General features: G+C 38.1%; 2 protein-coding genes, 1 non-coding gene and 1 pseudogene across 15 annotated transcripts; 3 read left to right on the top strand and 1 right to left on the bottom strand.

Moving 5' to 3' along the window:
* Window positions 1–10,500: 10,500 nt before the first annotated feature.
* SENP6 (SUMO specific peptidase 6) lies at window positions 10,501–116,852 on the top strand. 10 transcript variants are annotated; one of them, XM_067011293.1, is made up of 26 exons: window positions 10,834–11,226; window positions 33,531–33,624; window positions 34,425–34,537; window positions 35,171–35,489; window positions 35,575–35,635; window positions 46,371–46,513; window positions 47,509–47,604; window positions 52,262–52,282; window positions 62,261–62,331; window positions 75,750–75,898; window positions 79,822–80,206; window positions 84,767–84,999; window positions 88,335–88,505; window positions 89,470–89,503; window positions 89,913–90,107; window positions 91,090–91,316; window positions 92,654–92,763; window positions 92,879–92,995; window positions 98,451–98,573; window positions 99,569–99,661; window positions 103,039–103,466; window positions 108,863–108,966; window positions 110,918–111,006; window positions 112,701–112,769; window positions 112,871–113,021; window positions 116,468–116,852. In XM_067011293.1, exons 6-26 carry the CDS (start codon window positions 46,488–46,490, stop codon window positions 116,675–116,677), a joined length of 3,102 nt encoding a protein of 1,033 aa, XP_066867394.1. In that variant the 5' UTR covers window positions 10,834–11,226; window positions 33,531–33,624; window positions 34,425–34,537; window positions 35,171–35,489; window positions 35,575–35,635; window positions 46,371–46,487; the 3' UTR covers window positions 116,678–116,852. The 10 variants fall into 10 exon arrangements, with proteins under 10 accessions (XP_058939049.1, XP_058939051.1, XP_058939048.1 ...); XM_067011294.1 differs by lacking the exon at window positions 35,171–35,489 and having other exon boundaries at window positions 10,546–11,226; window positions 52,265–52,282; XM_067011292.1 differs by lacking the exon at window positions 35,171–35,489 and having other exon boundaries at window positions 10,644–11,226.
* On the bottom strand, window positions 17,374–18,037 carry LOC131768198 (protein LSM14 homolog A pseudogene; annotated as a pseudogene).
* Window positions 58,202–58,305, top strand: LOC131740293 (U6 spliceosomal RNA). Its single transcript, XR_009330886.1, has one exon. It is a non-coding gene; the product is annotated as a U6 spliceosomal RNA (small nuclear RNA).
* A 21,561-nt stretch (window positions 116,853–138,413) lies between the features above and the next one.
* On the top strand, window positions 138,414–284,121 carry MYO6 (myosin VI). Of its 4 annotated transcripts, none has more exons than XM_059083086.2 (33): window positions 138,414–138,650; window positions 193,405–193,547; window positions 199,009–199,078; window positions 204,576–204,649; window positions 207,944–208,073; window positions 209,989–210,094; window positions 211,292–211,347; window positions 213,932–214,029; window positions 214,360–214,524; window positions 225,237–225,317; window positions 228,186–228,366; window positions 233,559–233,703; window positions 235,083–235,240; window positions 236,581–236,672; window positions 239,401–239,473; window positions 241,007–241,134; window positions 243,568–243,663; window positions 243,958–244,131; window positions 247,351–247,389; window positions 250,318–250,411; window positions 255,380–255,510; window positions 255,598–255,675; window positions 257,497–257,626; window positions 259,377–259,467; window positions 260,169–260,319; window positions 261,987–262,195; window positions 262,870–262,948; window positions 263,792–263,952; window positions 273,626–273,729; window positions 275,195–275,326; window positions 279,089–279,115; window positions 281,547–281,765; window positions 282,295–284,121. In XM_059083086.2, exons 2-33 carry the CDS (start codon window positions 193,431–193,433, stop codon window positions 282,492–282,494), a joined length of 3,789 nt encoding a protein of 1,262 aa, XP_058939069.1. In that variant the 5' UTR covers window positions 138,414–138,650; window positions 193,405–193,430; the 3' UTR covers window positions 282,495–284,121. The 4 variants fall into 4 exon arrangements, with proteins under 4 accessions (XP_058939069.1, XP_058939070.1, XP_066867389.1 ...); XM_067011286.1 differs by having other exon boundaries at window positions 138,453–138,809; XM_059083087.2 differs by lacking the exon at window positions 279,089–279,115.
* Window positions 284,122–288,358: the final 4,237 nt, after the last annotated feature.

Raw genomic sequence — 288,358 nt, 5'->3', positions numbered from 1 at the left:
GCACTGAAAGCTGATCATCTATTGTTCTACTCAGCCATGAATATCTGAATGATCACATTAGTAATAAAAACCACATCAGTACCAGTAATAATAACCCCAACAGCCTTGAGTCTGAAAGATATTTGGTGTTGGTTTATACATATCTATGTGTATTCCGAATCATCCTATAACAGGACACATTACAGCATGGACTGAATCACATAAAGGCTCTCACTTCAAGCCATTTAAATGGGTGTGTTTTTCAAAATACCAAAAGACCCTGCTATACTACTATGTCATCTCTTATAATCTGGCATGGATATAGGGGAGTTCATAAGGGATTCCAGCATCTTTGTGTATTTAAAGCTCATGGGTAACACACATTAAATAAGAAGTATGGCTGAATTTTTTAAAACAAAGATTAAATTATAATAAATACAATAAGAATATGTAAATAAAACCATACACAAGAAGGCAAACAGGCAGGGTGGTTAGTACTTGAAATCAGTATAGTATTACGTCATGATTTAGGATTCTTCTGAGTTTGTTTCACAGACACACTACATATTTAAAATAATTTTGTGGCTAGGAGTTTAATTTTGGTGACTAAAAGTTAAAATAACATAACAAGAAGTGTTAGAAATACCTGAAAAATACAGAACATTTGTTGAGTTGTTTTGTGCACGTTGAGTAGCAGAGGAAACTTGATCTCAGCAGCTGCACATTAAATGTTACCACCTCACCTCCATTAACAGCACGATTACCTAAAATAAGTGTGTTTTCAGAATCCTCTGTACGCGGGCCTCTCACTGTTGTGGCCTCTCCCGTTGCGGAGCACAGGCTCCGGACGCGCAGGCTCAGAGGCCATGGCTCACGGGCCCAGCCGCTGCGCGGCATGTGGGATCTTCCCGGACCGGGGCACGAACCCGTGTCCCCTGCATCGGCAGGCAGACTCTCAACCACTGCGCCACCAGGGAAGCCCCCAGGGAAGCCCCCTCTGGTGTTTTGATGTTAGAATCTTTGGTTCATCAAGTCCGATGAACAACTATTAATTAAGTACCTTCTATGTTCAAGATACTATACTGTAGGAGGCATAAAGAAATCTTTAAAAATATTTCCTGTTCTTAAGTAACTTACACTTTAGTTGCTTCCAAACTGCAGCTATTTGATGTTAGTTGATCATATCTCCTTTGTATTTATTATACTTTCAGAATAAAAGCTGAAGTCGTAAATAAAATATAATGTCATCGTTTTAGCATCAGCCGTGCTTTTGTCAATATTTGAGCTGGTGGCATTCAAAAAATGTTAAACATAAGCATTCTTGGAGAGTTTAAATATGGTCAGATTGAGATGAGGTTTTCTTTAAAAAATAGAGGCAAGAGTATAATTTTGAATGTGAGAATTGATGACGGTTGTACTTGTTAAAGAAGGAAAGGCAATGTGCATGAATCATTACAAACCTACTACTACAGACTGACAACTGAAACAAACAAACACCCAGGGGCATTGGCTTGGTAACATTATTGGCATGTGCGCAATGCAGCAATTTAGGAGGTTGAGAACTATATAAGTGTCCAGAGAACTTTTCAGATGACTGTAACACCATCAATTCAAAGTTTCAGATGACTATAAGACCATCAGTTCAAAGTTCCTTTTTATTAGATAATGTATACACGAGATACATTTGATACAAATGTATCTTGATACAAAATCAAAAAGTAGAAAAGGATATATGGTAAAAGGTAAATCTCCCTTCTACCTAGTACTCTTCTCAGAAGAAAAGGACTGCTACCAGTTGCTTGCAGCTAAAACCATCATTTATATGATCTTTCTTCTCCAAAATTTTTCACTCTTTCTGTACTTCTACTTTGTTGTCTCCAACCTTAATCCATATACTTATTCTACACGGTGTTTAAAGAGGACTATATTACAAAGTTCACACGCTGAAACAGGCTAATATAATAAATATGAACTGCTAAAGTTAGCCAACTTGTCAAGATTATGTTAATGGTCTTTGGATCCTTTTCTTAATTTGAAAGAGAACCTCTCACCTTTATCAACGTGTATTTTCAGAACTAGATAGGTTTATCTGAAGCAATCACTATGCCAGGGTGAGCGAAATTAGCCTGAGTTACACAAATCAAGCACAACTTGGAGCGAGGGTCATCCCCAAAGCCATTGAGACAAGGTGGAAATGGACCTTGTTGAGGCACCCTCAGGGTCTAGGACCCTAAAATATATTTGTGACATTGACACAAATTTGAAGAAGACACAACTTATTTGTTTTTTTTTTTTTTTTTTTTTTCGGTACGCGGGCCTCTCACTGTTGTGGAGCACAGGCTCCGGACGCGCAGGCTCAGCGGCCGTGGCTCACGGGACCAGCCGCTCCGCGGCACGTGGGATCCTCCCGGACCGGGGCTCGAACCCGCGTCCCCTGCATCGGCAGGCGGACTCTCAACCCCTGCGCCACCAGGGAAGCCCTAATTTTTTATTTAGAAAAACAAAACAAAATACATGACTTGCCTGGAATTGTGAGGATAAAGTGAGTATATTTAGCTATACAGGATTAGGAAAAGTTCTTCTATAAACTTAAGAGAAAATTATTTAATTGATAAAATTATATCATATTACACTCTAGTGGGGTGGGTTTTTTATGTTTGGTCACCTCGTGTGGCATGTGGGATCTTACTTCCCAGACCAAGGATCGAACTCACACCCCCGGCAGTGCAAGCGGAGAGTCTTAACCACTGGACCATCAGGGAATTCCCTATAATCTCGTGCTTAAAATCTATTATTAGGTTAGAGACATCTCCTGATGATTATAGCAGGTATTCAGAATACTAGGTTTTGTGTATGCCCACAAAGCCACTTAGGTTGGAAGACTGCTGAGGCTGATGACCTAGACTTCACTAAGTTTGATTTCACTTTATTTTACTATTAAAAGAGTAAAAAGAAATGCAAAGATTAAACAAGATATAATGGTACAAATGAGTGGAGAGGGTTCCCTGATTCTTCTCTTTTTCCTCAGAGAGCTAAGACCTAGGTTCTGTCACAAAGGAGAGACCAAGTCAGTGCTCAAGGACTGATCCTATTACCATATGAGAAAAAATGTTCACCTCCTAGTGAACCACTAAGCCTACTGAAATTCCAGTCCGGTAAGCTTGGCTACAACCTACCAAACCTATAATAGGTCCAGGCTCCAGAAAATGAAAAGACAAATTATAAGATAATTCAGCAAATATTTATTGAATACCTATTAAATGTTGTATCTAGTTTTACATTAGGTTCAATTTTTCTGCCATTTGGAGGGAAGGTAGAGATTCCTATGATGTTTTATATAAATGGGTCAACTATCTCAATAATACTAGAGTAACTGCTTTATCAAGCAGCAGGTTGAACTGTGGGCCAGTATTCTTTTTCTCTCATTACGGTATTACTGCAGAAGATTTTACATAATTATAGCAATTTTTAAAATGTCTTAGGGATATGAGCCCACATACTTCTAGTTCATTTCTAAAAATCCACATATTCCAGACAGATTCTAAATCTATTAAAGACACCAAAGGCAGATTATCCTATCCACATGACTTTAAAAAATAGATCAGGGACTTATATTTTTCTCAGGTAAGCTGATTTAGTGACAACAGCAGGTATGAAGGAAGTGGCACCAACTTCCTGTTCCCCTGTTCTTTCATGCCTGGCCTCAGGGTAGACAGCTTTTCCAGTCCACACAGTCACCCCAGGGTGGATAGAAATGGCTACTTCCATGGTGTTAATGGCTCCTTCAGGACCATGCCTTGTCCATAAGTCATCCACAAAGCCCTCTCTGGGGAAAGGGGCTAGAGAGGCAAGGTAGGGTCTCAGCACTGGTGTTTATGGCTATAGTCCAGAGTTTACATAATGCACCCTAGCCTGTTTCTGTCTATCAGAAGCAGGAACTTGTCCTACTCTGCCATCTTTGTTACATAAGAGGCAAGGGTCTTTGCATAGTGAAGACCCATTCACAGAACCAAACCTAACTATCTTGCTTAGGATTACAAAGTTCAGTAATATGTAGAAAATAAAATACTTTCATGGACATGAGGTGCTGACTGGTATAAAATATTCTCTAATTTACTATATAATGCATTCCATTCCAAACTAAATTATGACTTTTTCCCAAGAGGAGATAATCATAAACATTCTTTAAGTAATTCCTCATTAAAGGCCTGACATAACCTCCTAACCAAATGAAATGATTTCATAAGAATGTAATCTCCAATTTGTCACATTATGGCTAACAGCTGGTATCTATTCTTTTTTTTTTTTAATTCTTAATAATATTATACTATTTCCCTTTTTTTTTTTGGCTGCATTGGGTCTTTGTTGCTGCACACGGGCTTTCTCTAGTTGTGGCGAGCGGGGGCTGCTCTTTGTTGTGGTGTGCGGGCTTCTCATTGCGGTGGCTTCTTTTGTTGCAGAGCACAGGCTCTAGGTATGCAGGCTTCAGTAGTTGCATCATGCAGGCTCAGTAGTTGCAGCACATGGGCCCTAGAGCATGTGGGCTTCAGTAGTTGTGGTGCACGGGCTTAGCTGCTCTGTGGCACATGGGATCTTCCCGGACCAGGGATCAAACCCACGTCCCCTGCATTGTCTGGCAGATTTTTAACCACTGCGCCACCAGGGAAGTCCTATTTTTTTTTCTAATAATCAAAAGCAAGGTTGTAGTACATGCCTGTATTATAGGCTTAATAGTCACCATATAAGTTCTACATCTTTAATAAATCGTTTTTTCATGTTCATAATAATAAAGAAATAGAAAACAGAGGAATCAACTGCAGTTGTCCAGAATTCAATTCTGACTGATATATAAAATAGTTTTCCCACTTCCAAGATTATAGAACTCTTTTGTTTTCACACCTAAAATTTGAAAACTTCAAGGATGGGCAAGCCCTGACAGATGAAGAAAAATATACAAACTGGGCAAGTCCACAATGACCATATTTTTATTTCAAGAAAACATGTATTTTTATGAAAATGGTAAGATAATACTGTTAAACTTTCGAGTTTTGAGGAAAATGCCCCCAAAATATAGATTTATTTGTTAGCTTAAAATTATTTGAAAATACTGAAAAACACTAGGACGAAAGCAAGTTACCTACAATTCAAAAACTATTTAAAATTCCATAAAAAAGAAGACAAAGTCCCCCACATTAACCCTCTCATCTCTTTCCTCCAGAATAGCCTATGCTACACAGATTAGCTATACAGACTTATAAATTTATTTTTTAAAAATGAAATCAAACTGGCCTGGAATTTGCTTTTTCTTTTTAATTAATCATGGATACTTTCCTGATCAGTACAAATGGATCTACTTCACTGGTTTAAATAGCTGCAAAGCATTTCATTACATGGATGCTGCATAATGTTTTTGATCATTTCTCTATCCTTGTAATGTACCTTTTGGTACATATTTTATTATGTCTGTGTGATTGGTGAAAACACTGTGGTCCTTCTACACTGGGGTGGGGGAAAAGATTTGGTAAACTTTGAGGTCACCAAAGCATCTTCTTGAAAAACACAACTTTAGAAAATAGCCTACACTTGTATTAGACTATGTTCTTGAGGAAAAAAAGAATCAGAGAAAGAAAAGGAATAAGAAACACACATACACACACACACACACACACACACACACACGGATGGAGAAAGAGAAAGTAATTATCTTGTGTGTTTATATTTATAATGAGACAATATTAAGAAAAACTGGATGAGAAAGCTAGTTATAAAATGAGACTTTTAACCTCAAAAGGTGAAAATGTTTAAAGTCTGAAACTCTGAGCGCAAGTTAACCCGTACTTGTTTTGTGCTGTAAAGATTAAATTTGTTGGCCTGCAGAAGAGATGAAGTAGTTCAAATTGCAAAGTGAAGTTAATGAAAAATGCAAAACCCTAATCAGCTTTAGTTGGGAGTCAGCATTACAGAACAGCACTCTCAGGAAATTATGTTGCAAGCCATTACTACAGTGTTTTGCTGTTATTAACTGGAAGTAAGAACTGAGGCATAAAGAGCCAGAAAGAAGCAAGCCATCAGCAAACTCCAATAAACAGAGGAAATACAACAATGATGAACTAGGAAATACATTACTTTACCATTTTTATGCATTATTTCATGTTTCAAAGTTTGCTTCTAAGACCACTGATTATATTCTACCTCTGGGATCATTACCACAGGATAATGATAAGAGAGTATGAACTCTGGAGTCTAGATGGGCCTGGGCTCAAATCTCAGCCCTAAACTTTTCTAGCTGAGTCACCTCAAAAAGTTATTTAGTGTATTGGGTCTCAGTTTCTACTTATAAAATAAAAATAACAGTAGATGTTCAGTAAATGTTGGTTAATGAGATCTCGATAATATACCTAGAAAATCATACTGGGAGCAATGCCTTGGCATGAATGAAACACTTAATTACTCCAAGCACTGGTTCTCAAATCAGCAGCAGCAGCATCACCTTTGAGCTTATTAGAAATGCAAATTCATGGGCCCTACCTAAACCTACTGAATTAGATGGCCTGAGATGGGGCCCAGGAAGCTTTTGTATAAGCTCTCCAGATGATTCTTATGCACTTGCCTTAGAGTTAAGCTAGACATGATTTTTATGTGATCATTTCCATTAATGAACATTAAGGGATCCAGCAATCACCTACAGGGCTGTTATCCTACAGGCACAGAAGGAACAGTGTCTTAGACCTGTGATACTTTTAAAGGCTTATGAAAATTCCAGTTATAAGATAAATAAGTATTAGGGATATACAACATGATAAATATAATTAACACTGCTGTATGTTATATATGAAAGTTAAGAGAGTAAATCCTAATTCCTCAAAATAAGGAAAAAATATAGACTTATGAAAAATGTTTTAATATTATTCCTCCTAAAGTCAGAAAAACATTAACATAATGATAATAATAAATATATAATAGTGAATCCAGAATGGATTGTATCTTGATACCAAAGCAGTTTTAAAATTAATTAACTTGAGTCAAAGCAATCTTGAGAAAGAAGAACAAAGCTGGAGGTATCATGCTCCCCTGTCTTCAGACTATACTACAAAGCTACAGTAATCAAAAACAGTATGTACTGACACAAAAACAGACACATAGATCAATGGAACAGGCTAGAATCCAGAAATAAACCCATGCACTTATGGTCAATTAATGTACAACAAAGGATGCAAGAATATACAATGGGGGAAAGACAGTCTCTTCAATAAGTGGTACTGGGAAAACTGAACAACTAAATGTAAAAGAATGAAATTAGAACATTATCCACACCATATACAAAAAAAACCCAAAACCTCAAAATGGATTAAAGACTGAAATGTAAGACTGGAAACCATAAAACACCTTGAAGAAAGCACAGGCAGAATACTCTTTGATATAAATTGTAGCAATATTTTTTTGGATCTGTCTCTGCTAAGGCAAAGGAACCCAAAGCAAAAATAAACAAATGGACCTGATTAAACTTAAAAGCTTTTGCACAGCAAAGGAAACCATCAATAAAATGAAAAGACAGCCTACTGAATGGGTGAACATATATGCAAATGATATGACCAATAAGGGGTTAATATCCAAAATATATAAACAGCTCATACAACTCAATATCAAAAAAACGAACAATCCAATCAAAAAATGGGCAGAAGACCTGAATAGACATTTTTCCAAAGATACATACATATGGCTGATAAGCACATGAAAACATGCTCAATATCGCTATTTTAAAGAAATGCAAATCAAAACCACAGTATCACCTCATACCAGCCAGAATGGCTATCATCAAAAAGATCACAAATAAATGTTATCAAGGATGCTGAGAAAAGGTGATCTCTGTCAATCACTGGTGAGAATGTAAATTGGTGCAGTTGCTATGGAAAACAGTATGGAGGTTTCTCAAAGAAACTAAAAATAAAACTACCACATGATCCAGCAATTCCACTCCTGGGTGTACATCTGAAGAAAATAAAAACACTAACTCAAAAAGATACATGCACCACAATGTTCATAGCACCATTATCTACAATAGCCACAGTATGGAAGCAACCTAAGTGTCCATCAACAGATGAAACAGATGAATGGATAAAGAAGATGAATGGATATGGAAATCTATACATATACTACATATATATCATATATATAGTGTTTCACTGTGTGTGTGTATATATATGTACACACATACACACAATGGAATACTACTCAGCCATGAAAAAGAATGAAATTTTGCCATTTGCAACAACATGGATGGACTTGGAGGGCATTATGCTTAGTGAAATAAGTCAGACAATGAGAGAAATATTGTATCACTTATATGTAGAATCTAAAAAATGAAACAAATGAATGAATATTACAAAATAGAAACAGTTTCACAGATACGGAGCAGTGGTCCCCAACCTTTTGGGCACTAGGGACTTGTTTCGTGGAAGACAATATTTCCATGGACAGGGAGGTGGGGGACAAGGTTCAGGCGGTAATCCAAGCGATGGGGAATGGCAGATGAAGCTTCACTTGCTCACCCGCCGCTCACCTCCTGCTGTGAGGCCCACTTCCTAACAGGCCGCGGACCAGTACCGGTCCACGGCGGGGGGGTTGGGGACCCCTGATATAGAGAACTAATGTTTACCAGTAGGGAGAGGGAAGGAGGAGGGGCAAGATAAGGGTTGGGAATCAAGAGGTAAAAACTTCTATGTATAAAATAAATAAGCTACAAGGATATATTGTACAGCAAAGGGAATATAGCCAATATCTTATAATACCTTTAAACAGTATAATCAACAAAAATTTTGCATCACTGTGTTGTGAACTAATATTATAAATCAACTACACCTCAATTTAAAAAATTAAATTAAAAATATACATAATTCTAAATTTAAAACTACCTATTATCCCCAAGATATAACCATGGTTAAACTCTTTGGCTTTTTGGGGGTGAGGTGGGGCTGGGAGACTGTCTTTTTGCTCTGCTTATAAATGCATACATAATAGAGACCAATGGAATAGGACTTTTAAACCCTTGATACATTTTTGCCAAATTGCTTTCCAGGTAGTTGGTTCTCCTTTAAATTAATAGCATCAGTGAATGAGAATGTTCACCTCACAGCATCCTTGCCAACTTTAAGTATTATCTTTAAGTTTTTTCTGTTAATTTCATAGTGGGAAAAATGGTTATGAATGTGAACTTATAAAAAAATAAATATTGATGGTTGTGAAAAAAAAATTTTTAATGTATTTCTTATGAAGGAAGGGCCTATGAAGACAAAAGCACCTAAGACCCAGGAAAGTAAAAATGCAACCCTGGTCACCTGAAAACTCGACTGTTAATTTATAAATGTGGACACTGATGGTGCCTGGTAGAAATTGACTATTGTAAGAAATTTGTTATTTTGAGGGTATATTAATTTATAATTTTAAAAAATATGTGTTTCTCACTTAAAAGTGAAACTGGATCACTCAATACCCTCAAGCAACAAAAATAGCAGATGATAAATTATATTCATTATATTACTCTTACTAAATCAGTCAAGTTTATTAGTTCATTTTAGGAAAAGATTTTAAAGAAGTTTTAAACAAAAAGCTTTTCAACCTATGCCTTGGTTAACAGGACAATTCAACTAGTTAGTTCATTCCTCAGAGATTGCACTAAATCATAGTTTTTCTGTATCACTTTAATTGCTGTTGAATTTTCACGGGTATGGGGCAGACATTTTTGTTTTTTAAGGAGGGATAGTGAGGGATTTAAGAAAAGTATTTCATTAGAGGACCACACAGAGGAAGGAGTTGAGTTTCGTGGTTGGGCTATGCAAGACTTCTTTCCTTTTCTGTATTTTCCAAATTTTCATTAATGAACGCGTCATCTTTGTAATTAAAAAGAAAAAAGAAACTAAAAAGAAAGGCAAAGAAGAAAAACGGATATGACATAGTCACCTGCAATTACAAGGCCTGACTTGGAAGACAGGGGATGGGGCTTTGAAGTCTCAGACACATTAAAGGACAGGATTTTTTTTTTTTTTTTTACACTGTCATCCAAAGGGTACTGTAGAATCCTCCCTGATGAATTATTTTGAAAACTTCTTTAAAAATGAATGAAGACCACAAATCATTTTCCACACATGTGATCGCGCTACCTCACTCTACCTTTTCTCTTCAGTTGGCTACGGTTTAAACCGAAGGCCTCCTCAGAGGACTATGAAGTCGGAACGTTTCTCAGGCCATCGTGGTGCCACAGGAGCCGAATGCATCGCCGGCCCGGCCTGGAAGCCCAGGTCTGCCATGGGGGCCTCGGCGGGCGCTCCTGAGGTCGGACCAAACGTGTGCGGGCCGAGCTGGCACCGTGCTGGGCCGGTGCTACAGAGGGCCGGGCGGCGGGCCTCGGTGCGGCGCCGCACCCGCTCCGCCAGCCATCGAACTCGGGCTCCTGAAGGGGAGCCGCGCTGGGGGCGACAGGGGCGGCGGCGGCGGCGGCGGCGGCGGCGGCGGGGGCGGGCGCCTGGCGGCGGCAGCGGCAACCGTGGGGGAGGAGCGGCGGCTGGCGCTGCTGTGGCGACGGACGCGAGGCGGTGGCGGAGGAGACCCACCCCTGTCCACATGGACAGTCGCAGAGGCCTCGGTTGATGCATTCGCGCCTGGGCGGGGTGGGCGGACGGCCGTAGCGGCGGCGGCGGCTGCGGCTGCTGCAAGGAGCGGAGGGCCCGGGGGCGCCTGACGGTCGCGGGGACCTCACCGACCGGGGCGCGCGGGTGCGGCCATTTTACGGCCCGGGACTGAGGGAGGCGTGTTTGTGTGTTCGCCCTCAGCCTCTCTTCCTGCGGGCCCGCCGCTAGGGGAAGCTTCTCGGGCGGCCTGGGCGGGCGGTGGATGGGGAGTCGCGGGCCGAGAGGCACCGGGCCCGGGAAGCGCCGTCGCCGTCGCCGCCGCTCGCGTTCGCCCGGCGGAGCCTGAGCAGCCCAGGCCGCGGGTCTTGCCGCGCGCCCGCTGATAGGCCCGGTAGAAGGCCTGCTTTTGTGTAGGCCCGTTCGGCCGGGGGAGCGTCGCCCGCCTGACGACCGAGTCCTAGGCCCGCAACCCTGCGGCGGTTACCCTCCTGCGGCGCGGCCCCTCATCCCGGCGAACGCGGCGGCGGTGTGGGCCATGGATTAAGGAGGCAGCGGCGTGGGAGGAGGAAGATGGCGACTGGCAAGAGCGACGGCAGCGCCGGGGAGATTACTTTTCTAGAAGGTACATGAATTTCTGCCTTCGAGGGGGTGGGGGTGGGGAACTACAGGAAAATGTGGGCCCCTGATTCCCGGCTATTCAGGTGTGGACGTCGGCTGGGTTTGGGGGGCTCCGGGGCGCTGGCGGGGAGAGAAGGTGCTGCGGACGCGCTGGGTCCGGGTCCGTGCGAGCTAGGGGCTCGGCCGGGAGCCGGGAGGCCGAGGGGGCGTCGGTGGACCGGCCGGGAGCCGGAGTTGGTGCGTGTCCTTTGAGAGTGTACGCGTGTCTTTGACATTTTTTTTTTTTTTTTTTGGTTTCTCTGTGGCGGCCTAAGGATGAGAGCAGATTGCGCTCGGGTCTCGTTTGGTGTTCATGGAAAGTTTCAAATCGCTAAGGCTGGGTGAAATCGGGGGCCAGTCCACGTAGGGAGGGGAGAGGTAGTTTCCTGAGCTTCTTTTATGCGCCCGTCCCCGTCTTTTCTTTTTTCGCGGAGCTTCAGGCTTCCTCTTGCAGCCAGCATTCAGTTTAGGCCTGGCTCCATCAGGTAATCTTACGAAATGTGTTTTGCTAACGAGATTTTAGAAAATAATTTATCGGAACAAAAGAGAACGAGATTCACAGTGTCATTTTGGGGACCGTCACCGAAGCTAATAGACGAAGTTTGAGTGGTTACATTTTAATTCACTTGTGAGGAAAAGTTAAACATTTGTTGCAGGCGGACTAAGGCAGTCGTGAGTAAGAAAAGCCATCTATTATTGTTGCGGATAATGGGTAACAATATTATACGTGGGCTCTTGGCCCACGTATAAGGATCCCTAAAATACGGCTAAATTCGTTGTCGTCGTGGACCAGGAACGCTCAACGTTTATTGCGTAATTGGAATGTGCGTTTCACCGTTGGTGCTGGTGGTTAGGTTTATAGATACGTTTCGGAGAGCGGGTTTACGAGCGTGGTCTATCTGCTGTGCAGTGACCGTTAAAAAAAGATTTAACTCCTCTTCGGATAAAATGCCAAGATGAATTTCAGACGGGGTAAGAGGAGTACTTTAAAGATAACTAGTTGGAAACATTTCTGAATTAAGAAAGTACAGCTTCACTGTGGTACAGGGTCCTCTAAGAGGGTGTGGAAGGATGGGTAAGCCGCGTTTACAGTGTTATTAACTGCACCTGGAACAGGGCCTGGACCACAGTAGGTACTCAGTATTAGGCTAATGAACAAACGGATACTATTGGAGCTGAGTGGGAAAAGAAACCTTCATTTTCTTAATTCCTCTTCCTTGGAGCGTAGCAGAGCCCAAACCAAAAATTTACCTTGTTGTGCAAACCAGCCTTTATTTAAAAGTGATGAGAGTTTTATGTGAGATTTGTGGTAAGAAGATGTGGGAAGCTTGCAAGTTTTTCTGGGTTCACTTCGTATTTCTTTTATGCGATCTCCATTCTCGTTTGGGCAGACTGGTTACCTGTCAGGGGCTGAGAGTGGTGCAGCTTGTGTTACAGGTGGTGCTATGTGATGAACATAGGATAGAAGGAGCATAAATAAGGCCAACAGATACAGGGCCAATGTGAAATTTAAAACTGTTGCTTTTAGTTTATTCTAACTTAAGGGTCTGTGAATTGCTCTAGGGGGTAAACTTGAGTTTCACCATGTCTCCTTCAGCATTCTCAGAAAGCAAGTGAACGGTACCTTGTTTAGAATATGAGCATAAGGGAGAGCAGGCATTTCAGTTTTTCATGTACTGTACTGAATCTTTTGAAATAGATGGGAATGATATTTAGTACTGCTTATATTTTTTTGTGTTTAATATTTTGTACTTAATTCTTTTGGTTCTTTACACTTTTAATGATAAAATACTCCAATATAGCTTGCCAGATATTCACCCATCAAATGTTTATAGTGGCCTACTCTGTACTAGGCACTTCACCAAGGTGAATACAGCAGTGCATAAGATAGTTAGGGTGCTTGCCTTTATGGGACTTACATTTTAGTGGGAGGGACTTTTAATAAATAAGTAAAAGTTAATCCATTTAAAACAGTCTTACCCCACTTTTTTCACATAGTTTCCCTCTTCACTTTAGTTAGATCTGCTCAGTCCTGACAACCTACTTACAATGTCATGCTGCCACACATGTACAAACACACAGTGTTTCCCTTCAACTGTTTTATTTTTCATGGTAGCACTTTTCACATGATAAATTTATGTCTTCATGTTTTTTAGTCCTATTAAAATATAAGCTCCGTAAAAGCAATGGCTTTCTCTTTTCACCATCATATTTCTTGTACGTGGAGCATATTTATTTGTTGTAAGTGAAATAAACAGGATGATAATAGTGTGATAAAGGCTATGGAAGAAAAATACAGAGCAGTGGCCGAATGAGAAAGCCATTTTACATAGTGTTAAAGTCAAGAATTGCCTTACTGAGGAGGTCACACATGTGTTAAGGTAATACCTTAACTGTGGGACTAGAGTATGGCAAAGGGCATGATGTCTCTAAAGGTTCCAAGATGATATAATATTCCATTTGTTTAAAAAAAGGAGGTCGTTATGGCTGAAATGTAGCAAGCAAAGAAGAGAGTGATATGAAAGAGAGGTAGCAGATCATGCAAGATCATGAATTTTTATTTGATTCTGAGAAGTAGGAAGTCATTGAAGAGTTTGGGACAAAGGAGTGTAATGATACGATTTATCTTTTTTTTTTAGAAAACGCTTTGCTCCTGGAGTGAATTAAAGGAGAGCAAGAGTAAAAGCAGGGGTATTAGTTAGGAGAATATTGTAGCAGTCTGAAAAATAGGCGGGCTTGGATTAGGATGGTAGCAGTGGCAATTGGGGAAGAGGAGTGGATAGACTGAAGATCCATTTGGATGTAGAGCTTACGGGACTTCTCGATGCATTGCACATGGAGGATCAGAGTGAGGGAGGGATCAAAGATGACTCCTCGGGTTTTGGTTTGAGGTGTTGCAGGGGGCGCAGGATCCCATTCACTGAGATGGAGTAGACTGGCAGAGGAATGAGAAGTAAGGTAATAGCTCTGCTTTGGTCATCTCAAGTTTGAGGTGCTTGTTTGCTGTCCATTTTCTAAATTATGTTTTACATTCTTATAAAATATTAAGTAAAAAACTAATTCCATTTCCTTTTCTGGCTTCTTTAGGGAAAAAGAGACCTATTGGTCACTATTGTACTTTATTTTGTTGGTATAGTATCACACTGAAATTGTGAATTTAATGAGGCCACAGCTTGTATTGAATTTTTTCTTTCCCCTCTTTGATTTGTTTCTTTCTCTTCTATTCACTTAAGGTTGTCTTCTGCCCCTTTTCCACCTGTGATAGCTAGTTTGGCAGATTTCTCTTTTGTTTATTCATTCAACGGATATTTATTGAGCAACTGTAATGTTGTAGGTACTGTGCTGAGAGGCACAGTGCGGGAGGGAAGGCGGTTTCCCCGTGGGGTTTCCAGTCCAGTGAGGGGAGTCAGTAATCAAATCAGCGCACTTGTAAGTGTAAAATTTCAATGTCAAGTGCAACCAAAGGGGATTATTTGTAATAATGAGAATTTGATCTAATCAGGGCAGTTTGAAGGGTGAATAGGAGAGGGAAGCTGGAGAGACAGAGCTTTCCAGCCAGGGGGAATACAATAGAGGAAGGCTGGCACCTTTAGGGAACTGAAAGGACAGTGTGGTGCTAGTAAGGAGAGTGGTACAAGATAAGACTGGAGGTTAACATCATCAGGTTTGTTTCAGAAAAGGTCATTGGCTACCACACGGAAATAGCTCTAGAGAGGGGCAGAGATTGTTGTCAAGATCAGCTAGGAGACTTGTAGTATAGGGCAAAGGTGATGGTGGTTTAGTTAGCTCGTTCTTGTAACCTTTCTTTTGATATTCTCCCCCTTCTCTTCTCCTCTGGCAAGTCTATCTCCTCTCTCATTTGTTTTTCCTTTATTATACTGTTCTCGTTCATTCTAGCTTTCTTTCCCTTTACCTTTTTTCTTCTACCAACTAATTGCCTCACCAACTTTTCTCCCATTTTTTCTGCTTTCCCTTTCATAGGTATGTATGTGTGGGTGTGTGTGTTTCCTACTTTGTTTTCCTTCTTAATGCTTGCCTTCTCTCATTTGAATTCTAGTTTTTTATCGTTTTCTTTCACTTACTACCTTTCTTTTTCTAGGTATTAGCTGATTGTTCTTGATGTTCTAGATTGACTAGTGTAGTGAGAGAGGTAACAGAGAATGAAGTTATATATTCCATATATCTAGACTTCTGTAAGTTAATTGTTCCTGTTGCCATTACAAAAGTATGTTGACTGTTTGAGATCAAGAGGTGTAGAGGGGGTTATATGACCTAGAGCAAGTAAGTGGGGCAGTCAGAACTGGAGCTTGGGACCTGTCCTATAGCCTTAACCTCCTTCAGCATTTCCTTCCTTCTTTCCTCCCTCCTTCCCTTCTGTATCCCTTTGCTTTCCCATTCTTCTTACCTATTTAACCTTGGGGGTGGGGTGGACAAGAGACGGGAAAATAATAGGGAGGTACGGGGAGTTACCATTTACTGATGAAGCAGCGCTCTAAGAGGGCAAAAGCTGAAGCCACAGGTCTCTTAAGGCCCAACTTCAGAAATTATACAGTGTCACCTCTGTCACATTCGATTGGCCAGAAGGCCACAGAGCCAGCCCAGATTCAAGAGGAGGGGAAGTAGAACCATCACTCAGCAGGAACAGTGGGAAAGAATTTGCAGCCATCTTTAATCCATGCAGCCATCTTTCCTCTCCCATACCTCCCTGTTTTGGGGGGTTTTTTGGTTTGTTTTTTAATACTTTCAACAAAGTCATAGTATTTCTTAAACTTGAAAATGACAGTTCGAGATCCCAAAATTTCAGTTTAGGAAGCTGAAGGAAGACAGAACAAAGTAGACCACACATTTGTAATTTGTTTCAAAGGTATAAATAGCAGCATAAACAGTCCTTGGTTAACTTTCCTTTGATTAGGGACTGATTCAAGAATTTCTAAAACCAAGCAAGCATAAGAAGAAAAGAGGAAGAATGTTCGGAACTTTTCCTTCCTTTTTTCTTTCATTCAGTGACGTCTGGGTCATGGTGGAGTTGTTATCTTTCTCATTTTCATTACCTAAACGCTTAGAAACATGGTCACCACTATTTACAGTGTTAAAAATTAAATGTTATCTTGATACAAAACACAACAGTTAATCCATAAAGTCAGAGGCAGACTGTTGATCACAATTACAACCCACTTCATTTGTACACTGAGGTCACTTTACTTGCAGTGATATAACAACGGATGATCCATTATTGTGAGCTGCAAATTATGGTTGCCTACATCACCTAAAAAACAAAGTAGATCTGCAGTATCCATTTGACACTAAAAACAGGGTTACTTTTAGCCTGTGTATGGGGCTACCTTAGGGTTTTGTACTTCTCAGAGCCTTCTGCATCCATCACCAGCAATTAGGACCTCTTGTCTCCTGAGGACACAGACTTTCAGTACTAAAATTGGAACAGTCCTAGGCAAATTGGGACATGTGGACATTCTGCCTTGTCCCAAGTTAACAGCAACTACTTTGAGGCCGTCTGAAACTATAGGCTTGAAAAGTAAGACAGCGAGACATATTCTGACCTTGTTTGGGGAGAGCTTTTTTCGTTATTTCAAATACATTTCATGCTTGGTTTTAAATATGAGGGTTATTTTCTCCCACATTAACTGCGTTACAATCTTTGAAATATAGCAGGGAGAAAAAAAACAAACAGTGCTGGTGTACAGTATATAACAAATGTACTTTTTTCATTTTTGCAAAGACCAGCTATTTTTAAGGACCTGAAGAGCTAGAAATTTCCCGAGACTTGTTTGCATACTATGTAATAACCTTGCTGTCTTTCCTATATTAAAAAAAAAAATCTGCAAACTTTCTGCCTCCGCAACCTCCTGTGTATGAACCTGCCACTAAATCTTGGAGACATGGTGAAAATACTGCCTTTTACCACCATGACCTCTGGTGACTCTGTCTTCATGGAAACTAATATCTTCTCTGCCTCTGAAATTCCTATGCAACTGTTTGGATGAGGAGGGATTCCATATTTTGGCATTTAAACTTCTTTAGTTCAGGTTTGTCTCCATTGTGTATTATCACAGGAAATAAAAAAAACACTGATTTAATTTTGTCAGTATAGCAATTAAGTCTGCAAATCTTCATCAGCATTTCCTTCACAGGTTTGAGTACCAACTCCTGAGTCTCTTTGTCTTCACCATTTATAGGCTTTACCTGTTTCTCAAGTTTATCATCTTTTAATTTAAGTTTATTATGACACTGTCAATTTTCTCCGTGTTGAATGATGCATTTGCACTTTCAGAATTAAACGGTCTCATCAGTCCATCTCGTTGAATATTGTTCCCCTGCCATCTTGATGGTGTCCTCCCCTCTCCTCGGAGCAGAGGAACATTCGCAGCCACTGGTCTCTCGCCATCATTTCTTAGGTTATTCGTTTTCTCTCTTTGGAACTTTGTGTGCTTGTGATAACTATATTTTAGAGATTGTGTATTCTGTATGAAGATAGAACCAACTGCATTGCTTTGTGGTAAGGTACCCACTGCTTGGTATTTCCATTCCATAGAAGATCAAGATGCTTCCAGCAACACCAGCAGCATCAAACTGCTGCCTGTTGTTGGCCTTGGACAGAATTAACTGTATGCCAGCATCCTGCCGAAAGATCCATAGAAACCCACTGAATGGAGTGAAGAGGTAGATAAACTGAGGGAACACTGAACAATAGCTGGATCCTGAGGCAAAGAATATTGTGCTTTTGGTGGTTCACAGAGAAGTCTAATATTATTCCCAAGGATATAATATATTCAGACTTCATCTTCAGATAGTATTGGACAGTCTATTGGTCTATCTCCTGTATCAAAAAATGAAGGTTGTATAGATTAGGAATTTGAGAAAACTCACCTCAGCTGGGTGATTTTTCTGCTTCATGAAGTGCCTGTGGCGGTTATTCAGTGGTAGCTTGGCTGGCCTGGAGGCTCCAAGACAGCTTTATTCAAATGTCTGACTCTGGCCAGTATGGAAAGTTGGGCCCTCCCTTCTCCATGTAGTCAAAAGGACTCTTCATGTGGTCTCTGCAGTGGGGTACCCGTACTTGTAACATGGTGGCTTAGGGCTCCACGAGACTGCCTTTGGAGAATCTTGACAGGTTCTTGAGAAAGACGGGCCTAAAGCACTACAGAGCCATCTAACATTGCTTTATTGAGATTTCCTGAGGTTTGCATTTAATTCGCTCTTTATGTTTTCTTTTACTGCTTTTATATTTCTAAGTTGCAGAAGTTAACTTCTGTCTCAGTGATCCTTTTTAAAAAATTCTATTTTTTATTATTGTAAAACCTTATCAATGACAGTTTAAAAAATTATTAGGAAATATTTCATATCTGTGTGGAATATGAAGTATAATATAGCAAAAACTCATGTTCTACTTCCTAGCCTAAAGAAAACATTACTAATACAGTTGAAGCTGGGCTGAACCCTTTCTTTTTTTAACTAAAAAAAATTTTTTTAAGAAATTTATTTATTTTTGGCTGCGTTGGGTCTTTGTTGCTGCGCGCAGGCTTTCTCTAGTTACGGCGAGTGGGGGCTGCTCTTTGTTGTGGTGCGCGGGCTTCTCATTGCGGTGCTTCTCTTGTTGCAGAGCACGGGCTCTATGCATGCGGGCTCAGTAGTTGTGGCTCCCGGGCTCTAGAGCGCAGGCTCGGTAGTTGTGGCGCACGGGCTTAGTTGCTCCACAGCACATGAATCTTCCTGGACCAGGACTTGAACCCATGTAACCACTGTGCCACCAGGGAAATTCTGAACCCTTTGTTTTTTGCATCTTCCTGCCTCCTTTCCAGGGGTAACCACCATCCTTCATTTGGTAGTTATCATTCCCATACGTTTATTTGTACTTTATGTTCTTATCTCTGAACCTATGTATGTGTACAAATTGTTTTGAATGTTTAGAATATTTTATAAATCATATCATACTATATTCTTCTGTAACTTGCTTTTCATTCTTACAGCATTGTTTGAGAAATTAAATTATGTTGATAAGAATAGGTCTAGTGCTTTGTCATAATATGAAGATACTACTTTTATTTATGCGTTTCCTTTTCTGTGGGAATTAGGTTGTATCTGATTTTTTACTATTACATACATTGCTACTATGAATAGTACGTCTCATATTGCTACTATGAACTTTTTTTTAGAGTACATTTCCTTGTGCACATGTGTGTGTTTCTCTTAGAGCAGAGGTCAGCAAGCTTTTTCTGTAAAGGTCTAGATAGTGAATATCTTACCCTTTGCATTCCAGTCTGTCATAATTACTCAGTGCTGCCAGTTTAGCAAGAAGGCAGTTACAGATAATACATAAGCAAATGAGTGTGGCTGTGTGCCAGTAAAACTTTTTGGACACTGAAATTTGAATTTTACATAATTTTCTTGTAACATGAAACATTAGTCTTGTTTGATTTTTTGTTTTCCCCCCTAGCCATTTAAAAATGTAAAAGCCATATTCTTAGCTCATGGGCCTTATAAAAACAAGCAGCAGGCCAGATTTGGCTGGACCATACTTTGCTAACATCTGATCTAGGGTATTTCTTAGCAATGGAATTATCGGGTCATGTGCAATTTCAGCTTCACCTAAGTATTGCCAAATTGATCTCCAAAGTGCTTTCACTAGCACTTTTTAAGTTTTCCTGTTTATACACATCATTACCCACTTAGTAATGTCTGATGTTTTAGTTTTTGCCAGTCTGATGTGGTTATCAGATGGTGGTTTGAATTTGTAATACTCTGGTTTATAGTGAGGTTGAGTATCTTTATTACTATATTTTTAAAAATTGTTCATTGTTCATTCAATATTCAGAAAATATTGAGTGCCAACCTAGAGTTAATCCCTATTCTATGTGCCTGTAAAATACTCTATGAGTTTCTTTTTGTTTTGGGGGTTATTTTGTGTGTTTCCTCAGTTCTTAATTCCTCATGTTTTCTGCACATTTTGTTCTGTTGGAATGTTGGGGTTCTTTATATAGTCTGGATAGGAAACCTTGGTTGAATTATGTGTATTATTGAACGTACATCTTACAGAATTATTACTTGTCTTATTTTTAAATTCATGGAATAATTTTATGAGCAGATTTTTTTTAATGTAGTCATTTATTGTTTTTTTCTTAATTCTTGTGCTTTTTGTGATAGAAGAAATTCTTTGGTCTTATTGGTCCCTTGTATTATAACTTTACTTTTTTTGGTTTTACTAATCACTGTTCATTTCTTTAGTTTTTATGATAGCAGGAGAGTGCCAGTCAGGTGTACAGGTTGGGGTAACAGAATTTGAAAATCTATTTGTAGTGTATCTATTTCTTATGTTTTCTTTACATTTAAAAAAGTTTTTTAAAAAGACGATTAATGGGACTTCCTTGACGGTCCAGTGGTTAAGACTCCGCTCTTCCACTGCACGGGGCACAGGTTCCCCCTGGTCAGGAAACTTAAGATTCCGCATGCTCTGCAGCATGGCCAAGGAAAAAAAAAAAAAAAAAAGACTTTATTAAATACTTGCAAACTATATATCTGATAAGGGGTTAATATCCAAAATATATGAAGAATTCATATAACTCAATAGCAAAAAACCCAAATTATCCAATTAAAAATAGGCAAAGGACTTGAATAGACATTTTTTCCAAAGAAGACCTACAGATGGCCAACAGATACCTGAAAAGGTGCTCAACATCACTAATAGGGAAATGCCAATCAAAACCACCATGAGATATCACCTCACACCTGTTAGAATGGTTGTTATGAAACCATGGTGACCATGCTCTGTTGGTGGGAGTGTAGATTGGTGCAGCCACTATGGAAAACAGTATGGAGGTTCCTCAGGAGATTAAAAGTAGAACTACCATATGGTTCAGCAGTTCTACTTATGTGAATATATCTGAAGGAAACAAAAACACTATGTTGAAGAGGTACCTGTGCCCCCCTGTTCAGTAGCCGAGACATGGATACAATCTATAAGTGTTCATGAATGGAAGAATGGATAAAGATGTTGTGTGTATATACAATGGACTATTATTCAGGCATAAAAGGGAGAGAAATCCTGCCATTTGTGACAACATGGGTGGACCCTGAGAGCAGATCTCACTTATGTGTGGAATCTAAAAAAAAAAAAACAAAAAGAAAAAAAATCAAGGCTAAAAACGAAACCAAAAAAAAATCCCAGACTCATAGGAAAAGAGATCAGATTTGTGGTTACCAGAGGCAGGGGACTTGGATGAAAGTGGTCAAAAGGTACAAACTTCCAGTTATAGGATAAATAAGTACTGGGGTTGTAATGTATAAAATGATGGGTGGCTATAGTTAATACTCCTATAGGGCTTATTTGGAAGTTGTTAGAGTAAATCCTAAGAGTTCTCATCACAAGGAAAAAAACTTTCTTCCTTCATTTCCTTCCTTCCGTTCCCTCTCTTCCCTTTTCTTTCTTTCCCTAGCTTGCTCTCTTTACTCTTTCTCTTTCTCCTTCCTTCTTTTCTTTCTTTCTTTCATTTATATGAGATGATAGATGATAACTGAACATATTATGGTAATCATTTCACAATATATGTAAGTGAAGTCATAATGTTGTACACCTTGAACTTATACAGTGCTGTTCAGTTACATATCAATAAAACTGGGCAGGGAAGACTTGTTTTTGTTTTTCTTTTTTCTAACCATGCAAAAGATTCATTTTTTTTTTTTTAGAGCAGTTTTAGTTTCACAGTAAAGAGGAAGGTACAGAGATTTGCCATATACCTCCCACCCCTACATTTGCATAGCCTTCGCCAGTATCAACACCTCCCACCAGAGTGGTAAATTGATAAACCTCCACTGACAAATCATATTCCATAGTTTACATTATGGCTCACTCATTGTGTGGTATAGTCTGTGGGTTTGGATAAGTGTGTAATGACTTGTATCTGTCATTATCATGTCATACAGAGTATTTTCATTGCCATAAAAATCTTCATTGTGCCACCTGTTCATCCCTCAGCCCCTCCACCCCCACCTCACCTTGGCAGCTACTGATCTTTTTACTGTCCCATAGTTTTGCCTTGTCCAGAATGTCGTCTAGTTGAAATCATACAGTAGATCGTCTTTTCAGGTTGGTTTCTTTCACTTAGTAATAGGCTTTAAGGTTCCTTTGTGTCTTTTCATGGCTATTACTAAGTGAGTTCTTGGTATATTTTGGATCAAGTCCTTTATCAGATGTGGCTTTTTTGCAAATATTTTCTCCCAATCTTTGGCTTGTTTTCTAATTTTCTTGGCAGAGCAAAAGGTTTTAATTTTAATGAAATCCAATTTATCAATTGTTTCTTTCATGGATTATACCTTTTTTTTTTTTTTCCCCGGTACACAGGCCTCTCACCGCTGTGGCCTCTCCCGTTGCGGAGCACAGGCTCCAGACGTGCAGGCTCAGTGGCCATGGCTCACGGGCCCAGCCGCTCCGCGGCAAGTGGGATCTTCCCGGACCGGGGCACAAACCCGCGTCCCCTGCATTGGCAGGCGGACTCCCAACCACTGCGCCACCAGGGAAGCCCCCATGGATTATACCTTTGGTGTTTCATCTAAAGAGTCATCACCATACCTAAGAGTCATCTAGGTTTTCTCCTATGTTATCTTCTAGCATTTTTATAGTTTTGTATTTTACATTTAGGTCTGTGATCCATTTTGAGTTAAATAACTTGCTAAGACTTTGATTGCGATTACACTGAATTTATTGATAAAGTTGGAAAGAACTGACATCTGGACAGTACTGAGTCTTCCCATTCATAAGCATGAAATATCTCTCCATTTTTTAAGTTTTTCTTTCATTTCATTCATCAGTTTTGTAGTTTCCATCATAAAGATTTTGTACATATTCTCTTAGCTTTATAGCTAAGTATTTCATTTTGGGGGGTGCTAATGTGTTATTGTGTTTTTAATTTCACATTTACCTTGCTCATTATTGGCATATAGGAAAGCATTTAATTGTTTTGTGTTAACCTTGTATCCTGCAGCCTTACTATAATTGCTTACTAGTTCCAGGAGGGTTTTTTTGAGTGATTCTTTTGGATTTTCTACCTAGACGATCATATCATCTGCAAAGACAGTTTTCTTTCTTTCTTCCCAATCTGTATCTCTCTTATTTCTTTTTCTTATGTATTGAATTAGATGGAACAAAAAGGAGTGATGAGAAGAGTCATCCTTGCTTGGTACCTGATCTTAGTTGGAAAGCTTCCATTTCTCATCATTATATATGATGGTAGCTGTAGGTTTTTGTAGGTATTCTTTATGAAGTTAAGGAAGTTCCCATGTTTTTTTTAGTTTGCTGAGTGTTTTTATCATGAATAGGAATCGGAGTTTATCAAATGCTTTTTCTATTGATGTGATCTGTGATTTTCCTTTTTTTAGCTTATTGATGTAATGAATTACATTAACTGATTTTTGAATGTTGACCCAGCCTTGGCATAGCTGGGATGCATTCCACTCAGTTATGGTGTATAATTCTTCTTATACATTGTTGGATTCAATTTGCTAATATTTTTGAATCTGTGTTCATGAGAGATATTGGCCTGTAGTTTTCTTATTATGTCTTTGTCTGGTTTTGGTACTAGGGTAATGTTGGCCTTGTAGAATGAGTTTGGAAGTATTCCCTTTGCTTCTGTCTTCTGAAAGAGATTGTAGAGAATTGATACAATTTCCTTAATGTTTGGTAGAATTCACCAGTGACTCCATCTGAGCCTGGTGGTTTCTGTTTTGGAAAATTATGATTAGTTATTGATTCAGTTTCTTTACTAGATGCAGGCCTATTTAGATTGTCTGTTTCTTCTTTTTTTGTTTTCTTGAGGGTTTTTTTTTTTTTTTTTTGGCAACTTGTATCTTTCAAAGAATTGGTCCATTTCATCTAGGTTATCAGATTTGGGCATAGAGCTGCTGGTAGTATTTCTTTATTATCCTTTTAATGCCCATGGGATCTGTAGTGATGTCCTCATTTCTTTCTTTTTTTTTTTAATAATTTTTTTGGAGTGTAGTTGATTTATAGTGTCTTGTTTCAAGTGTACAGCAAAGCGAATCCGTTAATACATATACCTATATCCACTCTTTTTTAGATTCTTTTCCCATACAGGCTGTTACAGAGTTTTGAGTAGAGTTCCCTGTGCTATATAGTAGGTCCTTATTAGTTCTCTGTTTTATATATAGTAGTGTGTATATGTCAATCCCAGTCTCCCAGTTTATCCCTCCGCCTACTGTTTGCCCCCTGGTGACCATAGGTTTGTTTTCTACATCTGTGACTCTACATCTGTGACTCATTTTTTTAGATTCTATATATAAGCAATATCATGTGATATTTGTCTGTCTCTTTCATTTCTCATGGTAGTAATTTGTGTTCGCCTTTTTATCTTAGCCTGGCTAGAGAGTTATTGGTTTTTTCAGTCTTATCAAATAATCAGCTTTTAGTTTATTTTATTTTTCTGTTGATTTCCTAATTTCATTGATTTCTGCGCTGATTTTTATTCTTTTCTTCTGCTTACTCTGGATTTAAATTGCTCTTTTCCTAGTTTCCTAAGAAAGATGGTTAGATGATTTATTCTTGGTCTTTCTTTTCTAATATATGCATTAAATGCTATAAATTTTCTCTCAGCACTGCTTTCACTACATCCCACAAATTTGGTAAATTGTGTTTTCATTTTCATTTAGTCCAAAATGTCTTTAAGTTTATCTTGAGATTTCTTCATTGACCTGTTTGTTATTTTGAAGTGTGTTGTTTAATCTCTATGTATTTTGGGATTTTTCCAGTTAATTTTTCTGGTTTCGACTTATAGTTTAATTCTGTTGTGGTCTCAGAATAGACACTGTGTGATTTCTGTCATATAAATTTGCTAAAATGTGTTTTATGGCCCAGAATGTGGTCCTTGTGAATGTTTCATGTGAACTTGAGAAAAATGTGTATTCTTCTGTTGTTGGATGAAGTAGTCTGTAGATGTCAATTATCTCCAATTGACTGACTGTATTATTAAGTTTAACTGTGTCCTTACTGATTTTCTGCCTTCTGAATCTGTCCATTTCTGATATAGGAGTTTACAGTCTACAACTGTGATAGTGAATTCATTTATTTTTCCTTGCATTTCTAGTAGTTTTTGTCTCACATAATTTGACACTGCTGTTAAGGACTGTTATATCTTCTTGAAGAATTGACCCTTTTTTAACATTATGTAAATGCCCTTTATCCCTAATAACTTTCCTTGCTTTGACATCTGCTTTGTCTAAAATTAATGTAGCTACTCCGGCTTTCTTTTGATTGCTGTTAGCGTGGTCTTTCTCCGTCCTTTTAATCTATATGTGTTTTTATTTATGGGTTTCTTGCAGAGGGTATGTAGTTGGGTTTCTTTGTTTGATCCATTCTGAGAATTTTTACGTTTTATTTGGTGCGTTTAGAACATTGACGTTCAATTTTTTTTGTTTATTTTAAATCCAGAAGTTAGAAGTTTATTAAATTCTTTTTGAATCCTTAAGGTGGCTGTAAACAGTTTTTACATGTTCATAGCTTAAAGGAATGTGACTATCACAGTTTACATGTACTTCTGCCTAGGAAGCCCACCAACGCTACACAGTAGTTTTGTGTTTCTGTAATCCAGTCCTAATATTGCCAGTGCACTCCGTACATTCTGCCCATTCCTTTTTTTTTTTTTTTTTTTTTCTTTTTTTTTGTGGTACGCGGGCCTCTCACGGCTGTGGCCTCTCCCGTTGCGGAGCACCGGCTCCGGACGTGCAGACTCAGCGGCCATGGCTCACGGCCCAGCCGCTCCACGGCATGTGGGATCTTCCCAGACCGGGGCACGAACCCGTGTCCCCTGCATCGGCAGGCGGACTCTCAACCACTGCGCCACCAGGGAAGCCCTGCCCACTGCTTTGGATTGTGACTATTGATATAGTTGGGTTAATGTCTACTGTATTTTTTATTACTATTTTCTATTTGTTGCCTTTGTTCTTTGTTCCTTTTTTTGTCTGCTACTCTTTTTCTGCCTTTTGTGTTTTTAATTGAGCATTTTATATGATTCCATTTTCTCTCCTTTCTTTGCATTTCAATTTTACTTAATTAAATTTTTTAGTGGTTCCTTTAATGTTTGCAATATATGTTTACAGCTAATTGAAGTTCACTTTTAAATAACATTATACCACTTCACAGACAATAACAAAACAATCTTAATTCCTCTCTCCTGTCCCTTGTATCTTTGCTGTTATTCGTTTCCCTTTTATTTAAGCTAAGCATATGTATGTATGCATACATAAGATATATACATAAACTTACATGATCGAATAACATGTTGCTATTATTTTGAACAAAATGTTACTTGTTATTAGGAATAAGAAAAATAAAAGTTTTAATTTTATCTTCACTTATTCCTTCTCTGATACTTTCTTTATGTACATTCAAGTTTCTAACCTACATCATTTTTCTTCCCTCTAAAGAACTTTTTTTTTTCTTTAAACATTTGAAAAACAGGTCTTGCAAAATGGCAACAAGTTCTCTCAATATTTGTCTAAGAAAGTCTTATTTGTTCTTCACTTTTGGAAGATAATTTCACAGGGTACAGAATTCCAGAGGGTTTTTCTTTTTTTTTTCTTTTCTCAACACTTTGTATTATTTCTCCCCACTCTCATTTGCATGATTTCTGAGAAGTCAGTTAAAATTCTTATCTTTGTTCCTCTGTAGGTAATGTTTTTTTCTCCATCCCCCGCCCCCCGCCCCCCCCCCCCCCACCACCAAACTGTGGTTTGAAAATGATATGCTCAGGTGTAGTTTTTTTAGATTTCTGTCTCTGAGCTTCCTGCATCTGTGGTTTGGTGTCTGATGTTGATTTGGGGAAATTCTCAGTCATTATTATTTCAAATATTTCTTCTGTTCCTTTCTTTATTCTCCTTCTGGTATTTCTATTAAATGTATGTTCCACCTTTTGTGGTTGTCCCATGATCCTTGGGTGTTCTTTTTTTTTTTTTTTTTCTTTCAGTCTTTGTTCTCTTTGCTGTTTAGTTTCGGAGGTTTCTACTGATATATATTCAAGTTCAGAGATTCTTTTCTCGGCTGTGTCCAGTCTCCTAATAAGCTCATCACAGACATTTTTCATTTCTGTTTCATGTTTTTTATTTCTAGCATTTGTTTTTGGTTCTTAGGATTTCCATCTTTCTGCTTATGTTGCTTATCTGTTCTTGCATAGTTTAAATTCACAGGCTGATAATTCCAACATCCGTGCCATGTCTGGTTTTGATGCTTGTTTTGTCTTATCGAATTGTGTTTTTTTTGCCTTTTCGTATGTCTTGTAATTTTTTTCTTGATAGCTGGATATTATATACTGGATGAAAGGAACTGCAGTGAATACGCTGTAAGAGAAGCATTCTGTAGTCCTGGGATTAGGACTGTAGTCCTGGGATTAGGTCTTGGTCTTAAATTCAGTGAGCCTAGACCTCTGAACTGTGAAGTTTACAAGTGTTTCTCAGTATTTTTCTCTCCTCTTAGGTGGGACAGGATGGCTAGAATGGGCTGGTGTTAGGTATTTCCCTTTTCCCAGCTGGAGTTGGGTCAGTTAGGGTTTGATAAAACTTCCTTAGGTTAGGCTCTGGGTAACTTCTTACCCCTGAGGGTAGGCCTTGTTAAGAACAGAGTGCTCTGTTGTGTTTCAAAATGGTTCCTTTTTCCCTCTCCCTGATTGAAGCAGGGGTGTGTGTGGGGGGGTGTTTTTCTCCAATTTACTGTGAGAACCTGGTCAAGCTCCTGGAGGTAAAACTCACAAGAGTGGGCCTCCTCTTATGACTGGGTCACCCTGGAGTTTTTAACCCTCAGACTTGTAAGCACTGAACCTCCAGCAGTTTGTCAATTTACAGTTTAGGTTTTCCTACCCTGGTACTGGATCTTGTGGTGGTTGTAAGACTAGTACAGAGAATTTTCATATGCCCTTCACTTATTTCCCCAAATACTGACATTTACCACAGTTGCTTTATCATATTCTCCCTCTAACTGTATATGTTTATATACACATACTTTTTTTTTTCCTGAACTGTTTGAAAGTAAATTTTAGGCATACTGCCCATTTACCCCTAAATACTTCATTATCCTACCCCCTTTTTTTTGGAACTATACATTCTCTTAAATTACTACAGTGCAGTTATCAAAATCAGAAAATTAACATTGATATAATGCTATTATCTACAGACTTTATTTCAGTTTTTACTAGTTGACCTAAAATGTTCTTTATACCAAAAGGAAAAAAAATTCTGGTTCAGGGTCCATTTTAGGATCACTTATTGCATTTATTACTTGTGTCTCTTTTGTCTCTTAAATCTGGAATAGTATTCCAGTCTTTTTTTGTCTTTCTTTACCTTGACATGTTTAAAGTATACTGGACAGTTACTTTGTAGTTTGGGTTTGTCTGATGTTTCCTCATGATTAGATTTTCGTTATGAGTTTTTATAAGGAATGCCTTGGTAATGATCTTTTGTCCTATTACTGTGAAATTAACTTTGATCATTTAGTGTTTGCCAGATTTCTCCAGTGAAGGGTACTATTTTCCCCTTTGTAATTAATAAATATTTTGTGGGGAACTACTTTGAAGCAATATAAATGACATATTTCTCTTCAGATTTCATCCATTAGTTTTAGCTTCTTTCCATTTATTTATTGGTTTCAGCATTCCTTGATGATGCACCCCTGAATCATTTTTTATTATAATGGTTTTGTTTTGTGAATTACATTCATAATTTTCAAATGTTAACTCTTGCTTTTAGAATAAACCCTACTTGATTGTAATATATTATTATTTGTCACTGGATTTGATTTACTAATATCTTATTTAGGGTTTTATATCTGTCTTCATGAGAGAGTGCTTGGTAATTTCCTTCCTTAAATGTCATTATCAGGTTTAGAATCAGGTATTCTGACTTTATAAAATGAGCCCCAAAGTGTTCTTTTTTTTTTATTCTCTGGGAAAGTTTAGGTAAATTTGTTGCTGTATTTTACAAGTTTGAAAGAAATTATGGGAGAAGCCTTCTGGGTCTGAGTTTCTCTTTACAGAAAGATTTATAATAATTCAGTTTCTTTTATTGACAGCAGTGTTCAAAAAAATTTTTTCTTGTGTCAATTTGGTAATATCTGTGCCCTTATAGGTGTTTAAGTTTGCTTTCTCTAGTCAACTAAGTCAGTTCCTACCCATCCATCAAATTTTCACCTTTCATCAGTTTAGTTACATTTCTCATCTGCTATTATTTTCTTTCTGGGTTCTTTTTGTTCTTATGGGTTTCTACTTTTTCCCCCTCTTTCCATTACTGTCATTTTACTGGAGGGGTATGGAGAAAAATGCATATATTTAATTTACAATGCTTAACTGGAATCTCTCTTTAACCTTTCTTTGTATTTCCTTTCAATTTTGTAAGTACAGTATAGTGGACATAATTTTCCATTCTGATTATTACGAGTGTCAACCATAACAGGATATTGAAGTGTGTTGATACTCTCAAGGACTTTTGAGGGTTCAAAGTTTTTGTCCTTAGTGCAAGTTGCCCTAAAATCTATGTTTTTAGAGTTTGCTTGCTTTTTGTAACTTATTTTTTCTCATTGGCAGTTATCACTTTGATGAGGTTATTTTTCTTTCACCTATTAATTTATAGCTTCTAATCTGTCAATTAGGAAATCCTGTGATTACACTTGTTAGAACTGTGTATACAGAACCCTGCTTTAGAGCATACACAATATAAAATCTCTTGACTTTTCACTGCTTAGTGGCCTTTTTGGTTAACTTGCCTGACTCTCAGTGATGGATAGAGTCTTTATAGACTAGTAATCATCATAGTTTATTACCTTTTCTATGTTGGTAGCATAACTTAAACTTAACCCTGTCTTTTTTTAAAACATAGGTTCATTTTACATTTGATTTTTGAAATTTGGGGTGGGGGATGATTTTAGATTAATAGAGAAGTTTCAAAGATGTTAGTGTTTCTGTATACCATTTACCCATCTTCTGCTAAAGTTCCCAGCTTTGATAATCCGTAGTATGTTTGTTAAAAACTAGGAAATTAACATGGGCATAACACTATAGCCTAAACTACAGACTTGACTTGGATTTCACTAGTTATTTCATTAATGTCCTGTTTCTTTTGCACAGTCCAGTCCAGGACACCATATTGCATTTGGTTGTCATGTCTCCTTAGTCCCCTCTGATCATGACAGTTTCTTTATCTTCCCTTGTTTTTCATAACCTTGACAGTTTTAAAGTGTTCTGGTCAGGAATTTTGTAAAATGTTCCTCAATTTGGGTTTATCTGATGTGTTCTTGTGACTAAACTGGCATTGTGGGCTTTGGGGAAGAAGCTACAGAGCTGAAGTCGCATTTTCATCACATCATGTTAAGTATGCTGTGAATAAGACATCACTTTTGATGTTAACTTTGATGATCACTTAGCTGAGATAGTGATTGGTAGGTTTCTCATTGTCAGTTACTTTTTTCCTTTTTCTATAGTTTACTCTTTGGAAGTGAGTTACAAAGTTCAGCATATACTGAAGGGAAAGGGAATTAAGTTCCATCTCTTAGAGGAGAGAGTTTGTACATGTATCATTTGGAATTCTGTCAGGAAGATGTGTCCCTTCTACCCATTTATTTATATATTCAATTATTTATATCCATGTGGATTCATGAATATTTACTTTATTAAGGAGAATTATAATTCATACCATCATTTTTTTAAAAAAAACGCCTTCTTCCTTTCTGGCCCTACATAATACTCCAGGCTTATCTTGTATTTTTCCTGCCTCATCTCTAGAATCATCATTTTTCCTGGGAGCTCTAGCTCCATGTATTGGAGAATGGTATTTAGAAAATAAGATCTGGTTGTAGGTGTGCTTGTCGCTACTGGGGTATCACTGCTTCTACACCTTCTCTGAGGACAGACCCTTAGCTCTGTATACTAACCCATGGAACAGCATATCTATTCATTTCTGTATCTGTTAATCTGTATGTGTATCAAATAAATATAAGTTGGTACTGATATATCTTCCTCTAATCTAGCACCACTAGAATGAACAGTTCATTCTAGCTTTTCTCTCTTGTTTTTTTAGAACTTCTTTTTCTGAAAGGGAGACATCTTGCTCCCATTATCTACTATTTATTTACTTATATATACATTATACATGTAAAGAAGTTTCAGATTTACTCATGATGACTTGTTTCCTCCTGTTTCATGATATTTGGGGTTGTGAACTCATTTTTTTTGGAAACTTTTTTTGAGGCATTGAAATTTTTGTGTTTTTTAGAGAAGATTTATATTTGATTCTGCTAGTCATTTAGAGGTTTTTGATGATTGTTTTTTTGCCTTTACAGTTTTTTACTGCGGAAGAATATATGTAACATAAAATTTATTGTTTTAACTGTTTATAAATGTACAAGTGTAGATTGGCATTAAGTGCATCCATAATGTTGTGCACCCATCACCACTATCCATTTCCAGAACTTTTTCATCATCCCAGACAGAAGCTCTGTACCCATTAAAAAATAATTCTACATTCTCCTCTCCCTCCAGTCCCTGGTAACCTCTATTCTCCTTTTCTCTGCGTTTGCCTATTCTAGATACCTCATATAAGTGGAATCATACAATATTTGTCCTACTGTGTTGCTATTTCACTCATTGTAATGTTTTCAAAGTTCATCCATATTGTAGCATGTGTCAGAGTTTCATTTCTTTATGGCTAAATAACATTTCTCTGTATGTGTGTGTGAACACAGCACATTTTGTTTAATCATACATCTGTTGATGGATATTTGGGTTGTTTCACCTTCTGGCTCTTGTGAATAATGCTGCTGTGAACATTGGTGTACAAGTGTCAGAGTCCATGCTCTCAGTTATTTTGGGGTATATATCTAGAACTAGGATCACTGGGTCATAGGGTAATTCTGTGTTTAACTTTTTGAGGAACTGCCAAACATTTTCCATAGTGGCTGCACCATTTTATATTCCCACAAGCAATGCGTAAGAGTTCCAATTTCTCCTCATCCTCACCAACACTTACTATTTTCCATTAAAAAAAACCAGCCGTCCTAACGGGTGTGAAATAGTATCTCATTATAGTTTTGCTTTGCATTCCTTAACATCTGGTGATATTGGGCATCTTTTCCGTGAGACTGTTTTAATTATGGGCTTTTCTGGACCCCGTAGGTTATGAAGATTCTGGTACCAAACCTGAGTAATTGTGAGCTGATGTTTAGGAATTCCCTAAACATGGGGTGGAGAGATGCACTTTATTTGTCATTAGTTCACCCCCAAACCCAGAGCCAATGGCAAGATGTCATAATTATCCCTACTGTCTCTTTTCTTCAGTGAGATTCTCTCCCCCCCCCACCCCCCCTTTCATCCCATTGGATTTGTCACCCTTCAGGTCTAATGGTCTATGATCTGACCTTTCATTTTACTGAGGCCCCAAACCCAGAGCCAATGGCAAGATGTCATAATTATCCTTACTGTCTCTTTCTTCAGTGAGATTCTTTTTTCTTCCCCCCACCCCCCACCCACAGTTCATCCGATTGATTGTTACCCTTCAGGTCTTCTGGTCTATGATCTGACCTTTCATTTTACTGAGGCCCCAAACCTGGTCTTCCCAGCCTCTAGGCCTCAGGTTTTTGTCATATGGCTCAAAAACAAATGCCAGCTTCAGAACTTCATTTATTTCCCAGGTCCCACTTTATAGCTGTTTATGGCTTCGGGGTATTTCAGGCATGCACTTAAAATTTTTCTTAAACTCATAGGGAGCGTGTTTGGTGTTCTGATCTGGAGAGTTATTTCGAACATTGAGTTCACCCTGATGCTAACGCAGAAAACCTTGGTTTGTCTCTTTTCTGCTTAAAGGCAGAGATGATTGGCTGAGGTAAAGAAAAGGCTGGTGGTCTGGATTTAGTTCTCATAAATAAGGCAAGCAAATTAACAGGTACTAGTTTCTAGAACCAGTGATCAAATATGGTGGAGATGCAGGGTTGATTTTTATGTATTTCATACATATTCATGTATCCCCATCAACATTTTTACTGTATTTTACTGATTGGAGCTTTTTTTCTTTAGCAAACTCACACATATGGATGAGTGTAAATTAGCAAAACCAGATTTTAATGTGTTCTTTTTCTCTTTAGAGGAAATAGTCAAAAGGCAAGCAAATTAAAAGAAAATCCTGACTAAGCAAAGAGTTTGGGAAATGCTCAATTTTATTTTGTATTGAATGGCTCTATTAATGAATACTTATCTGAGTTTGTTTTTATTTCAGCATTGGCTAGATCAGAATCTAAAAGAGATGGAGGTTTTAAAAGTAATTGGAGCTTTGATCATGGAGAAGAAAGTGAAGGAGATACAGATAAAGAGTAAGAATGTTTTTTTCCCCCTCAGATGTTTTGTAAGAATGAAACTTTTCATTAGAAAACCAACTTTATTCTATGGAAATATTTTTAAGAGTATGGTATTCTTAAGAAAACATTGAACTCTTTTACAGTAGCATTAAGGAAAGAAAAAGCAATTCTTTTATTGGTATATAATTTTGTGGTTATTTTTCTTTATCTTTTGAAATGTATAAATATGTGCATATAGTGCATGTAACCTTATAACTAAAAGTTGGCCCATACTACAGGTTTCCTATTAAAGAAATTGTTCTTTAAAAAAAAAATAAAAAGGAAATACGGCATTCTGTTCATGTAGTGATTTGAGAAGCCACCATATATCAGGAGTAAATGAACCCGGGTTATGATTCCTGAAATTTGTAAGAAAGTTTAGTGTCTTTCTTTCCAGTTGTGACTCACCCTGCCCCCCACCACATTCATCTTAGATTGCTACCAGAGAAAGCAGAAACCCTACAAATGATAAACACAGGTGTTGACCCAGACAGACGTTAAGCAAAGCGTTCATTACACTTTGTTAATGTACTTGGAATGACTGCTGTAAATTTTTAAATAGTTTTAATAGACCCTTTTGCATGTCATGAGATTTGTATTACAAATTTAGTATAGCTATTAGTTTCTTAGTTTACTGATCTGGTTTTCCACTGGCCAGAACAAACAGCAAATTAAGAGACACACAAATATATACACTAAGTTCTACCAAAACTGCAAATATTTTTTAGAAATTTTACACAAGAAGTCATTCAGAGTATATTGGCTAAATATTGTAGGTGCTTCACTTCTGTCTGGGCAACAGCTCCGTTCATCATTACCACTTTATGTGCCTTCACCTATGAGATGTTGAACTGAAGTGAAGTTTTATTTGAAGGAGAGCTTTGAACTGGTAAGTTTCTCACTCAAAATTGGTATTTTATGGTTTTCTTTCTTTCGTTTCTTTTTATTTCTGATTATATTTTATAACAGACATTTGTTATTTATGTAGTTTTGAAAAATTGGAATTAAATCTGAAATTGGGTAGACCACTTTTAAACATTAAAAAGTATCCCACCTTTTAAGCATTTTTGTAAAATGTTTGCAGGAGAGAATTTTTAGCATTAAAAAAGTTGAGATGTATACAAACAATAATGAAACAAACATTTTACATTTTTGTAATAAATAGCTGATCTTACTAAAAATAGCTTAGCAGAATTGTCTTCAGAAGGGTGTATTTTGACTTTCTTTTTTAGAAGATTTGTCATGGTTATATAAAAAAATGTGTCTTTTAAGGTGCTACCTGTCCTGTATGTTTCACTTATGAATTGTACCCTTTGGTTTATCGCTATGTTCAGATTAACAACTGTTAATAGATATATCGGTTTTTTAGAATCAGGCCAATGATTCTCAGTAAAGGGTTGATACTTCCCACAATGGTAGAGGTATAACTATTTTATTGGGTTAATACCATTGCAGTTACTTTCTTTTCATTAACTAAAGTTTTCTTACCAGTATGTTTCTTTCCCTCTACTTTGTTTTTCAGCCCCTTTCCCCTAATTTAAAATCCAAGACAGAAAGGAAAAATGAGTGACTATTTATGAAATCCATAGTTAAGAAAAGCAAAATTATGTGTTCATTAATGGCAGAGGTCAGGAAACAATGGCACATGGGCCCAGGCTGACCCACCCCTGGATTTTGTTATAGTTTTGTTGGAACTCAGCCACACAGATAGTCTGTGGCTGCTCTCATACTACAGTGGCAAAGCAAAGCGGAGTAGTTGCTACAAGACTGTATGGCCTGCAAAGTCTAAAATATTTACTCTCTGGCCCTTTACAGAAAAAGTTTGATGATCTCTATATTAGGTGAGCACAGAGGCTAAAACTTCTGAATTTAATATATGGGTTGTAATTGTCACTTAAGGGTTTTTCCCCTTTATTTTCTATGTAGTGAGGCAAATCTACTCAGTGTAGATGAAGATGAGGATTCTGAAACCTCAAAAGGAAAAAAGGCAAGTGTTACTTTTTATTTATTTATTTTTTAGGTTACATACTAAAAACTAATGCTTCAAAAGAAGATTTGTATTTTTGATTGTAAGTCCCAACCACCCACTTTCCTACCCCAAAGGCAAATGGTATTCCCAGTTTCTTATTTATCCCATCAGAAGTATTTTATTTATCACAAAGAAAATATACATTCTCACCCCACCTTCTTACTCTTTCACTGTTGGTATTATATTGTACACACTTTTTGTAATCTTACTTTGTAAAATTAATATATTTCAGAGACCAACCATAATCATTCATTAAAATCACCCTCATTCTTTTCAGTAGGTGCATAGTGTTGCATTGTATGATGTACTGTTATGGTCCAACACCACCATGTGGAAGGATCTTTATGGTGTTTATTATCAACTTTTTTCCCCACCTAAAATAATGTTGAGTAAATTAGCCTCTATATGGGTTATTTTGCACACGTACAAGCATGTCTGCAGAATGAATTTCTAGAAGTAGAGCTGCTATGTCAGGACAGATTTCTAATTTCATTATACCTGATTTGCACTTTTACCAGCAATGTCTGAGCGTGCCTGTTTCCCTCACTTTTCTAACAGTGTTATCATCCTTTTGGTATTTGCAATGAAACAGTATCTCAAGTCTTAGTTTGCATTTCTTTTATTATGAGTGAGGTTGAACACCTCACTCATAATATGTATAGTCCATTTATTTCCCTTTTGCTAATTGTTACTTATTATCCTTTGCCCATTTTTCTATTTGGTCTTTAGAATATTATTGATTGATAGGAATTCTTTTTATATTGAGTCTTAGACCCACATTTTTGACATCTCTGAAATCTAACTAGATTTACAATGATGGCATGACATAGTTTAGTTAAAATTTTTTTCGCACATTAGTACATACAATAATGCATCTTATAATGGTTTCTTAGATTTGACAAAATATGGTATTTTGGAGAAACTAGCCCACTGCTGTGATACTAGTTACTAATTTTTTATTTTATTTTTAAAATATTTACTTATTTTTGGCTGTGTCTAGTCTTAGTTGTGGCACGCAAAGTCTTTCATTGCAGCACGAGGGCTTCTCTCTAGTTGTGGCACACGGGCTCCAGAGCACACGTGTTCAGTGGTTGTGGCTCAGGGGCTCAGTAGTTGTGGCGCGCAGGCTCCAGAGTGCCTGGACCCCGTAGTTGCAGCACGTGGGCTTAGTTGCCCCGTGGCATGTGGGATCTTAGTTCCCGGACCAGGGATTGAACCTGTGTCCCCTGCATTGGAAGGCAGATTCTTAACCACTGGACCACCCAGGAAGTCCCCTACTAATATTTTAAACTAGTTTTTTTCACTAGTCTTTTGTCTTCACTTTTGGTGGCTATTGCCTTGGAGAAAAGATATTTTATGTTGTCAAATATAACACTGTTTCTTCATAGCTTTTGGGTTTAGTGTCTTGGTTCCTAATGACGTTAACTTAGTTACTCACTTGCTTTGTCCTATTAGACAAATAAAATATTTTCACAATACCAATACAAATATAATTACTAATAAAATGATTTTAAAATTTTTTCGTTTTATTTCCTTGTTGGTGTTGGTGGCATATCTCACTAGGTATATCCCACTAGAAATGTATATTTAAATTACTATGTTTTAAAGTCACTTGAAATTAGTTTTTCCTGGTTTGTAATTCCACCAGCTGGGTGACACGTTTATTTATTTATTTATTTTAAGTCTTTTTTTATTTTGAGGAGTTGCTTTTTAACAAATGTTTTGGACTTAATTTGTTTTACAGTTATGCAAAAGATGTTTTCATGGTTCCAAAGTGAAATCTACAAAAGAAATTTTATTCAGAGAAGTCTAGCTTTTGTCCTGATTCCCTCTCTCCCTTTCTCTTTAACCTGTGGGCAACTTGTTTCAAATATTATATGGCTTGGCCTTCCATTGTTTTTATTTGTTCATTTGTTTGTTTTTCAATATTAGAATATACCCCCCTTCTTGGAGAAACTCACCACACTGTTTGGCACCTTGGTTTTTTTTTTACTTGGTAGTATAGTCTGTAAGGTGGCTCCACAGCGAGGTGTTTCGAGATGTTTATCATCTATTTCATTGCTACATCGTACTCCAGTGAATGGATGTGCTGTAGATATATAGATATTCAGCTGATGAGCAGAGGTTCTTCTCAGTCTTTCACTGTTAAACTAAGTAGTGCTTTAATAAAGCCTTGTGCTTATACCTTTTCACATCTTTACAGTGTATTTGTGGGATAGACTTCTAAAATTGCCATTGCTATTTCAGGAGGTAGATTTACATATGATTTTGCTAAATATTGCCACATGCCTCATTCATAGGAATTAGCATTAGCCATAACTGCTATCAATGTATGAGAGTTTCTCTTCTAACTTTGGGGAGTATGTGGTCAAACTTAAATTTTTGCCAATCTGACATAGTACCCTCTTCACATATTTCCTGTACTTACAGATGAATTGTATTTTAGAGACTTTTAAAGTTACCTTTTTCTCCCTGTCTTTGTGGGGTTTTTTTTTTTTTTTTCTCCCACAACATCTCTATTTTGACATAATTTCGGGAGTTTACAGAATTTAAAGTTTTTCTCTTAGTACTATAAAGTTTTTCTCTATAAGGTTATTCACACTGAAAAGCTATAAGGTTTTTTACATTGCAGTTTTCTCTAGCTTTTACTTTAACATTTTGATTCCTTAGAGTGGGGCTATTTAGGTGTTCTTCAGGTGGACACAAATGTAGTGAGCTTTGTAGGTAAAAGTAAAAGGTGTTTTTCATCATGATCTTCTGTGACATTGGTCTTTAACTGGGGGCAGGGGGTTGCTTGCAGATGCCCTTTTTTTTTAATGTTGATACTTTAAAGTAAAAGAAAACTTACATGACACTTATGTATCCTGTGATCTCTAAAGATAATTCAGAATTGATACTCAGCATCATCTATCTTAACAGTACAACAACATTGTAAATCAGCTGTATTTCCATTAAACTTAAAGAAATACATGTACCATTTCCTCTTTAACAGTTGGAAATTTATATTGTTCCTTTGCTCCTTAAATTCATATTTCTGTTCAGTTTTCCCACAAAATTTTAACATTATATGTGTATTTTAACTTCACATGATGTATTTTTATGCAATTGAAAATCTTTTAATTACTCTATCATACTGTATAGATGTATATTCACTGAATAAAAAAGTATACATTCACTGAAATTTAATATTAAATGATCTTGTCACTAAAAGTTCTAAGTATTAATTTTTTTTGCTGAATTGAGTTATCTTTATAATTACTAATAAACATGTAATTTATAATTATTAAACCTATTATATAGAATTATATTGGAAATGTATTTCTTAAAGTGATGGTGTTGATGTTTTCCTTCCTTATTCATTTAGTTCATGTATCCATAAATAAATGTGATTTATTGGTCTAATAAAACTTTCAACAGTGATTTTCTTTTTAAACATTTTTTAGATATAAGTGCTGAGAAATCTGGGTCATATAATAAGTAGATGGATATAAAAAGAGTTTTGCTATAGCATTATCATTCAGTTCTTTCCTTTCGAATTAAATGGCAGGAAAATCACCTAGCAATGTAATAAAAGTTTAAAAGTTAAAAATAATTTGTAATCCAGTCTTTAGAGTTATTGTCTTTCTGAATTTTGGGGAAATATACTAAGAAAGCTTTATCAAGACTTAATGATTGGCTAGTAGTTATACTTGTTACTTTAAATTCCTTTTAGATTCCTATTTTTTAACCAGATAATCTCAGAAATGATTGGAAAAATTGAAATCTTGTTAATTTTTAATTGACTTTTGCCATTTTTTTTTTTTTTTTTTTTTGCTCTACGCAGGCCTCTCACTGTTGTGGCCTCTCCCGTTGCAGAGCACAGGCTCCGGACGCTCAGGCTCAGCTGCCATGGCTCATGGGCCTAGCCGCTCTGTGGCATGTGGAATCTTCCCAGACTGGGGCACAAACCAGTGTACCCTGCATTGGCAGGTAGACTCTCAACCACTGCGCCACCAGGGAAGCCCACCAATTTTTTTTTTGTAAAATATTTTGGGTTTTTTGTATATTTTCTTTAAAAGAACTGCATATTTAACTCTTTTGATCTATGGAAAATGTCTATATATAACTTACTTGACAAGGCCAGTCCATAGTAAAGCCAGTCAGTTAAATCAAATGTATCTTAGTGTTTTTTTTCTGTTTTCATTTCAAATATACATGTTAATCTGCATCTTCATGATGACATTTCACTTAAGAATTCTAGGCAGAAAAGTGCAGCCTTAGTTTTGACCTAAGTTTTTTTACTTGGTTGTAATAAAGGCATGCAAATTTAAGGGTTTGTTGGTTTTGTTTTTGTTTTTTTAATGCTTTCTTTGAGTTGTTTTCACATGATTTGTTCCTTGGGGCAGTGCTTTTCTTGATAATAACTGGAGTAGAAGATACAAAGTCATTGAATGCAAATTTTCATTACTTTTGCTTTTCCATTTTGCATTATTGTTGTATTAAGAAAATCTTAATTTGGTCCAGAACACTCAGTTTCTAACCTGTGGTTCACACAGAAACATATATAAAACAGGGAAAGATATGAAGCCCTACTACTAATTTCATGTGCCAAAAGAGATTCCAGATACTATTACGTCAAATTGTTCCTTTCAGGGGTATTTTAGACTCTAAGACAATAAATGAGAATTATGTCTTTTGTAAAGTGGAAAAAGGTTTAGTGTGAAAGTGGAGATAGGAAAGGAGATATTATATGTACCTTTTCTACAGATGGGTTTTAAAGGAAACCAATTTTAAGAAAGTGTTAAAGTGGAGATTGAGGATTTAGGAGTTGATTTTCTTAAAATTATCCATGCCCACTTGTCCCTTAGAAAGTCTTTGTGTATCCCAGGGTTTTAAATATCCATGGATTTTTAATGGCTTGTGGGTATATAGATCCATATGGAACATTGGTTTAAACTAATATAGTCCCATTTTTGCATTCAAAAATGAGCATGGAATTAGGAGAAAGCCTTTATTTTGGTTCAGAATGTCTTAGTGTTCCCTTTCTCTTCCACAGAATAATCTCTTTGCCTTTGGATTTCTGCAGTTTCATTATGACTCTTTATATAAAGGATGCATATCTTTTTATTAATTCTGAAAAAATTTTAGTTATTATCTCTGTGAATATTGATTTTCCTATTTTTTCTGGAACTAACTTTTATTAGATATAATAAGGCCATCATTTTTTTCCATGTCCTACATATATTTTATATGAAAAAGAAAGGATAAAGGGCAAAGAAAGAAATCATCCCTGTACCATATCCTACATGGTTTCCTCAGCTTTGTCTTCCAGTTCACGAACTTATCTTCAGCTATATCTAATATGCAATTTAATCTATCCATTCTTTTTTTTTAATTTCAATGACATCATTTGTAGAACTTCTGTTGGTTCTCTTTCAAAATTTTGTGTTTTTCATAGTGTCTAGTTCTTTCTGTACTATTTCAGTTTCCATTTTGTTTTTAAGAATTTCAGTGCCTTTAATGTCTCTACAATCATTTAATAGATTCTTTTAGGTTATCTTATTTTAGGTGCTAAATTTCTTGAATACTGTTTTGTTTTAGTTAAATTGGCCTTGTGATGTGTGATAACTTTGGGTGGAAGGTACCACATGTTGATAACTTTTGCACATTTAGCAGTCCCAATGAGATACACATTCATACAGCAAATATGTATTGAGCACAGTGTTCTAGATGATAGAGAGCAAAACAGACAAGTTTCTTATTCCTATGGAGCTTATATTTTGGTAACTGGCTGTTTATTAGTTATTTATTAGTTATTAATGATTAATGTTAAAACATAAGGGTTGGCAAACCAATGCTCACAGGCCAAATCTGGCCCACAACCTATGGTCTAGGAACTAGAGTAGTTTTTACATTTTTTAAATGGTTGAAAAAAAATCAAAAGAATGCTGTTTTGTGACATGAAGATTATATGAAGTTCAAATCTGTATCCATAAATATTTATCAGAAAACAACTGTGCTTATTTATTCATGTATTGTCTATGACTGCTTTTGTACTGTAAGAACAGATTTGTTTCAGCAGAGACTGTGTGACCCACAAAGACTAAAATCTTTGCTGTCTGGCCCTTTACAGAGAAAGTTTGCTGACCCCTGTATCATTGTTTATACTGTGTAAATATTTTCTGTACAGATTGATATCCAATTGAGGGCAACATAGCTTTTTTGGATGGCTGGTATATTAGAGTAGTTAGGCAGAATATCAGATTTTAGGTCTGCTTGCAACTATCTATAGGATGGTTGTAAGAACTACGAGAACATGTAATCCACCTAGTAGTTGGCACTAGCAAATCTTCCATAAAGAGCAGTGTTATTGAACCTTTGTAAGCTGGTTTTCCTTTTCAAATAAGGATGTGTTTATAGTTGCTTTTCTGACATCAGTTAAGGCCCATGTTTATAGTTTTATAATCATGTGATTGTTTTGTGCTAATCCATTTGTCCACAGGAGTTCTCCTGATGTTGTGCTTGCATTAGCTAGAAAACTCTGTTAGGCTGCTAAAGAAGGGGTTGGAGGGGAAGGAAAATTAAAGTTTTTCGGGGGCCCTTAGACTGAGTATATCATCTTCTGTTTAGTAATAGTAGTGCTCTAATCTGTGAGATAGCCATAAAGGGTTCAATTTTTACTTGTTTACACCTTATTTCTCCCAATAATTTCATGTAGATTACCAAGAGCACAAATAAAATGAGAGAAAATAAAAATTATTATTTACATAGAGACGTAGGTGTGCCACACATCTAATATAGTTTATATGTTGTATTTTAATTCAACAGGTATCTCTAAGTTTTCTTGCACCTGGAATTATGTCCTATAGGTTTATGACTGTGTGAGAGAAGAATCTTTTACAAATGTACATCCTGTGATTCTCCCTTGGAGTAATATCCTCCCCCACCACCCCAACTACTTTCTAACTATAACAAATAGTAAGGAACCTTTCCTAAGGGAATTTGACAATACAGTAAAAGTTTTTCATGAGATATCTGCAAAACCAGAAGTACTGGTTGTCTTATTGCTGACCGAAGTGTGTATAGCTTTTGATAGTACCCTAGGGCAGCAGAATTGGGAAATTTAAGAATTTGCCTTATGCAAATTCTTATGCAAATCTTGCTCTAATGATGGACTTTGGGTTGTCTATTGCTATGCCTAAATGCTTTCTTAAAAAGAAAATTTGGAAATATTTAAGCACTTGATCAGAAATATGTAAGCTGAATTACATGCCTATATATTGGGTGAGATAATTTTGGCTTAACCAGTTCTTAAAGAAGAAGGATTAGCTTTCTACATTTATATAAAGGAATTTTTAGTGCAGTTCCTTTGATTTTGAGATTTTCTGTATCCTAATGATTTTGAGTGTTATCTGGAATAACATAGTTTGGTTTTGCCTCTTGTTAAGAATTTGTATGTCTACAAATAATACTATAAAAATTCCTTATACAGTGTAGTATGGGAAAGCATAGGCTTTGGAGTCAGTTCAGTACTTTGTTCAAATCCTTTTAACTAGTTTGGACAAGTTACTTTGCTTTTTAAGCTCAAGGATCTTTAATAGCATAGGGGTAGAGTTTCAGTAAAGTTTAAGGTGGTATATGGTGGAGAGATTTTGTTGGAGAAAGAGACTTAAAGTGGGAAATTTGAGCATGTTAATCCTGTCACTCAGTAGCATCAAGTAATTGATCTTATATTTTAGGTGCAGTTTCTGAATCCCAATCTGAAGAACTACTGAAATGTATAAAATATGGAGATTAAATGAGATATTGAATATAAAGTAATTAGCATAATGCCTATCCATAGTAAGCACTCAAATATCAGTTGTAATTATCTATATACGGAGGAATTAAATTATATGGCTAGTCTTCAATGGAAACTTTTGCTTCCCAGATTCTTTTGTTTTAAAATTTTATTTATTTATTTATTTTTGGCTGTGTTGGGTCTTTGTCGTGGTTCGTGGGCTTCTCATTGTGGTGGCTTCTCTTGTTGCTGAGCACGGGCTCTAGGTGCGCGGGCTTCAGTAGTTGTGGCTCGGGCTCTAGAGCTCAGGCTCAGTAGCTATGGCTCACAGGCTTAGTTGCTCCACGGCATGTGGGATCTTCCCAGACCAGGGCTCGAACCCCGTGTCCCCTGAATCGGCAGGTAGATTCCTAACCACTGCACCAACAGGGAAGCCCCACTTCCCAGATTCTTAACGGGACATGTATCAAAATCACCTGCAGCACTGGCTCTCCAGTGTTAGTGTACGTCAGAATCTCCTGGAAGGTTTGATAAAACAGATTGCGGACGTTACTCCCACAGTTTCTGATTTAGGAGTTCTGGAGTGGGGCCTGATAATTTGCATTTTAAGGTGTTCTAGGTAATGCTGATGCTGCTTGTTTAGGGAACCATACTGAGAAACACTGACTTAGGGCATTTTTGCAAAATAACAAAGGAATAGGCCAAAGTCACAGTGACTGGATGTCCTAAAATTTCAGATGAATGTAGCTTAATGACCAATTGTTTGTGATAAAATAATTTATGGAATTTCTGATTGAGGATATCTGTGTTTCTACTTGAGTGGGAATTAATAATTACTAAATTCCTACCTATTTGTCCATTGCAGAGCTAGGCAGTTTGTATATAGCTTTGTTGATGCATAAAATAACCCGTGATTATAAGGACAGTTACCTGGCTAGGAGACAATTCTATTTGATTCCTGAGTTATCTTTCTACAGTAACACTTTGTTTCTGTGAAAAAGGGTCACCAAATGCAGAAGTGATTGTATTCTCTTTCTAATGGAAATGAAACAGTGTGATAACCCCTCTTATCTTTATCCCCTATAGTTCTGTTCCTGTTATCAGTTGTTTCTCTTGGTTTTGATCACATTGTCTTCTTTATGAGCTTGCTTATGATTGGTAGATATTGCATATGAAAAATCACAGAGATAATCTGAGGCCTAGGATAATATTTTCTTCCTGTAGGGATGTATGTTTACTTTTGGCTAGTGACCAGGAGGAGCATTAGCAATCTCAGATCACTTCTCCAAGTGTAGTTGCCTTTTTAGCAGTATCTGCATGACCCGGGGACTTGTTAGAAATGCATATTCTCAGGTTCATCCCAAACCTACTCAATCAGAGTAAACTGTAAGGGTTGGACACAGCAATTTGTTTTAACAAACCATCCAGGTAATTCTGGATTTACGCTAAAACTGGAGAACTGACTTAATTGAGTTGGAGGTTGAGATGAATGGAAGCTGGATTTATAGTTGTAGTTCACCCTTATTCATAGGCTATATCCTCATTCAGATTTTGAGGTGTTTATGAGGCATTCCATACTTGGTGGATGTTGAACTCTGCTTTTGTCTCCCCAGTTGTCTGAGTCTTCTAAGAGTTCAGCTTAGCTTCTCAGCCTCTCATCTTCTGCAACTCCAGAAGTTGCATCTTCTGGAGACAACAGGTGTCTCAGAGAAAAATATGAATCTGGGCTCAGATCTCTTGAGTTTCTTGTCCCTGATCTTAATTCTTAATTCTTCACTGCCTTGGTAGCCCTCAGGTGCTTCAAACAGATTTTCTTTTTTTAAGAAAATTTCTGTTTTGTCCAGCTTTTGTAGTTTTCTGAGAGTAGAGGGAAGATTGAGTTGCATTATCTAATCTGCCATCACCATAAATGAAGGAGTCCTAAGTACATGGCTGTAAAAGATTTAGAAGTAAAAAATGTCTCAAGGTGATAAGCAGTGTTTTCAAAATGGAGCCTTTTGGAGTTTTGTGATACAGATATGCCTAAAGACAAGAATGGTGCTGGCACAGTGAGCTCTTCTCCAAAAGACATTTTTTGTGGGAGATATGTTTTTTTAGGGAACTGTTAGGTTTCTGTGGAGATAATTGGTGGGGCTAAAGGCCAAGTTATTATCTTCTTATGACTATATTTTCTTGTAAAAGAGTAAAAAATAAAATATTAGACTGCTGTTTCAAAACTAAAAGTAGGTAAGAATGATTTTTAAAATGTTGTTTTGGGTAAATTATCACTAAGAACTGAGGACTTTTGTATTAACAAGTCTGAAAACAGCTTTTAAATATCTTGTGCAAAGAATGTCATAAAACTAGGTTTCTTTGTTGAGAAGAACTTCCCAAGGAATGAGCCATGCTGTTGTCATACTGTAATCTCCGCAAAGTGATTGTTATTGATATGTTTGTATTATTATTTTCAAGTATGAAAATATGAAGACGTTATCTCGGTTTCTGTGTTTATATAGAAACTTTGGTGCTAAAGCCCAAGTCCCTGTACAATGACAGTTTACTGCCATATTTGGCTGTACTGTCCTACAGGTAGCATCAAGGCCTGTTAAGCAGGGGAAATGTTTATTTTTTGCTTTCGGGAAAGAGCTATCTTAAGATCCTCTACCTTATCCCTTCTGTTTTTCTCTTAATTTTCTCAAATATCTTGGTGATATTGAAATGAAAAGGAAATAATATGATAAACACCCATGTTCCTACATATTTATGTTGTCCTTAAGGGAAAAAAAAAGTACTACAGTTCAGTTACTCATAGATCTGTGCCTCTGCCATCCTTCTCCTCCATCCCCAATATCTGGTACATTTTTATCGCTTTTTTTATAAATGGGTTTTCAAATAATTGTTGATAAATTATCTTATTATGTTGTTTATTGACTTTAACATTTACGGTTTTTACAGTTAAAGCGTCAATCTGAAATTGTTGCTGCTAGTTCTGGTGATCCTTGGAAGACATGTGTAAAACGAAGCAGGACTGAAAGCCTAAAACCTTTGAAAGGCAACCCAGTTGGACTTAACATGTTGACCAACAATAAAAAATTGAGGTATAGGCACTTCGCCACACATTCCTACAGAAAAGATAAAGAGTTTGACACCAAAAACTAATTGGCCACTCCAGCTTACACCTTTTCTTTTCACTTTGTCAGTAGAGCTAATCCTACACACTGGGCATATCCTTTGAATCTTGGGAATAGGATTGATTGCAGTGATTTCTTGGTTTGGAATTAAAATATTGAAAGAAAAATTTCAGTAGACTAAGATTTCATAAGATGAGCTTGCTTTCATGAAGTTAGCAAAATCTTGGTTATAATATTAGGAATAGGTCATGTCTCCTTTGAGGAATACTTACCAGGATGATCTCAATGAGGGACTCTTTTCTTTTTTTTTTTTTAAGATTTCTTAATTCCCCTTCTCTTCTAGATATAACTCATCTTTCCTAGTGGTTGTCATAGTGAACCACTATTACTGATACAATTGGACTGTTACATATCCCAGAAATAGGGTTGAAGTCACTATTTTGTTTCTACTTTGTCAATTTATAGACAAGTGAGGTACATAAAGGCTAAATAATTTTCAAGTCAGTGGTAGAATCGAAAGTAGAATTTAGCACTTTTGATTTTTTTTTATAATTAACATTTAGTATTATCTTGGCATATAAGAAAACTTGTATACTCATAGTACATAGTTTGTATACTCATAGTACATAGACAGTCTTAAGTAGAGAATAAGGAGAGGAAATGTATCGGGATTAATTTACAGGAATTCTTACAGTGTGAAACATTCATTTAGGATTCCTGATTTCTGTTCTAGTGTTCTATATCTTCTTTCATGAACTGGATTGGAAACATTTCAGAGACAAATTCAGAAAGTGGAAAACTAATGGACAATTTAACATGGTCAATGGGTTTATGTATAAAAAATTTTCTTTAAGTGTTACAGGTTTGTGTGTGTGTATGCTTAGATTTTTAAAGGGTTTATTTTGCATAAGTGCATGTAATTTTTTCCTGTTTAAATTATTCTTTGTTTCTTGACTCCACAGTGAAAGTACACAAAATGCATCATTATGTTCTGGAACTGTAAGACGTTTTCCTCATGCTAATGCACAGATAGCAATAGTAAAAACAGCAGCCCAAAGGTAAGGATTCTGATTGCCTTTGTTTAGTATATATACACCATCCTCTTTAATAGGAGTTTTTCACTGCCTTTTTTTTTTTTTAACCTTTTTTTTCCTTACTTTGTGGAACTTTACTATGTTTCCATTGTCTCTAAAGAGATATTCATGTTTCTGAAATAATTCATGTCCTAGAATTTTTTTGTTTTATATCTGCTTTTGAGTAAATCACATTCTGTAAATAGAGACATTTTAAGTAAAAGCTATTCTATTGCATTATGTTTCTGTTAAATTAAGCTGAGTTTTACAACATTTGACAGAGAAATCTTCAGCTGGTAGTTTAGTTCTGATGAGTAAAACTACAGTTATTACCTTTCTTTGTAAGGTTTATAAGATTTCATAGCATCAAAGTAAATCACATTATTAGTTTTAAATGTTTGAGAAATTTTTGTGTTTTCATAAATCTGAATGTTCTCATTGATCATGAAAGTACTACTTGAATCTTGAAATAATGAACGTAACAATGTTCATTGGTGTTTTTAAATGCTTTTGAGGTTTTTCATAACCATTTTTGGATGGTTATGAAATTTCAGTTGAATTTCAGTTGACCAAGAAATTCTTAGGCTCCAACAATTAGAAAAATAATTTATCTCTTTATTTCTTGCATTTTGAATAGTTGCATAAAATTTTTATAACTAGTAAAATTTAAAGATTTTTAAAAAAATATATGCTAGATGTTGTTCTTAATTTTTTAAAATGTTGATCTAGACTGCTACTCATTCAGAAAATGTGTCCTGACTCTTACCCTTGCTGTATTTGCTATTTATGTAGATTTGCTATAACAGAGATTTTCAACTTAAATACCTTAAATCATTCTCATACTTTATGACAATAAGAAAACCTTTCCTTTGCTTAAATATATTATTTTTCGTAGTTTTGACATAAGATATTTCAGAAAATCAACTAAAAAGATGGAGAAGTTACTATACATACCACAAAATCAGCTTGCCTTACAAGTCAAGCTTTCTGGCCTACATGTGGCACAAACATGAGAACAAACAATAAAAGGAGAGTAATTAGCGGGAGGGAAGAAGGATAGACACACTGTTTCTCACACACTGATCACATTGATAGAATTCATCGCTAAGAAAGATCTGTCTACTTGCTATTCTGAAAATGTGGTCTAAGTTGAAGTACTGATTTATAATCAAGTGATATATTCTACAACCAAAATTATTATTGGTTTAGAAGTTATGTACCAGTGTAGAATTATTTACACTATGCCCTATCCTCCCCATCCCTCCTTTCTTCATTGGTACTGTTAAAATGATTCCAGTTTGGGAATTGGTTTGTGTTTTGTCTTATTCTAGGTCCTGGCACATCTTATACCTTGCCATGTGTATCATTGCTCATGTGTATAAAAGATTAGATTCTGTTAATAGGAAGTGGTATTTACTACTAGTAAAATACTGTTTCTTACACACACACACACGCACACACACACACACCCCTAATTTAATTTTGTATTTAAATAAACAATCCATTAAGGAAAACAGATTCTACTTATGTTTGTCTCTTATAAAATAAGCATTTCTTAGTCCTACTGCAGTGTGACTGTCTTTAAAAAGATTTTGAAGTTCAAATACCAGTCATTGAGAGTTTTTCCAGTTTTCTTCCTTCAAAAATATTGAGTGATTTTATGCTACATACCAGGCATAGGTACAAAGTACTCAAAGATGAATATGACAGTATTTGCTTTGAAGCTCAAGTGTGGTTAGGGTAAAGGACAGAAAGACAAGTATACAAATGATTACCTGTTGAGTGCAGTGTAGAGATTTACAAAGTGTGTGTAGTAGTGTTTACAGAGAAGAGCAGTGAGGAATTCACAAAGGAAGTATTAAAGAAGCTTTTGGGTGTTTCAGCTAAAAGAGAACACTCCATGCATTAGGAACCACATCTTCAAAGGCATGGAAAAAAAGCCTTCACCTGAGATGATTGCTACCAAACTTTTGGTTTTAATTAGTGTAGTGTTGGCACAATTGTCAGGCCTCAGATGAGGATGAGCACACTGGCTTTTACAGTTTCTCCTAATTTTTCTTAGTTTCTCAACTCTTAATTTGAAATTATTAAAGGAAATGCCACCAGTTGGTAATTCACACACATAATCCATTACTCCTGGGGTGAGTGGTATAACTTGTCTTTTAAGTAAATCAGACCTGCCTTTTGAATAATTTGTAAGATATGGGAACAAGTATATCACACGTTTTTAATCTAAAAGAAATGAATGAAGATTGTTGAAGTATCAGATTAGCTGCTATTTGGAGAATATTATGATTGCAATCAGTTTTCTTACTGCTATTCCAAATGTTAATTTAATTCATATTTAAAAGATAGGTTGTTTATATACTAGCAGTGATGGAGGAGGATAGTATTAGTATGGAAGAAATGAAATGCAGAAAATTAAAAATCTTTATAACTTTACCATCTCCACTCCTAACTTTAACCACACTTGGAAAAAGAGCACATTTACTGGTTTATGTTTTATTTACATTTTCACTTTTTTTTGTTGTTTTGTTTTTTATTAAGGATAGGTAGAAAGACTTAAAAGGACCATAGGGGGAAATGAATGTCTACAAAAGCATATATAATCCACAAATGGGAAAATGGGCTCCTGGAATAAGCAAGATTTAATTATTAATGAAAAGCACCACTTTGAAAGAATTTTTGAAGTCCAAAATCAGGTTGTGGATACCAGAATCAATTAGTCGATCTTTTTTCTTTTTTAAATTTTAAGAGCAGAAATAGTCCGAAATGAATGTAAGTCGACATTTTTACAAAGTCCTACATTACTGATAATGGCTTCCCGTCTCATTTTTTAAAAGCTTTTTTTCTTTCTTCTTCTTTCTTTTTTTAAATATATAAACTCTTCTAGGGCAGGGCTTTGGTAATAAACACATATTGAGGAGTATTGGAGAATTACCATAATGTATAAATTATGTATAGTAAGTGCATTTTTCTCAAGGATAAGAGAAATGAGGATGGTGTATATATTTTTTGGTTTTGTTTTCTTCCTAACTCCCTTGGTTTATTGGAAAGAACCAAACCTGTTTCTTCTACTTCTACTCTGTCTTCTACCTCTTTTACTCTCAACAGGTGAGTTTAAAGAATAAAAACAGGAGAGTACTAAACTCTTCTCACTTCTTGAGCACAGCAGTGTAGGGCTGGAAATGGCTAGATTAGGTATTAACATCTAACTTTTGGGTTTTATTTTACTTTTCCTGGAAATATTATACCATAAGAAATAAGAATAGACAGACTATATTTAAACTTTTATGTTTGTATTTTGTTTCACTTTAATAGGGCATGATAATTTGCCTTCATTTTTCGGTCATTTGTCCAACATAAATTTATTTTATACAGATTATTCCATTTTTTAAATAGAAGTAAAATTTCAAATGTGGTGTTCGTGTAAGTTTATAATAATTCTTTTCCTTACTATTAAAAATTTTTTAAAAATGTGTTTCTTTTCAATGTTGTTTATGTAAAACCAACTTACCGTATTATTTTTTCTTAATTTGCTAGGATTAAATTGATATTTTACTGTGTGCTTCACATGATAGGAATGTAAGAGGGGACTCAGGGATTTTTGTGAACTATGTTTTGCTTACACTTCTGAATATTTAGTTTCTTTTGTAATCGGAATAGTTCTAGGATGTGAATCTTATTCTAAATTGAGGGTTTTATAATTTTACCATTGAGTACTTGATATTGATAGCTTTTTAGATTGTCCATGAATTGTGGAGAAGGGTGGACCTTTTATACATTGGACTTTTGGTTAGAGGCCATGATTTTAAGTCCCAGGACTTTTCTTGTGTCCCAAACCGTGTACTGTATTTGTATTTAATCTAAGGCTTTTGTGCAAAAGTTTCAGCTTTAAAAAAAATTTTTTTTCATACTGAGAAGCAAATACAGTCGGACTTCTGTATCTGGGGGTTCCACATCTGTGGATTAAACCAAGCACAGATTTTAAAAATCCAGGGAAAAAATTCCAGAAAGTTCCAAAAAGCAAAACGTGAATTTGCTGGTACTCGCAACTGTTTACATAGCACTTACATTTTATTAGGTATTATAAGTAATCTAGAGATGATTTGGGGGGGATGTGCTTAGGTTATATGCAAATACTATATACCCTTTTATATAAGGGACTTGAGCACCCACTATTTTGGTATCTGCCTTGGGTCCTAGAACCAATCCTGTGCAGATAACCGAGGGATGACTTTAATCACGCCTGATAATGGGATTGGGACCTCTAAAAATTTTATAACTTTTAGGAAATTGTATTGTTCCTTGAAGACAGTTTCTTTAACCACTCTAAAATAACATATATCCTCAAATGTTGGATGGTTAAATAAAGCTCTTTCAAGAATTTTTCAATCTTTGTACATACTTTTTTATTCTTTAAATATGTTTAGATATAAATTATTTTCTGTACTGACAAACATTGAAAGCCAATTTACATATCTGACAAGATTCAAAACACTAGTATATAACATATATATAATGTGTTTAAAACAAATTAATCACAGAGTTTTGCCTTATTGACTGCAGTTACTAAAACTACAATGATATATCAAAAATGAGGTCTTGCCTCTTACATTTTTTTTCTTTTTCATGTTTTAAGCAGTCTGGACCAAAAGGAAAGGTAAGCTCAATATTGATGAAATTAGAGCATGGATACAGCAGTAAAATACCAGGTTATTTATATGCTTTGAAAAATGTCCATTGAATTAGAGTTCATCATTAAGTTTATTAATTATTTTAATAAAAAGGAAACGTTAATAGCACAACATGATATTTGACTTATGTGGGTAATATTTCACCATAATTCTCAATATATATATATTTTTTTCCATGAATGATTATTATATATTTATATTGATCTGTAACTACTTTCATTTTAAAAGTAGAATATTTCAGGATCTTAGTAGTAAAATTGTTTTGTTACTTAATTTAAATATTTCTTGTGTTTTAATGGTAATATTTTTGTTTTATACTTTAGTAGAGTGAGGGGAAAAATAGAAGTAGAATACCTTAAGCTTGGAGTTAAAACTCTAAACATCAAAAATTTGTGACGGAATTTTATGATCACTCTGTTCCCTTTGTAATAACACTGGCAAACACATCATCCTTTAGCAGAGATGTTGAATAATGTAAATAACATGGAAACAAGTTTTTAAGAACACACATTTCTTAGAATAGTGAAATGGTTGTAGTTGTTCTAAATCAAATGCCCATAAGAATAGCTCCTCTTCTCAGTGTATGTATGTGGAAATTTTTGTGCATGTGCATATCTTTTTTTCTTGCTTCCCTGAGTCCCAAGAACCTTTTATGAATTCTTCCCTCCCAAAACAGGTAAACAGCCCTTGTTTTAAACCAGTACTTTCATATCATTGGTGATGGTCAAAAGAAGGGCCATTCTATAATTTTATTTAATTATGTAACTTTGACTCTATAATTTTCTTTAAAGGTCTAGAGGAGGCAAAGAGGACAACTTGCAATATTTTATAGAATGCTATGTATTCCATCTTACTTCACGAACACCAGGTTTCTGAACTAAAGATGGTCCTGTCAGCAAAAGATTTAGGCATATTTTATAATTCTGAAATACTTCACAATTCTTACATGGTTTAAATGAACAGGTTGTGCAAATATTTTACTATCTTCCTCCTGGGAAAGAAAATTATTTTTCTATTGTGTCTGTTTTTCTCTTTGAGTAAATTATTATTTCTTGTCAGACATAGATGAATCATTTTAAGTCTTTTGAATTTTTAATTCATAAGTGACTATATTTTAGGGAGAAGATCATTAATAAGATGTTTTAATAAATTGCTAAAGAATATACATTAAGTAACTATACAGTCACACGTGAACCAGACTTGTTGTATAGAAATAAACAAATTCTTTCCTTTATGTTATAGTAGGTAGAATATAGGTACTGTTATATTATCAGAATAGTATAAAGATCTTAGATTATTCTCTTTCTCATAATAGCCTTGGTGGGTTTATACTAATTTTTTTCTACTGTTTTGGCTTCTTATGCATATTTCTGTTGTGGAAATTTATTCATTGATACATTCAGCAAATATTTCAATGACTCTGTGCCAGGCACTCTTCTAGGAGCAGACAAAAATCCCTACTCTCTTGGAGCTTATATTCCTGTTGGAATAATACTGGAATAGAAGTCAGAGATGTAGAATTAAGTAACCAGCATTACCAATAGGCACATAACTTACTCTAAAATGGGGCTAATGATATTTGTCCAATTTTAAAGGAGATTTGTGAAGAACAGAGATTTGTTCTGTTGTGAGATAATTATTTGAAACTGACATATACACTGTAAAGATTGAATTTTCTGTAATAATAGCTGCTGAAATTCTTTGTCTTTTTGTACCAACATTACCGCCAGGGGCTAGGCGTGAAGCAGCAGCTATTTATAAAATATGTTATGATGAATACACTGGAGTGCTTTATTCAGCAGCTTAGTTACAGTTAGTTTCAGTTTAGCCCATTAATCCTTTGGAATCTTACCTAAAATTATTTTATCTTTGTCAGAGATAAACTGAGAAGAACTTTTGTGTCAGTAGATTTTACTTTGTAAATTTTTTTTACGTAAGCCATTTTTCCTCCCTTATGAACAAAGCCACATCTTATTTTCTGACCTTTGAAAAGTAATAGAAAATCTTTTATCTTTATCCCTTAACACATGAAGGACTGTAAACCTCTGAACTAAATGATTTCTTTAAAAGAGGATGGTTTATCTAATAAATAAAAGTTAGGTAGTTGTGGAAGGTTAATCTTTCCTGGTTTTCTCCCTTTGTACTATATACTGGGCACAATGAGGTATATTTTAGGTTTAAAACCAAGCTGGAATAAAAATTAAACAACGATATTAAGGTCCAGAGCTTGCAAACTTAAAAAATTTGCTGTCATTTTTCTTTGTTGTGGGTGACTTTGACAACCTGAATGACTTGAATTCTTTTCTGACTCTTGGACAGTTGGGTTGTGAATATAGTATATGTGGTAGCACCAGCAACCTAGAATATTTAATCTGGTATTAGAACTTTTTTTTTCTCCTTAGATAAAGACAGTCGACCTGTTCTGAAACTGAAGCACATAGTAATTTTCAAATTAAAAATTTTTTTAAATATTTTTATTATAAATAGTATGTGTGTATCGTAGAGAATTTTGAAACAACAAAAAGATACAAAGGTGAAAAGAATACAATAAAAGACATGTATGAAACACTAGAAATGTTTACTTAAAGGGGGTGTTTGAAAAGACAAGTATTACAATGAAAGAGTTTATAATTTTTAAAAAGCTCTTATAATCGAAAATTACATCATTAGGATCTTTATGCATTTATTTCCAATATTCTTTTTCCTGTGTGTACTTTTAACTATACCTAATACATGCAGTCATAATAAAAGTACAGCTGCATATTCTGAGTTTTCACCTAACAGTATGTCCTAGCATTTTTCTCTGTTAAGTTGGCTTCTAAAAATGATTTGTAATGATTACATAATAGCTTGTCCTTCAGATATACATAATTTATTTACCCATTAGTCCATTCCTTTTTGTTTTTCACTGTTGTATATGACAGCGGTCCCCAACCTTTTTGGTACCAGGGACCGGTTTCATGGGAGACGGTTTTTCCATGGAAGTGGGGGCAGGGGCTGGTTCAGGCAGTAATACGAGCGATGGGGAGCGACGCGGAGCGGCAGATGCAGCTTCACTCGCTCACCTGCCCGCCGCTCACCGCCTGCTGTGTGGCCCGCTTCCTAACAGGCCTCAGACCGGTAGGGGTCCACAGCCCAGGGGTTGGAGACCCCTGGTATATGACACATTGATGAACAACTTTGTATGTAAATCTCTAAGTTCATCTCTTAAGATAAATCTCTGGGAAGCGATTCTTTGGGCTAGATTACAGATGTTTTTAATGCTCTTGGTAGGTATTGTGAAATTTTTTGCAGACAGGTGGTACCAATTTATATTAGCATTATAAATTGGTGTCTCAAGGTATCTGAAAATAAAATTCAGATGGTACTGCCTTCCTTAGAATTATGAGTCATCTGAAACCTTAGATATAATAAGAGTATAGCAAGATGATAGACTACAAGGCTAATAATATTAATAATTTTTTATTCACTCTGATCAATTGCAGTATATATTAGAAAGACCAAAATTTCATTCACAGTAGCAACTAAAATTAAATATTCAGTAATAAAATTAATGATGTGTAGATCCTTTATAAATATATCTAAAGAACCTGATCTGAGGCATGTATTAGGTTCCTGGTTGCTTATTTGATATCAGTGCTCCTTAAAATAAACTTAGTGCAATTTTAGTCACATCTTGGTGACTTTGTTATTTTAGGAAATTTGACCAATTGATTCTAAAGTTTATTTAGGAGAGTAAATATTTGAGAAGAGTAAGACTTACTTTATAAAAAGAAGAATAAGTGGGGGAAGAGAAGAATGACATGTCTTGCCACATAATAAAGCATACTGTGAAGAAAACAGTGATTGGATATGGAAACATTGGAAAAAAGCCTAGAAAGTAGAAGAGTAAACAGACTAGAGAATCCAAGTATATTCAATTTCCAGCTAACCTGTCTAATCAATAAATGTTTAGTTTACAGTGCCTGAATTATGGTATTTGCACATAGGCTAATATTTTGAATTACTTTATGGTGGCTCTGCATGGTGGCCAATGGTTCAGTTTTGACATTACCACCCTTGTTCAGCATGATTGTACAATTATTTGACCTGATAAATACACTTCTAACTGCGTACTGCCTCTTAGTTGTACACATTTATTACTTCCAAATATTTATCAAGTGGCTGCTGTGTTCTAGGTATAAGGATACAGTGATGAACAAAACAAACAAGATCTCTGCTCTCCTGTACTTTACATTTTGATGGACAAAAACTGATAATGAACAAGTAAAACACCAAAAAATAAGTTCTGTGTTAAAAAGTATAATTGGATGATGTGGTATAGAGTGACATTATGGTTTCTTTAGATGTTCAGAGAGACACTCAACTATGAAGCTAACATTTAAGCAAGAACTGAATGAAGAGTCAGCCATACAGTGATCATAGAGATGGCTTTTCCACATAGGGAAGAGGTGGTGCTAAGATATTAATGCTGGAGTGAGTTGTTCGTGTTCAAAGACAGAAAGAAGGACTGCAGGGTGGGTTTGGTTAAGGTCAGCTCGGGCCCCTAGATCATAAAAGGCTTTCTGTAAGATGATCTGAAGAGTTTGGGTTTTATGTGGTGCACTCACTAGAAGCTTTCAGGGCATTTTAGGTAGGGAAGTGTTATTACCTGATAAGTCTTTGAGATTTAAAAAAAATAATAATCTTTTGTATATGATTTATAATTTGGCACAATTAAAAACTTAAGTCAGTGGCATTCAGTTAAGGCTAAGCATGTTTTACTTACCAAATAGAGATATGCTACAAAAGAAAATCAGTCATAATCTGTAACTATTCAAAACTATCTCAGCAAAATCTAGGAATTGGAGAGGTAGAAAGGCAGAAGTGAAAGGTATCTTAAGGCCTTTTTTTTTTGGAAGGGGGACTGAATGGGGTAGGATGGGGAAGTAAAAGGATATCAAAGATCTTATCCCCTTAGGGATGACGCAGTAGAATATCTTGTTTGAGGAAATAGTTGGAATCTTGAGAACATGTTAATGAACAAAATATGCAGTTGGAATAGGGTTGAGAGAGGGAAGGTAACTATTTGTTAAATTAACCAGGGGAGGAAAAACAAATGAAAGGTAATTGTGCAAATCAGTAAAAATAGGGGAAAAGAGTGAAAATAAACAAATAGAAATATAAAAAACAACTAACACGGTAAGATGAAAGGAAAACATGAAGTTTATCCGCTGTAATAATGATTGTGATCAGGTAATATATATTTAATAAGAGACAAACTGGTTGAATTAAATAAACCCAGCTATATCATGTTGTTTACCAGAATCAGATATTTATAAAATAACAATTTGGAAGTAAAGGGGTCTCTTGACTCTTAGAGTCAAAAGAAATGCAAACAAAAGGAAGGCATGAGTAGAATTTTAGCAACAAATGAGATAGAATTAAGGATTAGAAGCACTAAATAATATAATGGAGCACATTTTATAATGGAGACACTGTGAGAGTGTAACAACGAACTGTATAAAGCTCCCCTAAAATATCTAAAATGCAAGAAGTTCTTGGTTAGAGTACAACTTCGGAGATTTTAATACATCTCTTCAAAAATTAGATTACAGTTTAAACATGAATTTGGAATAATGCATTTTCATGAAAAACGGAACACATTTAATTTATTTTATAGGAATTTACATCTTTTGAGATCAGTTAGAGCAATGGAACGATTTATAAAATGAGTTTCAAAACCAACTTAAAAAAAAAAGCACTCAGATTCTGGTTTCTAATACCACTCTAATAAAAGGAACATGGAGAAACGGCTGATTATAGGGACGGGTTAGGGAAACATAAAATGATCATAGAGTATCTTGTAGTATCAGAATCCAAACAGGTATTCAAAAAACAAAGGGGTACTTGCTTCAGCAGCACATATACTAAAATTGGAACAACACAGAGATTTTCGTGGCCCTTGTATAAGGACGACATGCAGATTGGCAAAGCATTCCATATTTCTGTAAATTTTCTGTTATGTATGTTTTATCAGAATTTAAAAAATAAGAATGAGGTCTCATGAAAGGAACACAGTAGCCAACTGAAAGAGCTCCCAAGGGCCAAAACTGAAACAATTGGATTATAACCTAAAGTATAAAACAAATATCCATGAGTCATACTGGTATAAATGATTGAATACGTGATTTATTTATTGAACTACCCTAGGGCTTTTATAAGCTGCATAAAATGAATTGGGGGAAAATGACAGGTGTTTATACAGAAGAATTCCAAATAATATGTGTAGATAGTTTCCTCTTCAGGAAGTAGAGTTTAACTACCCCTGCCTCTCTTGTGGGCTGGACTGATTGGACTTGCTTCCAAATAGAATGTCGAAAGGGAAAATAACTTTGGAGTGGAGAAACCTGGCAAACACTACTTTAGCCAGATGATCAAGGGTAACCTCACTAGTGATGTCAATCATTGATACCATGTAACCCCTGATATGATGTGATGAGATGGGCACTGTCCACCAAACCTACAACCTCAGTCTAATCATGAGAAAAACATCAGACAAACCCACATTGTGGGGCATTCTACAAAATAACTAACCAGTCTCTTCCAAAGTGTCAGGGTCATGAAAAACTGGGAAACAAACAAAAAAGACTAAGGAGGCGTGATGACTAATTGCAGTGGATCCTCGATTGGATTCTGGAACAAACAAAGGATATTAGTGGAATAGCTGGTGAAGTTCAAATGAAGCCTGGCATTTAGTTAATAGCATTGGACAAATGTTGATTTCTTTTTCTGACATATGTATGAGGGTAATGAAGGTGTTAACGTTAAGAAAAACTGGGAAAGGGATATAAGAGAATTCTGAATTGTCTTTCCAAGTCTTCAGCAAGTCTAAAATTATTCTAAAAGTTTATTAAAACCAAAAAAGACTTATAGGTCTGAAGCCTGTCTAACCTTTAATAAGGATTCTGATGTTGTTAAAAGAGTTCTGCACAGAAGGAAAAAAAAGCTCTCCGGTTCATTTTATGCAGCTTGTAAAAACGTTGGGTCCATGAAGTGAGGTTTTCTCTAAAACTTCTATACAGAACACAAACCCTCAGAAGCAAAAAAAAAATGCTTCCGCTTGGTAGAAGACAGAAGATAGGGACAGTTCTCTGTTTCTGCTTGGTTTGAGGTAGGAAAGAAAATCCACCGGGAAATTAAATTCTAGCCTTAAGCGTCATACTAGTTTGGAGTTTGAAATTTTAGTGTCTGTAGAGTGATGGAACTCTCAAATTAAGAAATTAACATGAAATTTCATTTTTGATTACCTAACAAAGTTTCTTTTAAAAACTGAGTTTTTTTTTTTTTTTTTTTTTTTTTTTTTGTGGTATGCGGGCCTCACTGTTGTGGCCTCTCCCTTGCGGAGCACAGGCTCCGGACGCGCAGGCTCAGCGGCCATGGCCCACGGGCCCAGCCGCTCCGCGGCACGCGGGATCCCCCCAGACCGGGGCACGAACCCGTGTCCCCTGCATCGGCAGGCGGACCCTCAACCACTGCGCCACCAGGGAAGCCCTAAAAACTGAGTTTTAAAGAACACAAGATTATAGCTAGAAAGTTCTTTTAATTCTCTTATTAAACAAATGCTACTTTTATTCTGAAATTCTTGTATTATATTAAACTTAAGGTATGCTTTTATTTCTGTAATTTACTCATTATAATACATTTTTTAAAACAATCTGCTCTGTCTGTATAGGGAAAGATGTAAATATTGGATACAGAACGGCCATAAGGTTTGGAAATGTTGGCAAATATTCATAACTTTTAACATTACATTACAATACATGATAGGTCATGGACGTTACATGATATATTCAGTGCGTTGTTTGTTCCTCATCAGCAGTGCGTGGTTCACTGCACTGTGTCAGACAGCAAAGAGCAGTGTGAATTAGTGCCGCATTTTCAGAAATCCCTGCACATCTATGATATGTTGTCTCCAATGATTTATGCCAGTTATTACTGAATAAACCTGTGTTTATAGCATACCCCAGAATAAGTAATTAAGCAGACAAAAATCCAAAATATGTATTTCAGATTTTGTGACCACTCTGTCAAATTATTTTGCTTGTTGATAATCCTTAGTATTTAAGAATACCTACTGTTTCTTTTGTCCACTATTTTAAAAATATATAATGCAGAGGTTTTATAGTTTAATATAATTGTATCATCATATTTTGCTTCAGATTTTTTGACTCGGTTGCATTTTATAGTTGGTATCCTTCCTTTTCCAGTGGAGAGTTATAAAAATTAGAGATTAAAAAATTGTTTGTTTTAAAGATAAGACTGTTATATCGTTTTTAGTGTGCGCATGTGTAGTATATAAAAACATGCATTTTATTTAAAGCTTAATGTAGTTAGGAGCTGAAAACCTACCTTATTTTTAATAACACTAGTACCACTATCTCTAAGGCAAATTCTCATCTTCACAACTCGTATCCTCACAAATCTTAAAATTTTGACAGTGTGGAAATTACCCAGTTGTACCACATGCTGCTCAGTAATAATAATTGAAATGGTGAAAACACCATTACTCACCAATATCGATGCAGTTTGCCAAGATTCAGATTCTGGGGTTGATATTTAATAGTTGTGTGACCACAGGCAAGTTAATTAACCTCATTGTGCCTCAGTTTCCTCATCTGTAAAGTGCTAACAATAGTATATACCACTTGATAACATTATTGTGAAGATTAAAGTAATTAATAGATACAAAGCACTTAGAACAGTACCTGGCACATGATGCTCACTATTTGCTAACTGCTGTCACAAATACGCTACTATCACTACACTTATTATTTTCTTCTTGTGTCATTTTCATACTTTGTTTTCAATTTAGGTGCTCTGACTTTTCCAGTATAAGAATATGAAATCCTTACAGGAAAATTCCTTTAGGATTTTTGTTTAATTAATTAATTTAATTAATTGTATTGCCCTGTGATAAGTATTGATCACTCGGGTGAATGCATTTACAAATAACAGAATAACCTACTTTAATTCCCCCGTTAAAATAAAATGGAAATATTTTTAGAAGCTTTTGTTTAGGATGGGAAGGTAGCTATTGTAGCTCCCTGGTTTATTGCATTTTTTTGCAAACCTCCTTCTTTAATGCTTTTATCCCACAATTAGCTATAGGTTTTTTGCTTTTCTCCCAAACTATTGTATATTTAGACTTCTATAATAGTATTTTAGGATCCTTCTTTACTAAGGATTCCTGTTCAGAATTCTGAAAATTGGTTAGGTGTGAAGTCTGACAATGTAATATATTTTTTAAAGTATAATTATACCCCCATAATGTAGTCATATTATAAGACTAAAATACTTATTTCATGATTTCTAGTTTTGTACATAACATTTTTTGTACTGCTTTTAGAATTATCCTTAAGGACAAGATCTTTTTCACTCTTTATTCTTTATTCATTGATCTTTAAACAACTAGAAACATTTACAGCAAAATTGGGCAAGTTGAGTATTTATTATAAGCTGACTAACTTTTTTTATTCCAAAAATGCATGTGACAATGAAATATTAGGAGTTTTTTTTAACAGATTATGAAGGCAGTTCCAAAAGAAAAATTCGAAAGTTTTGTGTATTGGGGGAATAAATATATAACTTTCCAAAGTGACTACTTTGAAAGGACACATACTTGTATTTACTTATTAAATATTTGTTTGAAAGACTGCCTGCTGTCAGCTTTCATAGATTGACAGTTTAAATAAAATATAGTCACTGCCCTTAGGGATCTTATAGTGCATTAAGGTTTACTATATTTGGGTAATATAGTATTACTATTTTATAGTACCACTTTTTATATGACAAACAAGCTATGATTTGCTTTTGATAAACATATTTTAAGTATTCCCTCTACTTTTTCATTTTAAAAATATTTTTTTCTTTTAGACTGAAACTATATAAATTTCCTTTTCTAGGAAAGAATACCCACCTCATGTCCAAAAATTTGAAAGTAATCCTGTAAGGTTAAGTCGGCCCCAAGGTGTTGGTAAGTGTGCAGTTTTTTTTGTTACACCTGTGAAGGGTTTTGAGTAGTTGTAAGAAAGGTAGAATAGGAATATGGTACCAGTTTTAGAATATTCCCAGGTATAATAGAAATATATAGACCCATTTTTTTATAATTGATTTGAGAATTTATTTATTATAATTGTGACCTGATATCATTGGGGAATGGTTCAAGGAGTGCACATTCAGGTGATTATAGTTGGAAATCTTTTTGATTATATTAGCATTGTTGTTAAACTCAGGATCCAAATATTAACTCTAGATGGGTTATAGCTTCACAATTGTGTTTTGTTATACTTTGTGATAATCTTACATTATGTGATTTTCTTGAGTAAAATGGTTTTGATCCTAAAATTTAGAATACATTAGGCACTGAATTAAAAAGAGTCCATACCTGATAAAACTGTGCTAATAGTAGATGTTGGAAAATTATTATAAGTAGAAGTTTATATTTGCATTGAAATAATTTTTAATACAGTGATATATTAAGCAAAAATAAAATAAGAGCAGATAGCATTTATGAAAAATGTTTCACCATCAAATTGATGTTCATTATCTAGAATACAGATTCTTAATCTGTGTGTCCATTTTGTTTGTCCCAGACCTTTGCTTGTTTATTTATTTATTTTTTGACTTAAAAAAAAATTATAATTGATTTACAATATTATATTAGTTTCAGATGTACAGCATTATGATTCAGTATTTTTACAGGTTATTCTTTATTAAGTTGTTACAAGATAATGGCTGTAATTCCCTGTGCTATGGAATATATCCTTGTTGCTTGTATATTTTATGAATAGTAGTTTGTATCTCTTAATCCCATAGGCCTTTGCTTATTTAAATAGCACTAGGGGCTCTTATTATCCAAAATCTAATGATTTTAAGCAGCTCCAGTGGGTAAGACTCCGCGCTCCCAGTGCAGGGGCTTAGGTTCGATCCCTGGTCAGGGAACTAGATCCCGCATGCATGCCACAACTAAAGAGTTCACATGCCGCAACTAAGCGTCCACGTGCCGCAACTAAAAAGTCTGCATGCCACAACTAAAGATCCTGCATGCTGCAACTAAGACCTGGCACTGCATAAATAGATAGATAGATAGATAGCAGCTAGGTTTTCCTGACTGCCAGCAGTTTGTTGTTGTTGTTGTTGTTTTGAAGCACCTACGTTGTTCTTCTAGTTTGGGTGAAAATCTTTTGTGCATGTATTGAACATATCCTGTTTTATAAAGAGAATGTCCCAAACTTAGCTTCATCCTTTCTTAACAACTTTGCAGTTATTAATGTGAATTATTATACTTCGCAATGCATAGTTCTGTTCACTAAGTTTAAGTGCAGTAATAATGACTAGCCTCTAACATTCATACCTTAAACCTTCATTGAATTCTTAATCTGCCCCAGATGCTGAGTCAGATGCTTTACATTCATTATTTGTTTTTATCGTAGCTCCCTACCCAAGATCTCAATAAGCTAAATTCAACTTTACTTACAGTTTGTACAGAGGAGGAAATTGAGGCTCAGAGGGATTACACAACTTGCTCAAGGACACAGACTAGTATTGGAATCCAGGTCTATTTAATGCTAAAGGCCATGCATTCTCTTAACCACTGCTGTGCTTTACTATTTTCTCCTTAGATCAGAAAGAAACTTACTCCTAATCCTCAGGGAAGAACTGCACAATAAGTACTATTATCATTCCCTTTACACAGATGCATTTCAGTAAGTTAAGTGATTTGGCCCATTCTATGGTTCTAGATACCAATCAGCCCCAGACTTTTTTGAAAAATTTTTTGTTTATTCAATAATATTCATTAAGTAGATAAGAATAACCTTTTTTTAAGAAAACCTTTTTATTTTGAAATCATTTTAGACTACTGAAAAGTTATTAAAATAGGACTCATTTACCCTTTACCCAGCTGCTCCTAATGTTAACATGTTACAATCATGGTACATTTACAAAACTAAGAAATTGGCATTGATATAACATTCTTAACTAAGCAACAGACCTTGGTCTCATTTCACCAGTTTTTCACTGGTAACTTTTTTCTGTTCTAAGATCTAGTTTGGGATCTTACATTGCATTTGTTTGTCACATCTCCTAAGTTTCCTTGACAATTTTGAAGAGTAATGGACAGTTACTTCATAGAATGCTTTTCTGTTTGGAAGTTTGTATGATGTTATCTTATGATGAGATTGAGGCTATGCATTTTTGGCAAGACTCATGAAAGTGATGTTGTGTCTTTTTCTACACATTATACCAGGGGTTGTATGATGTTGATTTGTCTTACTGCTGGTGATGTTAAACATGATATCTTGGTTAGGTGGTTTCTCCACTGTAAAGTTATTTTTTTTCCCTTTGTATTTAATAAAGATCTTGGGAGAGATACTCTGACACTATGCAGATACCCTCTTTTTCCTCAAAATTGCACTCACTGATTTTGCATCTATTGGTGGATCTTGCTGGCAACAGTTATTACTTGGTGTTTATCTAATGGTAATTTTCTTCATTTCTTTTACATTTATTAATTGAAATTCTTTTGTAGGAAAGAGCTGTACCATCTCCTTTATTTACTCATTCAGTTTATGCCTGTGGACTCATAATAAAGTGTGTGTGTAAATACATACTTACATACATATATATACACACACATATATACACACATATACATATATATAACATATACATATGTATGTTATATATGTATGTGTATATACCTATCTCTATATATATATGTGTGTGTATATATATGTATATATATAGATAGATAGATAGATAGATACATATATATATATATAGGGTTGGCCAAAAAGTTTCTTTGGTTTTTAAGCAAAAATAAAAGACACATTTTTCATTTTCGCCAAGAACCTGATTGGACAACGTATTCACACTTTTGTTCCACTACCTTCTGCCATTTTTCAGGCAACTTCATAATTCCATCTTCCCAAAACTTTTTATCTTTTCAAACAAAGAACTGTACCAGTTGCCTTTTACAGTCTTCTGGAGAATGGAAATTTTTTCCATTAAGAGAATTTTGTAAAGGCCGAAATAAATATAAATAGAAAGGTGCAATGTCTGGTGAGTACGGCGGATGAATCAGAACTTCCCAGCCAAGCTGTAACAGCTTTTGCCTGGTCATCAGAGGAACATGCGGTCTTGCGTTATACTGATGGAAGATCATGCGTTTTCTGTTGACTAATTCCGGATGCTTGTCGTCAAGTGCTGCTTTCAGTTTGTCTAACTGGGAGCAGTACTTGTTAGAATGAATCGTTTGGTTTTCCGGAAGGAGCCCATAATAGAGGACTCCCTTCCAGTCCCGCCATATACAGAACATCACCTTCTTTGGATGAAGACCTGCCTTTGGTGTGGTTGGTGGTGATTCATTTCGCTTGCCCCACGATCTCTTCCGTTCCACATTAGTGTACAGTATCCACTTTTCATAGCCCGTCACAATTTGTTTTAAAAATGGAACATTTTCGTTACATTTTAGAAGAGAATCATATGCAGAAATACGCTCAAGGTTTCTTCTGCTGAACTTCTGTGGATCCCAAACATCAAAGCAATTAACATAACCAAGCTGGTGCCAATGATTTTCAACTCTTTATTTGGATATTTTGAGTACGTCGGCTATCTCCCTCGTGGTATAATGTTGATTGTTCTCAATTAATGTCTCGATTTGATTGCTATCAACTTCAGCTGGTCTACCCGACCATGGAGCATCATCCAGCAAGAAATCTCCAGCACGAAACTTCACAAACCACTTTTGACACATTCAGTCAATCGCAGCGCCTTCTCCATACATTGCACAAATCTTTTTTTTTTTTGGGGGGGGGGTTCATTTGCGTTTTTAACCTTTCTTGAAATAATAAAGCATAATGTGCCAAAAATGTTGCTTTTTTCTTCCATCTTCAGTATTAAAATGGCTACACAAAAATTCACCAATTTTGATGTTTTTTTTAAAATGCACACTGATATGACAACTGTCGCAACACAATCTAACAAAATTGTTTCAAATGAATTTAAAGACAACTAAGCACTACCAGAGGCATCTTATGGAAAAAATGAACGAACTTTTTGGCCAACCCAAAATATATACATACACACACATATTGTGTGGACAGGCAATATTTGTAAACTTTGGGAAAGGGATATTGGTATATTTAACTTGTAAACTATAGCTGCTTTTGTGTAGGTAGGTAAATGTATACTTGGGTATAGTATGAATGACAGTGCTATAACAATATTGCATATATTGTTGCATAAAGATTGCATTTTATTTTAGGATTTCCTTTGGAGATAGTTTTTAAAATGGTGAGATTTCAAACCCCAGGATCAGTAGTTTCTGGCGTATCACCTGGAATAATTTTCTCCTAAAAAGAAATCACTGTCTTTTTATAGCTCTTAACACTTAAAGTAACTTCCTTTATTATTGTTTTTCTCCTTTATTTTGCATTTAAGAGGCACAATATGAATTATAGCCATTTGTTAGCACTAAGCTAACAAGCATTGATAAGCAGTTCTCTAGGATTAAATTAAAGCTTGTAAACTATTAAGTATAATTTTTGGGCAGATCAGATATCCTGTTTCTTTTTTGTTTGGTGTTTTTTTAATATTTTTTCTAAGCATGTAAAATAACAACATATAACTATAAGAGCTCTTATTTTTTTCTCTGTTGTTTCTTTTGTTTCTTAAACTTCCTTTTTGTTTTCCAGTCTGTTCTTTGTATTCTTGTCAGAGAATTAATAGACGTTATATACTGTCTCTGAGTGAACATTTAATTATATTCTTAATGTAATTACATTATGACATCAACCTAAATCACCTGACTTAGCACTGTTTAACTCATGTGCAGAAGAAAATTATCCCCTCACTCTTAACCAGTCAGGGTATCTTCTCCTGGTACCTTAACATATAACTTGCTAGACTTCTATGCATATATACCCATTTTTTTTTAATGCGTTTATACTATGTTTACTGTTCTGTAACTTGGCTTTTTACTTTGTTATGTTATTATCCAGTTTCTATACTCTCATTAAAAGATATTGGAATATCAGAGGAAAACCAGAATGAAAAATACAATTAAAGGAAGTTTAAGAATCAAATAGATGAATTTACATATAGTGGACTTTACAAGTTAATATAGCCAAGTCTCTGTGGTCATTTTTTTCGTGAATGCATAGTGACCCACTATATTTCTGTACCATAATTTAGGTTTTTAATGTTTTGATATTATATACATTATTAATAATTTAGCTCATATTATATATTTTATCTATTATTTCCTTAGATCAAATCCCTAGAAATAAAATTATAAGGACGAAGTTTATGCACATTTTAAAGACTTTCTTTTTCTTTCTTTTTCTTTCTTTTTCTCTTTTGAAATAAAATTTACATACAATGAAATGCACAAGTCGTAAGTGTACACAGTTAAATACATTTTGACAAGTACACATACCTTACTAACCCAAAGCCCTGGGAAGACATAGTACAAATGATATCATCACCGCAGAAAGTTCCCTCATCTTCCTTTCAGTTACTCCTCATCCCTGCCCCCTCAAAGGTAACTATTTTCATATAAGTGGAATAATACAATGTGTACTCTTTGTTGTAAGTCTTCTTTTCACTCTGGATAGTTTTTTTGAGATTCACCCATGTTGTTGCATGCATTAGTAATTTGTTACTTTAGTGTTCCATTGTATGGCTGTACCAGTTTGTTTATCATTCTCCTGATGATGGATACCTGGGTTGTTTCCAGGGGTTTTTTGTTTGTTTGTTTTAAGATTATGAGTAAAGCTACTATAAATGTTCTTTTTATGGAGGACATTTTTTTTTTAATTTAGGTTTTAAAATTTATTCTAAAGATCCAACCTATTAATCACTTTTACTTGTCTCATAATATCTTCCATATTCTAACCTTTTCTGCCTATCTGGAAATAGTGTGGTATATTAAAAAGACATTGAGCTAGAAAATCCAGCACGAAATATCCCAGTCTTTTTTTTCTTCATTGAAGTATATAGTTGATTTACAACTGTTGTGTTAATGTCTGGTGTACAGCAAAGTGATTCAGTTATAAATATATATTCTTTTTCATATTTTTTCCATTATACGTTATTTTAAGATGTTGAATGTAGTTCTCTGTGCCCTGCAATAGGGCCTTGTCTTGTTGTCTATCTATTTTATATATAGTAGTTTATATTTGCTAATCCCAAACTCCTAATTTATCCCTTCCCCACTTTCCTCTTTGGTAACCATAAACTTGTTTTCTATGTCTTGTGAGTCTGTTTCTGTTTTGCTTTTTAAATAAGTGCATTTGTATCATATTTTAGATTCCACATATATAAGTGATATCATATGATATTTGTCTTTTCTTTATCTTACTAAGTATGATAATCTCTAGGTTCATCCATGTTACTGCAAATGGGGTTATTTCATTCTTTTTTATGGGGAAGTAGTAGTAGTCCATTGTGTGTGTGTGTGTGTGTGTGTGTGTGTGTGTGTATACACACATATCAATCTTCTTTATACATTTATCTGTTGATGGACATTTAGGTTGCTTTCGTGTCTTGGCTATTGTCAGTAGTGGTGCTGTGAACGTTGGGGTGCATGTATTCTTTTTGAATGAGAGTTTCATCTGGATATATGCCCAGGAATGGGATTGCTGGGTCATACGGTAATTCTATTTTTAGTTTTTTAAGGAACCTCCATACTGTGCATAGTGGCTGCACCAATTTATATTCCCACCAACAGTGAAGGGGAGGGTTCCCTTTTCTCCATACCCTCTCCAACATTTACTGTTTGTGGACTTTTTAATGATGGCCATTCTGACTGGTGTACAGTGATTCCTCATTGTAGTTTTGATTTCCATTTCTCTGATAATTCGTGATGTTGAGCATCTTTTCATGTGCCTATTGGCCATCTGTATATCTTCTTTGGAGAAATGTCTATGTCTTCTGCCTGTTTTTTGATTGGATTGTTTGGTTTTTTTCATTATTGAGTCATATGCACTGTTTGTATATTTTGGAAATTAAGCCCCTGTCGGTCGCATCATTTGAAAATATTTTCTCCCAGTCCATAGGTTGTCTTTTTGTTTTGTTGATGGTTTCCTTTGCTGTGCAAAAGCTTATAAGGTTGATTAGGTCCCATTTGTTTCTTTTTGCTTTTACTTCTATTGCTTTGGGAGATTGACCTAAGAACATTGGTACTATTTATGTCAGAGAATGCTTTGCCTGTGTTCTCTGCCAGGAGCTTTATGGTGTCTCATGTTAATCTTGGTTGTTTGTTTTGTGTGGTCTTGGGTAAACACTCAGTATTCACCTTCTCATCCCCAGAAGGAGGCATTCAGTGAAAGCAAGAGTGTCACATAGGTTTCATCTCAAGTACCTCCCTGGAGTACTTTGTTGAGGGTTTGGCACAGTTTAGCAAAAATGACTTCCATGATCAGTTAGCTGCTAAAACTTCCATGAGCCTCTTGTTAGGCATTTGCCATTCCTGGACCAGTCAAGTTTTAAATCTTTTGCCATATTATGTTTCTGGCTATAATTTGAAGCTAGTTAATTTTCACATGAATTGTCATAATCTTCTCAAATGTTTTTCTCTTTCCATGGAAGATAGAATCCCAAAGGAATTTCTTAATCCTGACATTGACATTAACTTATTTATGCTTATTGTCTCTTTGTAGATCTACTCTAGTTTCCCATACACTGTCAGTCATTTGCCATACTTCCACATCACGTTGGTTTCAGAAGTTTCATCTTAAAACGTCTAATTAATGTCATTCTTTGCATTTTTTTTTGATAAGGACCTCAGTAGAAATTCATTACTTCACATTCACCAGAGACTTCACATAGGAGAGAAGCCTTTTAAGTGTGATCAGTGTGGTAAGAGTTTTAGTCGGAGTTCAGTACTTATGTTCATCAGAAAGTCCACACAGGAGAAAAACCATGTAAGTGTGATGAGTGTGGTAAGGGCTTCATTCAGAGTTCAAATCTGCGAATTCATCAGTTAGTCCACACGGCAAAAAAGTCCTATAAATGTGATGACTGTGGTAAGGGCTTTACCCAGCACTCCAATCTTCAGATCCATCAGAGGGTGCGTACAAGAGAGAAGCCTTACAAATGTGACGGCTGTGGGAAGGACTTTAGTCACAGCTCAGCTCTTCACATTCATCAGAGGGTCCATATGGGGGAGAAGCCCTATACTTGTCATGAATGTGGGAAGGCCTTCAGCAAGAGTTCCAAACTTCACACTCACCAAAGAGGACATACTGCAGAGAAACCCTATACATGTGAACAGTGTGGGAAGGGCTTCAGTCAGAGTTCACATCTTCTCATTCATCAGAGAGTCCATACTGGAGAAAAACCTGTTGTTCCTCTTTGGTTATCCTCTCCTCTCTACAGATTGACCTACTGTTTACTCACTCTGTGCATTCTTATAATATTCTTTGCATTTTCTGTCTCTTTACTTTAGTTCCTTATAGATTATCTTGATTTAGGAGGTCAAGATTTTAAAATCGTTTTTCCCTATTATTTTTCTTTTTTTTTTTTACATTTTTGGTGCCAAAATTTATTTTCTTAAAAATCTAAAAACCTCCTAAAATCATTTTGTAACAACACAGTGATACAGAAGAGTTTCCATATTACAGATGTAAATTCAATGAAGAGGGTATACTAGTATATATAAACTGTTGCAAAATAAGCTTTGGGGGGAACATATGAACATTAGGTGTTCAGTATGAACATTTTCTATTTTCAGGTGAGGTTCAGGTGCAAAAATCTGAGATTACTGATTGCTAGAACGTTATTTAATTGAGCCCACGAAATGATTACAAGGTTGGGATTTTTAGGCCATAAATGAGGATTAAGTACAACATTGAAGGCAATATTTAAAATGCCATCTTAGGGGGTATAAACCTTTAAGTTGGGAAAGTAATTTCCTTTTTACCTGATTTCTCAAAACTAATTTCTCCAAAATTTTCTCAAAGTAATTATTGAGCCAATTCATAGTATTAACTTACTTAACATTAGCTCTTTGGGTAGTTTGTATATTGGTTCTGTGGTTTTTTTGGTTTTTTGTTTGTTTCTTTTTTGTTATCTATTTTGTGTATAGTAGGGTATATTTGTCAGTCCCAATCTCCCAATTTAACCCTTCCCCTGCCCCCCAGTAACCATAAGATTGTTTTCTATATCTGTGACTCTATTTCTGTTTTGTAAATAAGTTCATCTGTACCATCTTTTTAGATTCCACATATAAGCGTTATCATATCATATTTGTCTTTCTGTGTCTGACTTACTTCACTCAATATGACAATATCTAGGTCCTTCCATGTTGCTGCAAATAACATTATTTCATTCTTTTTTATGGCTGAGTAATATTCCATTGTATATAAGTACAACATCTCCTTTATCTGTTCATCTATCAATAGACACTTAGGTTGCTTCCATGTCTTGGCTATTGTAAATAGTGCTGCTATCAACATTGGAGTGCATGTATCTATACATAGAAAACCCTAAAGATGCTACAAAAAACTACTAGAGCTCATTTATGAATTGGGTTAAGTTGCAGCATACAAAATTAATACACAAATCTGTTACATTTCTATACACTAACAATGAAAGATCAGAAAGAGAAAGTAAAGAAACAGTCTCATTTACCATTGCATCAAAAAGAATAAAACACCTAGGAATAAACCTACCTAAGGAGACAAAAGGTCTGTACTCCAAAAACTATAAGACACTGATGAAAGAAATGGAAGATGACACAAACAGATGGAAAGATATACCATGTTCTTGGATTGGAAGAATCATTGTTGTCAAAACTGACTATACTACCCAAGGCAAACTACAGATTCATGCCATCACTGTCAAATTACCAGTGGCATTTTTCACAAAACTAGAACAAAAAAAATCTTAAAATTTGTATGGACACAAAAGAACCTGAATGGTCAGAGCAATCTTGAGAAAGAAAAACGGAGCTGGAGGAATCAGGCTCCCTGACTTCAGACTATCCTACAAAGCTGCAGTCATCAAAGCAGTATTGTACTGGCACAAAAACAGATATATAGATCAATGGAACAGGATAGAAAGCCCAGAGATAAATCCGCTCATCTACGGTCAATTAATCTACAACAAAGGAGGCAAGACTATACAGTGGAGGAAAGACAAGTCTCTTTCAGTAAATGGTGCTAGGAAAACTGGACAGCTACATATAAAAAAATGAAATTGGAACATTCTTTAACACCATATACAAAAGTAAACTCAAAATGCATTAAAGACTTAAATGTAAGGCTGGGTACTATAAAACTCTTTGAGGAAAACATAGGGAGAACACTCTCTGCCATAAATCACAGCAAGATGTTTTTCGATCCACCTCCTAAAGTAATGAAAACAAAAACAAAAATAAACAAATGGGAACTAATTAAACTTAAAAGCTTTTGCACAACAAAGGAAACAATAAACAAAACGAAAAGACAACCCACAGAATGGGAGAAAATATTTGCCAATGAAGCGACCAACAAGGGATTAATCTCCAAAATATACCAACAGCTCATGCAGCTCAGTAACAAAAAAACAAACAACCCAATCAGAAAATGGGCAGAATATCTAAATAGACATTTCTCCGAAGAAGACCAAAACATACAGATGGCCAAAAAGCACACGAAAAGATGCTCAACGTCACTAATTATTAGAGAAACACACAGGTCACAATGGCCATCATCAAAAAAATCTACAAACAATAAATACTGGAGAGGGTGTGAAGAAAAAGAAACCTTTCTACACTGTTGGTGGGAATGTAAATTAGTATAGCCACTGTGGAGAACAGTATGGAGATTCCTTAAAAAACTAAAAATAGAGCTACCATGTGATCCAGCAATCCCACTCCTGGGCATATACCCTCAGAAAACCATAATTCGAAAAGATGTGTGTACCCTAATGTTCATTGCAGCGCTATTTACAGTAGCCAGGACGTGGAAGCAACCTAAATGTCCATTGAGAGAGGAATAGATAAAGAAGATGTGGTACATATAATAACGTTTTTCTCTATTATCAATAAAAATTTTCAGTTTCTCTCGAGGCTTGGACCCCTTGTTTCCCCCCTTGTTAATTGTGTTAAGAGGTAGAGAAAAATGTGACATAGACATGATGAGATAGCTGTAGTGGAGAGAAGAGTGTGAGTAAATGATCAGGGTTGAAATGATAATAGTTTTTAAAATGGCAGTCTCTGAGTAGGGTCTGGCAGGAAAGTGATATAGAGACATACTCAAGCAAAATGATTTGCAGTGATATTGTGGGGATTACAAAGTTTCCTAAAATACATTTAAAAGGAAAAAGCTTTTTTGTGTACTTACAAAAATTTAATTAGCAAGACCAAGAAAAGTTGGAGGAGGGAAAAAAAAACCGTGTTTTAAGACAGCTGTCTCTGTAAATTAAATTATGCCAATAATTGGTTGTGTATTCCAGATAACTGTTGTGTGTATTTTCTGAATTCTAAATCTTGTGTGCCTCCTTTTTTACTTAGTGCCACGTTCTAGTTCTTTAATACTCATTTGTATGGAAACTGCTTTTTATATCTAATCCATCTAACAAAGTAAGTTAGCCTTCATAGAACTATAGCTAACAGCTAGATGCTTTGACTGGAGCAGCTGCTCTGTAACCTCAGGTGTTCTTGGGAGCAGCTTTCCTTTCCTTTCCCTGGCTGAATCCTTATGTTTCTAGATCTTCGACTGTATCAGTTTCTCTGTGTGACAGAGTTAAGACATTTTCCGAGGTGACATAGTACTAACATCCCTTCCTTTCAACCATGTGATTTCATCTTTTTTCAATGTGTCATATAGTCTTTTCTGATGTGATTCATTAGTCCAGCAAACATTTTTTGAGCCCCTGCCTTGTGCAGTTCCTAAACTCTGAGAAAACAGGTGACTAAAACATGATTTCTGCTTTTCCAGAGCTCACAGTATAATGGGAGGAAAAGATCAGTACAAATAATTAGCTTAAAATAAAATGAGTACTAATAGAAGTATGGATAAAGTGCTGTGGAAGCTCTGAGTATTTGCTTCATCAAGCTTAGTGTGAGATAGAGGTAGCTTCTTAACAAAGAATAGTTTGAATTTACTAGATAAATAGGGAGGTCTTTGCTTGTGAAGAGAACAGCGTGTGTGTATATATATATATATATATATATATATAAGAAGGTGAAAGAGAAAATGTCCTGGAGAAATGCACTTATTTGAGGTATAGTTTTTTTGGAATTAAGACTGGAATATCAGTGCAGCCTTCTGCTTGGCAAGATACGGGGTTTAGACTTTTTTCCTTAGCTAATGGAATCATTGAAAGATTTTAAGCATTAGAATGGTAGAATCGTATTTGACAGATGACCTTGGCAGTAGGGGAGAAGGATTTGAAGCAAACCAAATTGGAGTGAGGGAGATCAGTTTAGGTAGGAGTTAAGCATCTGAAATATAGTGGCGGTAGAGTTGGAGAGGAAGGAATGAGTTCAAGAGCTATTAGTAGAATTCACTTGACTGTGAGAAAGGAGACACAAGGACAAGTCAACGCTTGCTCAGATTTCTAGCTTTGGTGTCCAGGAAAATAAAGGTGTTCAGACTGGGCAGTGGATGAGAAGGTAGAGTCGCTTAGTGGGACTATGTGTAGATAATCTCCTTATTTTAAAAAAATCAAAAGATAAGAGGATGTAAAAGATAGGAAAACATAAGTATTTAACAAACTTGGAATTATGCAGGTAGAGCATTTTAGTTTATAGATTCATTAACTTTTGTTTTAGAAACATATGTTCATTTTTCTTTGCTGATGAAGTCAGATTGTAATAAATGTTAAATTGTTCTGTTTAGAGTTCGTTAAATCATTTAAAAATTCGAATTATGAATTAATTAAAAATGAAAATGATTGAATATACATTGAAAAATAATGAAGAAAATTCTCTTTTGTGTGTCTTGAATTCAAAAAACCATTAAATTGAGAATTAGTTTAGTTGCCTTTATCTAAACAGTTGTACCCAATGTTTGAATTCAAATTTTTCTCATTACCAATAAGAAGAGTAACCAACTTAGGGGGAAACAATGTGTGTGTGTGAGAGAGAGATTCAGTGTAGGAAGAGCTTTTCTGCCTTAGTTGCACAGAATAAGCTGAAGAGAATATTGGTACACTTGATGAAAATGGTCCACAGTTTGGGGACTGGCAGAGAGATCCTGGTAAAGAATAGTCAAGAGCAACCAGGAGATGGCCACTGGCTCTGACCTAAAGTTCTGTTTTTCGTTATTGTACATATTGAAACATTAGTTTATTTTAACTAAAACATAATTTGATAATATAAGTTAGTCTTTTTTTCATAGCAAAAGATCATGAGGAATTTATAAAGTTTAATTTCAGTACTTTTTTTTCCCCTTCCTTTAGATCGTATAATGAAAAAAACAGAAGAGTCTGAATCACACCTGGAATCTGAAATTAAAAAGAAGGTTGCACAGAAACGTCACAGTAGTACATATTCGTCTACCCCACCTTCTCTGTCTCCTGCTTCCAAAAAATGTGTAACTGATTTAGAGGTGGGTAGAGAAATTATTCTTTGTCGCTAATCAATTGGTATTTTTATTAATATTATTTTTAGTATTTATTAAATTCTAGGTGACCTTTCGAATAGGACTGGAAGAGAACTAGAAAAGTTATTTAGGCACACTTTTCTGCCTTCATTAGATCATTTTACAGTTATCAAAAATCCAGAATATATGTCTTTCTGAAAAGAATTTGTGAGTACCTCCCTGCAGCATACTTCAAATGATTGCTCTCAATCAGAAGTTTTTAGAAATAAGTTTAAATTTATAGAAAAAATGATAAGTATCCACATATTCTTCCATTTAATTCCCCAGTTTTCCACATTTGCTTTATTGTTCTCCCTCACTCTGCCTTTCCTTTGTGTGTGTGTGTATTTTTCTGTACCATTTGAGTATAAGTAAGGCAGAATGCCCATTTACTACATAATACTGTAGTGTGTTTCCTTAAAAAAAAAAAAAATTCTCCTATATAACCAGAGTACAACTGTCAAAGATTTTTAATTAACCTGGATCCAAAATTATCATCTAATCCACAAACTTCATTCACATTTTCCCTAACCAGTGTCCTTTATGGGAACAGGATCCAGTTCAGGATCATGTACATTTAGTTGTCATGATCTTCAGTCTTCTTTAATCTGGAGTAATTCCTTGATATTCCCTTGTCATTAATAACCTTGATATTTGTAAGGAATATAGGCCTCTTACTTTGTACCTCAAGTTGGGTTTGTCCAATGGTTCATCATGATTTATACATTTTTCAAGAATCCTCAGAAGTGATGCTATGATCTTACTGCATCATATCAGAAAGAATATAATGTTAATTTGCACATTACTCACTTTTATCTTAAGATGTACTCTTCTAGATTTTTCCAGATATTTTAGTATTTATTTTATTTTGGCTGCGTTGGGACTTTGTTGCCGTGTGTGGGCTTTCTCTAGTTGTGGCAAGTGGGCTTCTCATTGCCATGGCTTCTGTTGCGGAGCACGGGCTGTAGGCACGCGAGCTTCAGTAGTTGCAGCATGGGCTCAGTAATTGTGGCTCGCCAGCTCTAGATCATGGGCTCAGTAGTTGTGGCGTACGGGCTTAGTTGCTCCGTGGCATGTGGGATCTTCCCAGACCAGAGCTTGAACCTGGGTCCCCTGCATTGACAGGCGGGTTCTTAACCACTGCGCCACCAGGAAAGTCCCTATACTCATTTATTAATAAGAGTTTTTTCTTATCCCACGTTTACTTATATATTTTTCTATTTTTATCAGCATAGACACATAGATTCTTATTTTACTCAAAACGGTTATACTCCATAACTATCATTTTTCATTTTGATGCTCAAATTGTCCCAGACTTGGCCCATTGAAATTTCTTCAAGCTGGCTACTGTTTCTTTTTGACATATTCCCATCATTATTTGAATACTTACTTTATGGTATAACCAGATGGTCTAGACTTCTTTGTATTTTCTCTGCATCAGCTCTAGAGTCATGCATTTCTCCCAAGGAGCCATTGTTTCTATAAGTGGAGGGAAGATATTTGGGCAATAGTTGTGCTCCTTGCTACTGGGTGTCACATTTATAGGCCCTCTCAGTGACTGAACTAGGAAATATTTGTGTGCATATGTGTTAATATTCAGTACTTATTAAAATCTATGAGTTTACATTGACAATTCATTTCTAGTCCAACACCACAGTGTTTACTTTAGCCTTTTGTATGTTGCATGTTTGTAACTCCCTTCTCTGACAGTGAGAAACCTGTCTCCCATCATCTCCAGTGTATTTACTTATTTGCTCTGTTGCTTTTTATGTGCCCAGTCCTCTGGCATGCCAGCCTAAGGTCGGCTTGGGACATACTGGCCTCCCCCACAGTGCTTGGCCCACTGCTTGACCCAGGGAAAGGAGGAGAGAGGAAGAAAGCTCCTTCCCAAACACATCATCCTTCCTCCATTAGGCATGCAAGCTAAAAACCTCAGAATTTTTTTTTAACATCTAATATATATTTTCTTTCTTTTTATGTTTACTCCCATGTCACTTATTCTTTTCTTGGTGGAGATAAAGAATAGATTGGAGCCATCCTCTACGTAACTTTAAATTCTTGAATAAGATTAGCGGTTTTTCTTTCCATGTGTAGTCTGTGAAATTTCACACTGTGTACTGCTTGTAAGAAAACAAGGTCTTTGGTATTTAATGAGACTATAAAAAGTTCAGAATATTTACACAGTATGACATTATCTCAGTGGTGTCTCATCAAAGGCAGGCTCTTTCTTATTAAGTATAGTTGGTTATAATTAATGTGTAGAGACTGGCAGATACTATGTGATATGTAATTTGGATTTATTTTATTTTTTAAGTCTTCCACTGACCAAAAGGGGGGAAATGACACTTTAATTAATCTTTGTTTCCCAAAAGAAATTATACTTAACATACAATTGTTAGGAAAATTTACTACTTTACTAAAAGTAATTGAGCATTGTTGAGATTCTAGTTTTTAGGTCACTAGGTTGGTAAAATTCTTAATCTCTAGTTTTTATCATGAAAAATTTAATATCATGTTTGGTTCAGCTGATCTGCATTTTACTCCTAATTGTTGCAAACTGTTCTAAGATATGTGTTTCTTAGCTGATGGAAGGCATATGATAATAGCTCATGATATATTTCCTTCTGTATTTTAATATTAAGAATTTTGATAGAGAAGTGCTTTTTCTGTTTCTGTATCAATTTTATAAAAGAAAATATGTGAAAGTATTGCTTTTCCATGGGGTTCTTTTTACTGAAATACATCCTTTATTATAGACAATAAAGTATTGGAGACAGTCTGAACCCAGCTTGCTCATATCCTCGATTCTTAAAAGGCAGAGTTAGCTCATATATAGCTGATTCCCACTGTGGCAAATGGGGGTCTAGCTCCCACATAAATGAATGTATTTAAACTTTTTTGAGTGTACCACGATATTTTTTAAGCCTAGCTAGAGGTGGAAATATGTCTACGCTCATCATGAAAATAATGGGGTTTAGATATTTTTTTAGAGGATTAGAGGGTAGTATGTAGATAGGGACTGCTCTGTTGTTTATGGGTTTCCCTTTCTGGTACAGTAGGATGTGGTCAACCATTTGCATTATTTGTATACTTATTTTCCTTCTTATAGGCATAAGTGCTACAGAACCTTGTTCACATAAATAGGTACATGAGTGTGGAAAGAGTTTTATCACAGTAATATCACCAGATACCTTGAACTCCTTCTGCGTTACATGCTTCAAAATTACATGACACTCTACTGTCAAAAAACATTTTTTAATGATATCACAATTGTAAGAGGCCTAGATTAGGCCTTCCTTAAAATATTTTTGAAGTACTGTCTTAGAAGTAAATTATCTTGTAAAAGTTTTTGTTAATCAGAACTTAGAATTGATTCATTTTTCCAACATTTAAAATTCTCCTTCTGCTTGGTTCAGTGATTTTTATACCCCAAGGCAGTGCACCCTTGTAATATTTCAAATGGAAGATGGGATTAGTGTTCTTTTTTTTTGCTTTTAAGTATGAGAAGAACAATTGTGTCAGGTGATGCTTTGACATGAGAAACATAATCAAATCAGTTTTTGGAAAGGTTGCATGTGTGAATTGAGGATCTAGATGTTGATTCCCTTGAGATTATATATGTCCCGTATGCCTTAGAAAATCTTTATGTAACCCTTGATGAATATACATAGTCCAATTTGAAGACTGCTGGACTCGATGGTTTGGAAATTCCTTCCAGCATTCTGATGCTAAATCTCAAGTAACATTCAGGGTTTGTGGTAGCCACAGTGATGATAATGCGAAGTAGGAGATTCAATTTTGAGATTGCTGTTGTTGTTGTTCCATGATGTGGAAATAAAATGCCAAAGTCTTTTGTTTCTTTCCTTATTTTTTATTTTTTGGAATTTAAGGTTTCTAAACAGTGTGGATATTGTCCAAAATGTGGAAAAGAAAAAGAAAATCAGACCAAATGCCAAAGTTGTGGTATTCCCTTTCCTAAGGATTCGCAAAGAAATTGCAGACAAGCTGTAACTTCGAATGAATCTACTGGATTATTAAGAACATCAATTCATCAGAATTCTGGAGGACAGAAGTCACAAAACACAGCATTACCAGCCAAGAAGTTTTATGGCAACAGTGTGGGAAAGGTTCCAGTTGATATTATTGTGAATTGTGATGATAGTGGACAGAATTATTTACAGACTAATGGGAAAGTCATTTTACCTAGGGCAAAAGTAGCCAAAATCACAAACCTGAAAGAAAGGAAAACAAGCCTGTCAGATCTAAATGATCCAAGTAAGTATTTTACTCCCTTTAGTATTGCTGATATCAATCCGTTACTTTTCACTTATATTTTTAATGTGAGCATGAACATATTTCCAAAGTGTAGTTTTAAAAGGTGTCTTCTTGTGTCAGTTCTGTGACATGGTTTTTGGGTAGATTATTAAAACTGTCCATGTAGTTGGAAAATGTAACTGACTTTGTTCTTATCCCATCCATCTTAAATAGTTTTAAAAAAAAAAAAAAAAGACACAGACCTTGGCCCTAGTCTTAGGTCAGGTGCCAGTTATGCCCCATTTTGTAACTTTGACCTGGTTAATTTAATCTCTGATTTGTATGTGGATATATTTCCTACCTGATAGGGTTCTTAAGGGAGTAAATTTAAAAATAACATGAAGTGCCTAGCATAGCTCAGTAGAGCGTTTGACAAAAGAAAGGACTCTAAAAATTCGTTCCCATCGTACTACTTTTGTTCATCTCCTAAATCTTTTTTCCTGTCTTTAGTCACATGTACATATGTGTATGTATATGAAATGCAGTCCTTTCTGTAACAAATGGCACAAGATTGGAAACAATCATGAACTGGTTGAATCAACTATAGTGTACGTAGCTGTACAAGGGGGAAGAAAGATCTTATTTAATATTGTGTACAGTGATTTCCAAGATATGTAATCAAGTGAATAAAGCAAGGTGCAGATCAGAGCTTATACTATGCTACTCTTTATTTATGAAGGGTGGGAGAATATAGGTTTGGTTTTTTTTAAATGAAAAGATATGTCGAAAGCTAATTTTAAAAAGAAGTTAGTTGGAAGGGTAGGAAACTGTAGGAGTTAGGGATAGATGCTAGATCTCTCCAAATATACCTTGTTTTATAGATTTGACTTTGGAACCATGTAAATGTTTTACATGATTATAAAACAATTAAGTTGGAGATTTAAAACAATAAAATCAAAAACAAAATGAAACAAATGAACTTAATTATATATCTAGTTGGTGGCTTGAACACACAGAATTATTTCAAATTAATTTACATTAAATTAATTTGTGGCTATACATCCCTAATGTTCAAACAGAACTCCAAAGAAATCCTGACTGTATTCAGTAACATTATTATTAATAATATTAGTATTGCTATTTTTAAACACACATTGATAAAACAAACAAGCAATTATGTCATTGTCTCCAGAAACCAAGATTTTCAGTGTTATAGAAAAGGGATACAAAAGCAAAGTCAAAGAAGTAAAAATAACTGTAACTTTAAATTTGAAATGGAGATAATACTGGAACTTACTATATATTTTCTGTTAAATAGAAAATATTTTTTAGTTTTACCCATAAAAAATGCCTAGAGGGCTTCCCTGGTGGCACAGTGGTTGAGAGTCTGCCTGCCAATGCAGGGGACATAGGTTCGTGCCCCGGTCCGGGAAGATCCCACATGCCGCGGAGCGGCTGGGCCCGTGAGCCATGGCTGCTGAGCCTGTGCGTCCGGACCCTGTGCTCTGCAACGGGAGAGGCCACAACAGTGAGAGGCCCGCGTACCACACACAAAAAAATTTTTTAAAAGGAAAAAAATGCCTAGAAACAGTAAGCGACCCTTTATAGAAACAAGCAACCCTAGTTTCCATACTTGTGTTTTTGAATACCATTTTCCACTAAAAATAATTGGAGCGTCTCAGAGAAATGGCTGACTCCAGGTTTGGAGCACAGATGTATGAGATAAATCTCAATCATCAAGTCATATCAGAAAGCATGGAAACAGTCACAATCAGCTGTGGTCATGTCAAAAGCACACAGGAGCCTAAATGAAAGGGCTCCCACTGACCAAGAATGAGACTGTTTGGATCACAAAAGAAATCATAACTACTATGTATTGAAATATGTCGAATTTATCAAAATTATTTCATAATGATATCCCCCTACTCCCTCACAAAGAAAAAAGCTCCCCATTTGGTTACCTTATAAAAGGGATACAATCAAGAATTTTTTCAACCTCAGAAACATGTCAAATTCTGTCTTAATTCAATTCATTGTGAAAACCTTAACGCATACCAGTACGTTAGGTTATTTTCCAAAAGAGCTTTGTTTGAAAAGGAATTACTGGGCTTCCCTGGTGGCGCAGTGGTTGAGAGTCTGCCTGCGGATGCAGGGGACACGGGTTCGCGCCCCGGTCCGGGAGGATCCCACATGCCGCGGAGCGGCTGGGCCCGTGAGCCATGGCCGCTGAGCCTGCGCGTCCGGAGCCTGTGCTCCACAATGGGAGAGGCCACAACAGTGAGAGGCCCGCGTACCACAAAAAAAAAAAAAAAAAAAAAAGAAAAGGAATTACTGTATGACAGCTGTCCAGCCAACACTCTGTTATGATGTTATGAGGATGCTGATATTTTAATATTTTATGATACATTTTAGTGTTATACCAATGCAATATTAAATGTTTATATCATTTAAATCTTTACTAATGGTGAGGTTTTTACGTGTTAATGTAAGATATAAATAAAACTAACTTAATAGGCAGTTCAAACCTTATACTGGAAACTCAATGTCCTGAGGAGATTTCCAGGATGAGGGCAACTGGAAGTTAGTAAGGCTAAGTTGATAAGTGAAAAAACAAAATAAATCCATGTGGTTCTGAGGTGCCTTAAACAGTTTACTATTTAGAGCTTTATCTAGAACCATATCAACTATGAATTAAAACCATAAAGCTTAAATTTGCTTCCCTCCCCTGCTCAAAAAAATAAAAACTATATTATATATATAGTTATATATATGTATAAAAGTTTATATATATATATATATAAACTGTATTTCTCATTAAAGTATATGAAAAAATATCTTCTGTTTTAAGATATTTATTACATGCTTATTGGCCCTACGTTGTGATACAAGCTTACATACTAACCAGTTTAATTTGGTTTTTACAATCCTGTGAAGTAGTTACTAATGTAACCCTCTTTTATAAATGAGGCAACCTAGGCTTAAGCCTAGTCTTAAGGCTTCTCAATATTATATACATACGGGCTGTTGGAGTGTAGATTTTAAAAAACAGATTTTTCTGGTTGCAAAGTCTCTTTATATACTTTATCATTCTTAAATTTGTATTCCTATTAAAATACTTTATTATTACGAAGCTTTTATTCTGTCCTTGGTGGTCAAATAATAAATAAAATGTACAGTGTCTCAAGTAGTGATAAACTCTATGTGGAAAAGTGAAGCAGTTCCAGGAAATAGAAAGTGACAAGTGTCACAAAAATGCTTGCCAGAACTGACGCAAATAGCTAGTAAGTGGCAAGACCCTAATTTTCAAGTGTGTGTAAATCGGCTTGGACCTTCTAATCTGGCCTGTTAGATTTTGTGTTAATAAAATACCAGTTCTGAAAAAGATCAACTTTAGCATTTGCTCCTGAGACTGGATAGCAAAATAAAAAAGATGAATGGTGTGATGCTAGGGGTGATGCCTCTCTCGACTTGTATATGACTCAAAAAATATTAACTAAGCATTTATGCATATGATATGGAAAAAGAAAATTGCTTGTACAAGTTTATACATTGTTCAATACATGACTTTCTTTGCCAAGCAGTTTTAGATGCTGGGAATATAGCAGTAAGCAAGGCACTATTTTTGCTCTTTTACAGTTTACATTAGTGGGGAAAGACAGATGAGCAAGTAAACATCCACAACAAAAGACAACAGAAATTTAAATTAGTTGATGTGAATAAGTACCTGTGTTCTACTTTAGACTGGGGGTTCGATCAAAAAGTGATATTTAAGCTAATATTTGATGACCAAAATGCAAAAAAGTGTTAGGGGAATTACAGTCAGACAGGAACAAGCTGGTGGTGGCGTTTGAGGAGCAGAAAAAATGCCGGTATACCTGGAACATAAAGAGGGAAAAATGGAGTAGTATGAGAAAGTAGGGTAGGGCCAGATTACGTAAATTTATGAACCAAGGTAAGGGGTTAGGACTTGACTCAAGTGTAGTATGCTGGCTCTGTGCGATTACGATATAGAGATGAGTTTGATAAGATTCAATAATGAGTACATGGTAGAAGAGCAAATTACCTTAATATAATGTCTTGCCCACGTTCATTTACTAAACAAGATTTATTGAGCATTAGGTACTGGTCCAGGTTCTCCCAAAGACCAGTTGTGATGTTAGTGGTTCTTTGTGTGAGATAAAATTATTTGGTCACATGCAATTTTACACACATTTGACATGCGTGCTATTTTGTGAATAATTGATATGCAGATTATCTTCATACCTAAGACTTTCTGGAACTCTGAAATAAACCTACTGATAAACAATTTTTGCTGTAACTTGTGTTACGTTTCTGTGTGGGTGATTGTGATGGACTATAGAATCAATTTTACATTTGTATGTTGTTTAAAAAAATGTCAGTTCTAATTATTCTCCAAATTTAACTTTTCATCAGATAGAATGAATTATATCTTCATTTTTAGTAGTCTCAGATCCGGAGGAGATGGAAAGCAAATTTGGTCTATTTCCCACTTTGTTCATGTATTTACATTTTTAACTGACAGGAATGAAATATCTGAAGTATTTAACATTTTCTTTGTAGTCATTTTGTCCAGTGATGATGATGATGATGACAGTGATAGGACTAACAGAAGAGAAAGCATCTCTCCTCAACCTGCTGATTCAGCGTGTTCTTCCCCGGCACCCTCCACTGGGAAAGTAGAAGCAGCACTAAATGAAAACACCTGTAGAGTAGAGCGTGAACTAAGGAGCATTCCAGCAGATTCAGAATTAAGTACAGTTACCTTGCCAAGAAAAGCAAGAATGAAAGACCAGGTACTTTTCACATTTATTGACATTTATTCAGATTAAATCTCCTTTGGTATGTAAATATTTGGGGGGGAGGACAGTTTGGCAGTATCTTAGGAGAAGAATGAATTAGTCATGAAGTAGGACTTAAAATAACACTTGGAAGATTATTTGAAAGAACATTAAAACATATACAAAAATAAATTTCAGTTAAATTAAAGGCCTAAAGTGTAAAAAGTTCAACAAGAAACATCAACCTTATAGTAAGTGAAATTTAAGTGTAAATATACTTGTATAATCTAGTGGGCAGGAAAAGGTCATTTTAACTTGGGTGTACTTTACCATAATATTGTGATTTTACTATATTTTATTTTATATTTTACTGTATAAAATTTTAAAAATACTCAGATGGCAAAGGATAACAGAAATTGTGGCTATAGACTACTGGCAAGAATCCAAGGCAAAGGGTACTTTCCTTATATGCTGATGAAAAAAAACTGAGTTGTTATGGCCTTTTGGGAAAGCAATGTAAAAACATCTACTGAAATATTTAAAAGGTATACTGAATGACCAAGTAATTCATTCCCTAGACTCAATCTCAAAGGAATCCTCTACTTCCAGTGCTTAGACTGTATGTATAAATAGGATTATTAGCAAACATAATCATTGCCCATTAATATAGAAATGGCTGAAGAAACTATGGTATATCTATACCATGGACTGTTATGCAGCCACTGACAATAAAAATCAGAGCTATATCAATGACTTTTAGGATTTCTACATGGCCCTGCTTAGTGAGAATACCAAGATGCAAAAATATGTGCATATTTTCTTATTTTTGTAAAAATAACTTAAAAAAACTTTAAAAAATTATATGTGTATGTACATATGTCAGGAATTCTAGAAGTTATAGATAAAAATATGGAACCATACATACTTGATGAAGATGGGAACTGTAAGAAATGAAAAACAAAATAGCTATAATAAAATATAGTTAAATTATAGAAAAAAATATAGATTGATATTTTTAATATAATCTTGGGGAATGCCTTTCCAAACATTTCAGTACAAGCAAAAATAATAAGAGATGAATATATTTGATTTAATGGAAAGTACAGAGCAATGAACCAAAACACCATCCACAGAATTTGATAGGTAATGCAAATGGGAAAAAATAGTGAAGTATGTGACAAAGTATGAGTTGGTCCTTTATATATTTTTAGTTTCTTAAAAAATCAAGAAATAGAAACAAGCCATAGAAAAATGAGTAAAGGGTATGAATAGAGTTTTTTTTTTAAGTAAAGTACTAAAAAAGAAATTAAAATATATTTTAAGTGTTAGATGGCTGAAAAATTTAAACTATAGTAGTATTTCTTCTTGGCTAGTGTTTGGAGGAATGGAATATTGGCTGTGTGAATTGGTATAACTATGCTGGCGGGCAATTTGGTGATAATCGTATATTCCAGGATTTAGCTGCAAAAATGCTTGCCAGAGAATATTGTGTCATGGGAAAAGGTCAGAAAGAACTCAGATGTCCAGCATAGGAGGGCTCAGTTAAATAAACGTGGATTTCCATGAATTTGTGAGTAGTTTTTACACTGACACTGAATAGTACGGGTTCCTCTGTGCCAGTTTACAGGCCCCTTGGGAGGATGTGGGTTGCCCAAGTTCTAGACTCAGTCTCTCCACTGTGGATTCAGCTGGAGCAGCTCTTAAATTATCTCACTTATTATTGAGCTAAATAACGTCTCATTTGAAGAAATAATTGTAAAGCTTAAAAGAGTTTTCAAACCACTCTAATAGGTTTCTGTTAATAACCTGGGAAAATATTCATGATAAATCTGTTAATAAGCCTGAAAAAGCAATTTACAGAAATAAATATGTGTGTGTATCATATTTTGTTTTAATACATATTTTTTCCTGTGACATAGATCACAGAAATGTCTCTAGAGGGATAATGGGAATAGTGACTCTTTCTGTGCAGTGGACATTTTTTTTCCTCTTTTTTTTTTTTTTTTTTTTTTTTTTTTTTTTTTTTTTTTTTTTTTTTTGCGGTACACGGGTCTCTGACTGTTGTGGCCTCTCCCGTTGCGGAGCACAGGCTCAGGACGCACAGGGTCAGTGGCCACGGCTCACGGGCTCAGCCGCTCCGCAGCATGTGGGATCCTCCCGGACCGGGGCACAAACATGTATTGGCAGGCAGACTCTCAACCACTGCTCCACCAGGGAAGCCCTTTCCTCTTGTTTTTTAATCAAGATCATGTTTTATTCTTGTGATGATAGTAAGGTTTTTAACATAATAACTTTACTTTTAATTACATTTCATATAAAGTATACTTATAAAATACCTTTTTATATTATGATTAATTTGCATGTGAGAGTATGAAATCTTAATTTAACAGATCAAGTCATTTAATTTAACACTTTTTAATATATAAAGAAGCATCATTTTATAATATAAATAACCATTTTCCTAAATTATATGTTTTCTAAAGAGCTGCTAATTTAATCCAAATACTACAACCACTACCACTATTACTAGCTAACTTTTATCCAACAATTTACTGTGCATGAAGCACAGTGCTAAGCTGCTTATATGCATTAGTTCATTTGAGTAGATACTCTTACATTTTAGCTTAGGAAACCAAAACTTTAGTAGGAGTTATTAAGTTTTACAAGATCAGATCATTAGAAGGTAGTATAGTTGTGCTTTGAACCAAGGCTGTCTGATTCCCAGAATACCATTTCTCACTGCTGTGCTATTACTGGCATTTCAATTAATAGCCAGATAAAGTATAGCAAGATAAAGTAGGAAGGATTTACTGTTATTGTTATAAAATCAATAAATATTTACTTCATCTAACACTGTTGAAATAAAATCAGTCTTATGTCTTGATAGTTATATTTCTTTTTTAAAAAAAATATTTATTTATTTATTTATGTCGGTGTTGGGTCTTCGTTGCTGTGCGCAGGCTTTCTCTAGTTGCAGCGAGCGGGGGCTACCCTTCGTTACAGTGTGTGGGCATCTCATTGCGCTGGCTTCTCTTGTGGAGCACGGGCTCTAGGCGCACAGGCTTCAGTAGTTGCAGCACACAGGCTCAGTAGTTGTGCCCTGTGGGCTGTAGAGCGCAGGCTCAGTACTTGTGACGCATGGGCTTAGTTGTTCTGCGGCATGTGGGATATTCCCAGACCAGGGTTTGAACCCATGTCCCTTGCATTGGGAGGAGAATTCTTAACCACTGTGCCACCAGGGAAGTCCCAATAATTATATTTCTTATGTTGGGTCTTCTTTGCATATGTCTACTTAGTTTGCAGCCGTGTTTTAGTAACTTATTAAGTGAAAATTTGTTCTCCTTTTTCAGTTTGGTAATTCTATTATCAACATACCTCTAAAACGTCGCAAAGTGATTTCTCAAGAAACTTTAGTTGATCCTGTATCTTTAAGCTGCCAAAGTTCCTTTGATAGCGTAATTTTAAACTGTCGAAGTATACGAGTAGGAGCACTCTGCCGACTATTAATAGAGCCTGTAATTGTAAGTACCTTCTAAGCCCTTTACTGTACCAGTTATAAGATTCAGAATTTCATGGCTAAGGCTAATATGTAATATTTCTAAATTTATAAGTTAAAATACTTCATAGAATATTAAAATTATTTCAAGATTTCAGATTGCTTAGGAATGTATAAACAATTGTAAATTGCTACTCACCATAAAAATTACTGGGTAAAAAATTTATCATATATACTCCAATAAAAAATTTTTTTTAATTTATCATGATGTAATATTCAAGGTATTACATATTCATCATAGGAAGATGCTTGTTCTCACTGAGTTAGAATTAACCCTCCAATGTGTTACCGTTTTATTCTCATGCTAGCTCGATGCATGAAAAGAGTATTTTAAAGAACTGTATGAGAGAAAGAAGAATCCAAAAGCTTTGTGGTCTGCAGAAAAATGTCTTGTAACATAGCAACTCCTAGAAATAGATTAGTGGACTACACTGGCCACCCAAGAGGCCTTGTGGTTTTGAACTAGTTCAGTGTCCATAAAGCCCAAAGGACTTTCTATAGTCCCTTTATCTTACCTCTCATACCTGTCTCCTTATTACTCTACTACCACCAATCCAATTCAAATGTATATTTTCTATTAAAATTTTAACATAATCTCCTTAACCTGCCTTCTAAGTCATAATTTTTCTTCTTTCTAATGTATCCTGTACATTGTTGGTAGGTTAATCTTCCTACAGCACTGTACTTATTTTGTAAAAGCCTTTATTTTAAATGTCTTAACTTGGTGTCCCTAACTATCTATTTCCACCTATTTTTTCAACAAAGGCTGGCTTCATTCTCAGTATTGTAAAGGCCAGATGGAGGAATGCAGTACATGGATCAGTTTTTCTGCCTTATGTGGGCTAAGTTCCAAATAACGTGTCTTTTAGGGTGTTGGTAGCAAAATCTTCAAAAATCTATGATTGTTACTAACGTATCTTATTTTTTAGTTTTGTTTAGATTTTATCAAGATACAGCTAGAAGGTAAGCTATTTTATATCCTCCTGCTCACTAAAGCTTTGTTTACACTAAAACACTCTACTGGAGTAGAGAATTAAACGGTATGCTTAGAATTCACTAAGATGGTTAGTTATTACATACATCTTAACAAAAGGCATTATACCTTAATAGTGTAATTTCATACTATAACATCACAAAAGCTATGTTTAATTTTTAAAGTATGCTTTATTAGAATCCTCTTTCCATCTGGGAAAAAATGTAGATACTTCTTTAAGATCAAAGATTTTCCTTCATTTCCCACTAGAGTTACTGTTTACAGAGTATAATAAATATGTACTTAACTTTAAAATTGTACTTCCTTACAGTTTCCTCCCTTCATGATTTTCCCTCTTAAGAATTGATTCCTTTTCCACTTCCATTTGTTTTTCTCCAGAACCAGAAAAGGAACCTGTAGGGATTACTTTAAATACCTCTGATCTAACAAAATGTGAGTGGTGTAATGTCCGAAAATTACCAGTAGTGTTTCTTCAGACGACAGCAGCAGTTTATCAGAAGCTGAGCATGCAACTGCAGATGAACATGGAGGATAAAGTTCGGAATGACTGTAAAGGAATAAATAAGTTAACAAGTAAGTTATGTAGAGCAAATATAGTAATACATACAATACATTGTTTAGCAGAACGTGAGTCAATTTTGATAGATACCTTAGATGTATCTTAACTACAATCCTTACAGTGACCTTGTAAAATAGATATTACTTCTCTCATTTTATAATGAGGAAAAGTCCACAGAAAGTGGAAGTTCTGAAGATAAAACCCGGGTTTACCCATGTAGAAAGTTTTCAAAATAGGTTAAAATTCAAAAGATATATACTCTTTATTTTAACACTGTATGACCTGAGTAAAATGAGTTTTTTGTTTGTTTGTTTTGTTTTGTTTAAATGTACTGATAGGAGTTCTAACGGTAAATCAGTGATCAATCTGGAAACCTTGAAACTTAGCCTGATTAGGAAGTTTGAAAGTTCATCGAACAGGGCTTCATCCTCTACAGTAAATCAGTGTGGTTCTCCATTTTGTTTCCCTTCCCCTCTAACGTTTGTGGCATAGCTTGACTAGTTGTAAAACATTTTTCCTCAGTAATTGCTGCTTCAGCTTAATGATGAGTAAATGATAGCTACTATAAAAGTTGCAAGAGTTGGCACATTAGTGAATAGCAGTTTTTACAGTTAAATCTAGAGATACCAGTTCACTTGGCAGTTTCTTATTTGTGTTTGACAAAAATGTTAACTGATTATATATTTAAAACTAATATATTTGGATTCTATTAGATGAAATAAATTAGTTACATCTATGGATAGATTTGTTCTTGAGCTGCTGCTAGAGTAATGTGTTCTGGTTCCTTTCTTTTCATAACTTAGGTTACATTGTTAGGTGACACTGTCATTGGTCTTCATCCTAGTATTGTATATCCACTGTATGCCAAACACTGTTTTGAACATTTATACCAGGATTTCTGGTGATACTCTTGGAAATAACTAGTAGTTACTTTTTCTAGTATCTGTTTACTTATTTTTTTCCTTTAGACTTACAGTTATATTGATTTCTTTTCAGATTTGGAAGAACAATACATAATTCTCATTTTTCAAAATGGCCTTGATCCTCAGGCAAATATGGTATTTGAAAATATCATTACTGACATTGGTATAAAGAATAATGTGTCAAATTTTTTTGCGAAAATTTCCTTTGATGAAGCCAATAGCAGACTTGTTGCCTGTACAAGAACCTGTGAAGAGAGCAGCAAAGGAAGTTGTGTGCAGAAAGAAAACAAAATTAAAAATGTAATTATATTTTTTAATGTAATTTTAAATGGTACCTTTAAAGGGAAATGTGGTTCATTATGATATTGCTCATTTGGAGTTAGATCCTTTTAATTCCATTTCAGAATTATTTGCTTTTATATGTGATTTGCAAACTACCTTGTGTCGAAATATTAATGGTGGTGGGTTACTTGCAACACAAATTGTAATTGGTACAAGTCTCAGAAGCATTTTATTTTATTTCCTTTCCGCATTCTGTTCTTGTCTTTACTTTTTGTCTCCTTTTCTTTTTCTCTCATCCTGTTTTCTTTTTCCCTCACTCTCAACATACATATACGTACAGTGCTACGTTCAAATTGATTGTTACTCTGTTTCTTAAATTTGCTAGTGGTTCCCAGTGGTGACATTGGCTTCAGTACAAATAAAGGAATTTTGGTCCCTGACGTATTGTCCATTTATGTGTAACATGTGCCTACATGGTTGAAAACTTGGAAAGGAAGAACATATACCGTTTGATTCTGGCTCTCAACAATTCTAGAATAACTAATTCTTGAATAACTGATTACGTAGTAGGTAACTCTGAAGCCCCCTGAATCAAAGGCTGAAGTACTACTATAACACATAATATGTTAATCAGTATGACTTAAAATACTTTACATTTGTCTCCTACCACAGCAGCTGAAGTTTGCTGACAATTTATTAGAAATGTTAAATCTTTCATCTGCCTACAAATTTGGAAATAGGGCTGGCTATCCAAGGCATAATATTGGTGAAGTTGAGCAAGGCTTCACCAGAAAAGAGCTATTTACACAGTTAGTGGGTTGAAGAAAACAACAGAAGGAGGAAGGGGAGCCATTCCCCTTCTTTTGCAGAATTGGCTACAGGAGGTAATGTCAGAGGAAGAAAAGAGCAGCTGGAGCCATAAGGCAGCTGCGATGGACTCAGATTTCAATGGAAGGCTCTTTCTTTAAGGACTCCTTGATTCTGGAGAACTGAAGCTCAGTGGACTGTGTTCCCTGAGCCTCTGCTCCCATATTCCCTGGATTGCCTAGGCACTGAACTTAGGTAGGCCTACACTCCTAGAAGAAAAAACCACTCTCTGTTCTTTGGATTTTACTAACATAATCTAATTTAATATGGATGGTTGAGATCTTAGACAAGATACTAGAAAACCAGTTACAAAAATTGGAAGAGTATCACTGTTCTGGAAGCTACAGGTAAAAAGAAAGTTGACCCTAGTTTTACCTGTTTCTTATTTTTAATCTTTTTAAATTGAAAAGCATTCTTGCCTTGTACTTTTTTTATTGAAAATTTTTCAAATTGATTTTGTGAATTGATAATTTAATTTTCTTTACCAGGTGTCCCTTGAATCTAAAGTACAACTTAAAAACAAACAAGAATTCCAGTTTTTTGATGATGATGAGGAAGCTGGAGAGAGCCATACCATCTTCATGGGCCCTGTAGAAAAGTGAGAGAATTCCTTTACATTTGCAACACTCAAGTTTCTTCTCTGTTTTATTACATTTCAGTTATATGCATGCCTATTTTTGTTTGTTTGCTTATTTTTTAAAATTTTGTTACAGATTGATAGTATATCCACCACCTCCAGCTAAGGGAGGCATCTCCGTTACTAATGAGGACCTGCATTGTCTAAGTGAAGGAGAATTTTTAAATGATGTTATTATAGACTTTTATTTGAAGTAAGTTAATTTTCTCCTAGCCTTTTAGCAAATTTTTAACATTTTATAATGTATACATGTATTTTCTAGAGTCAAAATTGTTTGGATTTTGAATTCCATGACTGCCACTTACTGGATGACATCTAGAAGGTGATTTAATGTCTCTGTGAATGTTTCTTCATTTTAAAAATGGGCATAAGAATATCTAAAAGGATCATGAGAATTAAATAAGATATATATTTCAAGTGCTAGGAAAAATACCTGGCACATGCAAAGTGATCATAAGTGATAGCTTATTATATCATCAGTGTTGTAGTATTTAAAGCATCTAAAATTGTTACTACCCTAGGTTAGGTAATAATTTGTTGAGCAGATTATATGATTTCACTCGTTTCCTTCAATAAATGTTCACCAAGTGCCAACTTTGTGGCAGGTGCTGTGTTAAAAGTTTATGATTTTATAGGGAACACAAATATGGGATTAAAGTATTGGCAGAAGCATTAACATGGTACAAGCATAGCAGAAAAAGAAAGCTTCATTCTCTCTGGGGGTTGGGAAATAAGAGAAATCAAGAAGCTCTCCTAGAAGGGCTTATGTCATGACCCAGAATACACATAACATATACGTATACATGAATACATGTATGTGTAATGTGTTTATACATGTATAAATTTGTACATGTTTACTGCTTTGTGATATAAAATGGATGTGTGTATGAAACAAAACAGAACTTAACTATCAGTGTGTTTAGTGCTCTCCAGTATTTTCCAGTTTATTCAAATGTATATCAGAAGACAATATTTTTTTAAAAAAACTGGTTGTTGAAAGCTGCTGGAGGGACTCTCCTGGTGGTGCAGTGGTTAAGAATCCGCCTGCCAATGCAGGGGACACAGGTTCAAGCCCTGGTCCGGGAAGATCCCACATGGCGTGGAGCAACTAAGCGCATGCAGCACAACTACAGAGCCCGTGGTCTAGAGCCCACGAACCACAGCTACTGAGCCTGTGCGCTACAACTACTGAAGCCCAGGTGCCTAGAGCCTGTGCTCCACAACAAGAGAAGCCACCACAATGAGAAGCCCTCGCACCATAACTAGAGAAAGCCCACATGCAGCAATGAAGACCCAATGCAGCCAAAAATTAATTAATTTTTAAAAAGATGTGTTCTCTTAATCCTAATGTATACTACCTTAACGAACCAAGCTACTGAAAAATCTTAAGTGATTGCGTAGAACAGTGCTGCTGTTATTGGATAAAGTGTTGTTCTGTGAATGTCAGCTAGGTCATGTTGTGCTAGTGCTATTCAAATGGTCTTTGTCCTTACTGATGTTCTACCTACTTGTTCTGTAATTATTGAGAAAGTCGTTGATCTCAAACTACAGTTATTGATTTGTCTATTTCTCCTTATGTATTTTGAAGCTCTGTTGTTAGGTACATACATGTTTATGTCTTCTTGGAGAATCAACCCCTTTATCATTACATAATGTTCCTGTTTATTCTTGATAATCTCCTTGTTTTTAATCCTACTTTGTTCAAAATTAATATAGCTACGCCAGCTTTCTTTTGGTTTGTGTTTGCATGATGTATGTTTCTTCACCCTTTTACTTTTAACCTGTTTAAGTCTTTATGTTTAAAATGTTTTTTTTTGTTTTTGAAAGCACATAGTTGGATCTAAACAATAAATTGAACTCCTATATTTTGTTTACATTTTAGTTTATTCTATTTCATACTTAAATCTATATTTTTTACATTACAATAGAGATTTTATAGTCTTTTTTAATTCTTTTGAAATTCTTTATATATTTTCAGGAGGCCCCTTGACATCATATAGTTAAACTTTAGAGTAAATTTTATACAGTAAACTTACATTATCTACAAGTTCTGCCTTTCTGATGCAAATCACTATTCCAAATAAGATAGAGAATCTAACAAAATCCATGATTTTTAAAAAATCTTTGTTTATATTCATCTCATGACATTCTTAGAAGTGAATTAAAAAGAGGAAACTTCTTTTTAAAGATTTATTTATTTATTTTTGGTTGCATTGGGTCTTAGTTGCGGCACGCGGGATCTTCATCAAGGCATGCAAGATCTTTTGTTGCAGCCTGCAGCCTTTTCATTGTGGCTCACGGGTTTCTCTCTCTAGTTGTGACGTGCAGGCTCCAGAGCACGTTGGCTCTGTAGTTTGTGGCACATGGGCTCTCTAGTTAAGGTGCACAAGCTCAGTAGTTGTGGCGCACAGGCTTCGTTGCCCTGTGGCATGTGGGATCTTAGTTCCCTGACCAGGGATCGAACCCATGTCCCCTGCATTGTAAGGCAGATTCTTTACCACTGGACCACCAGGGAAGTCCCGAAAAGAGGAAACTGTTTAAAAGTTCACTATTAAAAATAAGTAATTCAGTTGCTATGAGAGCTGCTCATTCTTTTCCATTTCTAACTCTACAAGTTAGAAACAAACCTTTAAACAGTTTGCCAGAATTATAGAAAGTAGAAGGGCATTGCATCTAGAGAATATTAATAAAATGCAGGGAAAAAGAATAATTTTAATAAAAATTATTTTCAGAACCTTAAAATCATCTTTTAACTTCATCCTGTAATTAAATGTCATGATTGAATTGTTAGATTGTCTGCTTTATAAAACAGCAGGTAAACAGCTTCACCATGACATTCAATATTTAAATGATTTATACACTGAAAGAAAAAAACAAAGAAATGGAAAGAAATCCCAAAATGAAAGAAATTCCCCAAAGGTTTTTTGTAATAAACTTGGATTTTCCCTTTAATTCTAAAGTAAGAGGCTTAGTTGTTCTAATAAAAATTAATAATTCTAATACACGTACATAAAAAAACCCAGAACTATATATAGTCACAGAAATGCTTATGGATGTATATTAGATTAGAAAGACAAAACTAGTTATTTTAAATTAAAAGGCTTTTTGAAGTTTTGTTTTTTTCACTTTTAAGTCCTTAATTCCTCTAGGATTTGTTACACTAAGGTAACATAGTTGCACAGGTCTGTTTTCGGGGCTCTATAGTTTGTTCCGTTGGCCGTACACCTATCCCTGCATCAGTACCACACTGCCATGATTAGTGTTACTTTATTCTTGTTATCTTCAATAGAAAGGCAAGCCCTCCTCCATATTCTTCTTCACAAATGTTTTGGATATACTTGACCTTCTGATTCTTTCAGATAAACTTTGGAATCAGCCCATCAGATTCCATTTTTAAAGTCCTTTTGAGATTTTGATCGTAATTGCACTGAATCAGTGATTCTGAACTGGGGGCACTGTGGGCATTTTGGTCCTCACAAAAGGAAGGGATGTGTGCTGATAGCATCTGTGGGTAGAGGCCAGAGGTAATGCCGAGCACCCTACGCTGCACAGGACACCCCCCACAGCAAAGCATTATTTGGCTTAAAATGTCAGCGGCACCAGCTTGAGGAACCCTCCGTGAAATTTATGCAATTTGGAGACAACTGATACTTAACATTTTTGAGTATTTCAACAAGAAATATATTTTGCCCGTATAGCCAGACCTCTTGCTAAAACTTCTATTTCTAGTATGTCTGTAGATCTTTTTAAGTTTTCAGTATGAAAATCCTTTCATCTGCAAATAAATTTATTTCTTCCATTTACAAAAATAAAGCATGGATTTGTTTCTATATGAAGTAGAGTGCATTTTCTTAAATCACCAATAACTTGCTTTTTTAAGTTGAGCTATCTCTATTTTTATTCAATTCAGTTTACAAAGTAGCCATTGCAGTTTGTAGTGGCAAAAGCAGCATGGTTCACCCATTATGGTGTAATCCCTAAATTCAAGTCCAATTCACTACATGCTCTGTTTTGAATATAGATGTAGAATTCAGCGATTGATTTAAACCGTGTCTCGAGGTGATTCACTGTCTTATATCTTTTGTCGGGGCACACTGAGTTGCCCTAAAGCAAGCAATCTGTAAGTTGTGTCCTTTTCATCAGAACTTGAGCGTTAGAATTATCAAATTTATGACAGAAGTGACAGGTCTCAAAGATGTGCCTTCTGGGTACTTGCTGTTTCTGTGTAAGGTTTCACAAGGCTTTCATACCCTCCTTATTTTGATAAGATGAATATGGTCATAAGCTTGAATTTGCATAGCTCCTTTGACGGAGTTTGGAGCATACATAATTAAGTTTAACATATCATAATTTCTCTTTGTAATATAAAGAACCATTTCTATTTGTCTTGATATAGACCTATAGGAAAAAACAACTAAGGCAAGGAAAAATTAGAACTGATGTAAGATCACTTTAAAGAGTCATTCTCATAACCTCACCACTGTACAGATTCTTTCTGTTTTTATAAAAAGCAGTTTATGGCTAGTCATCATGGTTTATTAACTGTTTAAAACAACATAAACATAAAACATAAAAATAGCAGCTTTATTGACATACAGAGCACATACCATACAATTCACCCATTTAAAGTGTATAATTCAGTGGTTTTTAGTGTGTGCAGACTGTTGTGCAACCATCATCATAATCGATATTAGAACATTTTCACCCCCCACAGAACCTCAATACCCATTAGCAGTGGCTCCCCATTTCCCCACCCCACCCCAGCTCTAAGCAACCACCAGTCTCCTTGCTATCTCTGGATTTGCATATTCTGAACATTTCATATACATGGAATCACACAATATGTGGACTTCTGTGACTAGCTTCTTTCACTTAGCGTAACGTTTTCACGGTTCTTCTCTGTTACAACATGTATCAGAACTTCATTTTTAAAAATATTTTTATATTCTTTGCTGCATTGGGTCCTCATTGCTGCTCACGGGCTTTCTCTAGTTGCAGCGAGCGGGGGCTACTCCTTGTTGCGGTGCATGGGCTTCTCATTGCAGTGGCTTCTCTTGTGGAGCATGGGCTCTAGGTGCACGGGCTTCAGTAGTTGCGGTATGTGGGCTCAGTAGTCGTAGCTTGCGGGCTCTAGAGCAAAGGCTCAGTAGTTGTGGCGCATGGGCTTAGTTGCTCCGCGACATGTGGGATCTTCCCAGACCAGGGCTCAAACCCGTGTCCCCTGCATTGGCAAGCGGATTCTTAAACACTGCGCCACCAGGGAAGTCCTTCATTTCTTTTTATTGCTGAATAATATTCCATTGTATGGATATATCACATTGTCCATTTATCGGTTGATGAGCATTTCTGTCATTTCTACTTTGGGGGTATGGTAAATAATGTTTCTATGAATGTTCATAAATGTGCCCTTGTTTTAGAAGATTAGATCTTTCAAATCCTAGTTTTACTCTCTCAAACACCACTTTTTATTACCTACAAATAATCTGATAGTAATCATTGTCTAGAATATGAAGCAAATTTTGTTTATGACTTCTTTCAGTTTAAAGGAATAGAGATTGATGGTGGCTAAATAGATATTTGATCACTGTGACTGTTTTTAGTATAAACTGTTAAATTCATTCTATTTGGAATTACTTTTTATAAAATAGATATTTGGTGCTTGAAAAATTGAAGAAAGAAGAAGCTGACCGAATTCATGTATTCAGTTCTTTTTTTTATAAACGCCTTAATCAGAGAGAGAGGAGAAATCTTCATGAAACAACTAATCTATCGTAAGTCAAGCTTTTTGAAAATATTTAACAAATGTAGTAAGTCACTTAAGTTTAACTTAGAAAAAATCGCTTATTTGTATTAAAGCAACATTTTTTACTTCCATTCTCAATTAGCAAAATTAATATAATTTATAATATTCTAAAACTCCAAGAATACCTGGAATTCATAAAGGTTTTAGGTCTAATATCTAGATCAGTATTTCCCAAATATATCTGATAGTTTAAAAAAGAAAAATTACTTGAATACTTGTTAAATACCAGTTGCTCTGTTTTACCCTAGATGTTCCATCCATAATATCTAACAGAGGAACCTGTGAATCTGTAATTTTAATAAGTTCTTTGGATAATTCTTCTCAGACAAGGAAACAACATTCTACATATGAGGCCTGAGTTATTTATAATGCCTCTCCATATAGTGATTGCGTCCAGCTCTAATACTTGCTGGCAATTGGTTACAAGATACACACAAAGAGTTGGTACATTTTTTGTCATGAGTGCTGTTAAATGTCTTGAATTGGTGGCTGCTGTGCATAATATTAGTAATATTTTCTGCTATTTCAGTTATCCCTAATTTTGCATCTTAGAGTTGACGGTAGTGGTTGGTGTTGACCAGTGCTGGCAGTCTGTCCTGTTTCACCAGCTATGAGATAGTGCTCACTTTTCCTACGCTCTTCTCCTCAATTCTTATAGCTCATGCTCTGATACGCTTCTCGGTATCGTTGCTAAAACCAGTTCTGCAACAGTAAAAATAGTAGCTCTGATCCACCCTAGTAAGTAGTAGTAGGAATTAAATAATCTCTTTCTTCCAGATTCAGGGATGGGCAGTTTCCCATCTTCCCAGCTCCATCTCAGATGTTCTGCTTTCTTCTCACAACTTGTTAAATCATACAGCTGATCTATTAACATCTCAATCTTTGTAATGTATAAATTGCTGCATAGAGGCAGAAACACTAGAAACACTTCAGAAGCTTGATAGTTTCTCTCTTGTCTTACAGAATACAACAGAAGCGACATGGAAGAGTAAAAACATGGACCCGGCATGTAGATATTTTTGAAAAGGATTTTATTTTTGTACCCCTTAATGAAGCGTGAGTAAGAATTTCCTTTATGTTAATGTATGGCAGTTTTTAGCAGATGTGTTTTTGAGGTGAATAATTCATCCATTTTTTTAACTTCTTTCTGAAATTTGTTGTATATATTGACACTTACATTCTTTATTTTGTGGAAATTAATATACTTTTCCAGTGAATCATGTAAGAGACTGAATTTTACAGACACTAGATAAGAGATGTTTCTAATTTCATTTTATTCATCAATGTAGAATAATGTCATCTTTTAAAAATGGTGCTTGTGGTCTAGCAAACATCCTATATAGAAAAGACTGCTTTGTACAGAACGGTGATTAGGTCACATAGAAGAATTTGAATCTTTAGCTTAAGATACACTTTGGCTCTTAATCAAAAAGAAGAAAAGGTGGCTGGATTTATGTCATTTGCTCACTGAAAACCATGTTTACTACTTAAAGCTATTTTCTAAGTAAATGGGAGTGGTAAACATTTTGTGTTTTTCTCCCCCAGTGACTAGAGAGGCATAGATGTATAGGATAGTCTATTCTCCCACAGTGACCAGAGAGGCATAGATGTATAGGATAGTCTTATTATACAATTTAAACTTGAGAGTTTTTGTATTTCATTTTTAAATTTTCCTGTGTCCTCCAGCCAAAGACCTCCAGGAATACCCCTGTAATTGGACACCTTGGGTTTAGTACTTACCTCAGGGGAGAACACACAACATGGGCGACTGTGGATCCTCTCAGTAAAAGAGTGTTTGAAAGAGGCAGTAAAAGAATGTGGGCTTTGGTTTGGTGTAAGGTCTAAGGAAGCAGTGGTTTGTTCGGATAAAGAAGTTGCATTCGCTCATTTAGCAAAAAAAGAATATTTGGTATTTTGAGGGGTTGCATTGTGATCTTATATTTGTCTCTGCTGAGACAAATTATGAGATGGCCTCACTTTGTCTCATTTTATCATGGTTGCAGAGTAACCTTATCTGAGGTTGGTATTCTGTAAGATTGTTTATTTCTAATAAGCCTGTTTGTGCCAAACTGTCTTCTGAATGTGCTCTTTTTTCCCCACTATAAAAAACAAATTCACTCTATAGTATAATCAAATCCTATTTATTTATAATCATGCTTTAATCATAAAACCTGTGCTCTCTGATGAGCCCAGTCAAAGATAGGTAGGCTAGGTTAAAACATTGGTTGTAGCTATAAAGCCCACCTTCTTCAAAGATATATATTTGAGTCAAACATAGTATCATAAAAATAAACAAACATAGTATCATTTAAAACTAAGTTTAAAACTAATCTTTAATTTCTTCATTTTCCTCAAAGTAAAGGTTCTTGACATTAATTTGTCATATAAAGTAGCAAGTGAGCTGCCCACTAGGCCAAAGGGAAGATATACATAGGAGGCCATTTGTCAGAAATTAATTATAAAAATTTAAAAGTATAATTTTAGGTACACACAATTTAGCAATAGAGGCATATCCCTCTTAGTCACAGCATCTGATGTGGATGGAAGCTACGTTCAGTGCTTTTAGTCGTCTTGGTGAAAGTAGAGGATGAACAAAGGTACAGAATTAGTAAAGTGTTCACCAAGAGAACTGTGCTGTGTTGTAGGTGAAAGAATAGCTTCCAGATCATGAGGGTTTTTTTTTTTTTAAGAGATAAAGCTAATTAGATTAGTTAGGCTGCTGTGTATTTATTTGTCATCTATTTTATTTTTAATTTTCTTTGTGGCGGTAATTTCTTTAAGCTAAAAGTTTATAAGCTATTTGTTAAAAATTGTAGTAATTGACAAGGAGCTGAAATTAGATGTTTGGATCTAATTCATCTTAAGATAAGCGAAATTACCTGATTTAGCCTCTTCTCCCACTGATGGCTTAAGGTCAAGGTAGCTGATATTAAAAGGGATCATAAAAGCAAAACCCTGGCTCTTAGAGGTTGAAATAGACCTCAGATGTGTCTGATTCAGCTTTCTCTTTTCAGCTAGGTGAAGGAGGATTTTTTCCCAAGTTTTTAGGTGAGGCAACAGAAAAACTATGGCTTATCCATATTGTCATAGCTGAAAAATGTTTAAAACTGTGATAGATGTAGGTTTCAGCTATAGGTTGAGAGTCACTGTATTATACCATTTAATCCATTTTCAAAACACGTATTTTCACATTGTAACCTTTATGAAGTTGAGATGTGACTTACAATCAGCTGTGTCATAGAATTGATGAAGTGAGGAAGATGGTGTGCTGCTCTTCTCCTAGCCTCGCCTGACCTAAGTCCTTGGGATCCTGAAGATTAATAATTAAGAAGAGGAGAGAGGCATTCCTCCATCTGGCCTTTTCAGTACTGAGAATGAATCCAACATCTATGACCTTTTCTACTCATACTGTCTGATGAAGAGACAGACAGTGCTGTTTCTTAGTAGTACCTTGGGGGAATTTAATATTTTACAGAAACAGAATATAGAATAACTTATCTATGTCAACATTCATTTTCACTCAGCAAATATCTACTGAACACCCTACTCTATGACGTATATTGAGCTCAGCTAATAAATTATCTGACATCTATAGCCTGTTCATTGTATCTCAGCACATAACTCTGTGCCTAGCAAACTGTAAGGCCTTAATAAAATTAATCAGATTAATGAATATTAGCCACTTTTAGCTGTACAGCATCTTACTCATGGCTTATATCCTACTACTGGGAACTGTGTTACCTGAATTCAGCTGTGTCATGAGTACCCACTTGATAGCTGGCATTCTACTAATACTTGGAATTCTTTGATGATGATTAGATTAGATGTATTGTTTCAATTTAGTGTATTTTATTTTAGTATAGCATGAGACAAGAATTATTTAATGTTGTCAATATTAAGAAGTTCCTACCTCATTAATAAGGAAAACACAGACATAAAGTTTTTTAAAAGCTATTCCTTACAATATTTAGAAAATGTTCAAAATTGTAAAGTCTGATTAGACTTCAGAAGACATTTTAATCTTGAGGCTAGATAGTATTTGTCCTTGGCATAAATAGGGCAAAGGAAAGGTAAATGGGGATGATGAATTGCAGTGATGTAATTTACATTTTGTTAAATTGCCTGGAAAACAATGAATTTTTCATTCCAAAAGCAAGAAAATGTTCAAAGGATTGTTTGCAAAAGTGAATGCAGGCTATGTAATTCTGACAAAAATTATGTTATTACAAAAATTGTTATTTTTGAATAGACATTGTATTCTGTTAATGAATCAATGATCCTATAAACAAGTGGATTAATTTGAGAATTGAAAAAATTGGGCATTCTTAATAAATTTGTTTATAAAACCTTTAGAAGAAAGATTTTAATATTTATTGCCAAATATAATAAATTTTTCTAATAATATATTCAGTAGTTTCATTTGTTTTTTACAGTGCACACTGGTTTTTGGCTGTTGTTTGTTTCCCTGGTTTGGAAAAACCAAAGTATGAACCTAATCCTCATTACCATGAAAATACAGTCACGCAAAAATGTTCAACTGTAGAGGACAGTTGTATTTCTTCTTCAGCCAGTGAAATGGACAGTTGTTCACAAAACTCTTCTGCCAAGCCTGTAATTAAGAAGATGCTAAACAGAAAGCATTGCGTAGCTGTAATTGATTCAAATAATGAACAGGAAGAAAGTGACCCTCGTTATCGGAGAAACATTAGCAGTGTGAAATGTAGTCTGAAAAAAATAAATCATACTGCAAGTGAAAATGAAGAATCGAATAAAGGAGAATCTGCATGCCAGAAAGTTGTTGATAGGACTAAAAGTGAGAATGGCCTACAGAATGAATATTTAAGTTCTATGCACCATACAGGTATGTTTCTAAATGTTTTAAAAAATCAAAGAATTAGTTGGAATTTTTAGAAATAGGGTTAAGATTTCAGGGCACACTTTTTTTTTTAAGTCAGGTTTATTGAGGTATAATTTACTTACAGTAACGTTCACTCATAAGTATAGCTCAGTGAGCTTTGATAAATGTATAGTCAAGTAGTCACTACAACAATCAAGATTTAGAACCTTTCCATTACTCAAAAAAATTCCCCTGTGCCCCCTTTATAGTCAGTCTCCTCCCCTCACCCTTACAGAGAATGAAGTTTTAAAATTATAGTACAAGGTCTACATTTTCCGTTTATAGGAACTTGGACTTATTTTTATTTTGTAGGAAATTATTCAGCATAAACAGTAGTTGCACAGTTTTAGATCTGTAAGGTAAATTAGTTTGATCTTCTCAATTTACAGATGGGCAATTGAGATCAAGGGGCAAGAGGCAGAAATTAAAGCTTTCTCCTCCCAATAGTTGTTGACATTCAAATTAAAGGTAGTTTCTGTTCCTCACTCTCCTTCACGATTTTCAGTGGGAGAAAGGGCACTGGTCCAACCTCTGCTTTTTTATTTCCTTTCACTTCTAATAAATTGTTTTATTCCTTGAATCAGGTCCCTATTTCTAGCACTTGTTAGAGAAATCTAAGGTTTCTCTTCAAATACTTAAATTATATATCAAGTTAACTGCATAATTTCCACTTCAACCCCAAAGTCTACTTCATAAACCCGTAATATGCTATGTATATAGGATAGCAAACTTACCAAACTATGAGTACATCTAATACATTTTCTTGGGAGGAAAAAACTCAGTATAAGGCATAGAAGAAATTATGTGAACTCAGTAAGAAAGTTGAGTTCAGCTTTCAGAAGTTCAAGAAGAAGTTGTGAATGCTCAACGTACTCTGTACTTCTACCAGCCTCTATTATTTTAGGAAGTCAGAAAGGTGTTGCTGCGCTCTTAACAGAAATGTTTGTTGTTTGACATACTCAGCTGCATGAAGCTGACATTAGCCATATGAATGTTGGATTTGTGTCCTTTAGGAGGGTATAAGAGAAGAGGCAGAAGGGGGAAATTTAGCAGATAAAGCAGGAAAGTATATCAAAAGCCAAGCAGATAAATACAGTTGACGCTTGAACAACATGGGGTTTAGGGTTGCTGACCCCCTGACAATCAAAAATCCACCTCTGACTTTATAGTCAGCCGTTCGTGGCATACCGCAGTTTCACATCCGCAGATTCGCATCCCTGGACTCAACCAACCTCAGATTGGGTAGTACTGTACTGCGTATTTATTGAAAAGAAATCATGTGTGGGTGGGCCAGTGCAGTTCAAATCTGTGTTGTTCGGGGGTCAACTGTGCTTCCTTTTCTAGCTGACTTTCCAGTCTGTTTCAGCAGGCAGGAAATGGAATGAAGATTAGACGTAGTAGGTAATCACCAAGTTCTGACTAATTTTTTTCAGTTTTAGTATTTTAATACTTGAAAGAAAAAAAAAAAGAGGCAGTGAATAGCCACGTTAGAGATTAATTACCATTTTGCTAAACAGAAAGCACTGTGTAGATGGGCACTCTGAAGATTAAGCCTTCAAGGCAGTGTGCACTGTTTCTCATTGCCTTTTTTTTTTTTGCGGTACGCGGGCCTCTCACTTTTGCGGCCTCTCCCGTTGCGGGGCACAGGCTCCGGACGCGCAGGCGCAGCGGCCACGGCTTACGGGCCCAGCCGCTCCGCGGCATGTGGGATCCTCCCGGACCGGGGCACGAACCCGTGTCCCCTGCATCGGCAGGCGGACTCTCAACCGCTGCGCCACCAGGGAAGCCCTCTCATTGCCTTTAAAACAAAAGTCCTGGAGGTGGGATAAATTGGGATTGACACATACACACTACAATATATAAAATAGATAACTAATAAGGACCTACTGTACAACACAGGGAACTCTACACAATACTCTGTGATGGCCTATATGGGAAAAGAGTATGATAAAGAGTGGATATATATATTTATGTAACAGATTCACTTTGCTGTAAACCTGAAACTAACACAACATTGTAAATCAATTATTCCCCATTAAAAATAAAAATAAAATAAGAAAACAACAAAGTCCTGCCAATTAGTACATGAGAAGATGTGGACATCATTAGTCACGAAGGAAATGTAAGTCAAAACCGCAAAGAGATGCCTCTTCATAGCCATGACAGCATGGCTAGAATCAGAAAGTCAGATACTAACGGGTGTTGGTGAGGATGTGCGGAAATTGAGACCTTCATATATCGTTAGTGGGAATGTAAAATGGTACAGCTTGCTTTGGGAGACAGCTTGATAGTTCCTCAAAACATTAAACATAGAGTTCTCATGTGATCCAGCAGTTCCACGCCTAGATAATTACCCAAGAGAAATAAAAACATATGTCCGCATAGAAACTTGGACATCAACATTTGTAGCAGCATTATTCATAATAGCCAAATGGTAGACACAATCCAGATGTTCATCAGCTGACAAATGGATAATCAAAACATGATACATTCATCCAATGGAATATTATTAGGCCATGAAAAGAAATGGAGTGATACGTGCTACATAGATGAAACTTGAAAGCATGCTAAGTTAAAGTAGTCATAGAAGACCTCATATTACGTGATTCCGTTTGTACGAAATCTCCCAGGAAAATCTGTAGAGTGGGTTAATGGCTGCTTAGGGCTGGTTGCGGGTATGGGACAGGAATATGGGGAGAAGGGAGTAATAGCTGAAGTGTACAGAGATTTTTTGTTTGTTTTTGTGGGGTTTTTTGAGATTTAAAACATTTTGAAAATGTTTTAAAGTTGACTCCAGGGATGGTTGCACATAATATTTGTAAATATACCAAAAACCACTTACATGTACACTTTAAATGGGTGAATTGTATGGTATGTGAATTATATCTTCACAGAACATTTTTTAAGTTCCTTTTTGATCAATAATTTCATACAGTTTAATGTGAATTCAGGTATTAAAAAAATGAATTAAAGTGCATGTCTTAGAGCAATGGGACAAAGCCTTAGGACTTCCTTCATACACACAAACCCCAGAAATTCCTGGTGGCTCTCTCTACAAGTTAAATTTTCTAGTTGAGAAGTAACCAGTTAAATTTGAGTAAGTATACCCATAAATCCTAATGGAGACCAAAATAAAGAATATCTGTTTTATGTAGTTTGCCCTTGTATAATATCTGTTTATTCTTCTTTTAAAAATTATAGTTTGTGCATTTATTTTGTTTTGTTTTTAGTATGTGTGTAACTATATCAACTATATCTTCCTTAAAGGAAATTAATTTACCTTTACTGTGTGTGATACACTGGTATTTTTCTATTCTTTTTAAATGCTTATCTTAATCCAATGACCGTAGTGTCCCATAGTTTGAAAAATGGTTCTCTAGAATGGGTCTGTATTTTTCAGGAACGCGCTCTCATATCTTCCATCAGATGTTTCCAAGGCATCACTCACTCCAAAGTACATTGAATGAGAATGCTCTCTAGAGGAGCCTTTACTGCCTTGGAGAGGATGGCTAAGCCGTCTATTCTAGATAAAATGATGACGTATCAGAAATGAGGATAAGGAGAGCTTGTAAAAATTTTTGTGATTATGATTAATATCTTAGTGATTATTTCTATTTGGTCTGGGAGTATCGTTGACAGGACTTAAAGCATTTAACATAATTTTAACCGTTGAACATGTACAGTCAGAAGTGTTGACTGATGTCGGTTGACATGCTGCAGTAAATAATGTATCTTGCCACGGGGATTAGGTTTTTAAGGTCAACTGTAGGAGAATATGTCTGTTATCACTACTTTGATTTGGTGTGTTTTCAGTTGGGCACCATTTGAAATAGTTGTCTTGCTCTGTATGGTACATGAAAAATGTGTATTTTTAAACTCTAGAATCACTCTTGGTTTGGCATCTTCAGGTCATCTCACTATGTGAGAAAAGCTCAGGAACTGGGACTGATTGGGAGAACAGCTGATTGAGTTATTGCCTCTCAATTTATACTAGGGCATTTGTTTACTGAACGGAATAGTTGAGATTGACTACACTATTTAAGTTAATTTTCTCCTTTTTTGCAGTGCACACGTATTTCATTTGTATAAGGTTCATGTTTATATGACACAATTTCTGTGTAATAGATAGGTATAGATAGACAGGAATACTTCGCGGCAAAAATAACTTGATTGTAGTGACTAGGTCTTAATTGCCTGAGGATTTGGACAAATTTTATTTAAATATAGGTATTTTTGCCTCAAGAAAGCATAAAAATACAGACTTTTGAAAGAGATAAATTGAAAAGGTTATTCTTTGCGTGCTTTATTATTTCAAATAGTATGTATTCAATCACAACATTTAGACTTTTATATGTGTTAAATGTATTTTTTCAGGAGCACTTTTATCTTGCTGTTTTCCCATCCTATCTTGCTTATATTAGTATTCTTTTGCCCTTTTAATAACTTGTACCAAAATAAGGTAAATCCTGTTTAAAATACCTTGAAGTCATGCTTTTAAAAACTTGGAAGTGGTATGCTCTACAATAAACAATATTTGTATATTTGGCATCAAAGTTCCTACTCAGTTTTCATTATTTTCTGGTAAATCTTCTGTTTCTTTAAGAAAATCATTGATTTTTAAGGATTTAGATTCTCGAAACAGACCTTTAAAAGAATTCATTTCAAATATTTCTACGAGTCATTTATTTTCATATTACCAGCACCTTCGTTGGCTTGTGTCATTTTATTTTGTTGAAAAGTCTATGAATATAACCAAACATGAAGGAAAAATATACAGAGTTGAGGAACTCATCCATAACTACTATTCTAGCATGATTATTTTCATTTTTGTATTTTTAAAAATTATTTGTGCAAAAGCAAGCCTGTTTTACTTTGTTTTAATCGTGTTTTTTTAACTTGTATAATTTTCCATATTTTCACAATTTTAATTTCTCTAGCATACACAGTATTTCATTTTATGTTCTACATTTGCTGACCATTCCTGTTGTTGAACAATTGAGTTGTTTTCAAACTATTGTAGCTTCTGTTATTAAAGATATCTAGCATACCTAGCACAAAATCTTTATATATATGTACATGTATTTAAATATACATAAATATTTAATAATATAGTTGATACCTAGTGTTTAAAGTTTAATAAATTTTAGGGTCTGAGTAGTAGAAACAACTCTGTAGATGACATAATCCAGGTTTTTTACTTAAAAGTAGCTTATTTTATACTTGTGATATTTACATGCTAAGACAGATTTTGTATTCGTAATTACTATGTAATTAATTACTAGCATTAATTTTAACACCATGTACTATAAGTTATGTGCGTGTTCTTTTTAAAAATTATGTAATGTTTCTTATTGATACAGATGGCTTAAGCAAAATCAGACTAAACTACAGTGATGAATCAGCTGAAGGTAGTAAAATGCTTGAAGATGAACTCATCGACTTCTCAGAAGATCAGGATAACCAGGTGAAACCTAACGCTTGGCAGAAAGTTCTAGTATTTTATATAGTTAAAAGTTTTTCTTTAGTTTTTTTTTTTTTTTTTTTTAAGGCAGAGGAAAGGTAAATTCCCTCTGTCTCTTCTTTTTTTTTTTTTTTCTGTTAATTTTTAATTAATTTATTTATTTTTACTGTGTTGGGTCTTCGTTTCTGTGCGAGGGCTTTCTCTAGTTGCAGCAAGCGGGAGCCACTCTTCATCGCGGTGCGCGGGCCTCTCACTATCGTGGCCTCTCTTGTTGCAGAGCACAGGCTCCAGACAACGCAGGCTCAGTAGTTGTGGCTCACGGGCCTAGTTGCTCCGCGGCACGTGGGATCCTCCCAGACCAGGGCTCGAACCCATGTCCCCTGCATTGGCAGGCAGATTCTCAACCACTGTGCCACCAGGGAAGCCCCTTCTTTAGATTTTTATAGGCAATTCCTTAAAATGGTTAACTCGTGCCTTCTGGATTTGGATCTCATCTCACAACACAAATTTGGTTTTCAGTTCAGAAGTTGCCCGGATAGATGTATGAACGTTGTTTCATTTTTTGTTTTGGGGTTTTTGTTTGTTTAGTTTGCCATTGAGGACTAAACTAATATCACCCACCGTGGAAAGTTTCTATGTAAAATGGATCCTCCCGCCGCGACCCAGCGACCACCCACCACCCCTACCGCACCCCTTTCCGGTGCTCTTTTAAAGCGTGCTTAACCTTCGGCCTTACTTAACACTCAGGAGGCAGGTGTTCACATTTTCAGTTATGTGGTGTGTGGTGCACGAACGCAGCAGAATTACACTATTTTTGCCACCTGTCTAATGATTTTTTTCTTTCATCTAATCTGCTGTATATGGATCATGGCAGGAGCAGATCATATTTAGTTTAAATGAACATAGGTCGATTCTCATATTTCCTTAGAGTCTTGTTTGCCCTAATAAGCTTTATTAACACCAAGAATAAAGTATATTTTTGAAAATATTTTATAACTTCAGTTAAACAGGTATTTTCTACTGAGAGAAAAGCTTATTCCATTTCCTTTTTCTGCCTCTTCCTTAGCTGTTAAGACAAACTTTGAGTTTATCTAGTAGTAAAGATAACTTTGAACTGTACCATTTTTCCTTTTTGCTCAATCCTTTTGTGAACAAAAAACATTTTTATGATGTCCCTTGGTCTACAGTGTATGGCTATGAAATACAGTTTTTCTTCCTAATATATACAGACACATATCTGGATTACATTCAAGGTTTATAATGAGCACTTCATATGCTCCTTTTTGGTCATAGCAGTTACGTGAACTAGTTAATCTAACTGTGTATTACTACTATTATTATTCCTACTGTTGACTGTTTCATTCAAAAGGTTGCCAGAACCTTTCCCACAGGACAAAAAAAGCTTTGTTGTTTTACATTCAAGATAATCAGTAGAATAAGACACACTATCATAAAGCTGTCTTCTCTCAAGTGAAGTGGGTAAAGGGTTTTGTCAAGTAAAACAGTGTTTCCAAAAAACCTTTGAATGTTTCTGATATGAAAAAACATTTTGTGTGAAAAGATGATAAATATAAGTCATTCATGTCCTATTGTGAAAACAGTTGTTTTAGCCAACAAATTAAATTTTTGTAAAAATACCTAAAATCAGAGCCATAATGTTTGACTAGAGAAGAATCAGTCATGATATACTTTAAAAATTTAGATTGAGTAAATAGATGTAACAAGTTTTCGTAGACCTCTGATTGATGGTTTCTTTCATTAAGATGCCTGTGTTGTAGTGTTACATCATTGGAATCGAGTGACATACCACATTTTCTAATGTCTGATCACCTAAATAGAAAAATATTTTTTACGTATTTGCTACAAGGATTTTTATCCTCAATAGTGCTATTTTGTTGTTATTAGTCATTTAGATTGTATATTTTCAATACTAACAGTAGTCTCTCTTTTATAGGATGACAGCAGTGATGATGGATTCCTTGCCGATGACAACTGCAATTCTGAAATAGGACAGTGGCATTTAAAGCCTACTGTCTGTAAACAGTAAGCATTAACCGTACATCTTGCAAACTACATGATCGGTTTTTTTTAACTGTTACTCTTTTTTTAAAAATTTATTTTATTTACTTATTTTTGGCTGCATTGGGTCTTCATTGCTGTATGTGTGCTTTCTTTAGTTGCGGCGAGCGAGGGCTACTCTTTGTTGCGGTTTGCAGCCTTCTCATTGCAGTGGCTTCTCTTGTTGCGGAGCATGGGCTCTAGACGTGTGGGCTCAGTAGTTGTGGTGCACGGGCTTAGTTGCTCCGTGGCATGTGGGATCTTCCCGGACCAGGGCTTAAACCCATATCCCCTGCATTGGCAGGCGGATTCTTAAACCACCACGCCACCAGGGAAGACCCTACATGATAATTTTTATTCACGTACGCTCTTAGAATAAAACATTAACCATACTGTTTTAATTAAAACAAGTATTTAAGCAAAAATCACAGAAGCTTTCAGAGTCAGTGAGGAAAATTAGGTCCTGCCCAATGTCCAGGGTTTGAGTTGGGGAGAATGGAAATTATTTTAGTTCTCCATTTGCCCGTTTTCCATGTCTGTGCATGTGCATAGAAAACCACTATTCCTTTTGGATATATAGTGATTTGGAGCAGGAAAGGACAAAGAATGTCATTCAAATTCACATCAGTAACATGGGAATTGGAGTTTACACTGGTTCCATAACTACTGTGTGAAGGCTGTGGAGTGACTTAAGGGAGTTCTAAGGGACATGTTCCAGGTGGGAAACCCAGGGAATTCCCTGGCAGTCCAGTGGTTAGGATTCTGCGCTCTCACTGCTGAGGGCATGGGTTCAGTCCCTGGTTGGGGAACTAAGATCCCGCAAGCCGTGGTGCAGCAAAAAAAAAAAAAAAAACACAGATGGAAACCCCAAATTGAGAGTGAGTCTATTTTGGTTCTCAGAAGTACATGTTCTGAGATCTTGCCAGGGTCTGCAGACTTCTTAGGTGATGAAGTAGTTCCTATTTCTAGACTTCATTCATCTCTTGACTTTTTGTAGGAAATCTTGTCTGAAACTCCATCAATAGCATTTGAAAAGCAAACTTCATTTATAAAGGAAAACATAGAGACCTAGAGCAGTTGAAAGATTTTTTCCAAATCCCATAAAATGTTAGCCAGGAAGAACCTAGATCTTTAATCATTTCAGGACTTTTTGCACTATATTAGACTTCCTCACTTACTTGGGTTTAACAACAAAATTTTAAAACGAGTATTATTTATACTGAGTGTTTAGAAGTGGAACCTTGCCCAAAACACTGGATTCTAAACTAATTCTTTTATGTGAAGATTACTTGATTTTTTAATCTTAAATAAATTTTAGTTAAAAATGGGATTATTTTTTTTTCCACTTTTGCATGGTCTCACTTTTGGTAATTTGGAATATGGAGATGTTCAAATTTTCAGAATTGTTTTGACTTTCTACTAAATTTTGAAGTATTTTTAGGAACTTTGGTGAACTATATTCATAACTTAGATATGGTTAAATTATAACTCTATAATTCAGTATTTAATATAACCATGGATAGTTAAGTATTATTAGGGTGTTATCCCCCCCACCAGGCAAGTTTTACTGAGTCATACAAAGTGAATTTTTAAGGTTTGAAATTTTATTGTTAATGTACATCTTTTTATGCCTTTTAAACATTATAAAGTATTAATATTTGGCCATTTCTACCCTACAGACCTTGTATCCTACTGATGGACTCACTCAGAGGCCCTTCTCGGTCAAATGTTGTAAAAATTCTAAGAGAGTAAGTGCAAAACTCTACCTGTACTTTTGTGTTCTGAGGGGAATGAGGAACTGTATATTTAAATGTATGTATATATTCTTACTATATACACATCATTGCAGGTATTTAGAGGTGGAATGGGAAGTTAAAAAAGGAAGCAAAAGAAGTTTTTCCAAAGATGTTATGAAAGGCTCTAATCCAAAAGTACCCCAGCAAAACAACTTCAGTGATTGTGGTGTATACGTATTGCAGTATGTAGAGAGCTTTTTTGAGGTGGGTTTCAGTTTGTTGGATCTGATTTAATAAATAATAAAATGGTGTGTTTGATCTCATGTTAGTGTAAAAAACACAGTAAGCAAATATTTTGAAGAGATTGGAAACTATTGTTTCAAAAATTATTCCAAGGAGCAAAAACTCTTAAATTGGAGGATTTTTAAGGCATACAATAAAAAAGACCGTACTCCCTCAACTCCAAGGCTTGTTGACCTGATTACTCATCACTAATCAGTTCCTCTCCACTGGCTCTTTCTGCCTTAAGAAATCTCTCCCAGGATTCGGGCTGTATCTTTTACCTTCTTTTCTCCCCTTCACAGACATATTTCTGGGCAAGTGTTTATATTCATTGTCTTCATTTCCATGAATTCTATTTGCTTCTCAAATCTCTATAATCCGGCTTGACCCTCACCCTTATATTGAAATTGTTCCTGACCTCACAGCACCATTTGGCACTGTTTTATTCCTTCCACATAACACATGCTTCCTTCGACTTCAGAGGTACAATACCACGCACACCTCTCTTGGATATTCTATTTATTTTTTAACATCTTTATTGGAGTATAATTGCTTTACAATGCTGTGTTAGTTTTTGCTTTATAACAAGGTGAATCAGCTATATGTATACATGTATCCCCATATCTCCTCCCTCTTGCATGTCCCTCCTTCCCACCCTCCCTATCCCACCCCTCTAGGTGGTCACAGAGCACCGAGCTGATCTCCCTGTGCTATGCAGCTGCTTCCCACTAGCTCTCTATTTTACGTTTGGTAGTGTACATATGTCCATGCCACTCTCTCACTTCGTCCCAGCTTACACTTCCCGCTCCCGTGTCCTCAAGTCCATTCTCTGCGTCTTTCTTCCTGTCCTGCCCCTAGGTTCTTCAGAACCTTTTTTTTTTTTTTCAGATTCCGTATATATGTGTTAGCATACAGTATTTGTTTTTCTCTTTCTGACTTATTTCACTCCGTATGACAGACGCTAGGTCCATCCACCTCACTACAAATAACTCAATTTCGTTTCTTTTTATGGCTGAGTAATATTCCATTGTATATATGTGCCACATCTTCTTTATCCATTCCTCTGTCGATGGACACTTAGATAGCTTCCATGTCCTGGCTGTTGTAAATAGAGCTACAGTGAACATTGTGGTACATGACTCTTTGAATTACAGTTTTCTCAGGGTATATGCCCAGAAGTGGGATTGCTGGGTCATATGGCAGTTCTATTTTTAGTTTTTTAAGGAACCTCCATACTGTTCTCCATAGTGGCTGTATCAATTTACATTCCCACCATCAGTGCAAGAGGGTTCCCTTTTCTCCACACCCTCTCCAGCATTTTTTTAAAATTTATTTATTTTTAGCTTCATTGGGTCTTCGTTGCTGTGCATGGACTTTCTCTAGTTGCAGCAAGTGGGGGCTACTTTTCATTGCCGTGTGCAGGCTTCTCATTGCAGTGACTTCTCTTGTGCAGAGCATAGGCTCTAGGCATGCGGGCTTCAATAGTTTGCAGCATGCTGGTTCAGTAGCTGTGGCTCATGGGCTCTAGAGCGCAGGCTTAGTAGTTGTGGCACACGGGCTTAGTTGCTCCGCAGCATGTGGGATCTTCCCAGATCAGGGCTCGAACCCATGTCCCCTGCATTGGCAGGCGGATTCTTAACCACTGCACCACCAGGGAAGCCCTCCAGCATTTATTGTTTGTAGATTTTCTGATGATGCCCATTCTAACTGGTGTGAGGTGATACTTCATTGTAGTTGTGATTTGCATTTCTCTAATGATGAGTGATGTTGAGCGTGTCCTTTCATGTGTTTGTTGGCGATCTGTGTATCTTCTTTGGAGAAATGTCTATTTAGGCCTTCTGCCCATTTTTGGATTGGGTTTGTTTTTTTGATATTGAGCTGCATGAGCTGCTTGTAAATTTTGGAGATTAATCCTGTATCAGTTGCTTCATTTGCAAATATTTTCTCCCCTTCTGAGGGTTGTGTTTTTGTCTTGTTTATGGTTTCCTTTGCTGTGCAAAAGCATTTAAGCCCATTTGTTTATTTTTATTTTTATTTCCATTTCTCTGGGAGGTGGGTCAAAAAGGATCTTGCTGTGATTTATGTCATAGAGTGTTCTGTCTGTGTTTTCCTCTAAGAGTTTTGTAGTGCCTGGCCTTACACTGAGGTCTTTAATCCATTTGGAGTTTATTTTTGTGTATGGTGTTAGGGAGTGTTCTAATTTCATTATTTTACATGTAGCTGCCCAGTTCTCCCAGCACCACTTACTGAAGAGGCTGTCTTTTCTCATTGTATATTCTTGCCTCCTTTAACAAAAATAAGCTGACCATATGTGTGTGGGTTTATCTCTGGGCTCTCTTGGATATTCTTCACAGTTATCTTGACTTCTTCCTCTTCTGCATCCACCACCCATGGTGCCATAAGCCCTGTGAATTCTGTCACTTAGTGTCACTTATGTTCAGTTATTTACCCCTGCTACCTAAGTCCCTTTCATTAGCGTCGCTGTTCCAAACTGCTGCACCAACCTCTGATGTGGCTGGCCTCTTGTCTTGTAATTTTCACAGTTGTTTTCCCAAAACCCAAATCTAATTGTGTTGCCTTTCTGCTTTAAATCTTATAATGGCTTCCTGTTGTTCTTGAGTTAAAGACCAGAATCCTTCACGTGGCCAGCATCATCCAACTCCTGTCCAAGCTTCTAGCCTCATTTCCACCATTCTCACTCCAGCATTCTACACACCAGCCCCCTGGATGTCATTTCGGCCTCTCGTGTTGTGTCATATTGTCTCTTGCCTCCAGGCGTTGGTACATATTTCCTTACCTGGAATGCTCTTTCCTGTTGCTTCCATCATTCCTTATTTGGCTAACTCCTACTCATTCTTCAGGTCTTAGCATGAATATCACTTCTTGAAATTGTGCTAAGCCCTTATATATGTATTCACATAGGACTCTCTGCTTCTCCTGCCTTAATACTTGTCATATTCATTGTTTTAATTGTTGAGTTATCTGTCTATCTCGACTGGGGTTAGCAATCACTTTCATAAGGCACCAGGTAGTCAGGTAGTAAATATTTTAGGCTCTGCGGCCATACGGTCTCTACACTCGGTTCTGCTATTGCGGCATGAAAGAAAGCATCCACAGGCAGCATGTAGATGAGTTACTGTGGGTGTATTCAATCAGGCTTTATTTACAAAAACAGGCAATAGGCAGAATGTGGCCCACTAGCTGTAGTTTGCTGACCCTTGATCTAGACTATAAGATCTGTAGGCAGAAACTGTCTTGTCTTACATCTCCAGTGCCCAGCACAGTGCCTGCATGAAATAGATAATGAGTAAGTACTGATTACATGTTACTGATTTTTTTCATTTCTTCTCTGAGATGCTTTTGTGACTGAAACCAAGATAATTTTTATTATAGTTTTCTAAGGTGCATTTTAATGTTTTTATTTTCAGAATCCAATTCTCAATTTTGAACTGCCTATGAATTTGACAAACTGGTTTCCTCCCCCAAGAATGAGAACCAAAAGAGAAGAAATCCGGAACATAATTCTTAAATTGCAGGAAGATCAGAGCAAAGAAAAAAAGAAACATAAGGACACTTATTCAACAGCAACATCTGTAGGAGAAGGAGCAGAACAGTATGTCAGTAACATCTCAGATTGACCATTTTTGATGCTTGTGTCAGTATTGCCTTCAGCAACTGAGTGACTTTCAAGGGTATAGACGGTAAAGAGCTGAAGTGCTCACTACGCAGAGTGATTTAAAAATGTTAATGCTTGTATAAATGTCATATAATTTCCAATGGTATGTATTAAATAAAAGTCTGTAAATATGTTAATGAGGCCAATTTTTTCAGCATTTATAATTATTTTTTTCACTTATTAGGAAGCTTTTGTTATGTATTTTCTGTTAATAGTACTTAAAACTACAACTTCTAAACACAAAATAAATAAAAAAATATTTATAGGAGGAGATGATTAAGTTGATATTCTTTAGTGAGATTGTATTAAATTCTTCAGTGGGTGTGTATCTATGATAATCTTTTGACCTTTGCATTTGTTTTAAAATAACTTGAAATGTGAAAATAAGATTAAATCAAAGGCATTATGAACATGAAAGACATCCTCATATGTTTGTATAGCAGGAAAAAGTCACAGCTTTTAATTCAGACACTCCCTTGTGTTTAGAGAATTTGGCCCCAAAAGTGTAATAAATATTTATAATTTTACTCAAACATTTAAGAAGAAGCAGTATTTAGAGCAAGTCAAAGAAAAATAACTTTGAATTATACTACTAAATATTAACTATACTTTATCCATACATTGTTGTCAAGTACATTTCTGAAGATGTTAAAGACTCAGGTTAAAACTATTTTGCTAAGTACAACTTGAATTTCAAATATCCCATGTTACCTTTCTATATTATAGCTTAAAGTATCTACAATCTGTGATATAGTTAATTGATAAACATTTTTAACCTGTGAACACAGGAATTTAAATAGGAATTTACTATTTTTTGTAATGACTTTTGCTATTTTATCATTGCTCATTTTGTTCTTGTTATTTTGATAAACAGAGTATCAGACTTTTTGCACCTGAGTTTTTTAGTGTAAATTATTTTTACATGTAAAAGTGCTGTCTTTAATCAGTTGCATAATGCAGAAAAAATCTCCTATATTGAATTCCCCTTTAAAAATAGTAAAATATGATGGTTTTGATGACAGATTTACAACTCATGTAGGAATCTTGCATATATCTGCTGAAACTGTTATTTTCAAATGAAATGTTACACAGTTCTTTCAAATTAACTTTGAGACGTGACATTATATATTTTAAAGGTCATTTTTTTGTTAAATAATTTTAAAAGCACATATAACAAACATAGTTGAGAATAAAAGGAAGACCATTTTTCATCAGCAATTTATTTTTAATCTGGCCATTTCTGGCATTGCAACCAACATTTTAGGCTACTTAACTTGGATTTGATAAAGTCTGTGGATGTGTTTGGGGCGGATTGTGGGTATTGTTAACAACAACCAAAAAATATGTATATATTTATATTTAGACACACTCATTAAGGGAAACATTAAAATGTAAGGTTAAGGAACATCACCATTAGTGGTATTGATTATGGATTTGTTACTTTGAACTATCTTAACATTTTTATTTATGATTACATTATTTCTTTTTAAGGAATACCCTAGAGCTCTTAACTCAGATATGAAAAGAGTTTAATTTTATTATTTACTGAATATGGACCAAAAAATGGAAATTTTTAAAAACCTGATAGCAGTAAGCAAAATTGACATATTTAATTTTTTTACTGTCCTGTATTTTGTCAGAATTTGAAGGGTACTGAAAGAACTATTCTGAAATGCTTGTTTTTGTTTCAATTTCTAATGGTTACATTTTGCACTCTTAATTTTTGAAAAGATAAGAAGATAACCTATTCCTTGGGCCAATTCAGTCAATCACGTTTTGACATGAAAAATTCTATTTTTTAGAAGTTATGCTAATGGCTTTGCTTTGGAGATAAATCTTTGGAGACTGCCAGGTTGAGCTCCAAAATTAGACCTGAGACTCTTTCTTCGGTGTTTATGCACATACACTTGTTAATTGTGTACTCTGGTACTTCTATATGTAGTTTAAAGTGGGTATCAACCTTTTAAAATGTATTATTAGTACTTAGAAGTTGTGAAACAGTTTTAAAGCTTAGAGGTTTGTTACTAGATGCTGAAACTGCATGACGAGTATCTGGTGTCTTAACTAATTAGATAGATCTGTTGTATTTGTTTTCTTGTTGGATAGAATAACAGTTAATCATTTTTAGAAGAGTTTTAGATTACTTGCCATAAAATTTGTATGTGTCTTAGCTCTTGGTAGTTTAGGAGCGAAGGTGGCATTTAACTAGTCCTTTTCCTCTGATGTTGCTAAGACAGTTGAAAACTTAATGGTATTATTTCAGATTCACATAAACCTAAATAAGTTAAGCATAGTAACCTGTGCTTAAACTGTTAGTCAATTAAATGTAGGAGGTCTTATTTGAAAGGATAAAATAATTATCTAAATTATATCTTGTTTTAAGTCACCAAAATGAATTCTGTATTTTTTTCTTTAAAAAACTATGATCTCTGAAAACTGTAAGATATAAAAAGAATAAGTTTTAATTTCCCAGAGATTAAAAATTATACTTAAAGTCTCAGAAAATTCACTGAAGAGGAATAATAAAGAATGTATTTTAATATATATGATCAAGAATTGGTGGAAAAAAGCTACTGGGATATAGTGACAGAAAGGATAATATAGTTAGAAGAAACAGAATCTGTAAGAGATGAGGTAGTGTAGTGCTGTATATCTAGAAGAGGTACAGACAACGAGGTGGCTCTGTAGTAGATGGCTCTGAGGACCAAAGGAGAAGGGAGAGAGACGTGGGGGGAGGATACTACAGCCTGTCTAGCCAGGGGACTATCAATGGATAGTTTAAGGCAACCGAACTCACAGAGGCCAACACCAGACCCTATTAGGAAACGTAATCTACTAAAGAATGTCCTAAAATACTCCAACAAGACTTCCTGGTACATTTGTTGTTTCCCTACTCCTGAGAAGAAGAAAAAAACTGCTCTTTGAAACTTAAATTTAACCACAGAACAAGTATTGGTTGATCAAGTGGAAGGATTGTGTACCCTGGGGGGAAATAGACCTCCCATCTGAATTTTGAGAAACCAGACGGAGGAATGATGGTAGAAAACCCTAAACTGCTATTCAGGGAATCAGGGTGCAGTGTATTCAGGGAAAGACCACAGACCCGCGGCCTGAAGCAGAATGAAAACAGCTGAGAAGCTTGGAGGTCTTCACTGTCTTTATCACAGATAAGTTACGTTGTGCTTATTGTAAAAGATTACAGTGAGGAACATATTATGCAAAACAAGGATTTTCTAGAAATGTTTATCGGAATCACCTGGGGCTTTTCGGAATACACATGCATACCTAGGGTCTTAACCCCAGTGGTGCCATGAATTTTCAAATAATTCCTCAAGTAATTCTGTTATGCACCTTCCACTGATGTAAAAGAATCAGTATATGTCCCTGACAGCTTTCAAGTTGCTGGTCCCAAAGGTAATGAGGCTTGTCTGCATTTTCTTCTCTCAAATGCTTTAAGATACCCCTTTACCCCCAACTCCCAAATTCTCATTAAGAACTTGATGGGTAAACTTAATAAATTGCCGTTACTAAGCCTTGCAGAATTATAAAGAAATTATTAAGGTACTCAAAGGTTAGAGACTGGTAGGTACCTTGTTAATCAAAGGGCAAAAAGTAGATTCTGCAAATTGTAAGATAGAACATCAGCTCTTAATGCGATTCTAAAATGGATTAATAAATGCATGATTTGTGAACTCTCAGTGGTCACCAGGAGCTACAGGATCACTAGAACCAAGGTGGTTTTACATTTGCACTCGCATTCTGAACCTGTCAATCTGTAGAATGCAGCCAGACTAGCAGTTCTCAAAGTATGTTTGCTAACTCTAGTTTTGAGAGATAGTTATAAGTTCTGTGTCAAATAAGTTGGGGAAAATTTAGAACAAATTAAGCAGGTTACTTGGAACTAATATGCAGAATGATTAAACAAGAGGAAAATACAGAACACAGTGTCCTAAATACAGAATTTGGCCATATCCTTCTCCTCCTCTCCTGCACTGATTCTCTAAACTTCCTTATAAATACTAGCCTTCAGAAGACAAAGTCAACTATTTGGGGAGTTTGTGAACTGAACTTTATGAGAAGGTGCTTTTGAAACTTAATCTGAGGTCAGTTATATTTTTTTACATTTTATTTTATTAATAGTTGGGTATATGATTTGGAAACGAGAATAAATGACTAGTGTCTTGGGGAATTGAAGTTTCATGAGAATCATTCTTTTATAATTATTGTAATGAAAAAATTACAAGCCTAATTCTTATATACAAGTGGATTCTTCTAGGAAGAAAACAGATTTGATGATACTAATATTCGTAAGGTAATCAAATGCCCTAAACTCATACACAAGTAGAAATTGTGTATAAATATGAAAGCTGAAAGCTTATCTAGAGGCTCTTCCTTCTGTTTATATCTGAACCACTTAACTGCTAGCCTAAACCTTCCCTGACTTCCACCCCATCAGCCTTTTACTTTAGTATTAAATTGAAACACACAAACTTTATACCTAGAAGCATTTTTTTTCCTCCTGTGCAAAGAAGTACTTTTTTTTTTTTTTTTTTTTTTTTCGGTACGCGGGCGTCTCACCGCTGTGGCCTCTCCCGTTGCGGAGCACAGGCTCCGTACGCGCAGGCTCAGCGGCCACGGCTCACGGGCCCAGCCGCTCCGCGGCACGTGGGATCTTCCCGGACCGGGGCACGAACCCGCGTCCCCTGCATCAGCAGGCGGACTCTCAACCACTGTGACACCAAGGAAGACCCAAGAAGTACTCTTTATTAACTTAATATGCTTTCAATATGTTTAATCCCTCAAATAACTGAAAAGTAGTTGTTTAAGCCTGTTATAAGACTTACTACATTTATTATAATTAGCTTTATACATGTTGACAGCAGAGGATTTGATCCAAAACAAATTAGTTGAAAAGAAATTGATCCTTAAATATTGAATAGATGTTCTGAGTACCTACTTTGTACTAGGTATTAGGGATTTAAAACAGGGAGCCAAACATACCATCTTCTCCGCTCATGGAGCTTCCTTATAGTATAATGGAAGGACAACTGTTTGTTACAGCCTCACGAATTAATAATTTTAAATAAGTGCCATGCAGGAAAAGCATAAACTGTATGAAGACAATATAGGCTAATCTAGGGAGGTTGGGGACATCTTCCCTAAAGATGTGACATTTGAACTATTGGTAGACGTACAGTCTGAGAGGGCAAAAGAAGAATAGTGCTTGTAGACTGTGCAAAGGCCCTGAGGTAGGGGGGTGTGTAACCTGTCCTAAATGGTAATGGCCTCATTTATTAACTGTACCATATGCCAAACATGTTCTAAACATCTTAAATGTGTGGATTCATTTATTTATAATGACTTTATGAGATATGTACTCCCAATTTATAGAACCGAGGTCCAAAGAAATAGTTTCCCCAGCAAAGCTGGGCACCATCTTACGCTATAAGCTAGGTCAACCTGGCTAGATAAAAGAAGATGAAAATTTATCAATGTCCGTAGTTTTTTTAGAGATGCAATGTGGCTAAGTCTTGATTATCATGGAAACTGGTTGTATAGGGGGTTTTTTGAACTATGTTATCTTCTAGTATGTTTAAACATTTTCATAATTTAAAATATAAAATTAAAGTAAGGCTGTGTAACTGGAGCTCAGAGTAAGATGGAAAGGTAGGCTGGGACCTGATCATGCAGGGCCTTGAAGCCATGTTCAAGATTTTGGTCATTATCCTAAAATGTAACTGAAGCATTTCAAACAGAGGAAGAACATGATGCGCTATGAATGTTGAAAAGATCACGATGGCAGTAATGAAAGCATTAGAGGGAGGCAAGAATGAGTGCAAGCCTGTGCTATAAGTAGCTAATGATGAATTACTATAGCTAGGGTAAAGCATACAGTTATACCTGTGATCACAGGAATGCCAAAATAATAAGACATAATTTGCATATTTCCTTTGAAATGTCCTCCGTAGAAACAGGCAACAAAAACAGGAGGAAAGAGTGTTCCTTTGTCCCAGTCAGAGCTTTGCTTTTTTCTCTATGAACAAATGGTTATCAAAGATACTTAAATATAAATGAAACATACAGCTGAGAAATGAACAGAAGATGATTAACTGAAGATGTTGTTGATTTTTAAAAGAATTATTGATAAAGCATGTGAAACTACCAAAGAAAAAGCATTAAAAAATGTTAAACACCAAAGTGTTATATTTTAAAAATATAAACATAATAAAGTATAAAATTAGCATAAAATATCAACATTCCATTGTCTTCACAGGAGAAATACTTTATCAACATAAAATTAAAACAGTTATAGTAGGTCAATTGCCTGACATTTCCAAACACACTTTGGGAAACTGCCCAAAGCACCTGTAACAGCTAGTTAACGTTTTGGACCACTTGCTCTCAGAGTATCCCAGTCTCACTTTGGTAACAGCTAATTGGATTTAGGGTCAACACCTGATCTCAAGGATGTTTATTTGTAGTGATGTGACCTAGCAGATAAAAAACAAACAAAATAAAGCCAATCAAATCCAATCATTGGGAATTTATATTGTAAGTAAGAAAAAATTTGCAAATCGCAAGTAGCACAGAGGACAGTGTGTTAAAATGACAATCTAACAAGTTACCTTATTTCTAAGGTGGACTTTTTTAAAATCACATTTTGACCTCTAAATTAAGGCTACATCTTATTAAGAGCGAGTTTGCATTGGAATCACCGGCAAGGGTTGGTAAGACACATAATACTGGGCCCCATTCCCAATTCCTGATGCAGGATTGTCTTCAGTGGGGCCTGCAAATTTTCATTTCTGACAACGCAGGCAAGAGCACACCTTGAGAAGCCCTGATGTATTTCTTAGTAGCATTTCCAGCCAGGTACGTGAAAACCTGATGCAGGTAAGACCAAGAGAGCCCCAAGCATAAAGCATCCTAGATTCAGTGAAATACTGTATGAAATTATGTGGTGATACCAGCTCAATAATACTTTAATTACAATTAAATATGAATAACTCTGAGGCATGTGATCACACCACACAGCTTTTTTAAAAAAACTGTTAGTCTAGATTTATCTTTCCTTTATAGCCTCGTTGAACAACTTTGTATGTATTTCTTCATATATTCTCCGTAGTCATATAATCTCTCTATATAGTAACATATGTATAAAGAGGTATTAACTTTCTTATAAAAACTGGGATAATATGTTTTGAAGCATCTTTCTTTTGTCTTTCAGCAATATCTTGTGAAAATCAACCCAAGTCACCTGGTAGAATCAAGGTCAAAGTTAATTATATGATGGACCATAATTTAGCCATCGCCTTACTCTAGGAGTCCTGATAGGCTTGGTTATGCTATAGTAACAGTTCCAAAATCTCAGTGGCTTACCCTCTCCAGAAGTTTTCTTTCTTTGGTTATGCTACATGTCCAAAAGAGGAGGGCAAGTGAGTTCTGTTCCCCAGTTACTCGGCGAGCCAGACTGATAAAGCTCTAGGTTGATGCAAACTTCCACAGCCGCTACAGGGAAGGAAGGAAGCCTGGTGAGAGCACGCGGGCCCAAAGCTTCCACCGAGAAGGGGCACAACTCTTCCACTCACAGTGCCCTGCCTCAAACGAGCCGGGTGACACTCCTAGTTTCACTAGGAACAAAGTTCACTCTTACCATGTTTCTAGAAAGGAATATTTTTAGCAGCTTATGTGGCTACCACACTCCGAATGGGTATTCCCTTTGCTTCCATGAGCATTGCAACCATGAGCTTGTAATATATTTCCCTGTTTTTATTTTTAATACACTGGTGCTTTTAGCTCTTTGGAATAGATTCCCAGGGATTGCTGGATCAAAGAGCCCAGGTATTTTTTTTTTTTTTTTTACCATTTTTTTTTTTTTTTTTTTTTTTTTGTGGTATGCGGGCCTCACTGTTGTGGCCTCTCCCGTTGCGGAGCACAGGCTCCGGACGCTCAGGCTCAGCGGCCATGGCTCACGGGCCCAGCAGCTCCGCGGCATGTGGGATCTTCCCGGACCCGGGGCACGAACCCGTGTCCCCTGCATCGGCAGGCGGATTCTCAACCACTGCGCCACCAGGGAAGCCCCCAGGTATTTTTTATAAATATTATCTACTTATTTCCTAAAAGAATGTAAGAATTTATATTTCCTCCAGCAATTTATTAAAATACAATTTTTTCCTGCATCCCCAGCAGCAATAGGTATTATCGCTCTTTTTAATTTTGCAAGTCTTGTGCATATAAAGCTGCTTTCATTATTACTTTGATTTGCATTTCCCTGAGCTCTAGTTTAAGTGTGAGCATTTTTTTCATGATAGCTGTGCTTATCATTTGTCCATTTTTCCATTGCATTAGTAGTTGTTTTTTTTCTATTAATGTTGAAACCTGCATATTACATTGTCATCTGTGTTCTAAGTGTATCTTTTCATAATCTATTATTTGTAGACCTTGTTTACATATTGTTCATATCAACATTTGTATATTTTCTGAGTTTTGAATCTTGGTTAAGGAGCTCCTTCTCAACTCATGATAGTACATATACAGTCACGTTCCTTGCAAGATTTTTTGAAAATTTAAGTAATGGAACAAACTTATTTCTGTGTATGGCAAAAGATATGAATGATATTCTTAAATTCATATTCTTCAAAATAGCCATTTGTGCCAACATTTATTAATCTTTTGGCATTAAAATGAATTTCCATCTGTCATATATTACATTGCTATAACACTAATATTTATTTCTGAAATTTCAATATTTTTCTTTAAGTGGTCTCATTACTTCATTAATACCTAATAACTATAAGACACAGTGAAAGCTGTACCCAAAGAAAGTTTATAGACTTAAACACTTTCATTATGACACAAACAATAAAAAATAAGGGTATTAAAAGATGTTAGAAATTAGGAACCGAACAATAAAGTAACATTTTTTCAAAAAACTAAGGAAGAGGAAATTAAGGAAAATGAAAATTAATGAACTAGAACTTCCTCCATCACACTACCATACCCTGGCACACGAATCTGGATTTTTTGAAAAGATAATAAATTAGGTAAACGCTGAGCCTGATCAAGGTAAAAGGAGAAAATGAAAAAAGGAAAATAAGAAGGAAAAAGGAGCCATGTCACAGATACAGAAAGAGACTTGAACGTGTAATTCTATGACCACAAATTTGAAAGCTTGCAGGAAACAGGTGAGTTAGAAGATATCAGAACAGGTTCAAGAAATAGACAACTTGATTATATTATGTACACATAAAGGACATCGTCAAGACATTACAGAGCTACCGTTATAATGCACAAATACCTTATCAATTCTTGGATTTGAACATTTAAACAGGTAAACCTGGGTGATTTAAACTATTCCAGGCCATTACAATGGGTGAAAATCTCCCAACTCATTTGTGAAGCCAGCATACCTTTCATAAAAAATTCTAGTGAAGATAGTGTTAAAAAGGAAAACTAAAGACGTATGTAATTTGTGGTTCAAGACTGACAAAATCTGAAAATATTGGTCATCAGAATCCATTAATAACAAACGTGATGCCCTGTGGCCAAGTTCAAGGATGTTCAATATCAGAAAATATATCAACTTAATTGTTATGTCAAAGATTAAAGGGGGAAATTTATATGATTTTATTAAAAATTCAGTCATTCGTAACACAATCTTTACATGAGAATGGAGAAATCTGTTAAAATATAGGCTATAAATTCCTAGTAACATGATATATTAAATGGTGAAACACTTAAAACCAATTAAATTGATATTGAGACCTAGATAGGGTCTTATACTTTTTTATTTTTTTAATTTTTGGCTGTGTTGGGTCTTCATTTCTGTGCGAGGGCTTTCTCTAGTTGGGGCGAGCGGGGGCCACTTTTCATCGTGGTGCGCGGGCCTCTCACTATCGCGGCCTCTCTTGTTGCGGAGCACAGGCTCCAGACGCGCAGGCTCAGTAGTTGTGGCTCACGGGCCTAGTTGCTCCGCGGCATGTGGCATCTTCCCGGACCAGGGCTCGAACCCGTGTCCCCTGCATTGGCAGGCAGATTCTCAACCACTGCACCACCAGGGAAGCCCTCTTACACTTTTCAACGTTATTTTTGCACTTAAAACAGGTATACAAAGACAAGAAAATGAAATAAATGGTATAAATCTTGGAAATAGAGATGAATAATTTTTGTTGAGTAGGTGATTATATAACTGGGAAATTAAGGAAACCTATTTTTAAAAAAGATCTGGTACATTGCCTGGATAAATACACAATGAGAACCTAGAAAAGAAATTTGGGGGAAAATTATTCACAGTTATGACCAAGAGCTATAAAATACTTAGGAATAAATTTAAGAAGAAAAACATGACCTGAATGAGAAAACTACACAATTCCATCAGTGGCCATCAAATAAGAGCTGCAGGAATGGAAAACACAGATAATCATGTTCTCAGACGGGAAGGCATAATACTGTAAAAAAGTCAATTCTCTCCTAATAGTGTATAACTATAATTCAATTTTATGTAATACCAGTAGTGTTGTTTTAGACTTAAAATCTCAAAGCTTATATAAAAGGAAAAATGCCTGAGATAAGCCAGGAAAAGAGGTTTCAGAATGTATGACAATATCACTATAAAAACTTTAATATGGAATCTGGGGAGGAAGATAGAATAAAATGAGTTGTGTTCAGAGAAACAGACTGAAGCAGAGGAAGACAGAAGAGACTACCTGCAAAAGAGATTGTCATACTGAGTGAAGTAAGTCAGACAGAGAAAGACAAATATCTTACAGTATTGCTTATATGTAGAATCTTTTAAAAAGGGTACAAATGAACTTACTGCAAAACAGAAATAGGCTCACAGATATAGGAAACAAACTTATGGTTACCAGTGGGGAAAGAGGGGAGGGACAAATTGGGAGATTGGGATTGACATATACACGCTACTATATATAAAATAAGTAAGTAATAAGGGCCTCCTGTACAGCACAGGGAACTCTACTCAATACTCTGTAATGGTCTATATGGGAAAAGAATCTAAAGAAAAGGTGGGACATATGTATATGTAATATAACTGATTCACTTTGCTGTACCCACCTGAAAGTAACAACACTGTAAATCAACTATACTCCAATAACAATTTTAAAAATACATATATGTTTCAAATCATCACATGGTACACTTTAAACGTACACAATGTTAAAAAAAAAAAAGAGAAACAACACGCAAAGGGTGAAAAGAACGTGGCAAATATTGAAGTGACACAGTCATTCAGTTGTTCATCGTTGTCACCCCTCTACCTGCTGTTCAGTTAGGTTGTGGGCTTTAGAATAAACTGCTGCTGTCATCAGCAGTGTTTGAAGTGCTGATTAGCATATTATAATAACAGTCCTTTAGTGGTTTTTACCCTTAAATCAACAGAGGCTTGTCTATAAATGGGGTAACCACAGCACTCCTGGGGGGAAATTGTTCTCTAGACACAGAACTAGTCATGATTTCTTCAAGTTGCCAAGGAACCTACAAAGCCCAGGGTAAGACTAGATCCATGGACTAGAGACTCCATCCCTTCTGCGACGGGCAATGGCTGTCAGACTTTTCCTTTCTTTGCCAGGCTTTTTGACAGTGATATCACTGATAAATGTATTCTAGATTTTGCCCAGTTCTGTATACACTCCCTCCGCTCTCCCCTTTGCCTGTCGCCTGCCTTTCTCACACATACACAACTGAAAAGTTTCAGAAGGAAACCATTCTATTTATTTATTTATTTATTTATTTTTGGCTGCGTTGGGTCTTCGTTGCTATGCGCGGGCTTTCTCTAGTTGTGGTGTGCGAGCTTCTCATTGCAGTGGCTTCCCTTGTTGTGGAGCACGGGCTCTAGGTGCACGGACTTCCGTAGTTGTGGCACGTGGGCTCAGTAGCTGTGGCTCGCAGGCTCTAGAGCGAAGGCTCAGTAGTTGTGGCCCACGGGCTTAGCTGCTCTGCGGCATGTGGGATCTTCCCGGACCAAGGATCAAACCCGTGTCCCCTGCATTGGCAGGCAGATTCTCAACCACTGCGCCACGGGGGGAAGCCCTCTTATACTTTTTAAAGAGATGCATTCTGATAATTTCTGTCTTATTCTTTTTAAAAATGCTCCTTAAAAGCCACTACATTGGGGCTTCCCCGGGGCTTCCCCGGTGGTGCAGTGGTTGAGAGTCCGTCTGCTGATGCAGGGGACACGGGTTCGTGCCCGGGTCCGGGAGGATCCCACGTGCCGCGGAGCGGCTGGGCCCGTGAGCCGTGGCCACTGAGCCTGCGCGTCCGGAGCCTGTGCTCCGCAACGGGAGAGGCCACAACAGTGAGAGGCCCGCGTACCGCAAAAAAAAAAAAAAAAAAAAAAAGCCACTACATTGATATTATCATCAACAGTTTGAATAACACCAAGATTTTAACCTTATGCGCTTCAAAAGATTTAAATACACAAGAGTAAAATTTTGCGGAGCACAGGCTCCGGACGCACAGGCCCAGCGGCCACGGCCCACGGGCTCAGTCGCTCCGCGGCACGTGGGACCCTCCCGGACCGGGGCACGAACCCGCGCCTCCTGCATCGGCAGGCGGACTCCCAACCACTGCGCCACCAGGGAAGCCCACACAAGAGTAAAATTTTGACTAGTGACAACTAGATATATCCTCGTTGCATAAAGTATGAAAACTAATTTTAAATTCTCAACTTTTGGTTTAAAAGATGTATCACTCATTCGAAGATGATATTGAACTTTGGAATTTGGGGGGTATATATTGAGGCAGACTGTTTTCTAACTCTTTTATTATAATTGTTATTGGCATGATCATATTATTTTGGCATGACCAATACATTTCTCTACAGACTTTTTATTTTTTGAATGGGCAAAATATGCAAGGAATTTAATAAAATGTGAATGACAGAGACTTCCCTGGTGGTGCCGTGGTTAGGAGTCCGCCTGTCAATGCAGGGGACACGAGTTTGATCCCTGGTCCAGGAAGATCCCATATGCCACAGAGCCACTAAGCCTGTGCGCCACAACTACTCAGCCCGTGTGCTGCAACTACTGAAGCCCGTGTGCCTAGAGCCCGTGCTCCACAACAAGAGAAGCCACCACAGTGAGAAGCCCTCACACTGCAACGAAGAGTAGCCCCCGCTCACCGCAACTAGAGAAAGCCCAGGCACAGCAAGGAAAACCCAATGCAGCCAAAACAAACAAACAAACAAATAGATAAATGAATCTTTAAAAAAATGTGAATGACAAACATGAAAAGATCTTCAACCTTATTAGTAATCAGAGAATACAAATTTAAACCACAATGATATTGGCAGATCAGTCTTACATGTTTCTTGCAGTATACAGAAAAAAGGAATCCTTATGTCTTTCTTGTATGAGTATATATTAAAACAACCACTTGGGTAAACAATTTTGCATTTTCTAGGAAACCTGAATATTTAAATAATCTAGGAAGCAGCAATTCTGCTCCCAGATTTACACCCTAGAAAAAGTTTTATATGAAAATGGACTTGGAAACATGTAAACAATATTTGTAACAGCAATATTCATAATAGCATAGACAGGGAAAAGCCCAAATGTCCATTGACAGTGGAATGGATAAATAATTTATGGTTCATTCATGCAAAGTTAGTTTACACAGCAGTGAAAATGAATTCCATCCACATGTAACAACATGGGTGAATCTTAAAAACAATATTGTGAGCTGAAAACAAGTATCAGAAGAATTTATAGTGTAAGATACTATTGATTTCATGTTCAAGAAGATTCAAGCTCAAAATTATCTTGTGTAGGGATGCATACATATGAAAAGATATAAAAACATAGAAGTCAGAAAATAAACTAGAAATCCAGGTTAGTAGAAGCCTCTTGGGGGGAAAGTGGAAGTTGTGACTGCAGAGGGATACACAAGGTACAGAGGTTTATTTTAAAATATCTGAAAGCGAAATTTAAAATTTTGATTGTACCCAGAAATGATCTTAGACATTTTTCATGCATTTGCTTGAGTTAATTAACTTAGCCTGGTTATCTTCACATATTAATAAATACACAAATATAATATATATTTCATCTCAGGAATACATATTATTTCTTTGGAAAGACATAAGTTTTCTCACAGCAATTTTTTAAAAAAGACTCCTATTCAAGAATCATGCCATTTATTTCAATCTGACTCTTTCCAAGAGAAAGTAAAAATTCAGAAAACTAAAATAATACTGAAAATGTCTCAGAGTATTTTTTTCTTTTTTAAAAGATATAAGCTCTATTTTAAGTATTACAAACTTACAGAAAAAGTACACAGATCATGAATGAATGAATGAATGAATGTATAACTCAAAGAATTATCACCCAGTGAACCCACCTGTACAACCGCCAACCCACCCAGGTAAAAAACAGAACATTACCAGCATCACAGAAGCGTTCCACACGCCTCTTCTTAAACTACCCACCCGTCTTAATGTATCATTTTGAATAACTAATAAGTACAATAGATTAGGTTATTTAGATTATTAGATTATTGTTCAGCAAACATTCACTACCTACACATCCACGTTAAGACCATTTATCCCACCCCACTGATGCTAGACTTGGTCATCCGATCATCTTCAACTAATGGAACGGGGTCAGAAGTAGCAGTGTGCCAATTCTGAACCTAGGCTTTAGGAAATATAGCAGGTTTCTGACTTCTGACACAGGAGAACATCCCTCCAGGTAGCCACTGTTCTTTCATCTTGACCCCCAGAATGAGACACATAGAACTGACCTGACTATACCAGCAGCCTGAATTAGAATTGTCCCAGGGGACCTACATACTTGCCAGAGAGAAAAATGAATGCTTTTTGTTATATGCCATTAAGATTTTATTGGTTACACAGCAAAGGCTGACTGATAGAATAATCATTTGTTAAACTCAAAAAAGCATAAGTGAATGAACACAGGTTATTACTCTGTGAATCCATTTAAGGCTGTGTTCACTTCAAACTTACGTTTATTATTAACTGTAGGATAATATTTAACTCTGACACATATTTAATTAGATAGTTCCTGGTCAGAGATTACTTGATACTTCCTTTATCTGTTTCAAGATACTACTATTTTTAAGGCAAGAAAACCAGCCACTACCAATCTTTTCATGTGTTTAACAAATATTGTGGGCTTCCCTGGTGGCTCAGTGGTTGAGAATCTGCCTGCCAATGCAGTGGGACATGGGTTCGAGCCCTGGTTCGGGAAGATCCCACATGCCGCGGAGCAACTAGGCCCGTGAGCCACAACTACTGAGCCTGCGCTTCTGGAGCCTGTGCTCCACAACAAGAGAGGCCGCGACAGTGAGAGGCCCGTGCACCGCGATGAAGAGTGGCCCCCGCTCGCCGCAACTAGAGAAAGCCCTCGCACAGAAACAAAGACCCAACACAGCCAAAAATAAATAAAGAAGCTTTCATTTAAAACAAACATTGTTTTCAGAATAATACTGTGTATCACTGATTTGTCTAAATAGCACTCCCACACCCAGTCTTTTTAAAAAATATTATATACATAGCAATTTTTGTATTACATAGTATCAACTTTGAATATTTTATTTGTAACCTTGAAAGAAGATACAATTTATTTTTATTTATTTTTTTGTAAGATAGCAGCAACACCATGTTTAACCATCTGAATTTGAAGGAGAGTTGGTAAAAATAAAAATAAGTATTGTTACAACTCAATAAATATTGAATTATGTGTGGATTAGTGGTTTAAGTTTCAAGTACTATAACGCTTCTCTTCTATAACAAAGTTCTAAAATGTTTTTAAAATATTCATTTCTGAAGGATTTCTACTGTCAAGACTGTAGACCAAAGCTCAAATGCATTCAGCTCAGTTCCATTCCACAAACATTTCCTCAGTGCATGCATTTTATGTCCCAGCCAGCTCTAGATGTCCAAAGACAGGTAGGAGCTCTGTGATCTCACAGACTTTGTAAATAAAACATCCTATATTATTAGGAAGTGTGCTAATGTGGAGATCTGCACAGCATATTCCAGTGGGCATTAAATTCAACCTGAGGGCTGAAACATATTTATGATATTAACATCTAAATAAGGATCAATAAGTCACTGAAAATGACTAACTTGTAATCAAAATGGGATTCATATGTAAAAATACAATCTTGAAGATTTTAAACACCATTAATTTTTTGGTGCATTTTTCTGGACTATTTATGTAGGCTGTGGAGAACTGACCTTTCTGAATTGTGTCACTGAAGACTTTAACAAATATATATTTACGGTCTCCTATCTCAAAATTTAATTCAAGCGTGTTTTTATAGTTTCTCAAACTTTCTTTAAACTGTACATTTTGTTTTTTAAATTAAATAATATCCATAAATCCAACTGTAATCATTTATTCATAATATGCAACAAAAATAGATAAATCAACTACTTTTCTCATTATATTCCTGGAAGTTGTATAGCTATAGCAGGAAGACTTCTCTAGAATGGGAAAATTTTTAGAAGTTATCTGTTTTATATACATTTTTATGGATTTTTTTAACATTCAGATTTCAGCAAAACTGTACCTAAAAAAATTCCATAACTGACTTCTATTAATTTCTAAATTTAATACAAATCTAATTTCAAATAAATTTTAGCATTGGTTTTATTTTTAAAGATTTACATTTCTCTTGCTCAAATCAATTTCAAACTTTTCTAGTATGTAACAAGTTCAAGATTATATGGGAATGTATTCTTACATTTATTATTGTTTACATGATCTATACTTCAGATTGGTATTATGCTGTTTGCAAACCTTTTAGTTCGCAAAATGCTTTCATTTTTGTATTATCTTATTTAGTCTTTTCCCTGAGGAGGAGGTATCATTATCATTGCTATTTTATTGATGAGTAAATTGAGTCTCAGTAAGATTAACTGTCTTTACAGGTCACAGGCCTGGACCTTGGTTCCTCTTCACATTATTCACCTTGTGTTAAGTAAGTTTTAATATAATACTGCACCTCCAGAATGGCCTTCACTCAATAAAAAAAAAAAAAATTTCTACAAGGTGGTTAGGTTACATCTGACCCAATGAAGTCTGGAAAAAAAAAAAAAAATCGACTCTCCTCTGCCTTTCTTCAAATTACCCCACTCGAGCTGGAGATCACAGGATATGGCAAATTAGATGAAATATTATTTTTAAGACATTTGACAGTTCATGAAAGTGTTTGAGGTGATGATCTTTGGTTAGACTTGTGCTATGGTTTCAGTTTTAATTATAATGCCACTATGACAATTCAGGAAAAACTAGCTGGAAGTTTAAATGAGAGAAAAACTATAGTTACCGAAATTTCCGGGAGCTAGAACGATGAAATGTGTGTTGATATGGTTAAGGAATTTTTTTTTTTTTTTTTTTTTTTTTGTGATATGCGGGCCTCTCACTGTTGTGGCCTCTCCCGTTGCGGAGCACAGGCTCCGGGCGCGCAGGCTCAGCGGCCATGGCTCACGGGCCCAGCCGCTCCGCGGCATGTGGGATCTTCCCGGACCGGGGCACGAACCCGTGTTCCCTGCATCGGCAGGCGGATTCTCAACAACTGCGCCACCAGGGAAGCCCCAAGGAATTTTTTTTTAAAGCATCTATTGATAAATGACATTTCAGCTTTACTTCTTGCCCTTTATATAGAAAATATTTCAAAAATATATTAGCGTACTTTCTTTCTAGAGAGTAAGTTCAGGAATGATGTTTAAAACATCATTTAATTTTTTTTAAAGAAATGATCTATGCTTTTATAGTGATTACATTAAGCATTAGTTTTTCCTGATAAAGTATGGGAGATACAGATGTTGATGGTGTCTGAGGATGGGCTAAAATATACCCTAAGGAAAAAACTCATAAGACTATCTTTTCAGGGACCTGCTTATTCTCTGTACTTTATTTCCTATAAATTCCAGGTGATTACCATTAGCGCAAACTTGCTAATAACTAAAGAAATGATCAAAACTTCTTTTAGAAGCTATAATGTAAATATCTCATTTATTCATTAAACACTTGAACACCTACTCATTCCTCTTTTGTAAGATGGGGATAATGACAGAACTTTCTGTATCAATTAGGGTTCTTTGTTGAAGGCATTAGAAATAAACTCTGGCTATGGGCTTCCCTGGTGGCGCAGTGGTTGAGAGTCCGCCTGCCGATGCGGGGGACGCGGGTTCGCGCCCCGGCTGGGAGGATCCCACGTGCCGCGGAGCGGCTGGGCCCGTGAGCCGTGGCCGCTGAGCCTGCGCGTCCGGAGCCTGTGCTCCACAACGGGAGAGGCCACAACAGTGAGAGGCCCGCATACCGCAAAAAAAAAAAAAAAAAAAAAAAAAAACACATAATTATAATACCAGTTAATAAGTGCTACAGTATAGGTACCTACGAAGTGGGTGCTCTGGAAAACAGGGAAAAGAAAAACCAATTCTGCCCGAGTCAGGACAGAGAAAATAGTCAGACTGACTTCTGAATATTGAGAGGAGCATCATGAAAGGGCTCGGCATGTTTGAATTCCTGAGTAGGGTGGGCTCAGGATTGTGAAGGATTCTGTATACCATCTAAATGACTGAAGCAGCTGGGAGAGGAAAGACAAGGAGTTCCTGTGTGGGTTTCAGCCTGCCTTACTTTAGGAGTTGGCAACAGAGACGCAAGCTGAAGCTATTAAAATGGCTATCAGTCAGGGAAGGTGGCAAGAGACTTTTAATACCCACGATATTGACTCCTGTAAAACTGAAGGAACCAGATCACGAAATTTTGCATATGATTTCTGAGGGAGTTCTTGGAGCCCCCATCTATGATAGGAGGTCCATGGATCTCAGTTTAGGAATCCGTGGGCTAGCACGAGGAGACTGGGGGAAGAGTCTTACAAATATTTAGGGGGTGAGAGCAAAGTTGAAAAGCTTACAAACATAAATACAGAATAAGTTGTTAAGATGGGTTTTGGGGCTTCCCTGGTGGCGCAGCGGTTGAGAGTCCGCCTGCCGATGCAGAGGACACGGGTTCGTGCCCCGGTCCGGGAAGATCCCACATGCCGCGGAGCGGCTGGGCCCGTGAGCCATGGCCGCTGGGCCTGCGTGTCCGGAGCCTGTGCTCCATAACGGGAGAGGCCACAACAGTGAGAAGCCCGCATACCACAAAAAAAAAAAAAAAAAAAAAAAAAGATGGGTTTTGGCAGCAGATATGATACAGTTATATCCACCATGCTTAATGACATGGATGCAGTTTCCTACAGTTGTCTATTCTCTTGCTGTTTGTTCATTCATCTCTACCGTCTATTCAATAATAACAATAATGGTAGGCACTGTTCAGATGAGATGTGAAAGCCACCATGCTTGGCACTAGGGACACAAAGACAAACAAGTCCCCTACCCTGTCCTCAAGGAGCTTACCGTCCAGGTGGGAGGGACTTGTAAGTACACTAAAATAGAGACAGTGAGGTAAGTGTTGGAAGACATACGTGCAATGGGTGCTAAGAGAGAGAGGGGAAAGCGCACCAAATTGCACCCAAGGTTTGGAATAAGGGGGTTAGGGAAAACTTCTTGGAGGGGTCCAACAGGCTTTGTTCCGAAGGATTCATTGGATTTAGCCTGGCAACACTCCAATGTAATAAACAGCATAGCTGTCTGTTCTGGAGAGCAAGCACTTCAGAATGGCTTGAATGTCAAGTACAAGAAATGGAAAACGGCAGTGGGTGGAAGTGAAATTGGACAGGTGAGCAGGGCTAAGACCAGTGGTCCAAAATGCCAGTGATTCCCAAGAGAGGTCACACTGTGTGAGGAAGCCTGGTTTGGGACAGCTTTATGGAGTTTAGAATGGTGATGAACTGGGGAACAATGAAAAGGCATTCAAATTCAATGAAAAGAAAAAAACAAAAGAGATCTCCACGGTGCTAGCCAAACAAAAACAGCCGAAGGATCATATAAGACATCTTAAGGCGGGCTTCCCTGGTGGCGCAGTGGTTGAGAATCCGCCTGCTGATGCAGGAGACACGGGTTCGTGCCCTGGTCCGGGAGGATCCCACATGCCGCGGAGCGGCTAAGCCCGTGAGCCATGGCCGCTGAGCCTGTGCGTCCGGAGCCTGTGCTCCGCAACGGGAGAGGCCACAACAGTGAGAGGCCCGCATAACGGAAAAAAAAAAAAAAAAAAAAAAAAAAAAAAAAAAAAAGACATCTTAAGGCGTTTGGACTTTATACTAAGGATAGTGGAATGCCACTGTAAGAGTTTAAAGAGAGGAGTACATAATCAGGCTTTCATTTTATAAAATATAAATCTGATGGTACTGTAGACACTGGATTAGGAGGGGACAAGATTGCAGCCTGGGAAATTGGCTAGGCGGCTAGAGCGGTATGCGAAACATGAAATGATGGTGGCCTGAAGCAAGACAGTAGTTGCTATGAAGAACTGGATACCTCAGACAGATGGGGGGGCTAGAAGCAGAGTCTCAGTAATGAATTGGAAGTGGAGGAGGAAGGAGAGAGAGACAAAAATAATCCCAGGTCGTTGCTCACAATAAACTATATGGGCTTCTATTGGTCTGACCAAGCCGTTTAATCTTAAATCCAAAATGAAGTCAAAGCAGTGAATTGAAATCCTCTCCTCGTTTTTATTTTTTTTTTTTCCGATCCGTTTTGAAATCTAGTTTTATATACTCAAGATTTACCTCCCGGTAATCTGGAATTACATTTCTGAGATTGCTGTAAATTATTTCCTTTCTTGGTTTCTCTTCCTCTTTCTTACCTCCCTACTTTTATTCTTAATATTTCAACGTTTTAACTGTCTGCTAAAATACTTCATCATAACTTAGCTTTTCCTTCGAGAGAATTGTGGAACATCTGAATAACTGAAACTTGTCCCCTATCAGAATCTTGTAGATTTCCTTAAGTTTTCCCGTTGCTGCTTGGAATGTTTCCGGGGTAATGTTCTCAGGGTAATTTTCCTGTGTAGGTGCGGCTTTTTTCAGCGGAGACTTTTAGCATTTCTAGTCAATCACCATTTCATTTTCTTAAGAGAAGCTTCTTTTTGTCGTAAAGGCAGTATATGTTTACATCATATTTCACTTTCAAATATGACTCACAGGTATGTCCCTTATAAAAACAGTAAAACTTAAATGACAAGAGAAGACCTGGGCTCCAATCAGTATATACGGTGGCGGCGGGAGGGCCTAAGAAATGCCAAATTTCCCTCTCAGACCCGCCCAGCCGCCACCCCCCCCCACCCGCCCCGCTCCCAAAAGCGGAACAGCAAGTTTGCTGCACAGGGAGGTTTCTACCCCGCTAGGGCAGCCCAGCCCGGGGCGACCGGGGCTGCAGGCGAGGCCGCCTGCTCCCTCCCTCCGCAACGACGCCGCCTCGTCCCCTGCCCGAACAACCTTCCCCGTCCCGGAACGGATTCCCGCGGCGGCCGGACTGCACGCTGCCCGCACGCAGTCCACGGGGGTGCGCTGCAGCCGCCGGGAGCAATAACCCCCGCGAAGGAGGCCGTTTCGCGGGGGCGCAGGAACTAGGTCTGTGGGCCAGGCCCGGGACGGCCCCTCCCCACGCCGCGCCCGCCCTCCCTCCCGGTCCCGGAGGCTCGGCGCCGCGGGTCGGCGAGAGGACGGGCGGGGCGGCCGCGCGCCGAGCGCCCCCCTCCCGGAGCCCCCGGGGGCGCCCGCGCCCCGCCCGCCGGCCCGCAGCGCCCCCGCCCCCTCGGGCGCTCCGTAGCTGTGACGTGCGCGCGGCGGGGCTGGGGACTCGGCGGGTTGCCGGCCGGCGGGCGGAGACGGACCCGGGATCTGTCCGAGCCGGAAGCGAGCCGGAGGTCGGTCACCGCCGCCGCCCCGTCCTGGTGCCGGTCCGCGTCGTCGCCCTCTCTCCTGGCCCTCCGCACCCCACCTCCTCCCGCCTCACCGGCGACAGGTAGCCCCGCCGCCGCGCACCTGCCCTCGCGTCCGCACCGGTGAGTGCCCCGGGACGCCCGCGTTGGGTCGTCGGCGCCGGGGCCCCGCTTCCCGGAGCCTCGCTCCCCGAGCCTGGCCTTGCTTCGGGGCCTCCTCCCGCCGCCCGGGGAAGACGAGCCGGCTCGGTTCCCCTCCCGGGGACGCCGGGGGTGAAGCAGGTGATGAGTGGCCCCGGGCTGTGGCGGCTCCCGGTAGCGCAGGGGTGGGTCTCATTTCCACAGGACCACGAGAGTCTCCTTTCAAGGGTCTGTTACCACTAGGATATCTGCGTGTATCTTCTCTGGCTCCGAGGTAGAAGCTGAGCCCTCAGGTGTCCAGCTCTGACCTGGACGCCCCGTGATAGTTTCCTCTTTTGTAAACAGGCTTAAAATTCAGTGCCGGAATAGTGCTTTTCGTTCTGGGATGTGAGGTTCAGCTGCTGTCCCTGTTAGTATAATCGTGTAGGAGCCCAGGTTGGGGACTGTATTTTTAGTCTTTAGTTGGTCTACTACTTTGGGTACGTTAATTTATGTATCTGCTACTGAACAAGAGATTTTTACATTTTTCAATTTCCAAAACTCTTTAAAACGCTCAAACTCTGGGATAAGAAAATACTTTGATAGAGTTATTACTAGAACATCCGTGTCAGAAATATTTCCATACAGGTTTAGAAAACGTGTTACATTTTATCTGGGGTGAAGTTTGTAGTGGAGGAATGCTTAAATCCTAATCTACAGATCTAAGGAGCTAGGAACACTGCCCCAATTTAATAGGCTGCTGTACATGGTAGATAAAAGTTTTCCTTGTTATGCTCTGGCGGTGTAGATGCAATATAGCTGAATGTCGTCAGGGTTTGAGAGTTTAAACGATTAATATTCTTAAGGTTTAGCTGAGCACTGTTCACACCATAAAATGTGAATCTTGAACTTGGGCTGGTGATGGTCATGGTACAAAGGTTGGCAGCAAAGGGATATTTCAGTACAAATTGACTAAACTTAGATGTCTTGGGTTGTGGTTTGCATTGGAAATTGTTTAGTGAAAAAATTACCTCGGTGTCTTTTACTATTAATTTTAGAAACACCACAAATTGATCTATAGCCAGAGCGTGAAACAAAGCAGCCTTTTAAAATAACTCATTGACTTTTAAATATCCATCTCATTTAGAGTATTTTCAGTTGTGCAGAATTACTTGCATAGTGGTAAACAAGTTATTTTAGTCTTATTCAGGTTTGCCTGTTGCATTTGTATGTTCTGTGTGACATGCTGTTTAATTGTTCGCTTTTTAAGTTACATTTTAGTTTTCAGAAACTAATTTTAAAAGGGAGTAATGGAAGTGATAAGCAACTTTAAGAGATTATGATTAAAAACTATGTAATATTTAAAAGTATGTATAATATACATATATTCTTCATTAGTGCCTGGAAACATGGACAAGAAAAATGTAATAAGCTATTGCAATATTTAATGTAAATACATGCAAGGTCTTAAAAATATCATAAATTGTAACCCATGGAACTCATCTGAAATGGATTTTTTTCTCTGTTTATGTTTGTGTGATCAAGTTTTAAAATAACAGTGGCCAGGAAATCAGAGAAGCTGAAGGCTCTTTTTTCATCCTGTTGTGACTTTGCCTGGAGACTGTGGTGTATTATGTAGCCCATTGTTTAGACAATGGGCTGTCTCAGGGTTCTAAAAATACAACTAAAATTTTTTAAAAATGTGACTATGTGAGGTTTGAATAAATATAAGCACCCCAGACATTTTAAAAAAAAAAACTGATTTTCAGTCTGCTGATAATCGAACCTCCATGTCTGTTGTGTAAAATGTCAGTTTTATAAAGATGTTTAACCTTTGTGATTTTTAAATTTCTGTATATTAAAACATTTTAAGGAAAAGATTGAAAAAAGTATGACAAGTGTAATAAATGTCATACAGTTTAATTTTGAACCTTACAATGAGGCATTTGGTAGTAATGTGACTGGCCCTTTAGTAGGATAAGATGGTCACCCATTTATTAGGCACCTGCCATAATCAGAACACTAACTGAGGAGCTTGACCCACAAAATAATTTTCAAGGTTGGTGGTCTTGTCGTTTTTACGCGTGAAGAAGCTTAGGCTCAGAGAATTGAATATTTGCTCAAGGTCATGAGGTCATGTAGCTCCTGGGAGAGTCTGGATTCACACCCAAGTCTTTTTTTTTTTTTTGCGGTAACGCGGGCGTCTCACTGCTGTGGCCTCTCCCGCCGCGGAGCGCAGGCTCCGGACGCTCAGGCTCAATGGCCATGGCTCACGGGCCCAGCCGCTCCGCGGCACGTGGGATCTTCCCGGACCGGGGCACGAACCCGTGTACCCTGCATCGGCAGGCGGATTCTCAACCACTGCGCCACCAGAGAAGCTCACACCCAAGTCTTCTGATCATAAAACCTCGGTCCTTTCCACCAGAGCAGGTTGTCTTGATCTCAGTGCAATTGGTAGACTATTCTGGTAAACCTGCAGAACTGGTATTGTGTTAAAGAATGTAACTGGAGGTTTGAACAAGGTACAGAGGAGTGACATTAAGAAAGGCCAGGAATGGGGCTCGGAACTAATTTTGAATTCTATGTCTGTTTCTTCATTCTTAAGTAGACAGCCTTGAACAGTGATATGATGTTGCTTTATCATTTCTGGGGTAAATTCCAGAATATTACACATATTATGCACTTTTAATTTTGATGGGCTGTAGGAACTAGAATTAGGCTGTAATGTAACACTGGTTTTCATTGTAGCTAAAGTGAATAGTATAATGTTCCTGGTTAGGGTAGAACTTAAAAATGAGATAGCTTATTGCCTATAAATGCAGTAGCTGCCTTTTAAATATTACGTAATTAACTGTGTAATACTAAGGGGAAAAATGGTTTTCAGATTATGATTAAATTGTGACCTGTTAGATCAGGACAGTTTTTTTTTTTTTTTTATGTCCTGTGTTTATTTCAGGAATGTCCCTTGAGCTGTAATAGACACAAAGAACAAAGTGAGCACACAAAGTCCATCTTTTGTAGCAAATGAGGAGTCATTTCAGCAGTAGAATGTAGTTGGGTAAATGAACAGAAAAATGGTAGGAAGGCTGAGTTGGGTGACTTTTGTTACGGTGTGTCTTTGTTTTGAACTATTAGGAATTTTGCATCTGAAGGATACTCATATTCAACTGTAAATACAAAACCATCATCCAAGGGCTTAATGTTAATGGATGATCTGTTAACACATCTGCTTTCGTGTGTGTATAGATAATCAAGAACTAACTAAAGTAATTCTGTTTTTGAGGCATTATATAATGTTCAGAGGAACCAGGATGTTCTACATTTAAAACAGTTATGCTTTCATTTGACAGATTTAGTGGACTGTTAATAATCTTAAAATATATCGTCCTACTTATGGTTTTCAAAAATAAGCTTTTTTTTCTCATTGAGTAGTGTAAGAATGACATAGTGGTTTGAGAAAGGACCACAAGTCCAGCAAAAGTTCTCCCTGTGAGTACTGAAGTATGGGAAGTAAAACCAGAACAGATCTGGCATCTTTAGAAACCTTGCTGGTGTTGAAGAGAGGGGAAATCCTTTTCTATTTTTAAAGCGGGTCTCTTCCAGTGAAACCAAAATACTGAAGCACATTCCTTAGGTGATATTCACATGCCTGCTTAGTAATGTGCACGAAGCAAGGTGGTGCTCCTGGCAAAACCACAGGCATCTTTTATGTACCTTATGTCATTTGTTATTTTATTTGAAGGTAACCTGCTGCTTAACCTTTACAAGGTAAGCTATTACATATCACAGAATTAAAAAATTTATATGTGGATGAGCATCTTTTTCAAAGATTTATTGATGGTTCATTGTGTTTAAAATATAACTGTTGATGGGAACTGGTTCTTCCCTGTTCTGGCAGATCTTTGGATCTAGGAAATAGGAAGAGTGGGACAGATGTGAAAAGAAAGATAAACAGAAACATCCATTTAAAACCTGAAGCTGTTTATGTCAGAAGTTAACACCCCACATGTATGACACTTTACTCTTTTGGAAAGCATTTTATGTACATGATGAAGTAGATGTGGTAAATCTGTTCTTACTCTGCACATGAGAAAATGGGGACCAAAAAAATAAGTACTTTGTTCAAGGTCACATGTGAGGCTGCTGAGAAGCATCACTGAGAATGGAACTACTACCTGTGTGTTCCCAGAGATCCCTCCCTCCCCCAGGTCTCAAACTCCTAGGTTTAGTAAGGGTTAACCTCTCAGCAGTGACATTTCATTTTATAGATTTAATTCAGAAGGTTCAAGAAATTCTGAATAGTCAGGATAAATAAAGTGATATTATTAAATACGTAGTTACACTTTTTTCTTTTTTTTAAATGTAAGGTAGAAGATGAGCATGATGTATTATGGAACTACTTTTAACATTTTTAATAGATTAATGGAGTCGAGGTTGGTAATTAACCTTTCTAGTAGCAGTGTTTTTAAGGGAAAGCCAACAATTAGTTTTAAAAAAGGAGAAAAATATTCTGGAGGAATTTTGAAAATAAGTCTTATTATTTGGCACATTGATATTGATCTGATTATTATGCTTGCTTTTGTAAAGACTTGCTTTTGTAAAGCTAAGATGTGTCTCTGTTGGTACCTTTATGTCTTCATTCATTTCACAGATATTTGAGTGTCATGGGCCAGGCACTGTTCTGAGTGCCGAAGATAAGGTGATGAAACCAAGTCCTTGTACTGAGTGACATTTTATTGTTGTTTTGAATTAAGTTAATTATAGATAGACTCATCATTCTAGTATGTGATTAACAGGGCTGACCCTAAAGTTGGGAAATAGTTGTCAAAGTGGTACAATTTGAGGGCTACTAAAAGCCTCATTTGCTCTGAAATATTCTACTCCTGGCCTTTAGTCCACTGAGTTACAGCACTGTTACCGTTTGCTTCCTGATAAATAAGAATATGTTCCATCTTTTATCACAGTTTCAGGAAATAAGGCTGAGAGAAAATAAATGGGACCCAGGACTGATATGTTGACTTTCGTAAGAGAGTGGGTTGGCAAAGTATAATTTTAGTAGCTGCTGTTGTTTATTGAGCTCTTGCTGTGTGTCAGGTACTATGTCAAGCAAGTACTTTATGTACATTAGCTCAGTTAATCACTATGTCGGACTTCCCTGGTGGCACAGTGGTTAAGAATTCACCTGCCAATGCAGGGGACACGGGTTCGAGTCCCGGTCAGGGAAGATCCCACATGCCGCGGAGCAACTAAGCCCGTGCGCCACAACTGCTGAGCTTGCTCTCTAGAGCCCGAGAGCCACAACTGCTGAGCCCGCGTACCACAACTACTGAAGCCGGCGCACCTAGAGTCCGTGCTCCGCAACAAGAGAAGCCACCGCGATGAGAAGCCCGTGCACCGCAGCGAAGAGTATCCCCCATGCAGCAACGAAGACCCAACACAGCCAAAAACAAATAAACAGAAGACATTAAAAAAAAAAAAAAATCGGGCTTCCCTGGTGGCGCAGTGGTTGAGAGTCCGCCTGCCGATGCAGGGGACGCGGGTTCGTGCCCCGGTCTGGGAAGATCCCGCGTGCCGCGGAGCGACTGGGCCCGTGAGCCATGGCCGCTGAGCCTGCGCGTCCGGAGCCTGTGCTCCGCAACGGGAGAGGCCACGACAGTGAGAGGCCCGCGTACCACAAAAAAAAAAAAAAAAAAAAAAAAAAAATCACTGTCACTTCAGTGCACTTGGCATTAAGACTCTGGTGTCTTAGGAGAGAGAGGCACAGGGGTGTTAAACTCGCTCAAGCTCCCAGCCAGTACTTGGTGAGCTGCGATTGGATCCCTTGGCACGTGGTTGTAGATACTTCATGTGGAAAGAGTGCAGGTAGACTTGCGGCGTGCCACCAGAATGCCATGGCACACCATGTAGGTGGGAGGGCTTGGTGGGTGAGGGATGGGAGATGGGGAGATGGGGTGTTATTGCTTGCCTAACTGCTGGCCCCTCAGGCTTAGCCTCTGTCTTCCAGCCCCCAGGTCCCAGAGTTGCATTCGTGCATAAGTGCTTGCTTGTCCGCCTCCAGGGTAAGAGGACAGGCGGAGGTGAGGGGATCCTGGCTTTGCCACTTATTACCTGGGTCAGATTACTTAGTTTCTCTGGGCTTCAGTGAGTAAAATGGGGGCTACGGTATTACTTACCCGGTGTGGTTCCTGTGAGGACTGGATTCGACACTAATACATGGGAAGCGCATATCACACTGGCACATAGCTAGTGTGCATTATTATTGTTAGTGTGTTGGCTGTTTTTTCTTTTCCATGTTTAATGTGGAATGTTCATCCAAAAGGAAAAATGCTGTGTATTGGAGATTTGGGTGAAATCTTGAAGTTGACCAGTTTCAAGCAGTTCTGAAATTTAGCTGTGCACCAAGAATTATCTGGGGAACTAGTAAAAACTCGTCAGAGAGGTGTGGGTGGGGCATGGGCATTAGCATTTTCATAAGCTGCTCAGTTGATTTATTTGTGTACCAACATTTGGGAACCACTGGTTGAAACCTTTTCTTCATCCTCTGCTTTGGGAGGGTGTTGGCAATAACAACAAAAAATTGCTCGGATTAACCAGGCAGCATATGGTAAAAGGAAGTGAAATATCGGTTACCAGAATCTCTTCATTGATTTTCTTTCTTCTTTTAAACTTATTTGGAGCTCATAGCATTTATCTTGAGATGACAATGCAGTGTTAAATTTCACACCTAAATTTAATTGTAGTGAGTATTTCAGCTTATTAACCAGCTTCATTTGGAAGTGAGCTACTTATATTTTTTAAACAACTGTACAAATAGCAGTAATATATAAGTAATGCTCCTTTAGATCTTAAGACCTTTTTGAACTGTTTAGTTGCACTGGGTCTTAGTTGTGGCATGCGGGCTCCTTAGTTGTGGCACGCAGGCTCCTTAGTTGTGGCATGCAGGCTCCTTAGTTGTGGCATGCACGGGGGATCTAGTTCCCCAACCAGGGGTAGAACCCGGGCCCCCTGCATTGCGAGTGCAGAGTCTTAGCCACTGTGCCACCAGGGAAGTCCCCATTTTAAACTTTTAAATTGGATTTCTTTAGACGATGTACTGTTTTGAATAACTAGACTTGGTCTTGTTAACCACAGCAGGCAGGGTCCCAGCAGGAAGGAGATTTCATCCTGGATGATGCTGATGAAGAGACTGTGCAGGGGCAGGGAGCAAGCACGGGGTGGTGAAGCACTCAGGGAATAGCAATGGTGAGAAGCCCTTAAAGCTCCGGAGGTCGCGGAAGCAGAGAGCTGGCCTTGAGGAGGAGGCTGGGTTGGGGCTGAGGCTTTGCGGCGGCCCGGCGGTGGTGGGGGGGTCGCGGAGGAGGCGGGAAGTTCCCTGGCTGGTGACTTTTGCTAGAAGGCAGCCGGGGACCCTGGGTTAGCCTAGCTCTGTGCGGGTTCATCCTCCCAGGGCAGGGGGCAGCGCAGAACAGGGATGGAGGTGCAGTGGAGCAAGTGGAGGATGACTCGGGCATCGATTGGAACCTTTGGGAATTTGTAGCATCGCCTCGGTGCATTTTAAATCCCTTGTAGCGTTGTGATATATCTGCAGAGTGCTTGAGACTACCTGTCTTATGCATGCTTTTAGGAGATAGTGTACTCACTTTCTCATTTAATCAAACAGTTATTTCAGGAAATTGGATGATCCATGTAACCCGATGAAAAACATAATCTAGGGGCTTCCCTGGTGGCGCAGTGGTTGAGAGTCCGCCTGCCGATGCGGGAGACGCGAGTTCATGCCCCGGTCCGGGAGGATCCCACGTGCCGCGGAGCGGCTGGGCCCGTGAGCCGTGGCCGCTGCGCCTGCGCGTCCGGAGCCTGTGCTCCGCAGCGGGAGAGGCCCGCGTACCACAAAAAAAACCCCAAAACATAATCTAGGTTGGTTAACATGAAGCACTTTTATTAATATGTTGTTATGCCTTAATGAGATTTTCTGAAATTTTCTTCATCAGGTAGTCTTGTTTTGATAGAATAAATGTTTTTCATTAAAAATATCTTTTAATAATTAAGTTTAAAATATTTTGGCAAGAAAAGTCCCTTGCCTTCTGGAAATTATACTTCCCGTTCACCTGGACTCCGGATCGCAGGAACACCAGGACACAGTTCATAGAAGTTAGACTCTTATGACATAATTGTTCTTCCTCCTCAAGTCCTTTTAAAGACACATTAAATTTCTGTATAAATCTGTTGCATTTTGCTGTTATTCAACTGTCTTCTGCTAATGCCAGTTTTACCTAGTTAATCTGATTTCTGGCTAAAAGTCTAAATCCATGCTCTTCATTTTGGATAGATTCCTGAGGATTACTAACGAAAAACATTTCTCTCCTTAAAGAGATGGTATGAAGGTCTCTAGTGTATGAGCATTACTCCCCCCAAAACAATTAGAATAGTTTATATGTCTTCTCTTGAGGGTTCTGGGGAAAAAGAGTCCAAGATTTTTTTTTTTTTTAAGAAGATGTTGGGGGTAGGAGTTTATAAATTTATTTATTTTTGCTGTGTTGGGTCTTCGTTTCTGTGCGAGGGCTTTCTCTAGTTGCGGCGAGCGGGGGCCACTCTTCATCGCGGTGCGCGGGCCTCTCACTGTCGCGGCCTCTCTTGTTGCGGAGCACAGGCTCCGGACGCGCAGGCTCAGTAGTTGTGGCTCACGGGTCCAGCCGCTCCGCGGCATGTGGGATCTTCTCGGACTAGGGCTGGAACCCGTGTCCCCTGCATTGGCAGGCGGACTCTCAACCACTGCGCCACCAGGGAAGCCCCGAGTCCAAGATTTTACTCTGATTAAGCAGCAGCTAGACTGGGTCTTGTTCACGGTTTCCAGAAAAGGAGAGCAAATTAACCAATAACCAGCACCTGGCTATGAGACTGGAACATACAAATAAAGGCTACATGTAAATGTTATACTGGGGTTTTGTTTTGTTTTTTGGAACAAATAAGTTTCTCAGCTTGTCTTTAAGAGTATGGTGGAAAACAGAAAAAGGTTTGGAGTAAGCAAAATAGCACTATGCTTGGAAATCATACATTTAGATTTTATTTTTCTGTAAGTGGGCCTTTTTCTTTCTTTAAAAGGAGAGAGTTCAAACGTTTGTGGAATCTTCTAAAAACATATTGTTTATTTTGATTTGATGCTGATAGAATTAGTATCCCACAGGAAAGAATTGAGGCTGTCGGTTTTTCCTTGTTATGCTCTTTGAATTTCCCTGATTTGAGGATTGAGTTATTCCAGAGAGAACTTTTCTCTGGTTCCGTGTTATTCTTTTTCTAAAATTAGATGAAACAGCTGTGTTTTGGTTTGTGGGCAAGATTTGCTGTCTGTTATCCTTTTGGTATTTTAAGGAAGAACAAAGTATACATGTGTATGTGTTTTGAAGAGGAATGAACTAGTTTCTCTGCTTTTCTGCTCTATCATTGAGTTGAAGATGAGAACGCAAGACGGTTTATGTATCTGTTGTGCTTGAGGGGAGGGGATGAGGAGAACTGAATGAATTTGAACACATGACCAGATTCACTTCAGATGTTTTAGAAGCCAGAGAAAAAAATTTCAGTCAGAATTTTGTATTTTCTAGAGATAGATTCTACTGATAAGTTTGCTTTTTTGAAGGGGGGTGCAGCATAAATTAGGAATTTATAAACTAGTTTAATTTGGTGATTTTAATGAGTTATTAGCAAAAATGGAGATAGTCTGACGGCCGCATACAAGAATGCTGGTGTGTCAGAAGGTGGTCTATTATTTATTAAAAGTGTGCTTCTGGAACTGGTCCAGAATCTCATGCACTTTGGTCCTATTCCCTACCACTCTACTGTTTGGCAGCAACATTGACCTAGATTATTTTTGGGACGTACAGACACCTGAGTACATCAGCAAGCTTGAATGGTGGAAGGTGGCCATATAGTACGACGATGTTTTGAAGGAGTGGCCCCAAATGACCCTAGAACAGTACAGTTCTAATAGTTCTTGAGGGCCAGCGATATGCCGCCACTTCGGGTACTTTACAATCCTTGTCTCATTTAATTCTAATGGTGACCCGTGTGGTGGCTCTTCTTACCCCATTTTGCAGCTGAGAGGACTGAGGTCTAAGTAATTTGCTAAGGCGACACAAGTAGTGAGAGGCAGGGCTGAGGACATTCAGGTGGTCTGGGTCCAGAGCCTTTGCCCGATTTAGAATTTTAGGTTATCTTTTTCTGTGTGTTCTTTTAAAGAGTCAAAAAACCCTTCAAGATTAAGCTGTTCTTCTTTCTCTGTCTAAATAAGGGTGGTAACACCGTGACACTCGGGCAGCAGTTGCTTGATTTCAAGTTCAGGGTGAATAGGTCCTCTGCAACACCCTTGGGTGTCCCTACCCGCTGGTTCTTGCTGTTCAGAGGGCTCCAGCCTCTGCTAGGACAGATGAGAGGGGGACTCTGTGGACACGTAGAGTCTAAACCATTCTGGATGCGTTTTAAACCCCTGAACAGCTACCCCTTTTACTTACATCATTAATTTGCTTTAAACAAATATATTGCTGTAAAGTTTTGTGTAAATTAAATAAATAACTAAATTATATATATTTTTATTATCCTTGGAAAGCTTCTTGTTTAAAGGATCCCAATAGTGAGTTCTTTTGTAAAGGCAAGAATCTTTTTGTAAAACAAATGATTGTTTTCTAGATTATACTAATAAGTATGGATCTTTCACATGTTACCTTTGCATAAACATGGGTTTGGCTAAACACACATTTCATATAAATATGCATAAATTAAGTGTGACTTCATATTGTGCTTGATACTGTTAATAAAGAGGGATTTGATAATGGTTTTCTTTTTTTTTAAACAAATGCTATTTGTTGAATTTGTACTAAAATGTACTATAGTAAGCTTATCTCAACGAAGAATAATGTTCTTTTAAGCAGTAGATTGAGGTTCAATATATAGCACAACAGTGAATTCTTTTTGTGTCATAAAATTTATTAGGTAAATGTTAATGTTCTGTTTAAATGCTAAAATTGGTGTTTTACGTGTGTCTGAAATACATTCTCTGAAAATAACAGATAAAGTTTAGAGTGAGAGTTTTTTTAAAAAAATTGTTATGGTTGAAAGGCAGACAAGCTGTTGTTTGGAAAACATAATTTTCATGTAGCCCTGGGTGCAATATGTATTTCCTGTACCTAATACCTTGCTAATGAGGCTGTGAACCCAGTTCCATCGTAATCTCTGTTCCGTTGCTGAACACTCAACAGAGACTACTCTGTAACCACCTAATTAATAGATCCAGTGGCCTCATTTAGATCATTATTCTTTTCCAGCCTCTTTGGCTACTGAGCAACTAATATCTTCCTTGAATTCTTTCTTCCGAGTGCCTGGGGTCATGCGCTTCCCAGGTCTCCAATTTTTCCTATTTGGTTTTTACTGCGTGATTTTGTCAGTCCATGTCTTTACTGTTCATGTCTCATAAAATCCTGTGCGTGGCACTTTGCTCTACTTGCTCTGTTCTCATTTCTGATAATTGTATCAGCTCCATGCTTCTGACCCTTATGCAGAATTCACTCCAGATTTCTTTTTTTTAAAAATTAATTTATTTTCGGCTGCATTGGGTCTTCATGGCTGCGTGTGAGCTTTCTCTAGTTGCGGTGAGCAGGGGCTACTCTTTGTTGTGGTGTGTGGGCTTCTTATTGAGGTGGCTTTTCTTGTTGTGGAGCACGGGCTCTAGGCGCACGGGCTTCGGTAGTTGTGGTGCATGGGCTCAGTAGTTGTGGCACGCAGGCTCTAGAGCGCAGGCTCAGTCAGTAGTTGTGGTGCATGGGCTCAGTAGTTGTGGCTCCTGGGCTCTAGAGCGTAGGCTCAGTAGTTGTGGCGCACGGGCTTAGTTGCTCCGCGGCATGTGGGATCTTCCCAGACCAGGGCTCGAACCCATATCCCCTGCATTGGCAGGTGGATTCTTAATCACTGCGCCATCAAGGAAGCCCAGTTCCCCCCAAATTTCTTTCTGTATAATCTTGACCAGCATTTCCAAGTTGATGCTCCATAGACATCATAGAATTTCACATATTTCCTTCAGAGCCCTCCTTGCAGAAACTGCCTCTCCTCCTGTTTCCCTTATGATACCCTCATTACCCTAATCGTTCATGCTCAGAACTTTTACTCACGTTTTCCCGCTTCACTTGTCACATTCTGTCGGTTGCCGAACCCTGAACCCTGTTCCGCTTCTGGAAGGTTGGCCGTCACTTTCCTCCCCCTCTGACCGAGTGCAGGCCTCACTCCTTTTTCTCTCATACATGGTGGCTCCCTGTGTTTGGCCCTTTCCCTCAGTGTACAGTCTGTCCTGTGCCATTAGAGTTCTATTTCAAAGTAGAAATCTGATGGTAATAATCCCTTGCTCAGTAAGAAGCCCTGTTAGCCCTGTATTAATACATTTGATAGTCCAGACTTTCAGTGTGGGATTTGAAACCCTTTGAGGCCTGATCTCTCGGCCCACATTTCCACCTCAGTACTCGTCACACTTCTGCCATTGTCCTGCACTCTGGCCCCGTTGACCTTTTCCGCAGACATGTCCCCGTTCTCCCACCTCCTTACTCTTGTTCAAACAGGGCTTTGTCTGGAATACTTTCCTTTAGTCAGGCTTAGCCATCTCTCAGGACCTGCTTGAATTAAATCTTTCAAAGTAGCTTTCCCCAGTTTACAGTTTGGAAGTACACCTGTATTATAGTATCCGTCACCAGTTATGTAATATATGTGTATCTTCTTTCATTCTCCGCTACTCGTCCTAGATCGTGAATGACTGGAGAGTATGCACTGCCAGCGGATGATTTGTTGAAGTTTTATGTAGATCAGCAGATCTCAGGTCTTTGGACTTCTTTACCCTCTTAATTATTGAGGACTCTGTAAAGATTTTGCTTATCTACTTGGTTGTACCTATTTATACTTACTGTATTAGAAACTTTAAAAATATTTAGTCTATTTAAAAATAATAATATATGCATTTTAACAGAAATGACATATTTTATGGAAAATACTTATTTTCCAAAGCAACAATTAGTGAAAAGAGTGCTGCTGTTTTACACTTTTGTAAAACTCCTTCATGTCTGACTTAATAGAAGATAGCTGGGTTGTCATATCTGCTCATGAGTTCAGTTTGTTGCATTATTTTTTTTTTTTTTTGGTTAAATGTGTATGAAGAAAATCTTCCCTCACATAGATATCTCATTGGGAAAGGAAATATTAACTTGACATTTTCAGTTAATTGTGTGTATATTCTTCGATCCTTCACCACCACTAACTAACCAAGTGGTAATTTCTTAAAGTTCCAAAGTGGAATTTTAAGCCATAACAGTGAATTTTCTGTACCCTGTTACCTTAAAAAAATCCATTGTTCAGTTTTGCACTCTGAATGGATCTTTTACCCATATGTGATTTTGTAACATGGTGTAATGGTCATTTGGAACATACTGTTCCACTGAGTTCTTCACATCTTAGAAATATATGTAATATATTTTGATCTCATCAGAAAAGTCTTTTAAGTATTTAAGCTTAAACAGTATAAGCTGTTTTATGTTCAAGGTGGCAGATGCGGGTTTTCCCAGATTCTCCTCTCACTTGAATCTTATCCTTGACAACAGGTAACTGTCAGCTGCTTTCCTTGATGTGACTGGCCACAGTCAAAAAACAAACAAAACCTCGTTTGCCAAAAACTCAAGCTTGTAATAACCAAGATTTGTTAGGCATTCTTTGCAGTGAAAATAGTGTGTCATGAAAAAGAGTCAGTTCCTGAAGGTTACAGCTCAGACACGCCCGGAAATATTTTCCTTGGGGCAACATCATACCTTGTTTTACAGTGGAAGTAGTTTATGCACAGTCCCCATTTTGTCATATAGAGTATTAAGAAGATGTGTATTTGAAGATCAAAATGTAATAAAAACCAATACATTTTACTGCTTCATCAGAGGTATTCTTTTTCTTATTGAAGTATAGTTGACTTACAATGTTGTGTTAATTACTGCTGTACAGCAGAGTGATTCAGTTACACACACACACACACACACACACACACACACACACACACACACACACACAGAGTCTTTTTTTAATACTCTTTTCCATTACGGTTTATCGCAGGATATTGAATAGAGTTCCCTGTGCTCTACAGGAGGACCTTGTTGTTGATCCATCCCATATGTAATCGCCTGCACCTGCTAATCCCAGACTCCCGGTCCTCCCCTCCCCCAGCTCCCTTTCCCCTTGGCAGCCACCACCAGTCTGTTCTCTATGTACGTGATTCTGTTTCATCGATAGGTTCATCTGCATCATATTTTAGATTCCACGTATAAGTGACATCCTTTGGTATTTGTCTTTCTCTGTCTGACTTACGTCACTCAGTATGACAGTCTCTAGTTGCACATCAGAGGTATTCTTACGTGTGGCAGCACCCTTTTTACGGTGACAGCAGTGGCCACTACTACAGTTTGGTGCCCCTGCCTTGATTTTAGCTAAAGTGCTAGAAGTTTTACCTATCCTTGGTTCTGCGTTATTCGGGCAAATGCCTTAGTATTACTTTAAGAATAGTTTTGACCTTGTTGACTCTCTGCAAGGGTCTCAGGGACCTCCAGAGGGTCATTGGCCATACTTGGAGAACCGCTGGTCTAGATCATCATCCACTGGAGATGTGTGTTCAGGTTTTCTGTAGACCAGACCTAGAGCCTGCACAGTTAGAATTAGACATTCCCCCACCCCCCAGTTAATTTAATTCCAATTCCTTATCAAGAAGTTGAGGAAGCTGAGGTTTTGAGAGGTTAAGAGACTTGCTGAGGTCATACAGCCAAATTAGTGGCAGAACTGAAAAGATAATTCCTCTTAATTCGGGAATACCTCTTAATTCAGAATTCTTTTTTTTTTTTTTTTTTTTTTTGCGGTACGCGGGCCTCTCACTGTTGTGGCCTCTCCCGTTACGGAGCACAGGCTCCGGACGCGCAGGCGCAGCGGCCACGGCTCACGGGCCCAGCCGCTCCGTGGCACGTGGGATCTTCCCAGACCGGGGCACGAATCCGCGTCCCCTGCATCGGCAGGCGAACTCTCAACCACTGCGCCACCAGGGAAGCCCCAGAATTCATTTTTTTGATCAGTATTGTGCAGTTTAAAAATTTAGAGGTAATTTCAGAGATATTTTATATAAAGCTATGGCTAGAAAAATAAGCATTTCTTTTTAAGCTATAGTGTGGATACTGTCCAATAGAATTCTTAGGTGATAGATTATTGAACTTTGTGACCCAGAACTCAGGGATCAGATTGCATCTATTTTTTTCACCTCTTTTTTTCATCTAGTTGACTATGAAGTTGCTTGCTGTGATCACATGCAAGATTAAGTGAGGAATTGAGATAATTCAGCAGTTAGCATATAATCATTCCTAAGAAAATACTCGGTTATTACCGTGGTAAAAATCAATATCATCAGTTTGGCATTTGAGAGAGCAGGATATGATTATATAGAAAATTGAAAAGTAATTGAGCATCTTTTGGAGAGTATTTTATTTTTTATTTTGTTTTTTAATAGATCTTTATTGGAGCTTAATTGCTTCACAATACCGTGTTAGTTTCTGTTGCACGACAAAGCGAATCAGCCACATGCATACACAAGTCCCCATATCCCCTCCCTCTTGCGTCTCCCTCCTATCCTCCCTATCCCACCCCTCTAGGTGGACACAAAGCCCCGAGCTGATCTCCCTGTGCTGTGCGGCTGCTCCCCACCAGCTATCTATTTTACATTCCGTAGTGTATCTATGTCGATGCTACACTGGAGTTCCTAGGCTCTTGGGTAGATCTGGGTCTTGGTGCTGAGATGAGGAACTGCGTGAGACCTCACTCTGATGTCCTGGAGTCAGAGGTTCTCTGTTAGTCCAGTGGTTCAGACTCAGAGCTCCCCCCGCAGGAGCTTCAGGCCCGACCCCGGGCTCGTGAACCAAGTTCCTGCAAGCCACCGGTTCACTTTGGGGTTCCCCCCGTCTCCTTGGGCATCAGAGTCCCCTACCAGCGGCTGGCAGGCGCCCTAGTTGTGGGGAGACGCTGACTCTACATCTTCCCACACCGTCATCTTGACTCCGCCTCCTTGGAGAGTATTTCTTTAAAAAATCATTTTATTGTGGAAAGTTTTAAGCGTATTCAGAAAAGAAGAGCATGTGAACCCCTATGTACCATCACCCAGATTCAGCAAGTTAACTCATGACTAATCTGATTTTACTTTAAAAAAGAAATCTAATTATTCCCCCTCCCCCTGCATTATTTTGAATCAAATTCCAGATATCATTTAATTCATCATCTATAAGCATTTCAGTTTGTAGGAAAGAGTACTTCCTAAAGCTTGTAATTAGGGGACTTGGTATCTAAAATAAGTTTGAATTAACCTCTCAGAGGTCTTTTCTAGCCTAACCAACAAAGCCGGAAACAAACAAAAACCTCCTCTTTATACCCTGTCATCGCCTTGTTCTTTTGCCTTATTTCTCTTCCCTTACTATAAAGTTTTCTACTCGCTGTTTCTGTTTTTGCTCTGTTCACTCTTTTATTCACTGCAGTATCATTTCTGCTTCGACTACTGTGTACTGAAACTGCTCCGATACGGCCAGTGCCCTTCCCATGTTCAAATCCATTAGCTTATTTTCAGTTCTCAGCCTCTTCTGAAGCATTTGATGATGCTGACAGCCTCCTCTTGTTCAGACTTCTTTCTCCTTTGGTAAAGTACTCTCTCCCAAGGTGCTTGCTACCTTTCTGTCTGCTTTTCCGCATGGTTCCTTTCTTCCCTGTTCTTCCTTTAAAATGTCAGGTTTCTGGCCTCAGTCCTGTTCTCTTTTACTTATACTAGTGATTCTCTATTCTGTCGGACTTGGGACCCCTTTTTCAAAACAATTGTTTTGTAATACCCCATTTACTACACTGAAATTAAACAATCTGCACATACATGTGTATGCATACCTATATACATGTGTAATTAAGAATTAATATAGTGATGTGACATAAAAGAAGTAATTATTATTTGTATTTATCACAAATGTAATATTTATATTAATAAACAATGTAATATACATATAACTTAAATATATATTTTATATTAATTAGGTATTAATGCACGTATTTCAGTATGTGAAAGCTTAGATGCTCTTATACTGTAAGTCAGAACAAAGTAATCAGTCTCTTGCATCCATATGTAAAATAGTCATGAATGCAGCTACTGCAGATTAGACTAATGTAGAGGTATGTTATATTGGTGACTCAAATACCACGATCAGCATTGCTCTGTAACATGATTTTCTCTGAAATAATAAATATCTTTTGGTAAGGACCCAAATAAAAGACAGTATTCTCTCAATTTATGTGATATTTTATTTCTGGAAAACTGAGTATATATTAAAACAGTACAAAAATACTTTAGATTTGATTCTGGGCTCTACTATCTTTTCTAAGTCTGCTGTGTATTTTGCCTTCTATATATCATTAATGGCATCAGAATAATTTGAAGTAAAATGGAAAAAGCTCTTTATACCCTTTCCACAGGAGCCATATCAGTTTGAACTGTCCTTTTAGACACTTGTTTTGGCTGCATTAATTTTATTGGATCATCTTCTTTAATTCATTCTTGAATGATGTATAACTGTCTTCAAGTGAGACACTGAAACTTTTAAATTGAGTAGAAAATACAAATAATTAGTGAAATAATAAAAACATTCTGATGTAAATTAGAAAATATGATAGTTGTAAATAGTAATATGTAGTCCTTCCTTTCTTCCTTGAGCCTGCTTCTTCCATCTTTCAGATTTACAATTTAAAACATTTTATTTATTTGCTTGCGTCGGGTCTTAGTTGTGGCACGTGGGATCTTCGTTGTGGCATGCGGGCTGGCTCTTCATTGCTGCATGCAGGCTTCTCTAGTTGCAGTGTGCGGGCTTCTTTCTAGTTGTAGTGCGTGGGCTCCGGAGAGCACGGGCTCTTCGTTGCAGCATGTGGGCTCTCTAGTTGCGGTGCACTGGCTTAGTTCCTCGACCAGGGATCGAACCTGCATCCCCTGCGTTGGAAGGCTGATTCTTAACCACTGGACCACCAGGGAAGTCCCTGTGGACTTGATTCACAGGACTTGTTCACATGATTCACAGATTCCATTCAAATTAATAGCAGTTCATTGCACTTAATGAATTTATTGGGGACTTTTTAAAAGGCCGTATCTGTTGCAAAATGCATAAATAACTTTTTGTATATACTTTTAGAATATTAAGGTGCCAATAATCTGCTCTATTTTGGATCTGAATTTAAATACAAGAATTTTTCTTTGTTTTACAAGAGAGATTTGCCCCAGATGTAGATAATCTATTTTTATTTTAACCTCAAGGGGATTGTGAGTCTGAGAATGAACAAAGGTTAGAAGTAAATTGTTGCCATAAAATATGTTAATTATTTTGCCCTAAGAGATACTAGAGAGAGAGATTGTCATAAAGATACATAAAGAGATTCCTATTTGAAAAGATGGCCAGAAATAATGTTATCATGTTGTTTATTATTATAGAGTTAAGTATCTGTTGTGCTCTATTTAGTATTTGAACTTCTAAACTATTCCTTTTTATATACGCTTAGTTTTAAGGACATTTTTCCAATGACTATTATTTGTGTAATTGAAAGCTAGATGTGTCTTAATTGATTTATCTTTCCTGATTTTTTTGATGTCAAATTGACAATTTAGCTGAACCTTGACAGATAAAAATATAGAAAATCTTAGTGTTGTAAACAACGGTAGTGTAGATGGCTTTGCCCAAGAAATGTGTAGAAATATAGACTTACAAGATATGCATATAAGTTAGCAATGCTTTTCCTTACAAAAGTTTTCTTTGAAAAAGGATTCTGCAAAGTGCCCTTTTACTGGCCTCTGCTAAGGTGTGTATATATTCCAAGAAATTGATTAATGAACAAAAGGGAAAGAAATGAATGAATGTATGTTTTAATTCGATACGTTTATCTGTAATTGTTCCTCATCAAAGCTCCAATTTACATTTGGACACCAGATGCTAAATGTTTTCTCTGTGAATAAAACTAAAGGGGAAAAAAAAAATCAATCGGAGTTACAACCTGAACATTAAAAATTCCCCCAGACTTGTATAAGACAGTATGAAAATTTCCCCTTATTCCTCTCCGCAATATAAATGATAATTGGGGGTGAATTTCCAAATAATTATTGTATCAACATGAAAGTGATTGAATTTCCATTTGTTTCTGTTAGAAATGAAAGAATAAATTGTATGGTGGTTCTCAGAATCCTGATGCCTGGGCCACAGCCTCGCCCCATTAAATCCCAGATCCCGGAGGGTGAGACCTGGGTGTCAGTACTTTTCCAAAGGTCCCCAGGTGACTACAATGTGCCGTTCAGTTGTTTCTCTTTTTTATGTTGAATCTGTGTAATTTAAAACTTCCTGTCAAAAACTGAAGAAACTCTTGGTGACCAAAGTGTTTTAAAAATTCAGTTTTGATACACTAATTAATAAAATGTTCAGTGTCTCATGGAGGACTTAAAAAATAGAGCACATTGTATGTTGAGACTTAAGAATTATTGAAAATTATTAAAATAGTATACTTGTTAGTCATTACAAAATTTGGAAGTAGAAGTTAATTCTTTCGAATCTAGTATTTTGTTTCCTGGCAGACCATATTTAAACCACTTTAAACAGGTCATTCACGGTTTTATCTTCATCTTAAAGAGCTCCTGAGACGATGTTTCCGTCACCTCTTTTTGTCTCTGATTCTTCGTGAAGGTTCTTCATGTCTAACCTAAATCGCTCTATTTTTATATTTTACCTTCTGGAGATGTAGGCCATTTGTTCGTTGGGGTGTGTGTGTGTGTGTGTGTGTGTGTGTGTGTGTGTACAGACACATACACCTACATAAACACGTTTTTAGTCCTTACCATTCATATACTTGAAGACTGATATTACTATGTTTTTAGTCTAAATAGCCTAAAGTTAGGTAAAATTTCTTTATACCAATTAGAAAATTCTCCATTTTGACTGCTATTTTAGGTTTTAGTGTAAAGGAAACATTTTACGCTAGAAATCATTGTTTTTACTAACCTCGCCGATAAAGAGAAGGCAATGGTGAGGAAACGACTAAAACCAGTTCCGAAACAGTGTGGAGCTCCCAGATTCTGGGAGGGCTGGGAGCACACAGCATCACGAGGCACATGTGGAGGAATCAGCTCTGAGAAGAGTGGGGACGTGTTCAGGTGTGGATGAAGTTACAGATGTATTTTCGGCTGGAGAGGCAGAGTATTGAGGGATTTTATGCCTTATTGCATCAAACAGGGAGACGTTAGGTCATCACAAGTTTTTACAGGGTGGAGGTAATATTGGGGCCTTATTGAAACGCTAATGTTTGGAGATGGTATGTGAACTGTGTCAGTGATCTTGTAATTTTAGTAAACATACAGATAACTAAAGCAGATTGTTCAATTACCTTGTTTGGAGATTTGCATTTTAATTATATTTACTTGACTTTGCAGAAAACATTTAAATTGATTCTGTGAGGCTAGAAAGTGACTATACATTTATGTATATGTGTCTCTTAAAAACAGACTAAATAGTTGTCATAATTATGACATGGAATCTGTCAAAAGTAAAATAATACCGTTGGTGCAAATACTATGCTAGTGATGGTGGTGAAAGGGGAGAATGAAAGAGAGTCTTAGCAACTTGAAATTTCATATTCTGGGAGAGGAGGATGTTTACGTACGGAGGGTCTTATAAACACTTGATTGAATTTGCCCAAATTTACATAAAGTTATGCCTATTCCTTCAATTATAATAAGTAGTAAGTAAGAATTGAAATGTTTTGCTTATTAACCCTAAACTTCACAACTGAACCATTGTGGAGAACTAGGGTTCAGAATAAGAGCCACACATTTGGAGAAAATTTTAGGAGACTGGAATTGATTAAATTGAAAAAAAATGATTCAGATATGTTTTCAAAGACAGAAGACAGTGATCACTTATCCATCAGCATTTTTTAGTGAAGACAGAGGAAAGCTTGATCTTCGGTTGTATTACGAGGGATTTAGACCAGTTTGTCTGTTGATTTATTTAAAGTCACCTGTCTGCCTACTATGTAGAGGCACTGTGCCAAGTTCTAGAGGTGCATTTCTGATCAACGTAGGCACGATCTTACCATCATTAAGCTTGTGTTTTGGCAGGGGTACAGACGTTAAAACAACTGTTTGTCCTATGGCGGGCTTGAACGGACCAGCTCTGTGGGTGCTGTGAGAGCACTTGATGGGGAGGAAGAACGGTGCAAGGTGGTGCTGAAACATTAGGATGGTTGTAGAATACCTTGTGGACTAATCAGTCCTCTTTTAAGCTCCCCTCCTCCTATGAAATTAACTCATCGTGGGTTCACTGTGCAGAATCCACATAACCAAAATGAAGTGAAGAAGAATCTTTGCTCTTTCTACCATGTAGAGACAATCACTATTGTTGGCATTTTGGTGGATGATATTTTAGGGTTTTTTTTTTGTGTGTGTGTGTGTATGTGTGTGCCTATATATTCTTTTTTTTTTTTTTTTTTGGCTGCGTTGGGTCTTTGTTGCTGTGTGCAGGCTTTCTCTAGTTGCAGCGAGCAGGGGCTGTTCTTTGTTGCAGTGTACGGGCTTGTCCTTGTGGTGGCTTCTCTCGTTGCGGAGCATGGGCTCTAGGCACGCGGGGCTTCAGTAGTTGTGGCACGTGGACTCAGTAGTTGTGACTCGCAGGCTCTAGAGCGCAGGCTCAGTAGTTGTGGTGCACGGGCTTAGTTGCTCTGCGGCATATGGGATCTTCCCGGACCAGGGCTCGAACCCGTGTCCCCTGCATCAGCAGGCGGATTCTTAACCACTGCTCCACCAGGGAAGCCCAATTCTTTACGAAAATGAAATTAAAGTAAACCCTACACCCTTTTCGGAAGGCCTTAAAAGTTAAATGCATTTTCATTTTCATAAGGTGATTTGGGAAACTTCATTTCTATACCTGGAATTTATGATTCTTGGTTTCTCTGACTACTGTTGCTGTATAAAGAAAAGTAGCTACCCTTAGATACCAAAGTGCCGTAGTACTTTGCTATAGCCCCACTTAATAACTACTTGATAACTTAAGTAGATGAATGTCCATTTATAGCCCAAGGCAAGTATGTTCTTATTGAGGTGTTGTAGATAACATGTAATATACATGTTTGTTATGTAACAAAATGGTTATGAATTTTGTATTTATTTTTCTAAGGATATTATTTTAAAGCATGATAATGTAATATTTTTGTACCAACTAGGATTAATGAATTTATATTAATTATAGCCCTGTACAAAGTTAAAGAATTGTTAATTTCCTTCCTGTAATCCAAGTTTGAATAAACTTTTATTTTTGACATATTCTTTTTATATATTTGTGTGACTTTCTGCTACCAAATTGCTGATATCCCTTTATATTTTATGGATCTTTTTTTGCCAGTAGTAGAAAATGAATGTAATTTAGTGTTTTATGTTGCTATTGAGATCTTTAAATATTGAAATATACTGAAGCAGCATGGGTGTTTTTAGTTTTCTTCCTTTTAAAAAATGGCTTCTTAAGTAATGATTAGAATTTTACAATGTATTTGAGAGAGTTTTCCACTTAGCTTTTTTTTTTTTTTTTTTTTGCCCGTGCCTCGTGGCTTGCAAGGTCTTAGTTCCCCAACCAGGGACTGAACCCTTGCCCTTGGCAGTGAAAGCGTGGAGTACTAACCACTGGACCACCAGGGAATTCCCTCCCGTTAGCTTTTAATATCACCCCTTCCCTGACTTCTGTGAGGTGGCGCTTAAAACCTTGCGAGACAATTTAGCTGTGAAGTGTGCAAGATTATGCTTTGATATTGTCACTTATGCATTGTAAAAAAGGTGCTGTTTTTGCAGCCCTTAGTTCTGTCCCAAGAGACCAGTGTGCTCTTTCCAGTAAATATGATCCTTCTAGGACTTGGAGTTTGTGGTTGCTGGGTTGCCAGTGGCCAGGCCAGAGGTTGCCCAGTTGCTGGACTGAGCAAATTCCTGTCTGGCTGTTAGCAGGCACGGAAGAATGCCTGCAGGTCAGCTCCGGGTTGGGCGTGCGAACAGAGGGTGCTGCCTTGGCTCCTGGCGTGGGGGGCTGGGCTGGCGTTTGTCCCTGGATACTTTGAATGAGACACGTTGGCAACTGTCCAGATTGGAAATATACCTTCTCAGGTTCCAGGCCTACCTTGGCTCATCTGCGGGCAGTATGGGGATAGCAGCAGCCAGTGGACGCCTGGCTCTGCCCGAGCTCAGTCTCCTGCCTTGAGAGCTGTGTTGCTTAACTGCGGACAGTCTGGGAGAAGCTTGTCAAATACAGGTCAGGAGGTGCATGTGACCTGAAAAAGGGTTCTCGCCTTTTCCAGTTAGGCTCTTCAAGGCTTGAGCTTTATTTGGTTGTTATTTGTTAATGTTATTTTGTTATTGGTTAACAGTTTTGATGTTTAGCTCTACGTTTGTTTGAGGGAACATGGCTTGTGTCAGAAATTCCTGGTGCCACCCTTATAGACCTGTGGAAAGTGGCTTTTTAATGGAGTTAACTCATGCGTTCCTGGGAACAGTAATTAGTGATACTTACAAGTAGTTTGAATCCTGACATGTAGAGCACGTTGGGGTTTTGTTTTATTTTCCAGGAATGTGTAGCACGTCACTGCTTTAAGATTTCATTCTGCTCATCTTCTAATACTCTGTTCAAAAGTCCCTCACTGTCCCTACCCCACCCGGTCCCTACCCCTGGCAATTCTTTGAGCACTTTGTGTTGCTCTACAGCGCGGTTTACCTGTCTTTCTCCTTCGGTAGGTTGTGAACACTCTGATTTTATCCTTGTGTGTTTAGGGCCTAGTACTTGGCCCCGTTTTAATACAGATGCTCAATAACTGTCTATTCAGTGAATAAGTGAATCACAAACTTGAACTGTGAATATATCGTCTACTTCGTTTAAAAAGTTTTTTTCTCCAAATACAAATTCTAGCTCATCTCGTCAACGTAAAGCCTCTCAGAGGAGTTGAGATTAGGATAGTCAAGGGGTTAATGAGCCCAGGTACCTAGAATATTGCTTACAAAAAAGCCCTGAAACTAGTAGCATTGGTAATAAAGGACTTTTTAAGGAAGATGAAACTAGAGCTGAAAGAACCCTTTCTTTAATAATTAGGGAGGATGATGTGATACGGGATACACTGGGGAGACAAGATCTGCTTGTTTGCATAACTGTTAGGGTTCGACCAATCATTTTGAAAAATTAGAAAGCTAAATTTAGTTCTTTGTGTGTATTCCCCTTTTTGACCTCCATCCTGAAGTTTTGTGTACTACTTTTCCCAGCCTGAACAAGTCCAACCGTGTAAGAAAGACTGTTAAACTTGCTAACACATACGCACTTGTAGCACCAATTAGAGTTTTCATATAATTTATGATATTTTTGGATGAAAGTTACTTTAAAGATAACTTGTTTTCTGATTATAAAAGTGGTAGCTGTCCTTCAGAAAATTTGAAAACTGTGAAATGTGTAAAGGAGAAAAGAAAAATCATTTGTAATGCCATCACTTAGGAACAATAAGTATTCCTATTTTAATATATATTTAAAAAACATTATTAATTAAATTCTTATTGTGAAATCAGAGAAGTGTTATGCTCTACTTTCTTTTTTCCTAATTAACTGTAATTTATCTGGAATTTATTTTGGAGCATGGTTGAAAAATTATTTTAAAATTGTAATATTTAATCATCTTTCATCACTAAGAAAAATCTGATCTTTTGGATCGTTACTGGGGAAATTTTGTTTTTTAATTCCTCCACATACCTTTTTTTTTGCCCCGCCGCGCGACATGCGGGATCTTAGTTCCTCAACCAGGGATCGAACCCATGCCCCCCAGAGTGCAAGCTTGGAGTCTTAACCACTGGACCATCAGGGAAGTCCCACTTCCCCCATAATCTTTATTAAAGCCTCATAAAATTTTTTTGAGTAATACCTTTTACACTGTGTTCATTTTAATCAACTAATAAGTGATCTGCCACAACAGATCAAAACAGTACAGTTGGAGTCCATATTCCCCTGGACACTACCTGGTCTCCATCTGGAAACTAAGCATTGTTTTCATTTTGTTGTGTATACATTTGTATCTTTTACTGTTATTTACAGCATTAGGCTTGTAGAAGTATGTCCTTTTGTATGTGTGTCTTGACCTAAGAATACTCTGCAAAATGTTCCGCAGCTTCGTTTTTTCATGTAAGGACAGGCTTTAGGTGGCCATGTTGAAAGGTTAAGATCTACTTTACTGCTTTTGATTGTGCCTGGTTTTCCATAGTCCAGATATTGCATAGCTGTTCAACCATTTTCTTTCTTGCTAGACACTTAGATTGTTTGCAGTTTTTCCCTCGTATTTACAAGTGCAACAATAAATAGCCTTGGTGTGTCCTAAGAAGTGCCGGTTCAGAGAATTTACCACTCTGTGGTCTCACTAACAGAACAACTCAATGTTATTGGATTTTAATTTTTAATCACTGTGATGAGTGAAAAAAGTATCTCGTTGTTTAATTATATATAATAAAATTTTTCTTGGGGCTTCCCTGGTGGCGCAGTGGTTGAGCGTCCGCCTGCCGACGCAGGGGACGCGGGTTCGTGCCCCGGTCCGGGAAGATCCCACGTGCCGCGGAGCGGCTGGGCCCGTGAGCCGTGGCCGCTGCGCCTGCGCGTCCGGAGCCTGTGCTCCGCAATGGGAGGGGCCACAGCAGTGAGAGGCCCGTGTACCGCAGGAAAAAAAAAAAAAAAAAAAATTTTTTCTTAAGGGGAAATATCAGAATGTAATGATAAAGATGGAAAAATATATGGTTTTCTGGTATAAGTCTTTACAGAGGCATGGCTGGCTGTTTGAAATAGAGACTTTGTGTTTAAAAAGTAAAAAATATTGTTTTGAATTTGTGATTGTGTATAAAGAAGCACTTAATCCCTCCCCCCAATTCATTTTAGTTAACTCTGTTTTCATTTCAGTCAAGCTGTAACACAGGGAAAGTATTCTTTGCTTTTCAATTTCTAGAATCAGATTTTTTAAAGTCTAAGACCTTGGGAAACATTCACAAACTTGACAAAATGCAGCTTGTTTAATAAAATATGGAACCAAGATACCATATTATATTATGATTTAGAGGAATGGAGAAGTAAGAATGCATTTTAGTAGTTTGGAAAAGTGGCAAGTAATGGATTATTATTAGAATTCAAATATTGTACTCAAGAGTGTAGCATTTGCAGTTTTAAATTTATTTAAGTACTTTGTACGTGTATCAGTGATTTTTGGTTAGTACTGGCATGATCTATATGATAAGTTAACTGAAACAAATATAAATATGGTATTAAAAGGACCTGATCATAAACTACGCAGCTAAGTTTGTAAATAGTTCCCTCTGACATAAATTTCACTTTTTTTTTTTTTTTTTTTTTTTTTTTGCGCCACGCGGGCCTCTCTCTGTTGTGGCCCCTCCCGTTGCGGAGCACAGGCTCCGGACGCGCAGGCTCAGTGGCCATGGCTCACGGGCCCAGCCGCTCCGCGGCACGTGGGATCCTCCCGGACTGGGGCTCGAACCCATGTCCCCTGCATTGGCAGGCGGACTCTCAACCACTGCGCCACCAGGGAAGCCGAAATTTCACTTTTGTTAGTGCTTTTCTAAATCTATTTAGATTAAGTTACTTATTGTGGTCAAAGTCTAAAGCACCTTACAAATATTGTACAGTATAATATATTTTTTTCTGTATCTTATGGTTTCTTGAGAATTGAGCAGAAATGAATTGTTTTGTTTAATTATTTTTAAGGTAGTTTTATATGTCTTATATTGATTTATTGAAAATAAGTAACAGGAAAGCTCTGCCTGCACTTTTCTTATTTCCTGGTGTGAAAAAAAATGCTTTAAAAGTGAATCAGAATATAAGGTAATCACTCCCCTAACTATTTTTACAGCTGTTTAACTTTGTTAATTAAATTCTTTTTTTAAATTTCATTTTTATTTTATATTGGAGTATAGTTGATTTAGTTGTGTTAGTTTCAGGTGTACAGCAGTAACTTTGTTAATTAAATTCTTATCAAAAATGCTTTTTAAAAAAGATAAACACTTTTAAAGACAGTATGTTTAAATGTTTTAATTCACGAAGTTGCCTTCCATTTTTGATACTTTATTGTAACGTGTCAGTTTTACTTCAGGAACTATATGTTGTGTTTGTCAACATTTCTGGGTAATGGCAAAAATCATTTTAAAAGTAGGACGCTTCAAATATGTGATGTTAAAATTCTACTTAAGCATATTACCACTTTTTTGCTCTTTACAGAGACAAGGTAGGGTATGTGCTAGATTTGCAGTTCTGTAGAGATGAACTAGTAATGGTACACATCTGCTTCCTTGGAAACCGTAATCTTAGCATCTGACACTATTGTTTGTACAGATTCTAACCTAACATACAGCCTTGTTGAGTCATTTGGATTGAAGAGGGCACTGGCTACGTGTATCTTCGATCAACAAATATTTAATAATTCCCTATACACGATATACTGTATTAAGGGCTGGCAGTATATGAATAGGCAGGACTTGGAGAGGGAACTCTAAAGAGAGATTAAAATTTAACAACAAAGTACAAAGCAAAACAGAAACTAATGTTATTCTCTATAAAGGTGAAAGCAGGTATAGAGGAAGGAATACCTAATTCTGAGGATTATGGTGCAAGCCTTCAGGGAGGAGAGATTTGCTTGATGTTTGAAGCAGTGAGTAGAAATGCAGTACGTGAAGGATAGGCCAGAGGCCTTTCTAGCAGGAGGAGTGCAAATTGTGTGCCTGGAAGGGCGACTTTTTCAGGGTGTCTGGGGCACAGAATATATGCGACGTGCAGAAGCTGCCGGGGGGGGGGGGGGAATTGTCCCAGTCCAGCTGGTGAGAGGGAGACCACCCGGGCGCCTTCGTCTCTAGAATGGAGTCCGCACGTCGAACTGTGCTGGGTGGTAACTCAGCTTCCCAGCTTTGCAGGTCTGCATGTGCTTCTTCTTGTGTCACTTGGAGAAACTGTTTCTCTTTGAGATAAGATAAGACAAAGGCTTGGGAGGGTGGGGACGTCACCGAAACCGCACAGGAACAGATGAGCAGCTGTGCTGGAGTTCAGAGCGAGACTAATTATTCAGAGTAACCTTACTCCAAATATTAAAGGGAGGCGAGCCTTACAAAGTGCAGGGGGGATGATGGAGATCACTTCACAGTGGGTTTCACAGTTCTCCGGCTTTAAGGGAGTTTTCATAAGCACATTTCCTTTGCCTTTAGAGCTGAGTTTGTGCTGGGCATTTTGCTGGAAGTTAGAGACAGGTTGAAATACAATTAATATTCATTAATTAGCTTAATTCGTATCAGTTTAAAATAGCTTTATGTTGTGGTTTTATTTTGGTTTCTGCCTCTTCCTTACCCTTATGTTCAAGATGATGGTACCTTACTGCTGCTGCTTGCACAAAATCTTGTTGTTGATCTTTTACATATCATTTACATATGGTGATGATTACAAATCTCTCATGTCCCCTTGCCTGCCGTTCCTTGAGTTTGGCGTGCAGACAGAGTTGCTGTTTTCCTAACCAGCGTGTTGCCCTGGTTGTTCACCTCTCATCCTTGCTCTGATACCCCATCCCTAGATTCATGTTTCCTTTCTCTTCTTTCCTTTTTCCCTTTTCAGCCTGTTTTCTATCTGTCCTTGTTTCCTTGCCCTATATCTATTATTTCTGTGCTAACTATCTCTTAAGCTGAAAAGAGATTCTCTATTTGTCTGACCAGGGGTTCTGGCTGTCTTCATGAAACTCTCCCAAAGTGTACTTGCTGCAAGTTTAGCTTTTCACAAAAGGATGAGCCATAGTGTCTTTGAAAATCTTCGGAGGGCTGTTTAGTCTCTCTTTCCTCCAAGTGCCTCTAGTTTTCTCCCAAAGCTTTAGTTTTGCCTGCTGTCATAAGGTATTGTTTTTATTTCAGAAGAGAAATACTGCGTGCATTACATGATTGGGTGCACTGAACCGGTAACCCCACCTGTGAAATTAGGACATCTAAATAGCCTTGGTAAATGGGGCTTTCAGCACTCCTCTGTCTCTTCCTGTATTTTGGTGGAGCTCTTTGTTTTTTTTTTTCTTCTTTAACATCTTTATTGGAGTTTAATTGTTTTACAATGTTGTGTTAGTTTTTGCTGTATAACAAAGTGAATCAACCCCTCCCTCTTGCGTCTCCCTCCCACCCTCCCTATCCCACCTGTCTAGGTGGTCGCAAAGCACGGAGCTGATCTCCCTGTGCTCTGCGGCCGCTTCCCACTAGCTATCTGTTTTACGTTTGGCAGTGTATATATGTTAATGCCACTGTCTCACTTCATCCCAGCTTACCCTTCCCCCTCCCCAGGTCCTCAGGTCCACTCTCTACATCTGTGTCTTTATTCCTGTCCTGCCCCTAGGTTCCTCAGAACCTTTTTTTTTTTTTTAGATTCCATATATATGTGTTAGCATACACTATTTGTTTTTCTCTTTCTGACTTACTTCACTCTGTATGACAGACTCTAGGTCCATCCTCCCCACTACAAATAACTCAGTTTCATTCCTTTTTATGGCTGAGTAACAATCCATTGTATATATGTGCCACATCTTCTTTATCCATTCATCTGTCAGTGGACATTTAAGTTGCTTCCATGTCCTGGCTATTGTAAAAAGAACTGCAATGAACATTGTAGTACATGACTCTTTTTCAGTTATGGTTTTCTCAGGGTATATGCCCAGTAGTGGGAGAGCTGGGTCGTATGGTAGTTCTATTTTGTAGTTTTTTAAGGAACTTCCCTACTGTTCTCCATAGTGGCTGTATCAATTTACATTCCCACCGACAGTGCAAGGGTGTTCCCTTTTCTCCACACCGTCTTCAGCATTTATTGTTCGTAGATTTTTTGATGATGGCCATTCTGACCCGTGTGAGGTGATACCTCATTTTAGTTCTGATTTGCATTTCTCTAATGATTAGTGATGTTGAGCATCCTTTCATGTGTTTGTTGGCCATCTGTATTATCTTTGAGAAATGTCTATTTCGGTCTTCTGCCCATTTTTGGATTGGGTTGTTAGTTTTTTTGAAATTGAGCTGCATGAGCTGCTTGTATATTTTGGAGATGAATCCTTTGTCAGTTGCTTCATTAGCAAATATTTTCTCCCATTCTAAGGGTAGTCTTTTTGTCTTGTTTATGGTTTCCTTTGTTGTGCAAAAGCTTTTAAGTTTCATTAGGCCCATTTGTTTATTTTTGTTTTTATTTCCATGTCTCTAGGACGTGGGTCAAAAGGGATCTTGCTGTGATTTATGTCATAGAGTGTTCTGCCTAGGTCTTTGTTTTAATAATGAAAGATTTTACAGAGGGGGTAGTTTCCACCTCTGAGATGGCATTTGATATCTCTTTCGCTATTGTCATTGTAGCCATCCTCTTTGTCTCAGTAGTACTGGCACGTGCTGTCATCAGAAGAGGCTTTGGGCTGTGTCAAGAGGTCAATAAAATCAATTATTTTGATGACAACGGCAAGGATCCTCCACCAATGTCTAGGATCCACCCATCTGTGGTCATTTTTATTATCATTTAGTGTTCGCCAGCAGTTTTGAGAGAGTTAGAAATTTATCATCTAGATAGGAACACAGTTACGTGAACTTCACTTATATTTGTGAATCCTCTAAGTGGGGGAGAGCAAAGAGGCAGGCTGTGTTTAAGGGCGGAGTCAGATTTCTGCTGTAAGGTGAAGGGGCTGGGCAGGAGAAGTGAGAATATGGTTCCTGTTCATCACATTTTGCCTTCAGTAGGACCGTGGTGGAAGGACCTTTTGTGCGGATGGATTAAGAGATCCTGAAGGGGCGACTTTATTTGAAGGGTTGGGAGGGAGGTTTGAAATAACTAGTGTTGGGCACAGAGAATGTAGGTGAAGTTGAAAGCCAGAATTAGGAGTGTAATAAAATCAGGCTGGGGCAAACCAACAGACCACAGGGTGTGGCAGTAAGGAACAGAGCAGAGTGAAAGAGAAGTTTGTTCTTTAAGGAGGCAAAGAAAAAGATGGAGCAGAGGAATAAAGTCCCAGCCTGCTTGAGATGGAAGAGTGCTTCTGTGGTTTGAAACCATTATTGAAAAAGTGAACGCCACTTGCTGTTTCATTTGTTAATCCTTGGAACTGGTAGAAGAGGCACAAGTGTAACTCTTTAGTAGGAGTCTCTTTGTAATTCATCATGTATGAGTACTCAGTGCATACTTCTCCAAATATGCCTTTGTGGTATGTATAACATTTTTCATTAAGTAAATGTAAATTTTCGTTTATTTATCTAGTAGTCTAACCCAATGACTATTTTTTTCAGGGTCAGCCATGTGGTTTGTCCAAGTTAATCATTTGAAACCTTTCTCATATTGAAGGAGAAAGTCATAGCAGCATATACAGCCACAAGGAATACTGGAAGTCCTGCTAAAGTGCCTTCATTGGGTGAAAACAGTGTTGTGTAGTAATTCAGAGCACAAATTCTTAATTTGTCCGATTTATGCATCTTTTTCTTTGTGGTTACTTTTTTCCCCTATTTAAAGTTCTTCCCTGTTCTGGGGTCATGAAGATAATCTCCTGTATAAACTTCCAGAAGCTTTATTGTTTGCTTTGCACATGTAGATTTATAATTCACCTGCGTATAATTTTTGTGTATGATGTAAGTCTCAAATTTCATTTTTTCCCAAATGTATTCCAGTGTTTCTAGTAGCGTTTATTGAAAAGTTAACCTTTCCTCGGCATTGCTACTGTGGCTCTGTGTTGCTGCTTTTGTTGTGAAGCAGGTATTCGTTTTACTTCATATGTGTGTCTCTGTTGTGCTCCATTGGTCAGTCTGTCTGTTCATGCGCCATTATCACACTGTCTCATTGTAGCTTTGTAGCAAATCGTACCTTTCCATCTAGTTCTTCTCTGAGGATACCTTGGCTGTTCTTGGCCTTCACATTTCTGTATAAATTCTAGAATCAGCTTGTAGAGTTTTTTAAAATAAATAAATAATTTCTGTTTGGCTGCATTAGGTCTTTGCTGCTGCGCACGGGCTTTTGTCTAGTTGCGGCGAGCGGGGGCTACTCTTCATCGTGGTGTGTGGGCTTCTCACTCAGGTGTCTTTTGTTGCGGAGCACGGAGTCTAGGCGCTCGGGCTTCAGTAGTTGTGGCACGCGGGCTCAGTAATTGTGGCTTGCAGGCTCTAGAGCAAAGGCTCAGTAGTTGTGGCGCACAGGCTTAGTTGCTCTGCGGCATGTGGGATCTTCCCGGACCAGGGCTCGAACCCGTGTCTCCTGCATCGGCAGGTGGATTCTTAACCACTGCGCCACCAGGGCAGTCCCTCAGCTTGTAGAGTTCTAAAAAAAAAAAAAGATCTGTTGGAATTTTAATTTGGATGCATTGAACCGACAGGTCACTTTGAAGAGAATTGACATCTACTGTATTGAGTCTTCTCATCTAGAATCATAGTGGGTTGCTTAATTTATTTAGGTCTTTGTTAATTTCTCATAATGATATTTTAGAGTTTTCTATGTAGTAGTAGTCTTACTTATATGTTTTTCTTTTTAACTTTAACTTTGCTCTTATCTCAGACTTTCAGAAAAGTTTTAAGAACAGTACTCTACAAAAGCTCCTGCATACCCTCTACCGAGATTCCCTGCATGAACACATTACCACATTTTCCTTATTGCCCTCATCATGCTTACAGACTTAAACCTGTTCCTTTAGCCCTAAACACTCCAGTGTGTGTTTCCTAATAACCAAATGTTATTTACAATTTGCAGATCATAATCAGGGCTCATGCACAGCAAAAGTGAATCCCAGATCATGCATTACGTTTGGTTGTCAAGCTGCTTTAGTTTCCTGTCACCTGTGACAGTTTCTCATCTTTCTTTGTTTCGCTGAAACCTTGAAATGTTTGAACAGTTCAAGCTAGTTATTTTGTATACAGGTTCTCAATCTGAGTTTGTCTAATGTTTCCTCTCGGTGAGGTTTAAGCTGTGTGTACATTTCCGGCAGAAGTACCACAGCAGGCGCAATGATGCCCTGAGCCGAACTTTGATCATTTGGTTAAGGTGGTGTCTGCCACTTTACGTGTAAAGTTACTGTTTTCTGCTTTGTATTTAAGCATCTTTGGGGAGATGCATGTATTTTTAAATTAGATTTATTCTTAGGTATTTGATATTGTTTGGCGCTATTGTAAATGATACCTTTAAAAAATTTCATTTTTAAACTATTACAGTGTATAAAAATGTAATTCCTTCAGTACGTTGATCGTATATTCCACATGTTTAACTAAACTCACTTATTGTAATTTATCTGTAGATTTGAAAAATATTTTCTTTGTATATAGTCAGGTCTGTAAATATGAGTTTTACTGCTTCCTTTCCAATCCTGCTATCTTTTGCTTTTCCTTGCCTTACTGAACCTACTAAGACCTCAGCTGAAATGTTGAACAGAAGTGGTGGTAGGAGGTTTCCTTACGTAGTGTCTGTTTTTACAGGGGAAGCTTTCTGTGCTTAACTCGTAAGTAGCATTTTTCTTTTTTCATAGATTGTTAGATCAAATTAAGGAATTTACCTTTTCTTCTGAGGGTCTTTTTAAAAAAAATGACAACTGGCTGTTGAATTTTACTGAATGTTTGTAGTGTTAATGAATCCTAATAATTGATTTTAAGAAAAAATTCAAGTTTGTGGAGGTATAGTTTACATACAGTAAAATTCACTTTTTTAGGAGTACAGTTTGAGATTTAGAATAGTCCGTCTCCCGCCGAGGGTCCTTCTTGCCCTGCTTTTGTCAGTCCCATTTGCCCCTCCTCAGCCCCTGACCCCCTCCCCAATCTGATTTCTGTTATTTTAGATTAGTTTTGCCTGTTCTGGCATTTCATGTAGGTGGAATCTTACACTATATATTCCTGGTGTCTTGTGTCTTGCAGTTAGCATAATTCATGTTGTTGTCTATTAGCACCTCAGTCTTATTTACTGCTGAGTTGGTTTCCATTATAGGATTTTTGTTTATGTGCTCATCTGTTGATGGAAGTTGTAATTGTTTCCCGTTTGGGGCAGTTACAAAAAATAAAAAAGCTGCTGTAAATCTTTGGATATCATTTTTTGTGTGGATATCTCTTTTGGGTAAATTCCTAAGATAGTAGGATTTCAGACAGTATGGTAAACAATATATGAGAGTGTCAGTTGTTCTGCATCCTTGCTGACATTTGGTAGTGTCAGTTTTTAAAATTTTAGCCTTTCCAGTGGATGTGTAGTATTATCTTATTGAGGTTTTAAGGTGCATTTCTCTGATGGTTACATTGTTGAACATTATTTCCTGTGCTTCTTTGCCATCCATTATAATTTTTAGTATCTTTGCATAGATTGATTTTTTAAATGTTAAAGTTGCATTCTTGGAATAAACCAATTATGGTTGTGACATATTGTACTTTTTACTTACTACTAGATTTGGTTTGCTGATATTTGTTTAGGATTTTTGTATCTATGTTTTGTAAATTTTATTTTCAAGATTACTCTACCCTCAGGATGAATTGTGGAATTCTTTGCAGGATGGCTGTATAAAATATGCGTCAGTTTAATTCCTTGACTACTTTCTTTTGAGAAAATATTGGGTAAATAAAGTATACAAGAAAAGTTGAACTATGTTCCTGTTTTGTCGCATAAACATGTAGGACTAAAAATTTGCTTCTGATGCCAATTTAAATATTTCTGGAGTATCCAGGGTACAGTTAGTTCTGCAAGTTATGTATGGTGTACTCTAAACTCCTCTGTGTGTGCAACATTTATAGAAGGTTTATTGTGTCCTTGGGTTGAGTGAGGACTTGAGGGCTTGAGGATACAAAATCAAACGCCTCCATCGTCAGTTACTTCAGTTTAGGGGGAAGAGCTTAAGCAAACACTAGTAATAACATTTTCTCATGCTCTATTTGGAAAACTGAATGCCGGATGAAGTGGGACCAAAGATGAGAAAGAGTGGTGGGAGGAGATTGGGCTGAGGCAGGAGAAGCTGCAGAGAAAGGTGATGCCAGAGCTTTGGTTCTGGAATGATTTTGTCAGAGGAAGCCATTTGAGCAAAAGCTTAGGGATCGGCTCAGCCTGGAGTTACTTGGGTTGAAAATGGCTGGAGGAAGGAGATGAGAGAAAGTAGTTACCCAAAGAAAAAGGCATTGGTTTACTAGCATGGCATTGCCATGCTAGTAGACAAATGAAAACGATTAAGGCAATGTGCTAGTCCTTCATATGCAGTGTATACTTCAACTAAAGCCAATACCGAGAGTTCATGTGTCTGTTGTGCGAGGTGTGCAGCTAGTGAGCTGAGGGAAGATGCGGGAATGTCTGCAGGCTCACTTGCCAGCCACATGACGGGCTCAGGCACCAGTCTCACTGTGAGCTGTGCCTTTCAAGTTTGTGCCAGGCTCTGCAGTCCATTGCCAGGTTTCACTGAATCTAAATTCTATCCTAATAACCGTCAATTCTAAGGCGCACAATTATTTTGTGTACTTCTGAAAGAGAAAAAAATAACACTGCCAGTTAAGTCATGACACACCGTTGATTGCTAAATGCATCTTAGTTCTAAACGTGTTAGCACGTGAAAAAGGTACATACTAGAATTGCGGAGATATGTGGTATTTCGTTTAATCCTCACAATAACAGTGTTGGTAGGTATCACCCCCTTATAAATCACTATGTCATGGTTTTTCAGAGTAGCTGTTATTGGGTGTTCAGACCTGTGGTTTTGACTCCTCAAATGCTGAATCACACAGTACTATCATTTAGTTAATTGCCCTTTATTATTAAACATTTAGCTTATTTCTAAGATTTTTCTTTTTCGGTTTTCTTTTTCTCTTCCTTGTCTTTTATTCCTTTTTTTTTTTTTTTTAAGTACCACTTCAGAGAATATCTCTGTAGCTAAGCTTCTGATTATTTTAAGTATAGATGGCTAGAAGTGAGAAAAGCCTAAACTTTCTTAAGACTCAATATATGCATATAGCCATGTTGCTTTTCAAAACTGTAATACCAGTTTATATTTTTCACAACAATGCTTGAAGATATAAGTTCCACCATATCTTCTTTAGCGTTGGTTATTACAATAAACTTTTTTTCTAATTCTGTAGGCAAGAATGGTATCTCATTTGCATTTGCATTTTTTGGATTATTAGGTTGAAGACTTGTTCACGTTAATTTTTATAGGAGTTTATCATTGATGTGTAAGTTTCTGGAATATTGTTGTTATAAGTACATTATAAATAAAGTACAGATGTAATTATGCAGCCATCATGACATTTTTTATTATTAGATTTATTTTTCCCCTACAGTAGCATAATAGCCAGATTTTTTATTTCAAAAAATAATTGGTGTAGTTAGAAAATTTTTGGAGTCCTGTTGAATTTCTTATTTTGATCTGTGGCTCAATTGTGAATTTTTCTAGGTAAGATTTCATATTTAGAAGAATTAATGAAGTTAATATGTATAATGTTTATGATCCTGTTAACGGTGGGATAAAATTGTAATTTCTGTGAAACCTGATTAAGTCTCTGAAAAAATTTTAAATTGTAATGGTATATGTTTAAAATGTAGTAAGATGTGCTATACTAGGTGGTAAAAAAAATTGGGGGCACTTAAGTAATAACACAAAGATTCTGTTAAAATCTTTTCCTCTTGATTTTATTCCATTAGTAAAAGTACTTCATCAGGGAGACTGATTTTTCAGCTGATGGAAGAATGAAAAAAAATATTTTTCACCTTGATCTTTTATAAGGACCTGTTTGAATACTTGTGAAGTAGAAGCATTTGGGTTGAACATTTAAAAAGATTTGTCTTGAGCCACACTACCTGCTATTTCTAAATGGCTTTCAGCAATATATATTAAAGTGCATACTTGAATCCTTTTTAAGGAACAAAAAATTGATTATTAAGTAATATATATTAAATTGCAGACTTTTCTTATGGCATAATATCTCTATCAGTGGGCTGTGAAAGAAATAGATTATTGAAAGAAAGTTGAAGGGTTGGCACAGTTTAATGGGAAGCAAATGGATGGACAAAGAGGAGCCTTGTTCCAGTGCTCTTTGTTAGGTGGCTATGGATGAGTCACTTAACTTTTCTGTCTTTGTTTTTGTGTTTGGAAATTAACACAGTAACACAGGTCATTGATTGTTCATATTGTAAAAACAGTTAAACTCTGATATTCTGCTGAAGAGTCGGTCCACCAGTCACTATGGTTATTTGGTTCTTAGTTTTGGGTTAAGATGAATTTATTTCATGGCTTGATCCAATCTAGCATGTTTTAATTGGTTTTGCTCCATTGGTATGAATGGGGTGCCTTGGATGATGATATGGGCTATCGGTATCGGTTAACAAGATACACTCGAGTAGATTATTCTCTAGAAGATAGGTTGGACTGTGTAATTATTTTTACAGAGTTAAAAAAGGAGAATTTGTGCCAGAGAAATTAAGATCCCAAACGTGTATTTTTGTCATGCCAAAAATTAACTACAGTGTTTTCTCTCAAGCTTACTCAGAGTGGTAGAGCTTCTCTGAAGCTTCCTGAATCTTTCTACATTTGTTTTATCCAGCTGTTGAATCTTAGAATGTAGCAGTTGAGAATACTGAAATAAAGCAAAAATGCAGAAGTTGTAGGACTTCTATGGGATTGGTGCCACGTGGTGGGTACAGTAAGTGGTAAGTGGAGAATGATGAGTGGGAGTTCTGCTGGCTTCGGGTGCTTACATTTTTCCTTTATTGTGCTTTTTCATTTATTGTATACATTTGAGTTATTTCTGTTAACATTTCTGTGAAACTTATTTTCTTTTCATGATGTTAAAATTGAAAAGATACTGTATTATTTTACTCTGCCCTGGAATTAAGCCTCTTTCCCCTTAGGGAACACATTCCCAGTTTTATAATGACAGTGAGAATACAGGTCAGCAAGATCACAATTCACTTACTTGAAATGCATTTAATGGCAAACTTAAAAAAAATAAAGTTAAAAAACTCTTAAATAATGAATAATTTTGTTAATAAAGTATTGGGGCTTTTTAAAAGACAATGATTAAAATTTCAGATGTTGTGAAATTGTCAGATTAATAGGCTTTGTTAAACATTCCCGATTGCAATGATGAAAATAATTAGTGAGTTATTCTATAAAAATATTTTTTGTTTGTTAACCATGGATTTCTTGTTTGCATGCATTTATCTCTTCTTTCTCTCCGGAGACTTCATTAAAACGATAGCACAGGAATTAAAAAAAGAAAGGTAGAAGTCTCTGGCAAAGAGATCAGAAGAAGGTAGTAGCAGATGAGGAATTTCAGCAAATTGGGATAAAGGAATATTATCTGACTTAGTTAACTAGAGGAATCAGTATTCTAAGTTCTTGCAGAGGAGAAAACCAACACGACAGATCAGATCAAACTGGAGGCTCCCCGCAAGGCTTCGGCTTTGGGGGTCTCAGTTAGTACAGAAGGCGAGGGTGAAGACTTGGCCGAAAACCGGGGGGCTTGACTGAAAGGCTGTGTGTGAAGAGGTGAGGCCCCCGGTTCCGTGACTGTTTTGCCAGAGACCAGAGGCCTTGTTCTCTGGAAATTGGCCCTTTACCAGAGTAAGATGAACAGATACTACCGGTGGGAACACGCCCACAGAAAGGCTGAGTGCTCCCCGGGTACTTGAGAAAGACTGCCTATCCGGTGATGGTCCCGCTCTACAGAACTCCTGGTCAGCATTTTTTTTTTTTTTTTTTTTTTTTTTTTGCGGTACACGGGCCTCTCACTGTTGTGGCCTCTCCCGTTGCGGAGCACAGGCTCCGGACGCGCAGGCCCAGCGGTCACGGCTCACGGGCCCAGCCGCTCCGCGGCACGTGGGATCTTCCCAGACCGGGGCACGAACCCGCGTCCCCTGCATCGGCAGGCGGACGCTCACCCACTGCGCCACCGGGGAAGCCCTCCTGGTCAGCTTTCACGTGCCTTGTAAATGTGAACGGAAAACACGCGTGTTGAGGAGAGCCTTTCCATGAAAGAGAGCAGAAACAATAGAAAAAAAAACAAGAAGGAAACGAAAACAGTGGAGGGAAATTAGAAATGTGAGTGTAGAAGTAGAACTTTCAACAGGAGGATTAGAAAGTCGAGTGGGGACATTTCCAGGCAGGTGGAATAAGGAGGTAAAGGAATGCATGACAGAAACGAGGAGGATGCGAGCAAACTCAGGAGCAGCATCAAATCACAGAGCTGGCGGGATGAGGACGAACACCGGGAAGGCATTTTAACGAAATAACATCAGAACACGTGGCAGCTTTAGGTGCCTTGTGCCTCCAGAGTGACTGTGCTCTCAGGGTGCGCAGCTCAGTGAATCCAGGCACCGCATACCTAATGTGTCCTTGGGGAAGTTTAGATCCTTGACGCTTGCAGTTCAGAGGGGAGAAGAAAGAGGAGATAAAGGGATGCGGCGTCTGGAAGGCAGAACAGTCCTGGATGCTAATTGTTACACCTTTAAAATCCTGAAGAAAAATGACTTCCGTGCTGGAATTCGGTGTGTGTGCGCGCGTGCACACTGTTTATCACTAGGTGTGAAGGTGGACGTGAACGGACTCCAGTGTGTACCCAGGAGGGAGGGTGAAGGGAGCCCGGCATGATGCTGGGGAGCGGGTCCAGAGGGCAGCTGGGCACGGGGGGGGGGCGGGGGGGGCGGCGACGGGAGGGCAGGGCCCTGCGATGGTTATATAAGCCTTTTAAAATAGTATATTCGGCTTAAAAAAAAAAACCCGTTCTTTTATCACTTTAATAAAAAAGTTAACATAAAGTGCATCTTCATGAAGTGCTGTCAGTATTGAATAGGACTGTGAGACTGTATAGTTCACACAACTTTAAGCGAACAGCTAAATGGAAGGGACAAAAAGCAGAGTGAAATCGGGGTGAGAAGCAGTTCTTTTCCTCATGAAGAGTACTCAGTAGTTCTAATGGATTCTATTCTAGGACAGTAACTCTTGTGAGCTGAGACTAAATTGTAGCTGAGTTGAATTTTAATTGTTGAATAATTACTGTGTAATTATGTCCACAAGATGCATGCCATTATAAAAATAGTAACTGAGTTTAAGAACTACTCTGACTTAAAGGTTTTGGACTCCGTTGACCTCAGTAACTAGGGACTTTACAAATCAAGTGGATACTGTAAAAACTCAAGATTGAAATTTGGTGTAGGTGGAAAGCAGCAGCTTTAAAGGAAACCATTCATAGCTATGTTGGAGTAAAGGCAAAATGCCCAAAGTACAGTGGAGGAGTGAGGGTTTCCACTGGGAGATCTAATGAAAAAACAAAACAGCTTGCTTTTAACTCTGTTTAGGAAAACTGAAGCCCTTTAACCCTGTAAGTAGCATTTCTTTGAGATGCTGTCATGTTTTATGAGCTGGGAAGCTGCACGAATCTTTGGATCATATAATCACTATTTTACATTTCAGAGCGATTAATTATTTTTGTTTGCGAAAAGTTAACTATTTGATTAACTTTTTAAGTGCCTTGACAAAACCATTGTAGTTTCATAACACACTTTGTATAAGGGATCACAGTAACATATAAACTGTGTTTGTCTCAAGTCTTGCTCTGAAAAATCAAAAATCCAGGTATTTTTCTACTCAGAGAAATCCCAGTTACAGTGTTTGATTTATTTGGCCACTTATACTTTTTTTAAGTCAAAATCTACCTTTTGAAAAAAAACCTAACTTTCACCTAAACTTTGCCAACTGGTAAATCTTTGAGTTTTTATCCATGTTTTGAGAATCTATTATGTTACCCTATATCCTTAATTTTATTTATCCAGCACATTTGTGGGAAATGCTAAGTTGGATGGCCAGCAACGAGTATATCTGATTGGAGGGATATGTTCAGTCCAACAGTTTGTAACAATCAGTTTTCATTTAATTTTGTTTGAAACACCCAGTTGGTTACTAACCCTGTTCTGTCTGTCTGTCTGTCTGTCTGTCTGTTCATGCATTCAATAATTATTTACCGCTATCTGGTTTCTGTCCCATTTTGTCATTCTCTCGGATACTGCCCTAATTGGATGTTTTTTTCCTCATCATGTTAGATTCTTACACACAGTCTTTTCTACCAGAACACCGTGATCTTTCTAATGTGCAGGTCTAATTAGATGGCTCTCCATTGCCTATGGAATAAAGAATCAGAGTTAAGGCCCTTTATCCTTTGGCATGGATCTGCCTTTCCAGCTTCTTTTTCCTTCTTCTGTTCTATACACCCTCCAGCTTCAGTTTTGCATTTCTGAATTTCTCCTTCTGTTCTTTCTTTGGTCTGGAATGCTCTTCCCCGATTCTCTATTTGTTGAGATCTTTGGACCTTCGAGACCCAGCTTACCTCGCTTTCTCTCTCCGAAGTCGGGGCCCCCCTGGGTTGACATCAGTCAGGTAGCCAGAGTCACCCTGTCTTAATGCTCCCATACAAGAGTATTTTACTTTGGCCTCTTATCTGTGTAGGACAGCATGGCCCGGAAGAACAGCGGTGTCTGTAGGTGGGAGAGGGACAAAGATGATAGATCCAGGAGCAGCAACGTGCACGTCATGAATTTCATCAGGGTTTGAAATGTTCAAATTAATATTTCAGAGCAGGCTGAGCCCTAGGCCATTAATAAGGCAGGCAAATGTAGACTTGTCTATAAAGCCAGAAAATCCTTGCTGTGGTTTATTCCCCTAGTTTACTTACTAACGCATAAGGTTCGTGTGGCTTGGGGTCTGAATCTTCATCTCGAGGAGTTAAGTTTTGATTTTTGCCTCTTTGGGGGGCCTACGTTCGTGTCCTCAGATGGGGAAAAGGTGAGGAAAGAGAAGGTGGTGTAGACTAACCGTACCTACTTTAGGGCACTTAGGGGCGGTGTTGCGGTGCTGGGTTTCTGACCACCCTTCCCCGCCTCCGCACTTGGATACCCGGGATATTATCACTTTAGTTATTCTCCCCTGACCCTGCCGTGAAATAATCAGTTTGAATTTCTTTTAATGGCAGTGGGAGATAACTTTGTAATTTTTTGGAGTTTTTAGGATCTTATTTCTACCTGTGTTTTGTTTTTAAGAAAAAAAATGTGCTTTTGTTTAGGATGAGAGCTACTATTTTTTTTTTTTTTCCTGGTGCGATGCCTGACACATAATAGGAATTCAGTAAATTCAGTAGAATGTGTTTGTCATTAGGCCACTTCATGATTCCAAGGCCCCTTCAGACTCACTCAAGAGCTGAGTGATGTTATGTGCCAAAGTGATTACATTTTGTAGGAAGACATGTTTGTAAAGTATTTATACAGCCTCATCATCCTGTGGCGACCTCGAATAGTTAACATTTAGGATAAGTATGGTTACGCCCCGTATGAAAGTGAGACCAAGTGGAATTAGGTGAGTCACTCAGTGTTTTCTCTGGGAGCTGTTTCGGCATGGATTTGTCGGAGCCTTAACCTCTTAGTGCGCTGATGGTTGCCTGTCCTACGAGTGGTTGGTAGTTGAGAAAGAGAAATGGTTCCTGAAGTCCGTAAAGAGTTTCCAGTTTGTCCTTCCTTTCAAAGCTGGTGACATTCCTGTTAGAAGATATTATCGAACAGTATGGTTGACTTACACCTAGAAATCCTAGGATACTTGGTTGAGGGAATTTTGTGGAAAAGATTTACTGATTCTCTTGCACTTCCTTGCTTGCTTTTTTTTTTTTTTTTTTTTTTTAAAACTCAAGTGTCGGGCTTCCCTGGTGGCGCAGTGGTTGAGAATCCGCCTGCCAATGCAGGAGACACGGGTTCGTGCCCTGGTCCGGGAAGATCCCACATGCCGCGGAGCAACTAAGCCCGTGAGCCATGGCCGCCAGGCCTGCGCGTCCGGAGCCTGTGCGGCCCGCATACCAAAAAAAAAAAAAAAAAAAAAAAAAACTCAAGTGTCTAAGGCATATTTACTCTATGACTTTAATTCAAAGTTAAGAACAGAATTCCTGCCCCGTTGAAAAACTGTTTTCTGTAAGCCTCTGTGGTCGTTAGGAACCTTCTGTTGTGACCCAGCTCAGTCAGTAACGGGCTCACCTGGGTCAAACGATGCTGCACATTCCCATGTCCTGGGGGGCGGGGAGGGCCTTGCGCACAGTGACATTAACCACCTTCTTCCTGGATTCTTGTTTGCTTGCTGTTGAGTCACCTGAGACGCGTGACATCAGCCCTTAACTCTAGCCAAAGAAAATTGAGGATTAGCGTGAGGCTGAACGAGATGCGGACGGGTCAACACGTGGTTCAGAAACTCATCCCATGAGGTGGGTTCCCTGATAATCAGGAGGAGCAGGGACCTGGGAGCTGCTGAAAAAGTGCCGAGGGTCCCGTCTCAAGGGCCCTCAGGCCCCAGTGGGTCTCCTGAGTCTGTCCTCAGCATTTCAGGAAGCCTGGCGGCAGGTTTATGTTTGCTGGGATGGAACTGGACTAGGCTCACTGAAGTGTCCCGTCTCTTTGTTTTTTGTTTCTCACCTCACTGCAGTGACACTAGCTATTTTCATGGGTGGCAGGACCGTAGAATTAGTCAATTTAACAAATACTTGTTTTCTGCCAAGCATTGTCCTGGGCATCTAGATTCACGGCAGTGAATAAAATAAAGTCCCTGGACTGAAGAAACTTACATTGTAAATAACTAAAACACGTAGTGAGTTTGCCGGATGTTAAGTCCTATAGGAGTAGCAAGGCTGGGGAGAGCGTTAAGCTGTGCTGGTTTCGGGGGGATGGGCGGGGTTTCCATCTTCAGGAAGATGATGCCGGAAGCCTCCCTGAGAAGGTGACAGTGGAGCCAGGTCCCGAAGAAGGTACGGAGGAAGCTGTCTTTCAGGCCAAGGGATTGCATCAGTAAACACCAGAGGCCTGAAACACTCGTGTGCCTGGCGTGTTTAAAGAACAGCACGGAGACCGCCACGAATGAAGTAAAGTGAGGGGGGGGGGCACTGGCAGGGCGTCAGAGGGGCTGGGCAGGGGAGAGCACCTGCGAAGGGTCTGTGGGCCCCTGGCAAGACTTGCAGGGCGGCGTTTGGAGGGAGTGGAGCAGAGACCGGCAGTGGCTGAGGTCATGCAAGGGTCGGGTTGACTGCCGAGCCGGCCCTGACACTGCGCCAGCCACGGCGGAGGAAAGCGGCTGCGGGAATCTCAGCGAGGGACGGGCGGTGCGGCCGAGGGCTGGGCTGCCCGGTCGGGCCTCTGCAGCTTCTGGGTAGCATTTGAGGATGGCGCCCCCGGGGATTTGCTGAAGGACCGGATGCAGAGCGGAGAGGAGGGCGCGTGCAAGCGTGAGGATGAAACTGTCATTTGATGACAAGAGGCGGACCAGGCGAGGAAGGCACAGAAGGGGAGCTTGGAGGCCGTCGTAGGGTGAAGCTGGAGGTGGCCGCTGCCTCCTGAAGAGCGGAGTGGGGCGGTGTCTGAGCTCCCGGCGTCTGGAGCTCAGGGCAGAGGAGTCAGCTGAGGTAGAGGCCTGCGCAGTATCAGCACGTGGGTCCTCCTTAAAGCCTTAGGGCTAGATGCGCCGAGACGAGGTGGGGGGTGAGAGTAGGTGGAGAGAGGGCCCGAGGGTGAATTCCCCAAGAGTTTCTGATGTCGAAAAGATAAGGAGAATCCAGCCAGAGGAGGCAGTCCAGGCAGCAGACCAGAAGGGTGAGGGATCCTGAGGCCTGTGAAGGAGCTGCTTCCGGGCAGAGGCCTCGGCTCTGTCAGCTGGCGCTGCTTACTTGAGGACGCCGGGGATTGAGACCTGCTCTTGTGACCTAGCGGTGGGAAGGAGGCCCCATAGGCATGGGTTCAAGAGAGGATGAGAAGGGAGGAGGAAAGAGAGGCAGTGAGTGGGAAAGTAGGCCACTAGCGAGGAGGGGAGGCGGGTGGTGGGAGGAAAAGAGGGAGAGAAAGAAGCAGAGATAGACGGGGCTGAAGCGCTGTCTGCGTGGCCCGGGGCGTGGGGTCTGGTGGGTAAATAGAGGGACTGGTCTTAGGTATGAGGAAGGCTCGTTTGGCCTCAGCAATAAACAGGAAAGCAGAATATATGGACACACACACACACACACATACGTACAGATTGGTAAGTTGATGTGGTGATGAAAGCTGGAGGAGTATTTGGTTATTTTAAAAAGTGAGAAAATTTGAATTTTTACGGGTAGTTTGGTCGACACTGTCATCAAAACACGTTGTAGGGCTTCCCTGGTGGCGCAGTGGTTGAGAGTCCGCCTGCCGATGCAGGGGACGCGGGTTCGTGCCCCGGTCCGGGAAGATCCCACGTGCCGCGGAGCGGCTGGGCCCGTGAGCCATGGCCGCTGAGCCTGCGCGTCCGGAGCCTGTGCGCCGCAACGGGAGAGGCCACAGCGGTGAGAGGCCCGCGTACCGCAAAAAAAAAAAAAAAAAACCACGTTGTAGAGTGGGGTTAAATAAATTAAATTGGAAAAGAAATTTGAAAAGACAGTTTGTTTCTCATTTTGTAGAATATCTGAACATTCTTATTGCATATTTTTATTGATAGGTCAGTTCAGAAAGAAACAACAATATAAAAATATTTCATAACTGCATCGGTAAAGTGAAAAATTCCAACAACAGCCTCCAATCCCTTTCGTTAGCCCCGATTCTCAGCTGGTCATTTAAATGCACTATTAACTGGAAGACAGAAATACCCCCCACGTATCATCATGTTTACCTTGCAGCCCAGAGCACCCAAGCCAAAAAGTTCTAGTTTGTGCTTACCTGTAATCTACCCGTGAAAGAATTTAAAGCCAAGTTAAGACTTTACAAATAAGAAGTAATAAACATTTAAATGTTTATGAAAGAAGTGGTAAGTGGGTTTTCATAAAGCCTTTACATATCTTTTAACCTTCATTTATCTCTCATGCCATTAAAACATAGGTTAGGACAGCAGAGACTTATACAGCTGGGGTTTTTTCCAGATCCGGTGACAAACACAAACCACTGTGTGCACAAGAAGCATAAAGCAAAGCTGTGCAGTGCGGTGCAGTGCTTACGAGTTTGGACCTGGGGTCACACAGAATTCGTATCTCGCCTCTACACTCATGTCTCGGTTGTCTCTATCTGGGCCACTTCCCCAAACTTCCAAACCTCGCTTTCAAAACGGGGATGGTCGCTGCCTCCCCGAGCTGTAAACGTGAACTGAGGTCACACGTCGGAGCGTTTTAGTGCGAAGCCTGTGCATAGCGAAGGTCTGTGAAATGTTGTGAATCTGTGGTTTCCTTTGACCACTTGCATGGACTCCATCCCAGCTGTGAGAAGAAAAGTCACTGTGTCTTCAGTTCCTGATCTGAGTAATACATGTGTGCACACACCCACACACACAACCCAAGTTAGTAGAGGTAAAACAAAACAAAACCTTAGTCTTATAAATTACATGAGAACGTCATTGAATATCCTGGATTATATTGGCTCATTTATGAAACAATGATAGAAATGACAATGGAGCCGCACCTTCTACCCTTCCTTTTTTTTTTTTTTTAAACATCTTTGAGTATAACTGTTTTACAATAGTGTGTTAGTTTCTCCTTTACAACAAAGTGAATCAGTTATACATATACACATGTTCCCATATCTCTTCCCTCTTGCATCACCCTCCCTCCCACCCTCCCTACCCCACCCCTCTAGGTGGTCACAAAGCACAGTACCCTTCCTTTTTAATTTGTGTGTCTCTCCTGGTTTATTCCTCCTAATCATAGCCTTTGAGAAGTTTGTTGGTTTGTTTGTTTAACGAGTTCCTACCTCAGGAGAACTGTGTGGCCTGAACTGGATTGGACTTGGGACCACCTCTTAAAATGACCCTGCTGTTCAGAGGTGAAAATGTTCAACTCCTGTTTCGGGACATTTTAGGAGAGTTCAAATGCCAGAGGTGTCACAGATGTGTTTAAACGCCTAAGGATTGTTCAGACTTCTTATCACCTTGATTGATGATAGCGTGCAGTCTAGACTGTGGTTTTGATCGCACACAGACCTTTGGTTCCTGACAGATTTGAGTGACATTGAACGGGGGCCTGTAGTTTAAGCTGCAGGATGTTTCAGTTTGAGCAGAGTAGGGCCGTCTTGCACAGGCAGCGTCATCCAAAGGCCCTTCTTTGGCTTGAAGACCAGCATGGTTTCTTGAAATCTGATTGCTCTTTTCATTAGCCACTTATTGGGAGGTTAACGTGGTCCCATGGTGGAGAAAATGAAGAAGGCTTCAGTCTTTCACAAACTCCTCTCTTGAAAGACCAACAGACTTTTAAGAAGTAACTTTTAAATCTAGCACTAATTATCCAGGGAAGATCTAGATGTAATCATTGGACGATAAATAAAATCTTATTATTAAGTCACAGGATGTGGAAAATTTAAATCACCTGGCATAAATTAATATCTTGCTGTTATATTCTGGTATTTTAACATCTGTAAAAGAAATTTTGAGCTTCTGAAGTAAACTGGGATGTTTAGTTTAGTCTCTGAATAATACAGAACTTTCTTTAGAACGACGTAAGCTGTGGCCAGCCTATCTTGGTGTAGGTTGTCTGCATGTATTATTTGAATTATGTCTAAATTCAAATCTGTTTTGTGATAGTAATTTATGTAGGAGTTTATAGCTTAAATATAGTTATGATTTCTGTATAAAACCTGTAAGAAAATCATATAACCAATTCTCATAATTCAGATTATATGTATTTGGAGAAATTTGCCTGATTGTGTCCATTTGCAGATCATCTTATAAAATATCTTAAATATTTAATAACCATATAATAAACTTATTAATAAAATATTTGCCTTATTTTTTATCCTCTTTTTTTGTTAGCTATACCAGTTTAAGCTAGTTAACCTTGGTGTTCTGAGGCTGTTTCGAAGAGTCAAGTGGTAATGGGCTTAGCCTGAAACACCAGTGGATACGTTGGGCTTTCTGAAGTTATACTTGGAAGTACAGTATAACCTTTGTAAAAACGGTCACCCATTAGGATCACTCACTAGGCTGTGATTAGGTCCCTCGTTACGCTGTGATGAGCTGGACCTAGTACTACTGACATCTGAAGGAATGTCATAGCTGGTCTAAACATTGCGCCTTTTTTATGTCTTACACTAAAAAACATTAGAGCTCTGTATTTTCTTGTCGATATCTAAGCCTAAAAAACAGTAGCTAGCGCTTAGTAGGTACTCAGTGAATACACATTGAAAAAGCAAGTGAGTGAATACCCAAATTACTTCTTAACTGAACTCAGGTAGTCAAGTTTCAGAACTTATCTTTAGATGTTTTTTAATTTTATTTCTTTGTTAGGAGTTTGTATTTAGTGGTAGGTATTTTCTCCCCGTTGTTAATGAATGTTTATTGCTGATAAAATCAAGACATTCACGATCAGTTTTAATATGAATGTGTTGCAGTGAATGCATAATACCGTATTATGGCAATTAAGTAATTCCCATACTTTATTACTAGCTGGACAAGGTTAACTGGGAAATGTGTTCTAGGAAGAAGGCCTTTCAAAAGGTAATTTAGTGACTAAAGGGAAACCTGCTGAAATATTTTTGAGAATTTTGGTGTACAGGTAAGTTCTTAGGGAACTGAAGGGCTCAGTGAAAGATTGTGCTAGGTACACACGAAATGCACCAGCCACTGGCCAACGGTTACCTGGTGCCCAGTTTTCTCACAGTGTCTGGACACCAGGGAAGCTAATAGCCTTCAGGATACACTGATACAGATGAGAGAAGTTGCCAGTTTCAAGCGAGTGTGCCAGCGGCGCACATAACATTCTTCTGATCAACAGGGCCGGGGGCCTGGCCAGATGAAAGAGTAGTCCTTTTAAAAGGCAAATTTGATACATCTACGCAGCTCCCTTACCCCCAGTTAGAATTTAAGATCCTGGAGGGCAGGGATTTTTGCCAGTTTGGTTTACTGCTCTATTCCAAGTGATTGTTTTCCTGTTGGAAGGCTCCGTGAGGCCAGCCCATGTCTTTTTTTTTTTTTTTTTTTCTTTTCGGCCTATCATTGTATCTTTAGCAGCTAGCAGTATGTGTTATATACTAGGTGGTCAAATAAATAATAGTTTACAGAGTGAATGACTGTGGAAGGCAGTCTTATAAGGGTTCTTCTTTCCTCCTTCCTTTTTTGGTATCTCCTGCCAGCTCTTTCAGCTCATTTCTAAATTAACTTTAGCTAGTACTCAATTTCTAATACCCTTGCTACTAACAACGAGGCATTGTCATATATCACAATCACCATTTTGAAAGGGTAATCTTGGAAGGTGATGGCGGCATAGCGGGTGATGGCTCCTGTTTGGTGGGCTGGGTCCACATGTTCGGCTCCGGGCACAGGGTCCCTATTGGGATCATCGCTGGAGTTGCCGAGAAAAAAGACTATGTATGGACGCGTATGTATTTGTCACCCTGGCCTCCAGTACGTTTGCTCTCCAGGGAGCCTCTAGGTGATCTGCTTTTCACTTTTCAACAAAGCCTAATTGAAAGTTAGCATAGTACCTCTGACAGGCTACAGATTGCGTTTCTATCGATTGCTGTAGTGCTTACTTTAAAAATATCAGCTGTCAGTTAAGTGCTAAAAATGAGATAATTTTTCAGTTGACGATAGCATATCACAGAGCATTCCCTCTCTTCCTGAATAACTTAAGGAATTTCAAGAATTTTAAATTTGCTTAGCCAGCCCCAGTGCTTCTTAACATTTTTTCTTTCGTGTTCCTGCAGTGCATGTGTAGTCAGCATTTAATGTGTTTATGGTTTCTAGTACAGTAGCACCTGTTTAACTGCTCTTCCTGTGCAGACCTGCTTAGTATGTATGAGCGTTGCTTGTATGGGTTTTCTGAATGCTTTTATGGGGACAAATAGTAATATGTCAAAAGAATTTTCTTTTGTGGAATGAATAAATCAGACTTCATTAATGAAGGGTAATTTATGTTATAAATAGTTAGGATTCCAAAACTAATTAAATGAAGCCTTATTTTAAAAGAGGTGTCATTTTACTGAAAGCCTTGCACTCAGTAGAAAATAATCTTTAATTTAATAGAGGGGGGGGGTGAGTGTCTACCTCTCCTCCAGGTACAAGTTACATCATCGACTCAGAGTTACAGAAAGATAAGTTCAGATCAGAATCTGGGCCAGACTGGCCTGGTCCAGAGGCAGTGGGTGTGTTTGATAGTGGTTCTCACAGTGGCTCTTCTGGGGTCATACTGCTCCAGTTTGAACTGGTAATTTGCCTAAGTACTGAGTTCTAGGTTGGAGATCGTTTTCCTTCAGAATTTTAAAGGCGTTGCTTTATCGATTTCCTGCTTTCAGTGTCGCTGAAGCCATTTTGATTCACGATCCTTTGGATATGGTGCATGTTTTTTCCCCCCTTTTTCTCTCATTTCTCTGAAAATGTGCAGCATCTTCTATTTCTGGTGTTCTGAAATGTGACATGTTGCCCTTTTGTCTGTCTTTTCCCAGTTATTGTGTTGAGGACTTAACTGGCATTTTGGCTAGACTCTAGAAAATCATGCCTTTCAGTTCTGGTCAATTTCCTTTGGATACTGGAAAGCTTTCTCCCCTCTTGTGTTTTGAAGGGAGCAACATGTCTGTTTTTCCTGGTATTTTGATGCTGAATCTTTTTACTTGTCTCATTTTTATATCTGTTTTTCTTCTACTTTTTCTTTTTTGCCCTCCACTTTCTAGCTCTTATTTTTTTTCTTGGCTTTCTGAAAAAAAAAGTCTCAACTTTATTTTCTGTACCTTCTAGTGAATATTTCATTTCTGCTATTACGTTCTTAAAGAAAAATTATTCTGACACTTGTTAAAATGACAAAGACTACTTTATTCATGACTATTGCAGTAGGAGTGTATTAGCCTGCTTGGGCTGCCATAATAAAATACCACAGACCGGGTGGCTTAAACCGCAGACATTTATTTTCTCACAGTTCTGGGGGCTGGAAGTCCGAGATCAGGTGCCAGCATGGTCGGATTCTGGTGAGGACTCTCGTTCTGGGTTTCAGAGGCCGCTTGTGGCCTTTCCCTGTAGAGTGTGCATTGAGGCGGAGAGATGTCTCTCTTCCTCTTTTGGTAAGGCTACCAATCCTATTGGATTAGGACCCCACCCTTATGATGTCATTAGCCTTGATTACCTCCTATCTCCAAATACAGTCACGTGGGCCATTACAGCTTCAACATGTGAATATTTGGGGGGGGGGGGAACAATTCAGTCCGTAGCAGACACATACACTCAGCCTGTAACAAAGGGGTATTACAATAGGGAGAACGATTGGGCTCCACTTTGAATACAGCAGAGACAGCTGGGGATTTATAGCCAGCGAGCAGAGTGCAGGGGTCAGTGGATGAAAAAGACTCTGGAGACAGCACAGGTCGGGGATTCTTGCTCAACTGACTTAAAGGGATTCTTTCTGAAGGCAGATTAAGGATTTATATACCAAACAAAGGTAGGGATGAGGAACTTGATAAGATATCAAGGGTGAGAGAATTTCTCTAAACCGGCCTAGCAGGATTCTCGCTAAAACTGGCCTCTGTAGGCCGAACAAGGACAGCACAGGCCCAAAGGCCTAGCGGAGGCCTCGTCAAGAAGAGGGCTCAGAGGAGCGTAACTGAAGCTCGGTCAGGAAGAGAGTTTGGCCGGCCTGTGGCAGTTTCGGTGTGTGCAGCCTCAGTCGTTCCTGGTGTTTCTCTTTCCGGAGACCCTCTGTCTCCTTCGGAGAATAAGCTCGAGGCTTCTCTTGGGGTGATGGTGGGAGCGAGGTGGCGTTTGCCCGGCTGTGTGCCGTGTGTATGGCTGGCGTTCGGAAGTCTTTTTCTCAAACAGCCTTCCCCTTAGTCTCCCTGACGCTAGACCCCTCTTTTTCACCCGCGCTTCGGTGGTGTAACTGGGTTACCTTTTCTCTTTCCCCATCCCAGATTTGGGGTTTGGCTCTTAGGTTTGCTAAGTCGGTTAGCACACCGGCCGCTCGCTTCCCAGCTTCCAGACTGTCGTTGCTGTCGTCTCCTCTTGGGCTCTCCCCCTCCTTGTGCACTGATGTCTTTAAAGACTCTTTTTACTGTAGATTTAGGGGTTTGAGGAAGGAGCAGCGTTGGATGTGTAGCTTTAAATCTGTTATCTTAACTGGGAAGCTGCAGCAAGTGGTTCAAAATGGGAAAACAATTTAAATAGTTCAAGGAAATTTTGACATTCCTTTTTGACTTTGTGGGTTTTGCTTCACTGTGATTTTTTTTTTTTCAGATACCTCATGATTCCTAAATGATCCCTCACGACTCTTCTATAATTTCCCTTTGTATTTAGAACTATCGCAAGACCGTTTACTTGAAATTTAGTGGTGGCAGCTTTGAACAAGGGATATGGGGGACTGTAAGGGAAGAGGTGTCACTAGCATCTGTTGGGTGCTATTAGAATGGGGATCTCAATTTTACGTCACTTAATCCTCATAGCAATTCTGTAAGGTAAGTGATATTGTCACTTATGGGTAAGGATAAAGATAATGATCAGAGAGATTAAGTAACTTACTTAACAGCTAGTCAGACAGTGGTGGAGCTTAATTTCAAGCCTAGGTTTTAAGACCTTTCAAGTCTTTCGAGGATAGCATCTCCTTTTACTCCTCCCAAACTGTGTGAACGGTTCATGCAGTCACTCGGTGAAGGTTGGGTTGCCTGCTCCATGCTGGGCCTTGGTGACACATGAGGGCTAGGCCGTGCCCTGATACAACAGGAATGTCGCGATCAGACTTACTTTCAGTAGGATTTCTGGTGATGTGTGTGTACTAGAGTAGGCAGGAGTAGGAGTAGGCAGCTGAATTAATTACAGGAGTCCTGGTAAAAAGGGCCATGTTGGTTTTGACCAGGAAGGCAGAGCAGATCCAGAGAAGTGGGTGGATTTGAGATACCCTATTGGAGGTGGAGCCGACAGGATTAGGGGGTGATAGGGGTTTGGAAGGAGCTGGAAGAATCGTCAGTGCCTTTAGTGATATAAGGAGTGTGGTGGAACAGAGTAATAATATAATAATAACCATGTTACATCAGTTAGATATCTCCATGAGGAGGTGTCCCGGTATGCAGGTTCAACACCTGGGAACTCAGTGGAGCTGTGTAGGCCGGAGAAGTCAATTTGGGTAGCACTTACATATAGATTCTATTTAAAGCATGGGACTAGATGTGATCATTTAGGGAAGGCGTGTGGATGTAGGTGTGTGAAGGTGCGGTAATGCAGATCTGAAGCAGTGTTACTCATTCACTTCTGTGGAGAACCCTCAGTTAATTTCTTAACAGTGAGCGGCACTTAAACCTAGTCGCATTTACTGCGTGGGGACAGCAGAAGCCATCGTGTAGCCATGGCACGGAAGCCACTAATTAGCAAGCACGCTGCAGACTTGCCGACAGGTAGCAGGTTTTAGATGGAACTCTATACCAGACATCCTTGTCTTCCGTGAGAGACTGGGCCCGATGGAGCATCCATGTGGGAAACCCCAGATCTGAGAACGCCACACGAGAGGCCAGTTACGGCACATGCGTCTTCTTTGAGTGTAGATAAGTAAGGAGAAGTGAGTTCCTGCCGAGGTGCTGAAACTAGGACGTCTGGGATCACTCACTAGGGGATTCATTATAACACGTCAGTCTCACAGACTCCGAGCTCATTAAAATGAAATATTTTACAGGTGTGGACCCTTTGGGATACTCTCCAGGGACAGAATTGTAAATGTCGGGTCTGAGAATGCCAAGCGCGAAGGCAGCTTTCTAGGAATACTTGCAAAACTAGCCTAGAATTCAAAATAGGCAAAACCTGGAAACAATATAAACGTTCGTGTCCAGGACAGCAGGTAGACAACCGCGGCATGTGGTTCAGTGGGTAAGTGTACACAGCAGCTTGGCCGAGCGTCAGGACCTTTTGTTGAGTGCAGGAAGCCATGCGCAGAAGCATGCGCACTGAACGCCGGGTGCCCGTGGCGGTAGGCATCGCCCGGCAGGAGGCACGAGGGAACTTCCCGGCGGGATGGAAATGTTCCGTCTCTTGAACGGGTCTGTCCACGCGTGGAAACTCCTCAACTTGTGTCCTTAGAATTCGTACACTTCACTGTCTGTAAGTGTAACTATAAGAAGACAACGACGAAGCAGAATGCTCGGTGGTTCGGCGGGAGGTTCCCCTCTAGGGAGCACAGGGGTGGGGCGTGCGTGCGGTCTCAGCTCGTCAGGGAAACTCTCCCAGAGGAAGTAACCTCTCCCGTGTCTCATTTTTCTCCCTGAGGTCTGAGCTAGACTTATCGTTCAAGTCTTCGCTAACTCCACACAGTAACATCTCCCCTCCGGATGACTGTTTAATTTATTGTGCAATGCGGAGTGCTTCAGGCAGTAGAAAGGAGTGCTAGTGTAAATTACAGCGGGCAAGAGGTAACCGCTGTGACCCCTGGCGCTCTCCTTCTGCGCCGCTCAAAGTGCAGCCACCGCCGAAGGAAGCCGGTGGCAAAGCAGGTGTTCCCGGGGCGGGTGGAGTAGCCTCTGCGTGGTCGCTCTCTGTACGGGCGGGCGGTACAGGGGTGGGTGGGTGGGTGGGTGCAGCGGGATGGCAGGGGGCGGGCATCACCCCTGCAGGGGTGCTCCTGTGTTTCTAGGAATCGCGATCTACATGTTAACTGAAAAAAAAAAAAAAAAAAGATTGTTATCTTTTTTCATTTCCAGCGTTACTCACGTTGCTTTTGTTCGTTCCTTTGAAACAGGAGATAGTGGATAGCTCCCTTCGGAAATGGAGGACGGGAAGCCCGTGTGGGCGCCGCACCCTACGGATGGATTTCAGATGGGCAATATTGTGGATATCGGCCCTGACAGCTTAACGATCGAACCCTTGAACCAAAGAGGCAAGGTAAGGAGTCTCTCAGAGAGATGTCAAAATTTGATTTGTGTCTGTAGGCATCTCCCCTTTTCGGTGAAGTTAGGTATTCTTTTAGCACAGTGTAGGGGAAAGCAGTTTTCTGGTCAGTGAATTCTAGTTTTCTCCTGAGTTGTGTGATTAAATCAGAAGTGCATACCCTAGGGGGAAAATGGTGTGTCCCATCGTAAAATCAGACAGTAATTTAGTGAGCCTTTCATTAGCATATTCTTAAGAAGAAGTAGCTGTAGAATAAAATATAAACAATAACATTTTTTATTCCTTAAGCCATGTAACTAAAGTTATGAGTATATCTGTGATGTATTCAACATGTTACCAAGTAAAAATATAAAAAGTGAATGGGATTATGTTGCGAAATTTAGCTTTTTAGCTTCTGGATAATTCTTTTTTTAATCTTTTTTTATTGAAGTATGGTTGATTTACAATGTTGTGTTAATTTCTGCTGTACAGCAAAGTGATTCAGGTATACACATATACACACTTTTTAAAAATATTCTTTTCCATTATGGTTTATCATAGGATATTGAATATAGTTCTCTGTGCTGTACAGTAGGACCTTGTTTTTAATTTAAATTATTTTTGTTTTAAATTTAAAATTTAAACACTTGTTTTAAATTTAAAAGTTTATTTATTTTATTTTTGGCTGCGTTGGGTCTTTGTTGCCGTGCGCGGGCTTTCTCTAGTTGCGGCGAGCGGGGGCTACTACTCTTCGTCGTGGTGCGCGGGCTTCTCACTGCGGTGGCTTCTCTTGTTGGGGAGCACGGGCTCTAGGTGCACGGGCTTCAGTAGCTGTGGCTCGCGGGCTCTAGAGAGCAGGCTCAGTACTTGTGGCGCACGGGCTCAGTTGCTCTGTGGCATTTGGGAAGTTCGCGGACCAGGGATCAAACCCGTGTCCGCTGCATTGGCAGGTGGCTTCTTAACCACTACACCACCAGGGAAGCCCGAACCTTGTTGTTTATCCATTCTATATATAATAGCTTACATCTGCTGTTAATTATTTTTTTAAAAGCTTTTTTATTTACTTAAATTTATTATCATGTGATTGTAGTAAAAATATTTCTATTAGATAAAGATATTTAAGTCTTAAGCATAACCGTCTGTTATTATTTTTGTTGTGATGGTACTTTTTTTTTTTTTTTTTTTTTTTCGGTATGCGGGCCTCTCACTGTTGTGGCCTCTCCCATTGCGGAGCACAGGCTCCGGACGCGCAGGCCTAGCGGCCATGGCTCACGGGCTTAGTTGCTCCGCGGCATGTGGGATCTTCCCGGACCAGGGCACGAACCCGTGTCTCCTGCATTGGCAGGCGGATTCTCAACCACTGCGCCACCAGGGAAGCCCTGTGATGGTACTTTTTAAAACATAAACGCATACTTTAATTTTGTACACATGGTGTCTATTTCCTTTTAGGCTTAGACGTAGACTAGACAATATAACAAAATGAAAGTATGGGGGAAAAGTGACCTGGAGTCTTTTCAACCTTCATGGGGACTGTAGGGCCTACCTATTTTGTGGGAGAGCTTAACGCTTTTCAGTTTAATAAATGTTCCCGTTAAGCAGGACTTCTGACTAAATTAAATTTGTTGATGTCATTTCTGTTTACTTTAGACTCTGCCAGTGTTCATGAATAATTTATGCTCTACTGATACATGGTTAACTAATGCCATATGACTGCCATCCTTCTGGGAACCTTAGAAAAACAAGGTGGATCTCTCATGAGGTCTGTTCACAGAGAAAACTATTCTGTTACTGTAAACAACCCAGGAACCTAAATGCATAATATATAATGTGCCAGGTTAGCGGCGGCCAATTAAAGATACCCTCAGGAAAGAAAAGACAAAGTGTTTCTAGTTTTTCCTCTTATTAACAAGTACCTATTTGTACTTACAATGCGGTACATGTTCTAAAAAAAGAAAGAATTAAAAAAAAACAAACCAACTCAATTATTTTTATACATTTGAAGTTGTAGGGGAGGAAGAATTTTCCTCTACCCTTTTGGGTCTCTGGCTGGGCCTGAAAATTAAATTGACATAAGACACATTCACAGTGGGAAAGCATACAACTTTTATCCGATTTTTACATGTACATAGCAGCCTTCACAAGAGAGTGAGGAATTGAAGAAGTGACCAGAGCAGGAAGCTTTTATATCTTTTAGACAAAGAAACAATACATTTGTGAAGAATTGAGAAGGCAAAGGGGTCTGGGCTAGGGGTGGTAAATGGTGGAGAAGCCGTTAGGAAGGTAAGGGTTAGTCTGACAAGACAAGGTTTGTTTGCACAGATTTCTCTCAGTCTCCATTCCCTCTGCTGGTGATAAGAATGTCTTCTTTCCTCCCGGTAGAGCGAGGGCACCTTGCACGTGGGAGTTTTATCTCCTGCTCTCAGGAATAAAAAGGGTCAGAGTGCCGTTCTTTCATCTGTTGTTTGTCAAGTGCCTTTAACTCAAGATAATCAGTGTGCCAAAGGAGCATGTTTTGGGGTCACAGAAGTTTAGTGAGCCTTTCATTACCTTTCAAAGTCTTTTTTCATTTTTGTTTAAGATATCTTATAAGCACAGTAAATCAAAAGCCCCAAATGAAATGAAAAGTATATTTCCTAGTTATATTTCGTTATATGTATTCTCTTATATCCATAAGTAACAAAATAATTCAGTTCAGGGATAGAAGAAACTTTATTTACGGGTATATGCTTTTCTATAGTTTAAGTATTTTGTGCTTTCAACTGTGCCTTATTAGTATTAATCAGGTGCACGCACAGAACCAATGAAAACACTTAAAATTCAAATTGTGGCCTCATGAAAACTTTATGGATCGTAGATTATTTATAAACTAAAGTTGAAGCTTCTTTTCACAAAATCTTTTTGAAAGTTAACAAATTCTCAGGGATTCCTTTTCATCTTAATCCGCTCCCTGCCCCCACTTTCTGATCAGGGTCTTAATAAATTGTAAAGTGTCATAACAACCGTGTGGTGAAAAAGACCCGTAAGAGAAGCAGCCTTCTCCTCCTGCTTCTGGATGATTCATGGAGTAGAGATCATCAGATTTTAAAATGAAGGAAGTGCGTAAAGGGACGGCCAAGTCAAGTAGATCTGTTTGCTGATACAGTAGAAGCCTAGAAGAGGGAGTGGTGAGCTCTAGCGGGGAGCCTGTCTTTGTTGATAGCAGTGCCTTTTAAAGATTTTCAGTCGCGGCCCGTCGTAAGAAACAGATTTGAAATCGCATTAGGTATACGTATTATTCCTGTGTGTGTACGTGTGTATTGACGACAAATAGATTTTATGTGTCAACAAGTATATGTATCGTGTGGGTGTGGGTGTGTGTATTCAAATGCAACATCCTTACCGGATGTGATGCATTCTGATATTTTCTAATATCTTTTATTCTGTTAAAAATGCCATCGTGAACCTCTCAACTGATTTCCTGTTCCATATGGCCTGCAGGCTAAAGACCTAAACACATGGCATTTAAGGGTCTACGTTTCCCTTTCCCTGTCTATGTTGCCAGTCTTGTCTTTTGTCAGCCAGCAGTCTCCCTCTCATTCTCTTGCCCTTATGCTTAGTCTTATGTGTCTTTCTCCTCCTCTTCCCGCCTTCCTCCCAGGGTTTATCACCAGGGCCTCAGGGAGCCAGGTGGTGCTGGGCTCTGCGTGTCGCTACTCCCAGCACTCCTTTTGCCTGGGATGCCGCTCTCCGCAGCTCTGTGCTTATTTAGCAAGTACTAATTCATCTCTCAAGAGTGACTGAGGTCACCCCCTTTATGAAATTTTTAAATTTCATAAAGACAGGATGCCCTGTCTCTTCCTCCTCCTCCCATGCAGTAGAGTTTACTGTTGATTACTCTTTGCTCTGAGGAGTGGTACACCTTCTTCGCCTCCCGTAAGGCTATTGGAGACGTTCGTTTACATTTCTCCCCCTCCCTACTAGACTGTAATCTTCTCAAGTGCAGGGACTATTTTCTTTGTCCATGTTGTCATGGAACTGGGTGCACTGTGTTTGCTGGGTGGTAGGTGTTTACTGTGATCTCTTGATAGGAGAAAAAGCCTCCTTCTTCTAAGAGAAAACAATTGCCTTAATGAAACAAATTTCCTCCTTCTCACTGAGTAGGTAGTAGAGGGGAGAAGAAGATGGGGGCCGGTGACCATTTGGGGGGTGAAAAAGGATCGAGAGAAACTATTTTTTAGACTCATTACAGGCCTTTCAGCCCCAAGATTATTAACCTTCCCATTCTAGGAACTCTGCGTCCTGCACCCCATTTCTGGAGCCAACACCTGGGGACTGGGGAGGCTTTAGCCCCATCGCTGAGGCTGTGAAAGTGGCACGTAGATCTGTGACATGAGCAGTTATTTCGGAACGTGTTTTTCCTGTAGGATCGTTGTTATAAATTGTGGATTGTTTTATAGTACCATAATATACTTAATGTACATTATGGATTAGTTGTGAATTTGTGATTTATCCTTTAAACCTTTCCTCATTTATAACAGTAAGAACATGTGTGGTGGGTTCCAGATAATTAACTTCTGGAGTTTTCAGGGCATAACAGTTTTTCTAATTTGGGTATGACTTTGAAGTGAGGTAGCACTAGCAGCCTGGACTTTCCTCTGTAAACTATAGCAGTAGCCTTGTCTTATACTCTTGCATATATATATATATACACACACACATATACAGACCTACAAATATTCTAAAATAATTGAACAGGTTTTCCTTAGAGATTGGTTTGATATAGATGGACACCTCAACCACAGGAGTAATTGTAATTGTTTGAAAAATAGAAATGTATAGGTAACTATTAGAATGGCATGGAGAAGATTTAATTCTCTTTAGATGTAATTTGAGATCATTTCTTCTCTCTTACAAGATACTATCTTAATTCTAGAGTTTCCACCATAGTATTTAAATGATATAATAAACACCAACTTATTCGTGGATATCTGTAATGTCAGGGACCTCATAGTTTCGGATACTGTTTATATTTTTGACACATTCCTGTACAGGAATTTGTGTCTAATGTGTTTTACTCAGACAATAGCATTAATTAAATTATGGTCTGTGGGTCTATCTGATTGATTGGATGTTCCTTTTTTCCTTTTTAAAAACAATAAGATTGCTGTATACATAAACATTAAAGTTTTTATTTTTTTAAAAAGTTGTTAAATAGCATATCTATGTAAACTTAATATACTTCTTGTTCTGTCCCACTCTAGGTGTTACAGCACAGGTTTTGTTTTAGTTTTACTGATTTCCATTATTGATTTCATGTTCATGATAATAATGGATAATATATTTGAGTAATGACTTGTTAAGTAGTAGGATCTTGTATTACATTTCAATGAAGAGCATATTATTGCCATTATTTCAATGTATGCAGTCAGTTAGGCTCCTTTATCTTTCTTATTATTTGTAAGCTTCTGGTTTAACGAGCTCTCGTTTCGTTTTTAAGACATTCCTGGCTCTCATAAACCAAGTGTTCCCTGCAGAAGAGGACAGTAAAAAAGATGTAGAAGATAACTGTAAGTATCAATTTAAAAAATAGTTCTCATCATAGAAAAGGCAACTGTTCCTTCAAAAAATATATGAGCGATTATATTACAGGACACACTGTCCTTGTTTAGAAGAAGTGTTGCCTTTTGACCTGAAGGTTCCTGTGAATGGAGGAGCCCCACAATCCTGGACACATTGTTCTCTCACATTTGCACTTTGGTGAAGGGGTCTCCTGAGTATCTTTTTAGTGTTATCTCAGTTGTGTAAATACAGGGAATGGTAATCATTTACTAACTGTGAAGCCTGAACTAAAGATCTCTTGGTTTTATGGGGTTTTTTTGTTTTTTGAACCTCTGAATCATCTGGAATCAGATGATTTTTACAGTTATATATGTGGTTCGATAATTTGGAAGTTGAGTCAGGAGGACCCATTTAGTGTCACCCTTTGAAGGAAACAAACATTAAAAAAAATACTATGTAGTAAGTACTAATTGAAAATTGATTTCAGAACATTGGATTAAAGTGCAACATTAATTTGATTTACAACTGTCGTAGAACTTTTGGTGAAAAAATACTGTGTCCAGAGCAATAGGCCATGTTTATTCTTACATTTTCAAGATAAAGCGGTAATCATGTTTCATTTTTTTATGTGGCGATACTTAAGAATCATGTCCAGTTGTCATGGGTTTCGTTAAGTGTATCTGGCATTAAAAACTCTGCAATTAAATAAGAGAGGTAGGAGAAAGGAATGTATTTTGTCCTTATTGGTTTTCTCTGGAGTTCGCGTTTGAGTGAGCCCGTAAGATCCCCCTGTGTGACGTGGAATACAGGAGTGACGGCGGAGCCCCGAGTTCAGGTTCTGACTGTGCCGTTAGGAAGCTGGGTGTCTGTAGGCAGTTTCTCTCTCCCCTTTGAGCTTCTCGTCTGGAAAACAGGAGGAATGATTTTTATGTTTCATGCTTAGAGATGATACCTTTAAAATGCTTGGTGCAGTGCCTGACCTCTAGCAGCCTCTCAATAGATGGTATGTGTTGTTATTAGGTGTAAGAGACTGGGAGAAAAAATGTGGCGCTCCCTTCCTTTCCAGAATTGCTAGAGAGTGTATCTGATGGGATGATATTTTCCTGAACAGCAATCAGGACAACAGCAAAAAAGGAACGAGATTCTATCGTATCTAAAACAAGAGAAAATTCTTTTCTGTTAAAACTTGCTAGGGTATTCAGAATTGGAATCAATCCTTTTCACATATCAAAATAATGTTTTCTGGTTTATATATCCACGTAGAGCTAAGCATAATAAATGATGTTGAATTAACTTTTAATCCATTTCTTAAATATCTTAAAGCAGTCTCCCTCTCTGATTGTTTCATGGTGGTGGACCCGTCTAACCGTTGAGTTTTCCTGGTCTTAGTGGAGATTTGCTGCTTCTTGCAGGTGTTGACTCTGGTGATGCCAGACGGCAGGGATGTCGCTGAGGATGTCACCCGTCCTCACCACACAGTAGTCCAGCCCCACTTGATGGCCCCTTTCTGAAACCACATCACGAATGCAGCTCTAACGGTTGAGTTTAGAATGCAGGTCAGGTTTTCCAGCAAAAGTGGTTCCATCACTTACTAGTTTAGTCCTTTTGCCTGAGGCTTGGTTGCCCTCTACACCACCGTCCTCCCTCCGCCCCGGTGACACAGGGCGTTGTTTGTTTGGGTCTCACGTGCGTATTTCTAAAATCCTTTCCTCTTCTCTGTCTCACGGTAATAGTGTGATGATTAAGAGCTTGATGTCTGTAGAGCATCCTGAACTCTGTGATAAAGGTTCTGTTGAAACAGACACACGAGTGGACTTCTGATGGTGCCCTCATAATATAGCAACATTTATTACCTAGTTTTAGCTCCAGGTTTTCTATGTGAAGGGTTTTATGTGTGGAGTTTAGCATGTTAACTTTGCCTTTTTATCTGACTCTTGAGGATTAATGCCAGAAAAGGAAAATAGTTCAGGGATGTGAGGTTGGTAATTAAAATAAGCATTTTTTTTGTGCTACTTTTTAAGCTACTGTTACTTACATGGCATAATCTTCATGAATGATCAGTGTTAGAAGTCGAGAATAATAAAGTATAAACTGTATTATATAAAGTATAATATATATAGTATATATATTTTATTATTATTTATTATTATTATTTTGGGAAAGAATCCCCAAAGTTGCCTGGTTCACAGTCTCTTTTTCAGTCATGGAATGACTTCTACAACAATGTAACGATAGAATTGATTGACTTCTACTGCCTTGAAGTTGTTTGTGGGTTCTTTTTTTTCTCTCGGTGAACCAGAACTGTAAGAAATAAACAGAATCTTAAATGCTTAGATAACTCCCTAGTCAGATTCCTAAATTTAATAATTGAGTGATATCTAGTCTTCATTAGAAACTTTTGGTATCCTCAGTATATATTAATTATAACAAAATTCTTCTTACGGAGTTTATAAAGAAACAAAGACGTTCATTCTTTTATTCTGTCTTATTTAAAAATTTTTAATATTGAGTGTGTAGTTAAATCTGTGAATAATTAGGCATAAAAGGCAAACAGTTCACCTAGAGTATTGCATGTCAGTAGCCAAACCAAGTAGTCCTGGGGTGGCCACTAGGAGAGGAGGGAATTTGGTGGAGCAGGAAGTGATGTCCAAGACCCGCCGAGCATCCCGAGGTCGTGCCGTCAGGGATGCAGAGGCCACGGAGACTTACCACTTCCCATTCTGGCAGGCTGAGGGTCATACATGTTCCTTTCTGTCTTTCCTTTTCTGTTTCTTTATTTAAATGGAGTAGTCTGAGTAGCATAATTTAAGAGGAAGACCCTCTGGTCCAAACTTTTATTGTCATTGGCAGATATTTCAGCATTGAGGGATTATTTTTTTTTTTAAACATCTTATTTTGGAGTATAATTGCTTTACAATAGTGTGTTAGTTTCTGCTGTATAACAAAGTGAATCAGCTATACATATACATATATCCCCATATCCCCTCCCTCTTGCGTCTCCCTCCCTCCCACCCTCCCTATGCCACCCCTCTAGGGGGTCACAAAGCACTGAGCTGATCTCCCTGTGCTATGCGGCTGCTTCCCACTAGCTATCTATTCTACATGTGGTAGTGTATCTATGTCAGTGCTACTCCCTCACTTCGTCCCAGCTTACCCCTCCCCCTCCCCATGTCCTCAGGTCCATTCTCTACGTCTGCGCCTTCACTTCTGTCCTGCCCCTAGGTTCTTCAGATTCCATATATATGTGTTAGCATATGGTATTTGTTTTTCTCTTTCTGACGTACTTCACTCTGTATGACAGACTCTAGGTCCATCCACCTCACTACGAATAACTCAGTTTCGTTCCCTTTTTATGGCTGAGTAATATTCCCTTGTATGTATGTGCTGCATCTTCTTTACCCACTCGTCTGTCTGGGGACAACAGTGAGGGGTTTATTTAGTTGAATTACCAGATATCCCCGAGATGGTGGTAAGTATGGGAGGAGGTAAGGAAAGAGGGGCAAGCAGCCATCCCCATGCCGTGTAGGTTCATATGATCAGCGTTTCTAGGGGAGCCGTTTCGCGGGATTAGGCATTCTTACGCACAGGAAGCAGGGAGAGTGTCATGCAGCCCCAGGCAGTTTCAGAGGAAGCCGAGCGATGGGCGAGTGGTTCGATGTTGCGCTTTGCATAAGGAAAGGCAGCTTGTAGACCAAGCTCCTGGGGACGGGGGTGGAAGAAGTGCAGGGGCGTAGAAGGTGGGGGACTGAACCCTCACGAGATACCCTCTGCTGCCTTGCCTTCTCCACGTCTTTCCTCAGCTGAAAGGAGGGCTGCCGTTCAACGGTTAGGGGCCTCCACCCACTTCCTACTCTGTGTTGTTCTGCTGTAAGTGGCATTAGAAAACAGTGAGGCCCGTGTCCTTGCAATGTGGACTGGCTGCGTGCATCATGTGAGTGTAGAAGCACGGGCGGTGTGTTGAGACAGGTAGGGCAGCGGGCTCTCGTTGGGAAGGACTGGTCGAGTGTTGAATTGTAGGTTACATATACATACAGTGTAGGCATATATAAAGCTTCAGTGAGGGATCAAGCAAACAAGCAAATGAATCAGGCAGGGCCCTGCCCTCAGGGATCTGGTATAGAAGCCAAAAACCAGATACACAAAATGTGTCATCCCAAGACCGGCATTCTGTGGTACGCACCATAACGAAAGTACAAAGGAGCAAGTGGGGAGGCGTCATTTGAGCGATAGTCTTTGAACTGACCTTAAAGGGTAGGTAGATTTTTGATACCTTAGAAATATGGAGGTGCAGCCCAATGCATGCATGATAGTTGAGTCTGGTACATGGTTTAGTCTGCCTGCAGGTTAGACCATATTAAAGGGAGTTACAGAAAATTATATGAAAAGGTCAGTTGAATGCAGGTTTACCAAGGGCCTTGAATATCAGACTTGAACATGGATCTGGTAGTTGGCGGAGACCCACTGATGAGTTTTGAGGAAGGGAGAGATTTAGGCAGGGCTCTAGTGTGGTTCAATTAATGCACTGAGCATTCTGGGTTAGAGAGGAGAGAGACTGCCGCAGTAGACAAGTGAGAGGCTGCTGTGATTACAGAAGAGGTGACGGCGCCCAACTGGGATTGGGGCTGTGGAAATGGAAAGAAAGGAGAGGCATTTCAGAGAGTCAGACTGTGCTAATTTTGAGTGCCCACCATGAAGCTGGTGCTGTGCCACACTTTATTACATGTATAAAGACTTGTAAGTGGGCTTAGAGCAAGGAGGGGGAGGGAGGATGGCCCTAGTATTGACTAAGGCTTGCAGAATAGACGAGTGAGAAACGGTGGTGCTGATAATGGAAACAGAGTGGTTGGGGGAAGAGCGGGCTTGTCTGCTCAAGTGCGTGGTGGAAACGTGGAAGGTGGAGCTCAGGGGACTGAGGGCCGGGGCGGTAGATCAGGCTGGGAGAACGGGATGTGTCAGAGCGTTAGGAGAACAGACGTTAGAAAAGCAAGATTTCTACCCTGATGCTGCTCTCAGTTAGCTGCATATCCCGGCTTAAGACGTACACATTTCTTCAGGGTTCTTGTTTAGTCTATCAGTTGTGAGGCACTGCCTGAATGACACGATCCCTTCCCATTCTAAAAGTTTATCTTTTGTGTTTTTCCTGTAAAATTCTGAGCATCAGATGGGATTAGTGTCATCTACTAATCTTTTTTGTGTCAAAATGTATCTAAAGTAGTTCCTTTTTTCCACTTGAATTGTACTCGGTTTTTTGTACTCACCTGGTACTAACTAGAGGTACTCAGCTCACTGGAAATCTATTGTTTAAAAATATCACTGTAACACGTATGTAAACTAGATACATTTATACGTCAGCCTCTGGGGCTTACATGTACCAGGAAAAAGATGGAATTAAATCTAACGTAACAGGTGAATTTTAGCTTTGGATCAGAGTGACTCAGATTAAGATAGCATTGTTTTATTTTACTTTCTTCAAATATCTAATGATTTACACATTTTCCATCTCAGGTTCATTAATGTATTTGAATGAAGCCACACTGCTCCATAATATCAAAGTTCGATACAGTAAAGACAGAATTTACGTGAGTATTGTACCTGTAGTTTAAGTTCTTGTGGGAATAATTATTTTACGTGCTACTGTTTGATTTTGTTGAGCTTGAAATTTTCTAACAGGAAATCGTACTTGATCTGAGCCTGCTGAACGGAGTGTGAGCTCCATGGGGATAAGGATTCTTTTCTGATTTATGGCTCTAACACCAGGGCTTAGACCACACATGGTACATAGTAGGCACTTAATAAATATTTGCAGAATGAAATAATGAACGCAGAGCATCATCTAATATCATTCAGACTTAAAACTATCCAATTTGGATATTTAAAAAAAACACTAATTATTTTGAGTTTTGATTTTTTATCTTTTGGCATATATCTGTAGATCTGTTTAATTGATGCAGTTTCCACACTGTTCTGCAAAACGTTTAAGGCAGACTATAAGGCATACGTATTGAAATTAAAAACTTGGAAGACGAAACAATGTGAATTAGAATAGAAGGCAGTACGTGAGGAAATATCGAGAACACTGAAGTGCTGATCACAGAGCCTGAATAGTTGCAATATTTCATTCCAAATAGATAACTTACCCTAAAAACCCAGGATACTTAAAAATGAAAGACAGTGCTTTTAATGGAAATACAGTTTGTACCAAATCATTCAGATGGATACTTAACTAGTCTGTTTTAATTATCATGATTCATTGGGCACGTATGAGTTCTATGTATCCCTTTGTTGGCTGGAGGTAAATTACCGCACTGTACCCCTCCTGTTATAAAGATGGGACTCTTCATTATTTTTGAACGAAGAAAACACATGGCTTCTTTGACACTTCCTAGATCAAATGACATTCTTAATCTTTTATATCACTATCAGTTTGCCTAATTGTACTTACTTAATTCTGACTAAATTACCTTTAGTCTTTGCCATCTGTCCAAGTAATGACAGCTGGGAAATAGAACTAATCTAGTCTTTTCCAAAAGAGTTTACTTGCTGTCTTTCGGTTATACATAGTCATTAAGTCTTTACTTTCCTCCTTGATTTTTCTCAAAATCAACTAAATAGTGTATTTCGGTTAATACACACACACACACACACACACACACACACATATATGGCTATTCTTATTTTAAAATATATTTAGAAGCAAAATTCACTTAATCAGCATACTAACATTGAGTATCCAATGTGTGCTAAATGTTGTTTTAGGTACTAAAATAATACAAATTTTAAAAATTTGTTTGTTAAAGCAGCTTAAATTGTAACAAGTCAGTAAAAGTTGATTTAGATGTAACCATCTTTCAAGTAGAACTGGCCGCTATTTTTTCTTCACATGTCTAACATCACATGGTGGTAATGGAGCGGTCTTATTTATTTGAGCAAGTTTTAATTGTTTTAATATCTTTTTCTTGAAGTTTACAAATTTTAAATTACCCTTACAGACTGATCTTATTCAAAGAAATTTAGATACTTTGTTTTTATTTGGGATGTTTATAGGAAAGCTTCACACCCATGGGATTTTCGTTCCTCTTTTAAGGCTTCCTGTGCTGCAGTGGTGCTACATTTGCTGACTGTGACCATTGATAGCTGAAGGGTTACGTGCAGAATTCATTGTACTTTCAAAAAAATTAGTTGTCTTTTGTTTACATTATGTTTAGTTGACCTACAAGTCTTTGCTAAATCACATGCTTGATAGAAATAATTACCTAATTATAATCTGTGAAATTTAAGTTTTTGCTTCTCGTGTATAATATCTGCATCACTCTGGAGAATTTTAAGGTTATTCCTAGCTGTTATTGCCTTCTTTTCCTAAGATGTGTATGCAGTTGGGCATATGACCTATGTGTTAGATAGTGGCTGTTTAGCATCATCAGCTCCTGTTTGGAAAACCAGTATTTTCAAAGTTAATGAAAGCCGTGACTGGTGGGTTTTTGCCTAGCCAGTTATGCCTTTAAGTTATAAAATCATTAAATATCAGCAATACACAGAGTTATTATTATCATAATAATATATAAGAGAGCGGAGCAGTTCAGAATAGTTTAAATTGGATGTTTTTATACGTCTCACCAACCAGAGTTGCCACCATTCTCCCTTAGTTTTGAGTAGAACAACAGCTAACTCACATTTAACATTTCCCTCGGTTACTAAAGTCTCTCTTACTTTCCTTTTGTTTCCCATGGAAACATTATTATCGGGAATTTCTTATTTTTTACCCAACTCCTGGAAATATCTTTGGGAGCATTCATGGAATTTTAGATGGGTAGGCTGAGAGCTCGGGGTTTCTGCATCATTTCCCTTCCACAGCCAGAAGCAGAAAAGAGAAAAACATGGTCTTGTGTGCCCTAGTTTGGCCAGTAAACCACAACTAATTGCTAAACCACAGCTCTCTTTCTACCCACGAGGAATTTTATAAATCCTGTTGGTGGCATTTTTCTGGTCTTTTGAAGCCACAGTGAAATTTCAGATTTAAAAGCAAGCTTCACTTGCTCATTAAACATTTAGCCCTTCAGTATTCTAGGCAATGGTTAGCGCATATGCTAACCGAGTGGGACCAAGTGGTCACCACCCAGCTAAATCAGTCCTTGGCTTTCAGTGACGGGCATAGGCCTGGAGGGTCCTGTGAGCTATGTTAAACTGTTTAGTAGCAGGGTGAAGAAAGTAGTCTAGGCGAGGAATACAAATAAGCAAAACTCAGGCTGTAGGCATAGAGTAGAGGTCATAAGTGGAGTCACCAGAAGGTGTCTGAGATGGAGGTGTAGACTCAGCTCTGCCCACGCAGAGCTGGTAGTGGTGAACCTGGGAGGGGGGGTGGGAGGAGCTTGTTTCCTTTGAGGCAAAGGGAGGTCAAGAGAGATGATTTTGATTTTGGATGTGCTGAGTTTTAGATGGCTATGGGTTAAGAAGATGTAAATATTTATTAAGAGTTAGAGAAATGTGGCTCCTATAGCGATCAGGGAATATTTAGGTCTAGAAATGCAGATTTAGGAGTTCTACTTAGAGAGAGAACTGGGGGTGTCTATTTGCTGTGTGTTCTTTCTCCTGTGACCCTTGTTTGGTTTTTTTTTTTTTTGTGGTACGCGGGCCTCTCACTGTTGTGGCCTCTCCCGTTGCGGAGCGCAGGCTCCGGACGCGCAGGCTCAGCGGTCATGGCTCACGGGCCCAGCCGCTGTGCGGCATGTGGGATCCTCCCGGACCGGGGCACGAACCCATGACCCCTGCATCGGCAGGCGGACTCTCAACCACTGCGCCACCAGGGAAGCCCCCTTGTTTGGTTTTAAATGAGAACAGTAATTGGAAAATTTTATGTGCATGTCTTTCCCACTTAGACATATGTGGCCAACATTCTGATTGCAGTGAACCCATACTTTGACATACCTAAAATATATTCTTCAGAAACAATAAAGTCGTACCAAGGAAAATCTCTTGGGACGATGCCACCTCATGTCTTCGCAATTGGTAAGTAATTTAATTCTCTCTCAATGTTTATTTTTCTTTAAATTGTACAAATTTACTCCGTTTTTCTTTTGGATTAGTAAGAGATACCATGAATCGAATACGTATTTTGCAGGGCTTGTGTGCATTCTGAATGTATCACCATGTCAGGAGCATGTATTCACACAGGGTGGGGAAGATACTTTTGCGGCCAACCCATGGGGCGGTTGTACCTCATTACCTCTGTTAAAGGCCCCTGTCTTCGTAAGTGTGTCCACCCAGTTGAAAGTAGGTCATAATAAAAGCTGACCTGTTGTTTTCTTCTGACTCCACCTGAAAAGTGTCCTCCTTCCACACCTAGGAAGGAGGCCCGGGCTGTCTGCTGTTACCCAGGTCATCACTCGTTAGGACGTTACCTGGGCCAGAAAGGAGCTGTGAGAGCAGACGTCTTCCATGCTTTGTCCCGCATCAGGGCTCTGTAAAATGTAAAGGATCGACCGTGATACATGCCTCATATCTCTGGAGAATCCGTGTGGGAAGGCAGCAACATCTGCCTTTGTCTTTCTCAGGCGCCCTCTCATCTCAAAGCACTTTAGCTCTGCGGAGCAGAGAGGGAGTTATTTGACAGGCGTCCCCCATAGCTGGTGACTGCAGGTACAGAGATGTTAGCTAAGCCTTGGGACTCAGACATAGCTGGCAGTTAAATGATGACATGTTTTGGCTCTGGTTCTTAGTGCGATTTGTTTCTCTTTGGGCCTTCTGTTTGCACCTGTATCATGGCCTAACCGGGCTTCACCTCTAGATTTGGCTGACTGTGTACCGTGTGCTACTAGGCAAGAGTGAATGTGTACGCCAAGTCCAGTGCAGCTGCACATTGCCTTCTGGTTCCGTGATGCCCTGATGGGCATGGGTATGTGTTCTGTCAGCTGACTAAATGGTGCAAAGTCCTTAGAACCTCAATGTGAGCAAGTTACATGTTTAAAACGTAAATAAACCGGCTTTTATTTTTAGTGGTTTACTGCTAAAAAAGTTTTTGCAAGGATTCCACAGAAGTGGGTGGAACTGATTGCTGATAAATTGGTCGAAGGGATGTGTGAATACTCTTGTGTGTAGTTTGCATTTGGCCCTTAGAGTAAAAGCCATTAGTAGAGCTTTCTTTACTGGTATGGGTAGCACATGCCTGAGGTGAGAAATAGTTGCCTTATAGGGCTGAGTTTGTCAGGACCTAATTTTTAATCAAAATTGTTTTAATTTGAGCCCACTTTAATAGAATTGAATTGTGCTCATCTTGTCTGGGGACTCTTAAAGACGTTTTATAGTCTAAATTGTTGGAGTGTAATGAAGATAGTTAAAAACTGTATATATAAATAATCACAAATCTAAAAAATTTGAAGCAGTTAATTTTGCCTATTTTTGAAATGCTGAAAAATTCTACACAATGTTTAAATTTAATAGTAGTATTATAGAAAAAAACCCACAGATTTATTGTGCAGTTATGTATTTTTTTTTTTTCTCCAGCAGAAATTTTGGCTGCCAGATTTCTTAATTGGTGGCTCGTTACTTCTTGCTTTTTTCTCCGGGGATGTCATTAGTTATGCATAGTGAGCATTTTTCATCTCTCTGCAGGTCTGCTCTAGTGTTAGGAAAAGCTGAGCCCCAGCTCATAATATGGAGACATTCTAGTACAAACATAAGAGTTGTTTATTTGATTTCATATTACTTAGCTGTCAGGATAACGAGAGAGAACATTTAACGTATATACCTTTAGAGATGTTTTGAACGCTTTCCAATGACTTTATTTAAAAATTTTGGTAACTGTAAACACACATTATAATTTCTTTAGGAGCAAGTGCTTTTTGATAGTAAACGGACTTTCTATCATTTGGAAAATTTTGTATTTAATACACTGTTCATCGTTAATGTATTATTTTGACCCCAGCTGATAAGGCTTTTCGAGACATGAAGGTGCTCAAGATGAGTCAGTCTGTCATTGTATCTGGAGAATCAGGAGCTGGCAAAACGGAAAATACAAAATTTGTTCTAAGGTGAGGAGTGTTTAGCTGACCTAGAATATTTTGAGCAGGTTGATTTGTCTTAATTGTGGTAAAAAAAAATATGTAGCATAAAATTTACCATCTTAACCACTTCTAAGTGTACAGTTCAGTAGTGCTAAGTACATTCACATTGTGGTTCAGCCAGTCTCCAGAACCTTCCATCTTACGAAACCAAAACTCTGTACCCGTTGAACAACCCCCCGTTTCCCCTGACCCCAACCCCTGGCAACCACCATTCTACTTCCAGCCTCTACGATTTTGACTACTCTAGATACCGTATATAAGTGGATCATATACTTCTTGTTTTTCTGTGGTTGGCTTCTCCCCCATAGCATGACGTCCTCGAGGTTCATCCACGTTGTGGCATGTGTCAGAATTTTCCTCCTTTTTAAGGCTGAGTAATATTCCCTCGTGTGTATGTATCACATTTCGTTTACCCATTCACTCCTCAGTGGGCACTTGGGTTGCTTCCATCTCTTGGCTCTTGTGAATAGTGTTGCCATGAACATGTTATGAGCCAAGAGTTACAAGGATCTCCTTGAGATTTGAACCCATTGACTTTGAATACTCTTGCATGCTTTATGCCATAGTTTGAAATGGTGGGCTCTTATCCCTTTTACAAAAACAGACATGTGGAAGCTAAGCTGCAGATTGTTGAAATCTACCTCTGACATGGTGTTCTCATAAGGATCCTGGAGAAGACCAGTGCTGGTTAGGCAAAGGGAAATCTTGGAATGTTCCTTCAAAATCTAGCCTTTACGTTATTTTTTCAATAGTCCTGCCATTAGAGTGGTTGAAACCATATTTTAGCTTAAGTTTATGATGACTGGCCTTCTTATTTCTACCTCCCCACACCCCTCCTCCCAGTGTCAAAGGTGAATATTTCTGTGTGCAATGTGTGGCATATTTACAACTAAATAGTTGGTTAAAATCAGAAAATTCCCCAAAAGTTTTTAAAATAATGCTGATTTAGATGTTAAAGGCCATCCAAATAGAATTTTAAACGTTTAAAAAGCTATAACAGAGTAGTAGTTGCATTTAAATATAAAGTTGTAATTTTTAAATAAGCCATTCCAGTACATGATCCAGGTTTAAATTTTAGATGTATTAAATAATATTAAAATTAGAAAGGTAATGCATGCAATATCATTCTCATCCAGCATTTTTTTAATCCTGTATTTTAAACAGATATCTGACTGAATCGTATGGAACCGGTCAAGACATTGATGATAGAATTGTCGAAGGTATTGTTAATTTTTAAAATTCTTATTTTCCATTGTTAGATATGTATTGAAATTAACTTAGAAGAATCATCTAAGTGGTCTGGAGTGTTCTCCAGGAGATCCAAAAGACTCTCCCATCTCCTACAAATCTTTGCTCAGATGTTATCTTCTCATTTACTTATTGTCTGTTGTCCTCTCCCTACCCCCGACCCCATGTATGTGCTAAGAGGGCAGGGATTTTATAATTTTATATATTCCAAACTCCTGGAATAGTGCCTGTTACATAGTATATGCTCCATAAATATCTGTCGGATGAATGAGAGGAATATAAGAAGCCCTCCTGCCTCCTGGTTTTTTTTTTTGTTGACCTTGTTTTTGTAAAGGAGAAGGGGAGAGGGTTATTTGGAAATGAGATGAATGAAAGAGTACACTTGGAAAGCAGGAGTCTGTAAATTGACTTCCCTGGGCTGTCAGTGCTTTGCTCACCCCTTAGAGACGTCTCCGATCCTGTTTGGTCTCCGCTGCCGTCACGCTGAGGCTGCAGCAGCCTCGTGCAGCACAGGTTCCTCTCTGGTCTCCCCTCTTATGGTCTCGCTGCCCTTTAACCTATTCTCTGTGTGGAAGTTGGAATGACCTCTTTTGCTCTGAGCCCTTTATTGGCTTCGTATGTCTCTCAAGCTAAACCCCCAAGTTCATGTCATCACCTCCAGTGCTCTGTGTGGCCTGCCCCACCTCCTCTGGTCTGATTGAGTCGTTCCTCTGCAGCCTTATGCTTTAGCCACATCGGTCTCCTTTTAGTTCTTTGAGGTGTTTCAGGCCTCTTTGGACACTCTTCTCACCCCGTCAGTAAGTATTTAATAATGATGCTGATACTGACATGTGTGGGATGTGTTAGGCGTTGTCTGATTTGCTTAAAATCTGTTACCTAACTTAAATCTCCATAGAATATGAGGTAAGTGCTATTTTATCCCTGCTTCACAGATGAGAAGCTAAGGTAGAAAGAGTTTAAGTAACTTTCTGAAGAGTAAATAAGCTCATCAATTGTAGAAATGGGACATAAACCCAGGCATCTTAACTATATGCTCTACTAAGTGCATATTTTAATATTCTTGACATTTTAAAGAAAAATTCCAGTTGAACAAAAATTTATCAGGGGCCTTTTATGTTCGTGCATTTCGCTATATCATGGCAGGCAAATGTTACATACATTTTTTTCACAATTATGTAAAATATGCATGTAGATGAATTTAAATTTGACTCTAACAAACATTTTTAAAGTTTGCATCCATAAGGTTTTTCATATTTCTTGATATAAAGAATTTTCTAATTTTTATCTACAGTTCTCACTGTGGTACTGTGACACACCTAGGTAGAGTCACAGTAAAATGCCTTTAGGGAGGGAATCGCCCTTTAAAATTGAATAAATAAATAAAAAACAAATAATGGGTTAGTTTAATAAAATACTAATTAATATTCGGACTTGTTTACTTGAGGTACAGATTTGCTTTGAAACCAGATAAGCCTGGTTTCTTCCATGAGAACGTGCTGTGCAATGTGTAACGTGCTGTAGTTGAGGACAGTTGGAAAGTGTTATTCCAAGTGTCTCTACAGCCCCTTACTGGAGAATAGTTTATGTGAACTGGCAGGGCCATAGAAATCTTTAGGTGGGAATACATGCTAATATGTCTTTTAGTTTTAATACTTTCTTATTTTAGCAAGTGAAGCAACCTGGGAGTGATCTTTAAAAGGGTTTAGTGACTAGTTAAGCTTTCTACTGTGGATAGAATAAGAGAAATGGACTTTAAAAGATTTCATAAGAAATACTATAGCAGTAAATATATGAAGCAATTTATGAGGTTATTGAAGGAATATGTGAGTAAGATTGACACTCATCTGGTATGCTTATAGTTAAGACTAGTGAGTACCAGAATAGACTGTAGGAGGTCTTTTCCAGTCAGGTAGAGAGAGAGAGAGAGAGGGAGAGAAAGAATGTGTGAAATTATAAAATGAATACAGTTAAAATTTTACATTTGTTCATTGGGATTTCAAGAACTATTGTTCTGAGAAGCTTTCGTAGGTAATTCTGTAAACGCTTATTTGTTAGATTTTGTTGGATGTGCATGTAAAAATGTTAAATCTGGAGGTTTTATTAATATATATTTTAAAATGTAAGTCAACTAATAACTTCTTGCCTGTATTTCATCACAGGAAGCTTGCCGTTTTCTTTACTATCATCACTGCTCTTGTAGGGCAGATGTGAAAACCATGAAATTTTTAGGGAGTAATTTTTAAAGTTGAGTTATAAATTTTGTAAACTAGTGAATTTTGAAAATTTAGTCTTTCTCATAACACTTACTTTTTTTAAAAAATAAATTTTGAGTAACTTTTCTATCTCTTGCACTTTAATAGGGCCCGAACATAGTGTTAGTCAATAAATATTTGTGGTATTTGACATTACAAGTGAATTCATTCATGTTAATGTTTCTGAGAATATTTTTCCAGTTATTTATGTTTATTAATAAATGGAAGCATACTATTCATATCGCTTTGTAATTTTCCTTCATGCTAACTTTCTGATGGTGTATTTTCATTTCTTTTTCAATAGCTAACCCACTCTTAGAAGCCTTTGGAAATGCAAAGACTGTTCGCAACAATAATAGCAGTCGATTTGGGAAATTTGTAGAAATACATTTCAATGAAAAGGTAAGTGAGAATGAGTTTTGGGGTAATATGTTTGGGGAGTGTTTTTGGAAAATACAGGGTCTTGATAGAATTGGTGCTGTACTTAAACTCATGGCAAATATATTTAAATATTCCTCTTTTACTTTTAAACAGTTGGGATAATATATATGTTCCCTGTGATCTCTATAAATACTATAAACTTAAATTTAGTTATCTGTTTTTCCCCTTTATTTCATAAATTACCACCTCTTTGATAGACAAATGATTATTAGAAAAGATAATTTAACATTGGTAAGGTTATACTTTAAGACTTTAAATGCAAAAACGTAATTTCTCTGTTTTGTTTTTTAGAGTTCAGTTGTTGGAGGATTTGTTTCACATTATCTTCTAGAGAAGTCTAGGATCTGTGTTCAAGGCAAAGAGGAAAGGAATTATCATATCTTTTATAGGTTATGTGCTGGTGCTTCTGAAGATACTAGGGAAAGACTTCATTTGAGCTCCCCAGATAATTTTCGGGTAGGTTGGATGAAAAGAAATTTCATATGGTGTTTGCAAATTGAGTTGCCTTCTATTCTAAAATGTATTTCAGTGGATTTTGATGTCTAGTTGCATATAACTTACATTAAATTCAGTGTAATATGATAGAATGACTTTCGTACTAAGTAGATCTGTATTGAGATTTACTGCTGAGTTTATAACACTATATGAGGCGGTACATAATGGGATAGGTGAAAGGATAGATGCTAAACCCCTTAAACTCAATAAGAAGTTTATAATAGTTCTGTAATGCTAGCTTTAGTGTTACCTTTGACTTATTTGTAAAAAAAAGTTTGACCACTGAATTAATAAAGGACCCCTACTTGTCTTCCTTAATTCAGTTCAACAAATATTTGTTCCTTACCCATTGGGTACCAGGCATTGTGCCAGAGTTAAAAAGATAAATGAGACAGAGTTCTTGCTTCTCAGTAACTTAAATTGATGGGAAACACACACACACAGGCACACACGCACACACACACACAGAGTCTGACTGATAATGTCAAATGATAAGTGAGAGATATGCATAGGGTGCTGGTGATTTTGGAAGAACTTTACTGGAACAGTTGATGCTTGATCAGAATCCTGAAGGATTTTGAAGTGTTAACTGTAACTAGAGGAAGAAACATGCAGAGGTATTCCTGGTAGATGCAAAAAGATGAATAATGAAAGGCAGGAAATAGCTTAAATGGTAGGACAGGAAGGGGTGGGAGGTGAGGCTAGAAAGTTTGGTCTAACTTCTGGGGTGAGTAAGGAGCTGATCGAAGGGCGTGAAGTAGAAAGTTGGATATCAGGTCTGTACTTACCTCTGGGTTTAATGTGGGAAATAGCTTTAAGAAGGTAGGAGAGGGGATGGATAGAAATTGCAGCCGTGGGTAAATGGGTTGGGAACCTGTGGCTTTAGGTGATGTAGCAGTTACTCCGTGCCTGAATTTGTTTTAGCGATGGCGGGGTTACTGAGGAGGGGATGTGTGCAATAGGAGGAGGTAAAATTGACAGGACTTGGAGACTGAATTAGGTAAGGAGAAGGAGGAGTCTGGAATGATTTTCCAAAACACGATTAGGGTAACTGGGTGGCTGTATATACCACGTTGGGGCCAGATGGAAGCGTTATGGCGTGTAGGATGAGTCCGGTTTGGGAGCCTGTGGGTCATCTGAGTGGAGCTGTTTGGAAGACTCTTGGGTGGACTAAGATGAGGTCAGTGCTGCAGGGACAGGTTTGGGGGATGTCAGTCCCCTGGTGGTCGTGAGAACTGCGGCAGTGAGTAGTTGAGGTTGTCCTGAGAGATTGCATAATGTAGAAAAGCATGTGCCAGGATCCAAACCTGAGGTTGTCCAGAGAGATTGCATAATGTAGAAAAGCATGTGCCAGGATCCAAACTCTGGAGTTGAAGAGGATGAGCAGATGAAGAGTTGCCCCAGAAAGGAATCACAAGTGGAGTTGTGAGAGAAGTGCAAGGAAATCAAGAGTGCCAAGGATCACAAGTCAATATCGAGTTTCAGGCAGTGGTGGTGACTGGGGAGCGGCTAGCGTAATGACAGCTTCTCAGCTAGAAAGTAGTGTTCCTGTGTGGGATATGGGAATCACGGGGTGCGGGTAGGCAATGCAGTTTGTATGAAGTTCTCCAGGCGATTCTCATAGTCCTCTTTGGCCAGAAGTCCTCCATTTGGGAATCATGACACACATTTATACTTAATTATTGTTCCGTGTGTGTGTGTGTGTGTGTGTGTGTGTGTGTGTGTGTGTGTGTGTGTGTGTGTGTGTGTTTGCAGCCCGGCTTCTTCTTTATTGCGTCAATCAATTTCTTTTAATGTATATTTGGAAATTTAAAAACTCTATTGTTTTAAAATGCTTTATAACTGCATCTATTTATATAATTCTGAAATGTTTAACCTTCTCTAGAACTCACCAAATTAATTGGAATTTGAAGTTAGTTGCCCACATTATCTTCATGACAGTAGAAGAGGCATTTCTCTACAATGATTTTTAGAAAAGGAATATAAATTAATATGAATCATATAAAATTTAATAATGATGATGTGGCTTTGTCAGCACTGAGTTAATGGTAAAGTGATATGACTGTTCTTGTCTTAATATAGCATTTCTTTCTACTTGGGGGCTTGGGAACATAGTTTCTGTGTCTCAGAATGTACAGTCTTTCCTGGCACAGCCACTGAAATCTTAAGGGGACAGCCACTGAAATGCTTTATCAGGTCAGAGAGTTTCTTGTCTCTGTGGCATGAACTGGGAGAGTCCTTTCGGTGGTAAGAGGGAACTCGTGGAACAGCATTACCTTTCACCCCCAAACACCTGCCATCTTGGATTTTCCTCTCAGGCAGGTGTACACACACCTCTGTGTTCCTTCCCCCAAATGATTCTGCCTTAGAGTGACTTAAAAGTGTGTTGGTCATTTCAACAGGTTTTTCTCGGGTTTAGTTTAGGCCTCCAGTTATAACTCAGGGGTAAAGTTGTAAAGACAAAGGAGAAACTCTACAGCAGGGTGAACGCTTCCCCCCACCCCCGTTTTTTTGGTCACTATTCTATCCAAATTATTATGTAAAGAATTGTAGAGATACATCTGTTTGAAAACACCCATATTAACTCCACATGTACTTTAGAAAATAAAAGGTTTAAAATGCTTGCATTATTCAAAAATTTGAAATATTTTTGTACATGTTCCATGGAAGCATTCGTTATAGTCATGCAAGAATCCTTGAATATAAATAAAGCTTGGATAGAATGAGAATGGGTGACAAGAATAGTTATAGCTTTCTAGTTACAGAAAAGTTAGAAGAAACAAGTATTTTTCTTAGGTTTTTTTTTTTGGTGGTACGTGGGCCTCTCACCGCTGCGGCCTCTCCTGTTGCGGAGCACAGGCTCCGGATGCGCAGGCTCAGCGGCCATGGCTCACGGGCCCAGCCACTCCTCAACATGCGGGATCTTCCCGGACTGGGGCACGAACCCGTGTCCCCTGCATCGGCAGGCGGACTCCCAACCACTGCGCCACCAGGGAAGCCCTCTTAGGTTTTAATATTAAGTCCATCTGTCCAGAAGCCAAGTATTTGATAAAACAGTCAGGGCAGGTGGATAAAACTCTTGCTAGCATAGAAAATATTTGTTTTGGCTCTATATAATTAAGCTACTATTATGCTACTAAATAAAAGAGCTCTGTTTTGAAATAGTCAATTGAAAATGCTTATCAATATTATCCCCTCTCCCTTCTATTTTATTCTTTCCCCCAAGATTCTAGGCTACAAAGAAAAATTCATTGCATATTATTTTCTGGTTTTAACTGTATTTTAATATTTCACTGTTATGGGGGGAGATAAATGCATTGATCATCTAAAGTATTAATTTATCCCTAAATCATTCAAAGTTTACTGTAAATTTTTTCTTGGTATATAATATGTTATCGATGTATTTAACCTTGGAATTCATGCCATGGGACAGTGGAATCCTAGTGACCTGATTTAAGAAAAGCTGAGATGTTTAAAAAATTTTCTCATCCTGTTCCCTGTGCATGTCCTTCCTGACTGACCCCCACCCCTTAAATGTGGGTAAAAGATTCTCTTCAAGACCAGTATATTATTTTCTTCTCAGCTGCTTCCCTTATTCTGTGTTTTCAAAGCACTTAGCCTTTAAAGGCTTCTGGTCAGGAAAGTAAATCATTGAGATAAAAGCTGAAATTGTTATCTGAATACCTGTGAAGGTTCCTAAAGCAAGTGTTGTAATTTATGTACAATTAGTGTTAACAGTATGAAAGGCATGTTTTGAAGGACTGATTGTAAAAATCACGAAACTCAAGAATATTATTTTGTTAATTATTCAGAATTTAAAATATTACTCAAAATATTAAACCACAATGTGGGTCCTTATTTGAGACTTTTTACAAATTTAGTTCATATCTTATGAACTGTATTTTCAATAAGATTTAACCCTGAAAAGATTTAAAATTGCTACCTTTGAGATGTAAATTCGGGGCCTCAGACGTAAAACTGGGGTCACTGACGTAAATCTGGGGCTTGGACATGAACCTGGGGTGCAGACGCCTGTCAAGCCCAGGAGGAGTCCCTGGTGCGCTGGGTGGCGTGGGCGGCGTACATGGTCCGGTTCTGACCCTGAGGACACCAAGCTGCCCTGTGTGCCTCAGGCCACCACCCTGCCCCTCCAGTGACTCCAGGTCCCCATCACCACACCCCAGCCAAGCGGTTCCAGGGATTTGGATGTCCGTGTCTTTGGAGGACCATGACTTTGCCTGCCACGTGCTTGCAGGATCTTGGTTCCCAGGCCACAGGTTGGGCCTGAGCTCCTGGGGTGTGAGCTCCGAGTCCAAACCGCTGGACTAACAGAGAACCTCAGATGCCGGGGAATATCAATTGGAGTGTGGCCTCCTGGAGGTCCTCATCTCAGCATCAAGACGCAGCTGCATCCAACTGCCTGCAAACTCCAGTGCTGGACGTCGCAGGCCAAACAACCAGTAAGACAAGAATACCGCACCACCCATCAAAAAAGATGTGAAGCGCCAAAAACATATGTTACAGACGAAGGAGCAAGGTAAAAACCTAGAAGACCAAATAAATGAAGATGAAATAGGCAACCTACCTGAAAAAGAATTCAGAGTAATGATAGTAAAGATGATCCAAAATGTTGGAAACAGAATGGAGAAAATACAAAACAATTTAACAAGTATCTAGAAGAACTAAAGACCAAACAAACAGGTATGAACAACACAATTACTGAAATTAAAAATACTCTAGAAGGAATCAATAATGGAGTAACTGAGGCAGAAGAACAGATAAGTGAGCTGGAAGATAAAATGGTGGAAATAACAGCCAGGGAGCAGAATAAAGAAAAAAGAATGAAAAGCATTGAGGACAGTCTCAGAGACCTTTGGGGCAAATTAAACACACCAACATTTGAATTATAGGGATCCCAGAAGAAGAAGAGGAAAACAAAGGGCCTGAGAAGATATTTGAAGAGATTATAGTCAAAAACTTCCCTAACATGGGAAAGGAAACAGTCAAGTCCAGGAAGCACAGAGAGTCCCATACAGGATAAATCCAAGGAGAAACACGCCAAGATACATATTAATCAAACTATCAAAAATTAAATATAAAGAAAAAAATATTAAAAGCAGCAAGGGAAAAGCAACAAATAACATACAAGGGAATCCGCATAAGGTTAACACCTGATCTTTCAGTAGAAACTCTGCAAGCCAGAAGGGAGTGGCAGGACATATTAGAAGTGATGACAGGGAAAAACCTACAGCCAAGATTACTCTACCTGGCAAGGATCTCATTCAGATTTGATGAAGAAATTAAAACCTTTACAGATAAGCAAAAGTTAAGAGAATTCAGCACCAGCAAAACAGCTTTACAAAAAATGCTAAAGGAACTTCTCTAGGCAGGAAACAAAAGAGAAGGAAAAGACCTATAAAAACAAACCCAGCCATAGAAGTTAATTTACAACTGTATAGATATTGAAAACTCTACAGAGATTTACGTAACTACAGAGGTACACTTTCACACTTGAAGAGAAAATAAGTCATCTTTGGACTGTAAAGCTTTAAGCAACGGTCTTATATTTTCCCTGGAGAGGATTATTTAAATTCCAACATATTAGAGTAGAAATTTTCAAAAAGACTATGTTGAGTACAGAGAGTCGACTGCTTATTTTTTCTGTATGTAAGTACAGAAAATTTGTTTTCTATATCCCTTGTCAACAAAACAGACTTTGTATTTGTAGGACATTTGACCTGGCTCTCATTATGTTGGTGTAAGTGTAAAAACTGAGATGCAAGGGCACAACACACTTGTTATTAGCTATAAGGTAAATAAAAAGAAATCTGCTATGATTCAGAAACCTCTTGTACATTCAGGACAAAAAAGTAAAGACAAATAATAAAACTTCACATTCTGTCAAAAAATTTCTTGTGGAAATTTTCATTAAAATTTTATTATCCTGTAAAAAAACAAAAAAACCACAAAAAACGATTAAGAAAATGGTAATAGGAACATACATATCGATAATTACCTTAAATGTGAATGGATGAAATGTTCCAACCAAAAGACATAGACTGGCTGAATGGATACAAAAACAAGACCCGTACATATGCTGTCTACAAGAGACCCACTTCAGACCTAAGGACACATACAGACTGAAAGTGAGGGGTTGGAAAAAGATATTCCATGCAAATGGAAATCACAAGAAAGCTGGAGTAGCAATAGTCATATCAGACAAAATAGACTTTAAAGTAAAGAATGTTACAAGAGACAAGGAAGGACACTGATAATGATCAAGGGATCAATCCAAGAAGAAGAAATAACAATTATAAATATTTATGCACCCAACATAGGAACACCTCAATACATAAGGCAAATGCTAACAACCATAAAAGGGGAAATCAGAAGTAACACAGTCATAGTAGGGGACTTTAACACCCCACTTTCACCAATGGACAGATCATCCAAAATGAAAATAAATAAGGCAACACAAGCTTTAAATGACACATTAAACAAGATGGACATAATTGATATTTATAGGATATTCCATCCAAAAACAACAGAATACACTTTCTTCTCAAGTGTTCATGGAACATTCTCCAGGATAGACCATAGCTTCAGTCACAAATCGAGCCTTGGTAAATTTAAGAAAACTGAAATCGTATCAAGTATCTTTTCCTACCACAACACTATGAGACTAGATATCAATTACAGGAAAATACTGTAAAAATACAAACACAGGGAGGCTAAAAATATGCTACTAAATAACCAAGAGGTCACTGAAGAAATCAAAAAATACCTAGAAACAAATGACAATGAAAACACAATGACCCAAAACCTGTGGGATGCAGCAAAAGCAGTTCTAAGAGGAAAGTTTAGAGCAATACAATCCTACCTCAAGAAACAGAAAAATCTCAAATAAACACCTAACCTTACACCTAAAGCAATTAGAGCAAGAAGAACAAAAAAAACCCCAAAGTTAGCGGAAGGAAAGAAATCATACAGATCAGATCAGAAATAAATGAAAAAGAAATGAAGGAAACAATAGCAAAGATCAGTAAAACTAACAGCTGCTTCTCTGAGAAGGTAAAATTGATAAACGATTAGCCAGACTCATCAAGAAAAAAAAGGGAGAAGACTCAAATCAACAGAATTAGAAATGAAAAAGGAGAAGTAACAACTGACACTGCAGAAATACAAAGGATCATGAGAAATTACTGTAAGCAACTCTATGCCAATAAAATGGACAACCTGGAAAAAATGGACAAATTCTTAGAAAAGCGCAACCTTCCGAGACTGAACAAGGAAGAAATAGAAAATATGAACAGACCAATCACAAGCACTAAAATTGAAACAGTGATTAAAAACCTTCCAACAGACAAAAGTCCAGGACCAGATGGCTGCACAGGTGAATTCTGTCAAACATTTGAGAAGAGCTAACACCTATCCTTCTCAAACTCTTCCAAAATGTAGCAGAGGGAGGAACACTCCCAAACTCATTCTGTGAAGCCACTATCACCCTGATACCAAAACCAGACAAAGATGTCACCAAAAAAGGAAACTACAGGCCAGAATCTCTGATGAACTTAGATGCAAAAATTCTCAACAAAATACTAGCAAACAGAATCCAACAGCACATTAAAAGGATCATACACCATGATCAAGTGGGGTTTATCCCAGGAATGCAAGGATTCTTCAATATACGCAAATCAATCAGTGTGATACACCATATTAACAAACTGAAGAATAAAAACCATATGATCATCTCAATAGATGCAGAAAAAGCTTTTGACAAAATTCAACACCCATTTATGATAAAAACTCTCCAGAAAGTAGGCATAGAGGGAACCTAACTCAACATAATAAAGGCCATATATGACCCACAGTCAACATTATTCTCAGTGGTGAAAAACTGTAACCATTTCCTCTGAGATCAGGAACAAGACAAGGTTGCCCACTCTCACCACCATTATTCAACATAGTTTTTGAGGCTTTAGCCACGGCAATCAGAGAAGAAAAAGAAATAAAAAGAAATTCAGTGCTTCCCTGGTGACTCAGTGGTTGAGAGTCTGCCTGCCAATGCAGGGGACACAGGTTCGTGCCCCGGTCTGGGAAGATCCCACATACCACGGAGCGGCTGGGCCCGTGAGCCATGGCCGCTGAGCCTGCACATCCGGAGCCTGTGCTCTGCAATGGGAGAGGCCACAACAGTGAGAGGCCTGCGTACTGCAAAAAAAAAAAAAAAAAAAAAAAGGGAATCCAAATCAGAAAAGAAGTAAAACTGTCACTGTTTGCAGATGACATGATACTATATAGAGAGAATCCTAAAGATGCTACCAGAAAACTAGAGCTAATCAATGAATTTGGTAACGTAGCAGAATAAAAAGTTAATGCACAGAAATCTCTTGCATTCCTGTACACTAATGATGAAATATCTGAAGGAGAAATTAAGGAAACACTCCCATTTACCATTGCAACAAAAAGAATAAAATACCTAGGAGTAAACCTACCTAGGGAGACAAAAGACCTGTATGCAAAAAGCTATAAGACACTGCTGAAAGAAATTAAAGATGATACAAACAGATGGAGAGATATACCATGTTCTTGGATTGGAAGAATTCACATTGTGAAAATGACTATACTACCCAAAGCAATCTACAGATTCACTGCAGTCCCTATCAAACTACCAATGGCATTTTTCACAGAACTAGAACAAAAAATTGCACAATTTGTTTGGAAACACAAAAGATCCCGAATAGCCAAAGCTATCTTGAGAAGGACAAACAGAGCTCTAGGAATCAGACTCCCTGACTTCAGACTATGCTACAAAGCTACAGTAATGAAGACAGTAGGGTACTGGCACAAAAACAGACATATAGATCAGTGGAACAGGATTGAAAGCCCAGAGATAAACCTATGCACATATGGTCACCTTATTTTTTATAAAGGAGGCAAGAATATACAACGGAGAAAAGCCAGCCTCTTCAGTAAGTGGTGTTGGGAAAACTGGACAGCTACATGTAAAAGAATGAAATTAGAACACTTCCTAACACCATACACAAAAATAAGCTCCAAATCGATTAAATACCTAAATGTAAGGCCAGACACTATCAGACTCTTAGAGGAAAACATAGGCAGAACGCTCTATGACATAAATCACAGCAAGATCCTTTTTGACCCACCTCCTAGAGAAATGGAAATAAAAACAAAAATAAACAAATGGGACCTAATGAAACTTTAAAGCTTTTGCACAGCAAAGGAAACCATAAAAAGGATGAAAAGACAACCCTCAGAAGGGGAGAAAATATTTGCAAACGAAGCAACTGACAAAGGGTTGATCTCCAAAATATACAAGCAGCTCATGCAGCTCAATATCAAAAAAAACAACCCAATCCAAAAATGGGCAGAAGACCCAAATAGACATTTCTCCAAAGAAGATACTGCAGATTGCCAACAGACACATGAAAGGATGATCAACATCACTAATCATTAGGGAAATGCAAATCAAAACTACAATGAGGTATCACTTCACACTGGTCAGAATGGCCATCATCAAAAAATCTACAAACAATAAATGCTGGAGAGGGTGTGGAGAAAAGGGAACCCTCTTGCACTGTTGGTGGGAATGTAAATTGATACAACCACTATGGAGAACAGTATGGAGGTTCCTTAAAAAACTAAAAATAGAGCTACCATATGACCCAGCAATCCCACTACTGGGCATATACCCTGATAAAACCGGAATTCAAAAAGAGTCATGTACCACGATGTTCATTGCAGCAGTGTTTACTATAGCCAGGACATGGAAGCAACCGAAGTGTCCATCGACAGATGAGTGGATAAAGATGTGGCACATATATACAATGGAATATTACTCAGCCATAAAAAGAAATGAAATTGAGTTATTTGTAGTGAGGTGGATGGACCTATAGTCGGTCATACAGAGGTGAAGTAAGTCAGAAAGAGAAAAACAAATACCGTATGCTAACACATATATATGGAATGTAAAAAAAAATGGTTCTGATGAACCTGAGGGCAGGACAGGAATAAAGATGCAGACATAGAGAACGGACTTGAGGACACGGGGAGGGGGAAGGGTAAACTGGGACAAAGTGAGAGAGTGGCATGGACATATATACACTACCAAATGTAAAATAGCTAGCTAGTGGGAAGCAGCCGCATAGCACAGGGAGATCAGCTCGGTGCTTTGTGACCACTTAGAGGGGTGGGATAGGGAGGGTGGGAGGGAGACACAAGAGGGATAGGATATGGGGATACACGTATGCATATAGCTGATTCACTTTGTTATACAGCAGAAACTGACACAACACTGTAAAGCAATTATACTCCAATAAAGATGTTAAAAATGAATAAATTATCTGGAGATATATATTTTTAAAAAATTGCTACCTTTGAAAAATAGGAAAGCTTTATGGTATTGGTTTTTATGTTAATCATGTAATTTAATCTATTTTCAGGTTACAATTTTCACCATCCCTGCTGTGATTAGTAGGAATGAAATGTTTATGATATATAGAAGTATTGATTTTAATTGAGAGATTAAATAATACTCAGGTTATGTTTAGAAATTCTTTAGAGCTAGCCTTATCTGATAAGTTGTTTTTTCCTTTGTATTATTTTCGTGTGGATCAAATTTGTTAATTGTATTTTAAATTTCTTTGTCATAGTATTTAAACCGAGGCTGCACTAGATACTTTGCTAACAGAGAAACTGACAAACACATTTTGCAGAACCGAAGAAGTCCTGAGGTAAAGTAGCCTTTTTAAAAAAATTATAATCTTTAATACAGAAAAACTGCTGAAAGATGTATTCTATTTTTTATTTTGGAAACCAGGTAAGATCTCTTACTTTTAGGCTTATGCTTAAAAAACCTAAATACTCATCCACACCTCTCGCCGAGAAGTACTTTACCCCTCTTTTGGTATCTGCAGAAGCCACAGGTTCTGGGTCTTCTTGGTGGGACCTCAGTGCACCGTTCTCCTCTTGTTATTTTCCCGGCATGAGGGCATCAGACTGCCTAAGAATCATTCTTTGCTGACATTTTTGAAACTTACTCTCATATTACCCAATTGTGATTAAGTATAAAATATGTCCTTTATAATTTTTTGTCTGTGTCAAGGCTGAAGTAAGCTTTGATGTAGACAGTAAGTAGAGTGAGCATTCTTGTGAACTAATGCTTATGTATTATTTAATATTTCTCTTTAAAACATCATGTTTCTGTAATATATTATGAAAAGTTTTATGTATGGGTCTTACTAAATCATCGTATTTCTAAGAGTAAGTAGATATAATTATACCATTAAGTATTATTTTAAAAACATTAAGTCCTTGATCTAAAAATCTACTGCAACTTTTATAAATTTTAATATGCAGTGTTTAAGTAATAAGTGGGATTAAGTTGTATCTACTCAGGGAACTTAAATTATGAAATACTAAGTCAGGATTAATTATAGGGATTGGTTCATATTGTCTTTATTTTATTAAAAGATTTATATTTAAGTGAACAAGATTTTATTTTACTCAGTTTTTAATGCCCCTGCATTTGTGAGTCAGATGTTTTTGACTACTTTCAAAATGATGAGGTGAATTATATCTTTAATATATTCACAGAAAAGAACAGAAAGCAACTAAAAATTCCCATTAATTTGAATTCTAAGCAGATGAGTCTGCAGTTAATTTTTGCTTAAGTTGACATTTTATTTATCATTTTAGACACAGATGTCTGTAAACTTTATATTATATCCATGGTTGGAACTTTAAGAAGTGACATTAATATTTATTATGGTATCTTCCTTTGTTATGATAACCTATATATATATTTATAAGGTGTCATTGAAATATAGAAATTGTATTATTTCCACTAAGATAATGGGGACATTTCCTGGTGGGATACTGCAGCTATCCCAAAGGAAAAAATATATACATATATAAATTAGATCTTTTACCATGGAAAAAACTGAGTGGAGAGGAAAGAAAACTGGATTTTACTCTGCAAAGAGTAGCAGTCTTTGTGGTGTCTTAGGAAGAAAATGTACACTTTCTGATTCTAGAGTCAACATAGTTTGTTCGGAATCGTATTCATATTACTGGGTTTATATATAAAAATATATAAGTGAATAATGGATTTAATATGTTTAAATTACTTTTTATTGTCTTCTTTATCAGGAGGATGAGGTGATCATTTTGACTCTTTAGAATCCTTTGCCTAGTTCCATTGGCATGTCTTTAAGCTGTGTGTTATTTTTAGGAGAATGCAGTATTTTTAGTCTGCCGTGATAGCAATATATTCATTGACATTTGATTAGAAACAGTTTTTAAATGAAGTAACCGTTCAATTGCAAGACTAAAAATTCTGCACGATATGTGCTTTGTTTTAAATTTGGCTGCATGTGATTGTTTTCTTTAAGAATAAAATTAAATTTCTTTGTCTAGACATTTTCCAGAAATTTTACACATGCATAATTAGACATTTTAAAGACTTGTGTGGAAAGGCAATTACAAATTTAGCTGGGAAGCAATTGGCAACCTGGAGGAAAAAAAAAACATCTACTAGGGGCGTCTTTAATGACCAGTTAATTCTGATGCTGTTACCTAATGTTTGATTTTACTTATTCATTCTCAAGTTCTGGAAAATTGCTAGTCCAATCTTTCTGTGTCCAGTAATTTTTTATTTCCTCCTTCTAGTTTCTGCAGGGCTGACTTTTCTTCTTCCTTTTTCTGAGTTTGTTATAGGTTCTAGTAAATGAATACTTTGGATGCACATTCTTTTAGGAGAGAAAGCAGATTTTCTCTTCATTTTTTCGGAAATGTTTTCGGTCATTGCATAAATTCTTAGCATAAGCATAATGCTTACTAATACACTTTACCTCATATATACTAATACAGAAAAGTTTAAAAATTAATTCCCAGGCTGTGAACTGTTGTTAGCCTCTCCACTGGTTACTGCTGTTGAATATTGGCACAGTTGATGGCAGTTAACCTGAAGGAGTGTAATGCTAAGTGTCAGATTTAAATTTTTATTACAGTGTTTTAAGACCTCAGTTCTTGGCCTCTCACTGCCATGACCTCTCCCGTTGCGGAGCACAGGCTCCGGACGCGCAGGCCCAGCGGCCACGGCTCACGGGCCCAGCCGCTCCGCGGCACGTGGGATCCTCCCGGACCGGGGCACGAACCCACGTCCCCTGCATCGGCAGGCGGACTCTCAACCACTGCACCACCAGGGAAACCCTTAAAACCTCCCTTCTTTTTGACCTAAGGTTTCATGTTGATTCATTTCAACCACTGATATTCCCTTCATTTTCACTCAATTTATATTTTTATGTAATATCCTAGTTTTAGAGTTAAAATTGTAATTAAATTGGAAAACATCTCATTCCATTTTTGACTGAAATTTTTATTGAGATAGTTGTAGAGTCACATGTCATTGAAAGAAATAATACATAAATCCTGGGTACACTTTGCCCAGTCATTCAGTTTTTGAATGTGTTGGAACACTAAAGTTTTACGATTGATACATTTTATTTTTGCATGTTATATAGTGAATAGACGTTGTGTGGTTGTGTTAGTATACTTAAATGTTGTAAACCACAATTAATTGATGTCTTCTTGTTTTGTAGTATCTTAAGGCAGGTTCCTTGAAAGATCCTTTGTTAGATGACCATGGAGATTTTATTAGAATGTGCACAGCCATGAAAAAGATTGGTTTGGATGATGAAGAAAAACTTGATCTGTTCCGGGTAGTAGCTGGTGTCCTGCACCTTGGAAATATTGATTTTGAGGAAGCCGGGAGCACTTCAGGTTTTTTTAAAATTTTCTTGTGGTCTTTTTGTTTTGCTTTATTTTGAAAAGGAGTAAAATTAGAAGTTCTGTCATGTAATTGTCATATGAAAATTTACTCTGTGTGCAGGTTTGTTAATACCCTACATTTCTAGAATATGCTGTATTCTGTGATGAATCTTGCAACTGCAGGATACTGCATTATTAGTTATTATGAGCTCTTCTTGAATAAATCAGTGATACTGATGAGGCATAAACTCGTTCTGTGAAGGATAAGTAATCCTAACTACCAGGGTCATATTTGGTTAAATTTTTCAACTGATATTAATCTTTTCCAGTAAGTGAACATAATAATTCTCTCTACCATCTTTTAAGGTATTTTGACATTTTTCTGGTTCATTGATCTAAACTTGGAATGGTTAATTAGGATAATTGAATACATGAAAGCCCATATACATTGTTACTGGGAAAGGAAAACAGGTTAAACTTGATGCAGATTGAACAGATGATTTAAATGCCTGCACTATAGTAACTTTTCAACTGTATTGTTTCAGTCTCTACGTAAATAGTAAGGTTTTTTTGTATGATCTTAAGTTTGATCCATGAATGTGGGAGTTGGCAGGCTATGGCTCATGGTCAAATCTGACTAGCTGCCTGTTTTTGTAAATAAAGTATTGTTAGAACACAGCCACACACATTTATTTATGTCCTGCCTATGCCAGCTTTTGTAGTGGCAGAGTTGGGGTTGTGACAGAGACTGGATGGCCAGCAAAGCCTAAAACCTCACTCTTTAGAGAAAAAGATTGTTTACTCCTGCAGAAATACATTGTTTAAAAAAGAGTTTTAAAAAAATCGAAAGCACCATTTAATATAGTAGTCAATAACATGGGCTTTAGTGTCAGATCCCAGAAGCTCTCTAAGCCTTGGATTTTTCATTCGTAAAATAATGAAGAAATAATCCATGAGAAGTGTTTTTTCCTAGCAGTAGTTTGCATATAAGGAAAAGGGCACAAGAGGAAGGAAAAAGAACATTAAAAAAAATGTGTCTGCTACATGCAAGACCCTTCATATACTGTGTTTCATCGTAAACATCATAATCATAATCTGAACTTAATAAAGATAATGAGGTAGAGGATATTATCTCCATTTTACAGAAGTAGGACCTGTGCAGAAGTGTAAGTAATATGGTCATTAGTGAAGTTGTAGTTGTGAGAGCCGGTTCTCCCCATGTCTGACTAACTCCAGTACGTGTGATAACTGCCCCTCATTGCCCCCTGTCACTGAACCTTCGGAGCAGATGGAAATCGACAGTCTGAGTGCCTTTCAGACTGAGTGTCCGCGGTGCTGTGATGTCAACATCAGGTGTGACAGAGTGTGGTGTGTAAGAGCACGTGGTCTCGGGCCAGGCTTTTCACCGTGTGCTACCTGCCTGTGTGACCTTGGGCCAGGAACTTAACCTCTCTGTGTCTCGGTTTCCTCACCTGTAAACTAGGAATAATAAATAACAGGCCTTACCTCATGTTATAAAGAGGAATAAATGAGTTAAATATTTGTAGAATGATGTGAATACTTATGTCTGGCATGTAGTAATCACTCTTAAGTGTTTTTAATGAATAAGTAAAATTAAAATGCAGATTACTCCCAGATTAAAATAAAAGAAACAAAAAGAAAAACCAAGCAAAATCAGGTACGTTCTTAGTATGCATTAAAATTGTTATTAGGTTTTATTTTTGAGGGATTTGAAAATGTAATGAACGTTACAGTACATTTTCGTTTGCACCGTAGCATCGTTATACCAAGGGAGCCTGTAGGAGCTCTAAGTAATATACAAAAAAGTTTAGAAGAATTAATGCACAGTTTGGACATGTTGTTAGAAGTGATAGGTGGCATTTTCACACACCTCATGTTATTACCGTGTGGTAAACATGCAGATGTACACAGAGGATCATAAATGTGGCATGATCTAGTTAGTTGCAGAGCACTTAAATGGTCAAAAGGCACATAGCAGATACTCACATTATCTTTTATTTTTCTTCTCAAACCTCCTTCTGTTGAAGGGAAAATGAGCAGGAAGCAGAGCAAATTGGAATGAGGCAGTGAATCCAGAGAATCAATAAACTAGGCTATTTTTATTTTAATAGCTAAGATTTTATTATATTAATCTTTCTTCATCCTTCCTATGACCCTTCCTGTAGGTTCACATGGTTTCTTTCTAATCAGGATTGATTTTTCCTGCCCTAGAGAGCTCAATTTTGGCACGACCTTGCAATTTGAAAAAGCACTGGATATTTGTCATTATTTTATCAGAGAATTTATTCTTCAGGAAATGTTTACACAGCTCCCACTGCAGTTAAAAGTCTTTTCATGATGGAAATGCAAAGAATACCTCTGGGGGCTTCCTATGTTTTTAAAATTCCACATAACAAAAAGCATACATTATTATAGCAGCGAATTTAAAAAGTGCTCAGAGGGCTTCCCTGGTGGCGCAGTGGTTGAGAGTCCGCCTGCAGATGCAGGGGACATGGGTTCGCGCCCCGGTCCGGGAAGATCCCACGTGCCGCGGAGCGGCTGGGCCCGTGAACCGTGGCCGCTGCGCCTGCGCGTCCGGAGCCTGTGCTCCGCAACGGGAGAGGCCACGACAGTGAGAGGCCCGCGTACCGCAAAAAAAAAAAAAAAAAAAAAAAAAAAAGTGCTCAGAGAAGTTCTGTTTTGGAAGGGGAGTGACGTGAAAAGCCTTGTGTTATTTCACCCTTTTGAAACTTTTAAAATACATTTTTTCTGTGCTGGCCTTACATAATTCCTGGAAGTGTGTAAGAAACTTTGCAGAATAGTAAAAAAAAAAAAAAAAAAAACAAGTATTTAAATGAATTAATTATTGTTGGTCAACTTTTTGAGTTATATAATTTTAGATGATGTGTGTGTGTATAAACTAGAAAATAGTAGTAATCTTACTTTCACAGAGTTAAAGGTTTAATATATCTTCTAAGTATTCCTCTGCCCTTATTCTTTTTTTCAGCTTTAGTGAAATATAATTCATATTGAGTTGTGCAACAATCACTATATTCAGTTTTAGACTATTTTCATCACTCTAGATACAAACCCCATACCCTTACCCCACTGCCCCATTTCCTCCCAAATCTCTAGCCTTTAGGCAACCACTGTTCTACTTTGTCTCTGTCAATTTGCCTATCATGGGCATTTCATATAAATGGAATCATACAATATGTGCTCTTAGTGACTGGCTTCTTTCAGTTAGCATAATGTTTTCAAGGTTCACCCATGTTTTAACATGTATCAGTACATCATTTCTTTTTATTGTTGAGTAATATTCCATTGTGTGGATATACCACATTTTGTTTATACATTTGTTATTTGGTGAACTTTTCGGCTGCTTCCACCTTTGGCTATTATGAATTATGCTGCTATAAACATTTGTGTGCAAGTTTTTGTGTGGACATATGTTTTCATTTCTCTTGGGTGTATGCCTAGGAGTAGAATTGTCTGAGTCATATGGTAATTCTATATTTAACCTTATGAGGAATTGACTTTCAAAGTAACTGAAGGGTCTTACATTCTTACCACCCTAGTGCCTGCAAAGTGCTACCTCGTTGTGGTTTTTATTTGCATTTTCCTGATGGCTCATGATGTTGAGCCTATTTTCAACTGTATTGGCCATTGGTACGTCTTTTTTTGAGAAATGACTACTTATGTTCTTTACTCACTTATTAATTGGATTGCCTTTTTATTATTGAGTGGTAAGAGTTTTTTAATATGTTCTAAATAAAAGTTCCTTATCTGATGTATAATTTGCAAATATTTTCTCTCATTCTGCGGGATGTGTTTTTCATTTTTGGATAACGTTCTTTGAAGCACAAAAGTTTTTCATTTCGATGAAATCCAGTTGGTCTGTTTTTTTCTTTTGTTGCTTATGGTGCCATATCTAGGAAGCCATTACCTGGTCCAAGATCCCAAGGCTTTATGTCTGTATTCTTCTAAGAGTTTAATAGTGTTACTCTTACCTTTAGGTCTTTGATTGATTTTGAGTTAATTTCTGTGTATGGTGTGAAGTAGGGATCCCACTTCATTCTTTTACATGTGGATGTCCAATTGCCCAGTGCCATTTGTTTGAAAAGCTGTTCTTTTCCCCAATGAACTGTCTTGACAACCCCTTATTCATATAAGATCTCATGGTTTATTTCTCCTGAGGGCAGTCTGTTAAACAGTTTATTAATTTGTCACGATAAAATTCTCATTACGATTTCATACATTCTTTGTAATTTTGAAATTAGTCTTAAAATGAATCATTTATAAGCACTAAACCATAAAAATGTTCATAAAACGTTTATTATTTTTAATATTAGTAGTAATAAGATAATAATTATCAGTACCTTCATATAGTGCTTATTATGTACCAGACACTATTCCAGGCACTTCACGTATATAACCTTATTAATCTTCATAACAACCGTATTAGGCTGGTACAGTTATTATCCTCATCATACGGGTGAGGAAACTGAGTACAGAAAGAATAAGAAACTCGTTCACGGTCACACAACTAGTAAGTTGCAGAGCCATCACAGCCCCGAGTCTAAGCACTGTCGTATTCTGTCTTTCCAGAAAAAACTGTTTGAAACCATAAAGAGAAATCTATAGATATGATGTACAGGAAATAACCGTGGCCGCCTCACCCTCTTCCTTTTCCTTTGTCCCTGAGCCTCACAAGTTACATGCATGTGCACACACACACACCCCCACACACACACAGACAAACGTCCACGCCCACACTGACCTACTTCAGTGCCTCACAACATCTGCCACTGAAATTACTCCTTGATGTTTTCGGCAGTCGTATGATTTTAGTGATGAGGCGCTCTTGTTATTCCAGAGATTTATTTTAATATATTAACAAGGATTACAATCTATCATTAGCATATTTTGCCTGCAGGGGCATAAACAATGAAACCGTGACAGGCTAAAATTGATGAGCTGAAAGGATTGTATCATGGGCTGCCCTGAGTGAGGGTCTCCCACTGACCTTGGCAGTGGAACAAGTGCCAAGGGCGGGGAAACAAGTGAGGTGAAATTAAAAGTCACAGCTAAGCCTTGTCTAGTCCATAGTTTTCTGTAAGTGAAGTGTACATCTAAGAAATGCATCTTGAAAATCTGGTTTACATAATGTGTATTAATTTCATACTGAAATGTGTGTTCATCAGGTGGCTGTAATCTGAAGAATAAATCTACTCAGTCATTGGAGTATTGTGCTGAATTACTGGGTTTGGATCAAGATGATCTTCGTGTAAGTTTAACTACAAGAGTCATGCTAACAACAGCAGGGGGCACCAAAGGAACAGTGATAAAGTAAGTTCCCCAACTTCATTGCTCTGTAAAAATCCTGCCTTGTGGGGAAAAAAGCCAGGTCCTCTATCGTTTGCTGAATAAGGCAGACAGTGAGTTCTAGTGACATATTTCAAAAATTTTTCAACAAATTAAAAAAAAATAAGGTTAAAAAGATCTTTTAGCCACTCAGAAAATTCGGTAACTCTTACTTTGGGAAGTAGTAGCAAGGTATGCTTAGCCTGATTCTTTGCTAAGCCAACTCCAAATTATTCTTATGAAGGAAAATCTCAGCGAGGAGGATGTAGAGTAGTGCCCTGCAGTTGCGTGGTTCCTTGGAGAGATTTCTGGAACCCAAGGGAAGGCTGGTAAAAGCACAGGTGGGTGGTCCTCAGCAGGCACGTCCTCCGTTTCCCCTGTGTTCCAAAGCAGTTCTTTTTCGTGTCTTCAGTATGGCGTGTCCACATGAGAGTCCCTTTAGGAAAGGGTTCCGTTACAAGAAATTTAGGTTGGAAAATCACTGTTTAGAAGGGATTCAAGTATTGGTCTGACCAGGGTTACTTCCAAATTTTGATAATTTTTTCTGGTATTCCCACAGGGCCTCACGCTTTATGACAGCATTTAGCACAGTGTTTGGAAATTCTTGCCTGTGGCAGCCTCTCTTCATCGGACTGTGTGTCTGTATCTGCAGCGTCTAACACTGTTGTACCATGTAGCTATTTATATGAAAGAGTAGAGTTGGACAGTTTGGATTTTAAGACGTAAACATTTTTTTCCTAAACAGTGTTAAGCAAGTTTCTGACCTTTACAGTGGTCTTGAATTAAACACAATTTCTTTTGCATTTAAGAAAGTCACATGGACGATTATTCCTCTGAATAATTTTTTTATATATTCAGCATGTACAATGAGGTATAAATTAAGGTTAAAAAGAGTTTTTTTTGTTTGTTTGTTTGTTTGTTTTTTTTTTTGCGGTATGCGGGCCTCTCACTGCTGTGGCCCCTCCCGTTGCGGAGCACAGGCTCCGGACGCGCAGGCCCAGCGGCCATGGCTTACGGGCCCAGTCGCTCCGCGGCATGTGGGATCCTCCCGGACCAGGGCACGAACCCGCGACCCCTGCATCGGCAGGCGGATTCTCAACCACTGCGCCACCAGGGAAGCCCTAAAAAGAGTTTTTGAGCCTAATGTTCTTTTACTCAGTGATCGATTTTTAATCTAATTATCTTGTAGATAATTCTCTTGTATTCTGCTTAGCCCCGTTTATCTGTCTCTATTCACGAATGACATTTTGTAACTATTTATTTTGCTCTTCATAGTGAATATGTACTTAGTTCTTGGGAATACGGCATTATTTCCATAACATATTACTATGAAGAATTTCTGTTGGTACGGTCTTCTTTTACAGGGTACCCCTGAAAGTGGAGCAAGCAAACAACGCCCGGGATGCCTTGGCAAAGACTGTCTATAGCCATCTTTTCGATCACGTGGTCAACAGAGTAAATCAGTGTTTTCCTTTTGAAACATCATCCTATTTTATTGGAGTCCTAGATATTGCTGGATTTGGTAAGTATAGTTTTGTTTGTGAGTTTGTATGTGTTTGATATTTTCACACATATTTAAAATAAAATTTTTAAAACTTTTTTTCCCTTGTAATACCTTTCACTTGATATATTTCCAGTTGTATGTCCATGCCACTGTTTCATTTCATAATACAATTTAAGTAGGAAGCTAATGCTTCAAAAAAAAAAAAGGAAAGACTCATGGATTTTGGTCACACTGATGCTTAAATTAAAACATGTTGATTGAAACTACTATAGGTAGAGATGTCTGTGTACTCTTAAATGGGTAGAGTTGATAAAGGTGAAGTCTTGAGTGCTGCTGATAAAGAGAGTTAAGTCATTAAAACCATTGGCTCCAGCCAATGGACCTGGGTACAGGTTGACCTAGCACACAGGCCAAACTCATTACTATGTGTAAAAATTCATCATTACTGTTAGTTGTCACCAGATAGCTATTTCCAATTAATTTCCACCAAATGAGTAAGCTCTCAAGATAAATATTTGAGAACAACTGTGGAGGTGTATAACCAGAAATGAAATGAGTCACTGATATCTGAATGCTGCTTTGTTTGGAATTACTGTGTTGTAAAAATCTCAAAGTAAGGCTGACCGTTTTTTTACATTGTGGGCATTCCCTCTGTGCAGAAGCAGTGTCCTTCGTAATTTGTTTGCCTTTGTCAAGGGAAGATATGAGTGTTTACATTTGGGAGAGGCAGAGTTTTGTTTTCGATGTAATACATATTTTAAAATTTACAATAAAGCATTACCTTTTGATCAAAGGTAGAGAAACACTTGTCACTGACTTAAGATTTCGTAATCTTCAGACATTTGTTTCCTGGTCTGCACCGTTTTAGCATAACACATACACAGAGTCATAACATTTTAGAGCTACAGGGATCTTAGAAATAATGTAATACAATCCCTTAATTTTAGAAATGCATTCGTATCCATAATATTTTTTCTAACTATAATTATACAGATTATATAGAAAAATATAAAGTACTTACATTTTAAGTCATTTTTCTTCTTTGATTTAGATTGCATTAACACCTGTGCTTTAAAAATCTTTACAAGTGACTTATATTTTACATCTTTTACTATATGACATTTATCTTATCTGACAAACACCTTTTTGTCAAGCGAAGGTATTTTAATACTTAATTTTAATGCATATCAAAATTTAAGTCTTGAAATAAGAGCATTTGGGGGCCATGGAACAATTATATGTATATTTTTTAACCTAATGTTAAATTAAACATTGATACAATAAAATTTTATCCTTAGTTAAATTTATTAACGTGAAGTTGATCTGATGACGACTCTTGATTCTGGTTTTGTTTTCAGAGTACTTTGAACGTAACAGTTTTGAACAATTTTGCATCAACTATTGCAACGAAAAACTTCAACAATTTTTTAATGAAAGGATTCTGAAGGAGGTAATTGCCATACAATTTAGATTTAAGAACCGCATTAAACTATTTTAAATTTCAAGGTGCAGAGACATACTGCAGTTAGCCCCGATGGATGGGGTGTGATGTAAGGTGGCCCGGGGAATCAGAGATGCCCAGCGAGGGCCCCAGTGGCACGTCAGAAGTGTTAACGGTACAGCTGAGGCTTAGGGACCCAGTAAAAACTTTAATAGGCACCTCCTCGGAAGTGAACGTCTCTTGCTTCCTACTAGTGACTTTTACTAGACTTGAAATTCTGCTTGTTTCTCTTCCTGATTCTCTTGTCTCTGCTCCTGCCACCGCCAAACGATAGTCTGCTCTCAGCCCCTGACCTGGGCATCTCCCCCTGTTCCTCTGTGTCTCTGCTTCTGTCCACTCTGCTACCTGCTCGCCCTCTCTCCGTGTGGCAGGAAAGCCACCAGGCCAGCAGATTCCCTGGGGCCGCTGGCCTGGCCCACCTCCGGGCAGCTCTTTCCCTGCCAGGATACCTTGTGCACTGCCAGTGGCCTGTCAGTGGGGTGCTTTTGGCTGGACACCATCTCCGGTCCAGTAAGGACTTCCTGCCCCTGCTTGTAGTAGATGACTGGTGGCCTGCACTCACCGTCTCAAGTCTAGGAAAGTTCCTTTGTAACACCTCAGAGTGCACAGTGAGTAAAAGGAGCTTTGGGTCAGTGGATTTGTGATTAGGCTAAGCATTTTTTACCTTGTATTTTGAATTCTCCACCTACCGATACCCTTGTCTTTCCTTTGAGCCATTTGAGATACGTCTTACTGAATGAAGAAAGTAGAGTTAAAGGGAACTCAGAATTAATCTGTTAATCTAGTGCAGCCCTTTGTTTTACAGATGAAGAAACTGCAGAAGTTCAGTGACTGCTGCAGGTCTGAACCCTCCTTCTCGGTAGCTGGCTCACAGCACTGTTCCCTTTGTATTAGCACTGCTGTGTTCTGAGTTCCCACCGTCTCTGGACTTGAAATGTGAAATAGTTTCCTTCCTGTCCCCATCCCATTCATTTTTTCCCCCATTTTTATTGTGTTTTGTCTTTATGGGTTTCCTAGTACATTCCAACTTTTATACCTTATCGTATAATATCTTATATATTACACCAATGCTGGCATAAATAAAACAGGTTAAAACAAGGACCTATCAGTCAAGATAGTTTCCCTGAAAAGTTTCATCTGGCAGCCTTAGTCCTTTCATTACTGTGTGAAGTTTTGCATGTATGCTTCTCACTTAATCAGCCTTAATTCTTCCCTTCCACACCAGCCCGGCAAGCTTTATGTAGAAACTACATGAAGAGGAGACAGTGCCCTGATTCATGTTTATTTTTATAGTAATTCTTTAAAGTAAATGTGTGAATTTCAAATTCAGATGGAGTTCAAGTAGACAGTGCCTTCTAGAATGACAGAAACCTTTTCTAAATAGTACGTCTCGTGGGAGGAAATATTTAAACATTCAGGGGAAAAAAAGGTTGACATATATATCACCCTAAGCTCATTGCATGCTCACCCATCTGTGATAAAATCCCTCACTCTGGGCTTCCCCGGTGGCGCAGTGGTTGAGAGTCCGCCTGCCGATGCAGGGGACGCGGGTTCGTGCCCGGGTCCGGGAAGATCCCACCCCACGTGCCGCGGAGCGGCTGGGCCCATGAGCCGTGGCCGCTGCGCCTGCGCGTCCGGAGCCTGTGCTCCGCAACGGGAGAGGCCACGGCGGTGAGAGGCCCGCGTACCACACACACACACAAAAAAAGTAAATAAATCCCTCCCCCTTTTTTTAAAAAAAATTTTAAGAAGATACCAGAATTACACCCAGGAACTTAACTATGATTTGTAAATTATTCTTCTAAATTATGTTTATTTTCCTCAATGATATACTCCTCATATATATCATTGTGTAGATATTAGAGCCCATTTGCAGTTAATTGCTCTTTCCTTGATGTTAGTGCTTGTCTATAAATGTTATAAATCTGCTCTACCTGTCTTTAGACGATGATTGAGGGCTATTGAGGATATATAATAGGAGAGACAAATTTCATGTCAGCAGGGAGCTTGTTTGTTCAGCTGTTTTTTACGCTTTTTAAAATTATCCAAGCAAGTTATGTTCCTCTGTATTCCAGGGGTAAACTGTGGCCTTCAGGACAAACCCAGCATGCCACCTAATTTTACAAATGAAATTTTGTTGGAAGGCAGCCATGCTTCTTCATTTACTGTTATCTGTGGCTGCTTTCGCCCTACAGTGGCATAATTGTACAGTTGTGACAAAGACAGTATGGCCACAGCTGAAAATATTTACTATCTGGCCCTTCCAGAAAAGTTTGCTGATCCCTGGTCTATTCTACGGGGAAGTTTGACTTTAGAATTGCTAAAAATGTTTCAAAGCCCTGGTCTTGTCTTGGGTTTGAATGGTTATGAACAGATCCCTGTGTTTGCGCCTGGCTGCCCAGTGTATTTCGGGAAAAGCGTGCTTATCTGCAGGAGGGAACATTTCCACATAACGTGAATCACGTTACGTTGGCCGTGTAAGTTTTGATTTCGCCTTGCTTTAGGGGCAAGGATTTTTCTTCCCTAATATTTGGTAAGACTTCTCAGTCCCCGAATCAGCTGGTGTGAACCTTGTACACTGACTAATCAATAAATGTTATGATCGGATATGGCACAGTGAATCCATTTCCTATCACACGGTAGCTCCATATCTATGATTATGATTATTTCATTTTAGGAACAAGAACTCTATCAAAAGGAAGGTTTAGGTGTGAATGAAGTACATTATGTGGATAACCAGGACTGTATAGGTATGTATTTTTTTTTTTGCTCTACTTTGGGAAATATGGGAAGATACAGTGAATGATTTCACTAGTAATTTTTCTGTGCTCTGCTGGTTATGGGACTTGAAATTGTGGTACTTGAGAGAGATTTTACTTCTCTAGTCCCGCTAGGGAGTTATTTTTCCTATGAAGGCATCCAATTCAGCTATACTGAAAGTTTTCGTAAAATTCCTTCTATCTACCGTGAGGGATGTTTTCTTTCTAAGTTAAGGAGGAAACAAAATTACTTAAGCAGCGAAGGGATTTATCTCGCGTGAGGAAGCCCGGGGGGCGTCTGCCAGGGTTTGGGTTTGGCTTTGCCCGTCTGCAGTTCTTTGTTTCTATTCTCTGCAGCCGTACCCGTACCCTCTGGCCGGGCCGGCAAGTTGGCGTCACAAGTTCCACGTGTCCCATCCAGATAGCACCCTGCAGCAGGAGAACAGGGTCTCTGTTTTCCTTGTCTGTTTTTATCGGTAAAGGAGCCTTTCCCTGTCCCACCCAGGGAGTGCTCAGTCGGCCTTTTCCTTCCCACCCTTCTCTGAAATCAGCTGTTGGACAAGCCTTGCTTTGAAAACGGAATCTGACAATTGAGTCCGTGACTCATGTGCTAGATTTGGACCAGGTAGTGTAATAGTAATAACAACAACAATAACAATAATTACAGTACTTTACATTCGTGTTACTTCTCAAAGCACTTTCACATCCTACCTGGTCCACTCAGCATATCCCTTCGCACACCGTATCCTTTCTCAGAGATATCTTGGCTGGAACTCCTCCCCTTCCATTTCCCCTTCAGCCCACTTGGGTCATGAATCGATCAGAGGACTCTTATTTATAGCTCAGTGAACACGTCCCCCTCCACCTCCATTAATTGCCCAAGAAGCATCATTCTCTGACCAGTGCAGTCAGAATCTTGACTTTCTCTTCCTGTGTCCTGCGGCTTTTAGAGTCTGTCCCATTTAGCACTTCTGGATTTCTCTTCCTATGTCCTGCAGCTTTTAGAGTCTGTCCCATTTAGCACTGCTTCTGTATGTAAGCAGCTTGCATTTTATAGTTGTTTTGGACAGGCAGGAAATTCAAAAACATCAATGGAAGGAGCATAAATATGTGCTGTTACTGACGTTTTGCTGGAAAGTTTTTGAATCCACATCTATAAACAGTTTCAAGAAGCTAAGCCTGCAAAAACTTCTGTAGTTTTACTTCAGTTTGAATATAGATGTCATGTGGGAGAGGAGGGCTTTCTGGCTCTTTAGCCTCTGTCCTGCTTACAGATGGAATGGCTATTATGTTAGTCGCTTTCTTTAGGGAGTGGTTTTTCTAAAACCTATATTAAATATATGATGTTATTTTCTAATAAATTGCAGATGTGAAATAAAATTCATCTGCTCTCTGTTGCTTGTGAGAGAATACAATACTTACAGAATCATGTTACATTGTTTCTGATCAGTTCTCAAAATTTGTGATCAGTAAGTTTAAAATGTTATGTTTTTTATCCCGTCATATTCTGATTTTTTGAAATAGATTTAATTGAAGCAAAATTAGCGGGAATACTGGATATTTTGGATGAAGAAAATCGCCTTCCCCAGCCAAGTGATCAACACTTTACATCTGAAGTTCACCAGAAGCACAAAGACCATTTCCGACTCTCTGTGAGTTTGCTACTTCAAAATTGAGCCTCTGGTGGGAAGAAAAACTTTTAGAAAGATGTACTAGACGTTAGACATTAGATAATTAGAATCATAAGTTATGTAAGGCTTTGAACAGCTGTAAACATCTTCTGTAATTAATCCAGCACAGTATCTTCTATAGATGACCATTTAATTTGTATCTGTATATTTTTGCTGCTGCCGATCTATCTAATCAAGGCGATTTTAGCTGGATATAAAGTACATTTCACCTATCTAAAACATATAAAAAGGTTTACCTGTTTTTATGTTCTCCCTTCTGAGTTGAGTGGCCACGAGTTGCTCTGTTTTGTCTCATGTGACCTTGATCACTTTCCAGGGGTTAGCACCTTGAGTCACAAGCAGCTACCTGTCTGCAAATTTGTAAGACCAGCAAAGCTTGTGGCTAAGAGTCTGACTGGTGGAAGCAATTCATCTAGTGATCAGTAAATTGATTCTGATGCTCTTTCTTTGGGAGTTTTGAATGGAAAAATGTACTCAGAGAGGGTCATAGAAGCTGCAGCAATAGAAGAATTAGCTAAAGGGGAAAACAGATACAAAAGGCAGTCGAAATAAATGAGAAGTACTCTTCTGAAAGGGTCAGAAGACCTGGTTCCCTAAACTGCTGTGCTTGAGTACCTGCTTGCTGCAGTGAACGGTAGGGCCGTTCTCCGTAAGGCTGGAGCGCGCAGCTGTTGAGGTCTTTTCCATGTTCACCTAGCTCTGGGTTTATCTTTACACTCAGCCACCATCACCTGAGGTAATGCAAGCCCAACTCCATCCTTGCACCCAGATAGAGGTGACTAGCACAGAGAAATGTGGAGGCTAGGTGCTGCCTCATCTTATAACAGCAAAGAAAGGAAGGAAAAAGAGAAAAGCAGCTTACAGTGGCAGCTGCCTCCTGTACTGTTTATTGTTTTGAGACTGTAGCATAGTATAACATTGGCTGCTTTGATGGCTCCAGGAGTTTAAGTGAATGAAAGCACATATCCTTGTTTCCACACATCACTAACTAAATCAAGAACGTGAATAGGTTGAAGGCATTAAAAAGCTGATATAATTATGATAACCTTCTCTGGGGGCTGCATCTCACAACTACCTGCTCCATCGATGTGGAGTTCTTCAGTATCCGTAAATAAGTCTTACGATGTGGAGGCTGCCTCTCTCACTTCAGTGGAGATAGAAAAAAGCAGTCTGCGTCCCCAGCAAAACTTGCTGCTAAGATTAAAGACATACATCTAGTCCTGTTTATCCACCGCTCTCTGTGAAGACCAGTCTGTGGATACATGGTTACCTTTACCAAGAGTACTCACTGCTAGTCAACAAATTATGACCAGGGTTTTAGAGACGTATAGCTCCAAGGACAGCAAACTAAAGCATCAGGAATGGACTGTGGCCACTTTCCTCAAAAGAGAACAAGAGCAAGACAGCAAATTCTGAGTCGTACAGATCATTGCTTTAGTTGTAAGTCTTTGAAAATAAAATTATTAATAACCATTTATTGAACCTTTAGCATGTGCCAGGCACATTCTAAGAGTTTTGCTTGAATTACTTTATTTGACCCTCATGATAATCCTTTGGGGTGGCTCCTGCTTGCATCCCCCGTGCTAGAGGGGAGGGGACGGGCGTGGAGAGCTCAGGTGACCTCCATGTTTAGCATAGAGAGAGAAGTGTTGGATTTGGGCATCAGGCTGGCGTCTTGACCCCAGCGTCGCCCTCTGACTTGTGCTGGCCTGCTGCCACACAGAGGGGGGCTCTGTGATCTGCCAGCTCTCTCGCCCAGCAAAAGCCTGGGACGGTTCTGATGTCTTAGCTTGTTCATTTTTGAATGAGATCGTCTTTCTTAACCTTAGGCTATTTTGAGGGTCAGAAGTGATCTTTTATTTTGGAAACTTTCAAATACGATACCAGCATGAGATATGACAATTAGATAGTACAACCGGAAAATGATTCTTTTGTTTCCTTCAGATAGATTCAGGCTCATTGTGTAAACGTGTTAGGGTGTGTGGTTTAAATCAGTAGGTGAGTCCCTTGTGCTGATTTTGGGTGTTTCTCTAGCACAGTGCTTCTCTGCCTTGGCAACACCTAGGAATCTCCTGAGGTAAATGGTGTTAAGAGGCTTAACTGTTCTCCAGCTGACTGTAGCTCAGCAGCCAAACTCAAGAGCCACCACTTTAAGACAAAGGCATTTAACTTTATAAACCTTTGGTCCTTTTTTCTTTCCTAAGAGATTATAACCAAAAATATTTGCTAGATTTTTACTGGTACTTTAAGGCTTATTTAAAAAGCAGTATAATTATATAAAGTATGAAAACTCCCTTTATAATTTTCAGTATTTCACAGGCCAGATGTTTTCTCAAGGAAGTTGTGTAGTATGTTTTTGATAACTTAATAACTGGTGTGTGTATTGTTTTTCAGATCCCTAGAAAGTCTAAGCTGGCAGTTCACAGGAACATCAGAGACGACGAAGGCTTCATTATCAGGCATTTCGCGGGGGCGGTGTGCTATGAAACAGTGAGTATGACTTTTAGCGGGGGGAACCCGTTTGATGTTGAAGCTGTGCTGTGCAGCCTGGTAACATCTAGCCACATCTGGCTATTTAAAGTTAAATAAAATTTAAAATTCAGTTCCTCAGTACACGGGCCACATTTCATGTGCTCCATGTCCCCGCTGCCTGGTGGTGGCGATATTGGACAGCACAGCTACAGAACACTTCCGCTACCTCAGAAAAGTTCTAGTGGACAACACCGTGTTGAGGATTCTTATCACAGGATGGGCCGAATCATTCCTGTTTGCTTTATTTTTCAGACTCAATTTGTGGAAAAGAATAATGATGCTTTACATATGTCTCTTGAGTCCTTAATATGTGAATCCAGGGATAAATTCATCCGGGAATTATTTGAATCAGCCACAAATAACAACAAAGATACTAAACAAAAAGCAGGAAAACTTAGCTTCATCAGCGTGGGAAACAAGTTTAAGGTATTTGTGCTAAATGTATTCCTTGAATTTTTTTCTTACTGCATTAAAATTGCAATTGTTTTACAACTCTACAGTGGATAGTGTAGGTCACTCTGAGAAATCCCACGAGTGAGATTCAAGAGCAGACCCCGAACTGTTGATGTTTGTATGCAAAATAACAAAAAAATAGGCACAGTAATTGACCATGCGGAAACCTTGTAATTTTACGAATGTGCTCTTTCTTGGTGCTTAACATGTCTGATTGCTTCTCCTAATGTTCTAGCTTCATGCTTACTGTCTGGCTGACCTTCACACCTTCTCTTTCCCATGTGTTTTCTGTTTCCTTCCTCATTCAGCAGTTTTGTTTTAGCTGGAGTAGTCCAGCTCCAGATGGCTAGAGGGGACTAGTTGAGTTGAGAGAGGAAAAGCAGGCACTGCCAGGGGCTTCAGGTAAATGATCACCTTCGTGGACTCCTACTTACAGAGTGGCTGCCGTGTTAAAAAGAGCCCGGCTCGAGTTAATGATTTCATTTTGTAATTCATTTTTAACGTGTTGTCTCTCATAGTGCATTTTGGGTGTGCATATTACACTAAAATTTGATGAAAGCTTTTAAGAACTCCTGTAAAAGATAAATGCTTTGTGTGGCAGACGCTTCAAATTGCTTATTTGACATTGAAGAGCACTTCATTTGTTTCATGAATTTTGGATCAGGAATTTATTCTTTGAGGTCTGATAAGGAATTGTCACATGATGTGCCTTAGAAATGCAACACTGCTGTTTGGTACTAATTGCCGAGTATTTTGCATAGAAAAAGATAATTTAAAAACTTTGTGTCACGTTTAGTGAATAAAAAATTATAATAAATAGATCAAAGGAGTAGAATTAATTTCTCTCTTATGCATTTCCACAAAGTCTTTTTGTTCTGTTTACAAGAAAACTACATATTGCCTTTCATTATGTGTACTTCACATATTAAAAATGATGTAATTAGGAACAATATTTAAGACTCAGAATACTAGGATACTAACAGTGTAAGCTTCCTGAAATCCCGTGTGGATTGAAATGGGCTCTAAATAACTAACTTGATAAAATCATGTTTATAAAACAAAAGCTGAAACATAGATATAGGAGAATTCCGCTTATAACACATTTTTTCAGGTAACTGAATAAAAAGTCTTAAACTTTATTGTAACTTATATTCATTAATTATGAGTTTCTTCTTCTCTTGACAATATTCTTTCTCTTATTTGGATATTCTTAGATTCTTAAACAGACATAATGACAACAGATTGGTTTAAAATAGCACATTAGCCTGTATGAAACGGATATCATGTATTAAGTATTTTCCTACTTGATAGAGTAGTATTGCTTATATGCAATACAGTGTATTTTGCACATCAAACCGCTTGAAAACTGTAACTGAAAGATGTAACATTGTTAATAATAAAATTTCAAAATGTTTTCATTGAGATACTTTGAAATGAAATATTAGTAGTAATTCTTATTTTTAAATATAGTAGAAATAGCTCATTAAATTCAAATTCAAGTTATGGGAGTCAATACAGCAAAGCAGGCTGGCATTTACAGTAATACTTCAGTTATCGAACATGACCGAGAGTCAGAAGTTTTCCACTGAAAAGTGACATTTTCAGGTTATTGAAATAGAACTCTTTTACTATTAGTGTTCTAGAAAAAGTAATTCTTTTTGATGAAAGTCATATTCTTTTGTTATGTACATGAATAATTGTACGCTTGAAAATAAAAATAAAATACAAGTAACGCATGCGTTGCATCAGGCTATCATGCGTTTTGGTCTTTGACCGCGGTTCTTTGGTAATTGACGTTCTTCCCTCTTCCCCCAGATGCTATATAGTTTATTTTTGCTGCTTCTCCTGACTTGATCTCCATTTGGGGGGCGAATACTGTGCTGTGGATTAGGAAGCATGGGCTTTCTCACAGTTGTTTTCTTTCCAAATTGGTGGCTCTTACACTCGCTTTTCATCTGTGTGCTGGTCTAGACTGGTTGAGGTGGTCAGAACTCTGTCAAGCAGATCAGTGGGGTATGACTGTATTTTTTTAATCCAGTGAGAAATTCACTCCGTTTTTATAACTTAAGCCTATAATGTCTGACGTGTACTGTAGCCTCGCGCTTAAGAGAATGAGCCTTGGTGTTAGACGCTCGTTGGAATCTTGGTTTTGCCATTACTATAGCTCCCTGCTCTTGGCAAGTGATTTATCTCTCTGGGCCTCAATGTTTTCGCCTGTAAAATGAGACTACTGATATATCCTTAATTAGAGTCGTGGTGCAGATTAAACATGATAATGCCTGTGAAAAGCTTTGAGCAGTGTCTGACTCAGAGAAAGCATTCAGTAAAGTATACCTATTATTATTATTAAGTATAGCTGTGATTGAATAGATATGTTAATTGAAGAATTAACATCTTAATTTCTCTTTTGTTAAGTAGTACCGTAAGCATCCCAATATAAAATCAGTATAACAATTTAAATAATTTACTTTGCAGAGAAGTCAAGCAAATGCATGATTTTAATGTACTGAACCAGAGTACATTAAAATCACTTAATATTATTAAGAAAAGGAAAGGACAGTAACTGCTTGTACTGTCCATTGTGAAACTTTTTCTTGAGAAAATTGTCCTAGCCTTTAAAAATAATTGAAATGTGGAGTTTTACAATAGTAGAGAGGGTTTCTACAGGTAGGCAGGTCAGTTTCATTTATGAAAGGTGTTACATAAAACAATCCTAATACATAGCATTAGTGTATATTGTAAACACGTTTTCATTCTTAATGGAGCGTTACACAGGCTACACCCAGCTTTGCCAGGCTTCACATACTGCTCCGCTGATCCCTTATTGAATGCCTCCCCAGCATTTGCATTTACTTCTTGCATTGCCTGTATACTTTTTCCTCATTCACCCCACCTGTAAGTGTGCATGTATGTTTTCTAGAATTGCTGATTTTCATCTTTTAATTGTATAAGTTCTGTATAAGTAAAAGAAGTTATTGTCCTTGGCATCATATATTAGCCATACATTTCTGCATGTTACTATCTGTTAAAGAGATTGCGTACCAGAAGCTGTTAAATTGTAATGTGTTATATATATATATATCAGCGTCATTGCATGTTGTTTTATTCTAATGTTGAAAAGCTACTATTTACTATGGTATTATGTACTTTTTTGCTCTTTGAAATATTGAAGTGATTTCCTTTCTTCTACAGACACAGTTAAATTTGCTTCTGGACAAACTTCGAAGCACTGTAAGTACACTTAAAAAACACAGGGTTTTTTGTTTGTTGGTTGATGTTATTGTTTCCGGCTGCGCCGCAAGGCACGTGGGATCTCAGTTCCCCGACCAGGGATTGAACCTGTGCCCTCTGCAGTGCAAGTGCCAAGTCTTAACCACTGGACGGCCAGGGAAGTCTTCAAAAGCAGGGTTTTTAAATGGTCCTCTTAAACTATTATTAGTAATTACTCAAATAAGCACAGTAAACCTGGAATAATTAGAAATTCATTTAAAACCAAATTTCATCATTAAAAAAAAATCAGTTTTTAAAATGGTTGTCATTTTGGTTAGGTTTTTTCTGAAGAAGGGTCAAATATATATGTGCAGTCAAATTGTTTTATAAATATATAGAATTCTCCGAATGTTATTAAGATTATTCTGTAGCTTCAGGAAAGTGAAAATAATTAGTTATCATAGGGAAGGAAAATGTATTTTTTAGGATTAATGATAACGCATATAATTCATTTTCATTTTATTGCTCTGGTGGTAACATTCTCTAACATGACAGTGCTGATATGGAAAAAATGGGTGTAATATTTTTATGCCCTATTACAGTGGCAGTATTTCCTAGGAGCCTTTTTTTAAACTAGACATTTTAATTCTCTCTGTGTTTTAAAGAAAAATTCACCATAGAAAGAAATTTGATACGTGGGTTATATAAATGAGGCATGATTTGAAGAGAAGACTCATTTTTTAAGCAAATCCACAGAACTTAACTGATGACTCTTCCTTTTCATGTAGTCGTTTGAAAGCCAAATATTTATTCTCTCTGTGCTATTGTTGCTTAACTTCTTGTTAGATTTGCTTTTTTTTTTTTTTTTTTTTTTTTTTTAATCTGGAGACCACGCGAGAGCAGGGGCTTCAGGACTCACAATGATCTCCATGATTCCAACAGTTCGGTCCCCACCCCCCCGCCCCACGTCCCTCCCTGGCCCTGTACCGCACTTTTTTATTTTTTTACAAGTCTATACAAAAGTCTTTATTTTAACATTTAAAAGAAAGAATCACATGTTCATTCCGACAGCTTTACCAGACTGGGCCACCCGATAAGTTACACCCACACAGGGACTTGGAAAGTTATTGCACAGCTTTTCAACGGGTCGAGTCAGGACCAAGCAGCTGCCCTTCCCCACAGCCAGGCTGCAGGTCCATCTTCCACAAGGACACCTTACTCAAAACAGGCTGTGGGGTGACTGCCTAGATTTGCTTTTGAAACCATTAAGAAATTCTTTTAACTATCCTCATTGTTTGCAAATGTTTCTCTCTTAAGGACAGACCTGCTTTAAAAACCAAGTCTGTAACACATATATATGGAATCTGAAAAAAAAAAAAAATGTCATGAAGAGATTAGTGGTAGGACGGGAATAAAACACAGACCTACTAGAGCATGGACTTGAGGATATGGGGAGGGGGAAGGGTAAGCTGTGACGATGTGAGAGAGTGGCAGGGACATATACACACTACCAAATGTAAAATAGATAGCTAGTGGGAAGCTGCCGCATAGCACAGGGAGTTCACCTCTGTGCTTTGTGACCACCTAGAGGGGTGGGATAGGGAGGGTGGGAGGGAGGGAGACGCAGGAGGGAAGAGATATGGGAACATATGTATATGTATAACTGATTCACTTTGTTGTAAAGGAGAAACTAACACACTATTGTAAAACAGTTAGACTCAAATAAAGATGTTTAAAAAATAAAATAAAATTGAGGGAGGACCGAAAAAAAAAAAACAAAAAAAAAAACCAAGTCTGATGAGGAGGTATTTTATTTTTATCACCCAAATATAATGCTACTGTAACATGATTAGATTATATGTGTGATTTTTTTAAAAAGGCATTTCTGAAAAGTGTTCTAAAAAGTGTTTGCAGTGAGCGTCGTTGTTGACAGTAACTATTCAGTTTTGCAAGGTGGCCACTTGGAAGAGAGGCTGTTATTTGGATGTTTAGTGTATTAGCTTCAGGTTTCCAGCAGTTTCACTGTGTACACAGCAGTATTCTCTCTGTCTCATTCAGCAAAAATCTGATAACAGATTGTAAATGAATGCCTTTAAGCTTTTAAAAATACGTATCGTTTAACAAACAAAACTTTAAAATGTGCAGTGGTGCAGCTCAGGGACCTACTGTATGTTTTTAAAATAGAATGATGAAAAGGTTGACTTTTTTTTTTTTCTTTTTTTTTTTAGCACTTTGGCCTAAATTTCCAGAGGCATAATGTTATGTCGTCTTGTCATAGGGCAATTTTCTTATCACAGAAACACAGCATAGAAATATATTTAAATATAGAAGAAAATCACATGTATGTCATGCTGTGAAATGTATTGTTTAAATATGTTGAAATATTTTACTAGGAGAGACTTTTCTTTTTACAAAAACACAGTTTTTTGGCACTCAAATCTAAAATGTATTTTTCTAATCTTAGTATATAAATGCTTTACATTATAAAAGTATGCTAATGGTCTTAAGTTCCTTGGTGATTATTTTAAAAGACGTTTAGGGCTTCCCTGGTGGCGCAGTGGTTGAGAATCTGCCTGCCAATGCAGGGGACACGGGTTCGAGCCCTGGTCTGGGAAGATCCCACATGCCGCGGAGCGGCTGGGCCCGTGAGCCACGGCCGCTGCGCCTGCACGTCTGGAGCCCGTGCTCCGCAACAAGAGAGGCCGCGACAGTGAGAGGCCCGCGCACCGCGATGAAGAGTGGCCCCGGCTCGCCGCGACTAGAGAAAGCCCTCGCCCAGAAACGAAGACCCAACACAGCCAAGGATTGATTAATTAATTAATTAATTAATTTTTTTAAAAGAGTTTCAGAAGTTCATGATAATATGCTCTGAAAGTAGCTGGTATTCGTAGAAATAGAAAAATAAGAATGCTATATGGATCATTTTTTAAAGTACCCTTATTATTCTAGGGAGCAAGCTTTATTCGTTGTATCAAGCCTAATTTAAAGATGACAAGCCACGACTTTGAAGGAGCTCAAATTTTGTCTCAGCTTCAATGTTCAGGTATTTCTCTATTTTTGTTCTCTATATCGGGGTGTGCTGAGAGTCTTAGTTCAAATAAAATTCAACATATGCAGTGTTTTCAAATCATTCACAACTATCTTATTTTTAAGTGCAGTAAGGCTTTTATATTTCCTTTATTTATAAGAAAAGAAGGGCTAACAAATTATTTGAGCAATATTGGGGTAGATGTTTTACATCACTGAAGTAAAATTTATAAAAACTCTTCAGCCGCGAACCCAGGTCTCCCTCCGTGGGTGCTTTCTGTGGCCTTCTCAGTCCTGCAGCGGTTCGTTCCCCACGTAACTGGGTCAGGCGGTGGGTTTTGGGGTCCTTTTTTTTTTTTTTTTTTTTAATTAATTAATTAAATTGATTTTTACTTTTGGCCCTGTCGGGTCTTCGTCGCTGTGCGCAGGCTTTCTCTAGATGTTGCGGCGAGCGGGGGCCGCTCTTCGTTGTGGTGCGCGGGCCTCTCGTTACAGTGGCTTCCCTTGTTGCCGAGCATGGGCTCTAGGCATGCGGGCTTCCGTAGTTGCAGCACTGGGGCTCAGTAGTTGTGGCTCGCGAGTTCTAGAGCGCAGGCTCAGTAGTTGTGGCGCACGGGCTTAGTTGCTCCACGCCATGTGGGATCTTCCCAGACCAGGGCTTGAACCCGTGTCCCCTGCATTGGCAGGTGGATTCTTAACCACTGCGCCACCAGGGAAGCCCGGTTTTGATGTCCTTGCTTCCCACTCCACTACTTGTGGAAAAAAAAAAAAAAAAAAGAAAAGAAAAGAAAAGAAAACAACACAATACCTTCGGCTTCTGTGGAACTTTTCTGCACTTGGTTAAACTCTCACTTTCTACCCCTCCCCCGGCCACAGTCTGCCTGCGCTTAGTCACCCAAGTCTTGGGCCCTGGACTCCCTGTTTTCCTTCCTCCGTGCCCATCCTCCATCCCTCCCACACCACCCCTGCCTCTCCCACAGGTGAGGCCTCTCCTCTCCTGCTGATTCAGGCCTGGGACACTTCCTGAAACTCTCTTGCCTCCCTGACTCCTCATCTTGCTCCTCTTCGAGGTGGATTTATTAGAAAGCTACGGTCGCTTTAGCTTCAGGGTGCCTTATTTAAATGAGCTCCTCTCAAAGCCCTGAACCTGATTTTGTGTGCTTTTGTAATTTGTAATTTCATACTTTTTTTCTAAAAGCGCCCTCCCCTAATTATATAAGCTTCGGGTTCCCCACAGCTACATCTCCCCTTGACCCTTGTCACAAAACCTTCGCTGTTTGTGAATCTCATTTTGTCCTTTGTCCTCATCTGCACAGAGAAAGTGGGCAAGATAGATCGACACGGTCACAAGTTCATGACCACTAACCTTCAAAGGGCTCTCATCACCCGCCCCACCAAGTCTCCCTGGCCAGCAGGTTCTGTTTCTCCCTGGACCCATCAGACCCACCCTGCTCTCCTCAAACCTCTGAGCCTCTCCTAACAGGCAGCCTCACCTCTTTTTACTAAAAAGCTGAAAGCCTTACCTGTGTGCCACCAAACACTTTTTCTACCTGCACAACTGCCCTCCCGGTAGAAAGGAGGAAGTGCCTCTCTTCCTCATTGAGACTGTAGTTCTTTGGATCCATCCCTTCCTGCCTGTTCATTAATCTTCAGTAGTGACGATCTCTATTGAAGCTCTGAGACGGTTTCTCCCTTCGAAACCTCATCTTTACTCCCTCTCAACGACATTCCCGCCCAGCTGCCTCCCTGTCTCTGGCCTCACTTTCTTCTCTCCAGTTTTTGCTTTTCTGTCTAAGAATATTCTCTTCTCGCTTTCTCAGTTTCCTGCCTTCCACTTGCTCCTTAACCCAATTCAGTTTCCAACAAAATAACTCTTGGTAAGGTTTCCGGTGATTCCCTTGACCCCGAATCACATGTTTCCTCAGACCTCATCTCAGTGGAGTCCGGCAGCATTTGCCTCTGCCCCACCCCCATAACATAGCCTTTCCTCAGCGCCTAAGACGGCGTGCGTCCCTGCCTCTCCTTTGAATTCTCGGGCCATTCCTGCCTCCTCTGCAGGGTCATCTTCTACCTAGATATTATTTGTTAGAGTTTTTTAAGCTCTGGGTTAGGCCTGTTCTCCTCTCGCTCTTGATCAGCGCTGTTCGGTATAACTTTCCACGGACGTGGGTGTATTCTATGCCTGTGTTGTCCAGTATGGTAGCCACTAGATACCTGTGGCTGCTGAGCTCTTGAAATGTGACTAGTATGACTTAGATACTGAATTTTTAATTTGTCCTTAATTTTAATTTTTAAAAATTTAAATATAAATAGTCACATGTGGCTAGTGCAACTACAGAGCATGTGCCTAGCAACGGTCACACTGGACAACCTAGCCAAATATTCTCAATCTAAGTCTCCCCAAGGCCCTTTGATATGACATGACCTAAAGGGTGTGTCTTTTACTCCTCCAGATTTACTGAGATATAATTGACATATAACATTGTGTAGGTCCAAGTTGTGCAATGTGTTGATTTGACCCACTAACATACTGTAAAAGGATTACCACTGTAGTGTTAGCCAAGAGCAGTCCCATCAGGTAATGTAAGCACCATTGCTTGCTTGCTGTGAGAGCACTGAAGGTCTCCCCTCCTGGTAGACAGGGAGCCTTAGCACTCCCTAACCCAAGCTGTCACCACCTGTCACCTGGCTTTTTGCTGAAGTTTCCTAAGTATTCTCCTCACATCTGCTTGGTCTGTTCTTCACCTACACCCAGAATTACTGCTTTACAACTCAGATCTGAGCATGTCTTTTTATTGCTTAAAATGCTGCACTGGCATCTGATTATGATTAGGGTAAAGAGCAGAATCCTCATAGCTTACGAGGCCCCACATGGTCTGGCCCGTGTGTCTATAGCCTCCTCTCTTTTCTCTCTCTCCTCTCCATTCTCCAGTCACTCCGGCCTTTGCTTTAGTTCCTTAAATGCTGCGTACTCCCTCCGTTCACGGGGCCTGTGCACATGCTGCTTCCTGTTGGAGAAGCTCTTATCCCCCCTCTGTCTTACCTTTCACATTTGCACTTGGTTGTCATTTCTTTATGAAAGCCCCCAGCTAGGAAGGGGGCCTGAGTAAAGGGTGCCTAGCACCATCATTTCACAGTCATAAATTTTATTTATTTTCTCCTTTCTCTAATCTGTAAACCTCTTGAGGGCAGAAACTGTGTCTTCTTTGGCTCGTAAGCATGTTCCTGCTTCCTGGCAATGCAAAGCGTGTACTAGACTTAGTAAATATTTGTTGAATGAAATGCACAGTCTAGGAAATAAAAAGATTTATATGTGACTAATTTTAACAAATACTAGAAAGTTAAATAAATGATGTCTGTTTTATTCCTGCATATGTATAGATGTATTTTTATAATATTTTCTTCAGATCATTTTTACTTTGAGTTTGACTATTTTTCTCATATAAATTTCTCTCTACGATTTGTTTTCAGCCTAATATAATGTCATTTATTTCCTAAGTGAGCATCCAGTGTCCTGGCAAGTCAAGTGTGTTTAGATTTAGCTATATATATACTATTAGATTACCAGAGTGTGGGCTCACTGATGCTTTAGCTGGGACTCCTCTTGCAGTAAGCAGTGTATTTTAACATGTTAGGATCTGTTGGCAGTTTAATAGATGCCACCAATTCATAATAGTTTGATTTTATTTATTTATTTATTTATTTATTTATTTTTTGCGGTACGCGGGCCTCTCACTGTTGTGGCCTCTCCCGTTGCGGAGCACAGGCTCCGGACGCGCAGGCGCAGCGGCCACGGCTCACGGGCCCAGCCGCTCCGCGGCACGTGGGATCCTCCCGGACCGGGGCACGAACCCGCGTCCCCTGCATCGGCAGGCGGACTCTCAACCACCAATATAAATAAATATTCCAAACTGCCATCTAAAATCGTTGCACTGGTTTACTCTCCCGCTAAGAACGTATGTGCGTGTTTTCCTGCACTCATCCTCCCCAAGTACTATTGGGGTTTTGCATCTTTGCCAATCAGATAGGTTAAAATTCAATCTGATTGCCTAGAGAGGCTATCTTTCCATTGAGATTATTTTAAAATAAAAATCCACTCATTTAAAAATATTTTATCATTTTATTTTGCTAATTTAACTTTTTGACCAGCAGAAATTTGTTTTGGTGTAAGGGGTGAGGTAAGGATCTGATGTTATTTTTGTTTTCTAAATGTGTAGCCACTTGTCCCTAACACTTTTTATTGAATAATCTTATTTTCTTCATTGATTTAAATAGTCCTGTAGACTGAAATCCAGGTCTTTCTATAAACAAAAGTCCTGGCGTTATCTATAGTAGTTGAGCCTTTCCCTATTTTATGCTTTTCCTGACGTGAAAAGCTCACACTGACTCAAGGCTCAAATTAATCACTTAGTAGAGTTATACTGAATATAGATAAGTCATCCTATAGACTCTTTACCCCAGTAAACTAATTCCTTTGAGAGGTGAGTGAAAGGGGGTCTTTATAGTGAGAAAGTGTGCTCTCCTATCTTTTGCGTTGGCTTGCAGCACTGGTGAGAACCGGGGAATGTGTTTGACTTTGTCTTGGAGACGCTTAACAGGAATCTTGTTCCAAAAGCAACCTCAGGACTTGGAAAATAGCCTGATGCAGGTCCTTGACTTGTCTACCGTGATTGTGACACAAAGGCTTCCAGCAGAAAAAAAAAGATACCGACTACATTTGGGTTATTTAGACACCAGTCGTTTGTCTCTAGAAAATAGTCAGTCCAGCTAGTTTTAGATGAAATTTGGCTACAGTCGTTTTTAGGTGGTGAGTAAGCTGGGACATATTGAGGATAAGTATGATATTTTCTATGTAATATTTCATTGCTGATAATTTCTGTAAATTACCCCTTTTCATTTATAAAATTCTTTGATCATTTGCAAGTTATCCTTGGACTTCTGCACAGTGATTGGCAGTAAAACTTCTGTTTGTTCATGAATGTAGGTATGGTGTCTGTTTTGGACTTGATGCAGGGCGGTTTCCCGTCGCGAGCTTCATTTCACGAACTCTACAACATGTATAAAAAGTATATGCCAGATAAACTCGCAAGATTAGATCCAAGACTATTTTGTAAGGTACAGTTACTACCTAAATTGAGATATCTTAGCTATAAACTGTCTTTCTTATTAATTCCTAATCAGCATTTAAATTTTATTTTTCAGGCTCTTTTTAAAGCTTTGGGCTTAAATGAAATCGACTACAAGTTCGGGTTAACAAAAGTATTTTTTAGACCTGGCAAGGTAAATACATTTTTATTTTAAACTTAAACATAATTAATAATGGATAGTCGGAATCAGTGAATATTTTTAAGTGTTCAGTGGTTTATATTATTCTTAAGTTAAAGAGCATGCATATGTGTGTGACACACATACACACAATTTTCCCACTGGTGAGAAGTTTACAATGTATAGTACTCTGTACAGGTTTTTGTTTTTTTGTTTTTATTTTTCAGCTTTGGAAGCATTGGAATCAGAGGATTGTTTAGTTGAACTTTTTACTTAAATAAGGGTTAACCTGAGATACTTCTGTTTTAAACAAGTTGAAAGCTTTTCTAAAACATATTCAGTCTTCAATAATTAAAAAATTCACAGTACTTTTGAGTCTTCATTGTGAGAATGAGATCTATTAGGGCTTGATAGATGTGTAACAGACAGAAAATTGGACTGGAGTCTGTGCTGACTTCTGTCAAATTGTAGAAGGAATGACTGTATAAATACTTTTGTATGTAACATAATTTTCTTAGGCTACCCATAGTTTTAGTATTTACAGATTCTTGTACTAGTCCTGTACTAGTATACACAATTGAGTTATAGAATATTTCATAACTAAATGTATACAATACAGAAATACTTAAATGCTCTTCACAATCTGTTCATAATATTTTCACCATTCCTGACTTCTTTAGTATTGATTGAATATTGCATTCTCATGATTTTAAACACTGTTGTTATTATAGAATAGACAACTGTACTTGTTTGACTTAGCAAAATCATTAATAAATATCTCTAATTCCTTGAAGGCTAAATTAATCATAATAAATAAATGTGATTTCACATCTTGGGGCATGAAGTGAAATCTGTGTAATGCATTACCAGATGTATGTACTTTCCTGTGAATATTTTTACGGCAGAGAACTTATATGATCTCTTATAAAAGAAAAAAAATTAAGAATATAAGTATTCATAGTTGGCTTAGCTGTAATCACACATATTTATCATAAACTCAACATTTCTCATTTCAGGACTGTAGTAATTATTTTAGAATTAAGAGCTCGGTAGAGAAAGCACTTGGTCTTATTTGCCTCCAGAAAAATTAATCAGTCAGAAGGATACAGTGAAAGCGCAAGGCAGGTTTTCAGAGATCTTTAATCTCATTTTATTACCTTTAATTTGATTTCGATTATAAGAAGCTGTTATTTTGATAGATGTGTGACATCTTCAATATATTGTAGGGGGATATTTGGTAAAGGATAGAAATCAGTATGTAATTTGGTGGTAAATTGTGGAAATAATGCATTTTCTTATTTAATAACCTAGTAGATGTTTTATTTGTGTTGTGTGTCTCTTAGTAGCAGTTTCTTATCTCTGACCAAAATAAAGGTGGGGATTGGGAGAGACGACAGTAGGTTTGGTGGTACCTGATTTTATAGAGCTGACCTTCACTTCTCCAGTGATCTGAGGATACGGATGAGCCAGTTGAGAGAGATAGAAGACCTTTTCTCATTCATTTTTCCGTAAAACCTTTTTGCTAACCATCTGCAGTGATCAGTTAAGATTCTTTTTCTACTTTTCCTACTGAGTCTGCTCACTAGCAGTGAGTAACCCCCCCAGCCCAACCACTGCAAAAAAGATCCTGGAGGAAGGAAGAGAAAGGCAGCAAAATTCAGCCAAGTGTGCTTGGGTTTGCTGTGTACCCCAGTGAGAGACATGTCTGTGTAATGGGCTTGTGACCACCTCCAGAAAGCTAGATTTTTGGATTTGAGTTCCAGTTATTTTGTACCTCTCTGCGTGTTTAAACACATGTGTCTTTTGATACTGTTAGCCAATGATTTTCTCTCCTAGTTTGCAGAATTTGATCAGATTATGAAGTCCGACCCTGACCACTTAGCAGAGCTGGTCAAGAGGGTCAATCACTGGCTCATCTGCAGTCGCTGGAAGAAAGTTCAGTGGTGCTCCCTGTCCGTCATCAAACGTAGGTGTTTCCTTCCCCTCCGAGATACGCGGTGACGTTGGAAACGAACTGGTTTGTGGAATGTTACACATTTGTCTCAGCGGTGAGCGCTGGACAACAGGGACTGTGTCGCTATCCGTGCTGTGTCCCCGGTTCCTCCCCTAACGCCTTACACGTAGTATGTAATAAATTGGTGCCTGCGGACTTTCTCTTTTAAGCTTTTTGAGTGTATGATACTTATCTTCTTTAATCGCATGCATTATATGATAATCAATTTCATCACGGCCTAAAAAAAAACCACACCAGAACTCACTATCTTGATTCTTCCCCCACTCCCCTGCTTCCCTCTCCCCTTCTCCCCTGCTCCCCACACCGTACCCCAGTGTCTCACACTCAAACCAGAACTTTTCTTTCCACCGCCATGGCATCGCCAGAATACACACGCTAAAAGTGTCACAGTCGTAAGTGTCTCTTCTGGTCCCTGAAATCCTGCCAGTCAGCGAGGTCTGTTGACTCCCCCTCCAGACACTGTGCATTCTTTGCTCTTCATTTGCCACTGCCTTGCTGGAGCCCCTCTCCCCAGCTTGCATAGTAACTTCAGTGGCTCCCAAACTGGTTTTCCTGGCTTCCCAGACTTACCTTCCCAGAGTCTCTAACCAAAAGCCTTTGATCGCAGCTTCCTTTAATAAAGGGCAAAGTCTACAGTCTTAAAATATTGTAGCAACTACTTGTCTCTGACCCAAAACAAGGACGAGGGACAGAATAACTTTGGGTTACCTGACGGTCTATAGCAAACCTTTAGCTGTAGGGAGTATTGTTAGTAACTTGATTAGATTTATAATCCCCCGCCCCAGTCATACTCTCCACAGTACCTGGAACAGTTGCTAGACCCACGAAGAGGATTCAGTACATTGCTGCTTATTAATTTTAAAACAATTCCTTTGACCTAATGAAAAGGAATCATGCAAGCAACGTGCATGCTGTCATGAGGTCTTTTGTCAGTCAACTGTGATATAAATAAAAACAAAACTATGATAATAAAAAGACAACAGAAGCTCTTTTCCCATGACTTTCCAAGTGAAACATGAACATACTTGTCGCTATAGTTAAAGGCCTTCAGCTTGAAACATTGCATTATGATGGAAAACACAGCATCTTGAAATTATTTCTACTGTATCGTTCGTTTGTGGACTGTGTCGTGCACTGGTCAAGTCAGTAAGTAGACAGGATCTTTGCAGCAGGATCTTTGCAGCAGGATCTTTCCCCAGTCTTTGGGGAACCTCTGAAAACAAATGTCTCCAGGTCAGACCAGTCTAGGATATCGAGTAACTGAAGCTAAGTAGAGTCCTTTATGGTAGGGTTCTTAGAGGCCTCACTCAGTACGTTCATTGTGAATCTCCAGAAGGAGGTGTAGCGCATAGCTTTTCCTGAGTTCATTTGACAGGTGAATCCTTTTTTCAAGACACGCCTGTTAACATTTCCTAGACCAATATTACCTAGGATCATTTGGGACGCATAAATGTAGCATAACAAGGAGATAATACGTTTAAAATGTACACCTAGCCATACACATGATATGCTTTTTATTTTAAGAAGTATAAAGAACTAAACAAATGTTAAACTTGCCTGTTTTGATGTCTGATATAATATGTTCATCGAGATTTTGTGTTTCTTGAGAGTTGCTTTGTGGAAATGAATGGTTTTTTAAAATCCTGTATGTCTGATTTAAACTAAATAATCTTCTGTCATTATATTTTCCTCTTACACATAGTGAAAAACAAAATAAAATATCGAGCTGAAGCCTGCATTAAAATGCAGAAAACTGTTCGAATGTGGCTTTGCAAAAGACGACACAAACCTCGGTAAGATGAATAGAGCCTAAAGGATCCAAAACACCTGTTTACCCTAATATAAAATGGCATAAAGTCATAATGAAGAGCAGTTTGCATACTCACAGAGTTTCCTTTTTTCTCATGTTCTTTGTAAAAGATGTATTAGTCTGTTATTCATGTTATTTATTGGACATTAGTTAATTAATTGCTTCATTAATTCCTTACTTGCCTCATTCTGTAAAAGGATTTGAAGTAGCTTAGAAAAATGTAAACACTGTAAAAGGTTGAAAGAAGCTGTTTTATTCTGATTATTTTAGTGACTTGAGTTTATTGATAAATGTCAAATTGACATTGTTTTTAAAAACATCTGATTAATATTTTGACCATAATTTTCAAGATTACCTGTAGGAATTATATTGTCTTACTGTCAGTTTAGTCTTTATTTCTTATTTGATCCTACTCTTTTAAGTGTTTCTGTAATTCTCAAATTTTTCAGTGTAAGTATAGAAGGCTTAAATCTTGCTGACACGTATTAATGTCATTCACATCCATATTTGATGATTCCTTTTACCCTCAACAAAAGATCTAAAGAAAGAGACTATTGAATAACATGGAAACAGAAGTGAAATATTCTGTTTAACAGTATGTTTGGTATTTTATTAAAATGAAAAATCTGTCTGCAGCCTTCAATGGTGAAATTAAACTCTGATGAAGTGTTGTTATCTTTACAGCATTGATGGCCTGGTTAAGGTGGGCACACTGAAAAAACGGCTTGATAAATTTAACGAAGTAGTAAGTGCATTGAAAGATGGAAAACCAGAGATGAATAAACAGGTCAAGGACCTTGAAATTTCTATTGATGCTTTAATGGCCAAAATTAAGGTATGTAATTGTAATCCAAATGACTTTGACCTTTAAAAATAATTTTTAATACCTTTTGTTATTGGTACTGTCCTTTTTTTATGCGGTACGCGGGCCTCTCACCATTGTGGCCTCTCCCGTTGCGGCCTCTCCCGTTGCGGAGCACAGGCTCCGGACGCGCAGGCGCAGCGGCCACGGCTCACGGGCCCAGCCGCTCCGCGGCACGTGGGATCTTCCCGGACCGGGGCACGAACCCGCGTCCCCTGCATCGGCAAGCGGACTCTCAACCACTGCGCCACTAGAGAAGCCCTTGTCCTTTTTTTAAAGATACAAAATGTTACAGAGGTTGAGTCTCAGGGATAAGTGATGCTCAACATATTATTTACTCTATATTTGAAATTTTTCATAGTAAAAAAATTAAAAAGAAGACAATTTTTGTGCCGTTCATCTGTTGCTAGGAAAGATTTTTCCAAAATACTAACTAAAATACTATACTCTGTTGGTAAGCTTTTGCAGAATCATTACTGAGAGAGGATTAATGCATATTAATTTTGTTTCATGTTTTTCTACTTTCAGAAACTAATTTTTAAATTATAAAAGTAATGTAATATTATTGAAAATCACCCCCAGATCCTTACCCCCCACCTCTAACACATTCAACTATTATACTGTTGCATATTCCTCTCAATTTTAGTTTATATGTACATATATTTGCATAGTTCTTATCATGTACATTTAAATTTGTATCCCTATCCTTATGTTAGTGCCTCGTTCCTGTTCTTAACTGTTATGAAGTAACAGTTTTCCTCCATATTTTGTAGCAATAAAAAGGGGGCCTCTTCTTTTTGGTTTTGATTTTCATTTGATTACTAGTGGGACTGAAAGTTTTTTCTATGTGCTTGTTTGTTAGTTATATTCCATCTGTCTATTCGTATCTTTTTCTGTCGTACTTTAGGGTCTTAACGTTTTTCTCATCTACTTTCATAATTCAGTGCAATTATGTGGGAGGTAATACCTCAAAGTGAGGCTTTTACGATGTTTGCTACAGATATTTTATGTAGACAGTGATGAATCTTGGAGGAAGAATGGAGAAAGAAGTCAAGAGAAAAATGAAAATGCTTTGGATAGCCTTAGCTGATTTTGCAAATCTGTCAAGAGCCATCTCCATTTATGTGGTATTAAATCAATTAAAATCAACCCAACCACATTTAAGAAAATCATCCATCAGTTTTGGGTGTAGTTGATAATTTCTTAAAAGGTATTATTTGAACATTATTGTTACAGAGTAGTAAACTCTGGCAAAATTAGCCAATCATTCCTTAAAAAATAACTTTGAACTACAGTGTATTTATTAGTCTGTGCACAGTGCACCCTTAGATAGTTGATTACTTGATGGATAGGAAATAGACTCAAATATTTGTGCATAGAGGTAACTTTAAAATTTTTTTTGAATATTTAATATTTTAACAGTATGAAAAGATAATGGGCTTACTGCTTACCAGCTTTTCCAGTCTTTGTATATGTGCATGTTGATTTTTTTTTTCATTGTGGTGAAAACACATACCATTAAACTTACCATCTTAACCATTTGTTAAATGTACAATTCAATAGTGTTTAGTATATTCACATCGTTGTGCAACAGAAGAGATAACTTTTAAAGTACATGTCCATTGTTTTGTTTCTTTAAGTCCACCATGATGACAAGGGAACAAATACAGACAGAATATGATGCGCTAGTTAAAAGCTCAGAGGTCCTCCTCAGTGCATTACAGAAAAAAAAGCAGCAGGAAGAGGAAGCAGAAAGGCTGAGGCGTATCCAAGAAGAAATGGAAAAAGAAAGGAAAAGACGTGAAGAAGATGAACAACGTCGAAGAAAGGACGAGGAGGAAAGGCGGATGTAAGAGTTTATGTTGTCGCCTTGAATTAGAAGCTGACAGGACAGTGAATTCTCTGTGTTGGTGGTGGTCAATGAATATCCTTACTTCTAAAAGTCATATTCTTATTTTTAAATACCAGTTTTAGTGTAAGTTTGAAAATGGAGAAAGTAAGCTCGTTTTACAATCATAACATAAAATGCTTCTAACTATAATCTGAATTTTGGTTAAACTCTTACACCCGAGGATTACTTGAGTTCTTTTTAAAACTATGACTTTCATATGACTTTATAATCTAGGAAGAAGGTACTTCTTTTCTGCAGTTTAAAAACTGATGGCATTTTGGAAGATTGCCATATTAGGGCAGACGGGAGGGATCTAAGGTGGTCTGACTGGAGAAGGAGTAGACAGAAGCAGTGTGGTCAGGACCTTACAAGTAGCTTGGTAATAACCAAGTTAATCCAAAGATGTTACAGGTTATGGAATATAATTGTATTTGTTTTGTTTCTGAAGAACTGCCGTCAGTAGAGTTAGATGTTATTTTATTTTTCAAAATAAGTTGATAATGTATATAGCCAGAGAGGTTAATTTGACTTCCCATTTTGTAACCTTTGTTTATTTAATAGTTAAATTTTTTTCTTCTGAAGGATTTCTTGTTTTATATTAAATTTTTGAAGAGTATTCTGCTCTTTGTTAGGAAACTTGAGATGGAAGCAAAGAGGAAGCATGAAGAAGAAGAGAGAAAGAAAAGGGAAGACGATGAGAAACGTATTCAGGTGTGTACTCAGCAGGCAATCAGGCTGAATTCCTAGCAAAATGAAATCTACAAAATTACAAAACAGAAGACCTTGATTTACTAGGTATAAATTGTCATTGTTTTATTCTAGAGATGGAAGGCAGTTTCTCGGGTGGTTATGGGACGGGACTTTGGAGCTAGGGAAGTGAGTTCAAATCCAGCCCCTCACTGACAGAAATTGTGACATTGCACAAGTCACGATGTGGGCCACAGTTTTCTCCCTCTGGAATGGAGATAAATAGTGATTGTGAGCATTAAATGAGTTAACACGTGTTAAGGCATTTAGAACAGTGCCTTGTTCGATGTGTCTTAGGTTGTTATTATTTACAGGCGGAAAGTCAGATCGGTATTCAGTTACATTATATAATGTTTTAAAAATGTTATTTTATAACTTTGTAGATACTGATATTTATAGGTTAGGATTAAGATAGTCTCCCTACCCCCATCTTTTAAAAAGTCCATGTCTGAGAATAATTGATTCCCTATTTGAGTGACTGTCTGTCTCAGCTTTCTGATTCATCCTGAGCACAACCGACACTTTAAATTCCTGACCTCTGCGGTGTAGGTGTTGGTGTTAAGGTGACACCTAGGGTACTCATGTGATGTTTGGGAGACTCATACTCTAGTGATAGAATGGTGGGCTCTTGGTTTGGGGAACGAGGTAGCATTAATCATAATATACAAGAGACTTCTGGTTAAACAGTAGGTATTTCTTAGTAAAAAAAAAAAAAAAAAAAGTGTATGGAACAATTTTAGGTAGTGAGGGGAATGATCAGGTAAACCAGTGGAGAGGCCCGGGTGCCACGGCCTTCTGTGCTGGCAGGCGGAGGTGGAGGCGCAGCTGGCCCGGCAGCGGGAGGAGGAGTCCCAGCAGCAGGCGGTCCTGGAGCAGGAGCGCCGAGACCGGGAGCTGGCGCTGCGGATCGCGCAGAGCGAGGCGGAGCTCATCAGCGACGAGGCGCAGGTGGACCCGGCGCTGCGCAGGTACCGCGCGCGGAGCGAGGCGGGGCGGGGTGGGGCGGGGTGGGGCGGGGCGGGGCGGGGCAGAGGGGGCGGGGCTTTCCGCGGCGGAGGGGGCGGGGCTTTGCCTCTTGATCTCCCTGCCTGCCTCTTTGCAGCGTTAGGGTAGGCGAAAGTCCTATTCCTTAGGTCCTGGTACATTTGCCATTTAAAAATGATTTATATTCACTTTTACACCACCCAAGTGCATGAAGCTATTGATTTCATCAAACTGTTAAACTATTGAAAGTTGAAGCTGATATTTCAGTTCTTGAGTAGTTTAAGAAAATATCTTAAGTTTTACTCTGAAATTATCAGAGTATTGTCTAAAGGGTAGACAATTTCTAAGTATCTGCTGTTCAACACTGGCATAAAAATCAGTGAATATGTTATAATCCAGTTTAATATTTTTGAGGTTGGTATTCAGTACTTTCCTAATGCAAATTTAAAATATATGTCATATACCCTAACACTTTAGAAATTTTACGCATACACACACGCTTCCCCCAGCTTCCCCATGATTTAGAATAAGTAGATCTCCCTTTCCAAGAAGGAAGCTTAATCACATTGAAATACTTTGACTCCTCACGTTTCTGCATTATCTCTCAATAGTATGGAGTGTGGAGGAACACGGAAGTTCTTATTAAAAGTTGCAGGAAGGTTTTACTATAACAGATTCATTTTTTTAAAAGTACAGAATGTAGAAACATTCGTTATTGTTATTATTTACTTGTAAAAACAAAGCAGACTAGTCTGTAGGGTTCCTTTATGTGTAGGTATATTGTGTATATATTGAGAGGCACATAGAAGGGTGTAACCATGCTCTTCAGAATGTCAGAGCACTGTTTATGACAAAATAATTAAAATACGACCACTAGATGTTGCTGTTTCCTTGTGAAAGAAAAAAAAAACTTGGTCCACCGCCTTGCAAGGTGGTGATTAGATTTTATTTGGCTGAAAACGAAGATAGAGAAGGCACAGAGTACGTTAAATCGCCTTCACACTTTTTCTAGTAAATGATTATATCGGGGAGCTCTGGAGTCTGAATTGCATATGAAAGTTATATTGAAATAAACTGAATATGCCTATGTGTTATAATAATTGTTGAGCTCTTTGGTTTGGGTTCACTGTTTGGGTTCTTTATTAACATTTCACTATAATTAAGATATTTTGGCTCGCCTGTGGCTTTTGTAACTGCAGACTTCGCTCAGCTGCTGTTCGGTTCCTGTGTTTGGGTGGCTTGGCGGAGCCTTTGTGGACAAGTGACTAGTGGCCTCGGCCAGGCTCCTAATGAACCAAGCAGTGGCCCTGATGTGTGTGAGGAAATCCTGCACTTGACAGAGCTGACTTTATTATGGTTGAAGCTTGTTAGTGAGAGACTCATTAATGGAGTCATTGTTGGCGTTTATGGCTTAACTCTGTGTTTAATTAAGCATTTAAAATATTTAGCTCTGTCCAGCATCATTCCAGGTAATATGAGTAAGATGCTGGCTCATGCGTGGGCTCCTTCTCATCCTGAAAAAGATGCACTTCTTCCAACGTGAGTGGTCTCAGAGAAAGAGTGGACCATTTAGGACCTTTAACTTAAGGGAGGAGTTACCTATGATTTAAGTTAAACAGAATTAACTAGGTAATGGGACCACTACCAAGTAATTAGGAGATACTCACGCAGTTACGACTTGAACCCCGCAGAAGAGTTAGTTTAGTTCTCCTGTGGGACAGCCTTAGGAATGGTGTCCCTCCCTGGACTGTCCCTTCAGGTCCTGTCTGCCAGCTGTCTTCCAGGAAGAGAGCTGACCCTCAGGTCCCCATGAACTCCTTCCCTTCTGAACTGCCAGGTTATTTTTTTATACACTGTACTAAAAGCATTAGCACTTCATTGTGGATATGATGTTCTCTATAGATTTTCCGTGTTTGATAATTTTATCTTACTCCATGGGCTACATCTAAATGTTTTTGAATGTTTATGTCACCTTTGTTAGCACTGAATTCTTTCTAACATATTTATGAGTAAGAACCTCTCTAAGTAACTCTCTTCTTAATATATGGCATGAAAATGTTCTTGGGTTCTGTGATACATTAAAAAACAACTTCAAGTTACTTTTCCAGCTTGGATTCCCATCCAGTAACTTCTAAGTAAGAATTGTTTCCTGCATACGTAATATATTTTAAAATAGCTCAATCAATTACACATGATCCTGATGCAAAGTAATGAATTTACACTACCTTAAATTATAAAATAATATCTAGATTCTATTAAAAACAAACACACAAACCTCACATGAATGAGTTTTTAATCTAGATGTACTATATTCACTCTTTAATTTTCACAGAATGCCTTTAGTTTATTTTTTTCTAATCATTTGTAATGAAGATTTAAAAACATTAAAATTCTGAGTGTTCTCATACATAGATTACGTAGAGATAATGGGGTTTTTGAAATCAATTTGCAAAGTCATTGAAATACAAATTCGGCACAATCCAGATTTTCACAGTTCGGAATTGGTTATGGTATTGACTAAAATATACGTATTCTTTTCACAGGATTAATGGAGCAGGACCCAAAATGACACCGTATGTCATTTCCCTTTTAAAACTGATTGAATCATATAACGTTTTTTTTTTTTTTCCTTCTTTATTAGGTTGTGGATACTTTTTAGGAGAAACATTTTCCTCATTGAAGTAAATTTTACATCATTATCATCATAATTATTATTTTGCCCAGGAAAAATGTTTAATGCTCCTGTTTGGTGCTCAATCACAGTAGTTTATGATTTGGTGTCTTTCTTTGTGTTTGCTCACTTTGTTTAAACTTTAATACCCATCTTGTTTTATGTGTTTTTAATTATCCCTTACTTATGTCGTTATAAAAGTAGATGTAGAGATATAAATAAGAATAAATAAAATATTTAAAGTATTTGAGTCATGGCAGATAGCTTAGTTTTCCGTATATATAATAATAGTTCATTCTGCTAATATCTAAAATAGCTCATAATCTAAAGTTATATATGTAATGCTAACATTGGTGCTTGTGTATCTTTTTGTTATGAAAATCTCCCCACAGAGAGAGAGTCTAAGTAGCAATAGGGATATACATATAAATTATACTTTATATGCGTAAAGTATATTTTTTCATATATTTTTACATATGTGCTATATGTATATAATTTTGAAATATATTTAGAATCTGAATTTTAGTAGCTTTTAGGACTCCAAGTGTACCCCTTATAGTGATGGTTCTTAACTCTTCAGACCCCAGTACCAATAACAAATGCTTTATGAATGATGCAACCTACATTAATAATTCTCTCTAAACAATACATGTAAAAGAGAAATAAAAGAACAGTAATTTATAATTATTTATTTTATTATATTTACTTTAATATGAAAGTGCTTGCTCACAACTACAGGAAAATGTAGTCAGGTACTCAGATGTTTTCACATATACATAGAATCACCATGAGTGCAGCAGCTACAAATGCAAATTGATATGACTGTTGTATCAGTCAGTTAAGTGCCACGAAATTGTGAACAGCCCTTTGTAAAGTTCTGAACAGAGTTAGACACGGTGTCCTCTCCATTATACAGTAGTGGAGAAATTCCTAGAGAAATTCTGTGACTATTAAAACCATGCAAAAAAAAAATGGTTGTTTTGCATGTAGAACTTTATGTATAACTACGTGTATATAGTTTACGTGTAACTATATGTATATGTGCGTTTCACCTCTACATGTCTGGCGGACATGTTAAAGTCACATGGGACGTAGGGCAGTTCTTCTTGCGCAGGACATTTGGCGTCCCTGACCCCTCACCTCATCAGGTGCCAGCAGTGGGCTCTCATAGCATCGTCGTTCCCGCAGCGCACCACAAATTCTGAAACGTATCTCTGAGTGGGTGCCGTTGCATCCGCGGCTTCATAGTTACCATTTGAGCTCGAATTAAATAAGCCTAGCAACCAGCTGATGTCTGAGGTGAAGCTGTGAGCATTTGCATGCAGGTTGGAAAAATCAGAAGGAAAAAGAAAACACCTGGATGCAGGAGCCGTTTTTATCCAGTATATCTGGTGCAGCTCCTAGAGCAGCAGCATGCTCAGGTGGGATGTTGAATCAGTAGAGATTGCCCGTGCAGCGTGGGTGGTGGCGAGGGCATCTGCGTATGACATCTCCATATGGCGAACGGACTGTGGAGGAAAGAGCTTTGAAAGGCCGTGCATTCCCTTGAAATCTGCTGTGGGAGAAGAAATGTGAAGTTAGGAAATCTTATTAGTTGGATTTTATTTGCTGATATTTGTGTTATTTTACTTTGCGTTTGTTGCCCCTTGATCACCGGTTTTGAAAGATTACTTTTTCTCCGACTGTGCCTGCTTGGCTAGACCTCTGTCAGCTCCGAGCCTTAGCCAGTGTTCCTCACAAGGACGGAGAGAGTCCTCTGCTCGTTTGTAATCAGGGTCCCAGCTCTTGGCCGGCATCCGGAAAACTGAGCCCTGAGGCAAACACAGCCGTCTCCTTTTCTTTTGATTTTTGCTGACTTATAAGATTTTGAGGTTACCAGAGTCTGATGAATGGAATGACTGAGAAAATGATTAATTATGAAGGACGAGCACAAGGGACAGGAAAATAAAATACTGATGAAGTTGATGAACACGATGACACGAACATTCCATTTCACAGAATTAAGCAAATTTTGAGAAAAGTTACACTCTTCTGGGTAATAAAAGGAAAGCAAGTTTTTGCCGTTGGGACATGTTTATCCTTGAAAGGTCAGAACACTTCAGATCTTTAACAAGTGCTTGATGCATTTGAATTTTCTTAGGCATGCTTTGATTCAGAATTTTAGAGCTTTGAGTATATCAGACTCTTATTTAAACTCTGGCACTATTAAATAGATCAGTTTGGTTTACCACTATTATACCTTGTCTAATTAATATTTACTAAGCTACCCTGGTGCAAAAATCCTTGTATAGAATCTGTATCCTGCCAAGTTACCTGTATACATTTAGAACATGCTGATTATATTCTATCCATAAAAATATCACAGAAGCATGGCTCTCATGAGATTTTATCTAAAAGTTTCTACTGCAAAAATGAAGTGCAAGTAACTTTAAGTGGGTTTAAACAAAAATTTTGCTGTACTGTATGGCTATGTATATTGAAAAGTATATTATCGACTTTTACGAAGTAAAATAATAGTGTGTGGTTAGTAAAGCAACCATCCCATTGAAAATATAAATTTTAATTATACTTTTAGATCTTTTAAGTAATGTGTATAGTTGTCTCTTATCTAATTATGTTGTATTATCATTTTTCTTATAGGGAACAAATGGCGAAAGAAATGTCAGAAATTTTGAGTAGGTTAGTGCAGTGTAATTTGGGGAAATGAACGTCACCTCAAAATCATATTTTTTAAATTACTTTTCTTCATTCGGACCAGAACCTGTGATATGAGTAGCCTGTCCTTTCCATGTAAATTTTCGGTACGAGAAATGTGACTCTGCCCTCAGGCCACCCTAACATAAAAAAAGGTAAAAAAAAAAAAACCCAGTGTTCCTCTAAATTGGCATTTTTCAGCGGGGATACCACTGGCATTTTGGTTGAGGCTATATTCCCTGTCGGCAGTACTGTCGGGCTTACCATGAGCCCCTACCAGTTCAGTCTCCGTAGGGGAGCCCTTCCTGTCCTTGGGCCCGCTGCGCCTGGTTGCAGGGGACGTGAGGAAGGGTGGGGCTCCGGGCGGCCCCTGTCCACCACAGCACAGAGGTGGGACACCACCGGTGTACAAGTTGAGCCACCAAGGAATATACCTTCCCAGCAGGATCTGGTCCATTATCAAGTGGATATGAATCAATAACATTTTAACTTTCGGCTCTGAAGTTGCAGAGTTAATTGAAAGTGTTAAAATTAATATATTTTTTTAAATCAAAAGTCGGTTTTGCTACTACCTTACTCTGTATTTCACATGATTATCTTTATCACAAGTCTAAATAATCAGTAAATGAAGGTGTACCTTCATTTTACTATTTTAATAACTCCAAAGATTGGGGGGGAGCATTTAAATGAATTTGATTTGTGTACTTCTTACGATGCTGAATGTGCTTCTTCTAGCAGGTGTATTTTTGTTTGACGTAACATGAATGAAAAGTTAGTAATAGTAAAAACATATTAATAGTTTGGATTCAGTGTGATTTTTAAAAGTATCAAAACACCTTATGTATATCAACATCTCGTATATATTCTGAGTCTATAAAACCATATTGTGTAGATTCACTTTCTCTTTCAGTAGGAAAGAAAACAATAACAGAACCCCATAATTTCAGCTGCTTTTCTAGAAAAGACTGGTAGAAGAGCTAGGAAGAAAAAATTTGTTTGTTAGTTTGTTGAATGGTGGTTTCAGGATGTAGGAAAAAAAGAGAATATTTGAATAATGTTGAAAGCATAACTTATTGTTAAGGGTAATAGAGAAAGCTTGCTGACACACAGCTGGCTCTTTTTGAGCAAAGCAATTAAGAAAAAGCTCCATGGAGAATGGCCAGTCACACAGCTTATGAAAAGAAGAGGTTCTGCAGTAAACTTGAAACAGATTTTTTTTTTTTTTTTTTTTTTGCGGTACGCGGGCCTCTCACTGCTGTGGCCTCTCCCGCTGCGGAGCACAGGCTCCGGACGCGCAGGCTCAGCGGCCATGGCTCACGGGCCCAGCCGCTCCGCGGCACGTGGGATCTTCCCGGACCGGGGCGCGAACCCGCGTCCCCTGCATCGGCAGGCGGACGCTCAACCACTGCGCCACCAGGGAAGCCCTGAAACAGATTTTAACCATGAAAATGCAGGAAGGACTAAATGGGCACACATTATTCTTTAGCCAGGCTTGTAAGTAACTAAAAATCATCATGTCTAACAGTTTTTAAGTATGTAGGGTGAAGTATGCTGTTTTTATTCTCTAAAAGGAAAGCATAAATAGGCCTTTTAAAGAGGCAAAAGTACCTTATTTGTTTCATTGTTAAGCTTAATGCTGAAGGAATAATTTTCCGTATTTCAGGAAGGAGGGTACATATTTTCTAGCATCACTTTTAAATAACATCAGTCTCATCAAGCGTCTGTGTCTTGACTGTTTGCCGAGGTCGCTGTTGTCTTTCAAAAGGTAGAATGCTGAGAAAGTATGAGCTTATTTTCAGTATATTATACCACGATCACCCCTCTTTAAGAGGAAGGTTTTCCAGGTGGTAGATCACAAAGGGGAAATGCTTTGTGTGATACCCAAGAAGCAATATTTTAGTTCTTTAATATTTAGTTCTTTTAATATTGTGCCATCTTCTTTTCATGTCTTGAAATATGATGTATTTAAATTCTTCCTTTGTTACATTGAGCTTAAAAGTTCACTTGCAGCTTATTCTGAGTGTCTGCTATGTGGCAAGTGTAATCTTTTGCTGAAAAATAACGTTCATTTTTACAGAAAAGAAATTTTTCCTGTATTTTTAGAATAATTATTTCAAATTATGCGTATAGAAACAAATCTTAAGTGCTCAGTAGCACTGCTATGAAAAAGCTTATCCCATTTAACTTTTAAATTACTTATTCTATTTTTTATATTTTAAATACATGTATTTTATTTTTTAAATTTTTTTAACATCTTTATTGGAGTGTAATTGCTTTACAATGGTGTGTTAGTTTCTGCTTTATAACAGAGTGAATCAGTTATACATATACACATGTTCCCATATCTCCTCCCTCTTGTGTCTCCCTCCCTCCCACCCTCCCTATCCCACCCCTCTAGGTCGTCACAAACCACCTGGCTGATCTCCCTGTGCTATGCGGCTGCTTCCCACTAGCTACCTATTATACGTTTGGTAGTGTATATATGTCCATGCCACTCTCTCACTTCGTCCCAGCTTACCCTTCCCCCTCCCCGTGTCCTCAAGTCCATTCTCTACGTCTGCGTCTCCGTTCCCGTCTTACCCCTAGGTTCTTCATGACCTTTTTTATATTTTAAATGTACGTATTTTATTTTTTACTTCTTTCCTCTTTTCCCACTCAAATGTTCCTTCTACATGGGGCAAGGTAAAGCACTTGTGCCCTTTCAAATCTCTGTTATCTGTCTCAGGACCTGCAGCCTTTGCCTTTAATTCACTAGTTGTCATATGATTACTCACTAAATACGAGGGTGTGGTTTTATCTGCTTACAGAACTTTTCTAAGTATTTTTAACACAGAAGCTCAAAAGTCACGGGAGTTTCCAGGCTCCAGCAGCTCTTTTAGCGTGTCTCTAAAGACTCGGGCAGAGGGTGGTAGTTTGGCTACTCCCCTGGGGACCTCTGAACATCCAGATGCCCAGGGAGAGTCTGAGCCATTAGGAGTGGTGGGGCTTGGCCATCTGCAGGTTCCAGTAGTCTGCAGGTGATTGGCTCATAAACAAACCCTTCATGTGCCTCTAATGATCTTAAAGTATGTTGAGGAGTTCTCTTTTGATTAAAAAAAAAATTTCAATTGAAGTATAGTTGATTTACAATATCATGTAAGTGTCAGGTGTACAGCACAGCGATTCAGTTATACACACACACACACACACACACACACACATATACACACACATACTTTTTCTCATTCTTTTCCCTTATTACATAATATTGAGTTTAGTTCCTGTGCTATATAGTAGGTCATTGCTGGTTATCTAGTCTATACATAGTAGTGTGTATATGTTAATTCCACCCTCCCAATTTACCCCTCCCCACCCCCTTTCCCCTTTGGTAACCATAAATTTGTTTTCTGTGTCTCATCTCTTTCTGTTTTGGAAATAAGTTCATTTGTGTCTTTTTATTTCTTTTAGATTCCACATATAAGCAATATCATATGATGTTTGTCTTTGTCTGACTTACTTCACTTAGTATGATAATCTTTAGGTCCATCCGTGTTGCTGCAAATGGCATTATTTCCTCCTTTTTTATGGCTGGGTAATATTCCATTGTATATATGGACCACATCTTCTTGAACCAATCATCTGTTGATGGACACTTAGGTTGCTTCCATGTCTTGGCTGTTGTAAATAGTGCTGCTATGAACATTGGGGTGCGTGTATCTTTTCAAATTATGGTTTTCTCTGAGTATATGCCCAGGGGTGGGATTGCAGGATGATATGGTAGCTCTATTTTTAGTTTTTTAAGGAACCTCCATACGGTTCTCCATAGTGGCTGCACCAATGTACATTCCCACCAACAGTGCAAGAGGGTTTCCTTTTCTCCACACCCTCTCCAGCATTTGTTGTTTGTAGATTTTCTGATGATGGCCATTCTGACTGGTGTGAGGTGATCACCTCACTGTAGTTTTGATTTTGAGAAATATATGTAAATGTATTGTCTTGATGTTCATATATCCATGAGTCAGAAGATTTAAACTGACGCCTGGGGGAAGCCCATGGTACTAGAATATTGGAATCAGAATTTCTGATTGAAAATCTAATATGGCTGTTGAATGATGCACTGGAAAATTTTAATTCACCTGGGCATCCCGTAGTACACCATTCTTAATCTCGTCTGTCAAAGATACAAAAATTATTACATGTTTTTCCAGTACTTATTTCCAGTTCTCAAACTTAGGTTCACTTTCTTGCCTGTTTAGTCAACATTCCATTCGTGTTTCTAAGTTTAAATATGCAAAAATGTGTAATAATTACAGAGGCGCTGCTGTGCAGGCCACCAAGGCGGCTGCTGGTACCAAGAAACATGATCTTAGTAAATGGAAATACGCAGAACTACGCGATACCATCAATACTTCTTGCGGTAAGTGTATATGGGGAGGGTCAAAAGTGGGAAGACACTATCGCTCTCAGGTAATAGGAAGTAAATACCTAGACTGGGATGGGAGTTGTTTTCCTGTAAATTAGTTTAAGTCATTCTCTTTGTTACTCTCACCTTGAAATGAAGACCTAGTTTATTCACAAAGCTAAAAGAAAGACACGCCTATTAAGGTAAATTCATTTTGCCCATCTCTTGCCGAGGCCAGAGAGGAAAAGCATAGAGGAATTATGGTTTGGGCTCATTAATGACTGACCCTTCTAATGTTATCCAGAATAGTTAAATACCTGTATATCAGACTATTTTGGTCTATGAATGCAAAGTAAAAAAATGGCAATGGAGTCCTTCCCTCTTAAAGCTATTTTTCGCCCAATGGAAGAGAGTAAAAGGCTGCATCCAGAGAATCCCACACAGTTGTGTTCACGTATAAATCACAGTGTTTGAGTTCAGGACACTGTAACTGCGACTTCAAGTGTCATGATCGTACAGGACGCCTCACTATGTTCTTTCCCTCTTCCCAGAGTTTATCTGCCTAATTACAAATGTAAAAAACTTGGTACATGTAAATCTAGCTTGTGTTTGAACACAGTGACTTCTTATTCTGTTGTCGTGGTCTGTAACCCTGGACAAGTGACTTAACCTTCCTTTTTCAAGTTCTTCATCTATAAAAGACCTATTTAGTCCAGGGTTCTTGCGTGGAGGAAAGATATAACGTAGTAATAATGTTTAAGAAAAGGCTCTGTAAGTGTAAAAGATAGTATTACAATGAAATGCTCATCTTTATCAATAATTAGTTTACTTTTGATTTTGTACTGTTAATTTAAAAATGAAATCTTCATTTAAAAATCTATATGTTAAAGAGAAACAGAATTGAGTTATTTGTAGTGAGGTGGATGGACCTAGATTCTGTCCTACAGAGTGAAGTAAGTCAGAAAGAGAGAAACAAATACATATGCTAACACATATATATGGAATCTTAAAAATAAAAAAAAAACTCTGAAGAACCTTGGGGTAGGACAGTCATAGAGATGCAGACGTAGAGAATGGACTTGAGGACACGGGGGGGGGAAGGGTAAGCTGGGACGAAGTGAGAGAGTGGCATGGACTTATATACACTACCACATGTAAAACAGATAGCTAGTGGGAAGCAGCCGCTTAGCACAGGGAGATCAGCTCGGTGCTTTGTGACCACCTAGAGGGGTGGGATAGGGAGGGTGGGAGGGAGATGCAAGAGGGAGGGGATATGGGGATATATGTATACGTATAGCTGATTCATTTTGTTATACAGCAGAAATTAACCCAACATTGTAAAGCAGTTATGCTCCAGTAAAGATGTTAAAAACGTATATATTTATGCCACAGGATAATTATGCTAGACAACTAAATTAGGATGTTAATTGCCTTTGTTTTTTTTTTTTTTTTTTTTTTACTCTCTCTGTATAATTGATAGATATTGAGCTACTGGCAGCTTGCAGAGAAGAATTTCATAGGAGACTAAAAGTGTATCATGCTTGGAAATCTAAGAACAAGAAGAGAAACACTGAAACAGAGCAACGTGCTCCAAAGTCTGTTACTGATTATGGTAAAAACAAATCTGTACTTTTGAATGTTCCAAAGTATATGTATATAAAAAGTATATGTATATAATTACGTGTAACTATACATAAGGCATTTGAGTAAAATTGTCCAATATAAATTTTCTCTTACTTTAGAACTGTGGGTCCACTGAATCTAACACAACCATGATGGCTCATCTTTCAAAGTATTATTTCTGTTAGATACATCTTTTTTTTTTTTTTTTTTTTAAATTTATTTATTTATTTACGGTATGCGGGCCTCTCACTGTTGTGGCCTCTCCCGTTGCGGAGCACAGGCTCCAGACGCGCAGGCTCAGCGGCCACGGCTCACGGGCCCAGCCGCTCCGCGGCATGTGGGATCCTCCCGGACCGGGGCACGAACCCGTGTCCCCCGCATCGGCAGGCGGACTCTCAACCACTGCGCCACCAGGGAAGCCCTAGATACATCTTTAAAGTCATATTTGTTTAAAAGTATTGAATTTACTTGTTAAGATAAATTCTGGAGGTAAGAATAATCTTGTCCATACTGAGGAAGTTGTATGATAATGCTGTAAATACGTGTTCTTTCCACATACACATATATACACGTCTGTAAAGATTATGTGTGGAAATGTAAAGATTACTATGAAAAAAAGAATATTTACTGCAAATCTTATAAAACTGTGAAAATATGAGTGAGAAATAATAACTTGGTTTAGACCAGAGTTTTACCTAGACCAGAATTTGCTTTTTTGACTGAGATGCTAAGAATGAATTTTGTTCCTTTGTTATGCAAAAGACAAAGCTGTATACCTGAAATTGGAAAATAGAGCAGAATAGACATAACCTAGTAAAAGCAAGGACTAGCTTTAACATTAATTAAGAATACCTGTGATATGAGTTGTAATTTCAGTCTTAAAAGCAATAGTTGGAATTTCATTTATTCACCTTGCTACTGACTGGCACGATTTGTTAGGTTAATTCTGGCTCATGTCAAGGTGACAGCATATTTAATATCTTGTTTTAGAACGAGGTATATTCCCGACACTTGGTGGCATAGCCTAGCCATGTGTGACCCCAGCTGACTTAGAAAAGGAGCTCACAGTTATATTTTGCCTCCCTTACCGCCTTCCTAGCAAATAAAACAGTGTTTGATGAAAGTCAATTAAATGGTGAAATTTTAGTGTTTCTAAGATGTTGCAAAGATTAGATTGAGGAAGGGAAGTATTATGAGTAGTAAGAGAGATGTTAGTCTAATGACTGCTCACTGGTGTCCTCAGTCAGAATATAACTCTCTTGCAAGAGCAGTGAGCTTGCCCGCAGCTAAGAAGTGGCAGGAGGAAGGCCCTCTCAACCCTGATCTTCTGTGACCACCACTCTCTTCTCCAGTTTAAAAATTTGTCTCTGGGAAATGAAGATGACAGGATGATTCCATTATCTGTTCACTGTCTGTATCAAGTTTCTACCACAGTTGCTTTGTTTTGTAAAAATGGCAAAGGGCTATTCTTTTTTTTTTTTTTTGCGGGCCTCTCACTGCTGTGGCCTCTCCCGTTGTGGAGCGCAGGCTCCGGACACGCAGGCTCAGCGGCCATGGCTCACGGGCTCAGCCGCTCCGCGGCACGTGGGATCTTCCCGGACCGGGGCACGAACCCGCATCCCCTGCATCAGCAGGCAGATTCCCAACCACTGCGCCACCAGGGAAGCCCCAAAGGGCTATTCTTTTTAGCTATAATCTTTAGCTGTAATGTTCTAATCATGACCTTGAACTGATTGGGTTTCATTATGTTCTATTTCAGAATATATACATCTGCATGATTGTACTTCTTAAAACAAAAAAGAGGACTTCCCTGGTGGCGCGGTGGTTGAGAATCCGCCTGCCAATGCAGGGGACACGGGTTCGAGCCCCGGTCCGGGAAGATCCCACGTGCTGCGGAGCAACTAAGCCCGTGCGCCACAACTACTGAGCCTGCGCTCCAGAGCCCGCGAGTCACAACTACTGAAGCCCGCGCACCTAGAGCCCGTGCTCCGCAACAAGAGAAGCGACCGCAATGAGAAGCCCGCACACAGCAACGAAGCCAAAAATAAATAAATAAATATTTTTAAAAATAAATGTAATATTTGGCACATACATTCTTTTTTTAAATTAATTAATTTATTTATTTTTGGCTGTGTCAGGTCTTCGTTGCGACATGTGGGCTCTTTCGTTGCGGCACGTGGGCTTCTCTCTAGTTGTGGTGTGCGGACTCCAGAGCACGTGGGCTCTGTAGTTGCAGCACGCGGGCTTGGGCTTAGCTGCCCCGTGGCATGTGGGATCTTAGTTCCTTCACCAGGGATTGAACCCGTGTCCCCTGGATTGGAAGGTGGATTCTTAACCACTGGACCACCAGGGAAGTCCCCGGTACACACATTTTTAATGAATATATAAATATTTCATGTATTATTGTAGCAAACCAAACTTTGGTGCCTTCGTCACCCTACTTTACCCCCAAAGGATCAAATAACATGCAGCTTACCTTACTGGTTCCTATACTGTTTCCATTCATAAAGTACTTTTTGGAAGAACAACAGAGTAGATTAAGAAAATTGCTCAAGGGTCCCATCCAGGTAGATGAACAAAATTAGGAGTTGTGTAGGAACACACTCCTTCACATACGTAGCCTTCAGAGAATTTGAATGTAGGTCATTTTCAGCATAAAATGTAACTTCTGCCCTGAGAAGTACTTTTTTATTCTTCTCTTTATTTTTCTGTCATGTAAAATTCACTCTGACACAGGGGTGCAGTTAAAAGGAAAGGTGAAGGGTACCAAGATGCTTAACAGCTCACCTGAGAAAATTCTTTACATTAGGTGGTTTCCTAATGGTGCAAGCTGCTTGACCTTTAAAAGGAACTGCTCTGTAGTTTAAAATTAATTAGAAGGATTAGAATTCATTAATTCATTAGAATTCATGAATTCATTAATTTGAGAAAATAAAATGATGACCACTTATGGTCATTAGAATTCATGAATTCATTAATTTGAGAAAATAAAATGATGACCACTTACGATTAACAAAAATGTAACTTGGTATTATTGCCTTTAAGAGTAAGACATTGACAAGTGCTGGTAAATTCTTAAGTGTTAGGAGTTGGGAGGCTCAGATCCCTTTCTTGTGTGCTATGCTGGGTGAGTACACTCTCATCACATTTACCCCGGAAAGAGGCTTGCAGAAATAATTTTGGGGGGGCAGTGGAAAATTACCCAGTAAAGATTTACATTTACTTGCTTAAGACAATGACTTTGGAGAGTAGTTTTATTTCAGAGTTCCTAAATAAAAATGTTGTGAGTTTAAGATTTAAGACAATGTGAAGAAATTAAAACATGCTGAGTATATGTAAGTGTGGCAATGCTTCTTCTCTATATAAAAAGCATTTTTTAAATGAATTTATGAGTTATTCTCTTTTTTTTCCCTACAAAAATTCTACTAGTGCTTTAAAGGTACTTTCATCTTGATTATTATTAAGTCACTGTTTTGGATTTTTGTTTCGATATTACTGTGTTCGAAAATTACAATTTTGGTCCTCTTTGTATGTCCATCAAGGAGGATGTCCTAAAAACATAATCAAAATAGCTTTTAAAAAAATTGGAAAGCAGCATCTATGTAGGTAGTTCTGGGAGTATTTGGCTATGGATAGGGTATTTGTTAGTCACCACCTCCATTGATGGGAAGGCATTTATAAATTAGAAGAATGCTCATTTACCAGTTTTGGCATTTTTATCTTTTCTTCAACATAAAATATTTGTTCACAGATTTTGCACCATTTTTGAACAATTCACGTAAGTCAATGGGTGGTAACTCATGAGCTAACTGGAAGATGGGTTAAAAATACTTTATAAAGTACTAACTTCTTCTAAACATTGTTTTGCTACAATTTTAAGGTGAATTTAGTACATTAATGTTGGTTTATCTGTACTAAGATACCTCATTTGAGATGGTACTTTTCATTTGGATCACTCCAAAATATACATGCAGAACAAAATTTAATTAATCTGTTATTTCATCAAATTACTTCCTTTTTTAAAAAAAATTACTTCCTTTTTTTAAAAAAAAAAACTAGCATTTTAAACTGAGTATACCCAGTTCTTATTGTAGCAAAACTCTATCTTAATAAGCAGCTGATCTTTTAGAGTAAAGACTAACTTTAGGTGCTGGTTTCAAATACTGTGATGGCGTAAGCATTTCTGTCCGAAGAGATTTGAGTTTCGTATGATAATGTACACAAGCTTAATAGGATACCTCGTAATAGGAAGAGGAGATTATTCTGTTACTTTTACAGCTTCCTGTGATGCATGTGTTTTGATCATCTAAAAGCTCCGAGTCATCTTAGTGCACAGTAAATTTCTTCTAGAGTCAGTTGGGCAGTAATGATTTGAATATAATGCCATATTTATTTGCCACCTGGTTGGACATGATTTTTTTTTAGTGCTTCCAGTAATTTACAGACTTACAAATTTGAAACTTATTCACACTTTTGAAGATAACAATTGGATGTGAAAGAAATAGTTGGTTAGAAGATTCGTTTCAAGCTTTTGACGTCTGTATCTTTGTACTTTTCCAGATGAATATTCATTTCCAGGCTTCCCAAATACAATTTCATTTCTCACATTAGTAGAAAAAGCCATCCAGGACTTTCCATTGGGTTTCTAAATTTTACCCAATATATTAAGTTACGGGGGATTGTTATTTTGAAAGAAAAAAAAAGTAGTTTATACTAATGGGTGGCCATCAGTATCACTGCTTAAGATGGAGGGAAGGGTTTTTTTTTTTAATCCTTTTATAAAATGTCTTAGTTTTGAGTTAGTGTATTTTCTGCAAAGCAGGTAGTTTTTAAAACTCGAAATGGAAACACTGAACTGTAAGTTGTTTTGAGGGAACAGGAACGAGAGAATAAATAAGCTCATCTCTGGTAACATGCTAAAGGTGATACAGCTTTTTAAAGTCACTAACAAAACTGAGTCTCTTTCTTTCATAGGCCTATACAGCTTTGCTAACTGCTTTTTGCTTTCTCTTGTTTGCACGAAAATAAATTGAGCTGCTATAAAGCTTTTTGCTATTGGTGCAAAAAGTAGAATAAGAGTAATTTCATCCTTTCAGTACTTGCAAAGTCTTACAAAAGCCATGTGACTGTCCTTGACTTGTACGTATTATATAATTTTTCATTGACATACTTGGCTTTTCAGGGAGATTCTTAATTGAGCTGCAGTAAATGACTGGTCTACCTTTAAAGTTGTGAGCATAGAGCATATTAAACAGATTTACCAGAACTATGCTCCTGAAGATATAAAGTCATTGCCTCAGAGAACTGTATATTTTCAGAAAAAAAAAAAACCCACAACTCAACCGTTTAGTAATGGAAATTGTGCAAGGGAAGAGAGATGATATGAGCTCAATGCCCAGTGTTGGCAGAAAAGCAAGGATTTCCCTTTTCTATTGGCAAAGGAAACCAAATATTATACACGTTCCGCTTATCGCAGTGGATTTTATTCCAGGAGAAGTCTGGCTTCAGAGTGAGTAAATCTCTCTGAGTGAAAGTCCATGCTTACTGTTCCAGTTGTGTTGTTGTCGCCACGAAGTTGTCTAAGTTTTATTAGTAAAATATCTGTGTTACCTGGGCCATTTAAAATCCCAGAATCAGTTGGCAAAGGAGAAAACTTTTATGCCTTTCACTCTTTTGAGAAACTGTGATTAAATCGACAAATATCTAGAATCCCTCGGATTTGTGAAATTACTGTTTATTTGTTTCATCATAAATAGTCCTGCAAAAGTTATTCTGCAGCCTTTCATTTGAACTCTTTGGGGGAAAAAGTATAAATCTAGTAAATAGTACTAGTTTGCTTTCCTGCTGAGTGAGTTCGTTTTGTGTGCAGATGCAGTCATTTGTGGGAATCTGCCAGGGGCAGTTTGCTGCTGCGGCTGATGGTGTGTGTGTGTGTGTGTGTGTGTGTGTGTGTGTGTGTGTGTGTGTGTGTGTGTGTGTGTGTGTGTGTGTGTGTGTGTGTGTGTCTTCAGGGGAAGAAACTTCTAAGAAATCACCCTTTGAACTGTATTCATCTGTAGGCAGTTCCAATTTGCATTTTGTTTTAAGTTCACTGTTAGGAGGAGCCCCTCTTTCTGCTTTTGTAAAAATTCGTGGTGCACTGTAGCATTAAAGGCTGCTCTCCTTATCCCTTGGGCTGCTGGCGTGACTCTGCTTGTTCTCTGTGACAGCTCAGCAGAACCCGGCAGCTCAGCTCCCGGCCGGGCAGCAGGGGATCGAGATGAACCGGCAACAGCGCTTCTTCCGCATCCCGTTCATCCGCCCTGCGGACCAGTACAAAGACCCGCAGAACAAGAAGAAGGGCTGGTGGTACGCCCATTTCGATGGGCCGTGGATTGCCCGGCAGATGGAACTTCATCCTGACAAGCCACCCATCCTCCTGGTGGCTGGTGTGTACGATTCACATGCAAAATAATTTATAAAGCAGAAAAGGATTGTGTACCCTCTGAATGAAATGGTGTGATGTACAGTGTAACAATTCATTAAATTGCAGGGTTGAGGCGTGGAGCTTTGCAGTTAAGTCACATCAGTTGAGGATAACTTCTTTGCAATATGGAATTGCTTGGATTAATTATGTCCTTGTAGAGCACATAGAAACTTGTCTGTGTCCTAGGAACCTTTTCATGGGTGTGTGATGATATCATTTGCTTTGTAATGGTTATTTAAGGAAATGTAGCACTTTTATTAACCCTGGTAACTTGTTTGATCAACTGCATCCTCAGTACATTTTGCGATGGAACTTGGTGGAGGACACATTTGTTTCTGGTGAATTTATGAAGCAGATTTCAATCTTAGAGGAAGGAAATGGTTTTAAAAGTCCTCAAGTCTATGAGAATTGGTAGACATTTCAGGAATAAAGTTTACAATAAATGGTTCTGAAAGGAGGTATAGTAATTCTCTGACGTCTCATCTGTGCAGGTAAGGATGACATGGAGATGTGTGAGCTGAATCTTGAAGAGACAGGCCTGACTCGAAAGCGCGGTGCTGAGATTTTGCCAAGACAGTTTGAAGAAATTTGGGAACGCTGTGGAGGCATCCAGTATCTTCAGAAAGCAATTGAGAGCAGACAGGCCAGGCCCACCTATGCCACGGCCATGCTGCAGAATCTGTTAAAGTAGAAATTGCACTAGCCTTGCAGCTGGGAGCCCTTGCCATGGCACTAGATAGGGAGTGTGTCCCAGAGATTTAACCATTCCACGATCAAGTTAGAATTACTTATACAAAGTGAACAGATTTTATTAATCATGGCTTTTTGTTAATTTAAGGTTAATTATGGTAGTGAATTTGGGACCTAAAAATTATTTTCCTGTATCCAGCTGTAACTGTTAGACGTCTCATTATTGTAATTACTTGTTACACTTGGACAGACTCTTGACATTTCTCCTTCTTTGCCAACAGACTACCTTAAAGCCATCTGAATTGTTCTTTAGGAAAAGAAGTTTTTAAAAAATGCAGAATTCTTGCTTTTTAAGGATGGCTCAGTACTGTATAACTGGAATAAAGAGAACAGCTTCAATTTTCATACAAAAATTAAGGCACTTAAAATGATCAAGGCACTGATATTTTGATCTGAAAGCTGTGTACTTTCTATGCTAACTTTTTCAGAAATTCACGGAAATTTCCATCAATGGTGGAAATTTTCATTTTTTCCTCCTCTTTTGCAGTGTCTTAGTTTGAGTAAAGCAATTTACCTGAAGTTCTAGAATTCTGGAGAGAGCCTTGATGTATTTGATGCAATCTGTGATAAAGAAGGTACATAGTATCCTGCACAGATTTGTTTTGCTTTTCTATCACATTGTGTTGCTATAAGAATATGTTCTTATATTCCATGGACAAGTAAAGGAAATTCAGATCATTTAAATGCTTGAAAGTTTTGAGATAACTTTGTTTCATTTAGAAAAGGAAATAGGTTTTAGGTGGCAGTTTGGCTTAACTGGACTGAATTCAAATATTCTTTCAGTTTCATCTCAGTTGTGATTTTGTGTCAGAATCTTGTCCAAGTTGTTTCATGTGATTTAAACTAGTGTTCTGTTTCAAAACACCTTTGTTTTTTAAAAAAATTCCTATTGTCTCTTTTGGCCTTCGAGATTTTGGTAACTGTAGAGCTCTTTTATAAGCCTTGTGATTCAAAAACCCTGCACTGATGAATTGCTTGTTTCATGTAACTGATAATTCAAAAAAAAGTTTTGTGTGCTGTTTAGTTTTGATCAAATGTCAGCAGTTTCAAGCCTAATATTTATGACTTTCATATTAGGAATTGGGAAACAAACATACATCAAGGAGCTATGTTGACATAATCCTAAGGAGTCTTGTTTGTATTTTAGAATAAAATTAGAAAATAAAATGACTCTCTGTACTTTTTTCCCCCTGATGTTTAAAGACCCTAACCTCTGAAATGAATTTCCAGTGATTTTTTTTTTTTTTTTCCTAGAAAGAGTACCTCAGTTAGGAATGTATTTCCCAGCTGATTGGATTAGTGCTTCTGAGCTGGACACTGTTTTCAGAATTGCTTCTCTCATTATACGTTTTAGTAAAGACCTATTTATTTATTATGATACTGTGCAAACGATCGTCTTCTGTTAAAGAAAGTAACTGGTCCCTGTCTGTACTGTTGAGAATGTGAATGTGATTAGATTTTTAAGGCTGTATTACTGCATAGACTCACCCACCCTTGGGTCATTTGGTCCCTGTGATTTGGTGACAGAAGGTCTGGCTACTGAAAATAAATGTCCTGTTCTCCCCCTTCTTCTGACTCACCTTGAACTGGTGTTTTTATTTGTACAGGATAGTGAAGGATAAGCTTTTTTCTCAACTGGCAACAGACAGAGTCCTGGAAGAAAATTTAGTCACCAAATAGATTTTTAATGACTCGTGCCCTTAGCGCTGTTTCCAGAAACAGTTTTACGCGTGTCCTAGATACATGCAGGCGCTTGATGGAAAGCTAATCACACAGGTTAAATTATCGTAATGAGAGAACTTAAAGTTTTGAAGAATTTGTGAGAAATATATCACAGCAAGGCATTGTTACAGGTCTTTAATTTTTTTACTTTAATAGCTGATAAAATTATAGTCAGTCTTAAGCCATTTTGTTGCTAATTATGTCACACAGCTGTCCTAGAACATATCTATTTTAAGTAGTCTCCCGAGTTAATTGTGGCTCCAGGAGACTTGCCCTAATTCAGATAGACTCACAAGTCACCTACATACAACAGCTCTGCACACACAGAAGCCCCTTTGCCGGAGAAGCTTAGGACCTCCCTCATCCTTTAAGGGAAACAGCAGAGAGGGTGTTGTGAAAAATGTAGATGCAGCTTCTTTACAGGGTTCACAGTCAAACCCAGAAACACTAGGTGAAAACGGTATGAACCAAGTGTCAATTTATATTTTAATCAGTCATTTTAATTGAGATGTAAAATTAGAAGTTAAAATGAGCATAGTGTACATTAAGAACGAATTCTTCTCAGTGCTTGTCTCAGTACCAGTACCTTCCTTAGTGTATATGCTTTGCAAAGGTAGATGTACATAAAATATTAAAACTGAGAAAACAAGATGTTTTCACTTTCCATTACGGTGTAATTCCTAATTTCATTAACACATTTGAAGTACATATTGTGAGCTGTGGGTAGGCACTGAGAGAAAATTTCTCTAATACATACATTAAGAGAACAGTGACTTTTCTTAGTTGTAAGGTTGAGTAGCTGGCACCTTCTCAAAGGATTATATGAGGAAGAAGTAAAAGAGTGCACTTAGGAGCACAAGCCCGCCCCAAAGACATTCTGTTGTAACTCACATTCTGCTTCCTATAGTGACTTTTTCTAGGTCATTCTTTCCAGTAACATAGTGAACCCTTTTGTTTTGCAAACAACAAAACAAAAGATCATATCAGATCACAAAAGAAAAGCTCATCTTAAGTGGAACGCGGGTGGTATTTGTGGAAACTTAGAGAGTAGAAACAGGCACAAGGAATAATGAAGGTTTTGTAGTTTGATTAATTGGATTTTTAAAAAGATATTTTCATTCACAGGTTATTACAGTGGTTCTCAGGGGATCCAAACAGGTAGATCTTTGGTTTCTTCACCTAAACTACCTTAAGAGTACCTGAATGAGTAGAATAAATACTATTGAATGAATCAGTGAATTACTACAGTGTTAGAGGTAGACCTAACTCCTTTTACAGAAGAGGTAAACAGAGATCCAGAGAGCTCAAGTAGTTTAATTCTAGACCATGAAAGAGATAGAAGTGCCTTTGCTCCACTCATATGGAGCCCAGAGAGTCAAAACAAGCAGACTTCTTTGAGTAGCCCCTGCCTGGGGGTTTATGAAGGCTTGCTCTCCTGTCACTCTCCATCTTTAGAAGATGCGATGGCCTTTGTCTATTTAGCATTACCAGCAGTAACAATTATTGAGCATTTTTATTTCTTCCAGAATATAAACTAATAAGGGAGGGGAGGACAGAGGATATCTAAAAATTAGAATGAGGACAGGTAAGGGGGAAGGTTGTAACAATAAGGAAAGAGAAGAGTGGATGGAAAAGAAAGAAAAGGGGGGCACCCCTGAAGAGGCTACACCCCAGCCTGAAAACAGTGCGGCGTTTTAGGTGACCAAGCACTCCTAGATCTTTGCTAAGTTGTAGAATGAATTGTATGTAAGGTAAGAGCAAAACCCATGGACCTATTCAACTTGGACCGAGCTAGGGCCGGTGTATAAATTCTTAGCATACAGAAATGACACTGCCACGCTGGGGGAGGCCGGTAGACGTTCTGGGCATAGGCCCTGTGGGGGGGTGAAGCGGTGATACTTTATGAGGTCGAGCCTACCCGTGCCAGGACCAGATCTTTGAGTACAGAGAAGTTCAGCTCAAATCAAAGTATTCTTCCCCATGGCTAACCTAACATGTGAAGTAAGTTTGGTTGTCATATACTTTTCAAAAAGTTTTTTTAAGAGATAATCAGGAAAAGATGCACACCGAAAAGAAAACCTTTAATCCTAATCTGTACCTGTGCAGACTCTTACCTTCGAACCCCAAATAGGCCATTTTCTTTTCACTTTTGAAAATTCATCTAATTGCATCTGTTACTTAATTTTTCCTCATTCCCTAAAAATGTGTATCTGATACTTTCCTAAAATACGGATGTACTGGAAATACAAATAATAAATGCTTCTATGTAGAACTTGCTGCTTGTGCTTTTAATACAGTTACAGGGTATTATAGACAAAAAAGTTGTAAATGTTACACTTGTTGTCTCCCGTTTCCAGTGGAGTAAATTGGAGAAGCTGGAATCCTGAAGTTTGTCCAGTCACCAGACCTGGAAACCCTGTGCCAGGTGGCGGAGGAACAGGCAAGGAACCTGGGTGGTTGAAGCATCCTTGAGCTTTGACCCCAAACTCCTACAGGTCCTTCCAGGGAAAAAGCAGGAGCCACTTTGCCTAGATGAGAGAAAATCCAAATCGTGGCTGCCTTTCCTCAGGCCCTTACCAGTTTGTTTGTGAGGTGACATAGGATGGAAAAACTGGGGACCCAAAGAAGAGTCCTTGTCCCTAGGACTTCAAACACAGCTGGTGTATGTAGGCTACTTCGTGTGGAACCTACCACGGTCCAGATGGGTCTTCTGGGTTCAGGCAGATGCGGGCCATCTTAACCTCAACAGCTCTTCTCTGGTTGGTTGGAAAAAACCAATCCAAAAAGTGGGCGATCCAAAGAGTGAGACACATTTGCTTCCAAAGGGGACCTTCCCCACAGAAGATGAAGTGTTTGCCTCCTTCTCTTTCCTCATCAAAAGCTACATTCTCTGCAGCAGTTAGAGCACAACTGAAATGTAGGTGACAGAGGGCATATTCTGGGGAGGTGATAGCATTAGATTTTCATTTTCTCAATGGAATTTTTCTCATATGCTTCTAGCTGGCCTGTCACGCCTCTAACAGGAGTGTTTTCCTCGGGGGAGTCCCAAGGATACGGAAGTGAGCAGGTATACGTGTTGCCACCATTCTTTGCTTTGTGGCACTTTATCACCATACACAAAGTCCTTGTCCCATGTCATAGCTCCTTCTCACTCTGGGGACAATTGGGCTGGGAAAAAGGATGAAAGCTATGCATTTGGGAGGCCAATGTAAGTTATTTTTTCATTTAAAATCATCATAATCTATAAAGCAAACGCAGGGGATATCTAGTAAACACACGCACAGTATAAATCTATAGCTATAGGGCTTCCCTGGTGGCGCAGTGGTTGAGAATCTGCCTGCCGATGCAGAGGACACGGGTTCGAGCCCCGGTCTGGGAGGATCCCACGTGCCGCGGAGCAACTGGGGCCGTGAGCCAGAGCTACTGGGCCTGCGCGTCCGGAGCCTGTGCTCCGCAACGGGAGAGGCCACAGCAGTGAGAGGCCCACGCACCGCGATAAAGAGTGGCCCCTGCTCGCCGCAACTAGAGAAAGCCCTCGCACAGAAACGAAGACCCTACACAGCCAAAAATAAATAAATATTTTTTAAAAATCTATAGCGCTTATCATATTGAAATTAAGGTATATTTGATAGTCGAGCATTTGAAAGAGATATGGAGGAACTTGTTTCTCATTAAATAGCACATTAAAAACTGGCTGAACTGGAATACCTCGATGCCAGTCTACCTGTGAACACACCACAGTGAGTGTCAAGGAGTATTCAATGAAGCTATCACATTGGAAGAAGACATAGCTCATCAGTGGTAGGAAACAGGAATTGGTTATGTCACAAAGTACAACCTCACTTTTTTCCCCCCAATATATAGTGTCTTTCTTTAAAATAGCTTTATGCAGTAACAAGAAGAGTAAGATTTTCCACGGTATGTATATCCCAGTTCTTTTCTTTAAAGGAACAACTTAGAAATTCTTGGCAACAAAATTATCCACCATGTAAGCAGGAATTTCGTGTAAAACTAGTGGGCCTAAGAACTGAAGGGGCACGTGAGTTACAGACACGGAAGTGTGGAGCATCTATCTATAAACTC

The sequence above is a fragment of the Kogia breviceps genome, chromosome 13, assembly GCF_026419965.1.
Source record: "Kogia breviceps isolate mKogBre1 chromosome 13, mKogBre1 haplotype 1, whole genome shotgun sequence".
Taxonomy (NCBI): domain Eukaryota; kingdom Metazoa; phylum Chordata; class Mammalia; order Artiodactyla; family Physeteridae; genus Kogia; species Kogia breviceps.
The sequence above is the reverse complement of the archived record's forward strand: the minus strand, read 5'-3'. Positions and strand labels throughout refer to the sequence as shown.

Coding starts and splice junctions, on each gene's coding strand:
- MYO6 (XM_059083086.2), top strand. CDS start 193,431: ATGGAGGACGGGAAGCCCGTGTGGGCGCCGCACCCTACGGATGGATTT. Junction 225,318..228,185: donor AGAACCGAAGAAGTCCTGAG/GTAAAGTAGCCT, acceptor CTTGTTTTGTAG/TATCTTAAGGCAGGTTCCTT. Junction 233,704..235,082: donor ACCAAAGGAACAGTGATAAA/GTAAGTTCCCCA, acceptor CTTCTTTTACAG/GGTACCCCTGAAAGTGGAGC.
- SENP6 (XM_059083065.2), top strand. CDS start 11,175: ATGGCGACTGGCAAGAGCGACGGCAGCGCCGGGGAGATTACTTTTCTA. Junction 62,332..75,749: donor AAGTCGGCCCCAAGGTGTTG/GTAAGTGTGCAG, acceptor CCCTTCCTTTAG/ATCGTATAATGAAAAAAACA. Junction 89,504..89,912: donor TATCAAGATACAGCTAGAAG/GTAAGCTATTTT, acceptor GTTTTTCTCCAG/AACCAGAAAAGGAACCTGTA.